The following is a 288358-nucleotide window of genomic DNA, read 5'->3' as shown; positions in this document are numbered from 1 at the left end:
TCTGTTGCCTGCTCCGTACATGGTGCTGGAAAAGGACCCAGGCTTCATTAAACACTTACAGGGGCCTTGGCTGTGTCAGACCCTGTCTTAGGCACCCGGACATGTAGCTCAAAGAGCCCTGAGCCCAGCCCTTGGAGAACACCTGATGAGGACAACAGACATGTGAATAACTATGGCATGGTGTGCCCAGGTTATAAACCAGGTCTGAACAGAATGATGATGGTGGTAGTAATAGCACACTATATTGAGATTGTTCTTATGTTCGGCAAGTGAGAGAATTAAAGACATTCAAGGAGAAAAAAGGTGATTCCAGGGCATTACATGTTGCTGAGATTAATAGAGAAAAAATAAGATAAGGAAGGAAGATAGGAATGGTGAGAGAGAGGTGTTAAAATTTAAATTGTTTCTTGAGGGGGATCCCTGGGTGGTTCAGCGGTTTGGCGCCTGCCTTTGGCCGAGAGCACAATCCTGGGGTCCCGGGATCGAGTCCCGCATCGGGCTCCTGGCATGGAGCCTGCTTCTCTCTCTGCCTGTGTCTCTGCCTCTCTCTCTCTATGTCTGTCATGAATGGATAGATAAAATCTTAATAAATAAATAAATAAATAAATAAATAAATAAATAAATAAATAAATAATTTGTTTCTTGAGGAGGCCTCACAGAGAAGATCCACCAAAATGGAGTCCTGAAGGAAGTAAATGAAGATACCTGAGGAAGAGTTCCCCCAAGCAGAGGCAATAGCCAGAGCAAAGGCTCAAGAATGACCAGGTGAGTTCAAGAATACCTGCTATATTCCAGAAACCTAGGAGACCAGAATGGCTGGGACAAAGTAATGGGGAGAGAATAGGTGAGGTCGGTTCACGTAGGGCCCCAACAGCTATCAAGGACTTCATTATTTACTCTGAGTATGATGGGGAGCCAGTAGAGGGCTCTAAGCAGAGGAGAGACCCTGGTAGAATCAGCAGGACCCCCAGAGCTGTGTTGAGGATGAGCTAGGAACTGGACACAATAGCAAAAGCAAGAAAACCTTTTAGGATGTCACTGCAGCAACCAGGGGAAAGATAATGGTGGCCTGAGCCACACAGTAGTGTCAAGAAGTGGTTGGATGCTGGAAACAATGTGGAATGATCTCAGACATACATTGTTAGGTAAAAAAATCAAACTGTAAGATATGGAGTCTTGGGTCACTTCTCCCTAGAAGCAGACTTTGAGACAGACCTAGTAAATAGTTTATCCCAGGAAGCACTGGGAGGAGAGAGGGAAGTGAGATGGGAAAGGGAGAGAAGACAACAAAGTGTGTGCTACTGAGCAGATTATTTTTTCAGCAACTGAGACTCAATCCCCCTGGGGAGCTCTGGGAGACAGTGTTGAATGCACCTTGGTGATCCCAGTGGAGAGGCAAGAGGATGGCACGATTATGTGTCAACTGCTGCTAGCCTTTGGTTGAGGTCAGTTCTTAGAGCGAGGCATGAAGTTCCTGGCACTGCAGCCTGCCCTGGCACAGGCTGAGAGGACTCCTGTGACCAGACGAAATCTGCAGGCAAGGAAAGCCAGGTAGTTAGAATTGGAAGTAGTCAGTGTAGAGTGTCAGGAAATCGCAAGGACATGGGGTAAGGGCAGGACATCAGTGGTGTCTCTTAAAGCAAGTTTGTGATATCTGTAATTCCTGTTTTTCAGAAGGAGCATCTAGAGAATAGCACTGAGAGGATAGTTAAGAAGCTGGTGACATTGGTTGCCTCTGGGGGGAGAGAGTGGGATATTTAGATTCAAGATGGCTGAGACACTCTTTACCAAATAACTTCCTATACACTTTTATTTTTTTTACTGTGTGCATTTTAATTTATGAAATTAAAGAAACTAAGAATGGGAATTTCACTTTTCATCCATGAAAAAGGCAACAGCCAGATGGAAAGAGGGGAAACAAATGAGTGAAGCCTCATGTTCACCATGATGTTTAGCCTAGAGGCACTTTCCAGATCACGGTGTAGGATGGTGGCAGAGAGCAGAGTTTGAGTCTGATGAAGTAATTGACATTTTCAGGTCAGAGAACCAGAGGGGAGGGATTTACACAGGGGAGGATGGCGGTGGGCGGGGGGTGGGGAGGAGGAGAAGTCCATGTGGGGGTTTCTGGTAGATCCTTGGCTAAGGACTGGAGTGCACATGTAGAGGGAGAGTCTGCAAGGCCCAGACACTGGTGGTCACCTGATGGAGTTCCATCCCAGAGTGGACAGACCTCACTGAGTATCTTGGACATTAAGTTGACAGCTCAGAAAGGCCACACCTTAAGAGTAAAGATCAAGCACTGGGGCCATGTCGTAGCACAAAAGACAGAAAAAGATATACCACTCCAAACGGTAAGCTAAAGAAAAGCTGATATTATGTAAATATCAGACACAATTCATTTTTTTAAAGAAGATTTTAGGGCAGCCCCAGTGGCTTAGCGGTTTAGCGCCACCTTTGGCCCAGGGCTTGATCCTAGAGACCTGGGATCAAGTCCCATGTTGGGCTCCCTGCATGGAGCCTGCTTCTCCCTCTGCCTGTGTTTCTGCCTCTCTCTCTCTCTCTCTCTCTCTCTCTCTGTCTGGCTCTCATGAATAAATAAATGAAATCTTTAAAAAAATAAGAGGATTTTATGTATTTATTTGATACACACACACAGTACAAGCAGGGGGAGGGGTACGCAGACAGAGAGACCGCTCCCCACCAAGCAAGGAGCCCCGACTCAGGGCTCAATCTCAAGACTTGAGCCAAGGGCAGATGCTTAACTGACTGAGCCATCCAGACACCCCAAAACTGACTTCAAGATAAGGAGAACTAACAAAGATAAAGAGAGATTTTTCATAAGGACAAGAGAGCCAATTTAATCCTAAATGTACAGGCGCTTAATAACATAATTTTGTAATAAGTAAAGCAAAACCCCATAGCTTAAGGGAAGAACAGACAAATCTATCATCATGTTTGGCAAAGTAACAACTCTCAGCAATTGAAGAAAAAGTAGGAAAAAATCAGTATGGCTATAGAAACTTTGAACACTATCAATCCCCTTGGTCTGACATTTTAGGAGCTCAACCCCCCAATAATTGCAGAATACCCTTCTTTTAAGGTACAGGAAACATTCACTAAGATGGATCATAAACTGGGCCATAGGATAAGTCTCAATATAATTCAAAACTTGATACATTTTTTAAAGACAAACCATATAAAGTGTGTTCTTGGCCTACACTTGAATGAAATTAGAAAATCACTACATCTGTAAATACCTATAAAAAAAGGAGCAAGATGTCAAATCAATAACCCAATTTTAATTAACAATCTTAAGAAACTAGAAGGTGAGCAAATTGAAATAAAAGCAAACAGAAGAAAAAAATAATAAACGTTATGGTGGAAATGAGTGAAAGGGAGTACAGAAAGATAATAGAGAAAATTAATACAACCAAAAGTTGTTTCTTTGAACAAACAAACAAAACGGATAGATAGACCTTTGGCTACATGATCAGGACAGGAGAGAGAAGATTCAAATTATTAAAATCAGGAATGAAAGAGCAGAAATTATTACCAACCTTTCAGAATAACAAATTGCCAATGTTACCTTGATACCTAAAGCCAGAAAAAGTCATAAGAAAACTACAGACCAACATCCTTTGTGGATAAAGATGAAAAATCATCAGCAAAACACTAGTAAACAGAATCCAGCCATCTATACAAAGGATTACACACTATGACAAAGTCAGATTTATCCTAGAAAGGCAAGGTTAGTTCAACATCCAAAAATTATTTAATCATATCAATAGAACAATAAGCAAAAATCACACAGTCATCTCAAGAGTTGCAGAAAAAGCTTTTGACAACCCAAACCTTCTCATGACAAAAACTTCTCAACCTGGAAGGAATAGAAATGAACATTCTCAACCTGATAAAGGACATCGATGAAGAAGCCACAGCTAATAGCATACTTATTGGTGAAAGATTGAAAGCTTTCCCTCTAGGATCATGAATGAGTCAAGGGTATGTACTCTCATCACTTCCATTCACTATTGTACTGTAGGCTGTAGCCAGGAAGATTAGGCAAGAGAAAGAAAAGTCTTCACATAATTATGAATATGGAAAATCCTAAGGAATGAACATCAGAAAGGAGGAGGAGAAGAAGAAGAGGGAGAAGAAGAATAAATCACAAAGAAAGGAAAGAAGGAAGGAATGAATGAATGAAGGAACTACTAGAGCGAATGAGTGCAGGAAAGTTGCAGAATGCAAGATAAATGTACAAAAATCAACTATATTTCTATGTACTAACAATGCATTATCCAAAAATGAAGTTAAGAAAACAATTCCATTTAGAATCAAAAGATTAAAATGCTTAGGAATGAATTTAACAAAAGAGGTGAGAGACTTTTATAGGGAAAACACTTAGAAAGCAACTAAAAAAGGCTTAAATAAATGGAAAGTCATTTGTGTTCATGGGTAAGACAATATTGTTAAGATGGCAATACTGCCCACATTTTTCTACAGATTCAATGCATTCTCTATTAAAATTAGAGTTGTCCCTTTTTTTTTTTTGGCAATGATAAGCTGATCCTAAAATTTATGTCGAAATGCAAGAGGGCCAGAATAGCTAAAACAACCTTCAAAAATAACAAAGGTGGAAAAATAATACTTCCCAATTTCAGAACTTACTTCAAACATACTGTAATCAAGACTGTGGTACTGGCATGAGGATAGATACACACATCTGGAAGTTGAGAGTCCAGAAATGAGCCTCTGCATTTATGACTGACTTATGACAGAGTGCCAAGACAGGTGAAGAATTATCTTTTCAACAAAGGATCGTAGAGCTGGACATCCACATGCAAATTGAATCAGAGACCTTAAGTGTAAGAGCCAAAGTTACAAAACTCTTAGAGGAAACTGGTGTTATTTTTAGCTGGATTATACAATGGGTTTCCTAGCTATGACATGAAAAGCACAAGCATTTTCTCATGTGCTTGTTGGCCATGTGTATGTCTTCTTTGGAGAAATTTCTTTTAATGTCTTTTGCCCATTTCATGATTGTATTGTTTGTTTCTTTGCTGTTGAGTCTAATAAGTTCTTTATAGATCTTGGATACTAGCCCTTTATCTGATATGTCATTCGCAAATATCTTCTCCCATTCTGTAGGTTGTCTTTTAGCTTTGTTGACTGTTTCTTTTGCTGTGCAGAAGCTTTTTATCTTAAGTCCCAATAGTTCTATTTTGCTTTTGTTTCCCTTGCCTTCCTAGATGTATCTTGCAAGAAGTTGCTGTGGCCAAGTTCGAAAGGGTATTGCCTGTGTTCTCCTCTAGGATTTTGATGGATTCTTGTCTCATATTTAGATCTCACTTGCCATCAGGGAGATACAAATCAAAACCACAATGAGATACCACCTCACACCAGTGAGAATGGTGAAAATTAACAAGACCGGAAACAACACATGTTGGAGAGGATGTGGAGAAAGGGGAACCCTTTCGTACTGTTGGTGGGAATGTGAACTGGTGCAGCCACTCTGGAAAACTGTGTGGAGGTTCCTCAAAGAGTTAAAAATAGAGCTACCCTAGGACCCAGCAATTGCACTGCTGGGGATTTGCCCCAAAGATACAGATACAGTGAAACGGCAGGACACCTGCATCCCAATGTTTATCACAGCAATGTCCACGGTAGCCAAACTGTGGAAGGAGCCTTGATGTCCATCGACAGAATGGATAAAGATGTGGTCTATATATACAATGGAATATTAATCAGCCATTGGAAATGATGAATACCCACCATTTGCTTCGATGTGGATGGAACTGGAGGGTATTATGCTGAGTGAAGTAAGTCAATCGGAGGACAGTCATATGGTTTCACTCATATTGGGACTATAGTGAAGGGGATTATAGGGGAAAGGAAAGAAAATGAGTGGGAAAAATCAAAGAGGGAGACAGAACATGAGAGACCCCTAACTCTGGGAAACAAACAAGGGGTAGTGTAAGGGGAGGTGGGGGTGGGTAGAGTGATGGGGTGATTGGGTGACAGGCACTGAGGGGGACACTTGATGGGATGAGCACTGGGTGTTATATTATATGTTGGCAGATCAAACTTCAATAAAAAATATACCAAAAAAGAGAAAAGCACAAGCAACAAAATAAAAAATAGATCAACTGGACTTCATCAAAATTAAACACTTTTGTGCTTTAAATAACACCATCAAGGATGTGAAAAACACAACCCACAGAACAGGAGAAAATATTTGCAGATCATATCTTTGATAAAAGTCCAATGTTCAGAACACATAAAGAACACAACTCAACAATAAAAAGACAGATAAACCAGGGGCACCTGTGTGGCTCAGTCAGTTGAGTCAGTTCAGTCTGTCTGTTCAGTCTGACTCTTGATTTCAGCTCACATCATGATCTCAGGGTCTTGAGATACAGCCCAACGTCAGACTCCCCACTTGTCAGGGAGTCTGCTCGACATTCTCTTCTTCTCCCTCTCCCTCTCCCACTGTGCTCTCTCTCTCTCTCTCTGTCTCTCAAATGTATAAATAAATCTTTACCAAAAAAACCCCAACAAATAACCCAATTTTAAAACAAAGGATTTGAAAAGACATTTCTCCAAAGAAGATGTACAAATGCCAATAAGCACATGAAACTCAACATCATTAGTCATTTGGAAATGCAAATCAAAATCACAGTGAGGTACCCCTTCACATCTAGTATGATGGCTAAAATAAAAGGAAAAATAAAACCCAGGAATAACAAGTGTTGGCAAGGATGTAGGGCTCCTGGGCCTTTTATGCTCGTTAGTGGGAATGTAAAAGGGTGCAAGCTGCTGTAGAAAACAGATGGGCAGTTCCTCCAAAAGTAAAACAGAAAGTTACCATATGACCCAATAATATCGTTCCTAGGTATATTCCCAAGAGAATTGGAAGCATATGTTCACACAAAAATTGTGCACAAATATTCATAACAGCATTATTCATAAGAGACAAAGGGTGGAAACAACCCAAATGTCCACTAACTGATGAATGGATAAACAAATATGGCCTATCCATACAATGGAAAAGTATTCATCCATGAAAAAGGGATGAAGATAAAAACATGGAAGAATCTTGAAAACATTATGCCAAGCAAAAGAAGCCAGGGACATCTGGGTGGTTCAGTGGTTGAGCGTCTGCCTTTGGCTCAGGGCGTGATCCTGGCACCCAGGATCGAGTCCTACATCCGGCTCCCTGCATGGACCCTGCTCCTCCCTCTGCCTGTGTCTCTGCCTCTCTCTCTGTGATTCTCATGAATAAATAAATAAATCTTAAAACAAAAACAAAAACTAGCCAAACATGTATGCCACATGTATGTATGCCACATATTGTATGATATAATTTCCAGAATGGGCAGATTCATAGAGTCAGACAGTAAGTAGATCAATGGTTGCCAGATGCTGCTAGGGGAGGGGAGTGGGGAGTGACTGCTGATAGGTACAGGGTTCCCTTTGGGGTGATGAAAATGTTCTGGAATCAAATAGCAGACATGGTTGCACAACCTTACGAGTTGTATATACTATACTATAGTATATACTGTATAACTATACTAAAAACACTGAACCATATACTTTGTTCTTTGTTATATAGTTTAATAAAATAATTAAAAGAATAGCATATACACACAGCATTTGTATTAGGAGGCTTTTAGCTGCAGGTAACATAAATAAAATCTCCACTAGTTTAATTAATAAGAAAGGCTATTGACTCAAGAAGCTTGCAGTCCAGAGGCAGATGGAGCCCACAAGATCAACTGATTCAGTAGCTGAATGTTGGTGTCAAGGATTCAGATTTTGGTACATCTCTCTGCTCAGCAGTCTTCAAGTATCAGGTATGTTTTAGACTGGTAGTAGGCTATTTCAAGGGACTCCAGACAAAACAATGTCCTGAGGCAGAAAAGAGAGCTCACCTTCTTAGGATTTTCTCTTAAGAAAGGAAAATCCCCCCCCCCCCCGGCTCAGTCTCCAATGGACACACTTACTTTCAAGTCACTGAGGCCCAGCCTGGATCTTGGGGCGCTATCAACCTTCCCTGCAGCAAATGGCTGAATGGGTAAAGAATGAGTGCTAAACACAGTAAGAATTAGGAAGGAAGGGGGAAATAGATGTTGGATGGGAAGCCAATAATTAAGTTATCTCAATAGAAGATGACTGATTCAACTTTTACAAATTTGATTACAAAGTATTAAAATACTCAGCCAATGAGCTAGAAAAAAGTACACGGACAATGTGAAGTCCAGTGTTCTCCATGGAGATTTAAGATGTAATAGTACCAACCAAGGATACATCATGACCTCCATCCTCTCTGCCAGAGGTTTCCCAGAGAGATTTCATCCTCTGGAAGAGACATTGACTATAGAATAAAGAGAACCCCAACCTGAGAACATGTTATGTGTATCACAGCACAAATAAATCAATTTCTAATTATTCCTAAGACAGGATGAGTTGTAAAGTATTTCTTTTCAATTTATAAATAAAAATGGTTAACAAAAATAAATAATAAAAAAGCTTTTTAAAAAATAGGCAAAAGACTTGAACAGATGCTTCATAGAATAATATATCCTAATGGCCAATGAGCATGTGAAAAAGTGCTCAACTTCGTAAGTCATCAGGGAAATGCCACTTCTAAATTTAACAGCACTGAAACGCCAAATGTTTGTGAGGACATAAAGCAGTTCGAGATATCAAACATTGCTGGTCCGGGTGTAAAATGGTACACCCACTTTGGAGAACATTTTGTTACATTCTTACAAAGTTAATACCTACCCTACAATCCACCCATCCACCCCTAGTTATTAATCCTCAAGAAATGAAAACAAATGCCCTCAGAAAGAGTTGTTCAAGAATATTCATAGCAGTCTGTTCATAAGCCAAAAAGGAGAAATCACCCAAATGGCCATCAGTGGGAGAATGGATAAACAAATTGTGATGTATTCATAATGGAATACCACTTAGTAATGGGAAGGAAGGCATAACTGCCCAATATGGATGAATTTCACAGACATGATGTTGAATAAAAGAAGCCAGACCCCCCAAAAGTACATACTGTGTGATTCCATTTATGATTTTCATGAACAGGTACATCTAATTCACAGTGATAGAAACCAGAACAGTGATTGCCTATGCGAAAGGAACATGGAAATGTTCTGTATGCCGAGAATCATGTTGATTACATGGGTGTATACATTTACCCAATTCTGTTTATTGATAACACCCAAGATCTGTGCATTTCAATGTATGTAAATTTTTCTTTAATTAAATGAAAACCGTGAGAGCAGACGTGGCGATTAGAGAGGAAGGACAAACAGTGTATGTTCTCATTCATTTGGGGAACATAATAGTGAAAGGGAATATAAGGGAAGGGAGAAGAAATGTGTGGGAAATATCAGAAAGGAAGACAGAACATAAAGACTCCTAACTCTGGGAAATGAACTAGGGGTGGTGGAAGGGGAGGAGGGCGGGGGGTGGGGGTGACTGGGTGGCGGGCACTGAGGGGGACACTTGACGGGATGAGCACTGGGTGTTATTCTGTATGTTGGTAAATTGAACACCAATAAAAAATTAATTTATTAAAAAAAATGAAAGAAAAAAAAAAAGAGAGGAAGTGTCTGGAGCCAAATTGGAAGAGGCAGGAATTCAGAGTTGAAGAGTCTGCCTCTGACGTTCTGGGCCACAGGGGTCTAACTAAACAGGGTGTGTGTGGCTGGCCTTTGGTGCATTCCAGGGACATCGTCTGCCTCCGGCTACCCTGCTGTACAGCTTTGGTGGCCGAGTCAGCTTAGCTCCTAGGATCTGGGCTTTGCCACCTGCCCTATCCTTCCTGAAACACCTTGGAGAGTTTGTCCCTCAGGAGATGCTCAACTGGAAGAGGCAGAGCAGCCCCTAGGCCCTGGGTCTCCAGCCCTGGGTGAGGCAGGAGTAAAGAGGAGCCACCCCCTCCCTCCCAAACCCCTGCCTTCCTGAGCTAAGCAGGGCTGAGGCTTCTGAGAAATCCCATTCTGAGTGCCAGCCGGCCGCCCAGTCCTGCTCTATGATTTGTCACTGCTCTGCATGGTTGATGACTCAGTGTGGGGGAGGCAACAGGAGCCTCGATGCTGCCAAGGCAGCCCAGGGCTGCTGCTGAGGGAGGAAAAGCTGCCCATCCCTGTGGGGACGAGGGTTTCCGCTCCTGACCTGTCATTCTGCAGACAGGATGACAGAAGCGGAAAGGGCTTGAACTTTGGGGACCAACCAAGTTGGGGTTCTTCTAGGTAAGGCTTAGTTTCTTGTCCTGTAAAATGGGGTAGGGGTGTTTCAGGGCTTTGAGTGCATGTGATTTACTGAGGGAAAACTTGTAAAGGGTGAGGGAAACAGGATAGGGAAGAGGGAGGGGCCCAGGGGGAAAGTGACCCCAGGTAAGGTCCAGCCTCAGGATGTCTGGGTGGCTCAGCGGTTTAGCACCTGCCTTCTGCCCACGGCGTCATCCTGCGGTCCTGGCATCGAGTCCCACATCAGGCTCCCTGCGTGGAGCCTGCTTCTCCTTCTGCCTGTGCCTCTGCCTCTCTGTGTCTCTCATGAATAAAATAATAAAGTCTTTAAAAAAAAAAAAAAAGGCCCAGCCTCAGCCGGATCCCCTGGGGACTGTGGGACTCCTTGCACTACTAAGTTGTTCACAACCCCAGGTGGAATGGGGAGCTGTTTTTTTGCATCCCTTTCTCAACACTGGCTGTGGAAAGCTCTTGGAGGGGTGTAAGCTACTGGTGAGACTTCTATCAGCATAGTGCAATTTTCCAGAGATGGGGGCAGCTTTGAGCTCTTGGCAACATCTACACAGCTGGTGGTGGGTATACTGGCCTGGTTATGGAGACCTGACTGGGGTCCCAACAGCCCATATTTAAGGGGTAAGATACCCACTTCCCAGGGCTTCTGTGAGTGAAGTGAATAATAGGCAATAGGCAGTGAAGAAATAGTAATTATTTCTTAGATGCATGAGAAATGGCATGTAGTACTGCAAGTGTGTGTGCCCTGCCTACTGCAGATCCAGCACTTTTAAGGACCAGGGCAGAGTGAGAATTGAAAGTCTATGCATCTAAGCAAGAGCAACATCAAAAATACTTAATAGCCAAAAAGAAGCTGGCAGGGCAGCTGGGTCCTGGAGACCCGTTTAGTTCCTGGATCATAGGAAAGTTTGGGGTTTCTGAGGACAATAGCTGAGGTAGTGGTGGGGAACCCTTGAAGAACCTGGGACAGCAGCTACCAATAATCTGGTCTTACCAGCTTGCTGCATCATTCTGCCTTCCTGCCATGTACTTGTGTGACCTTTATATACACCTACTGGAGAGGGGGAGCCTCCAGTCACCTCTCCACACTCTGCTTCCTGACATTTTCTCTATTATATGCTCCTAAGAAGTTGAGCATTGACCACTGAACATCATCTGGTCTGTTCAACCCAGCACTCTGCTTTTGATGGGGGCTTTCCAGAAACAGTGAGTTTAAAATGTTCATGGGAGGTCCACATTTTCTCTCATAACCTACTGTGTGTACATCATGGGAGGAAAGAACACTGACTGGAATAAGAAAGATCTGAGTTTGGATCCAACTCTGCCATTTCTTGGCTGTGTGCTTTTGACCGAGTTGCCTTACCTTTCTGAGCCTCAGGTTCCTTCTCTGTTAAAAAATAAAACAAAAATAATAAACTTAAAGGGATAAATTAATGTGCCTGCTCAGAATAATGACTGGGAGAAGTAAGCCTCGTGATGTCACATACTTAGCACAGAGTAAGCCCTTGGTAAATGTTTGTTCTTTGCCCCTTCCCTCTTTTGGAACAATGTATTTTTGGTCCTGTCATCCCTGGGGGAACAACTTTCCTAGTTTCACCACCTGCCATGGGGGTCTTGCTCATCCCACTTGTTTACCCTAATGAAACTCTTTACCTTCTGGGAGGGGATACTTATCCTTTTAATTTCTGGCTCCAGTTCCAGGAACTGCCTTACAAAGGCTTGGTTATTTTTTTCTCAGCTATTTCTTGAACCTCCCAGAAGACTCATCTCTGTTATGAGCACCCTCATTGTCCCCACCATCCGGCCTCCCTTTCCTTGGAAAGAGGGTTTTCCATGAGGTGGAGCCTTTGCCAGTAAGCTGTGTCTGTTGTTTGGAAATGTGTTAAGATGGGATGAAGACTCACGTGAAATCTGTCACCACAGATGACTTCAAAGGAGCTGGTGGCCAGTACCAATTTCCTGCCTTGATTAGAGGTGCTTCTGCAGGAGAGGAGGCACTTACAGGACATAAATATCGGGGCACAGACAGCACAATCCCAGCCTGACCTTGAGGTCCAGGGAGGCAGCTAACAAGCAAAGTGCATCTCTTGATACGGTCTGAGTGTTGAGACAAAGTGAGAGAGATCCAGGTGTGCAGGTGCCCTGCCCTGAGTTCTAGAACTGCCACCTGCTAGGGAATGGGATCAAGGCTTGAGTCCTGGCATGGCTGCTTCCCAGCTATGTGATCTAGAGCATTGTACCAAACCACTTTGTGCCCCAGTTGCCACTCCTATAAAATGGATATGATGATAATTGGCATTTTTCCCTGATAGTGAGGGCTTTCTTCCTTTACACATAGGCATTGTCACTTCTGGTAGTAGTACCTGCTTCTTCTGGAGAGCAGTCCCTGCACACCCAGGCCCTGTGTTTGGGAAAGGCTGGCCTCCAAACTAGGCCTGTATTTCAGCCCTGGCCTACAAGCATATTCCATCCTCAGGCCCTCATTGTTCAGAGATGGATGCTGGACCCCTGAAGGTTCGGTGGAATTCAATTCAAGGACTTCTGTTGGAAGTGTTGAGAAATAATTCTTTCCACAGGGGTTTCAGAGATCTCCGGCAAGGGTTTGTATTCCGGGCTGCTCATGGCCATGTTGCTTCTATGAAAGGAGAACCTGACAAGAAAGGAGCCAACACAAAGCCATGAGATAGAGTGGAAGGTGTCTGATAACATCCTTTGAACACCTGGATCCAGCTGGACCTGAACACCTCATTGGGGTTTGTTATCACTGTATTTTTTTGCTAAAGCAAGTTGTGTTGGGTTTTCCATCTTTTGCGTTGAAGAGTCCTTCAGTAGTGTCATATATACAATAATGTATTCTTCTCTGGTTGCTTGAAGACAAGCCACAAGAGGTTCCTTAGCACAGCACCTGGCATACAGTAGGCACTCAAATGCCCCTTTCTGGGAATATAAGGGAAGGGAGAAGAAATGTGTGGGAAATATCAGAAATGGAGACAGAACATAAAGACTCCTAACTCTGGGAAACGAACTAGGGGTGGTGGAAGGGGAGGAGGATGGGGGTGAATGGGTGACGGGCACTGAGGGGGGCACTTGGAGACAGAACATAAAGACTCCTAACTCTGGGAAATGAACTAGGGGTGGTGGAAGGGGAGGAGGTGGGGGTGAATGGGTGACGGGCACTGAGGGGGGCACTTGACGGGATGAGCACTGGGTGTTATTCTGTATGTTGGCAAATTGAACACCAATAAAAAATAAATTTATTATTAAAAAAAAAAACAAATGCCCCTTTCTCCAGGGCCTCTTTTCTCATTTGTTGGGTGGGTGCACTGAACTGTGTTCCAATGCTTCTTAGTGGAGATGGAGACCATAAAGGGGAAATCTGAGCAGTCTGTTAAAGTAACAGAGGAGCACTGGGATAGCAAGAACACTCCCCAAATGTCCACATCCTAATCCCTGGATGGACCCTGTGAATAAGTCACACTACATGGCCAAAGAACTTCAGAAGATATTATTAAATTAAGGATTTTGAGACAAAGAGATTTTCCTATATAGAGATGGGTCCAACCTAAACATGCCAGTCCTTAAAAAAACTCGAGAATCAGGTCAGAGATGCAATATTCTTGGCTTTGAAGGATGGAGAAAGGGGACCTTGAACCAAGGAATGTGGCAGCTTCTAAGAAACCAGAAAAGGTAAAGAAATGGGATTCTTTCTAGATCCTTTATAAAGGAATGCCACCCTGTTGACACTTTTAATTTTAGCCCAAGGAGACAGGTGTCAAGACTCCTAACCTCCAGAACTGCAAGACAATCAGTTTATGTTGTTTTTAGCCACTGAATTTGTAGTAATTTGTTAATAGCAGTGGCAGAAATTCATACAAGAATTCATACATCTGCTTATTCTTTTCATTCATTCATCATTCAGCAACTATGTATCAGGCCCTGTTAGTAAAACAGATTTCATTTCTGCTCATAATCTACTTGAGGACACAGAAAATAATACTCAGTTTGAAAAGCTCTGTCAGGGGAAAATGAAAGCTGCACGATGGGAAATGTACATGTTGCTATGGGAACATGAAGGCGCCACCCAATGCAGCTCTGGGGTGAGACTTATGGTGGCCTGAGAGGACTTCCTGTAGGAAGTGCTGTCTAAAAGCAGACACAGGAAGGATGAATATGAACAATCTTCCCTGGGTGGGTGGAGCTAAAAAGCGTGTGGTGCTATATTAGAGTTCTTCAGAAGAGCAGAATCAACAGAACACGTACATATGTACATAGAAATTTATTTTAAGGAATCGGTTCATATAATTGTGGCAGTGTGGTAAATTCAAAATCTGCAGGGTAGGCCAGCAGGCTGGTTACCCAGAAAAGAGTCACAGTCTGAGTCCAAAGGCCTCCTGCATGGCATAATTTCTTCTTGCTCAGGGGAGGTCAGTCCTTATGCTATTAAAGCCATCAACTGATTAGGCATGGACCCCCATTATGAAAAGCAATCTTCTTTAGTCAGATCCCACCTATTTAAATGTCGATCTCATCCAAAATACACCTTCACAGAGACATCCAGAACAATGTTTGACCAAATGTCTGGCCTCTGTGGTCCGGTCGAGTTGAGACATAACATTGACCATTAAAGCATCAGCTTACACATATAGACATATGAAAAAAACACATTATTTTGTCTCAGTCACTTAAGGGTGTCCCTCTAGCCACACTCACTTGGCAAGCATTTCAGTCTCAGCTATGTTTTGGCAGGCTACCCTGTTTTAGGCTCAAACAAGAATCAGGGATGAGGGCATTTTGGGACTGCTGGGAAAGCAGGGATGAGGCCTGTTCCCTTGTCCACATGAAGGCTACTGTCACCATGTCTCCCTCTGCTCCCTGAGGCAGCTGTTTGGCCTGCTTCTCTGCTCCATCAGCCCCTACTGCCTCCAAAGTCTTCTTTAGGAAAACTTCCCTTCCTTCAGCACATGTCTGAATGTGGAAACCCTCATGAGTTCACTCAAGGTCTCAGGGCTATTTCTCCAGGCATTCTGCAAAGGCAGGGACACAATATTTCTTCCCTCCCTACAAAAATGACCACCCTGAGAACCCCTCCATTCCTTTCCTGCCCCTTCCTCCCTAGTCAGATCTCAGCCCCCACCTCTGCCTCCCTCCATAGACCTTCCTCTCTAGCTGAAGTCTGGGGTAGGTGAGGGCCCTTGCAGAGGCCTAGAAAGTTCTGTTTGAGGCTCTGAAACACAAAAGTTCCTGAAAATATCAGAAATCACACTCAGAATTATAAAGGGATTTGTGAGAGAGAGAGAGAGAGGAGGAGGAATGGATAAAAACATCACTTTTCTGAATCATGTGCAGGAGTGAGAATTAGTCAGAAATGAATTCTGTAATGAGTGACTTTGCCACATGCACATTAGAAAGAAGGACCTGCTGTGCAAAGGCCCTGGGGCAGGAGGGGAACCACAATGAGGCAGGGGTGGGCAGAGAGAACAAGGGAGAATGGTGAAAAATGAGATTGGGATGGTAGAGGCCAGACTGGGGCTGGGGCGGGTGGGGGGGTGGTCCTGATGCCAGATGAAAAGTATCCTGAGGATGGCAGGAGGATGTGAAGTACTTTAAGTGGCAAGCAACACAATCACATTTGAGTTTTTAGAAGACTTCCTCTGGCAATTGGGCAGAAAGTGTCCTTGATGAGTATTATGGGCTGAAGCACACCCTACCCCCTAATTCACATGCTGAAGTTGGAACGCTTAGAAATTCAGAATGTGACTGCTTGTGGAGATAGGGCCTTTCAAGAGGTAATTTAAATAAATAAATAAGTCATTAAGGAAAAGTAAGGTCATATGGATGGGCCCTAATAGAGGATGTCTGGTGTCTTTATAAAAAGATGAAATTGGGACACAGACACAGACAGAGGTAGACCACATGAAGAGACACAGCGAGAAGATGGCCATCTGCAAACCGAGGAGAGAAGCCTCAAAAGAAATCCACCCTGCGGACACCTTGATCTCGGATGTCCAGCCTCCAGAACCATGTGGACACATGTTTCTATGGTTTAGGTTGGCTAGTCTGTGGTGCTGTCACAGACAGCAGCCCAAGCAGACATATACAACAGGGCAAAAGTGGCCCCTGGGACCCTGCCAGGGCAGCCGCTGAGATTTCTCAGGTGAGAACACAGTCTGGAGGTGACAGGCAGATGGCCCCCAGAGGGCCTCAAAGGTCTGCAGCAGGACGAGGCCCGAGACCAGACATGTCCGCTGCCCAACAACTTCTAGCTGTGCCAAGAAGGGCAGGGCTTGGTGCTTATTACATCTGGAAAACTGCTCTCTGACCATATTCCTGCATGCTTCCCCACCTCATGGGACTGATTTGGCTGCCCTGGGCCTTAAACAGACTTCGTCAAACCCGAAACCTTTTTTTTTTCCTCCTGCCTCTTGGACACAGTGGCATTTTCTAAAGTTGGTCACACCAAGAAATTTTTATCAAGAAAGTCAGATCATTTTTCTTCCTTTGAGGACATGATCACACCCACGGGTATACTTTGTCAATTGTTTTGTGAAAACTTGGCATTTGGACACTTCTCACGGTTTTAACTATGTATAGTTCTAGAAGCAAAACACTCAGACTTTTATCCTTTTATATGTGAATGTTTATATATTGCAGTTTATGTAATTACATATACTGAGATTGTTATTAAAGTAAAGGAAAATGCATACATCTTAGGTGTACAGCTTGATGAATTTTTCCCCCGTTTAGACTGCTATAACTCCCATCCAGATCAAGGTGAGAAAACCCATCTGATAGAGCCCCACCATTCCCCTCAGGAGGGTGACCTTGCCTGAAACTGCATTCTTTGCTAAAAACTTCCTCTGTTCACTCCCCTTCTGTCATTAAAAACTTTTCCTTTTCTATAGATTTGGTAGAGCTTTTTTTTTCTGATGGGGATGCTCTCTGATTCATGAACCATTGAATAAAGCCAATTTAATCTTTAAATTTATTCAGGTGAATTTGTTTAACAGGTTCAGTTGGTAGCTGTGGGATCTAAAGTGAAATCCAAAGTGATGGCATTTGGGGACAGCAAGAAACAGGCATGGTGCCCTGTAAAAACCCTGTTGAGATCACTCCCTTTCTTGCCATTTCTGAGATCCATGAGTAAATCCCTCTTGATTCCGAGCTCTGTTCATTTTGCATTGAACTCCCAATCTAATTGACTTTCCAGACCAGAGCTTAATGGGTCGACTTACTGGCAGACAGTTCCATCGGGAATGCGAATCCCTGGGCTTTGGTTCAGTCCTCAATTCCTCAGTTCCAGCCCGCAGTCTCCACTTTAAGATTGATTTTATGGAACCAATAAAACCTTTTGGAAAAGTCAACCTGGTACCTTGCTCACAAGGTTTCAGCAAAACAGTCTTAAAAAGAGCTTTTATGGTCAATCACCATTTCAATGCACTTATGTAAATAATCAGGCCAAGTTTAACACAAACAAATGTTTTACTGTGATTATCTTTTAAAAATTGGGGGATAATTATAGGAAGAAAAATTATGCTTGTACCTTTGCAGCTATTAGAGTTTAGTACTGTAAATTGTTTTTAGGTTTTGTTACATATCTTTCAACTGGACTAGATTCTGAATTCTTCTAGTTTTTTTTTATTTAAATTCAATTTGCCAGCATATAGTATAACACCCAGTGCTCATCTTGTCATGTGCCCTCCTAATGCTTGTCACCTGTCACCTACCACCTAGTTAACCTGTTCCCCCACTCACCTCCCCTTCTACAACCCTTTGTTTGTTTCCCGGGGTTAGGAGTCTCTCATGGCTTATCTTTGTCTCTAATTTTTCGCTACTCAGTTTCCCCCTTCCCGTATGGTCTCTTTCACTATTTCTTATATTCCACATATGAGTGAAAACCATATGATGATTATCTTTCTCCAATTGACATATTTCACTTAGCATAATACCCTCCAGTTCCATCCATGTCAATGTAAATGGTATTTGTCCTTGCTGATGGCTAATATTCCATCGTGTGTGTGTGTGTGTGTGTGTGTATACCACATCTTTATCCATTCGTCTGCCCATGGACATCTCAGCTCTTTCCACAATTTGGCTATTGTGGACATTGTTGCTGTGAACATTGGGGTGCAGGTGTCTTGTCATTTCACTGCATCTGTATCTTTGGGGTAAATACCCAACAGTGCAATTGCTGGGCTGTAGGATAGTTCTATTTGTAACTTCTTGAGGAATCTCCACACAGTTTTCCAGAGGGGCTGCACCAGCTTGGATCCCCACCAACAGCGCAAGAGGATTCCCCTTTCTTCACATCCTTTCCAACATTCATTTTTTCCTGTCTTGTGAATTTAACCATTCTCTCCAGTGTAAAGTGGTATCTCATTGTGGTTTTGATTTGTATTTCCCTGATGGCAAGTGATGTGGAGCATTTTTTCATGTGCGTGTTGGCCATGCGTATGTCTTCTTTGGTGAAATGACTGTTCATTTCTTCTGTTCATTTCTTGACTGGATTGTTTGTTTCTTGGGTGTTGAGTCTGATAAGTCTTTATAAATCTTAGATAATAGCCCTTTATCTGATATGTCGTTTGCAAATATCTTCTCCCATTCTGTAGGTTGTCTTTTAGTTTTGTTGACTATTTTCCTTTGCTATGCAGAAGCTTTTTATCTTGATGCAGTCCCAATAATTCATTTTTGCTTGTTTCCTTTGCCTTCATAGATGTGTCTTGCAAGAAATTGCTGTGGCCAAGTTCAAAAAGGTTGTTGCCTGTGTTCTCCTCTAGGATTTTGATGGATTCTTGTCTCACATTTAGATCTTTTTTTTTTCAAAGATCTTATATATTTATTCACAAGAGACACACACAGAGAGAGGCAGAGACATAGGCAGAGGGAGAAGCAGGCTCCCCATGGGGAGCCCAGGGCCCCAGGATCACACCCTGAGCTGAAGGCAGACACTCAACCACTGAGCCACCAAGACATCTCTCACAGTTTGAGTTTATCTTTGTGTATGGTATAAAAGAATGGTCCAGTTTCATTTTTCTGTATGTGGATGTCCAGTTTTCCCAACATCATTTATTAAAGAGACTTTTTTTCATTGGCTATTCTTCCCTGTTTTGTCGAAGAGGAGTTGACCATAGAGTTGAGGGTCCGGTTCTGGCTTCTCTATTCTGTTCCATTGATCTATGTGTCTGTTTTTGTGCCAGTACCACACTGTCTTAATCACAGCTTTGTAATACAGCTTGAAGTCAGGCATTTTGATGCCCTCAGCTTTGGTTTTCTTTTTCAACATTCCTCTGGCTATTCAGGGTCTTTTCCTGTTCCATACAAATCTTAAGATGATTTGTTCCAACTTTCTGAAGAAAGTCCACGGTATTTTGACAGGGATTGCATTGAATGTGTACATTGCCCTTGGTAGCATAGATATTTTCATAATATTTATTCTTTTAATCCACAAGCACGGAATGTTTTTCCATCTCCTTGTGTCTTCCCAATTTCTTTCAGAAGTGTTCTGTAGTTTTTATTTTTTAATTTTTTTTTAATTTTTTTTTTATTTATGATAGTCACAGAGAGAGAGAGAGAGAGGCAGAGACACAGGCTGAGGAAGAAGCAGGCTCCATGCACCGGGAGCCTGATGTGGGATTCGATCCCGGGTCTCCAGGATCGCGCCCTGGGCCAAAGGCAGGCGCCAAACCTTTGCGCCACCCAGGGATCCCTGTTCTGTAGTTTTTAGAATATAGGTCCTTTGCCTCTTTGGTTAAGTTTATTCCTAGGTATCTTCTAGTTTTGGGTGCAATCGTAAATGGGATTGACTCCTTAATTTCTCTTTCTTCAGTCTCATTGTTAGTGTATAGAAATCCCACTGATTTCTGGGCATTGATTTTGTATCCTGCCACACTGCCAAAGTGCTGTATGGTTCTAGCAATCTTGGGGTGGAGTCTTTTGTGTTTCCTATATACAGTATCATGTCATCTGCAAAGAAGGAGAGTTTGACTTCTTTGCCAATTTGAATACCTTTTATTTCTTTTTGTTGTCTGATTGCTGAGGCTAGGACTTCTAGTACTATGTCGAACAAAAGTGGTGACAGCGGGCATCCCTGTTGTGTTCCTCACCTTAGGAGAAAAGCTCTCAGTTTTTCCCCACTAAGAATAATATTCACTGTGGACTTTTCATAGATGGCTTTTATGATATTGAGATATGTCCCTCTATCCCTACACTTTGAAGAGTTTTAAGCAGGAATGGATGCTGTATTTTGTCAAATGCTTACTCTGCATCTATTGAGAGGATCATATGATTCTTATTTTTTCTTTTATTAATGTGATCTATCACATTGTTTTATGAATGTTGAACCATCCTTGCATTCCAGCGATAAATCCCATTTGGTCACAGTGAATAATCCTCTTAGTGTACTGTTGGATCCTATTGACTGTATGTTGGTGAGAATTTTTGCATCCATGTTCATCAGGGATATTGGTCTATAATTCTCCTTTTTTGTGGGGTCTTTGGTTTTAGGATCAAGGTAAGGCTGACCTCATAGAACAAGTTTGGAAGTATTCTTTTCATTTCTATACTTTCATTTTTTTTTCATTTATATACTTTCAAACAGCTTTAGTAGAATAGGTATTATTTCTTCTTTAAATGTTTGGTAGAATTTCCATGGGAAACCATCTGGCCCTGGGGTTTTGTTTCTTGGGAAGTTTTTGATGACTGCTTTGATTTCCTCACTGGTTATTGATCTGTTCAGGTTCTCTATTTCCTCCTGTTTCATTTTTGGCAATTTGTAGGTTTCCAGGAATGCATCCTTTTCTTCCAGATTTCCTAATTTGTTGGCATATAGTTGCCCATAATATGTTTTTAAAACTGTTTGTATTTCCTTGGTATTGGTTGTGATCTCTCCTCTTTCATTCATGATTTTATTAATTTGAGTCTTTTTTCTTCTCAATAAGTCTGGCCAGGGGTTTATCTGTCATACTAATTCTTTTTTTTAATAAATATTTTATTTATTTATTCATGAAAGACACACAGAGAGAGAGAGAGAGAGAGAGAGAGAGAGGCAGAGGCATAGGCAGAGGGAGAAGCAGGCTCCATGCAGGGAGCCTGATGTGGGACTTGATCCTAGGACTCTGGGATCACGACCTGAGCTGAAGGCAGATGCTTAACCAGTGAGCCACCCCAGCGTCCCATGTCTTACTAATTCTTTCAAAGAACCAGCTCCTGGTTTTGTTGATCTGTTCTACAGTTCTTCTGGTCTCTGCTTCATTGAGTTCTGCTCTAATCTTTACTATTTATCTTCTTCTGCTTGGTTTAGGCTTTATTTGCTGTTCTTTCTCCAATTCTTTTAGCTGTAAGTTTAGCTTATGTATTTGAGATTTTTTAAATTTTTTTGAGGGAGGCTTGTATTAAAATGTGTTTCCCTCTTAGGACAGCCTTTGCTATAGCCCAAAGATTTTGAATAGTTTCACTTTCATTTTCATTAGTTTGCATGAGAATTCTTCTAGTTTCTTTGAATATCTGGCTATGATGCATCAAATTAATGTCTCTAACTTTCTCCCACCCTTTTGATTTGGAATCACTGAGAACAAGCCCTTCACTCTCCTTGGAAAGACTATCCCAGGGCCTCTTCCCTACCTGGATGGCGGCCAAACTTCAAGGACTTGAACCTTGTGTCCACATATCACAGCTGAAGAAGGCTCTACCTGAAGAAGGCTATGTCCTGTGCAAACACTGGAGATCTAAATCCAACTGACCAGGAGAAGGAGCTGACATGGAAGTAGACTGCCTCCTCCCAAGATGCCAGATAAAGACTTCATACTTTAACAAAAACTTCCTCCCTTTCTTTCCTTTACTCTGGCATTGGCCTGGAAAGATAACACCCTTATGCAACTCCCCCAGGCCACTGCTGAGAGGAGTAGGCTTTACTTCTCAGACTGTTGGACTTTTCATCAGAAACTTGTCTATTAACAATGCCACCTTATCAGGAAGCGGTGTGTGCCCCAGCAGGTATTGCCTTTGCCTGCAGTAGTTATCATTCTCCATGGACTTATGAATGCCTAGATGGCTGTTATATAACTGGACAATGCCTCCTAAGTTATTTAACTGTGCCCCTAACTGCTCACAAATAGAGACACCTGATTGGTCAACTCTCCTGAATTTACACCAATGAGTTAGGAATTGCCAGGAAGCGTTCATAACTCAGGATTCACTTAACTCACATAACTCACCTAACTCAGGAATCACTCTTCAATACTTGCCTGATTCAAGGTAAATGTAAATGAGGCTATGATCAGGAATTTCTCCTTACTCTTGAAAGTATTACAGAATCCTCTGTTAAAACAATAGATGACCCCAAAAATCCTTAGACTCTCGTCTAAGCTGTCTTGAAAACAGGACAGCTCAATTACCATTTAGCTGAACAAGGAGGTGTTTGTGCTATGGCCAACATAACCTGCTATAACCAGATTAACAATTCTGGGGAAGTTTATACTCAATCACATAAGATCACTGAGCAAACCACTTGGCTTAAAATAGTGATGCCCTCCAATGAGCCTTTCTTTGACTCACCTGATTTCAATCAGTTCGGGTCTTGGGGACCAATGTTCTGAACCACAGTCCAAACATTGAGAATTATCTTGCTTATAATAACCATGATAATCTCCCTGGTGCATTGTATTCTCCCAAAAGATTTAAATGCCTGTCTGTAGCCATGAACCACCAAGCAAAAAATCTCCTGAAGACTGGAATGTCAAGAAAGGAATGAAGAGGACAATTTAAGAATTGTGAACCTAAGGTCTTGGCCTGTGATGATTACAAAGATTAGTCCAAAAATGCAAACCAAGACTTAATACCTAACCTAACCAATTTTAGGCCCCCAGAAATGCAAACTTAAACCAGTCATTATAGAATTACCTGGTCAGCACTGGTGAGATAGTGAGATAATTTGCCCTTCTGCTCCCCTTCAGGAGGGCAACCTTGCCTGAAACAATGCACACTTTGCTAATAATTTCCTCTTTCTTCCTCCTCTTCACCTTTCAAGACCTTGCCTTTTCTACTGCATCGTGGAACTCCTTCCTACTGCTAAATGGGATGGTGCCTGATTCCTGAACCATTGAATAAAGTCAGTTTGTTCTTTAAATTTACACAGCTGGGGCAGCCCCGCTGACCCAGTGGTTTAGTGCCGCCTTTGGCCCGGGGTGTGATCCTGGGGTCCTGGGATCAAGTCCCACATCGGGCTTCCTGCATGGAGCCTGCTGCTCCCTCTGCCTCTCTCTCTCTCTCTCTCTCTCTCTCTCTGTCTGCATGAATGGATAAATAAAATCTTAAAAAATAAAGAAATAAATTTACACAGCTGAATTTTTGTTTTTTAATGGGGGCAATGTGGTAACTGGGAAGAATGGGGACGCTGGGTTCAGGCAAAGTGTTGAATCCTGTCTCAGTCACCTAGCAACTGTAGGAGACTCAGAAAGCACTTCTCCTCTCTGAACATTACTTTCTTCCTCTGGAAAACAGGGGTGAGTATGCCCACCTTGATGGTTCCCCTGAGGGTCATGACAGTTGGGGCCCAACCCCAGCCCACCCTCTGGCCTAGGATCTGCCTTCCAGAGTAGCGTTTCCTGGCTTGTCTTTGTCCTGTAGTTGTCATGGAAGTAAAAGTTTAGCTAAGGGCATCAATAGGACTCCCAGCCTTTAATGGAATGTTGGTATTTGTTTACTGTTCTTCAGGCTCTCAACCTGTACGCTCCATGCCTGCATTGTGCATGTGGACAAGAAGGCAAAGAAGGCACAGCCCCAGGTTCCAGGAAACAATCAGGATTCCTGTTATTAATCACTATGCCTTCCTCTGGCCATCTGGAAAAGTGGTTAATGAGGCCCTCTCCAGGGAAAGGCGAAGTATCTGGACTTTGATGTCAGATAGACTTGGGCTTGAATCTCTCTTGTTCATTTAAAACTACATGTCTTTGTGGAAGTGACTTCATTGCTCGGATCCTGTGAAATGAGGATAACAATCATCCTTTCCTAGAAAGGTTACTGAGGCACCTGCTTGTGGGTAGTGAATGCTATCTTCTACTGTTGTTGAGATAAGGGCCTGGTGCATGGTTTACTCACCCAATAGTAAATTCTCCAGTGTGAGCTGAAGTAGGCCTTATTCTTCACAGCTCTTCATGGGCTATAGGGAGTGTTGTAGGATACAGGGTAGCACATGGACATTTGATAATGACAGCCAAGTGCTTGGCACATGGTAGATACTCTATAAATGTTAATTCCCCCTCCCCCAACTTCTCACAGGTCAATTGAAGAAGGGCCCAGCACTCCCTTGGGTACTATTACCATGGTCCTCACTTCCTTCTGCTCAGGCTTTACAATGTTAAAGGACTCGAAGTCTCCTTCATTCCCCAGGAGAGCCCCATGGGGCTTTGTCCCCACACAAGGGAGGACATTCAGCAGAGAGGTTCTTAGTAGCTTCAACAACATGGACGAACTGGTGATAGCAATTATATCCACTCCACCTGCTATGCATCCATCATTCATTTACTCAACAGATATTTATTTAACACCTGCTATGTGCTCTGGACATAAAGCAGTTAAGAAAATACTCTTCTTGGCCTGTGGAGTTTATAGTCTAAGTAGGAGGGAGACATGAATAGATAACTAAATAAAGGTTTCTTAATAGCAAGGGTGATAAAAGCTATGAATGGAAGATGCAGGGATTTGCCAGAGTGTATAGGGATCAGGGAAAGCCTTCATGAGGAGGGCCTCAGCCGAGTTCCTAAAAAGCAGAGCTTAAGGCAGGGACATGGTTTTCAGGGGTTTATTTGGACAAGGGGCTGTCCTGGGGATCAGCAAGTAGGGAGAAAGGTGGTGGGACAGGGCAGGGAAAAAGCCAATATATACAGTTGTGTCATCAAGGTTATTACTGTGCCCAAGACCACTTGAAGAGGAGGCATAGAGTTTCCTGAGAGTGTCCCAACAAGAGGAGGGGAGATCATCCCTGCAGAAGGCTAGCCGGCTTCCCCAGTGTCCTATCCATGAAAGGAGCCCAAGGGCATCTGTCCAGCCTAGCCCAGGCTGACTCAGAGTTTGGACCCAGATGAGTCAGGTGCAGGAGGTGACATTTTCCATGCAGTTTGGAGGGCCTGGGAGAGGATATCAGGTGGAGGAACAGCTCCAAATTCACCAGCCTATCAGAGGGGTGGCTCATCTGCCATAGCCCAGGCCCCCAGCGCTTCTGCTGGTCTGAGTCCTAGAGGATTATTTCCTGGAGCAGTACATTTCCCCAAAGCCCCGGGCTCCTTCCAGACACCCACCCAAAGCCGCATTTCTCACTGTCCAGCAGGGCACTTTCTCCACGTGGTACCTCTGCTACTGATCCAGGTGGGCATGGGGTACACTGCTGAGAAGTAGATCTGTTTTCTTCCTTTCTGCACTTCTTGCCTCATGGACTCTCAAAGGCTTTGGAAAGAAGGAATAGTGAGAAAAAGGTGTACAGGCCTGCTCTTGATGTGTTGTTGGATGTTATCCACTTCAGTTCCAGGGAATCTTTACTTTCAGGCCACCAGATTGTATGCAGCTCTGGTCAGGGGCTTGGTGCTTTTTTTAGGTGTGTCACATGAATCCAAGAGTCTTATTCCCTGGAGTTCAGTGGCACAGATTAGTAGTTTATGATAAGGGCCTTTCCAGAGAGGCCGAAAGGTCTTTCTGAGGGTCTATTTTCTTTAACTGATGCAATTTCTAGGTTTTAAGGTGTGATGCTTAAGGTCAACCCTCAGGAGTGTGCTGTGAAAACTGCTCTACCAAAGCTTGGTTATTTTCAATAGAAGCAATTAGGCCTTTACATTACCAAAACAGGTTTTCTTTTATCAACTCTGAGTCAAAGGGGGCAGGGGCTAAATGCTTTGGCTCTCCTAGGACTATCTCAAAGTCTCTGAGTGTCTCTGAGTTCCCAAGAGGGTGGGTCTGAGATTTAGAAGGGCTGATGGCAGTGCTTTAGGCCAAGGTATTTGGAGAGTCTCTGCAAATTCTTCCAGTTGAGTCTTACTCGTACTATTAGTGCATGCAACGAATGCTGAGGGTTGAGAGTGGTGTGCTTGATGTTAGTGTTGTAAAACTGGCTAAACAGCAGAGATTTGCCAAGACAAGTTTGAAAGGGGTTCTCAGGTAGAGATAATCTTTTCTAACAGAAGCAGCATTAGACGATCTACAAGAGAAAGTTCTGGTCCAGTGAGAAAACATACAGACCACGGTTAAAACATACTTATTTGTGAGAGGAGGAAGTTGTATGAAACCCATTTGTGCCAACAGGTTTCCCTAGAATGTACTTTGGACAAGTGAGACAAATGAGGCAGGCACCTTTTATGGTCTTATTAACTTTTCACACCAGTGCTGGTCCATGAATGCTATCATCTTGTCAGTAGACCAGGTACATGTTTGATGCATGTACAGCAGTAAGTAATGGAAATTTTAAATTTTTCTGGTAAGACTAGATTGTGATTTGGTCCAAACCAGACTTTTCTTTTTATTGAGCTGACAATTATAAGATTCACATTATTTTTTTCCCTCTCTGGAGCCAATTGTTACATATCTCCTGTCAGTTTTTCTAAAATTATAATTTGTGATAATGTTCCTTTGGACCATGATAGAGATTTAGCTACTGATTTCCCTCACGGTGGCAGGTTTTGATGGAAATATCAGCAAGGTAGAGTCAAGTCTAAAACACCCAGGAACCTTAATAGCTAGAGCGGCTGACAAAAGTGCAACATTAGGACATCTGGGTGGCTCAGCAGTTTAGCTCTGCCTTCGGCCCAGGGCGTGATCCTGGAGACCCAGGATTGAGTCCCACATTGGGCTCCCTGCATGGAGCCTGCTTCTCCCTCTGCCTGTGTCTCTGCCTCTCTCTCTCTCTCTTTCTGTGTGTGTGTCTTTCATGAATAAATAAATAAAATCTTTTTTAAAAGTGCAGCTTTTAACAAATTCTGGACATAGACATTTTTAATTTATTCTCATAGGCGATAAAGGCAATTTGTTTTTTTTCCATATTACAAAGTCATGAGCAACCCCAAAGGCATACCAACTATCAGCATAAATGCTAGTCATTTCACCCCTGGCTAGGGTAAGTAGGGCATATAATTCTGTTTGTTGGGCTGAACTTGCCACAAAGTAAAGGTACTGTCTTGATGACTTCAAAAGGAGCCGCAATAATAAACTAGCACAGCATTTATCATTTTCATCCTTTTTATAGGAACCATCAGTAAACCATGAAAATCTGCATTAATTAGAGGAGTTTCCTGTGAATTGCCACAGGGATTAGAAAGGTAACCTGTCAGCATTAAGCAGTCATGAGGGGTTTCATTTGAATCCAAAAGTAGTCTTTGTTTTGAGGTCAGATTCCCTAAGTATAGAGTCTAAGTTTGATAAACTGAAATTTTTCTTTGGAAACTTGATGTCCCTTTAAAGCCAAGAGTTTTGACAACTGGGTGTGGTTGGTTCAGCAAGGAAAGCAGAGAAGCAAATCATCTACGTATTGTAACAAAGTAGACCCTGCTGTTCATCCAAATTAGTCTATAAGGTTTGTGAAAAGTAAAGACTGGAACACTGGCATTACTGTCTAGGTGTATTTCTGTTCTTCCCAAGAGAAAGTAAGAAGATTTTGGCTATCCTTATCACCTAGAATACTAAAATTGCACTGCACCGATTAATTACAGTGAAAAATATGCTTTCAGTGGGAATAGGATGTTAGTGGCACATGGGGGCTAGGAACACAGTGCCAAGAGATAAGGATGGTATTTATTGCTCAGAGGTCCTGGCAAAACCTCCATCCTCAGCCACTGGGTTTTCTCACAGGTAAAATAGGGGTATTACAGGGACTAGTGCAGGGGATAATGAGGCCCTGAGCCTTGTAATATTCTATTGTGGGCTTCATGCCTTGAAGGCTTCTTCATTTGTAAGGTACTGATTAATTATGACAAGAGACTTTTGAGGGATCTATTGGAATCTTGATGGAGGAGGTGTAGTGTGGATTCTGCTGGCATCAGTTGAGGATCTTGCCCGTAAAGAGACTGGTAGCTGATCCAAAAGGAACAAATAGAAAAATGTCAAAGGGTCATTTAATTCCCCCCATTAGCTATTTTGATTACTGCTGTCAAATTCTAGAATTGTTTCCTCCTTTTGGAAGAAAAAAATTCTGGCATACTCCTTTTCTAAGAAATCTCAGTCCAATAAATGGCTAGGGGCAGAGGAATTGAGGAGAAAAGGATGCGTGTCTCTCAAAGGGCTTAGGGAATAGGTTCAGAGACAGAAACCTGTTGAGGTCTAGGAGTTGAGCCACTACTTGAGCTGTTTTAGCACTCTGAGGCAGAGGCTGCTTTATAGCAGAGGGTTGAGCGCCAAGAGTGTAGCTCTGCTATCAACAGGGACAGAATGTCCTTCCAATCTGAAGAGTGGTTTCTCCAAGCCTATTGGGAAAAGCCCCTGTAGTTTCTCATACCCTCCTTAATGGGAATTAGGAGGGCATTGCAAATACTGACTAGAAGGCTGAAAGTACCTGGAGCACATAACATTTCTAACAATCCTTTTTCCAGTGACTTGGCCTTTTGCAAAACAAGAAACTAGGGTTTTTTGGGGTTGGTTTGAGGAGTCTTCATTTGCTGGAATTGAAAGTTGAGAATTTTAGTGGTTTTTCTTTTAGAAAGAGTCTTTTGGATGAGTCTTTGAGCTGGCCTGCTACCTTAACTAAATCTGGAGAGGGCAGTTTCCCATTCTATGCTGGCCCTTTGACCTAAAAGAGAAAGATCCCAGTTCAACCTGTTAATAAGCATAGCGTCAAATGCCACCTGGGTGGATTCAACATCTAAAGGAAGACCAGAACGTTCTTAAAAGACAATTTGGAATTGATTGTACTAGTTATGAACAGGTTCATCAGGCTCTTGTGCACAAGCTGGAATTTTGTTCCAATCAGCAGGCTTGGGAAAAGCTACTGCAATTTTGCGGTGGAGATTTCTCGAGAGTGTTCTAGCATCTTGCCAAAAGTTAGTGGTTTCTCTGAATTCCGCTCAGGAGGTTCCCTTCCAGCTTGTTTCATCCAATGTCTGGCCTGGCCCTCACCCACAAGCATGTGAACTCACTGATATAAATCTAAGAAACCTAGCGGGTAAGTTGGAATGACTACACTTAATTTTCTGGCAAACCTAAGGGGAGTCCTCAGTCACTTTAGGAAACTCCTTAACTATGGCTTGCAATATGAGAAGCAAGACCAGGGAAGATTAAAAAAAAAAAAACTGGGGCTTTACTTAGGGCCTCAGAAGACTTAACTTTAAAAAGGCAGACTTTAATCAATTCAGGAGAGCAGGGTGTGGGGAGAGAGTGGAAGAAAAAGGGAATTTTGGCAGAGAGAAGAGAGGTGGGACCAGAGCACAAGGTGGCTGCAGATTATGAAGACAGGGAAGAACAAAAGGGGCCTAAGAAGCTATTTTGATTCCCTTTCATTTTTTTGTTTGCCTCAATTAACTTAGAGTATTTTGCAAGGAGGCAAACTTAGAATCCTGAAAACATCTGGAAGCCTCGAGGTCCCATTTAAAATGGCCATCCCCTTTGGCTTCTTGTCAGTTGGTTTTGGAGCAGTGGCTGTCTAACTTAATTTTGAATAAAACAAATTTGGAAAGATATCGATTCCCCATAATGGGCATTGGTGTTCTAAATTACTTTATTTTTAAATTTTTAAAATTATTTTTTTATTGGAGTTCAATTTGCCAACATATAGCATATCACCCAGTCCTCATCCCATTAAGTGCCCCCCTCAGTGCCCGTCACCCAGTCACCCCATCCCCCCACCCACCTCCCTTTCCACCATCCCTTATTCGTTTCCCAGAGTTAGGTGTCTCTCATGTTCTGTCTCCCTCTCTGATATTTCCCATTCATTTTCTCTCCTTTCCCCTTTATTCCCTTTTACTATCTTTTATATTCCCCAAATGAATGAGACCATATAATGTTTGTTCTTCTCCATTTGACTTATTTCACTTGGCATAATACCCTCCAGTTCCATCCACGTTGAAGCAAATGGTGGGTATTTGTCGTTTCTAATGGCTGAGGAATATTCCATTGTATACATAGACCACATCTTCTTTATCCATTCATCTTTCGATGGACACCGAGGCTCCTTCCACAGTTTGGCTATTGTGGACATTGCTGCTAGAAACATCGGGGTGCAGGTATCCTGCCATTTCACTGTATCTGTATCTTTGGGGCAAATCCCCAGCAGTGCAATTGCTGGGTCCTAGGGTAGCTCTATTTTCAACTCTTTGAGGAACCTCCACACAGTTTTCCAGAGTGGCTGCACCAGTTCACATTCCCACCAACAGTGCAGGAGGGCTCCCCTTTCTCCACATCCTCCCCAACATTGGTTGTTTCCTGCCTTGTTAATTTTCCCCATTCTCACGGGTGTGAGGTGGTATCTCATTGTGGTTTTGATTTGTATTTCCCTGATGGCAAGTGATGCAGAGCATTTTCTCATGTGCTTGTTGGCCATGTCTATGTCTTCCTCTGTGAAATTTCTGTTCACGTCTTTTGCCCATTTCATGATTGGATTGTTTGTTTCTTTGCTGTTGAGTTTAATAAATTCTTTATAGATCTTGGATACTAGCCTTTATCTGATGTGTCATTTGCAAATATCTTCTCCCATTCTGTAGGTTGTCTTTTAGTTTTGTTGACTATTTCTTTTGCTGTGCAGAAGCTTTTTATCTTGATAAAGTCCCAATAGTTCATTTTTGCTTTTGTTTCCCTTGCCTTCCTAGATGTATCTTGCAAGAAGCTGCTGTGGCCAAGTTCAAAAAGGGCGTTGCCCGTGTTCTCCTCTAGGATTTTGATGGATTCTTGTCTCACATTTAGATCTTTCATCCATTTTGACTTTATCTTTGTGTCTGGTGTCGTTTCATTCTTCTGCACGTGGCTGTCCAATTTTCCCAGCAGCATTTATTGAAGAGACTGTCCTTTTTCCAGTGGATAGTCTTTCCTGCTTTGTCAAATATTACTTGACCAAAGAGTTGAGGGGCCATTTCTGGATTCTGTATTCTGTTCCATTGATCTATGTGTCTGTTTTTGTGCCAGTACCACACTGTCTTGATGATCACAGCTTTGTAGTACAACCTGAAATCTGGCATTGTGATGCCCCCAGTTCTGGTTTTCTTTTTTAATATTCCCCTGGCTATTTGGGGTCTTTTCTGATTCCATACAGATCTGTTCCACAGTTCTTCTGGTCTCTATTTCATTGAGTTCTGCTTGAATCTTTATTAACTCTCTTCTTCTGTTGGGTGTAGTTTTTATTTGCTGTTCTTTCTCCAGTTCCTTTAGGTGCAAGGTTAGCTTTTGTATTTGAGTTCTTTCCAGTTTGTTGAGGGATGCTTGTATTGAGATGTATTTCCCTCTCAGGACTGCTTTTGCTGTGTCCCAAAGATTTTGAACTGTTGTATCTTCATTCTCATTAGTTTCTATGAATCTTTTAAATTCTTCTCTAATTTACTGGTTGACCCTTCCATCTTGTAGCAGGATGGTCTTTAACCTCTACGTGTTTGAATTTCTTCCAAATTTCTTCTTGTGATTGAGTTCTAATTTCAAAGCATTATAGTCTGAAAATATACAGGGGACAATCCCAATCTTTTGGTATCGGTTAAGACCTGATTTGTGACCCAGTATGTGGTCTATTCTGGAGACTGTTCAATGTGCACTTGAGAAGAATGTGTATTCAGTTGCATTTGGATATAAAGTTCTGTAAATATCTGTGAAATCCGTCTGGTCCAGTGTATCATCTAAAGCTCTGGTTTCTTTGGAGATGTTGTGCTTAAAAGGTCTGTCATTTACAGAAAGTCTCCCAGTATTAGTGTATTATTATCTAAGTATGTTTTAACTTTGGTTATTAATTGATATACTTGGCAGCTCCCACATTCGGGGCATAAATATTGATGATTGTTAGGTCCTCTTGTTGGATAGATCCTTTAAGTATGATATAGTGTCCCTCTTCATCTCTATACCGAAGACTGGTATAAACTTTAATTTAGCTGATATGAGGATTGCCACCCCTGCTTTCTTTTGAGGACCATTTGAGTGGTAAATTGTTCTCCAACCTGTTATTTTCAGGCTGTAGTGTCCTTAGGTCTAAAATGAGTCTCTTATAGACAGCAAATAGATGGGTCTTGCTTTTTTATCCAGTCTGAAACCCTGCACCTTTGATGGGATCATTAAGCCCATTCATGGTCAGAGTTACTATTGAAAGATATGAATTTAGTGTCATCATACCACCTATTCAGTCCCTGTTTTTGTGGATTGTTTCTTTGGGCTTCCTCTTTCTTTTACAGAGCCCCCCTTAATATTTCTTGTAGAGCTGGTTTGGTGGTCACATATTCTTTCAGTTTCTGCCTATCTTGGAAGCTCTTTATCTCTCCTTCTATTCTGAATGAGAGCCTTGCTGGATATAGTATTCTTGACTGCATGTTCTTCTCATTTAGGACCCTGAATATATCCTGCCAGCCCTTTCTGGCCTGCCAGGTCTCTGTGGAGAGGTCTGCTGTTAATCTAATATTTCTCCCCATATAAGTTAGGGATCTCTGTCTCTTGCTGCTTTAAAGATCTCCTCTTTATATTTGGAATTTGCAAGTTTCACTATTAAATGTTGAGGTGTTGAATTGTTTTTATTGATTTTGGGGGGGGGATCTCTCTATATCCTGGATCTGAATGCCTGTTTCCCTCCCCAAGTTAGGGAAATTCTCAGCTATGATTTGTTCAAATATACTTTCTGGTCCTTTGTCCCTTTTGGCACCCTCTGGAACCCCAATTGAACATATATTTTTCCTTCTGAGGCTATCATTTATTTCCCTTAACCTTTCCTCATGATCTTTTAATTGTTTTTCTCTTTTATCCTCAGCTTCCTTCCTTGCCATCAACTTGACTTCTAAGTAACTCACTCATTCTTCTACCTCATTAACCCTCATTGTTAGGACCTCCAGTTTGTGTTGCATCTCATTTAATTGATTTTTAATTTTGGCCTGATTAGATCTAAATTCTGTAGTCATGAAGTCTCTTGAATCCTTTATGCTTTTTTTTTCCAGAGCCACCAGTAGCTTCTGAATTGGCTTTCTGACACCGAATTGTGATCCAAATTCTGTAACTCTGTGGGAGAGAGTACTATTTCTGATTCTTTCTTTACTGGTGAGTTCTTCTTTCCAGTCATTTTGCTCACTGCAGAGTGGCTAAAAACAAGTTGTACTGGAAAAAGGAAGGGAAAAAAGGAGGAAAAAAGGGAAAACAAAGAACAAAATAAAAACAAAAACAAAAACAAAGAAAACAAGACCAAAACAAAACAAAACAAAAACAAGGAGGGGTATCCTCTGGTTCTATATAGTGTAAATCCCTCAACTTCCCCAGGAGCTGTCTAGCGCTGCTCAGCCAAGAACTTGCTCTTCCCCTGTCCTTCCAGCTGGTCTTCTGGGGGAGGGGACTGCTGTGCTGATTCTCAGGTGTGTACACCTGCGGGAGCTGCCCCGCCCCTGCCAGGTGCACGGCTCAGTGGGAGCCATTTATCCTGTGAGGCCCCTGCTCCCTGGTGGCCCCGCTCAGTCCCAGGCACAAGGTGACACCAGGATGAGCAACAACAGTGGCAGTGGCCGGCTCCCCAGCCCTGGCGTCAGCTCCCGCAGTAACTACCACAGTCTCCCAGTCCGCAGGGACCTGGATGCTCCGGGAGCGGGGGGCGCTGACCTGCACAGCTCAGGGTCACCCAGTGGCAGGAGCGTCCTTGCTGTCCTGGGCCCTCCTGACCTCCCCCTGTCCCGGGGGGAGCACAGGATCCTGGGCTGTGTCCCCCGGCGCCCTGGGCTCTGGGGCCTGGGCCGCTGGGATCGCGCTCCCGGGGTGCGTGGCCTCCTCTGTGCAGAGCCGCCGCCTGAGTGCTCCCGGGCCCCCACTGGGCTTGCGCTCCAGCCCTTTAGGGAGCTCGGCCGCAGGGTGTGGTGCTCGGCCTGCGGGGTGTGGCACGCTCTCCCCCGGCACCCTTCCTCTGTTAGTGACCCCGAGAACCTGGGGGCTCCACTGCCCCTCCTGGGATCCTGCCCGAGTTCCCTGTGAGCGCCTTTCCATCTAGAAAGATTGGTAAAGTTCCCGCTTCTCCGGGACTGGGCTTTCCTGTCCTGGAGGCTCTCGCTGCCTGGCCTTAGCAGCAACCCCCGGCCATGCTTTTTGATTTATTTATTTTTTTCCATCTTCCTACCTTGATAGAAGCACGAACTCTTCTCACTGTAGCATTCCAGCTGTTCTCTCTTTAAATCTCAGCCTGAATTCGTAGGTTTTCAGGATGATTTGAAAGTTATCTAGGTAAGTTGGTGGGGACTGGTGACTTGGGGACCCTGCTCCTCTGCCATCTTGCCCCGCCCCTCTATTTTTTATTTTTTAAAGATTTATTTGACAGAGAGAGCATGCACAAATGCAGCAGGAGCTGCAGGGAGAGGGAGAAGCAGGCTCCTACTGAGCAAGAATCCCAATAAGGGACTCAATCACAGGACCTTGGGATCACAATCTGGGCCAAATGTAGATCCTTAACCGACTGGGCCACCCAGGCACCCTCTAAATGACTTTCTGTTCAGTCCTTTTAGTTATAAATGCACATACGGAGGGACCATAGTTTTTAAATGTAAAACCAGGGTCCCATAAAGGGGGCTGCAGCACCACCCTGCAAGCATTTTGATGACAGAGATCCCATTCCTTCGAGGCTTCTCTCTACAGCAAAGAGAAGAAATTCCTAACCAGCACAGTTTCAACAGGAAAAGTCTGATTCTGAAAAGGAGTCAGACTGAAGGGCAACCCAGTACTCTCAGAGAAAAAAGACCAAGACCTTAAAACAAACCCTTTATAAAGCCCACAGAGCTCAAACACGAAAGATAGGCTTGAGACGCAGGAGAAAATTTACTCTCAGACTCCAGGGTGGGCAAGAAAGCAGTGAATTCGACTGGCTCCGTGGGTACCAGCCCCTGTTTGCTCAGCAGCATTGAGTGTTGTTGGGGTCTTCTCTGGATCCTACTTCTGGTGACCCAGTAATGTTAATCTTAAAAATAAAACTACCAGTTATTTTGCCAGCAAAAAAAAAAAAAAAAAAAGGTTTATCTGGAAATCACAGAGAACTGAGACCCTGCAGGAGCAAGACCCAGCAAAACCACAGGTAGCCCAGGGAACAGAGAGTAAGGTTCCTTTATAAGGGAAAGGGGGAAGGCTGGAGTGCTGTTATAAGCAAAACATCTATTGGTATAAACTGGGCCCTGGAAGTATCGTGGCTTTTCATTGGCTGAGTCCTGACTGCCTCTCATTGGCTGCACTGTTGCCATGGGAGGAGAAAAACCTTTCTTCCTCCTGCTGGGATAGTAAAATAGCATCCACCTAGCTGGTCCCTCTTTTCCTGTTGGGTCTGCAATTGACAAGGAGCAGTAGGATGTGAGAGGGCCTCTTGCTGGCCTCCCCACTCCTTAAAAAAAATTTTTTTTAAAAAAGCTTTTATTTATTTATTCATGAGAGACACACAGAGAGAGGCAGAGACATAGGCAGAGGGAGAAGCAGGATCCCTGCAGGGAGCCACATGTGGGATTCAATCCTAGGACCCCGGGATCACAATCTGAGCCAAAGGCCGACACTCAACCACTGAGCCACCCAGGTGCCTCTCCCCACTCCATTCTAAGTGAGATTTCCTTTCATTAATTTCAGTAGGTGGAGGGGTGACTCTAAAAAGCCCTTTGGTGACCAAAGAAGAGGGATCTCATGCACAGTTATCTCTAATGAAATTCAGGAAGTCTAAGGTATTTTCCACACTGAACCTGCTCTCTCCCAGCCATCTTATTCACTAGGCAAATGGCTTCTGGCCAGGGGCCAGCACAGGCCTTCAAGTAGGTGATAGAGCTACTTCCAACTGACGGTGGTGGAGTAATGGTCTGGAAGTTAGACCTCATTCCAGGGTCACTGACTCTTTGGGCCATTATTGTAAATAAGAACAAATGTGATCTGAAATGCATGATCGAAGTTCTTTTTTGGTGGACAATAGCAATAGCTAACAATTAGGACCAAGGGAGGATTTGCTGCTTCCCCACTGCCTTGCTACCACACTACAATAAAAGCAACTTGTGAACAGAATTCTACCCCCACAATGACATTTATTAAGCAACTATTAGGAGCAAATAGGCCCCAAAAAGTGCATACGATGTGCTATTAAGTTCAATAAATCTGAGGCAGATGTAAAAATATTCCAGAGCCACATTTCTGTGACTACTAGAATCCATGTCAGACAACCAGAATCACCCTACACCAATGGCTTGATGCAGATCCACAGGGATCAGCCTGGAGTGCCCTCCTGAGGGTCTGTGGGATTCTTACACCATATCCATGCCAGGGAGGGAGCATTTCTAAAATGTTTTTAGCCAAGCTCTATCTTCTGAATCTCATCAATTTCATCAACAAGCGCCTGTTTCTAGCATCCATTAAGCTGGCTAACAAGCCACTGATTTCACCTCTAAGAACCCATTTATTTTTAACAGTCATTATGCTAATCAGCAAAACCTCTAGTGTTGATCAACATCAAGGATAAACGAAGCTCTTGTCCTAGTGCCTTCTGGAGCCAATGAGGCCTTTCTGGAGAGGATGCCAGCTGGCCACCCCTGGACTGTGAATTCCAGAATAAGTAACTGATTACTCCCATGGAATTGTAGCTTGAAGAGGAACACAGGCTCATATTACATTATATTCTTAGAAGGATGCTAGACTTAACTTCCAACATAGGGTGGTAAGCTTCCCATAGTCAACTCTCCCCTCCCCCCGGGTCTCAGTGTCCTGATCTCTAGAATGACTGGTGCCTCATGCTCTTGGCACAGGATCCTCTCTGAAGGTTGAGTCTTAGTGAGGCACTTCCAAGTTCCCTGTGGACAAGGCTGATCATTTTCCAATGCCTTTCTCCCCTCCCCCCATACCCAGAGATATACTTGACATATAACATATTAGTTCCAAGTGTACAACATAATGATTGGATATTTGTATATATGTGTGAAATGATCACCACATTAAGTCTAGTTAACACCTATCACCATACATAGTTACACATTTTTTTTCTTGTGATGAGAACTTTTAAAATTTACTCTTTCAGTAACTTTCAAATATACAATAAAGTATTATTAACTATAGTCATCATGCTATGCATTCACATCCCCAAGACTTATTTATCCTATAACTGGAAATATGTACCTTTAGACCCCTTTCACCTATTTCCCCCATCTCCCATCCCCTGTCTCTGGCAACCATCAATCTGTTCTCTTTATCGATGACTTGCTTTTGTTTTTGTTCTTGTTTTAGACTCCACATATAAGTGAGATCAAATGGTATTATCAGTCTCTGATTTATTTCATGTAGCATGATGCCTTCAAGATCCATCCATGTTGTCACAAATGGCAAGATTTCCTTCTTTTTTATGGCTGAATAGTATTCCATTATATATATGTACCACAATTTATGTATTCATTCATCCATCACATCAACAGACACTGGGTTGCTTCCATATGTCAGCTATCATAAGTAATTCTTCTGTGAACATGGGAGTGCAGATATCTTTTTGAATTCATGTTTTCATTTCCTTCAGATAAATACCCAGAAGTGGAACTGTAGGATCATACAGTTGTTCTATTTTTAATTTTTTAAGGAACCTCCATACTGTCTTTCACAGTGGTTGCACTAGTTTGCATTCTCACCAACAACGCATGAGGGTCCCTTTTTCTCCACATCCTCACCTAGACTTGCCATCTTTTGTCCTTTGAAAATAGCTGTGCTACCACATGTGAGGTGCTATCTCATTGTAGTTTAGATTTGCATTTCCCTGATGATGACTGACATTGAACACCTTTGCATAAACCTGTTGGCCATATGTATGTCTTCTTTGGAAAAAATGTCTGTTCAGACCCCCTGCCTATTTTTCGAAATAAATTTTTTGTTAACGCCTTTTGTTTTGGCAAATCAATCCTGCCTCCTAGTTGGGCCTCCCTTTGTTGAGAGGTTGTATTGCTCATCCTGAGGCCCCAAGCCTACTGTGCTTATCCCTAGGAAAATATGCCTGTTTTTCGCTGGTGGAACCAATCTTTGTTTCCATTCTTTTGTTTGATTGATTGTTCATTTGCTCACTAACAACTTTTTGGCTATTTTCCATGCATCAGTGACCATGTTAGTGTTAATTTTCTGTCTCCCTTGCTAGACAGACCACAAGCTCAGCCCTCCTGTGCCTAGTGCAGTGCTGGCACTCAAAATCCTGCAGGAGTGCATGAATGAATAACAAGAAAGGAGAAAGAGGTTTGTGGCTGGCAAGCTGCCAGCTCTGCTGGTCCCTGAGCTTTCCTCGGTCCCTCCAACTTAACGGCTCTCCCAGGTCAGTGGTGAGCCTTGAGAGCGAGGCTGAATTAAGTGCAGAGCTCCCTTCACCGCCTGAGTGCTTGGTAGAGCTGTGCCAATTAGCTGATTGTCAGAGCATGAGGTGCTTTTCCTTGCCTGACTCACTTGGGAGGAGGTGGTTGTGATTCTGAAAGGCTGAGGCCTGGTGAGTGTTCATGGACAGAGGGAGACGGAGGAGTAGGAAACAAAGCAGCAGACTGAGAGACACAGAGAGTACAGGCCAACTAGTATGTGCAGGGATCCCACTCCACACCAGCCATGCTGGGAGGCCCCCAAGGTTTAGTAGTGAGGAAGACAAAATCACACCCCACCCTCATGAGGCTTTGGGTGCAGAGCTAGGTCTGCAAACTCCAGCCCTCAGGCTCACTCTGGCCCGCTGCATATTCTTGTAAACAAAGTTTTATTGGAATATTGCTCGTTCATTTGAGTATTGCTTATGGCAGAGCTGAGTCATGGCAACAGACACTGCATATAGCCTACAAAATAAAACGTTTCAACTATCTGGCTCTTTACAGAAAAGTTTGCCAGGTGGGATCATATATGTGACTTAGGGTTCACTTACCCCGTAAGAAATGGCTGCTATTCCATCTGCCATCCCTGACCTGTAAGAGCACCTGCTCTAGGTGCATGGAGGCACACGGACAGGCATTGGTGCATAGCAAGGATGGGGCTACATTTTGTATGTGTGTGGGGAGAAGGGTGTGGGATTTAAAGTTTATATAATTTGGGGGGACCCTGTTTAAGTAAAAGATTTCAAAATGATCAATACAAATTTAGGTACCCATGTGAATATGTATTTGGAATTTAAAAAGAAATCAGAGTGTCACAAATCTTTTTAAAAAACCAACAAATACCAGAAACATCACTGCACCTAGAATAACATGTATTAGTTAACTTCCTGATACTTCCTGAAATGCATTTCCTACCTTTTATTTATTTATATTTTTGGCTGTATACTCCTAGATAAGCTCTTCATTTTTGACTAGATGTCGATGAGAACTGAATCCAATTATAATACTACATGTCTGATGATGACAAGAATGTCCCACTTCCATTTCCAAGACTAATTTCCAGCTCTGTACATTTCCAGTCTTGTTTCTCTTGTTACTGACATATTTCCAGGATAGGAGGCACCAGGGCATGCACAGATCTTTCAGCACAACCAGGGATCTCACTCCTTCTTGTCATGAACTGGGGCAGGTGGCACTAGGGCAGCAGCGTGATTTCTGGAAGCCATCACTATGCCAGCATTGCTAATAATAAACTGTCTGTGGAAGGGAATGTGAACCACATGTGTATACCCCACTGGTCCCAAACTAAAGGTGTCCCCAACTCAATGGCCCCAAAATGCTACCTGTCATGTGACTGAAGGGGTTAGAGAGGAAAGAGCTAGTAGTTTTAACTGACTATGGTTAGAATGTGCTACTTTTCCTGAATGCCCATCAATTGATGAATGGACAAACCAAAAGTGGCATACCCATGCAATGGGATATTATTCAGTCATAAAAAGAATGAAGTACCAACACAGGCTACAACATGAATGGATCCTGAAAACTTAGGCTAAGTGAAAGAAACCAGACACACAGAGGGCACATATTGTCTGATTCGATTTATATGAACTGTCCAGAATAGGCAAATCTAGAGTCAGAAAATAGATAATTAGTTAGTTGCCTGGGGCTAGGGGCAGGGGAATGGGGGAGTGACAGCTAATGGGTATGGGGTTTCTTTTGGGGGTGATGAAAGAGTTCTGGAATAAGAGTGGTGACAGTTGTACAACTCTGTGAATATGCTAAAACAAACAAACAAACAAACAAACAAATCCAACCACCCAGCATTGTACACTTTTATGGGTAAGTCTGGTGGTAAGTGAATTACATCTCAAGCTATTATATAAAAAAGAGTATTACTTTTGAAAATTTTATAAAACCATATGACTAGGTAAACACATCGCTGGGATCTCCTTGTAGGGCCTTTTAAAGGCCGATACACCGCATGACAAATTCCCTTGTAGTGTATGTATGTATCAGTCATTCATTGCTATAATAAATCTGTATGACAAACAACCACAAAGCCTCAGCAGGCATTCTATGTTCACAGGTATATGTGTATTTGTATGTGAATATAAGTGTGTTCAGGCATAAGTGTGTGTGCATGCAAGGCATGTGTGTGTATACCTTCTTTGAGTGTGTATACTTGTGTTACATGCATGCATGCATGGACATGTTTTGGGGGCTTTTCTCCTTATGTGACTGCACAAATGTGAGCTTTCCTAGATGGGTACCAAGCATAGTGGGCTGCAGATAGTGCCAAGTCAATGCATGTGACCCCACCCCCAAGCCCCAATGCCAATGGGATTCTGGAGTCTCTGTGTCCTTGTCTGTCACTCCCTAAGAAGGACAAGAGCACAGGCTTTGAAATCTGGAAGGCTGGATTCAAATACCGGCTCTGCCACTGACTGGCTTCGCAAGTGACTCCAGCCCCAGTTTTCTGATCTGTAAAATGGGAACACCATTTGCTAGTTACCTTGTGAGAGTGCCCCACAAGCTAGTGCTTGTTGAAAGGGTTTTGTAACAGGCACTGTGCTGTAGTTTTGTTAATTATAAAGATCCCAGGGGAGTGATTTCCCTTCCCACTCCATGTTCCAAAGGCTTGACCCTTTCCAGATGCAGAAACTGGAGGTGGCTCTGCTTCTCTTAATGTGCTGCCATGGCAACTGCTGCTTCCTGCTCTTCCGTCATTAGCGTGGCTGGGGCTCTGTCGCCCCCTCACCACTGGCTGGAGGTGGCGAAGGAGCAGGGTCGCCGGAAGTCCCTTCCTTTTAGGAGCAAGGCAGGGAAGGAGGCAGGGAGGTAGTTCTCTGTGTTTGGGGTTTCTGCTCTGCCTCTTTCGCTATGCCTCTTTCAACAGCATCTTCAAACTTTAACACACCTCAAAATCACTTGGGCAAAATGCACCGTCAAAAATACATATTCTTGTGCCCCGTCGCAGACATCTGATTCTGTGGGTCTAAGATGCACCTGCATTTTTAATTTGCTCCCCAGAAGCTATAACCACTGGCTGAAGCGGCTGTCCCCGCAACAGAGCCATCACTTCATCCATTCCTTCACTGATTCATCATTTATCCACTCATCAGTTTATTCACTCACTCAATTATTCACTCCTCCACTCACACTTAAATAACTATCCCCTCATTTATTTACTTATTTATTTAAACAAACATTTATTAATGTCTTAAGCTCTGGGAGTCAGAGAGAGAATTAAAGATGCAGTCCCTGCAGCCCGGCAGGAGGTTCCAGGGCAGTGTTTTTCAGACTGCAGCAAAATGAATTTAATGGGTTGACTAGCACGTTTTAAAAAATGAAACAGAATAGACTATAATTGAAAATATTAGTGTGCATAGCAGGTAGCAAGGGAAAAATGGTGTTTGAGAAACTTTTGCGTCCATTGTGCATATGATTGTGGGTATTGGATTTCGATGTGAAATGTATTTTCTGGTGGGGGCGATGGGGGCTATGGAAACAAACGCCAACACGGCATGGTGGGTGGTATGGCAGGATGTACTGTGTGTGTGTGTGTGTGTGTGTGTGTGTGGGTGGGTGTGTGTGGCAGGGCTCAGTCCCTCTGCCAGGGTGACACTGGGGAGGCTTCACACAAAAGGTAGGTGAACCATGAGCAGGAGTTTTCTCCCCTAAAAGAAGAGGAAACGGATTGCAGGTAGAGGGAATAGCATGCCCAAAAGCACAGAGGCAAGGAAAAGCAGAGAGAAGAGCCACACCACCAGGGAGCCTGGTGCACGGAATGTGTGGCTGGAAATGGTATGAGATCAGGCTGGAAAGTAAGAGAAGGCTGGATCCCAAAGGGTCTGAATGCCAGGAAAAGCACTAGGGTTTTTAAATGATACCATCTGGGGCCACTGGGGAGAAGTCAGGGAAATGATGTGCTGGGAGTGGCCATTGAGAGAGACCACGCCGGCAGACCAGGGTGGGGAGACCAGTGGGAGACTGGCTATATTACGTGGTGAGAGATGGTTGTAATCGGAGCTGGGAAGTGGTCTGTGGTTGGAGTTGAAAGATAAGGATACACTTGCGATGTGGCTTAGGAGGTAAAGATGCTTGGGAAGTGGTGACTGGACATGGGAACGGGGCCTTTGGAAGAGTCCACGATGATGCCTGGGTTCCCAGCATGAGAAGCTGGGTGGATGGGGAAGCCATTGACTCAGACAGGGCCCCTTGATTCTGATCTTTTTAAGGGCCCCCACCTGATGTCAGCATAGATTCCCTCCCTGGAAAGTAGAGGTGGTTAGCCCTCCAGTGGCAGTTCTGTAACTTTCAAATATTTTAAAAGATTACAATACTAGAAAGCAACAACGTCCAATGTGGTGTCCATTGCTAATCTAACTGCCCTTCTCTGAGTATCTGGAAGGTGACACTTCCCTCTCCTAATTTAATGTATCAACTTGACTGGGTCATGGGGTGCCTGGATATCTGGCTAAATATTATTTCTGGGTGTATCTGTGAAGACATCATGTTTCCAGAAGACATCAGCATTTGAACTGACTGGTGGAGTAAGAGATCTCACTCACCAGTGCAGGTGGACATCGCCCCTCTATTAAAGGCTTGAATAGGGGCACCTGGGCGGCTCAGTGGTTAAGCATCTGTCTTCGGCTCAAGGCATGATCCCAATAAATAAATGAAATATTTTTTAAAAAGTCTTGAAGAGAACAAAAAGGCAGAAAAAGAATTCCCTCTCTGTCTCTGCCTGACCGTTGAGCTGGGACATTGTTCTTCTCCTCCTGCCTTCAGACTGGAACTTAAACCATCAGCTCTTTGGCTAGTAGGAATTTTCTTTAAAGATTTTTAAAAAATTTATTCATGAGAGACACACAGAGAGAGAGGCAGAGACACAGGCAGAAGGAGAAGCAGGCTCCTTGTGGGGAGCCTGACTTGGGACTCGATCCCAGGACCCTGGGATCACACCCTGAGCCGAAGGCACCCAGGCATCCCTGGCAGGTAGGCATTCAGACTCAGACTAGAACTCTACCACCAGCTCTCCTGGGTCTCCAGCATGTCGATGGAAGGCTGTGGGACTTCTCAGCCTCGACAGCGGCATGAATCAATTCCTATAATAAATCTCTTTATGTACATAGACATAGAGATATACAAATGGAACTATAGATAGTTTGAGATATCTATAGACTTCCTTTTGGTTCTCTTTCTCTGAAGAATCCTAATAAACCCCTGGGCATGGGTCTGTGACTAATTCCGACCACTGAAATGTGAGAGGGAGTATATGTAAATCATTTCAAGTCAGAAGCATCTAGTTGGTACTATTGCTCTTCAACTTTTCACCATTCTCTTCCCCTGGCTTGATGAACCCTGAAGGCTTCTGTCAAAGCATCAGTGTCATAGATTGGTGGTGCTGAAATCCCCTGGATCCCTAACTGAAGGTCACCCCAAACCACTGGGGCCAACCCTTTGTTGGACTTGTAATGTAAGAAATATATCTTTGTTGCTTTAAGCAGCTGGGCTGTGGGGTTATTACCCAGAATTACAATTCTTGTTTACTCTGACTGGTATCTATTTAAAAAACGCAAACCACCATTTGTTGAGCATCTACTATGCACCACACCCTTTCTTTATAGAGTAGCTAGGACTCTGTTGCTGTGTAAGCGTCATGGCACTCCACTCTTGAAAATTTTCTTGGCTTTCCATCTCATTCATGGTGAAAGCCCAGTTCCTCCCACTGTGGCCGGGAAAGCCCTTCGTTTTCTGGTGCCCTGTCCAGATTCCCCTTCCCGCTTACCCCACCCCGGTCCTGCCGGCCTCCTTGCTGTCTCTCCAGCACACCAAGCACGTTCTCCGCTCAGGGTGCTGTTTCTTCTGCCCAGAATCCATGGCCCTGTGTTTCCTTATGATTTGGCCCCTAACCTCCTTTGCTCAAATGTCACCTTTTCAGCAAAGTGCTCCTGAGCTCCCTAAGTGTTTTCACTAAGTGGCCCCCTGCATGCACATTTCCCACCTGCCTTTTCTGCTTTTTTTATTGGTTTTCCTTATCACCTTTCCATGATTTAATGCTTGCCTTCTTTCTCTTCTTTGCTGTCTCCCTGCTGGAATAGAGTCTCCCCTAGGGCTGAGCAGGGTTTTTTGTCAGCTTTGATCCCTGCTGAATCCCAGGGGCCTGGCAGAGAGGAGGCAACTCATTCAAATGAATGAGCACATGATCCCTGGATCTTTCCAACGACCTGTGAGGGATTGTTAGAGCATCTTCCCAGAAGGAAGCAGAGACCCAGCACCTGGCCAGAGGTCTCTCAGCTGTCAGGGAGCCACAGGCCTGACCTTCTGAAGTGGGCCCGTCTCTCTCACACACAGCATGTTGGCAATACTTGGCATCTTCATCTGAAGTGCCTCGCCTAGTCTCACAGGCGGATCCTATGCCCTGATACACCCACCCACCCACCCACCGATCCTCCCTTGCAGCCTGCATAGACTGACCCGACCTGGGTGAGACTGTGGGCCCTGAGTCGGGCAGCAGCGCCACCTGCTGGACATGCGTACTGGTCTGAGCCTTCTGTTGCCACCTGAGGGTCGTGAGGGAAGCTCCAGGTTCACACTCTGGGACAGAGCTTTGAGGCCCTGGGAGAGTTGCAGTATTTGGGGCGCCTGGGTGGTTCACTCAGTCAAGAGTCTGACTCAGCTCAGCTCATGACCTCAGGGTCACCATCTCAGAGTCCTGACCTTAGGAGGTCGTGAGACCAAGCTCTGCACAGGGCATGGGGCTTGCTTGGGTTTCTCTCTCTCCCCCTCCCTGCTCATTCTCTTTCTCAATAAATAAATAAATTTTTAAAAATTAATTAATTAATTAATTAATTAATTAAAAGAGTCGAAGTTATTTGCCTTCAGGATGTGAACTGACAACTGTCCTCACTCAGTGTGGTTAAGAGCTTCATGTCTAGGCTCCAACAGACCTGGATTCAGTTCTGGGCTGGACCATTTCCTAAGAGGGCAACTCTGAGCACCCCCACCCCATGCCTCAGATGCTTCATCTGTCAAATGGGTATAATTACAGTACCTACCTCACAGGGGTGTGGTGAGGATCAAACCAGGACACCCAAATACCACCTCCACAGAGAGGCCTTCCCAGGTTACATCTGCCGGAAAGAGTTCCCCCATCACCATCTGAGACATTTTTTGTCCTTTTACATTGCCTTATTTTTCCTGTATAGCATTGTAAAATGACAAAACAATTTAGCAATGGGTTTGATGTCCTTTATTTAAGGGAAAACAATCCATGGACTGGGGGAGGACAGAGCCTCACAAGCAGTGGAGCACTGTTCTGAGGGGATTTGGGACAAGGGCAAGTTTTATAGAACTTCAGAAGAGGCAATGGGGAAACGGAGCAAGATTGGTTACGAGATGGAGCATTTCCTTATAAGGCTAGCAGGTCCTATTTTCCCTGGGGAAGCAGGTGAGCTAGCTAAAGCTGAGCTGGAGGATTTGATGGGTGTGCCTTAGGCTTCTTAGGTGTGTCCTGTCCAGCCCTCTGTGGGCTGGGCCACTGGGCAGCCTCTATATTCAGGGTCCTGAGATGCAAGTTAACTTCATCAGTACATAGCACCATTTGACACCTTCATAGTCTCTGTTTACTATCTTTCCCACAAAATGCCAACTCAATCATGGTAGGGACTTTGCTCCCTACTGATCCCCAAGAGCCTCCAGCACTGCTGGACACGTCTCGATAAATATACCTCCGAGCTGAAGAACATGTTACATGATGACTGACGCGTGCTAAGTACTGAGCAAATATTCCCGTTATTGTGATTATGCATTCCTTTGTCCATTTGCTCGGTTCTTATTCACTCTTACAATTTCTTTTCTGCATTGTGATAAAATCCACATGACATAAAATTCACCACTCTTACCATTTTAAAGTGTGCAGCTCTAATGCATTAAGTCCATTAGCACAACCATCCCCACCACCCATCTCCAGAGCTTTTTCAACTTCTCAAAGGGAACCTCTGTCCCTGTGAAACACTAACTCCCCTTTCCCATCCCCCAAGCCCCTGGCAACCTCCATCCTACCTCCTGTCTCTCGGCAAGTGACTGCTCTAGGGACCTCATGTAGGAGGAATCATCTGGCATTTATCTTTTTGCCCTACCTATTTCTTGAACCCCTGCTACATACACAGGGTGTAGTTCTTGCAGCGCTGAAGTGTGTATTGAATGAGATCAGTGGAGGTGAAGCACCTTGCACCGGTGCCAGAGACACAGCCCACATAAAACTGACCCAGTAACTCCCCCCCCCTGCCCCCCGCCCCCCGCCCTCCGCCCTATTCTCCTCTCCGAGCTGCTGCTTCCAGGCCAGGCAGTGCTCCCACCCCGGCGGGGAAATCCCAGGCTGCCCGCGGCCCCTCTGGGGCTGCTGTACTCGGCACAGACACCAGGTGGCAGCCTCGTACCGCGGAGAGGCTTTGCCGCCTGGGAGGTGAGCAGCGGGAGGGACCCTGCCTGGGACTCTAGGGGCAGGAGGTGATTAAGAAGGTTTCAGGGGGTGGGACACAGGGGCCTACATCCTTCAGAGTTTGAATCCTATACAGAAAGCAAAGCCCCCAGCAAAGGAGAGGAGAGGAAGGGGGAGCATATTGCAGGGGAAAGAGCACTGGGATGGCGCGGGATAAACATGAGCTCCAGCCCAGCTCAGATGCTTCTCTGCTGTGTTGACACTGGGTGAGTGTCTTGGCCTCTCTGAGCTTCCAAATCTGTAAAATGAGTCTTCTGATAGACTCTCTGCAGGGTTGTCGGGAAGAGTAGGTGAAAGGCGTGCTAGAGTCTCTGGCACATAGCAAGTGCTCCATGTTTATTGGCATTTGTAGGTGTTTATTGACGTGGAGGAAAGAAAGGTCCTCTCTAGGACCATTACAGGACTAGGAGGTGAAGAGAATCCTTATTTCCCCTCACACCATTAAATAAAGGTCACTCCAATTCCCACTAAGTACTCACTGCCTGCTAGACCCTAAGCCAGGTACTCGGCAAACCCTGAGAGGTTGGCATGTTCTCCATGCCCACTTCATGGCCTGGAGCCTTGGGGTCTTGGCCTGCTTCTCAGGTCGGGCTGCTTCCACCACTTCTTTTACCTTCCCAGTGAAGTGGCCAGGCAGGGCTGGTCATACTGCCGTTTCACAGCTTCCTCCCCAACCTCAGAAGCTAGTTTTTGTTGCCCACAATAAGCCCGATTTGAGAAGCCAGACACGAGAAGTCACAGATTGTATGATTCCATTTATATGAAATGTCCTTTGCAGAAAGTAGGTTAGTGACTGCCAGGGGCTGGGGGAGGGGAGGATGGTGAGAAGCTGCTTACTGGGGTTTTATTTTGGGGTGATGAGATATTTTAGAACCTGATAGATGTGATAGTTGTACAACATCGTGAATATACCGCTGGATTGTTCACTTTAAAATGGTAAATTTTATGAATCTTACCTGAATTTTTTTTTTAAAGAAGTCTGGTTTAAGAATATGTTACTTTTGTTGTAACCACTGAAAATAAGAGCTGGGGGGCAGGCACAGAGCCTTCCAAATCTTTTTTTTTTTTTTTTTGCCTTCCAAATCTTGATCTTAAGACTGAAGTTTTTCTTCCTGTAATAATAGAGGAAGGACCAACATCTGTCTATGTGTTCATCAGCCTTCCAGTTGTTCATCTATCCAACCATTCACACACTTATCCACTATCGATTTATTAATCTCTCTATCCTTCTATTATTCATCTCCCAATATATCATTCCTTCTCTCCATTCTCCTACTTATCTATTCACCCATCCATCTATTCATCTACCCATCCAACCATATATCCATCCATCCATTCTTCCAGCTATCCAGCCATCCATCTATCCACTCATTCATGTACTCTTCCATCCATCTACCCATCTGTTCATCCATCCATCCATGCATGCATCCATCCATCCAACAGACCCTCTACCCCAGGAACTATTATTTCAGTAATGAGCAACTCCAACCTGGTCCCCATCCTCAAAGTTCCCTAAATCCAATAGAGGAGACACACCTCTAAAGTAATTACAACAGAATACGGTAAATACTGAATGAAAGAAGCTTAGAAGGCTATGGAAACTTTAGCAGTGGACTTTGGGGGACATCGGGAAGAGTTTCTTCAAGGAAGCAGTGTAGCAGTTTTGGTGGTGGAGGTGAAGGGAGAAGGAGCCCCTCCCAGGGCAGGGGTCTGGGGCCCGCAGGGACAGGCTCCTCTCCTGGTGCCCCTCCACTCTCCTCCCATCTCACCCAGTGACCCTCCCAGAGACTGTTCCTGCACTGCTTCTTACTCTACTGCAGCCCTGGGAAGGGACAGGGGTCTCATTTTCCAGACAAGGAAATGGAGGCACAGAGGGGCCAAGTGACTTGCCCAAAGGCAGGTGCCTCGGAAGCAACCACACTGAGTCTTGAATGCCAGTTGGCCTGACCCCTGAGCCATGGCTCTTCAACTTTGGGAGCCGCTCCTTTAATATTCATCATCTTTTTTTAAAAAATTGCAGCTGAGCATGATTCACATCTGTTTCTCCCTCCACACAGCCACAGTAGAAGCAGAATAAGATGACGCCCATAGGGCCTGGTCTGAATCCTGCCCCTCTCCTTATTAGGTGAGATGAGTGCACTTGGGCAAGTTACTTAGCTTTTCTGTGCCTCTGTTTGCATTTGCCAAGAGAGCTTGTGAAAATGACACCACATGGGATATTGGGGTGGATCAGTGAATTAACCTGTATAATTGTGGTGTTTTAATAATGCTAACACCCTAACACTTAGTGAATGTAGGCCATGTGCCAGACATTGTCCTTACACTGGACACATACTCACTAATTTTATTCCCTGTGAGACAGGCCTCACTATTACCCCTCTATTACAGCTGGGGGACCTGGGGTCCAGAGAGGTGAATTAAGTTGCCCTCAGCCACATAGCTAGGGAGTAGCAGAGGCCAGATTCAAACTCACAGAGGCTGAGCCCCAAAGTCTGCACTGCTATTAATAAACCCCCAGGGGCAGCAGTTACTTTCAATGCATATCAGCTGCAATAAGTAGCCATCACCACCCACTGTCTGGTGTGCCTCCAGCTAGGCTGACAGGCCTCTGGGAAGTTGGCGCAAGAGAAGTGACAACCCCAAGCAGAGTCCTTCCTCCCCTTTATTCTATCTGAACAGAAACTCTCAGAAGCCAGGCTGGCCCAGCAAGGGAGAAGAGTAAGGAAACCTGGAGACCCAGTGCTCTTAATGGGCCAAGCCCTGTTCCTTGCACTCACCTGGTCCCTGCTTCCCCACTCCTCCACTTGTCAGAGGGTCAGCAATAATCCCACCTCTGGGGATGGGCTCTCTCAGGGGGTCCTGGGTTCTGAGATTAGCCACCCTTCCTCACAGCAGGGAGCAGATCTCAGTGCTGTAAGGGATCAGGAGAGAACTGCAGGGACAGGAGGGTGGCTCCCTCCCCCACATCCCTGCTCCCTCAAGCACCTGCTCTTGCCTGCTCTGCCATTCTGGCCAACTGTACTTTCATCAGAAAGGGATTTTTAGGGCCACCTGGATCCTCACTTTAATTAAAAGGAAATGTCCTCCTGGAGTTATCGGGCTGTTTTCCCTTTTCTTCTTCAGAACATTTGCTCAGCCTCTGAGCCGGAGCCTGGTGCCTGGTTAATTGAAAGTCACAGATGAGCAAGGACATGGCCCTCTTGGGAGGGAATGAGGAGAGACACAAGCTGGTGCTGGCTCTCCGCATTTCCTGGGGGAGGGAGCAGCCCTGCCTGTGCTGGTGGGCAGGAGGCAGGCAGAGGTCTGGAGTGCCTCCTCCACTATCACATCAGGCCAAGCCACTGCAGACCTCATGCAAGCTCCAGACACCCAACATACCCAACTTCTAAACAACTCATGTGCTCCCTTTCTACAGAAAAATGACAAAATAGAGCAAAATGAGGAGCCCAGAGTGCCCCAGTCCTCCTGCCAGCTGAAGATAATCATGGATAACACCTGAGTGTGTACAGCCTTCCAGAACTTTCTAACACTTTGCATACACAGATTATTTCATTGCCTTTCCCCCTCTATTATCATATAAGTGATAGATGTTTGTTGTAAACAACTTAGAAGAAAGTTTTAAAGGCATAGAAAAAGTTTTACCCATGTACCTATAATGTCATACGGAGAGATGGTATGTAGAGAAGTAGGGCAGAGAAGATGTGGGCCTGGGTGTGGACTCTGGAGCTAGACAGTCCTTGCCTGGGTGAGGAGCTTAATTTCTTGTGCCTCACTGGTCCCATCTGTGGAATGGGAATATAATACAACAGTGGCTATCTCAGGGGCCATGATGAGGAGGAATTAATTCATTTTGTACCCTGTCCAGCTTGTTCAATAAATTCAGCCAGTATTGCTGCACACAGCGTCATGCTTGGAGAGGTTTCCTTCCCTGTATATAATAATACAGCACAATGCAATGTGAATGATATTATGTATAGATAATTTTGCATTGATTTATTTTTATTCATAACTGAATTTTGAACATTCTCCCCAAAATGACATCTATTTCCCTTTTATAACATCATCTTCTATGGCTGAGTCATATTTCATGGGCTGGGGGTGCCATGGTTTATTCCACTAATGCTACTATTGGACATCTAGGTGAATTCCTTTCCTTTTGCTGCAATTCTGTCCCACATTTCTGAGTACCTCCTAAGAAAGAGATTTCTAGAAGTGGCAGTGCTGAGTCAAAGGGAATAAATATTCTTACTATATATCTTACCATGTAATTGTTACCAAATTACATCCAGAAAGATGTTTGTTTTTTTTTTCCAGAAAGATATTTAAAAATCAGTTTAGGTGTCTGTCCAACGTGCATGAATGTGTTTTTTTTTCCTAACTGATACTGCTGTCTATGATTTTTTTAAAGTTTTGTGGATTTAATGGATGAGGAAGATCGCTCTAGTTGCATTAGTTACTGTGTGAAAAGAGGAGTATTTTGGGACTTGATCTGTATTTGCTAGTTGGGAAAGCAAGTTTCTCATCTCATTGCATGTCTGGTTCCTTACCTATAAACTGAGGATAAAAATATCTATTTCATAGGTCGTTGTGAAGACTAAAGGAGTTAATACATATAAACTTTGAGAGCCCTTCTCAATAAGTGCCAAATAGCCCTCAGCATGCAATATTATCTTTGTTGCTGTTGTTGCCAAATTCCACAGGTGCGGTCCAGGGCCTGTTTTCTGACGGAAAGAATGCTGTGTGATTTTGTGTAGGTCTCTTGTCCTCTTTGGTCCTCAGTTTCTTAATTTGTCAACGGGGCTGAGAAAGCCTGCCTTGTCTGGTCTGGGAAGTCACTGGAAGGGCTGAACGTGGACTTGCCTCTCAGAGAGCTGGGCATGTATAAAGGTTTACTGCCTCTCTTCTCGCTTCATGAGTTTCAGATTCCCAAGAGATATGTGGGCAGCCCAGGTCTTCTTGGAGGAAGGCCACCTAGGCCAAGACATGAAGGCAGAGATAGAGTTAACCATCTGGACAAAAGGAGGAGGAAACTGGTAGAGCAAATAGCATGTGCAAAGGCCAAAGGTAGAAGAGCATCAGGGGTTGGGGATGTCAGTGTCCCCAGTGGGTGACAGGGATGGTGAATGGTGAGAGAAGAGGCAGGACTTGTGAGGAAAGGCTTCCTGGACACTCCAGCCCACAGGGGTCCCTGCAGCTCACCGCCAGGGAGCTCTCCTTGCTCTTCCTTGCATGTAACATCTCTTCTACTGTTGAATTTCTGTTTGGCACCCCTGCCCCATCCCTGCCCCGAGTAAACTAGAATGTAAACTTCATGGTGGCATGGGGACTTTCTAAGCTTTTTCTGTAGGCCTCAGGGTCCTGGGGGATAAAACAGGAATGATGATAGCACCCACCCCCAATGGTTTAAGTGAGGATTTGATGAGATCTCGTGTGTTAGGGGCTCAGAACACTGCCAACCACAGAATATGTGTGCAGTGAATTTCAGTTATTATGGTACATGAGTATTATTATGTGAAGGGTGGTTAGAGACTTTGAGGGAGGGGCCCAGGAGAGAAAGGGTGTATGGGAGCAATCTCTGGGGGACATGACTTAGCAAATAATAACATTTAGGAGTAGCTCATTTCTGGGCATGTGCTGTGAATTGAACACTGAACTTCATAGGCAGCACCTGTCTCTTTCTCACAGGTTCTCTACAAGGTGGTCCAAGAAATGGAGACTCAGAGAGGGAGAGTCCTATTTCCAAGGTCACAGAGCAGTGAGTGGCATAGCTGGGGATTAAGCTCATCTAGGTCTGGCACAGTGCTACCCGGAAAAGCTCCAAGAATGAAATGAAAGGAGGGACTTTGGGGGCAAATATATGGATGTGGAGGGGGAATTCTGAGAGAAAAGACATTTCTGGCTGGTGAGGAGGTCCTAGAAGGGAGCTAATAGGGAAAAACACTCACTTGGTTTTCCATTCTCTTATTTTTTGGTATTGGTTGGGATATATACAACTACAGGTTACAGAAAACCTAAATAATAGAGGCTCACACAGCATAATAAATTATCTTGCCTAATAAGAACTCAGGAGGCAGATTTGATTCAATAGCCTAATGATGTCATCAAGCACAAGTGTCCTTTACTTTTTGTCTTCTTACCTCATGATCACAAGATGGCTGCTCCACCTCCCAACATGATGCTCCTTGCAACTGTATTCATAGCAGGAAGAAGAGGAGGAGTGCTCTGTTATCTTTTTCTCAGGAAGGAATATCTCTCCCAGAAACTCCTTTTCCCTCTTCCCCTTAGATACTTTCTCATTTTCCATTCCTGTTTTATGCCCCAGGACCCTGAGGCCTACAGAAAAAGCTTAGAAAGTCCCCATGCTGCTGTGAAGTTTACATTCTAGTTTACTCGGGGCAGAGATAGGGTAGGGATGCCAACACAACTGTGCCACAAGCACCCCTGTAGCTAGGAGAGACTGAGGAAGTGAGCATCTGGCAAAGGTGGTTGGATTTACCATGATTGGCTTAGACCAGGGGTCCTTAGTTGTGCCACTTAGTGTAATCTGAAGAGCTTTCAGAAAATACTGATGCCTAAATCCCCAACTAAGCAAACCTGAATCTTTGGGTATGAGGCACAGGCTGGGTGTTTTTTTTAAAATCTCCCCAGATAATTCTGATGTACAGCCAGAGTTGAGAACCAGCAGACTAGACCAGTCATGATCTGTCCTCAGTGACAGAGCCCATCACTACCCAAATACCACTGGGTTCCATCAACATGCAAGAAGGGAGGAATGGTTATAGGTGGGCAACCCTTACGGTGAGCCCCATACTTTTCCTGGTTAATCAAGATTCACTGAGCACCTACTACCCCACCCTGCCCTCAGGAGACTCCAGCCTGGCAGGAGGAGGTGGGCTGGCCAACAAATGAGAACAACGTGGGTGCTGGATGCTATGCAGAAGTAGGTGCAGAGAGGAGAGGCAGCATTCAGCCTTGGGGCGCAGCCCTGGGATTCATGAGAAGAGCCCCAGAGTTCTAACCCTGGACATCCAAGTGGTGTGTTAGGCAAATCCTCCCCGGCTCACCTTTCTCAACATCTATTTTCAAAAGCAAACAATGACAACAAAAACCCCTCCCTCGCTCCTCCAGTCTGCTCTTCACACTTCATTGGCCATAATTGCTCCGCTGCCTAGGACTCCACCAATCACTTGCCCAGGAGAATAGACTCTCATAATCGACATAGATCAATCCAGATTTACCTTCTGGAGCTGGGGCAGAGCTCAACAGGATCTGGGTTTCTTCCAGCAGGCGATGTGGGAGAGGGGCTGTTGTCTCCCAGCCAGCTGTGTCTTTCACGCTGTCTCCAGAGACCACCTTGGCAGACAGGAGAATGGGCTGCGCAGAGGCTGAGCACCCCTGAGGAAGGGAGCGTCCAGTTGGCTGCCTTGCCTCATTGTCTCCTCATCATTTTCCCTCTGGGTCTTGGCAGACCTTGGAGGCTCAAGAAGCAGAGGATAAATCTACTTTTTCACCAGGGTATGCTAACTTGGAGCTGAGGCCCCACCCGAGACCTCTCATCCCTAGCCTCTGCCCTTGGGGTGTTGGTGTCAACTCTGAAGAAGCAGGGCTCAGTTAAGAGGCCTGATCCCCCAGTTCAGAACTGTGCCTGGTACTTAGCAACAGCTCAATAAATATCCTGTTTCATCGTTTTTGTTTTTGTTTTTTTTTAAAGATTTGATCCCCAGCCTTTGGGCAAATTACTGCTCTTCCCCAGGCTTCAGATTCCTCACCTGCAGAAATGGGAAAATAAAGAAAAAGGGGAAAAATTGATATAACAATATCTGCCCCCCCATCCATGGCCTCCTGACCCCAGAACAGCAAGCATTGTCTGTTGTCCCCCCTCCCCACCCACCCGACCTTCCATCTTCCTTTCTCTGTTCAGGACTGGGGAGAGAGAATGCCTCTCAAGCCCTGGGCTTTCAAGTGCTACCCCAACCAGCAGCACCAGCAGTATCCGGGAACTTGTCAGACAAGCAGATGACAGGAGCCCACCGCAGAGCTCGGGGGTCAGGAGATTGCCAGGCTGAGTTTGAGAAACACTGACCTTCCCAGGTGAAGCTGATGCTCCTGGTACAGGGACCACACTTCAAGAACCACTCAACCCTGGCTGTTTGTGACAGTCACTTGGGCTTTGAAAAATCTGAAGTCTTGCCCACCTCCCCTGCAAAGATTCTGAGCTGATCCGGGATGGACCTGGGCCAGTTATTTTAAAAGCTCCCATGTGGTTCCAGTGGGAAGCCAGGGTTTGAGAACCATTGCTTTACACGTTTGGGGTGGGGGGGGGTGTTCTATCACTTACTTGTTTACTTGCATTTAGGCCTTCATCCATGTGAGCATTAATTTGTGTTTACATTTGTGTGTTTATGTCATATGTGCTAGTTTGTTCCTGTGGGGAATACAGTTTAATCGGGCTTCTGGTATTCTCACTGATTCATCCATTTGCCCACTTCAGTCAACACACAGTCATCGAGCCTCTATAATGTGACAGGCACACACTTGCTGCTGGGGAAATGATGAGCAAGACAGTCCCTGTCCTCATAAAACCGACAGTCTAGCTGCAAAGGGAGTGTGGAAGAGCTGATACCAATACTGTGTATATTTGTGCACAACCAGGTGGGTCTAGACACCTCCAGAGCACGGGGCGGGGAGGGGGGGCTGGCTCAGGGAAGGGTCTGCAGGGAGGGGGTGTTCCAGAGGGCTTCTGAAATACAAGTAGGAGTTTTCAAGGCAGAGCGGAGGGAGGACAGTTGATAGCAAAACCCAGACATGAAAACATCCAGCTGTATGTGCAGAGCTGGATGGGGCTGGAGACCAGGTCAGACAGGGCCCCACAGAGTACGGCAAGGAGTTTGAACTTGATTTTCAGCGCAGTGGGAGGATGTTCGGGTTTTTCAGCAGGAGAGTCTCACCACCTGACTTAAGCTTTAGAAAAAGCTCTCCAGTTGTGGGTGGAGAATGGGTTGGAAGGTGAAGAGCAGAAGACAGAGGCCAGCAAGCAGGACACTGCAGCTGTCAGGTGAACCATGCAGTGGCCCCGGGGTGGGGGACAGGAGAGACTTGAGTTGAGATATATTGCGAAGGGGGCACCCCCAGGTGAAGGTCCCATATGAGGACTCCTGGGGACCTGGAGTGGAGAGCTGGCTGGGGATGGATGCTGGGGGCGGGGTTCTGGCTGAGGCTGAGAGGACTCGATTATGAACGTCCAGGTTGGCTCTCAAGCCCCAGATAGGGCCGCCTATAGGTCCCACGTGACCATTGTTAGTCTGACTGGGGGTCGGCTCCCTTGTTTCAACTAAAGTCAAATGAGACCATTGTCTTGGTACAAAGACTCAGCTTAAAAATATTCAAAGTGCAAGGGCCAATTTTTTAAATTAATGTTCGATGGGCCAGGACTTGGCCACATGCCCTCAGGGAAATGATATTCTTGGAGTGGGGGCAAGGTGGAGGATGAGGAAGGGGAAAAAAACTCATCTTCAGGTTTTCCACCGTGTCCCAGTCCCAGGTCTCCTCTCCCACCAGATCAGCTCAGAAGCCATCTGCTTCTGGGTCCTGCAGAATGGGTCCCTGCTTGCTGTGCAGCCACCTCTCATCTTCCTTTCATCTCTGTCAAGGTGGGGCCCTCTACTTGCATAAGCCCAGGGATGGGAAGCTCACTTGCTACCAAGGCCACTTGTGTTATAGGACAGTCCTGATCATGAGACTGCGCTTCCTTCAGTTGAACTGGGGCTTATCTCCTGGGACGCCTCCCTTATCCTTACTAAACACAACTGTGGCCTCTCTGGGATCCCAGAACATCTGCACCCTCTGCCTTATTCACTTATTCATTCAATACATTTTTTTTCCCAAGCAAGTCACTTCGTTTTCCTAGGCATTTTTTCATCCAACAAATGAGAGTAATCAGTACTACCTTACAAGTTTTTATGTGTGCCAATGAGACAGGGAAGGCAGAGCTTTGTTAGCGAGTATGTATTGCAAAATGCTGGATTTCAGCCATAAGAAACCCAAAGCAGTCTTTTGAGCATTGGTCTGCGATAAACGTTGTGCCAGGACTGGGGACGCAGAGACAAATAAGACACAGTCTATTCCCCTTGGGCCAGTGGGGGAGACAAGTGAGCAAGCAGTGAGAGGAGCACCTGCCAGGGAGCATGGTGGAGGCATCTAGTACAGCCTGGGTGCTCTGCTGCTCCTGAGAAGCTGCAGGAGGGGACTTCTCACCTGAGACCTGAAAGAGTTGCTTTCCAGAAGAGGGCAGTTACAGGATGGGCGGGCCTGTGCGAGCAAGGTGTGATCCTGCTCCAAACTGAAGCCTGTGTGTTCATGGCCCAGCCCCCTACACCCCTGCAGGAACGCCTGGACAGCTCTCATCAAATGCAGGTGATGCCCAGGCTCTTCCTCAGTCATTTGTTAACATAATTCCAGACTTAGAAGTCCAAAACTAGTGCAAAGAGTTTCTGTATCCCCTTCCCACAGATCCCTCAAGGGTTATTTCCCTGCCTTTTCCTGCTGCGTCATGCACTCCTTCTCGCCGCCCCCCCCCCCGCCCCGCTGCATACACACACAGTCACGCATATGTGGATATCATCATTTTACCTCAATCATTTGAGAATACATTGTAGACCTGATATCCACTCACCCCTCAATACTGCAGCATGCATTTCCTTAAAGCAAGGGCATTCTCTTATATAACCACAGTGCATGGATCAAAATCAGGAAATTAACAGATATAATAAAATTATCCAATCTACATAGCCTATTCAAATTTCACCTATCATCCCACAAATGTCCTTTAGAGCAAAAGAAAAAAAATGGTTTTGTTTTGTTTTTTTATTCCGGCTCAGAATCTAATTCGGAACCATGTGTGGCATTCAGCTGTCACTTCTCCCTAACCTGAAAATTTCTTCCATTGTTGTTTAAGACCTTGACATTTTTCAAGAGCATAGGCCAGTTGTTTTATAAAATGTCCCTCAATCTGGGTTCCTGGGTTGTTTCAAACAGTGTTTCTTGATGCGATTGGCAGCCAGTTTTCTCCATCAGAAAAGCTTGGGCTGCTTTTTTAGAAGGTAATTTTCTGGGCCCCAGGCCAGACTTCCCGCATCAGAACATTTGAAATGGGCCTGGGTATCAGCCTTTGATTGGACACCCTTCCTGACCCTCTGGTGCACTGCTGGCTTGAGGCCTTCTTCTGAAGATGCACTTCTGGTTCTGGGGGCCGGGGCCTCGAGGTGGTGCTGCCTGGCATGGTTTTGGTCACCTCCGCTGTGCCTCTGCACAGTACAGCTCCCCGCACTCAGGGGTGGGTGCAGACCGCTTGCACCCAGAGGGGCTGGCACAAGGAGTGGGGCTAATCCCTGAGGCGCCAACAGAAAAGGGTCAGAAGCCTCTGACGTCTAGGCCACAGACTTTTCCTGACCACCCTCTGGCTTAACTCTGGCTGGTCTTAGACCTTTGCCTGGTGCCCTGTATGTGGCTCTGCCCAAGGGAGGCCACTGTGGTGTCTGCCCCATGACTTGCAGCTGTGTGGCCTTGGGGACGTTGCTTTCCCCGTCTGAGCCCCAGGGATACTCATCTATAAATGGAAAGAATGACCTGCATCTTTGTGCAGGGTGGCAGTGGGATAGGAAACAGCCTCCCTTGAGAAAGGGCTAGGCATGTAGAACACATCAGGGAATGTGGCTACCCTTTCCTTTGTCCCTATATTTCTGTATTTTGCAGAGCTGCAGTGGAGTATAGCTGGCACGGCCTCTAGCTGTGGCAACTCTGAACGTGTCCACACTCCCCCAGGAGCCGCGGTCACGGGCCTACCATGCTGGAGGTGCTGGGGCTGGACAGTCCCCCAGTGTGGACTCCTCTAGTGACAGCCACTGACCCGGAACGCTTCCTGGGCCTGGCCGGCACTGCCTCCATGTAGCCCTGCAGGCTGAGGCTCTTCCTACCTGGGCCCCCTCTCCGCTCCCTCCTGGCACAGGTGCTCAGGTGCCCAGCCGCCCGGCGGGGCGTCCCCCTGCCTGCTCCTGCCCTTCCTCCCCTGTGTCACTCGATGGCATCTACCCTAGTAAACCTCCTGTGCTTCTGACTCTGTCCTGGTGTTGGCTTCTGTTCAGACCCCAACTGACCCAAACCTCAAGGGAAACACCAGCAAATCCTCTTGAAAACATCAGACGAAAGAAACCTCCCATGATCACGTCGCTGGAGCTCCTGGTTTCTTGTTAGACAGTGTCCCGATGTTACTAGAACTCTCCATCGTGCTTGGGCTGCTCACCCATGTCCCCGTTAGCATTTTTTAATATAAGAACGCTCGCCTCCAAGAGCAAAATATGCACAGTCCTTCACTGTATGTGCATGATAATGAGATGCTCTTGTCAGTAAACTGTCCTCCCCCACGTTGGCAAAGCCCACGTGACTTTGTGATTTTTTTAAAAAAAAGTTTATTATGAATTTCGCATTATAAAAAGTAATGCCCATGTCTGTGCCACAGACCAGAGGCGCACGTATACAACGCGAACAAGGGAAAAGGATCCCAGGGGTGAGGCTGGGCCGCCGCTGTGAGGGCCCCTTGCCCTTCATGGGTCCCGAGGTCAAACGAGAACGCGCTCGGGGGGCTGTGGGCTCAGGACCTGCACCTGGCAGGGGCTCAGGACGTGCGTGATGCCGCCGTGCGCCAGCCCCACGGGCGCACCCGAGCAGCTCCCGCAACAGCTGCGCGAGCCCGAGGCGCGTCCGGGGAAGGTTCTGTGAAGGTCACAAGGGGACGGTTGTGAGGACCGAGATGCACGCCGCCCGCATTCCGGTGGGCTCTCCGAAGGCCCCGCCTGTGCGTCCAGAACCTTCCCGGTGCGGCTCCGAGGACCTGAGCCGTGGGCAGGCCCGAGTGGCCAGCGCCCCGGGAAGGCGTCCAGGAGGCGGCCGCCCCGCCCCCGGCCCGCCCGGCCACCCGGTGGACCCCTGTGCCCCGGCTTCACGCCACGGCCACGGCTCGAGCTGCGAGAACGCGGAGGCTGGAGAAGCCGGGCCCCAAGCCAGGCCCGAACCCGAACGCCGGCAGTCGGAGGAGGACGGCTCCGGAGGAGGTATCTCCCCCACGCCCGCACCCACGCATCTACACGCACACTTGTGCACCCACACCCACACGTCTACACCCACACCCGCACGTCTGCACCCACACCCACACCTGTGTGCCTATACCTACACCCATGCATGTACACCTACACATCTACACCCACACCCGTGCGCCCACACCCACACGTCTACACCCACATCCACGTGCCTATACCCACACCCATGCATCTACACCCACACATCTACACGCACACCCTGCACCCACACCCACACCCGCACATCTACACACACAGTTGCGCACCCACACCTACACCCGGCGTCTACACCCACACCCGTGGTCCTACACCCACACCCATGTACCTAGACCCACAAACCTACACCTACATGCACACATCTACACCCACATATCTATACCTGAACATCTACACCCACACCCACATATCTACACCCACACACATACACCCACTTACACACATTGGCATCCACACATCTATACCTACACCCACACCCAGACATCTATACCCACACACCCACACCCACAACCACAAATCTACACCCACACATCCACACCCATACCCACAAACCCACATCTACACATCTATACTCACACAACTACCCCCACATATCTACATCTACACTCACGTATGTACACCTACACATCTACATCTGTGTCTTGTGATTTAGCTGCCTAAGATTTAATGTGTATTTTTAACATAGAAAATATAGTGTTAATGTTCTCAATATTTTTAAAAAAACAAACTCCCAAACAAACAAGATATAAAAACAAAATGTCTAGGAACTGTAAATTCACAAAACAAATATAAAAGGCCAGAAAACACTTGAAAAAAGACCAGCATCAGTGACATTCAAAGACATCTAAGCTCGAACATTCAGATATCTTTGGCTGTGAAACTGGTAAGGAGTTTTGAAAATAACAAGGTCTGCTTTTGGAAAGGGTGTGGAGCGATTATCACTTCTGATACTTTCTTACTTTTTTGGAGAATGGAAAACAGACTCAACTTTCCTGGAAGGCAATTTAGCACTAGATATGAATGGGTGGGGGGAATGGGTAAAATGGGTGAAGGGGATTAAGAGCTACAAACTTTCAATCGTAAAATATGTAAGTGACAGGGATGAAAAGTATAGCACAGGGAATACAGTCAATAATATTGTCATGTGCTTATCATGCTGAGCACATTTCATAATGTGTATAATAGCTGAATTAGTATGGTGTACACCTGAAACTAATTTAATACCATATTTCAACTATACTTCAATCAAAAATAAAAAGGAAAGCACACAGGCTTTAAAAATGGACTTGGTGGCATTTCCACCACTACGGGTTTTCCTGAAGAATAGAGAGATGAGCACAATTTGAGCTTCAAGACCATGAGCCATTTTCCTGATTTTTTTTTTTTTTTTTTTTGCTTGAGCAAGGGTCGTGGTCACCTTGCTTGCAAGTTTGTTCCTCAAAGCAACCTGTGTGGCTTTGATTTTAAAGAGGGGCGATACAAAGTCCACAGAAAATGTGCTGTGGACTTGTGTGGATTCAGACCCCATCTGAGGCCCTGGATCTGTGAGGATCCCTGAAAAGACCAGTGGGGCATCTGGAGCCTCTTTTTCCATGTTCTGCAGAGCCCAGAGGAAATCACCTAACAATGCACTGTCAGGGTGAGCTGTGCACCCAAAACGCCTGCTTTGCTTCTGCCTGGAATGATACCAACTCAGTGCTGTCACCCTGGCTACCTCACGTTAATCGGGGGCTCTCTTTAGCAGCCACATCTGATTAATCAAAAGGGGGACTTGCTTGTTAAGCCACAGTGTGGTAGGTAAATCCTGGAGGTCTGTGTTGGGGGAGAGGGTGGACCCTGATGAGCGAGGTCCTTCCAGGAGAGCGTCTCGGGGACCACTGCTATAACACTTGCTGTTTCGTGTGTGCTCATTTTGGGCCAGGGGCTGACCTCTGTGCTTTCCTTAACTCATTTCACATTAACCACATTTTTGTGAGGAAACTGAGGCACAAAGAGATTTAAGTAACCTGGTCAGCGTTCCATGGAGATTGAGTGGCAGAGCCAGGACTCTCACATCAGGGTTGTCTGATTCCAAAGCCTGTGACCTTGAGGGCTGTTATGCTGCCATTCCCTGGCCATTCATATTCATTCATTCATTTATTCTTGTATTCATTGACCTCCTACTGTCAGGCACTGTCCTGGACATTTGGGACATAGCCGTGAACAGATAAAACCCCTACCTTCCCTGAGCTTCTGTTGGAGTGGGAGGAGGCAGACAAATTAATAAGCCGATGAGTGTTGAGAATAAGAAAAATAAAGCAGAGTTAGGCAACAGAGAGAGAGAGAGAGAGGAGAGTGTTATTTTAGCTAGGGTGGTCAGAGAAGTCTTCTGGGAGGAGGTGACGTTTTGAGCAGAGACCTGAATGAAAGGAAGGAACCAGACTTGAAGATCTTTAGAGGAAGAGCAGACCAGAGGCAGAATGTGTGCCTGGTCCCCCAGTACAGAACCAGGAGTGCTTCTCTGCCTCTGTGTCCCAGAGCCCTGGGTCTTTGCTTACTCTGCCCTCTCTGTTCCTTTCACCAAGTCTTTGTTATCATTCATCTTTGGGCAGGTTGGGAGTAGAGCTGGACAAAAGTTCCATGGCTAAGTCATTCTTTGGTTCCCAGCTGAGGTGGTTCCTTCCTCAGCAAGTCATCCCTGACCTGAACCAGGCTGAATCAGGTGCCTCTTTGGTGACCTCCCCCCATCCCCTAGGCAGTGTTCCAAGCATAGGGAAGGACAAGTGCAAAGGTCCTGTGGCAGGAACAAGGTTGCAGGGCTTGAGGGACTGAGATGGCCAAATACTGAATGCAGGAGTAAGTGGTATACCTTGAAATCAGAGAGTTAGGGCAGCCCAGGTGCCTCAGTGGTTTAGCACCGCCTTTAGCCCAGGGCATGATCCTGGAGTCCCTGGATCGAGTCCCACATCAGGCTCCCTGCATGGAGCCTGTTTCTCCCTCTGCCTGTGTCTCTGCCTCTCTCTCTCTCTCTCTCTCTCTGTATCTCTCATGAATAAATAAATCTTAAAAAAAAAAAGAAGAAGAAGAAATCAGAGAGTTAGTGGTCATCGGTCATCGGATCATGGAGAGCATTACAGGTCGGAGTAGGGAGCTGGAACATTTTTCTAAATGTGCTAGGAGAGGCTATTGGAGAATCTTAAGCAGGGAGCTGACACTATCTGATTTACATTTTCAGGATATCACTCTGGCTGCTGTTGCGGGGTGGGTGATGGGGGCAGGACGAGGGGCAGGCAGACAAGTCAGCGGTCTGTTGCAGGGGAGCTAGTTGGGCCACGGTGATGGTCTGGGCTGAGTGGAGGCAGCATTCCTGACTCCACCTCTGGGTCCACCCAACAGTAGCCACACCCTGGACTGTCCCAACTCGTTCCAGACACACACCCCGTTCCTCTCCATCTGCCTTCCGGACTGCATCACAGCACAAAGGACTTGTGCTAGAAACTGGACCAAATGGGCGCAACTGTTCAGAGAAGGACTTGCAGAGGATTATTTGAAGAGATAGTGGGTTTCTCGGGGCAGGGGTGGGGGGGGGTCTTTATCCTGTTTGCTTGCACAGCATCTATTTCCCCCTTTTTCCTTTGGTGACCCACCTCTCCTGCCCCCGTTCTTTTCTTTTTAATTTTTTAAAATTTTTTATTTATTTATGATAGTCACAGAGAGAGAGAGGGAATGGCAGAGACACAGGCAGAGGGAGAAGCAGGCTCCATGCACCGGGAGCCCGATGTGGGATTTGATCCCAGGTCTCCAGGATCGCGCCCTGGGCCAAAGGCAGGCGCCAAACCGCTGCGCCACCCAGGGATCCCCTCCTGCCTCCATTCTTAGTTCACATGCTTATGTGCAACTGACCCATCCCCCAGCTCGAGAGATGGCCAGGTGACCCAGGCCTGGCAGTCAGTCCATCCCATCCTCTTGGTCACATTGACTGGTAAGGAGATGGGCATGCAATCTAGGCTGGCTCAATGCAACTCAGTCCCAGCAATGTGACAGAAGTTTTGGGGACAAATCTCACTTTTATGGTGTGGTTGCCCATCTGATAGGATGTTAGCCTGAAACTTCTGGAAGCCTCATTAAGAGTAGAAACAGTCAGAGAGTGGAAGCTTGGCTAGAAAAAAAGCAGAGAGGTGGAGAGATGCATTCCTTTATTTTTTTTTAAAGATTTTATTTATTCATGAGAGACACAGAGAGGGAGAGAGGCAGAGACACAGACAGAGGGAGAAGCAGGCTCCATGCAGGGAGCCGACGTGGGACTCGATCCCGGGACTCCAGGATCGTGCCCTAAGCTGAGTAGCTGCTTAACCGCTGAGCCACCCAGGTGTCCTGAGAGATGCATTCCTGATGATTTGAGCACCTGGATCCAGCTGTGCCTGAAGCAAGTAACCATGGAAATTTTTTGAGTTAAATTCTTTTTTATGCCTAAAACAGTTTGGGTTTCTGTCAGTTTCCTAAGGAGGTGGCAAACACTCTGAGTATTTAAGAAGAAGCTGGGTGGCTTTTCTTTGAATTCTTACCATGTAAAGAGCAGGAGGAAGCCCACTGACAACACCTAAAGCTTATTGGAAAAAAAAAAAAAAAAAAAAAAAAAAGCTTATTGGAAATGCAAATCCCCGGACCTCTGGAATCAGAACCTGCATTTTGACAGGATCTCCTAGGGGATTTGTATGCACATTGCTGTTGAAGAAACAAGTCCCTGAAAACAGTCCAAGCTTCAGTAGAACCAGATGACCTTCAAGGTTCTTCTCAATCCAGGGACCTCTGACCTGTGTCTCTCCTCTGAGCTGCTAGGGAGGAAGTACCCCAGTGTGGGGGACGGATGGGGCAGACGTAAGGGCCATCACCGTGGCCATGGTTGACAGGTGAGCTTCACATTTTGGATTTTATTCTCTTCTGTTTGTGCTTTACATGCTTATGGCTTAGGGATGGATGAAGGCCAGGAAGGGTGTGGAAAGGAGAGAGGCCCCAGGGAAGTAGCCAGAGAAAGAAGTGCGGAGGGCAGCTGGGACACTGCCCCAGGGGACGTGGCTTCCTTAAGTGAACCTTGTGTCTGCTCTCCTAAGGGAGAAACACATTCTTTTTTGTGATGCCCATGACAAAATCCTGGCTGTCCTTTCCTGGGAGAGATGATAGTGGAAGAGAGAGTGACCTCCCCCTACTTCATTCAGAGGTGGGGGAAGGATGGGGGGGTGGGAAGGCGAGGCTGGCCAAGGTCGCTCTCTGCTTGACCGGTAATAGGTGCTCACAAACACTTGCTGAGAGACACAACAACTAAATGCAACGTGCAATCCTGAATCAGAAACTGCTCTAAAGGGCATTATTGGAGAAATTGGATACGGGCTGTAGGTAAGATAATAATATTGTAACACTGTGAAATTTCTTGAATATGATAAAGGTTTTGTGGTTATGTAAGGGGATGTCTTTCTTCAGAGGACACATGATCATGTTTAAAAACAAATAGGGCCCCAAATGTCCACAAGTCACTCTCAAACAGCTTAGCAAAATCATTTCATTATTACGATTAGCGATTATTGTGTGTGTATGTATGAGAGGGAGAGACAGAGAGAGAGGAAAGAGAGAGAGAGGAAAGGGAACCTGTATTATACTCTCCACTTGGTTAAGCTAAAAGCATTTCTCAGAGTCCCTTTCCATGTATGGTTCTGAGTGAGAATTGGCCAAAATCGACATTTGCCCAAGATTTGGAAGGCAGAAATGAAGCAGGAGCCATTCCTCTCCGGAAGCCTCAAAAGTCAAAGGCAGTGAGAGATCTGAGTGCTCAGGGATCCAGCTTGTCCTCACTGTCCCCTGCCCCGGGCCCTGCTGACCGGCAGCTCCAACTGTCCACCCCACATCCAGAGTCAGAAGCTCTGTGCAGGCGATGGCCTTCCCTAGATGATTCCCCAGAGCAGTTCCTTTGGTTGCAGGATCCAGTGCAAACGGCAAACACAGGACCCCTTGTTCAGCAAGTGAGGAAGAAGTGCTGATAAAGGTACTGAAATATAAGGCTTTTCTTTCCTTCCACGGTCTTTCTCTCGGTTGGTCACGGCATTTTTAAATTTGCTGTTTAATGTCGTTCTAAGTAAAGGAAAATTTAAAATCTAAATCTTCACCATACATTTTATTGTTCACCTGTATACTATGCAAATGCCAATATAGGAGCACGTAATTCTTATGTGAATTACACAATATGCATTTCAAAAATGGAATACATGCACGTGTATTCTGTTCTCTCCCAAACAGAAGAGACCTGCACAAGACTAAGTTGTTTCAATTTCACTTCTTGAGACGTGCACATTTTGCCAATACTCACTACTTCCACTTACTGATGCTCGGGGAAAGTATGGGGTTCGGTAGCTTTCCCTTTCCTTCTATGCCATCATTTTCAGTGAGTGGTTGGCTAGAAGGGGGAAGCAGAAAAGCACAGGCTAGGGGTCCTTGGGTGCTGAGCATTTCTTCGAGCACCACTGCCTTTTTCTGCACTGGAAGCAGGTTCTCGTTTGAACGGAGTTGTGACCTCTCACAGCCCTGCTTCACAGTGAAAACAGCTCCTTTATGTAGCTCAGAGTTGTTTTTTTATTTATCATTCCAGGACTTTTGGCAAACTCAAGCTGTATCTTGCTGTTGTTGTTGTTTTTTTTTATGAGATTTTATTTATTTATTCATGAGAGACAGACAGAGAGAGGCAGGGACACAGGCAGAGGGAGAAGCAGGCTCCATTCAGGGAGCCCGATGTGGGACTTGATCCCGGGACCCTGGGATCATGATCTGAGCCAAAGGCAGACGCTCAGCCACTGAGCCACCCAGGCGTCCCTCTTGCTGGATATTTGAGCCCAAATCTCTCTCTCTCTTGGGGAAAAAATGGTTCTGTGTGTATGCAGTGTTGTTCCAATGAAAGAAACTATTGTGCCCCCAGCTCAAAGAATTGAAGGTCTGACATTGTATATCATAGAACCTTTATTATTTTTCCTCTAAATTCTTAGAAACGTACATAACGCCCGTGCTCTAGTTATGACACCATTTATAGACATTTAAAATGCATCTTCATTTATAAATATTTTACATTTGGTCCATAGAACAGATAATTTTTCTAAATAATACTGTAATTTTTTTAAAACAGGCTCTGTATATAGTTTGAATATGTATATATTACATATATTTTTTTTATATAGAGATAGATTTACTTGGTGTTCTGAGAATAAACCCTTATTGCAAAAAAAGCATATATGATAATACAATATCTTTTCCCCCAGGGCAAATTCTAAAAAAAGGTACACATATTCACAGTTCTCACTGGAATTGTACGACACGTAATATTGTGCTCTATAAGTAGGTTTGGATGGAAATCAGTTAGGGGATTTCTTGCCAAACATCTCAATTAGATTTGCATACAAACATTAAGTACACTGCATTTGTCTTAGAAAGACTCGGCCTTAGTTTCACATTGAAGAACAAAGAGAAAGTCAGAAGTTTTCCTGCCCTTAATCTAAAGGAATTCACACAGGATGGGGGGGGTGGGACCATGAGACACAGTGAAGGGTTCCTTTCATTCTAAACCCTATAATTTAACAACACATATGCATTTTGATCATGGATTCACCAGTTGGCATTTGGGATGCCTTAGCAATGAGACTATTTTACAGATGACCTCAGGAAAAGGTTTGAGATTTCCTAAACGATACCAGATAAGACCCTATATACCACACGGGAGGATGAATGTATATGTGTGTGCCTTTATATGTGTACATGTACTTTTTGTTTCTCTACAAGAATGTGCTTAATATTCTGAGGGTAATACCTTATTGCAAGAACGGGTATGCTGGTCACTGTCGGATGAGAATGACAAGAGATTAAAAAACCCACAGTCACAGTTATTTACCATAATTATTAAGGATTAGTTGTAAAACACAGTTTGTGAGCTAACTAGCTAAGGACCTACGGGACACAACATACGATTTGCTACATGGGAACCCATCTTCCTGGCAAATGAGAAACGCTGAGTCACTGGAGCTTGCAAGAAACTGTCTTTGCCTGATGTGCCGCCACCACCACCACCACCACCACCACCACCACCACCACCACGGAGCCCAGTTCCGGAAAGAAACAAATACTACCTCTCAACGAAGCAGTTTAATCTTGGAAGCACTTTGAGGGGGTGGGGGCGTGGGGGTGGTCTGGATTAACACTAGCTCCTCAGTTAGTAGGCTGGGGAGATTTAGTGGCAGTGAGGGGATTCCCGCTGAGGAATATGAACGAAGAAGGCAGCATTTTTGACTGGGGCGGCAGTGAGGACACAGCTGAAGGGGGAGCTGGAAAGATAACTGCATCCATTTTGACTCAAGGACAGAGAAACCTTCACCTTGATTTCCTCCGCACCTGATTTGTGCTCCACAAAACGGGGCAAGCCTAAGAAAAACTGGGGCTTCTGATTAGGGAATTTCCCCAGCGGAATCTTAGGTCCCCCAGAACGGCAATAAAAAAAAATCAATTGTGCTTGTGGCAGTTTTCCAAGGACGGAGTGAGGGAGCTGGGCCGTCTGGAATGATCGCTATTGGGCCAGGTGCAGTCAGCATGGCCTGGCTAGGAGGGGGCGGGGAGGATGCTCTGCAGATTGCTGGAGACACAGCTCAGCTCGCAGCTTGGGGTGGGGGGACACTGATGGAGGTCCTTGGGGGTGGTTTTGTCAAGCTGCCTCGGGAAGGATAAACACAAAAATGAAAGTAAGAGCTCCGCTGGCTCCCTGCTACTGAAGGGTGAGCTCTCCCTGGAAATCCCCATTATACAAAATGCCCTTTGCGTGTGTACAGAGCAGCGTTCCGACGGAACCAAACTCCGGCAAAGTCCGAGAGTAAGAGTCATGGGTTTCGGCAGTAAGAGAACAGTCAGGAATATGACTAAAAGCCCCGAGTGTGTGAGCCTCACTGCACCACACTCGCTGGCAGGATAAAAATGATCTACTGCACAGTCACGAAGGCTGATTGCTTGATGCTTATGGGGCCCGGATTCAAAAGGTCACCAGCCGGCAGGTGCTGGAGCCATCGGGTATCTTTGCCCACGGCGGGGCCCACCGGGAGTGTGACTGTCCCCCACCTCCCCTCTCTTTGCATGGTGATGGTGTCTGGACTCGCCACTCGAGGTAGGTTGAGATCGACGGTATCTTCAGACATCAAGTGGTGGTCATGTTCAGCCAGGTTGGGGGGTGAGTGTCGGGTCGGCAAGCCGCCAGACACCCCTAGATGTAGGCCTCTTTGCTGGCTGAGCCACTGGCCTGGGGCTGCTCCGGACCGTTCTCTGGGCGAACGATGTCTTCGCTGGGCTGGATCATGACCTGGATGCGCTGTGGGCACCAGGGAGAATTTGGGCTGGGAGGAGGGATACTGGCCTCTCCGTTCCCCCACCCTCTTTTCAAGTCAGGAAGGCCTGCTCTGCCTTCAAAACGCACCCAGACTCTGGCCTCGTCCCCACATCCTCTGTACTCTCTGGCCTCCTCGCTGCTCCTCACATGTGCCAAACACATACCTGCCCAGGGCCTTTGCACTTGCTGTGCCCTGTGTCTGATCCATCCTTCCTTTCAGATCATGACACAGTTCGATCTCTACCTCCTAGGTCTTGGCTCCATGTTACCTTCCCAGCAGGGCCTCACTCAGCACTCCCTTTCTACTCTATCTCCATAGTCATCCCTATCTAACATGTTTTTAGTTTGCTATTGCTGGTCTTCCTCTACTAGAATGTAAGCCCCATGAGGGTGGGATTTTTGCCTATTTTTTCTCACAGCTGTGTCTCTAGCACTGACAACACTGTCTGGCACACAGTAGGTGCTCAATACAGATTTCCTGAATGGATGAATCTCCCACTACCTTCTCTACACATACTCCCTGAAATCCTGTGCCTTCAGATAATGCACCATGTCTTCAGATGTGCCCACTCCCGGGCCTTTGCACAGGCTGTGTACCCCTCTTCAAATGCACCGCGTTTGCCTCTCTCTCACTCCAAGACCTGACTGTCTTTCACAGTTCCAGAATTGTGGAAAATGAAAGCATTGGGCCTGGATTTGAAGAAAGGGCTGCAAGCCTCCGCTCTCCTAATAACTTACTATAAGGGGTAGGGAAGTGATTTCTCGCTTGACCTCAGTTTCTCTGTAAAAGGAGGAGGCTGGTCCAAGGGCCTCCCTTACACTGTCTTCCTTAGACCACAGACCACAGAGCTCCCTCTTCTGGTTCTGATTAGTCTGGAAGGTCCATCTTAGTAGAAATAAGGTTGAGAAGCACTGATCCTGGGGCCTCCCAGCCGTGGCCCTCAGTATCTCATTATTCACCCCTCCTCAGGGAAATCTTCTCAGCTTACCCTTAATCCATCAATGTCTCTAGCACCTGGGTACCTCCAGCACTGCCTTGTTTCACTTGAGAATTTGATATAACTTAACAAAGAGCGAGTGTGGACCTAGAATGTGCTAGCAGGCACATCTCCTTGAGGGTAAGACCACATTTTGTCTTTATAAAGCTCACAAAAGAGATCTAGAGTAGGTCCGCAGTACAACTGACCCCACCCTTCGCCTGCTTCAAACTCTTGAGGCGTTCCATTACCCTCAAGATAAAGTCCAAAGTTCTCGTCTTAATTTTGAAAGCCTTTCATGATCTGGCCTTTCTTACATCCCCAACCTCTTCTCTTATCACCCTCTCTGCATCCTTCTCCATTCTACCCTCCAGCCACAATGATCTCCCTTCAGTTCGCCAAATGCTGTTTATACCCCCGGGCCTTTGCGCATGCTTCCCATCCCCCTTTCTAGGAACATTCTTTCTGCTTCTACTCTTAACTCTGACTCATCTGTAGGCCTCTTCTTAGCTATCCCCTCTTTTAAGAAGCCGTCTTTAACCCTCCTCAATCCAGGCGGGGCTTGCCCATCTCCCCGGTTTACCCAAATCATGAATGATTGGCACATGTTGGCACTTCCAACATTCTGCTATCATTGGAAATGGAGTTGTCTGTTTCCTAACTAGACTGTGATCTCCACAAGGGTAGGGGAAAGGGACTAGCAATCTGAAGGGTGAAGAAGGGACTTACCTGCTTCAGGGAGCCCTTTAAGGTGAGGAACATGTAGGCCATGTACCCAGGGATGAGGACCATGGAAGACAGAGCCATGAGCCAGCCCACACCCTGGCCCCACTTGGGGAAAACGTAGTTTCCCATGGTGAGAGGAGTCATCTGCACAGCACTGAAAATGAACACACCCTGGGGATGGTGGAGGAGAGGGAATGGGACACAGTTAGTCACCCAGATTGGACAACCAAGGCCCCTTCCCACACCCTGAAGCTGAGAGATCCACTGACCATCTCCCTTGCCATGAGGTAGACCCTCACAAGGGCCCAGCATGTGGGAATCCTGCACCGAAGGCCACTGCTCCTACATAAGACATCTCTGTATAGGATAGAGAAAGGGACCCCCCCCACCCCCGGGAGGATCAGTAGTAAAAGGCATCCATTCCTCCAAGTTAATCAGCTTGGCAAGCCAGAGTGCAGGACACGACCAATCCAGTGGCCTAGCCCCCACCCCAAGGACCTGGGGTGGCCACCCCAGGGCTGCTCAGGCCTCAGCTTCCTCCTGCCTGAGGGAATAAAGGATGCTGAGGATGAGAGGCCTTCCTGAGCCCATGGCTGGGGCTTCAGAATCAGGCCTGCCTGGTTTGAATGCAGCACCAACTAGCCGGGTGATGCTGGCAGGGTGAACCCGGGTCCCTCAGCAGCAAAGTGAAGGCAAGAATGCCTATTTTGCTGAGGTTTGCGAGGACTATGTAATGTGTCTGGTGCTGTATAGGGCACAAAGTAGAGGCTCAGCAAATGGGATGTAGTAGTATTTTTAGGAAATAGGTGCCTCTGCCTCCAGAAGTTTCTCTTTGGACCTGAGTCGCCCCAGGGCCTGGTCTGGTCTCATCCTAATGGGGTTGGTCAAGACTTGTCCTTACCGCTACAATGATTGGGGTGAAGAAAGACCAGCAGAGTTTCCACCAGATGCAGGGCCTGGAGCCAACCATCTCTTGGATGTTGTCATAGAATCGGTTGACACCTGTGACATTCGGAGCGAGAGCAGGAGGTATGAATGAGTTGTGGGGACTGCAGGCTCAAAGTCTCAATCTGCCACTTTCTTAGACTAATGACCATTAGTCGCCTGACCTCTAGGAGCTTGAGCCTCTTTGTAAGATGGGGCTAACACTCTAGGGGGGGCCTCGCTATCTAAGCATTCAATAACCCCCAGCAGGTGGATTATGTCAGGAAGAAAGCCAGGCACCTACATGTGAAAATGTCCACCAACAAAAGGATATGCTTATAAAGCATGTCCTCACCTCTCTCAAAGTCCCTCCCACCCAACAGGTAGCTTGGCCATTCCTTCAAAGCCCTGTGGACAAGGCCATTCCTTCAAAGCCCTGCTGATCTGATGCTATAAGTGACTGCTGATAGCCTGCAAAGAACCACAAATCTTGCAGAATGCCACAGGTGTTTTGAAGTTCCCAGACTGACATCCGACATCCCTTGGATTCTGAACAAAGCCCCCGACCAGCGAGAATCTCACAGCATTAAGCCAGTTGAGAGCGAAGTGGTGGGGATGACAAGGAGGGGCAGGTGGTGAAGAAAGTACAGTCAAGGATTAAGAGGGACCCTTAATCAAGGATTAAGAGGGACCCAGAAAAACATTTCGAACACTTTGCCTTACTGTGATAATCAAAGTGCAGGGAAGGATCTTTTGACCATCATGCAGCAGGGTCTGGAACCTCAGTCCACAAGGTAAACAAATAAAATCATCGTTTCCTCCATTCTTTGTTCTAAGGGAGTGCATGCTTTAATCATGGCCCCACTTTTGTTAACTATTTAACTTTAGAACTTTTTCTTTTGTACTTTTGGTCTTGCTTTTCTAGATAAAAATCCCTCTTATCCCAATCTATGAAGAAATTTTGGCTCCCATTTTAAGTGAATTTATTTAGCCTGTCTTACGGTGTCTCCTGAACACGGGACCCCCTCTGCTAACTTCATCAGATTGTTGTGAGGACTGAATACAGCCGACCCTTGAACAATGTGGCAGTTAGGGGTGCTGAACCCACCATGCAGTCGAAAATCCTCATGTAGCTTCTGACTCCCCAAAAACTTAAGCACCAGTAGCCTACTGTTGACTGGGAGCCTGACCAATAACAAACAACTGATCAATACATATTTCGTATGTTCTCTGTATTATGTACTGTGTTCTTAGAATAAAGTAAGCTAGAGAAAAGAAGTGTTATTAGGAAAATCTTAAGGAAGAGAAAATACATTTGCAGTACTGTCTTGTAGTGAAAAGAGTAATGGAAAAATGCTGTATTGTATTTATACACAGAACAAGTAGGCTGTACTGTTCCCAACAGGGTTGTTAAAGCATCAGTTGTCAACCAATGTACAGAAAGGGCTTGGTTTTCACACTGTATATCTTGAACGATGTTTGAAGAAAGGACTGAATGAATGAATGAATGAATGAATGAGGGAGGGAGGAGGCAGGGAGGGAAGGTGGAAGGAGGGTTGACACTCACCGTAAAACCAGGAAATGGAGACACATTCGAAGAACACGAGGAACAGCAGGCTCATGCCGCTAGCAGAATAGTAATCAAACAGTTTGAAGACATAGATGCCCCCCTAAAAGAGGAAAAGCAGTGAGAGGGGTCCACTTCCCACCAGGGCCCAGGGCACTCAGTTCCTAGCCAATGTGGGCTTTGCAATCTGGCGAGGTAGGTGTGAGACAACACTGCAGTGAGGAGGCTTGAAGGAAGACTAAAAGAAGCACTGAGGGCCTAGTAACTATAAGGGGGTGTGATCGTCGACTCCCTGGGAATGGGGGAAAAATGTCTAAGGAAGAGGAATGCCTCATTTTTGGGAATGCTGGAAGACTCACAGAAGAACTAGTCATCAGAGCCATCTCTCCACAAAGTTAAATTAGTTATGTTTTTCCCCTGCTTAAAACCTTCCATGGTTTGCAAAGAACATAAATATAACACATCAAGAAGTTGAGACAATAGAATGGAATAGAATAGAATACAAAAGAAAATCCAAATGGCTTTGATCTGTACGTTCCTGCACGATCTGCTTCTGTACCCTCTAGCTATCCCCTCATTCCCTCTGCCCCTCAAACTTACCAAGCTCATGCATACCTCAGGACCTTTGCACCTGCTATATTTTCATCCCCTAGCTCCATCTTCCCTTGGTTGTCTCTTCCTCATCATTTCAGTCTTAGCTCAACTGCCATTTCCTCAGGGGGCCCTCTCCTGACTACTCTGAAGTAGCATCCCTCCTACCCTCACTGGTCATTCCCTGTCCCACTGCCCTCTTTTCTTCATGGCACTGAAAACTCTCTGAAATTATCTAATTTGTATGTCAGTCTTGTCCACCAAAGCATAAGCTGTAAGTGAGCAGATATTACATCTGTCACGTTAACTGCTAAATCTCCAGTGTCATGACAGGCCCATAGTGAGTAACAATAATGGAGGAATAATTTGTTCTGGAAATGAACTGTATTTGAATCCAGAGGTAGTTCTGTGAATCATAAAGCAAACTCACAGGGCTGAGCTCATGGCTATAGGATCATTTACATTTATTGTACAATGCATCAGGTATGTGTATGCCTTCTGACCAGACCAGGACAGCCTTGAATGCAGAGACGACTGCTTATTAATATCAATAGAAAAAGAAAAGTGGGAGCAAGAAGAAGGGGCAGTGTCGATGTCAAAGGCCTAATTCCAGCTTGACTCTCTAATTTTTTCTTATAAAGATTTTGTTTGTTTGTTTGTTTGTTTATGAGAGAGCACACAAGCAGCAGGAGGAGCAGAGGGAGAGGGAATAGTAGACCGGGCTGAGCAGGGTGCCTAAGGACATAGGTCTCCATTCCAGGACCACGGGATCATGACCTGAGCAAAGGCAGATGCTTAACCAACAGCCACCCAGGCTCTCTCTAATTTTTGTCCATTTTTAAAAAATCAGTCCCCATATCCCCTCCTCCAGGAAGCAGTTCTGGGTGCCTCAGGCTGTATTCTCCAGCTGTGTCTTAGCACTTCTAGTTCAATGTCATATCTCCCACCCTCGCACCCTGAAGGCAGGGTCCCTATCTGACTCACTGCTGTGTATGCAGGGCTTGGCACAGAAATGGTGCTTGAGGAACATAGGGTAGGATGGCGTGAGGCTAGGGTGGAGGGGACCTGGAAGTGGGCCTGGGGCAGATGGCACTAGAGGCGTACCAGGTGCCCAGTGAACTCACCTGGGTGATGTTAGAGAGGCCAATCAGGTAGGAGACGATGCAGACAGCAGCAATGAAGAGCTCCCTGCGGTTGCGGAGGAGCCTGGGGTACTCATCCACCAGGGCAGTGATGAAGCCCTCCACGGTGCAGAACTTCAAGGTGGACAAAGGTCAGCCATGTGCGGCAGACCCCAGCCCCAAGCCACCCAGAACCTGACTCTCTGGGGCAAGATGGAAGGGGTCTGCCGTTGTTGGGACAACGGAGCCAGAGAAGCCCCGGGATCCAGGCCTGATTCCACCTTTGCCTCTTTGTGACCTCGGTAGAGTCCCTCCCCTCTGGACATCAGTTTTGCCATCTGGAAAATGGGGAAGGTGGCTGAGCTGATCCACCCTGAAGTCTCACATGGTGGAACAGTCCAGAGGTCTGAAACTCTTGGCTATCTTCCTGGGGGCCTAAGACAATGGACAATGGCCTCCTCTTTCTGCTTTCTTCCCAGACTGACAATGCTGGATAGGGGCTCCTCGAAGTGCCAGGGAGGGTGTCCTCACCTGGCTGTCAATGCCCAGCATCAGCAGCATCGAGAAGAAGAGGATGGCCCAGAGGGGAGAGATGGGCAGCTGGGTCACTGCCTCCGGGTATGCCAGGAATGCCAATCCAGGGCCTATGGAGAGAAGGACAAAAAGGAAAAAGAAAATAAAAGGTACTGAGCATTCACAGCATACCCAGCACACTGCCCACTTTCTCAGCTTTATCTTTGGGGTAACCTTTTGGGTGAATGCTATAAGCTCCTCTTTCACTGAAAATACAGTGTTCGTGGCGGCGGGGGGGGGGGGGGCAATAGGGTCAGGTCCAGAGGCCAGGGTGCCGCTGAGATGAAATGAGGGACTGTGGTGGCTTGGCTGGTGGTGGGGACTGTACAGGGGCAGAGAGGGGGCCAGACGGAGAGACACCTAGCAGGTGGAATGGGCAGGTATTAGTTGGTTTGCAGAGTGAAGGTGAAGGAAGCATCCAGGATGATGCCGGGGCTGGCCTGGGTATGGGATGATGGCGCCCTTTGCCACAGTGGGGAGCCCAGGGAAGGAGAAGGCTTAAAGAGGTCAGTACGGGACATATGGTGTTTGAGTGCCTGGGTGGGGGTTAGTCAAGAGATCAGGGGAAACCCTGGAAGGAGAAGAAAAGAAATCATAACCTCCCTGGGTCTGGCTTAGGAAAGGGGGTGGTTGGGGAATTCCAGAGGAAAGAGCTGGCCCTTGGAGAGAAGATGAGGACAACAGTAGGAGAAAGTTCCTTTCTACATGACCAGCTCAGTTCTCCAGGATGGCAGAGGGACAAGTCCTGTTGTCTCCCCAAGCCTTAGGGACTCTGCTGTGCATGCAGTGGGTGCCTCATGCCCACTGCTTTCTTGGCTAAGCAGGCAGGCAGGGGTTGCTGGGGTTCTCCTCGGACCCTGCAGCACCGATGACCACGAGTGGGCACAGCCTGCTTGGTGGGAACACATTTGGAAGTGAGACAGAAGCAAAGATTTAGGGACTCTCAGTCGTGGCGGTGAGCATGTCTGAGTGGGAACAAGGTTTCTATCCCAGGGTTGCGAGAGTCGGGTCTTCCCCCCGCAAAAGGCAGGACTGTGTCAAAATGCCAGTATGGTCAGGCGATTAAGAGCCCGGGCTTTCTTTGGTCAGCCAGGTCCGTGCTCAACTCCAGTTCTATAGCTTTCTAGTTTGCTGAACGTGGTCCAAGAGCCTCAGTTTCCTCACTTAGTAAATGGAATAAAAAAGCACGGACTCCATCGCGTGGGAAGGTTTCAGGGACATGGCCCATGTGAAACGCTCCCTGCTCGGCCTGGCACATAGTGATGCTCCGTGCCAGGGAGCCAGCACACCGCACTCATCCCTGACTCTAGGCCTTCCTACTGGCTCTTCCCTCTGCGTGCTGGTCCTCTGGCTCCCGCTGCTGCTGCCCACGGTGGTGATGACCAAAGAGGCCCGGTGTCAGCGCCTCCCACCCCAGGAGCCCCGGCCCTCCAATGTATGGCGCTGACCTGATGCCGCCACATCAGCAATGGACCTCTTGGTGACATGGGCCATGAAGCCCACGATGGAGAAGATGACAAATCCCGCAAACATGCTGGTGCACGAGTTGATACAGCAGACGATGATGGAATCCCTGCAGAGAGGAAAGGTGGCGTCAGTGCGGGGAGAGGGGGGCACTGGCAAGCAGGGGAGCTAGGAACCCCTGAGCGTGGGCGAAGGACAAGGGGCGGGGGCAGGAGAGGGTGCCTGGGAGCAGGGCTGCAGGGCAGGTGCCCCCCCCCATCCCAGGGAGGGACTGGAACCCGGAAGGAGTGGCCACAGGAATCGGCTTAGACAGGAATGGAGTTGAAAGTGGAGAAAGGCCACGGGGGCATGGCCTACAGGGAGCGTGGCCAGAAAGGAAGGGACTCCTGGGCTCTCTCACCTGTAGACATTGTTGTGGAAAGAGTTATAGCTCCCAAGAGCGATCAGGGATCCCAGGCCCAGTCCATAGGAGAAGAAGATCTGGGTTGCTGCATCCAGCCACACCTGGAGGAAGAATGAACAAAAAACAGTCAAAATTATAATCATAGCCACAGTGCCCCATGGCCTCTTGCAGGTGGAAACCAGCTGTACCTGTCAGCCCCTTCAGTTTACATATGAGGTTAGAGGCATACCGTGACTTACCCTACAGCTGGTAAGTGGTGGCTCAGGACTCAGGTGTGCCCTTAACTCAGCCAGTGGGGGCTGGGGAACCTGGGAAGGTCACTCACCTCAGAGTCGGACAGCTTGCGGAAGTTGGGTGTGATGTAGAAGAGGATGCCCTCCTTGGCCCCAGGCAGCGTCACTCCACGGAAGAACAGGATGATCAGCATGATGTACGGATAGGTGGCGGAGAAGTAAACCACCTGGGAGGAAAGTTGGCAACGATGCCCCCTCCAGTGCACCCATTCTTTCCCTCCTCTCCATTTCACTTACATCCATATCTTTTGTGGCCCTGGGCCTTCCAGTTTGTCTTCGTCCAGGAAGCCTTCCTGGATTCCTATCCACTTTTCTGAAGCCTCTCCTTGGAGTCTGAACCAACCAGCTCAGCACCTGGTTTTTCCTTTCCCTACCCCTCCTTTATTTTTTTTTACTTTTGTCTAAACTGTTCAAGTAAAACATGGTATCAGGAAAATTTCAAGTTACACACACACACAATTAAAATTCCCTTCAACAGCCCCTAGAATTTAAGTTAGGTGAAGGAGAGGGCTTGTCTCCTTCACTTGTTTTCCTGTGCCCAGAACAGTCCATGGTTTATAAGATACACTAAATAAATGCCAAATATATCAATTCACAGATGTTCACATTTTAATGTTCCTCTTTTGAGACTTTTGCTGTGTATCTATTGCTATCATATTTTCTTACAAAGTGATGCTCCAATTATGCGCTTGCCTTTTGTTTTAACATATTTAAAATTAGAAAACAGTGCATACCTTATTTCTGCTTACTAAACATTGTCTTACTGTCTCATAACAATGTGATTTTTAATCATGTAAAATAGTCCCTCAGGAGTTTCTATCGTCCTCTTTCAAATTTTCCCTACTGTTATCCCTTCATGTGAATCTCACTAACACTACATTGGACATCTCTGTGTATAAAACTTTGTCTACACATGGCCAACAAGCACATGAGAAAATGCTCTGCATCACTTGCCATCAGGGAAATACAAATCAAAACCACAATGAGATACCACCTCACACCAGTGAGAATGGGGAAAATTAACAAGGCAGGAAACAACAAATGTTGGAGAGGATGCGGAGAAAAGGGAACCCTCTTACACTGTTGGTGGGAATGTGAACTGGTGCAGCCACTCTGGAAAACTGTGTGGAGGTTCCTCAAAGAGTTAAAAATAGACCTGCCCTACGACCCAGCAATTGCACTGTTGGGGATTTACCCCAAAGATTCAGATGCAATGAAACGCCGGGACACCTGCACCCCGATGTTTCTATCAGCAATGGCCACAATAGCCAAACTGTGGAAGGAGCCTCGGTGTCCATCGAAAGATGAATGGATAAAGAAGATGTGGTTTATGTATACAATGGAATATTACTCAGCAATTAGAAACGACAAATACCCACCATTTGCTTCAACGTGGATGGAACTGGAGGGTATTATGCTGAGTGAAATAAGTCAATCGGAGAAGGACAAGCAGTGTATGTTCTCATTCATTTGGGGAATATAAATAATAGTGAAAGGGAATATAAAGGAAGGGAGAAGAAATGTTGGGAAATATCAGGAAGGGAGACAGAACATGAAGACTCCTAACTCGGGGAAACGAACTAGGGGTGGTGGAAGGGGAGGAGGGCGGGTGTTGGAGGGGAATGGGTGACGGGCACTGAGGTGGACACTTGACGGGATGAGCACTGGGTGTTTTTCTGTATGTTGGTAAATTGAACACCAATAAAAATTAATTAAAAAAAACTTTGTCTACAAAATTATTATACCATTCTTGAGAAAATTTTCTAGAAGTAGAATTACTGACTTAAAAAAGGGATAAATTTCTCAATGGCTTGTGAGCCACACTGCCCAATTATCTTCCAGAAACAGAACTTTGTCCAGCATTTCAGAGCACACCTTCCCCACAAAGGTGCCAGCACTGAGTATAATCATTAAAATGTTTTTTTTCTGCCAAATTGATAATCAAAAGACTGATGTCATTTTCTGAAATGACATTTCTTTACCCACTGTTGTGAATGAGCAATTTTCAAGCCCAGCAACCCTTCTATCTCACAGTCTGATGTGACCCTATTTTCTGATCAGCATGAATTGTTCTCCGGGTTAATTTCATTTCCCTGAATGGATCTGAGAATCTTCAGAGTTAGGAAAGGCAGCCATGATCCACTGGAAAAGCTACCATACTTAGAATTAGGAAAAATGAATTCGAAGCCATCTGTGGCACCTATAAGCTGTGTGACATTGACTCAATTTTTTATTCTCTCTGAGGCTTGCTTTTTTTTCTGTCTGGAAAATGGGTACAATCAACTTGCCTACTCAGAAAAGATTAGTTATATAGGACATACAATATACTTAATATATATTGCCTAGGTCTTGCACTTGAATTTGTCTTCCACATTTAGCATGGGGCTAGGTACACAGTAGCTGTTCAATAAATGTTTACTGATGACTTGGATGACTCCCTCGAAAGATAATTGATACCATGTATTGTCTGCCTGCTAGGTGCTAGGCATATGCTACACACTCTACATAGATTATTCTCCTCAGTCTTTATGACAACCCTGTAAGGTACTATTATTGTAGCTACTTAACAGATGAGACTGAGGCACAGAGAGGGAAAATGACTTGCCCAAGCACAAATAGCTAGGTATCAGGAGACTGAGATTCAAGCTTACCTCTATCTCTTCTGGAGCCCTTAGGCCCTATGTTCTTCTACTTCTTAAAGTTGGGCAGGGAGACACCTGTGCCCTCCTGCTGCCTGCCTAATGTAGGGATACATCAGAGAGGTTTTGACACCGGCTTTGGATCTGAGAACCTGGTAGGTCCAAAGGTCCCACCAGACTGGAATTGGGCAGTTTTTCATCAGTGTACTGTACTCATGACCAAGTATGGAGCTCCTTAAAGTTCTGTTTTGCTCACATCAGCTTGGATAGCCTGGATCTCCCTCCTCCAGCATAATTTTGTTCAATCCCTTCTCTCCCTTACTTGCTTTGCTGTAAGAACTCACAGAGGTTTCCTCTGAGTTTCCTTCAGGCCAGGGTCCAGTGAGAGACTGGGCAATCCTCTGTCCCTGGACCCTTGAGGTGGGGCTTTAAGGGGTAAGGGGTGGGAGTGAGGCCAGTTCCCTTCCCTCTAAAGTGACTGGCAAGCTCCCCAGATGTCCCCAGGCTAGATCCCCCAGCTTGATCTGGCTCTGCCCTTGCTGATAATAAAAACAAAAACAAGTACAATTCTTCCTACTAGTTGCCAAGTATTTTGCAAAATCACCATCCCATTTGATTCTCCTAACAAGCCAACAGACAAGCCCCATTTTTCAGAGGAGGAAACTGAGTTTTAGAGAGGTGAAGTGATCTGCCTGAGGTCACCTAGCCAAGTACACAGCAAAGGTGGGATCTGAACTCAGGAATGTTTCAGTACAGAGCCTGGGTATTTATCCATTCATTGATCCATCTGTGTTCCTCCTCCAAGGCTGGGATGTGGAATATTCATCTCTGGATCTCTCCAGAACAAGATGGCGTGGACAGCAGAGATGCTCAGGGACTGTTTGTTCAATGGTCCTTGAGCAAAGTTAACCATCTGTTTTGTGATGGCTGTAACTGACTTACATTATCATAGTTCATCCTCACAACTGCCCAGAAGGTAGGTGATGTTATTAATTCCATTTTACAGGAAAGAAAATCAAGGCAGAGAGAGAGATAGGGACCTTCTGCACTCCAGGTTCAGTGGGGTTCCTGGAAGCACAGACTCCTTGTCTAGGACAGAAATCCCCTTGTAGATGCATCCCTTCTGTTCCCCACTCTGCACATGCCTTACCTTTCCAGTCCAGCCAACACCCTTCCAGATACAGAAGTACACAAGGATCCAGGCGATGGCCAGGGTGATGGCCAGAGGCCAGCGGATCTGACCTGGTTTATCCAGCCCGTCTGTCATCTGATGCATGTTTCGCCTGGTGGACAGTGGAGGGAGCAGAAAGTCATGTGGGGCTGGTGGGAACTGGGGTGACCTGGGGGGTGCCCCGGGGATGAAAGATCCTCCATTGTGATGGCACTGACATCCGTGATCATTGACACCCAGGAGCTGGCTGGAGAATGCAGGATCCATTATACTAACCCATAGAAAGCACTAGTTGCTCAAGGGGCCTGCCGATGCCTTATTTTGGCCATGATTATTGCTCACCTGTTTGGCTGCTGTCCTAACAGGACCCTCACCGTCACTTTTGCTCTATCCCGACTCCAGCCTCAGGGACCCTTCTAAATTATATGTCTGATCATGTCACCCTCCCGCTTAAAACCCTGCAGTGAATAGCTCCCTAGTGTCCTCAGGATGAAGCCCAATCTCCCCAGGCTGACCTTGCAAGGCCCTCTGAGCTGGCCCTGCTTCTCTGTCCAGTCTCAGCTCTCCCCGAAGCCCCTCAAGCGCTCATCAGGCTGAATGACTCCCATGCCCTCACCTGTGCCTGGCTTGCTCTCATCTGCCTCCAAGCCTTCATTCACATTCTCTTCCTCCTGCCAACACCTGTGGTTTTCTCTCCTAATGTGGTTTTCACCATAGATGTCACTCCTCACCTGGGCTTGTCTAGGTACGAACTTGGGGTTCCTATGGTCTCCTGTGCATCCCCTCCCCTTAGCACTGATTTTCTGGCATTTCCACTGCCTGTTTATGTTTGCTTTTTCTCTAACCAGACTGCACATAGTAGGGCTCAAGAAATATTTACTGAATAAATGGTTCAGTGCAATCCTGAATGTGTGTGGCAGATGCTGGAAAGAAGAAGCAGCCGGAGAAGAATCTGATTTTTATTTGTACGGAGACAGCCTAAGCCAAGGACATTTCTGCACAAAGAGACTCTCATCACGTGTTCTGACACCTCCTGAGCACAGCTCCTCTTGGCAGCCTATGCAAGGTGCAGTGGAACCTTCCAGGGTGCTCCCAGGCCCTTTCAAGCTGCCAGCCACAGATGCTTCCTTCATGCCAAAGAGATTTGGATCCCAAGACCTCCTTTTTGTAAAATCAATACCCCAACACACCATCTAGGATGTGCTCTCCCTGAAGATACAATAAGCATGGCCTCAATATGAACTGTGTGTGTGTGTGTGTGTGTGTGTGTGTGTGTGTGTGTGTGCGCGCGAGCGCGCGCACGTGCGCGCGAGCATGCACGCAAGCAAGCGTGTGCCTGTATGGCAAACAACTCTGGGTTTCTAAGTAGACTGGACTGGTTTTCAGGATGAACTGGGATTTCGTTGGCCTGTGCTGGTTAGTCCCCTCCAGCAGCACACTCTCCACCCTTGTCCATCCTGCTCTACACCCCAGGAGGCTAGTGATGTAGCCATCACTGGCTCCCTCGCCCTCTGGCTTCTGGCAGGTTTGACCAATGGCAGGAGCAGTGGGCAGGAAGAGAGAGGAAGCAGGAATTCATTCTCTCGAGCTTGTGTCTAGTGGCCTTTTCCAGGGCCCAGCTCTCTATGGCGGAGGAAAGGGCCTCACTCTGTCTCGTTTCTTCCTTAGCCCTGAGCACATCACCAGCTCCCATCACCCTTTTGAGGGAGCCTCTGTCTCCTGCTGGCCCTGGCTGACAGGACCCGCAGCTCTGATGGCCCCACACTTACTCCCAGAACTCTACAACAGCGCTGGTCATGTTGGTGGTGTTGACGATGCTGTAGTTGGAGAAGCAGCGGTCTGTGTTCCAGGGGTTGTCACACTGTTTCCACGGCAGCGTCTGCAAAGGCACAGTGGCACAGACAAGCCCTGTTGAGCCCCCAGGGGATGGCGACAGTGGTCCCAGAGCCCTTCATCTGTCCTCACGGTCCCCTGGGCCTCTTCAAAGCCATCAATTATCTCCCCTCCCCTTCCCAACAGCTCCCAGATGCAGATCATGTTGAGATCCCCATTTTGGAGATCAGAGAGGGGCAGCAACTTGCTCGACATCACACAGCTCCTAAGTGTCAGAGCTAAAATTTTAACCTTGATCATTTCACTCTGAAAGCCAGCTTCCCAAGCTGCACCATAAGGTCTTGTGTGTTCATCCCGGGGTCATTTCCCAGCTATATGACCTCAGGTAAGAGATCTTGCCTGTTTGGCCCTCTGTGCACTGATGAGAACAGTGAACACTTAACAGCACTGCTCTGTGAGGTAGCTCTAAGCCCTTTACACATATTTACTCCTTAATCCTCACAACTCTATGAGGCAGGTTTTATTTCTACCTTCCTTTTATAAATATGGGCACTGTGGCTCAGAGAGGGTAAGTCTCCTCCCCAAAGTTGCACAGTTGGTATATACTGGGGTTAGGATTTGAACCCAGGCAGTCTGAGTCCATATGAAATGAGCTAACAATAGCCACCTTAAGAGGGTATGTCAGGAGGATTAGGGGTCAGCCCACATGAAGCACCAGGCTCAGTGACAGGCCCAGAGCAGATGCTTGGTTCATGGTGCTACGACGACTTGTTGGGAGATAGGGGCTGTTGAAGACAAACCATGCCCCCCCACCCCTCAAGAACAGCTCTTCCAGCAGAATAGTTGTCCCAACCAACACAGGGTGGGCTCTGGGTCTGGCTCCTTCTGCAGAGGGTGGTCTAAGGGGCCACTCACTGTGGTGAAGGAATTGTACAGATAGTAGATGGCCCAGGAGATGATAACGATGTAGTAGATGTTCAGCCAGAATGACAACACGGCAGCGGCAAGGCCCACACCTGGGAGCAGACATAGCATCATGGTATTTGTTTACTAGAGTAATAATAACAACTATCCCAGTGAGCGTCATTCTCATCATTTTCCACGAGGCCCACCAGCTTACTGGACCTTGGATACAGGTGGCACTGAGGCACTGAGGCTCAGAGACAGGGAGCAGCGTGGCTAAGGTCACCCCCATCTGGCAGGTGAGGACTTGGGTCTGAGGCCCAGCACTGGCTGGTTGTAGATAGGACAGGGGTCTTAGCTTGCCAGGCAAGAAGGGTTCTCCATGCATCCATCTGAGTGTCTGTCAGGCACTGAGCAAGGAAACAAAGAAAGTGGTACCCAGCCCTGGCTGGGGAAATGAGCTCACAGGACAGGGCAGGATGATGTGCATATGGGGTCTCTGGATTGGGCCCTCCTGTCCACCTCCAGCACCCTAGATTTTAGCCGGGGCTGCCATCTGCCACCTGGCCCCTGCAAGGGCTCCACTCCGCTGAGAAGTAAACCAAGCAGGTCCCTCTCCAGCGCGGCCAGGAGCATCAGGAAGGCCCTGGTTTCACCACAGTTCTGTGGGCAGGAGCACTACCAGACAGCCTCACTCCACAGACTTACCCTTGAACATGGGGGCCAGCTTCCATACCCCCAGGCCCCCAATGGATGTGTACTGGCCCAGAGAGCACTCCAGCAGGAAGAGTGGGACCCCCGCAAAGATGAGTGTCAGGAAGTAGGGGATTAGGAAGGCTCCTGTGGGGTTGAGAAGAGAGATGCTCATGGTCCCAAGGCTTTGGAGAAGCCCCATTCAGAGGAAGCATCACGCCAGGGCGTTCTGGGCCCCCAGCCACAATTTCCTTACACCCTGCCTTAAAAGGAGCATCCAGGGGGAGCCCCCGGTGGCTCAGCAGTTTAGTGCCTCCTTCGGCCCAGGGCGTGATCCTGGGGTCCCGGGATCGAGTCCCAGATCGGGCTCCCTGTAGGGAGCCTGCTTCTCCCTCTGCCTGTGTCTCTGCCCCCCTCTCTGTGTCTCTCATGAATAAATAAAGTCTTTAAAAAAAAGCAGCACCCATAGCCAAAACGAGGCCCAGAATATCCTCTGCTCAAGCTACATCCCTCGTTCTTTGCAAAATGAAGAGGTAAACTTTTTGCAATCTTTTGGTAAAGAGATAAAAACAGGAAATGGGGCCTGGTCTTTAAGGGACCCCTTCCCCTAAGGTTGTCCCAGAAAATGCCCAAGGGTGATACCCTTCAAGGGGTCCATACCCCGGCTGGGAGGTTGCCAGGCCAGCACCTACCACCACCGTTTTTGCCACAGAGATACGGGAATCTCCAGACGTTGCCCAGGCCAATGGCGTAGCCCACACAGGACATGAGGAAGTCGAAGCGGCCCTTCCACGTGTCCCGGTCCGGAAGGTCTGCCGCCTTCTTCTGCACCTTGACCACCAGAGTTTTGGGCTTGTCATTGGCCACGGGGGCCTCGCTGACCTCCGTGGAGATCTGCCCATCGGCCACCTTGCTGCCATTGGTCGCCATGTCTCGGAGTTTGGACACAGAGGTCCTGGTAGATGGACGTGTGATGTCGGCCCCAGTCCACGCAGACAGCAGTTTTGCGGCTCAAGGTCACCCTAGGAGAATGGGGGCGGGGGTGACAGGCGTGGAAGGACGGCAAAATCCTGGAGTTGCCCCAAAATAACACAAATAAAATAACCCACAACCTAGGGACCAGAGAAGCCTCTCTCATAAGCCCTCTTTCTCCTGAAGGAAGGACGGTGCCTTTTGTTTCCAGATTGGGGTGGGGGTGGGGGGCGGTGCTGTCCTGATAGCTCCTAAATTAACTTCAGATCTGCATCTGTGTCATATGTCCCCTGGTATGTGTCTTCCTTGAGAAGAAAACCAAGGAGAGCAAATTTCCAGACAGAAATATTAAGTGTTGCTCATCTTTGAGGAACCCTGAGGTCATAGTAACCACGTTGAATGTAAGCCATGGAGGGGCTTACCATGGGGCCAAATGTAGAGGTGACCGGGCTACAGGTGGTGGGTGAAAGTGAGCACAGATCTAATTATGGTCAAAGTCCTCTTTCACATTTGAGCTGTGTGACTTTGAAAAAACTGCTTAACCTCCCTGGAGCCCACTCTTCCTATCTTCTAAATTGAGTACACTAATAGGACATCAGGTGGTTGTTCTCTTATTCAGCAAGGCTCCTGTGCCTGGCAAATGGCGGGGACTTGGGACTATTTTGTCAGCAGTCCCCAAGCCTGGCTATGCTTCCAAGTTGTTTGCGAAGCTCTATAGTGATACAGAGTTCCAGGTCCCACCTCAGATGTTCCACATCAGAATCTCAAGATGAGTCCTGAATCTATACATTTAACAAATTCTGCAAAAGGAGATTCTTATGCTGGGAGCCAGTCCCAGCCCTCAAGTGAAGAATGATCACTGGTTTACATGACCTCTCTGACCCAAGACATTCCACCTACACTCTGCACTCTTCTTGTCTCTTTAGTTTCAGGGGCAGCATGGAGCAGAGAATGGTGTATGACTTTGGACCCAACCCGGTCCTGGATTCAAAACTCTAGTCTACCTTATAAGCTGAGTGACCCTAGATATCGCTCTTGATGGTTCTAGCCTTAGTTTCTCCATCTATAAAATGGGAGTAATCTTATCTGGCTTGTAGAATTGTGGCAAAAATAAGCTCTAATGGTCGTATGGGTATTTTTCACCTGACTGGTTTAGAAAGAGAATTCCACAAATGGTTGTTTTGGTTGTGGGTATTACCTGATGGTCCTGGTGGGTCAGTCAGCTCCAGAGCAGCTCCCTCTGCAACCCCTGGGTCCAAGCCTATAAAGGAGAGATGAGGAGGGACCACAGTGAACTGGCAAGTGGTAGCTAATGGGCAGCCCTGGGGCAAGAGCAGTAGGGGTGCAGGAAGCCCATCAGAGCCCCCCAGCTGGGTGACTGTGTGAGTCCATGCAGTGTGGTGCTAGCCACAGGGCATTAGGAACATGCTGGAAGGGGCCCGCTGCCCTCTCAGGACAGCTGTGGGGGTGGACATGAGGGCAACACGGGACGGCATTCCATCATTTTATCAGAAGGAAAAGAAATCAACAGAGGGGCTGTAGCCCATTGGGGAGCCAACAAATGCAGCCGAGATTTTTCTCCATCCCCTGACCAAATGTGCAGAAAGCAGACCTCAAAATAGTTTATTTAGTAGGATCCTATTTAGTAGGAACCCCCAAATCTATTCATTAAAAAAAACCCTCCAAAACCCTAAGGATATATCTCAGGCATTAACAGTGATTACTTTATATGTGACTTTTGTTTCCTTTTTTTGTGCTTTTCTGGATTTTTATAATTATTTCTGGTTTTCTACAAAAATTTAAATTAATGACACAGAATAAACTTAGGGAACCTTCAGAGCAAACAGGACTGTGTGGAACAATGGTCTGAGGCCTCTGAGATGTAAGAGCAGAGCCAAAGCAGTGTGTTGCTCAGGCCCAATGAGCAACCTCAGCCTCCTCCCTCAGCTCTGCCCCACTGGGGAGGATCTTGACTGGGGTGCACTCACCTCCCAGCTCCTCACATGCAGTCCTCATTACCAAACACTACGGTCTCTTCCTAGAGTTCACAGAAAACCAGATTACCTTTGGAATCCAAACCTTACAGTGAATCCTGTTTCTTGTTTTCAGACATGACCAACAGGCTTGGCTTGGATGCCTAACTAGTTCCTGACTTGGCATGGCACCAGCAGAAGAAGCTCCAGACTCAGGTAAGGTGACCTCCCACTGTCAGGGATGGTAGCCCACCTTCTGGTCTACCAGGAAGTCTTGGGATATGCAGGAGAGAGAGCAGCCTTAGGAAAGGGGAGGCTAAAATGGAACCCCTTGCCCCTGCACCTCAATGTTTATAGCAGCAACATCCACTGTTGCTATGGAGAGAACCCAGATGTCCATTGACAAATGAATGGATAAAGAAGATGTGGTGTATATACACAATGGAATACTACTCAGCCATCAACAGTGAAATCTTATCATTTGCAATGATGTGGATGGAACTAAAGGGTTTTATGCTAAGCGAAATAATCAGACACAGGCAAACTATTATATCTCACTCATATGTGGAATTTAAGAAATAAAACAGAGGATCACAGGGGAAGGGAAGGAAAAATAAAACAAGATGAAATCAGAGAGAAAGATAAGCCATAAGAGACTCTTAATCATAGGAAACAAACTGAGGGTTGCTGGAGGGAGGGTGGGAGGTGAGGGGAAGGGGTAACTGGGTGATGGACGTGAAGGAGGGCACATGATGTAATGAGCACTGGGTGTTATATTAAGACTGATGAATTGGGACACCTGGGTGGCTCAGTGGTTGAGCATCTGCCTTTGGCTCAGGGTGTGATCCCGGGGTCCGGGCATCGAGTCCCATATTGGGCTTCCCAGAGGAAGCCTGCTTCTCCCTTTGCTATGTCTCTGCCTCTCTGTGTGTCTTTCATAAATAAATAAAATCCTTAAAAGAAAAGACTGATGAATTAATAACCTCTACCTTTGAAACTAATAATACACTATTACACTATATGTTAATTAGTGGAATTTAAATTTAAAAAATAAATAAAATGGACCCCCTTTTGTGTATATGTGTGTTGGGGGGGGGTTAGCCATTAATTGTCAAATCAGTGATGCCCCTAACTGTCCCCATGACCTACCCTTGTGGGCTCCAGCCACCATGTTTGTTCAAAAAGATCCAAACACCTTGGACTGGGGCTGATCACCTGACTCTGGCTAGTCAAACAAAACTCCTTCCTTGGGAATTTGGCATGAGGCTGAGAAAGAAGGCCAGCCTGTCTGGGGGAATTGGGAACTCTTAGGCAGCTATCTTCTGCCCACCTGTACTCAGAGTAGCAGGGAGAGTTGGTCTGCTGAGGAGGAAAGAATAAATTGAGGTCAAACGTTGCAGAGTCTTGACGGCATTTATCTTTGCCATTCCAGGCTTTCTTAAAACGGACTACATTCCTACGCTTAGAGTTTACAAAGAAAGCATCCCCACTGTGGTAAAATAAGTGCCCTGTTTTTGCTCATGTTGACTCAGGGGATTCCTGCTAAAGTCCTGAATCTCTGTTCTACCAACTTGACTGAGCTCTGAGGTAGGCCAGTAGCCTATGGGAACAACTTCCAGCCTCTGCTCTGGATACACTCTTATATCTTGATTGATTATCCATGGAGACTCAAACCAAACTCCAAAATCTACTGTGCATTGGACCTCAGATTGTGCCACACCACACAGGAAGGGAGACAGACAGACAGACACAGCTGTGGCTCACTCCCAGCAAGCAGGCAAGATGGCAGGCTGCGTTTAACGGGAGGAAATGTGGTGTGTATGTCGTTTGAAGAAACCATTCAGCATCAACACAGAGGAAAGTAGAAGGTCGGGAGGAAGCAGAGTTATGGTTCACCAGGAGGTTTATTCCACGGTCTTCTCCACGAGTACATTTAGCATCTCCTCGTGCAAAGGCCAGAGAGATCAGAGATTGTGGCCGCTTAAAGAGCTCAGCGTGAGGAAGGCATTCACGCTATCTTCGGGATTCATGGGAAAGATTCAGCCAGATGCTGTAACTGCCCTCTAAAGAACCACACAACCGTATGTGAAGTTTTCCTTTTAGAAGACAAAATGTGAAGGTAACAGCATAAGGCCGTGAACTGATACACTGGTGCTTCCCTGGGGATTCCTATGGAGAAGGCCCCCTGAGTTGCAAGGCAGTGAGATGGTGCTACGTCAGAGACCTCGGCTCCCCTAGACAGTTACAAGCGCCGGGCCCATTCCTCCCTGTTTTGATCCTCATCTATAAAATGGGGAAATAATAATAATCTTTCATTCGTACAGTTGTAGTAAAGGGTAAATGAGATCATGCATGTAAAGCCTACGATAGAATAATCTGGCTCAGAGCGAGGGTTTAGGCCATCCCAGCCATTCTCATCACCACAATGATGGGCACAGTGACGATGATATTACTACTACTAACAGCAGTTAACATTTATCGAGAGCTTATTATCCAAGGCCCTCCAGAGACTTGCAGCATTTTCAGAAGACTGATGGAAATTGTCCTTTTAGCCTCCGTGGGGAAAAATAGCTAATAAAAATTTCAAATCTCCCTGCTTTGGGCTCTCTGTATACCATCTGGAGAATGGTCCAGGTCATCACCCTAGGCCAGCCAGAAGCTGAGAGAGGTCCACTTGTGTGTTTGGTTAATAAAATAAAGAATTATTCTGTGGCAAGTCAAGTCTGGCAAGAACAAAGGTCAGAAGCATCTAATAGACAGGAGGAAAGTGATCAAGGGATCCTTGTTAGTCAAAAAGCCTGGGGCCCAGAGCTTACAGACAGCACTTCCAGAAGGGGCCTCACTCACATACCCCAGGAGTAGCTGCTTGCCCCTTTTCATTCCTGACACCAGCTTCCCTCTCTCACGAGAAACAGCACACAGAAAGCACAGCCATGTGCAAATTCACAGCAAAGGAATCTGGCTATCTTTCTAGAAGATGAAGGATCTCTGAAGTAGGAGCCACCCTCCAGCCAGTTGTAATTTCCTCTTTTCTGAAATAGGCTCCCGTGCTCTGCAGGGCAGGGGCCGCCCAGTGTCAGAGGACAGCTGTGTTCTACAGCAGTAGGACCATGCATCTCTCCACCCGCCTGGACCGTGTGACTCTGCTCTACCTGCTGGCAGGATGGGTAAAAGGAATGCCTCTCACCACTTCACGATTTGGGGCCATCTTCAGAGTCTTCTGGTTCTTCCACATCAGATGACCATATGCTGCAGACCAAGAACCTGCCTACATGCTCCAAGTCCTTAATGTTTTATTAACTGAATTCCGCTGAAGCAATGTTCAAAAGGGCACTGTAATGTGAAACCACAGTGACACATCCTCTGTATTCCCTCACCTACACATTCACTCCTTCCTTCATTCAGCAAGTATTTACTTGCACGTGCTGTGTGCTGAAATGAGGATGGAGCAATCATTTCAAGCACTTTGTATTCTGAACCAGAGTTCAAATCAGTGAAGTAACAGAAGCCAGCAGAAAGATTCCATTTTGTAAATATTTACCGAGGGCCTAATGCGTACATTGAGCTGGGCTGGACACATGGGTCACAAACATTAATAAGACAAGGTATGTGACCTTGACAAGGTCATGACCTAGAAGGAGAAATATCTCCACGTGTAACCAACCATAGTACCCAGAGATATGTGCTGTAAGACTGTATGAACAAGACACTGTGGGCCTCAAAGGGATGATTTAATTAAACCAGAGAAGGCATCCCAGGGGTGCCTGGGAGGATCAGTCAGGTAAGGTTCTAACTCTTGGTTTTGTTTCAGATCATGGTCTCAGGGCCATGGGATCGAGCCCCGCATTGGGCTCCAAACTCAGTGTGGAGTCTGCTTGGGATTCTCTCTCCCTCTGCCCCTACCCTGCTCTCTTTCTCTCTCTCTAAAATAAATTAATTTTAAAAAAAGAAGGCATCCCAAATGAGGGGACATTTGAACTGGGTTTTGAAGGGTGAATAGGTATTCAACAAGCTCAAAAATAGCGAAGGGCCTCCCAAGTGGAGGGAAATGCAAGAACAGAAAGAGAGAGGTTCGAAGATAGGAAGGTCAGTTTGCGAAGGACCTTGAAAGCCAGGCTAAGGAACTTAGGGACCAGTAGCAGGAATGCAACAGGGGTGATGATGTGATTAGATTAGTATTTCAGAAGAAGACTCACTCAGGGAAGCTCTGGGAAGGAGTTAAAGAAAGAGACTCGAGGCAGTAAAGTGGTGAAAATGTTCCCATGAACATGTTCCTTCCTCGATGTGCAGTTTGAGACCAAGTCCTAAAGCTATCGATAAAAATGGGGCCAAACCAAGCAGAAAGAATACCTCTGCCAATCCCTCAGTGAGGAAATGCTTTATAAGAAAAAAAAATGAAATTGGGAAGCTCTAGATCAGAAGTGGCAAAATGGGTCAAAATTGGCCCTTGGGCTTGTTTTATCTGGCCTGAACAAAAACTTTTTCAGTTTGAATTAGGAGCCAGAAATATAACTCTCTAGGATACAGTATTTCAAACAGAGGGAACAGCAAGTGCAAAGGCCCTGAGGCAGGAATAAGCTTGGCATGTTTGAGAGTCAGCATGGAGGCTGTGCTGGCTGGAGTCCAGTACAAGAGGGAACAGAACTAGTCAGAGGCGGGCAAGGGCCAGATCACACAAGGTCTCAGAGACCATGGCAAGAAGTTCACATTTTCTTCTAAACAGGATAGGAGAGAGTAGAGGGTGCAAGTAGTGGGGGAAATCTGACTTACATGTAGGAGTCTCACTGTGGCTGCCCAGCAGATGCTACAGAAGGGCAGGGGTAGAAATAGGAAGGCTCCTTAAGGGGCTGAGTCCAGGTGAGGGAGGACAGTGACCTAAATGGTGGCAGTTAGGGCAGAGGTGGTGAGGAGTGGGACCAGGGATTAATTCTGGAAGTGGGGCCTGCTGGCCTTGCTAGCAGATTGGCTATCAGCAGCCTAGCCCTGCACAGATGGCAGGCTCGGGGGAGGGGACTGTGTGGCAGCCACCTTGGACAATCTCCTCTCTGTCCCACTGCATCAGAGGGACTGGTGGCTGCGTGGGGTGGGGACTTGGGGAGAGGCCAAAAGGCCAAGGCCAGTGTCTCAGAGCTCCCATTGTTCAAGGCTAGGGCTGGGTCCAGAACGAGGCTCAGAGGGAGTAGGGCACCATGAAGAGCCGGGAAGGCAAGCGCGGGAGCAGCAGGCCTGGGAGTAGGGGCCCCACTCCCTCCCATGACGCTGTACATACTCCTGCTTTGTCTTGCTCCCATTCTGTAATTACAGAAATTACAGAGGCTTGCTTCATACTGCAATCACTCTACTTTTATTTCTTTTTGGAACACTGCAGTTCAAGAAAAAAATTAATATTGGGTTTGGCTTCATTCCAAGGGGAAACATAATGCAGTTTATTCTCTGCTTTAGGGAAAAATGCTAGGCTCAATAAATTGGACAGGCTTTATTGAGCATCTGTTGGGTATCCAGACCCATGCCAGCTCCTATCAAAGGAGAAGAGCCAGCTTTTATTGAGCACCTATTGCGTGCCAGGCATTTCATAGGTGTTGTATCATACAGCCTTCATGCCATCTCTGTAAGCCAGAGGCTATTTCACCCATCTGACAGAAAGGGAAACTGAGGCTCACCAGCCTGTGACTATTGTAAAACAGTCTCAGATTGCTTGGTGATTCAAGGCCTTGCCATCCAAAGTGTGGTTCTCCAAGAGGCAGCATTGGCATCGCCCAGAGGTCTGTTAGAAATGCAGAATCTTGGGCCCCACTCCAGACCCATGGGATCAGAAGCTGCATTTTAACAAAGTCCCAGTGATTTGGGTGTACACAGAAGCTTTGGCAGCTGTCAGCTAGGGATGACTGATTATTTCACAGAGCTTGGTTCCAATCCCTGTGTGACCGGGGGCTAGATATTTAGCGTGCCTGAGTATCAGTTTCCTCATCTGTAAATACGGACTCTTGTACTCAATAGGATGGTTGTGAAATTCTGAATCGAGATAATGCATGGAAAGAGGGTGGTGAGAGCAGAGGGCCTGGTGCACAGGAAGTGCTCAATAAACAGCAGCTTAGGTTGCTATTCAAAGAGATGAATGGCTGGGGAAGTGCTTTGTAATTGAAAAACATTGCACAAATATGAGAACCAATTAATAGCTGATAATCATGTGCAGAAGGTTAGAGGGAGGATGGAAGTGGGCAGGCGGATGCAAGTGCTGTGGGTAGCCTTTGACACCACCTGCCCTGAAGGTCAGGGACAGTTCCCTGGAGAAGGTGCTTTGATGTAGAAGGGGCAGTTGGAGAGGTCCAGGAGGCCTCAGGACTTAGGTCTCAGAGACCCGAGTCTGGGGGTGAGGAGTCAATCGGCCAGGGTACGAGCTGCAGGCAAACGGGATGGCCACAGGTGTAGATGGTAGGTCCTTTTCTTGGACCCTCAGCCAATAGGGCATAGAGCCAGGACTTACGCAGCCTCCTTCCTGCTCCAGACTTGCTCTCTGCCACACTGGTACACCTGGTCTACACCAGCAGTCTACAGATGAAGAACAAAGCCCAGAGAGGGCTGGTGGCTGGCCCAAGGTCACACAGGACACAAACAGTATGATCCTTGCAGGCCCCCACTACCCCAATCAATTCTCAGCTCACTACACATTCATACTGAAGAGATGAAGGAAAGCAGCTCCACATCTCAGCACGAACTCATCTACCTCGACATACCTGAGAGGTAATTTGCAGACCCCCGTGCATTTCTCAATAGCATCTGTTGAATGCCTTTGGCTTCACAACATCCTGCTGTGACTTGCAAGTAAGTTACTTATTTTCTCAAAGTGTTCATTTCCTCATCGGGAAATGGAGCCAACAGTAACCACTTCACACAGAGTGAGGACTGGGTTTGAATTTTCTAGGGCTGTGCTTGGCCCAGCAAGTGCTAAATGCATTGAAACTAAAATGATCACTAGATTCACTTTGCAGATGATGGTATGAGGCTCAGAGGGGCCAAATGACCTGCCCAAGGTCACACAGGATTTAACCCAGGCCCTCTCACAATATGGTGGTATCTGCTCACCCAGCAGGGGTCTCCCAGACATAGGCCTGGGTGAAGCTCTCGAAGTCTTTAGATGTAGCCTTACCACCCATTCGAGCCTTCCGGCTGGGTTCTAAGGAGAAGAGATGTGACTGCACATAGATGAGTTTCCCCAGCCTCACAGCCCCATGCAGATGAGAAAACTCAGACTCAAGCCCTTTCCCTCTACTTGAAGCCTCGGAGAGCCTGGAATTCTGGTTTTCCAGGGTCCCCCCCAAAGCTGGAATGTAGGAGAAGGCGAGAGAATGCACCCACCCACCCCCAACGAGCAGTGAGGAAAAAAAATCAGCTTTATAACTGCTAGAGGCTTAACAGACCCATCTAACAATGCACTAAACTCCAGGAGTTGAGCTTCTCTTTCTTTTGTGGTTGCACACAGGAAAAAAGATTCCCAACTTTTCATGAACAAAGAAGGAAAGGAAAAGAAGAGCTCAGAGTGCAGGAAGGAAGCGAGCCCGGCACTTACTAACATGCCAGGGCCTGTTTTAATTTTTTTTTTTTTTTTATGATAGTCACAGAGAGAGAGACAGAGAGAGGCAGAGACACAGGCAGAGGGAAAAGCAGGCTCCATGCACTGGTAGCCCGATGTGGGATTCGATCCCGGGTCTCCAGGATCGCGCCCTGGTCCAAAGGCAGGCACCAAACCGCTGCACCACCCAGGGATCCCCCAGGGCCTGCTTTAAATAATTTTTGTGTATTATCACTCCCTCCCCATTTACTGATGGGTAAACTGAGGCACAAAGAGGTTAGAGTGGCTTGCCAAAGGTCTCATATCGAGGGGCGAGGGGAGCTAAGATGAGGCAGCTGGGGTCCTGTATACATAACCTTAAACACTCTGCTGTCTCTAGTGGGATACTCATGGAACCCCCAAACCCCACCTTTAGGGTAAGAGTGGTCTATTTCCAGCAAGCAATTCCCTCCAGGGCAAACCCTCACAAGGACAAGGCCTGCCACTCCTTTTAAGAAACCCAAGGGAGGCTGCAGAGGCCTGGCTCCCTGAAAGGCTAACTTGTCCCCATGGTTTTATCGGGCAAGCCTGCCAGTGTCCCAGGAGCCAATAAGAGGCCACTTGGGATCCAGGCTAAACAGCTCTCACCAGGTCCCAGGGGCTAGAGGCTCTAATTATAGAGTCCCCGGGGGCAAGGGGACCCAGCCCCAAGGGGTGGTGATCCCCTGTGGGAGTCCCCAGCTCTCCTCCAATTGCACATGTGGCTTCTGGGTGCAGGAGGAAGGAGGCTGGCCTTCAGGCCACGTCTGCAGGGCAAAGAGGGAGCATGGCCAGGCGCAGACTTGGGAGCCGCAGGCCCCCAGGGGAATCCACTGCACACAGTGCTAGCTGTGTGATCTCTAGCCAGCCCCTTCTGCTCTCTGTGCCGTGCTTCTCCTCCGTGTGCAAGGAGAGGTGCCAGACTGCGCCTTCTAGGGCGCCTTCCAATCTGTGTCCTGATTCTCATCTCACCCTGTGTGTCTAGCTCAATCAGTGGTTTACTAACATCTGTCCTGGCCCCTAATTGTCTGCAAAGCCCCACTGAGCACCTCCTCTTGTCAAGGCAATGTTCAGTCTAATCCAGCCCTCACAGACCGTGCGCATCCCTGGGGAGCAGGTCCCACACTAGGTGTAGGGGAATAAAGATGCCAGTCGGGGTCTCGCCCTGCTTCCACCAAGTTCTCAGATGGCTGGGCCACAGGTAACCAGCAATCCATGTGATAAATTCTTTGTCAGGCTAGAGAAGGAGGGTTGGCCCCCTTGGCAGGCAATTGGGAGAGGATGGCACTGTGTCCCTCGGGCAGAAGGGGACAGAGGTGGGGGGTTCTCTATAATCACAGCCAGAGAAGCAGGACTGGAATCCTTGTCTTACCCCAAGTCTAGCTGCTGGTCCACTGTGGGCAGAGAGAAGAAGGTGAAAATGCATAATGTATTTGGGACCAGTGAGGAGCCGGGCATGGCTGGCTCAAGCTGAAGTGACTTAAAGAGCTGGGGCTGGAGAGGTGGAAAACAGCAGTAAAGGGTTTTGAATGCAGGAAAAAGGGGGTGCTCTGTATCCTGTAATAAGAACAAGGACCACACTAGATGCTTATTAAATGCTTAATACATTTAGTGCATTTCACAGATGATCATATATACCTCTCACCACACCCCATTGCACAGATGTGGAAACTGAGGCTCAAAGTAGTAAAGCACCTTGCCTGCGTTCCCAGATCCAGAAGGCAGTAGCTTGATTCCGGAGCCCATGCTTCTAATCACTCCTCCTCACCTTGGGTACTGTAGGGGGTGTGCATCTTGGGGGGTCCCAGGCAGGCCCCCAGGAAAGCAAACAAAAGGTTGATTTCTGTGGTATAAATGCTTCCCCTACAGCCAGCTCAGGGTCCTACCATGAGGTCACAGGACTGCCAAGAGATGAGCTCTTGAGTGCTCCCTGTAAGGAGAGCCGGGACTCACCTCCTCCGCTGGCACCTGAGTGGGGCAGGTCCAGCAGGTGCCTGGGGCCCAGAGTCCAGCCCTCCGTGGGTGGTGGGTGCTGAGGGGTGGGGAGGGATGGAGAGAGGGCAGGGAGGAGAAGAGTGAGGAATATCAGAGGGAGAGGTGAGTAGCAGAGCAAGCAAGCAGTGAGAGCAGGGGCACAGGAGGAAGATGGGAGGAAAAAGAAACATAAAAAGGGCAGTGGAGGGAGGGGAGATGGGGTGCTGTCCCTTTCCTGTGGGCTGCACGAGGCTCTACTCTGGGATCTCACTGGAGCCTCTGGAGAACCAACGAAGGAGGGGGCCTGTGTTTTAGCAGGAAGAAACGTGGTTGCAGAGCCCCAGTCTTGAGCATTTGAGGAGCTGTGACCCTGGCCAGAGGCCGCAGGGCCTGCCACGCTGGCTTCCTCCCTTTGGTTTAACTGGATGCTCTGTGGGCCAGCCCACCAGTCTGTGCTCTCCTGGAGGGCTCGAGGCACCTACCGGGAGGTACCCTGCGCCAGGCACCAGCCTCGGGGCTCTCGCAGTCCTGTTCCAGGCTGCGCCTTTCCTCCTCCCTCCCTCAGTCAAGAATGTGCAATCTTGTAGGGCTGCGCTCTGGGGGCTGCCTCTGAAAAGGCCCGGGCTCAATCAGTCAGAAAGGATTAATTCCGATCAGGAAATGAGAGTGACATGATGACCACCTGGCGTTCTTTTACATCACTCTTTGCCTTTTTAGATACACTTGTGAGAAAATCAGGGTGTTGAATAATTGTTCTCTCCTGTTCAAGATGTGCTTGAAGGACTCTGAAGGGCATTAAGATAAACGCCCTTCAAAATCTCAGACTGGGGAAAAAGGAAAACGCAGTACTGCAGGCACTGGCCAAACTAAATGATAATCTGTAATAAGTCACATGCAGACACGCCACCTAAATGGAGAGCTGACTATGTGTCACAGAATAGCACTTCAGTGGCTGTGGCTCCTGGCATTCCTTCAGTTCATTATCAAGCACCCACATCTGGGGCTCCATTTCCAACTCCGCTGGCTTATTGGCTCCATTCTAGAGATGAACACACTGAGGACCCCAAAGGTCAACCGTCTGGACCAAGCTCGCACAAAGTCACAATAAGAAGCAGCAGGGAGGGATCCCTGGGTGGCGCAGCAGTTTGGCGCCTGCCTTTGGCCCAGGGCGCGATCCTGGAGACCCGGGATCGAATCCCACGTCGGGCTCCCAGTGCATGGAGCCTGCTTCTCCCTCTGCCTGTGTCTCTGCTTCTCTCTCTCTCTCTCTCTCTCTCTGTGTGACTATCATTAAAAAAAAAAAAAAAAAAAAAGAAGCAGCAGGGATTTCAAACTGATGGCCTGTGGGGCCGCCGAATGGGTCCTTTATGCGTGTCTGGTTGACTGATATCAGAATCGTAAAACTTGGATGGGCAGGTATTGGGGGAAGGGAGTAGGTCTGTGTTTTCCCATTTACTGTATGTCTCGCCATGACGATTACCCTCTCCCTGACCTCTTTACTCATTTCTTTGACCTGCCTGGCTCTCAGTGGGTCCTGAGTTTGTAATCTAGTCACTCTAGAAAGCTCTTCCTCTAAGTGGTAGAAGGACAAAGTTACTCTTTCCCGAACTTCCCTAGGAGATGGGCAAAAGTCCAGGGGTGGATGGTATTGATCAAAAAGCACATTCAGTATTGTAATTGTAATTTATATTTGGAAAACAACAAATCCTGTCGTTCTCTTAACACAAGCTCATTTGGATTTTTTTTTAAAAAATGTAGAGGGACACTGTTTTAGCATATTTTGCAAGAATGAGGAGGGTGTGTGTTTTCAGAGTTGACTAAAGGTCAGATTCCAGGGTCTCGATATCTCCCACAAGAAAAAGCTGATTTTATTTTTAAAAGCCTCAAATGAATGCTCACTTTAGCCAGTGCATCTGTTCTTGATTCATTCACTTAGCTTTCAAGAGGAATCTTTATAGTATGAATCTCCCCTTCTTTGCAAAGCGAAAAACTCACATGCAGCAAGAAAAATCTACCCATTTGGGAAAATGGGATTTTTACAGAGTGCATTTTAAGTCCAGGGCCAATGAAGAAACTCATGAATATCTTCCGCTGGGGGTGTCACAGGGTCTTCAGAAGCTGATTTGGCAGCTACGACAGGGGCAGGAGGAACAGGCTCATGGTTAAGGGCACGGGCCCTGAGAACAGGAAAAACCCGGGTTTTGAGCCTCAGCTCAGATGCTGTGTGACCACGGGTTCCTCTCTAAGACAGAGGTGATGATACCTACTTCCAGCTACTATGAGGGTTAAATAAGATAATATGTAAAGTGGTTAACACAGAACCTGGTTGCTACCTGGCAGGTATCATAATCAAGCTCTTGATTAGCGCTGGAATCATTTGTTTTGTTTTTGACAGCTATGGGGAAAAGTCCCGGGCAGGATGCCGCAGTTATCTTAACCTATAGGCAATCAATAGAAGGGAACAGGGCCAGCCACTGGGAAATGCCGATCAAATCAAAATCTCAAAGCAAATGGTTCATCAAACACGATCCCCCCGAAGCGGGCATGTGTACCTTTCCCGCAGTTAGCTCACTCGCTCAAATCCTCGTCAAATGTCCGCCTCCCCGCGCCCACCGCCCACCGAGCTTGTCTCCCCAGGTCGGGAATCCAGGGCCTCCAGGCTCACTGCCTCACACCCTGTCATCCAGCCCCAGGATCAGCAGTGAACAAATGACCTTCCCTCTCTGGAAATCCAGAAACAGGTTGTCACCTCCCGGGGGATTTGCTCAAACAGGTTTGTGGAAACAAACAAAATGGTTGCTTGCATCCAAGTCCTCAGGATCCCAGCTCTCACCGCTGCTTTCAACAGAGCCAAAGGCCTGGGTTCGGCACCCTCTTTCTGCCTCCCAAAAGGAGTGGGCTTGTCTGCCAGCTACATCACATCTTTGCCAGCATGCAAATGATGCACTTTGGGGTTTCTCAGGGTGTTAACCCCATGCTCCCCGATCCCCGAGCAGAGGAGTAAACAGTTGGGACCAGCTGTGCAGGAGGGAGAAATGAAGAGCGTGGGTGAGAGTATTTATTCTCCGAAAGGGTTTCCAGCACGGGGTCATTTAGATAGCTGGCACAGAGAAAAGGCAATTTCCCCTAGCATGGTTTGCACATGGGCTTTTAGGGACAGCATGCTGCAGCGAGGTACATCAATCACGCTTTCCAAATGCAAAATATTTATGTATATTTTTGGTAATGGGGGCTGTTCATTTGTTCTGCTGATATTCACTAGCCCGGAATGAGGAGCTCTGTTATTCATCATTCTCATACTCATTTTAGCCAGTTTCACTCTCCCAACACCACAAATTACAAGCTGATACACGGTTGGGAGCAGATCCCTCTCCTACCCTCTCCTCTTCGGTTAATAATCACAGCTACCGTTGATGGAGCTGGACGCTCAAGAGCAGGGCTGGACGATCCATCTACCTTACCTTATTTGGTCTTAGAACGATCCTATGAGGTAAGTCTGTTATGGTCTCTGTTTTGCAGACGAGGACACAGAGGTCCACACAGGTACAGCGACTTGTCCAGGGTCATGCAGCTAGGAAGCAGCAGGGTGGGATCTGACTTTGGCTCCAAAGCTGATATGGGTAGCTACCGTGACATACTGGTTCCTCACTCCTCCTGGGCTAGAAATGTCATCCCGGGCCCATCCGAATCCCGAGCACCCTCTTCAGCAGTCTTTATGGGGGTTGAGGTGCTCTGGGTGCAGGGTTCAGAGCCGGCTTCCTTCTGGTTCCTGATGCCACCCACCACCCGCCCTTTCTAGGTGCCCCTCCAGGTCCTCCCCGGTGCTTCAACTTTTGACACCAGTCTGAAGTTTAAATCTCATGTCTTGCCTGACTGTGTGACCCGGATGAAGAGTCCCTTCACCTCTCTTGGCTGTATTTCATGCCTTCATGAAGAGAAGGTAATTATCTCTCTCTGCTGAGGTTGTGGGAAGATGGAACTAGGGGAGGCAAGGGTCCCCCATGGCTGTCCCCACCTACCCAGCCTGAGTCTCCTGGCTGGGGGAGCTCAAACTCCAGACACAGTTCCCTCTGCACTCCTGCTCACTCGCTCCAGCAGGTCCCGAATCAGCATTCAACACACATCACTCTGCCTGTACAACGCCATTATCTCCCGAGGACACAGGCTCCGTTGTCACGGCAACCAGAGTCCTTCCACCAACTCTATTTAATAATTTCTCAACAGTGGAGCTGGGCTGGCTTGGGGCAGGGGAAAGAGCACTGGGTTAGGGGTTAGAAGCTTTGTGTCCTAGAGACTATGGCCTTGGGGCTCCCTTCTGGGTCTCAGTTTATTCATCTGTAACACAGGGGTGTCTGAAATGAGTGGATTGTGTGACTTTCTCTGGCCTAGACAAACCTAAGAAACAGTTATCCAGGTCCAGAAGGCAGGAGGCAGGGGACTGGAGCTACTGGGGAGTGGATGGAGGTTTGGGTGACATCCTAAATCCGTAAGAAGAACCAGAAGCTGCCTTCAGTGACCAAACTCCTTTGCTGAATTGTTCACCAAACGTCACTTTTCAGATGTTTATGCAACCTCCGTGACCCTCGGGGTCCAGAGCTGGGGTTGGCTAGGAGACATAGTTTTGCCTTACTCTCCCCATTTTGCAGATGTGTAAACTAAGGCTTAGAAGGCAAAAGGGTTGTCCATGGTTGCCCGACAGGTGGAAAGTCCTGCAGTCCAGGAAGGCCAGGTTGTTATGAGAGCTGGTCTACCTGCCTGTCCTGCCTCACTCTCATCTCACAGCTGATAGTGACCTCTGGCTCTCACTGAAGAAGACTCGTAGATAATAAAAAGCAAGAGGTAAGTACTACGATGTGTCGAACTATGCTGAACCCCAGAGATGCCAGAAGACACAGTATTCCTGTTCATAGGGAATGTGTAGTTTTGACTGTGAGAGGCCAGAAACGCCTGGTTTGTCTCCACAACCCACCGTGTTTGGGCCACCCACCATGGTCCAGGTGTTTGCCCACATCTGCCCCTGAGGATAACCTGTCAGGCCCCCAGAGGCCTCTATGAAAATGTCCCAAGTGGCCACCAACATCTCTTGCTTCAAGGAGCCACCGTGGACTCCACTCTGGGGAAGGAACCAGTGTGGACAGGCTTTGTGGCTCTTGTCTTGGACCTACGTTTGGGGAGGGGGTGGTTGTGCCTCGGCCCAGGTCCATGGCACCACTTTTAGGCATGGCCACTGCCAGCCCAGCAGCACTATTAAACTCATCCCAGGTTGGCATTTTCATTTAATACCCGCGGCATAATTAACAGTGCTGCATCTGCTCTGTCATTAGTGGCATTCACTGCCATTTGGAGAAAGGGCTTTATCTTCCCCAGTCATTAGTCTCGGGAGGCTATTATGAGGGAAATGGAGGAGGAAGCGGGGCATGCAGCCGCCCTTCCCCTGCCTGGAGAGCCGGCTCCGGTCTTGGGGTGCAGCTCATCGTCCAGTCCAGTCCAAATCCCTTAGCTTTATGGACTGAGAAATCAAAGTCCAGAGAGGGGAAGGACCCTGCCCTTTATCCCCTGCAAGCTTGAAGCCTGCCTGGACCCCAAGACAAGCCTCAGGGTCCCGCAGATCTAGACCTGAGTGGCAATTCTGTGGCATGTCAGTGGGGCGATCCTGGGTAACCATAAGAACGCCCCGGGGGCTCAGTTTCCTTATGGAGGATCCTAGAACACTGCTTGTCAAATACTCAGCTCAGTGCCTGGATCACAGTCAGACCTCAAAGTCAAGGCTTGCAGCTATCCGATCATCTGCTACCAACCTGTTAAAAATGCATGCATTTAAATGTCATCTTCACATAATACTCTTCAGTAGGACAACTTCCCTGTTCCCAAGCCCACTTTCTTTCCTGTTTTTAAATCACAGGCAAGTCCTTGATCTCAAGCTCTGAAAACATCTGACATGGGAGCAAAGGGGCAAAGGGACTTAGGCAGCAGGGAAGCTGGACCTCATAATCAAGGGCACGGAAACCTTTGGCCTTGGTGGTTTTTATTTTGTAAAGTTTACTCTCTGCCTCGGTGAGTCAAGCCCCTGTCTCCTCCACGGTGACTCCACTCAGGTGCTTTCCAAAAGCAACGGGTAGCATGAAAAGGCACATGGAGAGGGGGCATCAGCAAGGTTTGGGTTCAAACTCTGTTGTGCAAGCCAGGGTGAGTGACTCCATCTCCCTCAGCCTCCAGGTCCTCCTCTGGCCCACGGGGACAGTAACAGCTATCCCCCTATGCCCTAGCATCCTTCTCACCGGCCTCAGGTGGTCCAGGACCCGTGCCCAGGGGGGCACTCCATACTCAGTGGCTGAGGGGAAGAGTTAAACTCTCAGGCGCCCCTGCCCCCCAACACCCCAGAAGGAAGCTCCCAGAACTTTGATTTTTCATAATCTTCAGCAAGGACAGAGGGGGAAGTGCAGTAATGGCCTGAATGAGTGATTGACTCCTTCCCCTTTCCTATCCTCTTGACTGGAAAGGACTCAGAACCACTCAGCCTGCACCTCCAGCAGGTCCCAAACAACCCAAGGAAACAACACCTATGGATGCTTCCTCACACCCTTTCTGGTTGCCGAGGCCCTGAGATCCTTCTAGACAACCTCACAGGGCCCCTGGTGTATCTGTTTTCACCCAAATCTACCTAGATAAGCAAGCTTGTGTTCACGCACTGAGAATAATCATCCCTTCCTTTCCTCCCAAATCTGGCTACCGCTGGGGGCTCCCCTGGCCAAATAAGCACATATCAGATTCCACAAACTCCGGGAATAATTGTGGAGATGTTAACCTCTGGCCCAAGCTCAGAACTAGAGGGAAGGCGAAAACGATGCCGGGGCTCTTCCCCACCCCCACCCCCCGAATGCTGTGCCTTCCGGTACTATGGCTCGTCGGGCTCCTTCTCAAGGGGCAACTTGCTAGATTCAGACTTGGGTTTAGTAGAGGTGAATCCCATCACCTGGGGATAACTGTGTTCAGGGATTGCTGAGTCTCTGCTTCCCCATCCAAAGGATGGAGATAATCATGGCAATAATAATAATAACAATAATATTTTCACTTGGCTCTCCCAGGGCTGTTGCAAACTTTGACTATAAAATTCTACATAAGTGTTAAGCGTGCGTGTACTCACATGTGTACAGAGACCTCATTTGAGTCAAGGTCATTCTGACTTGGGCTTTATGAGAAAACTAGTTTAAAAAAAATGTCTTTTTTTGTTTGACAGATGATTCTTCTCCAGGATATCAAGGACCGCATTTTCTTCTCCTGGAATATTTGATACAGGATCAAAAGACAGAACAGTTTCAAGAACATTTTTCTGCAACCTGCAAAGGACTCTTGTGATGACCAGAAGTTTTAGCAGCACCAAGTTCCAGCAAACTGCTATACTGATACCAAATGTTGTCACTCAACTCCCGTGGCTGCTGCCCTCTCTCTGGACAGAACCTCCTTACCAAACAATAAGGCCATGAAAACAACCTGCTGTCAATGTCTTTCGGGGCATCTTTGACCTTGAATGTCCCTCTGGCCAGGGCTCAGTTGTGTCAGGAGCTGGCATGCAACACCGATCTTGCAGACACCATGCACAGACAGGTGGGCAGAGCTGCAGGTCACCGTCCAAGACGGCCACTAACTCCTGCTTCCTGCAGCCTGGTCTGTATGCCAGGATTCCACTCGGCCCCGGAAGCTGGGGGCCCCATTGGCAGCCAGCCAGCCCCTGGCACCTTAATGTGGCCTGTTCCACCTAGCTGCACGCCCCCTGCTTTCAAAGAGCCCCAGCCAATCACTCTGCAAGACCTGGCCTCCTTGTAATTTCCAATTTGTGACAAATGTAAAAATAGAAGGCCATTCGATGCAGGCGGCTCGCATCAAATTGGATGCCACTTTCGTGTCATGTCAGATCACAGTAAACAGAGCTGATGACTTCGTCGGCCGCTCTCAATGACTTCTGGAGCAGTGAGAGGGTGGTGACAAATTGTGGGACACCTAAGAGTTGGGGAAAGGTGGCTGGGTGCACAATATTAAAACCAGCTTCAAGTGAGTTTGAAGTCTAGCTCACAAATATGCTGTGAGAGGCAGGGCACCCGAGCACAGATCCCAGTTCTACACCTTAGCAGCGGAGGGACCTTGGGCACAACTCATCTCTCCATGCCCTGGCTTCCCCCAAAGAACACCACCACCCTCCCAGAGCTGTGGCAAAGCTCAACTGTTGGGAAAACAAAGGGGGAGTGCTTTCTAACTGTGCAGCTCCATAAATGGGGCGTGTGGTCCTTGCCAAGTGAGCAGCACTGGGGCGGGGGGTGGGGGGAAGCGCTCTTCCGGGGCAGGGATGTCAGCACATGGCAGTTGAGCTGGGCCTCCAGGGGCCAGTTATGGGCCTAGCAATCCTGCAGCAAGCACCTTCACCTCTCTTCCTCTGTTTCCTTATCTGCACAGGGACAACCCTATGTACCCCACGGGGTTTTGTGAAAATTAAATGCAAAAATGTAAGTAAAGCACACAGCACATTCCCTGGCTGATCGTCAACTTGCAATAACTGTTAGCAATGATTGTTATTGACGATATTATCATTGGAACAGTATTTAGTGGGTTTTTTTTTTCTTTCTTTCTTTCTTTTTTTTTCTCCGTTTGTGACTGAATCCAAGTCTGTGCTGAAATATCACAGCTTGTGTTCACACCTACCATCTATGCCAGGCAGGCCTTATCCCTACTATTAGCTGGCTTCCCACTGACTCTCATGCCAACCTGCCCCTGGCTCTGAGGTCTGCAGGTGAGCTCTGAGCAAAGATGCTGGATGTTCACAAGGCTCACAGAGGCCACATTTCCTGGGAAGGCCTATGTTGGGGTCCACATCTGGCCTCCCAGCCATTTCCCCCTCTTAGATACCACACTCTTTCCCTCCACCTCCCAGCAACCTTCAGGGAGTGGAGCAAAAAGGTAACAGTGAGGAGCACCAGTGCTGGGCCCACTGAGGAGCCGGTGCAGAGGAATGCCACGGAGCAGTGGATGTCTGCCGATCTCCTCACTGAGAGGGGCCCTGCTGCTCTTTGCAATTGGAGTCAATTCAAGGTTGTTTTCATCACGGCAGGGGCTGTGCTCTGTCCACCATTCTCTGGGCACAGAGACGCTCCAGCGAGTCTGCATGGGGGACTGAAGGGGCTGCTCTGACAGGGGCAAAAACAGGCCTGCTGACACTCACATCTCCGTGTCCTTCCGGGGGAATAAGGTGATTAAAGGGCTCTAACTGGGTTTGGCACTGCAGCTGTAGCTGAAGGACAGGGATGCTGGGGTTGGTGTGGCTTTGGTGATCCAAGGGAAGGAAGGTGGGCACACCTGGGACCAGGTGACAGGGAGGGGCTCCAGCATCCCATCTGCTCCCAAGGACAAAGGGGACGGGGCTTGAGGATGGACTTTGCATGCAGGGGGCTAGAGGCGATGGGCAAAGCTTAATGGTTGGCACTTGGTCTGTGATGCATATCTGTGCTAAGAGAAGAAGGAAAAAGATATCTCCGAATTCCAAGTGGCTTGGGACATTTCTATCTCAGCTGCTGAGCTCACAGCCAAGCCTACAAACAGTATCTTTACATGATGGCGAGAAGCTACCTGACATTGGTGCTTTATTCAAGCTCTTAACTTATGCTGGGAAGGTAGAGAAACAGCCACTGCTCAGACAGCAGACCTAGAGGCCTCATTGCCAACCATTAAATCCTCACAATCACCCTTCTACTTCACTCTATGGAGGTGAAAACTGAGGCTCAGAGACCCAGGAGAGGGGCAGAGTGTTGGCCAGGAAATCAGAAGATCGGGGTTCAAATCCCTGCCCTGCCTCTTCCCAGCTGGATGACCTTGGGCAAGTCACTTCCCTTCTCGGTACTGCAGTTCCCTCACCTCTGAAGCGGGGATTAGAGGAGTAGCGGCTGCAGGAGGTTATTATCGGAATTATGCTGGCCACACTGGAAGCTTGCAGTATTCCATTCCTCCCTTCCTTCCAGTGGGGATGAGAACTTACCCAAGGTCACTGGGCCAGAAAATGGCAGCACTCCAGCTCAAAGCCAACTGAGCCAGGGCTGGTTCTAGTCTCAGAGTCCACCTTTTCGAGCCTCCCTGGCACAACGACATAGAAAGGTATTGCAAGTCGGTCCATGCCAGCACTGTCGTCACCTTCCATCGGTGCAGGCTTTATTCTCAGACACTTCCTAAGTGCCTGCTATGTGCTGGGCCACGCATAAACAGATGACATTTGGAGTTCCTGATTGCCGGGCATGTGAAATCCGGAGAGACAGAGCTATTGTGCTTCTTTCTGCCTTGATGGACTTGCTCTTTCCTCTCTTTACCCTCTGAGTTGTTTCCTTCTGGGCCTCTAGATGCCCCTCTCAGCTCCATCCTGAGCTGCTGGGGACCCACTTCTCACCAGACCTTCCAGCCTGGGAATAAAGGGCTGCACACAAGACGGATGGTCCTGGTTTCCTCTCCCACAGCAGCTGCCTCTCTCCTGTGTGGTTCTTAGGAATCGCCCCACTCTCCAGATTCTCTGCCAGATAAGCCCGGGTGTGTGCCCGTGCCTGGGACTCACTGTTTGTCCTCCAAGCCCTGGCCACCGAGCCAGCGCTTGGCTGGAGAGAGAGAGCTCTTTCTTTGTTTGCTGCTTGCCTGACAATTTATTTCTGAGACTCAAGAGAGGCTCAGCCATTTTGCCCTGGATGCTCTGAGGAAAGGTCTCTCCCACTCCTCCTGGGACTTGCACCTCTAAGGGCAAGGTCCCCTCTTCCTCCTCTGCCTGAGGGAGGGCCTGGGACTACTCAGACCCAGACCAGAGCAGAGGCGGGGTCAACCCTTCCCAGAGAGAATGCTCCAAAGGGAGAGAGTGAGAGAGAGACACAGAGGGTACAAGTTGCCTGTAGTTCCCACTGATCTCCTTTGTTCTGGAATTTGGGAGTCGGGGCAGCCTTCTCAGACTCCCTTGTGAATACGTTTCCCCAAAGTTCCCAAAGAGAAAGAAGAACCTAAGCAATACCCAGCACCCACCATCCCATCTAGCCAAACACCTCCTCTCTCTCCAGACACCCACTTAGTGTGTCACAGAAAAATGAAGGTCGACCCCAAAGTCCACTCACATAGCCCGACAGCCTGAGATTTTGGGGCTATCACCAAAGCTCAGGAGCCATTTTACTCAGTGCTTTCCCCTCCACCCCAGTTCTTCATGGGGATGAGGCTGGGGTTTCTAGGAGAGGGAGGGAGTGCTCCAGCCCCATTTTGGGAAGAAACAGGGCTTTATCATTTGGCTTTTTAAAATCCAATTTTCTCCTTGGGGTCCATGTCTATCTTGGGAAGAGATTAGCTAAGAGCCTCAGTAAGGGGTTGCCCAGCCTAAGTTCCTTGTCTGAGGACCCAGCCAAGCTAGAAGAGGGCATCTGTGGGTGCCACCCATAGGGATGGTGGGCACAAAGGGGACGGACATGGAGACCCCGCGGTCACTGCCCCGGGGCAGGTAACCAGGGCAGGCACTTTCCCTTTTCCCACCCCCCGGAGAGCACATGCGGGACACAAGAAGGTGAAAACAGTTTCCTCAGCAACAAGGGGACGGCGTCCCCAAACCCTCCGGGGGCCTCCCCTCACCCCACCTCCCTCGGTACGGGGCGCAGGGTGCGGCGGAGCTGGCGGGCGCTCAGCCCCGGCTGTGGCAAAGGCTCCTTGGCCAACATCTCGAGAGCCTGCGCTGCCCCGGGAGGCGAAGGGGAGACCCGTCCCCAAGTCGCTCGCGCCAGGGCCCTTGGAGAGCGAACGAGGCGCGCGGCTCGACCTCGGCGCATCGGACCCCGGGGCGGAGCAGCGGCCACGGCCCCCCGGGCGCTCCTCGTCGCATCCCGCACCGCCGGGGCCCCGCCACCCCGGGAAACGGACGCGGCGCTTCGACGGCTCCAGCGAGGAGGCTCCAGCGCCAGCGAGGGGGCCCACGCGTGCTCCGCGACGGGGAAGGGGCAGGGGACCCTCGCGGCCCTCGCGCGAGCCCCCGAGCCCCCAGCCCCGCGCGCCCCGGGGGACCGGCCCGGGCTCACGTCGGCGGTCGGGTCGGAGGGCGGCCCGGGCTCCCCCGTGCGGCCCCGAGGCCAGGCGAGGAGAGGCGCGGGGGACCGAACCCGGGGCCGCCCCCACCCGCGCGGCCGCACCTGCCCGGGGGTCCGGGGCTCCGCGGCCCGCGCCCCGACGCCGGCGCCGTTCCTACCTGCGGCCCGGGCTGCGCTGCCCGCAGCGGGCGCTGCGCGGGCAGCTCGGCCGCTCCGGTGCGCTCCGGGCGCGGGGCCGCTCGGGCTCGGGCTCGGGCTCGGGCCGCGCTGCGCTCCCGGCTCGTCGGCTCCTCGGCTGCTCGGCGCAGCGCGGCTCGGTCTTCCGAGGGCGGGCGGAGGGACGCGGGGAAGGGGCGGGCGGGCGGGGGAGCGAGGCGCGGGGGGCGGGAGCGCGCGGCCGGGGGCGGGGCGCTGCTCCGGGAGCCCGCCCCGCCGCGCCCCGCCCCGCCCCGCCGCGCCCCGCCCGGCCGCCCCCCGCCGCCCCGCCCCGCCCCGCCCCCCGCCGCCCCCCGGCCGCCCCCGCCCCGCCGCCCCCGCCGCCCCCGCCGCCCCCGCCGCCCCCCGCCGCCCCGCCCCGGCCGCGGGGTCTCCCATCCCGCCTTCCCGCCCTCCCCGCGCGCCCTCCGGCTCCCCCTCCGCCCGCCCACCCGCTGCTCCCCTGTCTCCCTCCTCCCGCCCCCTCCTCCCCCGTCTCTCGGGTGGCCTCTCCCGGCGTGGCCTGGGGTCGTCTGCCTGCCGGTCGCGGGCTCTGTTTCCCGTTCCTTTCAGCACGGATGCCCCTCTTGGCTTTCCTCTTTCCAGCCTGACTGTCCGCTTCTGCGGTTGGTCTGTCCTCTCAGCTTCTGTCTCCCTCTGGCCCCCTCTTCTCTCTGTAGGTTACAGGGCCCCGCGGGTGGGGGTGGGGGTGGGGGTGGGGTGGGGGGGGGGGGGGGGTGGGGGTGGGGGTGGGCTCCTGCCTCCCGCAGCCTGTTAGCAGGGGAGCACAACGTCTGACCCGAAGCTAAGTGGCCCTTGGTGCCTGTCTGGGGGTGTGCCTGTGGCACGGTGGGGCAGGTTGCTACCAGGGTTTGGTCCTGGAGACACAAGTGGGTGCACAGGTGGATAAACATGACTAAAAAGTGGAAAAACACCCGAGGGATGGCAGTGGAACCCCCAAGACATCCTCCTACTTGCAGTGTCTGAGGTTTGAGGGATCCTGTTCTGGAGAAGCCTCTCTCCTAGCTGATCCCAACCCAGTGCGGGAGGACTCTCTCCCTTCCCTTTGCTGACACCGCCTGCAAGACCTGGCACCGCCGCCCCCTTCCATTTTCACAAAGGCTCCTGGAATTGGGGTCACAACTGGCCTTCTCTCTGGGTTTCCCAAAGACTCATAGAATTCCCTCTTTCCAGCCCTGACCTACTCTTCACCTCCTCTCTTTTCCCCTAGGGCTGGCATTTCCTGATGGACTTGCCATCCTCTACCCACCTTGCACCCCACTTGGATCATCCATCCTGGGGTCCCATGACCACCCTGACTTCTCCTGGCTCTTTCCCTACACGCACCCACAAGCGTGGCATCCCAATACCTTCCTTGATATCTTCCATCTGTCCCTCCCCCCCACCTCACTGGTCACTAGCTCCCACAGGCTTATAACCTCCACTGACTGGGACTTCAAATAAATATTTATTGAGCTTCCACTTGCCAGGCACTGTCCTATGCTCTGGGGACACAGCGGTAGACAAGACAAATCTCACGGTGGTCTTGGTCCAGCATGGAAGATGGGCTTCTGTCCAATAGCCAAGTAAGCCCAGAGTGACAAGTTTTGCCGGGAGCACACATTTCAGGGGCATCTCAGGCCAGCTCGGGGTGGCCATTTGATCTGAGGGCCATAGGATGATTGGGAGCTGCCTGGATGGAGAGGTGGGACACAACTTTTAGCAAAGATACGAAGGTAGCAAAAATGGAAGCTATTTTTGCTTGTCTGACATTCATTTCAACTTCTTCAGGTGATAGCACCTCAGTTTTGATTTGGGGAACTTCCCCTCCTCCCCTCATTCCTATGGCCGGGTGGGGTTCTCTTCTTCCAGAGGTGGACACATGCCCTGGGTATAGCCAGAGCCACCATGACCTCGATAGGGAGGGGGCACGGAACATGTGGCATAGGCTGGCTCAGTGAGAAGTCTCCCTGGGACTTTTGCGAAAACTAATGTTGAACAGAAGCTTGATCTCCACCGCGGTCCCAAGCCTGGAGCTGCCAGCAGCCATTTTTCACACCTGGAGTAGACCCTACCTGAAAACACAGCCAACATAGAGCAGGGCAAAGCTGGGAGATGGAGAGTGGACCGAGTCCTGATGAATATTGTTTGGGTCTCTGAATCTAGCCATGCCTGTAGGCTGTTTAGTTATTTTAAAACCCATCAAGTTCCTTTTTGTCAATTGTGCAAGTTTGAGTTCAGTTTCTGTTGCTTAAAATCCAAACTGTCCCGATGAATCCAGAGCTGGATTGAGAAATATGAAGCATTACCTATATAAAGAAATAATCATAACCACTTCCATCTCCCCTTCTGCCTTTGGGTCTCCTGAATAACCTCATTCACAATTGTCTCTCTTTTTTCTAAATTCCTGATCAGAAGTTAATTCCCTGCTATTTTCATTGCAGTACATGTGTTTTGCCTACATACCAAAGCGAATTCTAGCTGTCAGGTCAGTTTCATAGGCCGCCATCTGATGCTTGAATTATCTTCACAACATTTCCTGCTCCCCATCCCCTCTCCCCCCATGACTGTCTAGCATCTGTCTGCACGTCTCCAATGATGGGAGCTCCTTATTCCACCAGGCAGATGGTTTTAAACAACAAACTCTTATCTCAGTGGAGTTCTGAGAACTGTCTCCTATGCCATGGGGTTTGGGTAAGGGCCACTATACTATAAAGATGAGGCAAGTGTATATAGGACCTTCATCCTTCTTAAAAATCCCCAGTTAAAGTCTTCCAGAGAATTCATAGGCACCCCTCAAGGGCTAGAGTGGTGGGTTCCATTAAGCAGCATTCCCAAATGTGGACTGGCCATTAGGTGGTAGTTAGGATGGTGTGGGTGGTAGTTAGGATGTTGTTGGTGGAGTGGAATAATCTGGAAGGGAAAAGCTCTTCTGTGTTCATCTCCCTATAACATTCTTGTGATTTTTGTCCAGGGATAAGTCTCAGGTTGGTACTAATTTTTCATTACCTTTCCAAAGTCCTGACCAATCCCACTTAAGAGAGAGAGAGAAACTCTAGGACTCCAGCCTTGGTAGACAACAATGTCTAGTTAGAAGTGAATGCATTGCTCATTTGTCCTTGCATTTCTTTTAATGGAGACCTATTTCTGGCAAGCAATACTGATCTTCTAGTTATAGCATGATGTACAGTTTCCTTTTGGGATACATTTATTTAATCTAAAAAAGAAAAATATTTAAGTAAATAAAAATAGACACAGTGCACAGATTTCACAAAACTCTTGTAAGTGGCTGGCTTGCAAATGACTAAAGTTTGAGTAGCCTAATTTAGAGAAACATTACACCCATGTGTTCATTCACTTAAAGGATGTTTATTAAGCACATCTGAGTACCAGGCATGGAAGAGGACCAAAGAGACAATACAGTTGATAGGAAACTCCTTAGAGAGGGAATGGCCTGAGCATGGAAATCTTAACCAGCACATTAAAGAATTGGACTTGACCTTGGGGGCACTGGGGAGCCATTGATTGTGCTGGAGCAGAAGAGTAAGGTAAGAAAGGTTGAGACTGGCCAGATGTGCAAGGTGGATTGAAGGGGAGAAGAGTGGAAGCCAGGAGACCAGCAGGGAGCTTTTGTACCATTGTAAGTGTGACATGAGGCGGGTCAGTACCTAGCAGAGTTCCCAATTCACCCAATAAATGGTTGAAACTGTTATTGTTAATATTAATGTTGTAGTCTTCCCTCTTCCTTGCCTTAAGGTAATTCATGAAATCATATTTTACAGGCCTTCAGACTGGAACTGGTCCTTAGATAGTACTTAGTTGAGTCCTTTTATTTTAGAAATGGGTAAATCAAGGCCCAGAGAGAGGTGACTTGCTCGAGAGCACCTTGGTGTGTGATGGTGAAACTGGGAAGATGTTGACTACGTGCTACATTTTGGAACACGTGCTACATGTAGGGAAACAGAGGCCCAGAGAGTCACTGGCCCAAAGCCACACAGCAAGACACGAGCAGAGCTGGACTCCCAGCTCAAGCCCGGGGCACCTCAAAGCCACTAAGCCATTAAACTGGTTTATCTTGCCCCTGGGGGTTTTCTGCTAACGCTGGCTGCCTCCCATGAAGGCCACAAGTGGTCCTGTGGGGAGAGGCCTGATCTGGGGGTGAGGATGCTGAGATCTGTCACCAACCCTCTGTGTCACCTTGGGCAAGTCCCTTTCCCTCTCTGTGCCCCCCGTTTACTCACCTGCAGTTAAAAAGATGGCACTCCCTTCTGCCATCCCGAGTCACCAGGCTGCTGGGGAAGAGGCTTAGGGGGAAGTCGTGCCAAGTCTGCTCCCCACTGTTTGGCCCAGGCTCCTGCCCTGGACCCCTGTCCACTGCTTCCAGCAGACTGTCTCCCTCTTTGAGGGAATTCCCGCTTTGAGTTTCTCCAAAATTATAGTAAAACTGAGACGCATCCCTTTCACCTGAGAAAATATCCCCTGTGGGGAAACAGAGCTTCATGTTTTGTTTGCTGAAGGGACGCTGTTATCCTAACCACACCCCCCTCCATGCAGGAAATTCCCCCATTAGCAAAAGAGCCACAGCTGTAATGTGTATAATCACTTGAAAACCCACAATAAACCTCACAGGGGATAATAGGACATAAGATCATTTTGTTATCCTGCCCACGAGTCACGCTGGGGCAGATCCCTGGCAGCCGCCTCGCTGCTGAATGTTCAAATATTTGTGTGTGTCATACCATGCTGGGATCAATATTTTAACACTTCAACAGAATGCCACTTCCAAAGAGTTAACCCCACAAAAGACAGGTGGATAGCAGTCTGTGATGGGTGGAGGCTGAGCCTGTCCCTGCAGGAACGGCCCAATAAACATTTCTCTGCAGCGTGCAGCATTTTGGATAATGTGCAGGCTTTACAGCTAGGCAGATCTTGGCCAAATGATCTCGCCTTCTTGGGCCTCAGTTTCCTCTTCCACAAAATGAGAATCATAACAGCATCCATCTGACAATGTTCCTGGGAGAAAGCCAGATAACGCACGGCCAATACCCAATATACTTTCATTATTCAGGGCCATTCACGAGGAAGCTCCTTGCTTTCCCTTCCCAGTCGACATGATCCTAGTTGGGGGTTGAAGGCAAGCTCAAATGCTACCACTGCCAGGAATCTTGCTGGAATTTTGCTCAGCTGCATGTGGATTCTTTCTCATATCCCCAGATAGATCTTGTTCCTGCTTCCCTGTAGGTACGTAACCACTCTCCTTTTGGTGGATCCAGGGACTGTTGTCCTGTCAAGCCCTGCACACAATAGGAGCTCACTATTCATCCTCACCCAGGGCAGAGAGCCTAGGACTCTCTGATTCCCTCCACACTCATTGCCTGCATCCAGCCATGAGGCTACTTTCAGTCTCCCTCCAAAAGTTCTCAAGTCTGAATTTTTGCATATACCGTTCCCCCTGCCAGGAATACTGTTCCCTTATGCTCCTCTCTTGGTGGACCCTTCCTTGGTCTGCAAGCTTTGGCTTGGATGCCAGCAGGACACATCGTGCCCTCCTGGCTTGGACCAGTTCCCTGGTATATTCAGGGAACTCTGCATACAGTCACCCCCTGTACAATCGTTTTGCTTTTGCTTTCCTCTAGTTCAGTTACCCAAGGTCAACTGCAGTTGGGAAGTAGATGATTCTCCCTCTGAAGAATCGCCCAAAGGTCAAGTAGTAGCCTAACACTGTATCACAAAGCCTATGTCATTCATCTGACTTCATCTCACCTCTGTAAGAAATCTGGGGGGAGGGATCCCTGGGTGGCGCAGCGCTTTGGCGCCTGCCTTAGGCTCAGGGCGCGATCCTAGAGACCCGGGATCGAATCCCACGTCGGGCTCCCGGTGCATGGAGCCTGCTTCTCCCTCTGCCTGTGTCTCTGCCTCTCTCTCTGTGACTATCGTAAATAAATAAAAATTTAAAAAAAAAAAGGAATCTGGGGGGAGCTTTGTCTATAGAGCATTCATATGTGATACAGATGCAGGTGTGATCTTTAAAATTAATTCAGAAAGGGGTAAAAACCACATCACCCCTTCCCGGTTGGGTGACCTTAGGCAAGTTGCTCAAATTCTCTGCTGTGTCTCTGCTCCTTGGGATGGTGGTCTGGGTTCAGTAAGGTGATGGCCATCAAGTGCCTAGTGCCCAGCCAAGGTAGCAGTTTGTGCAATGGCAGCTCTAGTAGAGGGCTTTCGACAGCTTTAAAAAATGATGGCATCGGGATCCCTGGGTGGCGCAGCGGTTTGGCGCTTGTCTTTGGCCCAGGGCGCGATCCTGGAGACCCAGGATCGAATCCCACATCAGGCTCCCGGTGCATGGAGCCTGCTTCTCCCTCTGCCTGTGTCTCTGCCTCTCTCTCTCTCTGTGTGACTATCATAAATAAATAAAAATTAAAAAAAAAAATGATGGCATCTTTGGGCAGCTTTTGAGATAAGTGTCTGCGAGAAATGGGCACTAAGTAAGAAAATGAAGAGGAAGTAGTTCCCCACCTGCCATGCCTTTGGGTGCCTCCTTGACCCCACTCTTGTCCACAACCGGGTGACAAAAGCCATCAGCAATCAGATGGTACCAACCTTACTTCCTCACCCATAGCAGCCCAACTCACTTTATCTGTTGGCTCAGCCAGCAGCCTATATAGTTTTCAAATTGAGGTATAACATACACACCTTAAAGTGTCAATAATATTCTAATAACTTTGTGTGGTGAAAGATGGTAACTACACATGTGGTGAGCAATTCATAATATATATAATCACTAGGTTGTACACCTGAAAATAGTATAATATAGAGAACTATACTACAATTAAAATTTTTAAACTTAAGTGCACAGAAAATACTTACCTTGTGTGGACAGCTCAGTGAAATTTTACATGTGCACACTTCCATGTGCAAGACATAGAGCATTTTGAGCTTTTCAGAGATTCTCACTCAATATATCACCCCCAAGAGGTAACGACTCTTCTGACTTCTAGCATCATAAACTAATTGTGATCTTGAATTTCACATGAATAGAATCATACTCTTATTTGTCTGGTTTCACTCCCTCAGTATCATGTTTGTAAGATTTACCCACACTGTTATGTGTAGGAATTAGTTTATCTTTTTCAGGGCTATATGGTATTCCATCACATGGCTATTGTATAATTTCTTTATATATTTTCCTGTTATGAACATTTATATTGTTTTCCACTTGGGGCAATAATAGGTAGTGCTGCTGGGAATATTTTTATATATGCCCTTCAGTGCACATGTGAATGCGTTTCTGGCTGGTGGTCTTCTTTCATACTTACAGATTTGCTGATAAAATGCCATGCATTTTTAAGCCAAGAGTCACTTGCAGACTTGTCTTTTCAATCTCCGAATGGGATTGATGGTCATGGATGTGTTTAACTTTGGTGGGTATGTCAGCAGCCTATTTAAGAGCTCTGTATCCTTGGTGGACCTGCCTCTTTTGACGGGGAAAAAGGAGCCCTTGAAATGGACTCCTATCTAAATTCCCCATATATTTGTTAAAAAAAAAAAAAAAAAACCAAAATTTTTTTTATTCCAGCCTTAGCTGCCAAAGATGGCAGGCAGATTTATCTCCTTGGCTTCCTTCAGCTTGGCTCCTGGCTGTCACATCAAAAAGAAAGGCTCAGATTGGTGCTACCATGCCTTTAACACCTCTCCAATACTTGCTAATCTTCCTTTTTAACAAAGAACCGGCTGCAGCCTCCCTTCTGCAATGTAGAATTTAGTAGCATTGTTCTTTGCTTATTATTGTTATTGTCATGATTTTAAGTTGGTTTCTATTTTGGCAAAGGATATTGGCTTTCCATTTGCAGTGGTGAAATGTTTCCTTTTAAATAAATTTACTGTTGTTTCAAGGAGAGTTGCTTTAAAGAAAGATCTGATTATTGCCCAAATCTGGCAAAATTCCTAAATTAAAGTGTGGATGATGAGAACGAAAATGAACGTGATATGTGAGTGGCTGAAACTTCAGAAACCTGGGGGCTGAGGGTGGAGCCAGAGGTTCACCAGGATTCCAGTTGTGGCACAGAACCATGACTTGCCCAAGGTCACACATTCGTTTTGATGTGAATGTTTCTTTTTGGTGTGAACACAGAAATTGGAAATGAATTGAAGAGGAAGTCACTTTCTGTGTTTGTGGGTCAGTGTTGTTTAATGCCATGTCCAGATACACCTGAAAACCCCACTGGCCCGCCAGTGGTAGACATCTGACAAGGACTTTCTGCCATAGTCTAGTGCTTCAGAAGCTCCTGTATGGCCATGAATTTCCTGACCCCTCAGCTGGAGAGTTATGGGACTGGGATAGGACAATGGTGTGAGCTCCCACTGGTCCCTGGATCTTCCTGGGGAGGTGCCCCTGTGGGCCAGGAACATGCGAGTGGTGGTTGAGGGTGGCAGTGGGCAGACTCAAGGACCCACATCTCTGATTTAGCCAGAACAGTTCCACTTGTATAATCTGGGCTTCTACTTACAATTTTGTTTGATACAATTTTTATGTTGCGAAAGATAAAAGTTAGAAGCCATTGGCTTTAGGGATCCCTGGATGGCTCAGTGGTTTGGGGCCTGCCTTTCGCCCGGGGCATGGCCCTGGAGTCTCAGGATCGAGTCCCACGTCGGGCTCCCTGCATGGAGCCTGCTTCTCCCTCTGCCTGTGTCTCTGCCTTTCTTTCTCTCTCTCTGAATGAATAAATAAATAAAATCTTAAAAAAAAAATAAGTCATTGGCTTTAGAATCTTAAAGGGCTGTCTGGCTCACTCAGTTTAGTTCTTGAGCAAGTTTTCATTCCAAATCCCTTTGGTTTCAGGAGATGAAATCTGAGCTCAAACTACCTGAAACACAAAATGAAACTTATTGGCTTGCACAGCGAAAACGTCAAGGATATATCCAGTTCACATAGCTCGATCTACTCCACGTCTCTGTCTTTCCATTTCTCTGCCTGGATCTGCTTTCTGTCTCTCCCTCCCTCCTTTCCCTTTCTTGGTCCTGCTTTCTTCAGAATTGACTTATTTCTTGGGCAGCCTTTCCCCCATGTGTTGACGATATGGCTACCAACAGCTCCAGACAAATATCTTTATTGTCTTGACAGGGAAAACCCTCTCATTCCCAGCGTTCCCTGAAAATTCCCAGCTTGGACATTTGTTGGACTAACTTGGATGCATTACTGAAGCAGTTGCCACGGTCAGAGGTATTTGATGCTCTCTTTGGCTAAGCCTGACTCATACACACTCCGTCTTCATGGAGTCTTGGTGGAACCAGCCCATCTGAACCATATACCAGGCACTGTGCTCAACTCTTTGTGTGTATGAGCTCTTCTAACCCACACAAGACTATGTGGGGGGTACTCTGCTTGTTGCCCATCACATGAAGAATATACCTAAAGAACAGAAGCTCCATGAACTACCCACTCACATCACCAGACAGGATTCAAGTCCATATACTCTTAATCAAGGATGAGATCTCTCCTATGTTCTCTTTGGACTGAGTTTGAAGAAGTAATTCCCTGCCCCCGCCCCCAAATTGAGAGGTTGTAAACAGACCAGGGAAAAGGATTTCTGAACAGATAAAACCTCTAAGTGTCCAAATACCACCTTAAGGAATTTGAACCTGTGATTGCCAGAGGAGGGAAGTGGGGGTGTAGCTGAAGGGAGTGGAAACATACATACTTCCAGTTACCAAGTAAGGAAGTCATAGGGGTGAAATGAATCCATGGTGACTATAGTTAATAATACTGTAATGCCTATCTGAAAGTTGCTGAGAAAGTAGATCTTGAACGTTCTCAACACAAGAAAAAAGTCTGTGACGATCGGTGTAGTGACGAATATTAACTAGATCTACTGAGGTGATCATTTCCCAACAAATACATTTATCAAATCATTATGTTGTATCTGAAATTAATATAATGTTATATGTCAACTGTACCTCAATACAAAACAAAACAAGGCAAAAGAAGAAAAAGTTTGAACTTAACCTAGGGAGCCTTGAAGGATGGGATCAGATCTGAGGCTTAGGAAATTCCTGCTAGGAGATTTGCTGCTGGTGACTGAAGCTTTGGTTACAACGTATCTGGATCTTGGCTTCCAAGGGGCTCTTTGCTTGAGTTCTCTCAAACAAAGGTGGCCCCCAGACAAGGACTTGAGTGGAAGTGGTCTACTTGGGAAGCTTAGGGAACACAGTAGGGAAGTGGGATTGGGAAGGGAAGGCAGCCAGTATGGAGTGCATGACCTAGCCCACTAGCTGGTGGGCAACTGGTGCTCAATTCCAGTGAGAAAACCTAGGTAAGAGTGTGCCACATACACCTCAGAATCATCCCACCTGAGAGGAGAGGGAGCTGGGGTATCTATACACTAAATCCTGCCAGCCATTGGTTGAAGACTGCTCCAAGAGTGCTAGTTTCCTGACACTTCTGGACCAGTGAGCACTTGGTAAAACAACTTTCATAGGTGTTATGGGGAAGCCCGCAGGCAGAGATGCAGGGAAAGGAGTAGGAGGTTGGCCAGAGTCCCTGGAAAAGGTTAGGTGCAGGGTTATGGTAATATACTGTGTCTTCTCCACTGGGGAAGGGGTGGGCTGATGCCTGATGGGCGTGAGCCACTGAGTACTACCCTGAGTCTACTCATTCATCTTCTAGAATTTCTGCTTTCCAAAAGTAACGGGCAGGTGGGGTGTAGAGATGTGAATCCTGATCTTGGAGAGAGAAGTCCTCAGTTCATTCTAGGACTTTGTAGGTGGATGACGTCACTGGGCCACAGTCTATTCCTCTGCTATGTAGACACAGCCACGACTACCGAGGAGAGGTGGAAGGAGTGCATGGACTCAAAGCCTGGCACAGAGCAGATGCCCCATCAGGGCTTGCGGCACTCACACATCTCTATCTTAGGAGATCTGGAAGCAGCAAATGCATGATCTACTTTCATTATCTGCCATCAGAATGGCAGCTAATCACAATATCAGTATTTATGAGAAAAATGGATTCAGCATTTTTATTCCAAACGGAAGCTATTGACATTCCTAGAATAGTCCTGGGAGAGGGAAAACCCATTGCTAAACACTCCTCCAGAAACAATTTGCAATCAGTGGGCCAGGCGTGGGGCCAGCCATGTGGTCCGTTCTAGTTTTCTCTGATAAGAGGAATAAAGGCCTCTGCAGGAGGCCAGGGCTAGGGGCAGGTGGGGGCCAGGAGAAGAGTTGACATCTTAATGGGAGAAAACACTGCAGAGCCCTGGGATTTGAGCTTGTCTGCTCCAGGCTGATGGGACTGGAGAGATCTTGGCGGGTGCAGAGGGAGCGGACCTCACAGGGCTTCTGCAACCTGCTTCCCCACCCCTGCTTCCTCCTCTCCCTCACTTTCTCCCTGACCCTCTCTCCGCCCATTTACCTCCCTGGTCTCACTTTCTTTCCCTCTCTCTCCTTCCTCTCCTTATTTTGTTCTCCTTTGTTTTCCTCTTATAAAATACTATTAATGATGCAATATTTCTGGTGTATATTCCCTATAGACTATTACAATATTTAAGGGCTTTTGATCAACCACTTAATCTTCATCTCTTCCTCCACCCTTCTCAGCTACAACATGAAGAGTGTGCCGCCTGTCCTCTAGACTTTTCCCTTTCCAGTTGCATACATCTATATATACCTAGAAAACATGTAACAATGGTTTCTTGTGTGTGCGCTTATATTCTAAATATAGCATCGCACTCTAGTTATCATTCTGCCACTTGCTTTTTTTAAAAAAAGACTTTTCTGTAGAGTAGTTTTAGGTTCACAGCAAAACTGAGAAGAAGGTATAGCAATTCCCACACTCTCCCCGCCCCCACACAGGCACAGCCTCCCCTGCTGCCAACATCTCCAAGCAGTGGGTACATTTGTAACAACCGATGAACCTGCACTGACACATCATTGTCACCCAGAGTCCACAGTTTACATTAGGGTTCAGTCAGCTTTGTACATTCTATGGGTTTGGACAAACGTATAATGACATGTATTCATCATGCTAGGACAATACCGAGTATTTTCATTGCCCTAAAAGTCCTCTGCTCTGCCTTTGCATCCCTCCCCATTCCCCAAGCCCTATCAACCACTGATTTTTTTTTTAAGCTTTTTTTTAAAAAAATATTTTATTTACAGGAGAGAGAGAGAGTGCACAGAGGGAGAGGAAGAGGCCGACTCCCCACTGAGCAGGGACCCAGATGAAGGGCTCTACCTCCGGACTCATGACCTGAGCCAAAGACAGAAGCTTAACCCACTGAACAGCCACCCGGGCATCCCAACATCTGATCTTTTCATTCTTCTCATACTTTTGCGTGTTCCCGAATACCAGCTAGTCAGAATCATGTAGTATATAGCCTTTTCAGATTGGTTTCTTTCACTTAGTAGTACACATTTACAATTCTTCCATGTATTCCTTGGCTTGCTAGCTCCTTTCTTTTTAGTGATGAATAATATTTCAATGTTTCCACAGTTTATTTGTCCATTCACCTACTGAAGACCTTAGACCATGCTGTTGGTATTATATCTAAAAAGCTACTGCCATCCCCACTGTTATATAGATTTCCTCCTTCGTTATCTTCTAAGAGTTTTGTGGTTTTGCATTTTCATTTAAATCTATGATCCATTTTGTGTTAATTTTTGTAAACCATGCATATGATTTCTGTTGGTCACACAAAGGTAGAGATACAGCCAAAGTGACCGTGGTTTGTTACCTTCATTCATAGTGGAAGGGACTTAATGAAAATAAAGACGTGATCCATCTTTATCCATGCAAGTTCACGGACACCCCCCTCCCTCAGTTCTCTCCATGGTGGTCTATAGGCCAGGAGGAAGGGGCTGCCATAAAGCAGATTTTAGGCTACCCTAAAAGCTGGAGGGGTCCCTTCCATGGGACTCCCCATGAGGCTATGGATCCATGCAGCTCTGACCAGGCTCTGGGGGCAGGCATGATGGAAAAGGAGAAAAAGGTTCCATTTGTGCCTTGCCTGAAGCATCTATCCAGCAGCTTGAGAGACACATGGGGACAGTACCCTGGGCCCAGGCATCAGTAAAGACAGTTGGGGACAGCCTTGCTGGCAATAGCCAATGTGGCTGCTAGAGAGGAAGATCACAGTGGATGCCGCAGGTGACTGCCACTGATGGGTTGGTTGGTGAGCACTGGCAAGACGTCATAGGGCCCACATGAGGGGGATGTAGAGCCAATGAAACATGAGCTAAGCTGTTTCCAGGGCCCCATCTGAACCCATATGCTGGGGAAGCTTAGGCAACTCAAGATATAATAATCCTTATTTGCAGAATATTTGACTCATGTTTTTCAAGACATAGCCATTGTCATCCTCCAATTTATAGATGAGAAGGCTGAGGGCCCAGAGAGACAGAAATTTGTTCAAGGTCACACAAGGTCACTGCTCATTAGAAAACCGGTGCTAACTCAAGTTTTGGGCTCTTAGTCCAGTATAGAAGGTTAGAAGAGAAAAGGCTAAGAAGGAGAAGTCAGATAAGATCTTGGGGGCCTTGAGCATCAGATTAAGACATAAAGATCTTGTTCTGATGGCAACTGGGAGCAAAGGAAGGTTCTTGAGCCAGGACTTGGCAGATTGGGAAGATTAATCTGGTGGTGGTGGGTGGTGAGGCCTGGATAGAGAGAGTGAGGATTAAAAGGTTATTCAAGAAGGAATGAGGACACCTTGAGAAGAAACCCTGAGTATAAACCCCACACCAAGAACCCCCTGGACTGTCCACTGGAAGGATCACAACCACATGGACATTTTCTGGTGTTGACTCCCAGCATATGTCTGCTTCATATTCTGTGGTGCCAATCCTTCATCACACATTGCCAAGAGGGCAAGTGGGTCTAAAATCCAGTCTGTTCTCTACAGGCCAAGCCAAAGTGTGCAGCTAAGTCCACACAGAGGAGGGTGCTGTTCTATTTCACATGAAGGCTCCCTATAGGCAAGTGCAGCCCATCTACTACCCTAAATTCCTTCTGGGGAACCACCCTTCTGCCCCTGCGAGGTCGTGTAAACCTGGTGGGGCTGGATTCATCTCTAGCTCTAGCTTCTGGGTCCCTCCATCCAGCTATGCCTGAAATCTACCCAGGACGTTTCTCTTTTGTGAGACAATAATCCCTCCTTCCTGAGACAATGTTTAACTTAAGCCAGTATGCACTGGGATTCTGTTGCCTGGAACCTAAATTGTCCTGACTGATATACCAGGAGAGTCTCCTGGACCTGGGGTAAGTAATCTACAAGTTTGGGCCTACCACCTCTTTGTTATAAACAAAATTTTATTGAAACGGAGCCAGGCCTGTTTGCTTACATATTGTCTGTGGCCGTTTTGTGCCACAAGGGCAGAATTCAGTAGTTGTGACACAGATCCTATGGCCCACAAAACCTAAAATATTTACTACATGGACTTTTACAAAATGTTTGTCAACTATTGACCTACATCAATCTCTCTCACCTCTTATTGAGGTAGAAACTCAATAAGGGGCCCGAAGTAGGGCTATCCTAAAATTGGGGCAAAGCCAGAGCTAGAGCCCAGGTTTTCTGACTCCCAGTGAGAGCCCTTTGCACTGTCTTCCTTGGTCTCTCAGACACCAAAATGATCAGGGGTCCTTCTGGGGATGTTTGATTCATTTGGCAGTTGAATCTTTCTTCTAGGCCCAGACAAATATTTTTCTGCAGCCTCCCTGGGATGCTCCTGGGAGTCACAGGGAGCCGGGGAAATTGAAATCCATAAATAACCAAGCCTCACATCCCAGCCAGTCCAGCCTGTCTCCCCTAGAGACTTGCTAACTGGAGCTGGAGCTGACACAGAGGACACTGTCCTGTTTGGGACCCTATATAAATCCCACAGATGCTCTCTTGGCCCTGGGACCCAGGACCAGAGGAAGGACCCAGTTGTACAATGTTTTTACCATCCTTTGAATAAGACAAGGCAGGGGGTTTAAGACTCCTCTATCTTAAAGGGGCCAGGAACTGATTTGGGTCATCAGGGTAGGGACTGGGAGAGCTCAGAGGTACAAGGAGTGGCAATCCAGAGAAGGTTTTCTGGAGGAGGCTGTCTAGAGCATTCAAGGACAGAATTTTTAAATGTTCAAGAATTGCTTTGCTACCTCTCCAAACCTCCCCTCCCCCAGCTCTCTCTATACTCCAGCGACCTGGGCATAACCCAAACATCCTAAACCTACTTCAACCCCGGGGCCTTTTCACTTGCTGTTTCCTCAGCCAGGAGTCCTGTATGTATGCAAAGGATTAGAGATAAAGGAATGTCAGTCAGGAACTCAAAGCACAAGAGAAAGGGAGCATGGGGTGACAAGACTGGACAAGTGGGCCTGATACAGTGTGTTGGGGGGACTGGACATTTATCCCTAGGGTAGCAGGGCCCCCAAGCGTAGTTTAGCTGGGACATGACAAAATCAGCCATGGGCTTAGAAGGTTCATTTCAAGGATGTGTTAGAATTAGAAAGCAGGGCCAAGAGAAGGGGCCAGTCCAAGAGGGTGGTCTCTCCCCTGGAAAGGGGTGGGGTGGTTGCCAGAGAAGAAGATGGGGTGTCCTGGGCACCCTGCTCCACCTCCTTCCTCCAGCATCCACACTCAGGGCTGCTGTCCAGCCAGAGACCCAGGCCCGATCCCTCCAGCCTGTGAAATGGGACAGCTTCCTGGAGGAGGTGACCTGGAACAGCCCTAAACTCATCTAGAAGAGCTGCACAGGGAGAAGTTAGCGCAAGACCCAGTTTGGTTACAAGTGGGTGGGAAAGCTTGGACACCTCTCTGTGTCTCAGTTTCCTTATCTGTCAAGAAGGGAGAACAGTAGCGCCTGTCTCGGGTTTTGTGAGGATTAACTGAGACAGTCCATGTAAAGCTTAGCACAGAGCCTGGCATAGGACCAGCACCCAGAGGAGGGCACTCTCAGCAATTATTAGGGACTGGTTTGTTCTGGCTGGGGGTTCCTATCAGAGTGGGAGGATGAGCTGGGAGATGGAAAGGGTTGCTAGAGGTTTGGGGGAGTCCAAGTATTTTGGAGACTTCCACTTCCCTTCTGTTCTTGGGGACCACTCAGGGCTGCCCCCTACCGGGATCCCATTCCCCCAAGGCAGCTCCAAGAGAGTCATTCCTGGGCTGGGAGGGGGACCCCATTCTCTGGAGTTGGTAACTGAGGGCAGAATGCCTGTGTCCCGGTCCTACCAGCATTCCTTTGCACCCAGTGTGCAGGCCAGGTAGAGACAGCCACTGTGTGGAAGGTGACAGATGGCCACAAATGAGGGGTGAATGAACCTGCTAAATCATCAGCTGGGAAATTGAGCATCTCACCTCCCATCTGCGAGAGCCTCTTCCCTGTGGAAGGGAGCATATGTTTAGGTGTGAGTGCGGGGGGCATTCAGCGTACGTACAAACAGACTTAGTACTGTGGCCAGGATGGGTGTGCACACACATGCATATGTGGGTACACACGCATGTTTAGTATTCACATGCTCTCACACGCACGCATCGCCACATGCTTGCACACACACATATGCACACAAGCTGACACACGTGCAGGCACATCCACATGCTTACACTCCACTGAACCACATTCCTTCTCTCACACACCGACATTTGTCCATTAATCCACAGACTCTTGTACGCAACTCTTACACACTTTTTTACATCTAGAAATGCCAACCTAGCCCTGTCTACACTCAGAACACAAGGCACTCCAACAGGTAAGTTTGCACACCTGCATCTTCTCACATAAACCAATACTCATTAAGATGCAACAGTCAGGGATCCCTGGGTGGCGCAGCGGTTTGGCGCCTGCCTTTGGCCCAGGGCGCGATCCTGGAGACCCGGGATCGAATCCCACATCGGGCTCCCGGTGCATGGAGCCTGCTTCTCCCTCCGCCTGTGTCTCTGCCTCTCTCTCTCTCTCTGTGACTATCATAAATAAATTAAAAAAAAAAAAAAAGATGCAACAGTCATTTGAATTGGGTTCTCACACATTGGATTCACATTCTCCTTGTTCACAGATTTCCTAGTTCTCGCTGAGGGAGGGGTCCACTTCCCATCCTGCTGAAGTCACGTTTGCTCATGTGACCAGCTCTGGCCTGTGAAAGAGAAGTGGGAGAGCCATGTGTCACTTCAGGGCAGGAGCTCTAAGAGCCAGCTCACGGTTACCTGTGTTCTTTTCCCTCTGCTGTGGCGACCCACAGCATTCCAGCTGGAGGCTGTCCATTTAGTCTGGGTCCAGGGTGCAGCTGACAAGGGGCACATGACCTGTGAATTAACTGGTAAATGCTGGGAAATAAATCTCTGCTGCTGTGAGTGCTGGAGCTCTGGGGGCCATTTGTTACAGCAGCATAGCACAGCCTCGGCTGGCTGAAATAATACTCACGTACACACACTCCTGCTGGGTTTATGTACTTCACACACACACACGCATGCACACTCCTGCTGGGCTTGTGCACTTCACATACACACATACACACATACGTGCGCACACTCCCCTGGGTTCACACATTCCCCAACACACTCTAGGCTAGTCTGGCACGCAAGGACAGGACAGGGACAGGATGAAATAGGAACAGTTGTGTGCTTCTGTGATACTGTTGTGGTTGAATTTTTTGTTAGGAAGGGCTTCTATGTTATCCAAGGATGCAGAGCTCAACCGTGAGTGAGTGGTGAGGTTTTTGAAGGCCAAGGAGCGCTTGCTGGGGAGTTGGCGGTAGGGAAACTTGGCTTTGAGCCTCATGTGGTTATGTGATCTTCTCTGGTCTGCCCCTATCTGGGGGCAGGAATTGCTTTGAATCCAGGAAGGGGGGCTTGTCGAATCCAAATAACAATAAGCAGCCCAGCGTGGCCTTCCCCCGTGGTAAGTGAGCCAATCTCTTCATAAGCGTCTGCAGTGCTCTGTGACCTTACGTTTCACTGGATGAAAGTCCCCTTGGTATTGATGTGTGGGTGGCTGCTAGGCTGCAAAGCCCTAGGCTGGGTGTGGGTGCAGGTGATGCAGTGATAAACCCCGCCTTGGACACAGCTGACTGGAGCCTACAGAAGAAGAAGACAAGTGTGATCCTGAGATGAAGCGAGATGGGGGTCCCAAGGAGCGAGTGGCCATAATCTGAGGGAGTTTGGGAAGACTTCCTTTTGGTGGACATATTTGAGCAGGGTCTCCCAATGCTGGTGAGAGTAGAGACTTCAATAAGAAGTCCCGACTCCTTTGCTTCCTGACTGTGGAACTTTGGGTAAAGGACTTACCCTGACCAGGCCTCAATGTCTTTATCTGTAAAATGGGTATAATCATTACTATAATTATCATTGGGTTCCTGTTGTGAGGATAAAATGAGTAGATGCTAGGCAAAGCCCCAGACAGGGCCAGTCTATGCCTCTATACCACTCTGATGCTCCTTCCTCCAGGAAGCCTTTCTTGATCTCTTCCTCTTCCAAACTCATGTTGCAGTTTGTACACCTGGTCACATTCTGGCATGACCAAGCTCACTCACTAATGAATTTGTCCTATGTTTTATTAAGCATCTTCCCTGTCCGAGGCCTTGGGCTGGGGGCTAGGATGTGGAGTGGAATAAGATGAGATTGCTGCACCTCCAGCAATGTATCCTTCATTTGCCTGCTGTTAGGTGAGGGCTGTGGCTCTTTTCTTTCCAACTGCCTGGAGTGGTGACTGGCACATAGGTGTGCATCAGGGGCTGATAGACAGAAGGACAGAGTCGGAAGGGCTCAGGCCTGGAGTCGAGTCCAAGTTCTGCTATTTTCGTATTAGGTGACCTTGAGCAAGTCCCTGCACCTTGTTGAGACGTAGTTCCTCCATCTGTAAGGTGGCAGGGGTTAGGCCCAATCATCTCTAAGTGCCCCAGGGCTCTGTCTCTCCAGAGTTGCCAAGCACTCTGTTCTCACACTGTTCTCTATTCTAACACCCCTGCTCACCTCCCCCAGGTCCTGATTGTGTGCCCTGCCAGGGGGAGTGAGGGAGAGGTTAATGCCAGACCTCTCAGGAGGTGGCCCTTTATTCAGATGGCTTGGATTAGCATCTGTGGCCCGATCAGAATCTGGGTATTAAAGAGCCATTGAGTCAGAGCCAGTTATTCAGTGGGCTGTGCTATTAACGAATTAATCACTTCTGACAGCTTTGAACGCCAACTCTGTGTTCACCCTGAGCAAGCTTGGGGTGGCCACTGGCTGAGCCACTCAGGGCCAAGGCCGGCCTAGCTGCCCAGGACACCCCCTGCCCCCAGCAGCATGTCAGCAGCTCAGCCCAGGTTCTTGGCCTCCTTAATCTGGACCCAGCCTCTCTCTCCTTTCCATTCATCACTCTTGCCTGCACCCTAATCCACTCCCATAACATGCTAAATCATTCAGCCTCCTTAGCTAGAATGGTGGCCTCTTCCCCTACTCTCGTTTACCAGTTGAATGAAATTACACTTTCCCATCTCTTGGGTAACAACATGCAGAAAACCATTTACTCTCAGAAGCTCATTTTCTCCCTAGAAAGACAGATGTTTTATTTGAATGAATATTTGTATACTTTTTGGGAGAGTGGGAGTAAGATCCCCAATATCGGGCAAACGACCAGTTGAGGAACATAGATTGAATGCAGAGTGGACATGCTCAAGCAAGTAGAGAGGACTTTGGGAGACTATGTTGTTAGAAGAGAAATGAAGAGCGTGGAGCGTACCTTGAAAACTGTTCCTTCTGCCTTGGTCTCCTGGCAATGTTCTGGCCACATTGTGACCTTTCACATCCCTGGACTTTTGCTCAAGCTCTTCTCTTTTTCTGGAATGCCGAGGCCTTTCTTCTTGGTCTAAGAAAACTTGTAATCAAGCTTCGAAGCCCACTTGACTTTCTCCAATCAGTCCTGAAAAGATGGCCTGAGAGGAATCTGTACACTTTCTCTGGATCTGTCTGGATACATATGTGCCTCCCCGTGTAGCCTGGCTGAGAGCTCCTTGAGGGCAGAGACTTCAACTTATTCACCACTGGAGCCCAGGGATCAATCACAGAGCCCGTCATGGACAGGGACTCAGGGAACAGGGAGTGGAATGGATAGAATTAGTCAAATCCTGATGAAGATCATAGGAGTTTGGGAGTAGTTGGAAACTTCCACCTTGGGTTTTGGTCATGTGTGCCCCAAAACTGGTAGCCCCATGAACCCGATGATGTCTGAGTCCTCTCAGAGTCCCCAGCCAGTATAGCCCAGCCCTTGGCTGGTAGCCGAGTGGGAAAACCAGTGAGACCTGGCGGTTGGATGCCAACCCTTCACCTAGAGGCCTTCCCTCTCTCAGGCTCCACTACTCCCGGGGGCCCGGGGGAGCCCAGGCTGCGGGGTCCTCAGCCTGCAGAGGAACCAGGCTCATGGTGCACCATACATCAGCCTGTGGTGTGCAGACAGGGTCAGCGGTGAGTCGCAGAACCCCAGCTCTGTCTTCGGGCAGGTGACTTAACCCCTCTGGGCCTCATTTTCCACATCTGTGAAATAGGCACAGTGATGAGACTGGTTTCCTAGGGCTGTGGCGCGGCCTAAGTGAAATCATGAACAGAAAGCCTTTGGCAAGAAGTCTGGAGTTGGGGATCTTCTGTCCCTTTCTTCTTTTCCATTCTTCTGTCTCTTCTTTCCCTTATCCTTTTCCCATTTGAGTTTCAGCTGCTTGTCTTCCTTCCTCTTTCTCAAGCTTCCCAGTTGACAATTAAAGGCAGAGAGAATGAGAGACAGAGAGATGGGGGTGGGGTGGGGGAGACAATGCCTGATTCCAAGGAGCTACTGCTCTCTTGGGGGGGCTATTTTGGGCCTCTGTGGGCCCATCCTTACCCAGCGCTGTGTAGGCAGCTGGGAGCCTCTGCCCTGCAGAGCAGGGGTGCCCGCACAGGACAGTGTTGGCACCTCGACATCTGTGTGCCATTTCTCCTATTGGCTGTGCGCCTTCTGCCTTCAGCCTGCTGCCTGGGGCTGCCTGCCCGGGCTGGCCGAGATGAGGAGGGCTGCCAGGATGGCCTGGGGCCTCTGGAAAGCGGCACTCGGAGGAACACAGTTGTCACAGATGCAGGATCATCTTCTCTGCGTGGAGCTCCCTTTCATGTCTGTGATCACACTAGCTCCCCGAGGTCGTGCTGGCGGTGAGAACACAGGGCCGGCAGGGGCAGCTGGGAACGCAGGAAGACCATCAGCTCCCCGCCAGGCCCAGCTGCCTGACTCCAGGGCCTGCATTCCAGACTCCGTGTGTGGCCGAGGCTTCCAGCAGCTTCTTGGCCTCTCTCCCTTCCCATCTCTCCCTAAAGTAAGTGGGCGGGACCGATCTGTACAAAGGTATCAGGATACTCATGCCCTGGTTCACACACTCACTCGTGCATTCACACATGACTTTATGCTCTTCTCAAACCTGTCCCCAGAGGGATCATGAGCAGTGGTAGGTCAGACTGGGGGCCCCCACCCTGCTCAGAAGCCACCTTCCTCAGAGTGGAAATCCAAGCCCGCCCCCCCACAATGGCCTGCAAGGCCCGCATCATCTGGCCTTGTGGCCCCATTCATTTCCTGAGAAGCCGCTTCCTGGTTGGGGAGCTGCACTAGGCTCCTGAGGGTTCCCATCTCCACACTTAGGCAGACTGTCACCTCACAGGTTTGTATGAGCCTTCCTTTTACCTGGAACTCAGTTCCATTGCTCAGGTTCCTCCTGCAAGCCCTGACACACAGCCGTGATTTCAGGGAAAATTTCTCTGATCGCCTCTTTCATTTTGTACTGCTCCCCCCAGTATTCCTAATTCCCTTTATTTTATAAATAGCTCCTGTATTTTACACATATAAATAGCTCCTATATTTTGTACATATATAGCTCCTGTATTATATATATATAGCTCTTTTATTTTTCTACACACACACATACACACATACACACACACACAGAGCTAGTAGGCTTTAAAAATCCCTATATATTCTACTTATCTGTGTTGCTTACTGTCTGTCTTCTCCATGAATTTAAGCGTGTCAGGGCAGGAGTTTTCATTTATTTTGTTCATATATTGTCTGGAAGACCTTTAGAAAGCGATGTCATACCCATGCCTCAGTTTCCTCATCTGTGAAGTGCAGATGGCTGGCCCTGCAGCCTCATGGGGTTGTGTGAAAACCATGGTGGTGGATGTATAAAGGGCAAAGCTCTGTACAGGGTAGTCATGCAGACCCATGGACCCACTAGTGACCCAGTGACCCAGACACACTTCACAGGAGGCTCTGTCCTATTGTGGGATGACAGATGGTGCATTTTGGGGGGGTGGTATGGGTAGTTCCCACTGCAAGGCCCTACACCTCTCCAGCCAAGTGCTCCTCTTGGCCATGCTGGACAGGCTGGACATGCTAAAACTTCTTGCTCCTGGCAAATGTTGGCCAACAAGGGATGGCAGATGGAAGATGGATACCCAGCTTCCTGCCTCTCCAGGGGATGGTGCTGAGGTGTGTGCTCTGCTGGGAGGATTGTCTCCAGTTACTCACAGTGGTAACCTACTCAGTAATGAGCCATTTATTTACTCTTTCCCCATGCTTCTACCAGAGCTTCCTGGGGTCATCCTCTAAATAAGCTTCTTGTATTCAAATCTTTGTCTCAAAGTCTGTTTCCCGGGGGAAACAAACTCAAGACACATGGATTCTTGGCAGGGGCAGTCTCCATGGGGAACATCTGCCATCTTTTCTTTGACAGCCCAGCCAAGAGTCTCCATTCCAAGAGTTGTCTGTGGTTTTCTCAAAGGTGTTCCTGGAACTTTCCTTTGGAATTCCACCTGCCTTCACAATGGGACTCTTGGTCAGGATCTGGGCTGCATGAGAGAGGGAGAACTACTTACAATAGTTAAGGATTTTCTTCCCTCCAACTAGAATTGCCACAGGTCAAGGAAGTGTATATTTAATTGAGTCAAAAAGTCACTGGGAGAAAAATGCCTTTTGGGTGTATTCTTCTGGGGCATCCTTGGGCCATACATGCAGGGAGACCTTGTCTGAAATAGGTTGGTCCTAAAATATGAGAAGAGTTCAGCCAGTGCTTGTGCCAGCTTATGGACTGAAGGGTTCATTCATTCATTCATTCATTCATTCAGCATACATATATGGAGCCCCCACCCCATATGTCAGGATCCAATGATGCAGTGGAGAACAAGACAGATATGGCTCTGGGGCAGCAAGGCCATCTCAGGGCTCTCTAGGCTTTGGGGATCTATGCTATTGGGAGTCTGGTGGATTTGGAACCCAGTGAAGGGAACTGAACTTGCCCTCTGAGGGTTCCTAGCGCTGCTGTGAGAAATGGCAGTGACCAGTTAGCACCCTTGGCTGGTGGCCCTAGCACCATCTTGGCTGCCTTGTAGAGGTCTTTTTACACCTCCTGGTCTTGCAAGATGTCCCAGTTACCCTCAGAAGGGAGCAATAGAGCTGAGATGTGATTGTCTCATCCAAATAGAGAGAGGAACAAAGTCCTGCTTCTGTCTTTTCATGCAGAGCTCATGTGTCCCAGAGGAGGGTCAAGGCTGCAATACCCAAGTCTTGGGCGAGGTGGGGGGAGTAGAGTGGGGTAGTGAAGCCTCCACAGACCAACTGGTCAGCTGGATGTCTTTTTTTTTTTTTAAGCTGGATGTCTTAGAAGGAATGGGGGTAAAGAAAGGGAGATGAGAATCAGAGAGCACTCTAGAGCCCATGGGCTGGAAGCAAGAGGTCCCTGGAGTAATTTACATTCTAAGCTTCATTCTCAAAGCCAGAAACCTCTAGAGAACACTCTCTGGTTACCTACATTTCACCAAATGAACTGTTTTCAATGGAGTGGTATGTATGTGCATGCACATTTGTGCGTGTGTTGGGAGGCTTGTGGCCAGGGAGGATGACTGGAAAGAGCAGGGAAAATAACAAAAGATAACAAAGCACCTGAGGTCAGCAATGATGGGCTTAAATGGACCAAGGGAAGGGATGTTACTGGAACATGATGAGCATGAACACAGCCCCAGGAACAGGGAACTATGGAACAGGAACTGTAGCTTTAACAGAGAAATGGGGCCACTCTGAAATGACCCAGCAAGGAGGGAACCCGGGGAAAGCACCCCACTGGGGGATGGGTAGTTTGCCCTTGGACTTGAACACATTCACTCTTCTTGCCCTATCATGTCCTGTCAGGGCCTCCCATTGGCTGAATACAACCATGTGTCAGGACCTGGGAGCCTGACTGGTGTAGTCCTCATAGGCCAGCCTCCTGAGCCACAGGGCAGGGTAGAGAAGGCTAGAGAGTAGACCTGGAGCAGGGCATAGAGCACATCCAGCTGAGGGAGGTGCTGGGCCATGATTATTCCCACAGGAATGAGTGATATTTGCAGGACTAAGCGATATTCAAGACCTAGTGCAAAAATGAAAAGGCTAACATCCTCGTTAACAAGTTATTGAGAGGGGTACCTGGGTGGATTAGTCTGCCTTCAGCTCAGGTCATGATCCCAGGGTCCTGGAATTGAGCCCTGCATCAGTCTCTCCACTCAGCGGGGAGTCTACTTCTCCCTCTCCCTCTGCCCCTACCCCTGCTCATGCTCTCTCTTTCTCTCTCAAATAAATAAATAAAATCTTCAAAAAATACTGAGAATTTCAAAACACTGACAAAAGAGAATTAAACCATGTCCCATGCCCATGACAAGCCAACCTTGCTCCTTTGTTACCTATGGGGAACCCGAGGCAGAGAAATGACACATTATCCAAGACAGTTATACGTGGTCTTGAGTCCGGGCTCTGACCCTTTGTAGCTGTGAGGCTTCAAACTACTTCAGTGACACACAGGGGGGGCTCAAGACATGTTACTACTTTGGAGGGAGGCATTGCTAAGAAGGAGAGGATCAAGCCAGGTGAGGCAGGGTTGTGCCAGGACCAGGCCTTGGGAAGCTGTCCAAGGTGATCCCGCGGAGGGCATCTTGAGTCCCATGTGTGTTACGGATGCTGATGTTGGCAGGAACTTTTGAAATAATCTGCTCCCTCAGTTTGCCTCTGGGGTCTCCTAAGCTTCAGAGCACTGAGACTGAAGTGTTATCATCTAGAGTTTGGGAAATGATGTGCTGAGCTGGAAAGAGCACACAAATGGGAGTCAGGAAATCAGGATTCCACTAAAGCAGTGTTGACATCTTGTCCTTCATCCTTATAACCATCCATCAGATTGACCACTGGCCACATCATATACTTTATCGAACACCTACCATTTGCCAGGCATGACTGCTGCGTAGTTACTGTATCATCCAAGTGTTCTTAATACCTCACCTAGGGAGTCTTAGGCAAGAGAGAGTCACTACCGCAGCACATCCCCATCATACTTACCCAGTGCACAGAACAAGCTGAAAATGCTGGATTTAATGCCCATGGAAGCAGTTCTCAACCATTGATGGATGAGGATTGGATGGAAAAGTACCCCAGAGTCCGCATGTTTAGGTTGCAATGACTCTGAGGCATGTTCTACACTGTCCTCCAGGGCTTCTGGAGGGGGGCTCTTAGCTGTCCACAGTGGGACCCGGCTTGATAACATGTCTTTCTCCTGCCTTCTGTTGCTTCTCCCTGTCTCTCTGTCACAGCCAGCCTCTATCTAAGAAGGCTCCCACAATCCCCACCTCCTGGTCTGCACACCCTTGCAGCCCCTCCCACACTCTATCAGGGCTAGTCTGTGTGGCCAATCCAATAAGACAAAAATGATGTCGGTCTGAGATTAGGCTATAAAAGACATTGTGGCTTCTCTCTTGATCTGTGTGCCCACCTGGTCCCCAGCCCATCCCCCATCGCTCACTCTAGGGAGAGCCTGCTTCCGTGTCATGGCAGTGATATGGAGAGACCCACGTTGTAAGCAGCCAGTGAGGAATCCAGGTCTGCCAAAAACCACGAGGGTGAACTTGGGAGTGAACTCATCAGCCTCAGCTGAGTCTTCAAATGACAGCAGCCCTGGCTGACAGCTTAACTGAAACCTCATGACAGACTCTTGAGCCAGAACTGCCATGCTAAACTACTTCCAGATTCCTGACCCTCAGTAATTATCAGATAATAAGCATTTGTTGTTTTACCCTGCCAAGTGTTGGGATAATTTCTTATGACAGTAGGTAACTAATACATTTTCTCCCTTCACTGTTGATGCTTCCTATATTCACCTCCCAAGCAAACAATTTAAACTTAAAACCTTGTTTCAAGATGAGCTCCTGGAGAAACCCACATTCAGACCATTACCCCAGGCACCTATCTGATAAGTGAAGGAGCCAGAATTTGAACCCAGAGCATGAGAGTGACTGTCCAAGAGCCCAGTATTGTGCGTATCATTCACTCTCAGCTTCAGCCTGCAGGTGCCTTGGTTATAGGAATGAGGTCTCAGCTCCCTTGGTGGCTTCAGTACCCAACTCAGTGCCTCCCACATAGTAGGTGCTCAGCATATGTTGCTTCCCTTCTGCTACCTATGCCCCCTGCCCCCCCTTTTTACAAATGTTTAGCTGCATTATGCATATTCCCTCTTTTTATTATTTTTTATTTATTTTTTGTTTTGTTTTGTTTTTTATTACCTCTTTTTAGATTGAGATTTCAGAAGATAAACTCTGGAGTTAGGCTGCATTCAAATCCTGGGTCTGCAACTTGCTGGCACTTGACTTTGGGCAAGTCCTTCAACCATTTTGTGCCTCAATTTCTTCTTCCATAAAATGGGGATGATCATGGTATCTATTTTGTAGTGCTTTGGGGAGAATTAAATAAATGTGTGTATATTCTCAGTCGGTGCCCAGCACACAGAAAGTGCTGTGTAAGTGTTTGCTTTACTGGGATCGTGTCATGCCTGTCTCCATTCTCCCTATTTGTATTCCTCTGAAAGGCACATAGCTCAGGGAGCCTGCCGTAATTTGAGAGAAAACTTTGAGAGACATGAGAGATGATTTTTTTTCAATTCCCAGGGCCCTCTATGGATCTTACCAGACATGTATAACTTAGAGCCATCACCTTACTCTGCAACAGATAGCATATCTCTCTGCGAGTGGGAAGGAGGATGAGGGGCTTAGAGGATGGGGAGCACACTCTGTGAACTTAAATTTTTTTTTTTTTTTTGCCAAGAATGAATCCTGGCTGCCTTCCCAGCAGGTGCTCAGTAAATACACATTAAAGGATGGATTGGAAAAATGCCAAGTGAACATTGATGCCTTGAAAACAAGGGTGCGTTTTACATAAAACAACATCTCCTGTGGACACTTGCACAGCAACAGCCTTGAATACACGCATTTCCTGCCCTCTTCTCTCCCTCCTGAACTGGTGACTCCCAACTCCTGGCTGGTGTCGATTTCTCTACTGGAGTCCCTGAAGGCACCACAATTCATATTCACCTCCCACTTTGGGTTAGGAATATTGGCCCGCTTATGCCCTGATTATGCTAATTAACTGTTTTTTTTTTAAGGAGACAATTATTACCTTCAGTTTGACAGCTTCTAACTCCATTAGCAGTCACAGCTGCCAACATCATGGTGCTGATTAGTTACCTTGAGTTGCTCAGAGAAAGATAATTATCCTCAGGATGTACCCCCAGCCTCTCCTGCCATGATGGGGGTACTGGGCTCCATGACTTCTACAGTGAGCAGCAGTCTAGGGAGATGAGGTCGCAGCCAGCAGGGTCACCAGCTCCAACCGTGGTCTAGGCAAAGGCAATTGCAGTTGGAGCAAAAAGCCAAAGGAGGAGGAGTAGAGGTCCAGACATCTGGGGCTGCTGCCCCTGGTCAGAGGAGCCATGGTGGCAGGAGGCCCTCTTTCTGGCATCCACACTGCTTTCCATGGTCCTGAAACATTGCACCAGGGCTCCTGGCTTCTCCTAACTCCTGGCTCCTGGTTCTGGAAACTCATGGCCAACTATCCTCATAGCTCACATCTTTTCTTTGGTTTTTAAAATACTTTATCTCTTGATAAACATTTTGTCTCTTTTTATACTGTCACTGAATAATTAGGCCCGTGACTTATTAATAATTCACAGGAGTGATTTCATATACCTTTGACAGTTCCATAATGGTTCTGACAGTTCCACGCTTTATTTTTGTCTCTGAAAGGCTGGGAGGGGGGCTCTCATGACCTTAACTGCCTTCTCCAAGGCTCTGCTTTTGAGTAGTGGGTGCATTTGGTGGGATGAGGATGACGCTTCCATAAAAGCTGCCTTCCACCTTATGGAGCCAAGGGCAAGGGGCTGAGCAGTGCCACCAAAGGGCCAGTTGTGAGGGAGAAGAGGATCTTGAGCACAGGATAGGAGTCTGGACCATAGTCTCTGGCCCCCATCTCTATCATCCTGGTTATAATCACAACCCTTATTTATAACCACTTTCTCAGTGCTAGGTACGAGGCTAAAAGTACTTTGCAAATAATTTCTTTTCCCCCTGATACCCACTAGAATCTTGAGAGGCAGAAATCATTAGCCCCATTTTATAGATGAGGATACTGAGACTTAAAGACCTCAAGGCCCTTTCCCAAAGCTTATTAGTACTGAATCAGGACTTGAACTTCAGAGTCTCTATGAGTCTCCTGTCCTTTGCCACTTTGCCTAGTCTGTGAGGTTGTAGGGATAAGAGAGGATGGCATCTATGAAGCACTTGGTACAGTAACTAAGTTCCTTTCTTCCTTCCTCCTTCTTGATTGACCCCCTTCCCAGCACCTTGCCGCCTCATGCCCCCCCTTGCTCTCCCTGGGACTGACTGGTCTGCTTTGCAGACAGATGACCTATGGGGCTCCTGCTCAGGCTGTGGGCACCTTGGGCCTTTTCTACCTATGGAGTAGCTGTGGCTGGGTTGTATGAGAGTTCCTAGGCTGCAGTGTGGATATTGAGAAAGTATGCACTTATGTGTGTGCATACACACAGAGGGCTCGCACATCCCCAGGTGTGTGCTTGTACATATGGCGTTCATGTAGGCACAGGACTTGAACACCCACATGTGTATGTGTGCACATGTGGAGACATTTACCCCTGAGTCATCACACACGGTGCTGGGTGAGACAGAGGGAAGATGGGAGGATTCCACAGCCGGTGAGGGAGGGATTTAGCCTGAGGCTTGGGGAAGGACAGGCTCTAAGGCTTGGAGGGAGGAGAAGAACAAGTGGAGGGTGAGATAAGTCTGGGTGTTCCCTGAGTGCACCATTCATGGCCACATGTCACAGTCACAAAAATCCAACCTATCATGGAACAAAGAAACCAAGACCCAGAAGGGCCATGGTCCTGGGCAAGGTCATATCATGTGTAGATGGCAGAGTCAGAGAACCCAAGCTCCTGAACGAAGCTCAGATTCCCCTGAACCCTGAATCTGAGGCAAGGATTTGCTTGAGGTGGTTTGTGTGAAGGTGATGTGGGGTATAGGAGTGGGAGAGTAGGGTGGCCAGGAAAGAGACACTAATGCAGGGTTGTGTGAGCCAGGTTGCCATTGTCACAAAGAGAACTCAAATCCACCAAGACCTTCTGCAGAGTATACAGAAATCCTTCCAGAATTGTCCATCAGGTCCAGGCCCCCATTTTTTAGGGGTTTCCTGGGACAGGGGAAAAAACTGGGACAGTTTCCTTATACTTCTGAGCTGCATGTCCATGAGGTCCTAGTGAGCTTCATGGGCACCCTCATGTTTAGGTAAAGGCTCTGGCACGTCCTTGAATAAAGTGAGAAGGAGATTACAATGACAGCCATGGTGGAAATCGAAGTGGTCAAGAGCATGGGAGTCAAAACTAGAGGTGTCAGATGAATTCTGGCCACCAAATGCATCTGCCATGCATGTTGGCTTCCTTTGGGTATCTCCATGACAATTCACCTGTCTGTGCCCCCTGGCACTGGCAGGATTGCTCACTCTGAATAATAAGACCAAGATGACACTCACTAAACCTTTGCTATCGGGTCACCTAAGTGGCTCAGTTGGCTAGACATCTGCCTTCTGCTCAGGTCATGATCCTGGGGTCCTGGGATCAAGCCCAGCATTGGGCTCCCTGCTTAGCGGGGAGTCTGCTTCTCCTTCTCTCTCTGCCCTTCTGCCTGCTTGTGTTCTCTCTCTCTCTCCCAAATAAATAAATACTCTTTAAACCTTTGCTATGTGCCCTGTCCTCCTCACTTCACATATATGAACTCATTTAAATCTCCCAACTTCCCCTCATCCCCAGAATCAGTACTATCATTGTTTCCATTTTACAGTAGAAAATACAGAAGCACAGCTAGTAAATGACAATGGTTGGATACAAACCTGGGTCAAAAGTCTGAGTCCCTAAATGCCTAGCCCCCGAGGAGTTCTGAGAGATTTCTATCTCAGCAGCATGTGGCCAGCTGAGCAGGTGGCTCAGGTTACTTCCTTGGGAGAGCTTTTGGGCAGAGTGCATCCCCAGCACCCCAGAGAATGATGCTCCCCTGATCCTCAGAGCCTGGGGGTTTCTCTTTTAACTCTTGCAGGTCTCTTGTGGGTCTGCTGCCCACAGACTCCTCTCGGTTTTTTCTTCTGCCTCTGGCAACCCATTCGGGCCTGGGTCTCAGCAGAATTTTGTCTCATATCCTGGAGGTGCAGGCACAAGAGCTGCTGAGAAATAGACACCCAGCACAAGTGGCGTCTACAGCTTGGTTTCCAGCAGCTGTGGCAGTTGAGTTGCTAGGTCATTGATAGCTGGGAAGCCAGCCAAGCCACAAGTGCCAGCTGATTGCTCCTGAATGCATGGCTCCTTGGAAGCTCAAGGCCCCCCTCCCCTCTGCTCACTTGGGTAGGGGTCAAGGCTCATTAAGGGGGCAGATATGATGGGGAGGTTGCATGGTGTACTGGGGTACCTGGAGCCGTCTCTGGCTGGAAAAAGTAGAGTCCCTCACTCTCCTTAGCACCCTTTGGAGAGCAAAGGGATTGGGTTAAACCAGGTTCCCCACTTGAAGTTACAGAAGATAGAGTCGGGCCATAATCCACATTGGGACCATGCATCCACTGGTAAGTTCTGTTGCTGAGGCCTGGGTGTCTTCTTCTCTATTAGATGCCATTGCCATGCAAGCAGGTAAGTGCTTAATAAACACGTAGCAAATAGATTCACGTCCAATCCCCAATTATCATTATTAATGACTATTGCTGGCCGAGAGTTTCCTCTGCACGAGACTGTTACAAACATCACTGCATGTGATCCTCATGGGCCTAGGAGGTGAGCATCATCATTTTCTGGATGAAGAAATGGAGGCTGAGAAAAGGTAAGCCACTTCTAAATCACACCGCTGGGAGGAACAGAGTAGGGATTCTAGCCCAGGTCTGGCTGATTCCCAGGCCTGGCCCCTTAGTCTCTGCTATGCTAGAATAAGCACTGCAGCTCTGTTGATGGAGTTTTCCTCTGAGGAAAGCCCCCAGAAAAATTTTTGTAGATAACATCTCATTTAACCTTTGCAACAGCCCATTGCATGGATGAGGAAACGGGCTCAGGAGAAATGAAGCCAATTGCACAAGACCACATGGTTCAGAAGCAGAGGAGCTGGCTGCCCTAAAGCCTGCGTTATTTTGACTACCATAGTGCTCCCAGATCCCCCCATAATCCTCACTCCAAATAAAGTCAGGATATGTGGGTGACAAATCCTCCTAGAACATCCAGAATGAACCATACAGCCCTCCCTGCAGCCTCCGTGATCTGTGCTCAGGTTGTTCAAAGCTCTCTCCCCCTGTGCTGCCAAGAGGTAGGAAAATGGGGTCAAAGTCTCCGGCAGGAGAGAAGTGAATGTAAGATGACAGTCCCGTGGCCGGCGGGCCTGTGGGCAGGAGGGAATGGAAATAGGTTAGTGTCCAGGGCAGCGCTGACCCACTTTGGGGTTTGTTTCCTCTTTCTAAGCCTTCTTCAAGCCCCTCCTTCTCTGCCCATCCGGACTGGGTGAGTGGGGTTGCCCCCCATCCACAGGGCAACTGGGGACACTAGAAAGGTCTTTTCCTCTTTGTGCCGGGGAAAGCACATGCCTGGCACCGTCAGCGTCAAGGAGACCTGCCTGAGAGATTTCAGCATGCCTGTCTGAGCAGGAACAAGGGGCTAGCTCGGCCGGCCCTGGGGTTCATTTGGAGAGTCGTTACAAGCCGGTGGTTTCTATGTAAACATCCACAAAAAGAACATACCTCACAGGCAACTGGGAAAGCTGCTGTTACTGACTAAGCACCTACTATGTGCCAGGAACTTGACGTATCTTCCAAAGAATCCTCTCGATGGGTGGAGGGACCAGAATTATGTTCAATTTCCCCGCTGTAGGTGACGAAACGGAGGCTCAGGAGGTTCAGCGACTTTCCCAGGGTCACACAGTAGGTTTGCTGGGATTTAAGCCAGGGCTTTCTGCTTCCAGGGCCTCCAGCTTTTCCCTCAGGCTCGCCAGTTCTCCATTCTAGAGCCGTGGTTCCCAGACACAGAGAAACTTATTAAGAATCCAGAATTCCCTGGGAAGGGGTATTGGGAACCCGGATTTTTTTTAAGTTTCTGGTGGGACTGGGAGCCCCAATTTAAGGAGGTGCCTAATCTGAAAGTGCAAATTAAATTCTGGGGGGGGGGGGTAGTCTGAGGGTAGTCTGAGACCAACTGTTCGTCCATTTTTACGTGAGTCGAGTCCCCCTGGAATGGGAGACCAGGGAACAGAATGGCAGAAATCCCTGGAACGTGAAGGAATTTGTTTTCTGAGCACCAGGCCTCCTGAATGCTCCATAGCTTCAATCCCAGCAGGCGGGTCTCCGAGGAGAGTCCCCGCCTGGGGCCCACAAGCCACGAGCTGCTGTGGGTCAGGGGAAGGCAGCAAGGGAGCATGTGTTTGCAGCTGTTCCCTGAACAGCTGACTGGGGCCCTGCCTGGCCAGCAGACTCAGGCCTGTGTTGGGGAAGGCAGCGATGGGCCGCACGCCAGCCTGAGGCGGCACACGGATCTGGCACATGGTGGACCCTCCACAGATCACAGCCGCGGCCTCCAGTCGCCCAAAGCAGAAACCGACTCTTCTTGATTCTATTTTCTCCCCTAAGCCCCTGCTCCGCACCCACCACACCAGACACCCCTGGTCCAGCCCACCTGCCTAACCGCTGTGGTGCCGCCGTCTGCACCCCCCCACCCCCAGTCATTCTGGCCTCTTCCCTGTCCCGGGCACACGCTTTGCATCTGCTCCTGGGGACGTGCATTTGCGTTTGCTTTTACCCTTTCCCTGTGATGCTGTTCCTTTGGCTCTGCTGGGCTCGCTCCTTCTCCCCTTGATTGAGTGCCTCCTTCGGAACGGCCTTTCCTGAGCACCTTGTCAGGAGCAACCCACCCCTGGCCTTAACATTCACGGTCTTGGGTCCTTGACCCCCTCCCGGCACACAGCATTATCATTATTGGATGTTTTTATGGGTTAGATTTATTAGTATATATTCTCCATGGGGCAAGAAGCTGGCATTTAGTGTGGTAGTTGGCTTAGAGTAGGCGCTCAATAAATTTTTTTTTAGTGAGTTAATGAAAGATTAACAACCAATCTCAAACTCATCGCCTCTGACTGGATGTCTTCACTCCTGCTCCTGGCTCACTGCCACTTCTGGATCCCTTAAAAACAAGACAAAAGGGACTCAACATAATCAGAGGGAAGAGATGACTTTAACAAAATGTAAAGAGAGATCTGGGGAAGAGTGGTTCTGGTGAGAGTCTCCAAAGCATCAAAACAGACACACGAAGGCTATGACAAAGTCCTTCAGCCAAATTAGGTGCAGTGAGAACCAGACAGAGAGGGCGCTGGGCAGGGGCAGGGGCAGGGGCAGGGGAGAAACTCCCTCCCCCAGGTAGGCCCAGGGCTGCTCCCTGCAGGTGGCATGAGCCACCACACCTGGGCCCCAGGGCAGAGCTCACCACCCAGGACCCGCTGCTGCTCACCTCCGCTCACACCCGCACCAGAGCCCCTGCACTGCCCCCCGCGGCCCCTTGCCGCCTGCTGCATGACAGCAGAACCTCTCAGTGTGCCTTGGCTGGGTCAGGAAAAATCTTATTTGAGATGAGATCAAGAAGACCATGGAAACGTTTCAGGGGGAAAAAAAAAACCCAGCTCCGCGGGGAAAACTGTGTGTGCACGCACACACGTGTGTGGAATGTGTATGCATGCTCGCACACCTGCGTGCACCTGTGCGGGGGTGCGTGCACATCTCCCCCAGACATTCTCATTTCAAGTCCCACCCTTGTGTCTCAAGAATCTCTACCGGAAGCTCCCTCCAGCATGATTCTTCTCCGAAAACCCCCTTCCCATCCCTCACCCCCGTTCCATGCTGGCAGCCGATATCACCATGTCCTTCATGACGGGGGCAGAGGGCCTGTCCCCAGCGAGAGGTGACCCCAAGCTGACCCACCAGGGAGGAGGAGACTCTCTCCCTCCCCTCTTCCTGGTCAGCTGCTTCCCAATCCAGATGCATCCGAGGGGCAGGGCTTGCAAGGGATAAACCGCATCCCTGGGTGCTGGACTTGCAGAATCTGAGCGTCTCTTCTGACTCCCTAATTGGCAGAGGAGAGAATGGAGGCACGGGGAGGGGAGACCTTCCCGAGGTCAAGTCAGAGAGTTGGTCAGGAGCCGCAGATAGCGCCTCGTCTTCTCTCAGTCTGGCACTTGAACAGTGTCACGGTTTTTGGCTTTCGGGAAGGTTCCAATCCAGCAGGCATGCTCGCTTGCTCTGTGCACCTGGCACCACACGCTCACCAACGCCGCTCTGCGCAGTTACCAGAACCACCTACTGTGTGCTCTGGGTGAATAGAGGACCCGGGCCAAGGCTTTGCCTTCAGGGAGCCCTGGCTGGGAGACTGGGATGACAGTGGATTCCATGAGCCCCCATGTCAACGGCTCAGCCCCTCCCTGTGAGGGCGGCAGGGGTTGGGACTGCAAGGCCTGGGGTTGGTTGTGCCCTGTTGTCCTGGATCAGAGGAGCTGAGACCTGCTGGCCCGGTGGCAAGTGCCTGGCTCTGGGCCAGTGACGGTCCCTGTGTCATGGGGTTGAATGACCTCACCTCAGATAGGTGTGGTCTGTGGCATGTCACAGGTGTGGTGTGTGGTATGTCTGTGACATACGGTGTGTGGTGTGGTATGTGGCGTGGTGTGCGGTGCACGGAGGGGGAGCCTGCCAGATTCTCCAGCAGCCACCAGGAGGCAGAAGTAGGCATGGGATGGATCGGAGTCTAGGGAAGGGCAGAGAAGGTGGCAGACCCCAGACCACCTAAGCCCCAGCCGAGCCCCAGCAGGTGCCCCTCAGCGTTCTCCTCCCCAGCCTGATATCTGTTCCCCACCCACACGGGGCCGTCTTCTCCTTCCCTCTCCAGCTACCGCAGGACCTGGTGAGCATCAGTCCTTACCTCTCCGCCAAACCCTTGCAGTTAAACCCACTTGTTGGGCAAACATCTGCCCCTCCCGGAATGAAGCTGCCGGCCAGGTTGGGACTGAGGGAGGTGTGTCGCGGGGATGCTTGGATGTCAGCCTGGCTGCTGCCACTCGAGGAGACAGACAAGAAAGGAAGGATGGGGTGCAAAATCCCTTGGGTGCCACTTCCATATCCGACACTCCGCGGGATGCTTGCAGCTGCTCCCCCAGCTAATGTTTACGGGAAAGGCTTGTTTTGGTCCAGCCCATCCTGCAGACGGTACAGTCTGAGGTTCAGAGAGGCATAGCCGCTTGCCCCAGTCACAGAGCAAGACAGCACAGAGCCAGGTCCTCGGGTTCTGACTCCTGGGCCCAACGTGCGTTTTATGCAATCACATTCCTCGGGGCCTCCGCTTCCCTGTCTGTAGAATGACACCGTAGGAACCGAGAAGAGATGAGAAAGACGTTGATCTTGCATGCCAGCTCTGAGCCGTCGTCAGACTGGCCCGACCACTGTGTGGAGAATTCTGACGCTAAGGCTGGGCTCAGTGGAAGGAGCACGGTCATGGACAGGCAACGTCTGCCTTGGCTGAGGGACTGAGGGGTGACAGTGCGTGTGCTGTGTAAGAGCTGCCTTCCTAAGGGTCTTACCAGTGCTGACATTTTCATGCTAGGAAGTTAACCTTCCCCGCCAGTGGTCTTGGGCAAGTCCTTGCCCGTCCCTGAGGCGCAGATTTGCATCAGTCCTGGCCTGGCCACAGCTTCCGCTGGCCTCTCTGTGAAGGAGGAAGCCAGCTGCTCAGCCTCCCTCGCTGGTACCTCAGGGATGAGCAGCCGTTGCCTAGCAACGGGGGATGGGTGGGGGGCTGGGGGGTTCTGCACAGAGTCTGGGCAAACATCCTATCTCCCACACCCCAGGCATGGGTCTCCAATATCCCGCGCCGGCTCCATGAGAGTCCTCAGGGCTGGGGCCCAGCACCAAGTAAGTGGAGGGAGACAGGTCTGTGGGGCCACCCCACTGAGCCCCAGTCCCTGAAGGGCTCAGCGTTCACAGGCTCACCCTCAGTTGTTTCATGTGTAACATGGGAGAGAATAATCCCAAACCAGGGGAGGCACTGGGTCCTGAGGGTGATGGGTGGGAAGGTGCCTAGAATCTGCTTCCTCCCTCCAAATGCTCATCTAAAACCCCAGAGACTGGCTCAGATGTCCACTGCCCACCCCAGATGTCAGGCCTGAGACTGTGAGCTGTCCTTAAGGTTATTGAGCACCCAATGTGTGTGTCGGGTCTGGTGCTCCATTAGCTTGTGGAATCATCATGGCATCCCTGGGAGGCAGGAACTAGCTTTACCTTCATTTCACAGATGGGGAAACTGAGACTTAGAGATTTCAGGTCGCTAGCCCAGGGTCACACAGCCAGGATGTATCAGAGTCAGAATTTGAACCCAGGCCTGTGTTCTTAAACCCCAACCAGACAAGCCCCTCACCCTGCCTCCAGGTTCCTCTTGGCTCTGTGACTTCCCCTTACCATCTGGGCCTCCTCCTTGCCCTCAGGGCCCCTCTGCTCTGCACAGGGAGAGATTTTGAGGGATCCTGTCTCCCTCCTCTTCTTCCTTAAGAGCGAGACTTTGGAGAGCACCTCCTAACAGTGGTGTAGGGGGCTTTGAAGTCCGGGGAAAATAGCAAAGGGCAGCAGGTCAAGTTTCCTGTCTGTCCCTTCCCTAGGGAGGCCATTCCTGGCACTTGCAGCTCTCCCTGGTACCCTCACCCAGGTGGACAGAGGTCCCCAGTCGGGCAAACTGATAGGAGTAAGGGCAGCTGCAGAGAGGGAGACAAACAGGGACCAGGTAGTGAGACTGGGAAGGGAACAAAAAGGATGGGAAGGGGAGAGGAGGCAGCAGGAGTGTGCAGAGGCGAGAGCCACCTGTGAGAGTCGGGGTGAGGAAGAGGAGTGAGCATTAGGAAGGGGCAGAAGGGGGAGGGGAGAGGAGCTGCTGAAGAGAGGGAGAGGCGAGGAGGGATGGAGGCTGCTGGAGAGAGAAGGTGTCTCAGAGTAGTAGACGGGAGAGGAGCTCACAGCAATCCCCCTGGATGTTACAAGTGCCCACCAACCAGGAGTCAGGGCCAGATTGTTTCACTTCCCAGGGCTGCCCAGGACCCAGGGGCCAAGTGGAAAATCTTTTTTTTTTTTTTTTCCAAAATTTTATTTATTCATGAGAGACACACAGAGAGAGACAGAGGCAGAGACACAGGCAGAGGGAGAAGCAGGCTCCCTGCAGGGAGCCTGGTGCTGGACTTGATCCCAGGACCCCAGGATCACCACCTGAGCCGACGGCAGATGCTCAACTGCTCAGCCACCCAGGTGCCTTAAGTGGAAAATCTAATGAGAATTCCAATCTTGTTGCCAGAGCTCTGGAGACCCCACTGCTGCCAAGTGTCCTCTGCTTAGGCTCCTTGGAGTTCTGGGGACCAGGGGCCAGGTTTCCACTGTCCCCTTGGCTCCCTACACCCCAGGAGGGCAAGGGCCCCCTTGTCCCAGAAAATTACAGGCTCTCCCAGGTAGGGAGAAGGATCTAGGGCTCAGACCCAAAGCAGATAATCTCCACAACCTTTTTCCAAGTAGATAAGCAGAATTGTCTTGTATGCCTCCCTGCACAGGGAGCTTACTCCCCCCGAGCAGCCCAGTCTCTCCAGGATAGTGGTAGGAAGTGAGGTTTGAGCTGTATATAAAGGATGAGCAGGAGTTAATTAGACAAAGAAGGGAGAAAAGGTGCTTCAAGAAGAACAGCAACACAAAGGCTCTCTCTGGCAGGCATACAGTGGGTTGAGATCTAAAATCTGAAAGAGGACCAGGGAGTTAGTTGCAAGGAGGGGTTTGGTGGTGGTTTGGCTGGAGATGGAACAGAGGCCAGTCCCTGCAGGATCTGGTAGTCAAAGTGTGGGGTTTAGTATTGGAGCAATGGGGAGGCAAAGTGTGGGGTTTAGTCCTGGAGCAATGGGGAGCGGGTTGGTGGTGGAAACTAGGGGCAGAGGGTAAAGCTGTGATGGTGGTATTCAGATTTGCATTTCAAGAATACCCTTCAGTCTTTTGTATAAGAAATGGACCGAGGAAGACTAGAAGGGCAGCAGAGAGTCCAGGGAGGAAGCCGTGGCAGTGGTCTGGGCACAAGATAATGGGGGGTTGGGCTGGCAGCAGGGAGCAACAGGGCTATGGAGAAGTCTGATTGCAGACCCTAGAGAGTAGGACGGACAGGTCTTGTGCATGGATGGGGTTGCTGGGGAGAGGGAGTTTGGAGTGGAACTGACTGATGTCCGAACCATGGACCCTGATTCCTGGGCTCATCCCGGGACTAGTGATTTCATATCTCTTAGGATGAAGTCCATAATCTGCATCTTAAAAACGTGCTTCTAGATTATTCCAAGAATCAGTACATCCGCCATGGTCAATGGTCTAGGGTTTGAGCTGCCCTGAGCCCACTCTCCATGTTACAGAGGAAAAAAAACCAGGTCCTGGGAGGGGAAAATACCTTTCCAAGACCATACAGGACTGGCATAGGAGAAATAAGTAGCAAGAGGCATCTGACACACAACCCTCATTTGTAGTTTCCCTTCAACCTGGCGAAGAATCTGGAGCGTGCTGTGGGAATGTGAGAAGCACAGGCTGTCCTTCACAGTGACCTCGGTTCAAATTTGACTTCGCCATTCTCTAGCTGGGCGATGCGGGGCAATTCATATCACCTCTGTTAGCCTCCTGGTCCTCACCTGCACATGGACACAAAACATGTGCCTCAAAAAAATAGTTGTGGCATTTGCACTTGATAATGCGCCCAAGGCACCTGGCATGTGCTCAGCAAAGGGTCCAATTCCATCCTGCCAAGGGCAGCCTCAAATACAGGCCGAGGCAGGAGCAATGTGCGTGTGTGCATGCGTGCTTGTGAATGTGCATGCGCGTGTGCATATGTGTGTGATGGGGGCCTTTTGAAGAGGCGCTTCTCCAGTCTCCAGCCTAAACCCTGTCCTTCCCCCTCGTGACCTAGCACGGTGTCCAAAAGCCCACCATTAAAGCCGCATTGCCCTGGGCACTATTCTGTTTGGAGCCCCTTTTTTTTCTAACTCAGAATTTTGCAGTGGAGTAAATCGAGGCCAGGGAGAGGGACAGGGACCTGCACCCGGTGCCGTGGGCGGTACAGGCAGAATGAGGACCCCAGCCCTGGGGACGCTGAGCCGCTTACGCGGGGAGGAGGTGGGTGGGTGTGGGAGCCTGTACTCCCCACAGAGCCTGGGGAGGGGGCTGAGCGATGCGCTCTCCATAATCAAGGCGCAATCAGCGCTAATCAGCGTGTTCTTGAAATAGACCCAACTGGATGGGGGAAGCGAGCAGCCGCCGGGTTTGTATAGCGGCAATCAGAGGGAGGCAATTTTAGATCCGCGGGAGAAACAGCCCTTTGTCCAGGGACTCTGCCGAGCTCTTCGGAGCCCACTGCAGCTTGCAGATAAAAAGCACTGCACGGGGGGCTGCAGCTGCCCTGGCCCAGGAAGGGGGGCGTTGATGCAGTGGGGCCAGCTGCGGCCAGGGTGAAGTCCAAACTCTTTAGCACCTTGGCTGGGCACCTACTATGTGCCGCGAGCATGGACAGCTTCCATTTTCTCCGTGGTTTCCATTTTGCAGGGGGAGGAACGGAGGCTCAGAGACGGTGGGGCTTTGCCCCAGGTCACTAGGCTGGTAAGCGGCAGGGCTGTGGGAATAGAGTCCGTCTGACTCCGAGGCTTGTGCCTATTCCTTCATGGGGGAGGGCACGATCAGGCCCTAGGAGACAGTATCTTGCGTTTAGCCAACGCCCTAATGAAATTCCCACATCCTGCAAAAATCTCTAGGCTTGAGGATTATGGGTCCCCATTTGCAGATAAGGCAAGCTGAGGCTCAGAAAAACAAAAGGACGTGCTGAAGGTCGCCCAGAGGGTGTGTGAGGTGGAACCGGGATTCAAACCCACATCTGTGAAATGCCAGAGCCCACCACCTGACATCACTAGGCTCTGAGCTTCTTCAAAGACCCATCCCTTCCACCGCCTCCAGGAAGCCTTCCCTGCTAACTCCGGGGCCACCATTCTCTCCCCTTTGATTGATGCTTGCTTATCAGGGAACTGAGTGGGTATGGCTGGGTGGCAGACTTTGTGGGGTTTCCCTCTTCTGTTGGTACCAGCTCCCCTGCCCTCCCGATTTCCTTTTGGGGTGGTAACTCTCAGGCAGAAGGAAGGCTCCCTGACAGAGGCTGTGAGTGAGGTGGGAGGTGCTCTGGCTCAGGCCTACCCAGCCGGGAACACAAGGTGTGGAGCACTTTATCATAAGAAGAGCATGCAGTAGAGGCAGGCAGGCAGGCCGGGCAGGAGGCCACAGCAGTGGTCCAGGTGATGGTGGACCCACCAGAGCGGTGGCTGAGACATAGGAAAGTGGGTGGATTTGAGAGACTTCATGGAGGAAGAACCAAAGAAACTCTCAGATAGATTGAATGTGGGGAGTGAGGAGGATTTCTCACTTGACCAGCTGACCCTACCCTTCAGTCATCCTTGATTCCTCTCATATCCCACCTCTATTCCACTAGGAAATCCTGTTACTTTATCTTCAAAATATGCCCAGAATCTGATCATGTCTGTCCTTCTCTGTCTCCTCTGGTCCTGCCAGGATTGTCTCTCGCCTTGGATTTTAACAGCTCCTCACTAGCATCCTTGCTTCCACTCAAGCCCACCGCTGCAGCTTGAGAGGGTCTTATTGTTTTGTTTTGTTTTGTTAAGATTTTATTCATTTATTCGGGAGACACACACACACAGAGAGGCAGAGACATAGGCAGAGGGAGAACCAGGCTCCCTGTGGGGAGCCTAATGCGGGACTCGATCCCGGGACCCTGAGATTACACCCTGAGCCTAAGGCAGACGCTCAACCTCTGAGCCACCCAAGTGCCCTGGAAATGATCTTATTAAAACAGAAATCAGATTATGTCTTTCTGCTCAAAACCTTCCTGATCTCACATCTACACCAGCCCCCCAGTCCTTTGTCATCTGCCCCTCACCTCTCTTACCTCACTTTTATACTCTCCCCTTGTTCACTTTGCTTCAGCCAATATGGTCTCCTAGTTCCCTGGGAATGCTGCAGAGAAGCACTCACCCCAGGGCCTTTGCAAATGCTACTTCCTTCACCTGGAACACTCTTCTCCCGATAATCACATGCCTCTATTCCTCACCTTCTCAGGGAGGCTTTTCCTTACGAACCCATTTAAAATTCCAACCCAAACCCTTACTCCCTGGCCCTCCTTATACCCCTGCTCCACTTCATTTTTATTTATTTTTTATTTTTTATTTTTAAAAGATTTTATTTATTTATTCATGAAAGACACAGAGGAGAAAGAGGCAGAGACACAGGCAGAGGAAGAAACAGGCCCCATGCAGGCAGCCTGATGTGGGATTCGATCCAGGGTCTTCAGGATCACACCCCAGGCCGCAGGCAGTGCTAAACCGCTGCGCCACTGGGGCTGCCCCTCCACTTCATTTTTAGCCAGATCCTTTACTATCTTCTGCTGTACTATATATGCTTCCTTTTAAAAAATGTTCATTATCTTGTCCTCCCAGTAGAATGTTAGCTCCTTGAGGGCAGGTTCATAGCGATTGCTAAATCATATTTGCTGAATGAAGGACGTTGTTGAATGATGGTGTCATTTATTGAGACTGGGAGGGATAGATTGTGATGCATGGGGGATGGAGGAGATGAATTTAACTGCTGAGAGGCCTCAACAGACGCCCAAAAGGAGATACCCAGAAGGCAGTCAGATACCCAAGTTCATACCTTGGCTTCCTCATTTGTAAATTGAGCTAATAATCCCAGCTCCCTCAATGGACATGTGTGGGTAGGGTAGAGGGGGTTCTGATGAGATAAAAGGAGTGGCAGTAATTAGCACACGGTCAGCCCTCAACCAAGGGTGGCTGCCTTGCATGTCTGTCTCCTTCTCTCTTCAAACAGCTGCAAGCTCTCCCTGCAACACTTGAAGATGTTGGAGCCTGGAGCACCCAGAAATGTGGAGCATATGTGGCCCAGAGAAGGGGTCCTGCTCCATTTGCTCCTCCTGCATCCTGAGGCCCAGAATCCCCCAGAGGAGGTTGGAGCCAGAGGACCAAAGAAATATGTGCCGCGGCAACACACCCGCTCCCTTCTGCTCATCATTTCTTCCAACCATATCAGAATCCTTCCTCATCCCCCCCACCCCGGGTCTTCATTTGTAACCAACCTCTAAGTGGCAAGGAGAGGATTTTTAAAAATAGCTTTATTGATTTTATTTTTTTGGAATGTAAAAGCTATAGAAGTTCTTTGTTAAAGAAAAATTAGACGGTACAGAAAAAAAGGAGAAAATTAAAATTAGCCAAACATTATCGCCCAAAGATGATCACCCTCCATATTTCAGTGGTTAGCCTTCTCATCTCTGTTCTATATTTTTGTGTCCAAATGTGTTGGGGGCAGGATTTGAGGGATGATAGTGGGAAGTAGGGACTGGAGGGGGCGGAGGTGCTGGGCAGGTGCATGGCAGGGCCTGGCTGATGGGGCCTGTGTAATTGCTGGTACATGGTCAGGGCAAACCCACAGCCCGACCCAGTCCCTGAGGGGTCGCCCTGCCCTCCTCATACCTTATCACCATTTTCATATCCACCCAACTACAACACCCTGGAAACATTAATATTTTCAATAATCATTTTTCCTGTTCATTTGGTGCTCTATAAAACAAATGTCCTAGAGCCACCGTCTCATTTAATTCTCAAAATAGCCAAACAAGAGAATTTTTTTTTTTTAATTTTTATTTATTTATGGTAGTCACACACAGAGAGAGAGAGAGAGAGGCAGAGACATAGGCAGAGGGCGAAGCAGGCTCCATGCACCGGGAGCCCGACGTGGGATTTGATCCCGGGTCTCCAGGATGGCACCCTGGGCCAAAGGCAGGCGCTAAACCGCTGGGCCACCCAGGGATCCCCCAAACAAGAGAATTCTTATGATTAACCTCAATTTACAGATGAGGAAACCGAGGCCCAGGGAGACAAAGTGACTTCACCCAAGGCAGACGGAGAGTTGAGAGCTAGGACATGGGTTTCCTGACGCTGGTGGGGGCCCTTCTGACTGTCGTCCTGAGAAGAATGACACATAAGAACAAGATTCTGTGTGTCAGCCACGTGGCACTATTGTCTCATATAATTCTCTCAATGTCCCTGCCAGGAGGGCTCTATTGTGTCTGTTTGCACAGATGAGGAAACTGTAGTCCGAGAGTGAAGTCACTTGCCTGAGGCCACACAGCCACTAGTGGGGAAGTTGAGAAGTGAAAGCAGGTGTCTGGTTGTTGAGGTAATGCTTCAAACAGGAGCAGGGAGGTAGGGCAGTGTGAGGAGGGTGAATTGCGTCCTTTTGTCAAGGGCAGCCTCCTTGTCCCTCATCTGGGCACCTAGAGTGGGGCCTCTGGGCCTGGAGTCCCAGCTCCTAGTCCCACCTCACTAGTCAGGGCCTGGACCCTGGGGAGGGGGCTTGGGTTTAGCAGCAGTGCCACCTGGTGGCTGATTTGCTGCCACCAACATCTGCCTGAGCCCAGGACTCCCAATGGGAGGGTGGTGATGAGGGGAGGGAGGCCCAGGGCCTAATCTCTGCTAGAGACTTGGGGCCACCCCAATAGCCACCTGCCATAGGGAGTAAACCATGGTCCCTGGGTTTGATAGACCTGGCTTGGAGTTCCAGCTCAGTCTATGTGATGTCGGGTAAGTTCTTTCCCTACCTCTCTTTGCCTGTTTCCATGTCTATAAAATGGGAATAAATCAGAGCTGCAGTGGTTGTGTTCAGGCTTATGGAAAATAACCAAACCTATCCCAGGTGTATGGTAGGTACTGAATAGATGATACTTTAGGTGATCAATGATACTTGCCTGTGCTCTACTATTTCTTCTGTCCCCTCCACTGTCTGACCAGGGGCTCCCACAGATCAGGCCCAGACCTCTCTACTGGGCCCAAGCTCCTTCTCAGACAAGGCTACCAGAGCCTGCTCGTTCCAGAAATGTTTGGCTTTGGAAAAATACCCGAAAAGAGGGCAGAAAAAATTCCATGGAGAATAAGGAAAGCCAAGCGTTGGCTGGTTGGCACACCTAGGTGGGGCATTTCCAGAAGAGCCAAGCCTGCTCCACTCTTGTGAGGGCAAGGTCATGGAGTCCCAGAACTCTGCACGGCTCCAGTGCCACCCAGAAATGACCAAGGGCTCTAATTATTTGTATAGCTCTTGATGGCCACCAGCAACTCTGAAGTGCCTCCCCAACAGTCCTTCATTTTTCCCAGCGGTCCCCTACAACTCTCGTGCCCACCCTCCAGAATGCTCAACTCTCCATAACTCCTGAGGGGCTTCGTCTCTCACTGACGACTCCACATAATTCTGGCTCCTCACTCAAGACCTCTCAATCTCTCCTGCAGGTCTCCAGGGCCCCAGTGGTCCCTTCCACTAGCCCCCAAACATCCCTTTGTCCATCCCAGTGAACCCTAGTGACCTTCTATCATTTCTGGGAGATCAAGAAGGCTTCCAGAGGTCCCCAGTGTCCAAAAGATTATTCAAGGCTCCTAGAGCCTTTCTGATTTCTCTGCCTGACCTCTACCATCTGTTTCTCCATGGCCTGTAATGATTCATCAGTGCTGGTGGCTGTGGTGGCACACAGATGCTCCCAAAAGTGGTCTGTGGAAAGTGCATGGGCCTTGGAGCCAGAGCCCCATGGAGCTGCTACCACAGCTCTGCTGTTAACCAGCTCTGGGACCTAGGGCCGCTGACTCTACTTCTCTGAGCCTGTCTCTTTACTGGTAGATATGAACACCTTGCCAATCCACAAGGTGATTGAGGGCAAGATAATACATAAGAAGGGACCCAGCATGGTTTTCAGCACCAGGTGGGTCTTCAGTGGCTCCCTACTCAGGGGCAAGCCAAGCACTTGTTCATTGAAGGCCCTGTCTGATGGAGCACCCACTCTGTGCCAGAACTTGCACCAGGTGCCATCTTTGATGAGCACAGTGCTACCTAACCCCCTTGCTCTCAGAGAATGGGGAGGGGCCACCCTCAGAGCTGGTGAAGTTGTAAAAGTAGACCAGGGATGGGGAGGATTTGGGTTTCCACAATGTTCACCCAAAGACATTTTCCTGCCTCTACTTTTCCTTAGGCTGTTCCCTAATGTCAATTGCTCTTTCCTGCCTGGTGAAATGTTCCCATCCCTCAAGGTATAGCTCAAGTTCCACATTCTTGGTTAGGTGGTTGGGTACATGGCTCTATTTAGACCCAGCAAACCTTGATCCAGTCCAGCTTCTCCACTTTCCAGGAGGTATAGCTGGTATTATTTTGGGGGGCAAATTATTTATAATCTCTAAACTTGAATTCCTCCATATGAAAAATGGGATTAATAACATTTTCCTCTTAGATTTGTTATAAGGCGCTGATGAAGTAATGCGGGTATGACACCTGGAACATAGTAGGTGCTCAGTGAACAGTTTATTTCCTATGCTTGGCAATGCCTGGAAACTTGGTCCCTGGAACATTCTGCCCTCTAGTTTCTCATGGGGGTAATTCTGACATGTCAGCCGGCCTGAGAGCTCTGAGAAAAAAATGCATGTGTATCCCCTGCAAAGTGGATCTTATTTAAAAGTGAGAGGCAGAGAAGGCTAAGATTTGGCAATAGATTGACTTTGCTCCCAAGCAAGGTGCCCAGGTCAAGGACTCATTTGATTTTTAATAGCCTGAGAAGGTGCAGAGGGCTTCTAGGAGGATCTTGAGTCAGCTATGTTTCCTCCCTGGGTCTCATTTTCTTCACCTTTCTCCTGATGGCTAAGCTAAGGCCCGGAAAAGTGGAGACTTGCCCAGGGTCACACCACAGAGCTCAAACTGGCTAACAAAGGCTAGAAAGAAGAAGGAAGAACAGCTCCTGCATGTATTTACTCCTGTCCATAGGAGTGTGGACGCCTGTCCTCTTGACCTAAAAGAGCAGGAACGTTCAAGAAAAGGGGCTGTTCCACTTGTCTCAATGTCCCTAATTCTAGGTCTAGACATGAAACATGATGCATACTCAGACCCTCTTTTCCAAAAATTGTAGCTGTCAGCAGAAATGGTCAGCTCTTTGGTGCCTTATTCTCATTCCCTCCCTACTCCTCACCCACAAAATTGAGAATCCTAGTTCTGAAGTAACCTTTGACTTCACTTCCACAACTCCCCTCTGCTCTGGTTATTTGATGTGTCTAAGAGAACTAGGCTGCAGAGTCACATCTGGCTGGGAGGCTGACCAGCACGTACTGCAGCCTACAGGGTCTACTGGGAAAAACAATGCCATAGGTTACCAATTCTGTAAGCTTGAGCACCCACAAATCCGATTTCCTGGGAATTAGGGAGACCCACATTTCTGTGACCCAGCCTCTTTGTGTCTTGATGCTTTGTACCAGGTGCTTAATACACTTTCAGACACGAGGAGGGAAGAGAGGCAGAAAACGTGACTATACCAATCCTTGTGGCTCTATGAAGTTACAAAGTTCTCAGGGACCCTTTGGGGATCAGAGATTTTCTGAACTGTGGGACAGTTCCCTGTGAACAGATGTTACCATCTCAGAGAGGGTGAGAGGCCAAGGAGGCTTGGGGGGGATCTTGAGATCAGGGATTTGAAGCAGAAAAGTCAACTACTAGGAATGAGCAGACGCTATGTGGAGATGATCACATCGTTCCATGGACTGGCAGGACAAAACATGCTCTGTGGTCTCAAGCAACTGTCTGGAAATCCCAGATGCAAATTTAGAGATGTTTGCCTAAGTTCTGAGCAATACTACCCTTTTAGAGCTTAGGGACTATTCCTTCAGGATAATAATAATAATAAGCAGTGTGAATACAAAGCTTGGCCAATCCTACTCAGAGCTCATGGGATCCTCACAATCACCCTGACTTTGAAACAGGAGCTACTATCTTCTTTGGAGAGATGAGAGAATTGAGGCTGGGCAGATCCTGGAGCCCAAACCAGGACTCCATGCTTCAAATCTCCATGTCTTTCCACCTCACCCCATCTGCCTCAGACATGCAGGTCTGCCTAGCAGAGTGGCCCACGAGCTTTGGGGCAGGCACTGCAGCCATGGCGAGGCAGCTGCTGCCTTCTTTGGGCCTCAGAGCATGAGAAACAGTAAGGCATCGTGATTAAAAGAGACTTGGCTTTGAGTTCAGTAAGACTGGATTTCTCTTTGCCTCAGTCTCCCCTATCTGTAAAGTGGGTGAAGTACTAAGGAAAATAGGGAAGTGACTACTTTACGGGGTTGTTTTGGAAGTAAAGAGACAGCTTTTGTAGAGCACCTAGCACACAGCATTTAATGTACAGTGAGCGCGGGGAAGGAAAGGAAGTGTGGGCTCCCAAAACACCCCTGAGCACTTTCAATTTGTAATCCTGAGTTGAGACCACAATCTCCAAGGATGGAACTGAGAGGACTTTGCAAGTATGTCATGCAGGTGATAAAACACAGGAAGAGCAACTCAATGAACACCACTCTGCTGGGAACTGCCACATATAGTTTGTTCATTCCTTTAATTTTTAAAAATGAGTAAGCAGACAATCGTGTGCCCTTTGAATACCCAATAAAAACGTTCATTATGTAAAACAGTACAACCTTTTTCATTTTTTAATAATTCTGTAAATATCTCAGAAAGGATGTATTGTTTCTAATGAATATCAAAAAAGTCACCACAATGACATTTCCCCTGCCCTCATGTCTCCCACCCCACCCACCCCAAAGTTGCCCAAATACTAGTAGGAAATTACAAAAACAAAACAAAACAAAACAAAAAACCAAAAGCCAGAGTAAAAGCCCTCCCTCCGCCCTGCCCCATGAGTCATGTTAGATGAGTGAAAGGTTAAGTGCCACAAGTACAATGCAGTGCGCCCCTAGCAAGACCTTAGAGCTGTAGGTGGAGAACCAGTAGCAGCAGCAGTGGGGAGTCTCCTTCCCCGGGACCTGGTGGAAGATGAGTAGACAAGGACAGACACAGCAGAAGGTGCAGCACGAGGCCCGAGCCTCCTGGGTCCGCTTCCTGGGTCCACCAGATGAGACAGCTCAGGGAGAGCCAGGCAGGCCTGGGCAGTGTGTGCAAAATTGGGCCCAGACCAGGCTTCCCAGCCTGCCTGGGGGGCACTGGGCATCCCTTCTAGCAAACTCGGGCTTCAGCTGGGGGCTGGCCAGACCAGAGAAGCTGTCAGTTTGGAAAGTTCTGGGTGAATCAAACATGTGGGTTCCCTACAGGAAACTAAAGCCTTACTTTAGAGACAGCTCTTGTTTCCACCAAATAAAACTGGGGACATAAAGGAAAAGGAGAAAGAATGCACCTTCTTTGTCCCCAAATAACTCAGAATCCAAGACAGAGAGCTGATGAAGTCTGATTAAAGAAGAGGGAGATCAGGCCAAGAGGTCTGAGGCAGCACCAGCCTTGTCGCCCCACCCCCCACCCCCAGCCCCAGGCCTGCACAGAGGGAGGGGCGGGAGCCCGGTTTTCCCTCCAGTATAAGTGCAGAGGCTTCTCAGCCGCTTGGTGAGAGATGCAGGTAGGAAGGCTCCCAAAGAAAGGGTAAGGAGAAAAGGTTCTGCTGGTGATAAGAAGGATGGGGAGAGATGAGAGATAGCAAGAGAGAGAGGAGGGCAGGGGACAGTAAGAGAGAGAAGAGGTGGCAGGGAGATGAAGAAGGGACCAAAAGACAACACCAGGCTCCAGGCTCTCCAGGGGTTCCTCCCCCTGGGAGGCTGGTGGAAGGTCCCAGACACAGATCCTGGCTAGGGCAGTGGCAGGCCAGATAGCTGCTTCCTGACCCCGAAAAGCAGCATCCAGGCGACTCCAGCCAGCCCCATGAGGATGGAGGGGCAGACATGATAAGGAGAGCAGATGGACAGGACAGGAGGAGCCCTGTCACAGAGGCTGAGGACCTGGCCGGACTCCAGAGTGCATCAAGCTAGGGTTTTAAGGGAAAACACATCATTTCCATGACAAACTTGATTTCAAATAAGCAGGGGTGGGTGCAGGGATAATAGCTTGGGAGCCTTCAAGAACAACCCATGGTCAACGTCAAGGGCAGGCCTGCTGGGCAGCAAACAACACCAAGAGAATCCCCAAGAGATGTGGCCAGGCCGAGAAAGGACCTCAGAGATCACCTGATCCAGCCTTCCTGTTGGGAGATGGGGAAACTGAGGCCCAGAGAGAGGATGGGAGCACCCAAGGTCACTTAGTGGGATCAGGACGGACAGATCACTTTGTCTTCTCTGACACAGCCTTGCTGTCTGCAAACACATTGCTAAGAGGTTGGGGATGACAAAGGCAGGATTCGAAGGCAAAGCCCTCCCTGGGGGCATGGAGGAGGGGCAGCTGCAATGGTCAGGGACAAACATGGGACAGGGACTGGTCAGCTAAAAGGCTGACAGAGAACAGGCATCACTCCCACCCCACCTGCCCCACAGCCCAAGTATAAAAGTTTGACCATATGATACAACTTCCCCCAACCCCTAGAAAACATGGGTTAAAACCGTCCTAGCACAGAAGATTCTGCTAGTCCCTGTACAGTATTATCTCTTTGTAATGTTACTTACATGGTAACTGGGGGCAGGGAGGGGAATGGGACTTTAAACCAGAGTGTACACAGCCACCTTAAAATTAACTTGTTAATAAATCCGGTGCAAAACAAGCAAGCCTCTATCATTAGGTGAAGTACATGTTTCAGGTATTCATTTACACGCACGAGGTGGGGGGAGGGAAGGAAGGAGAGGCATCCGAGGTGGCAGGTGTTGCTCAGAAGTGCGTCTCCTTCTCTGTGATGGCTGCAATGGTCCCATCGCCCTTGAGTTTGGCGTCACAGTCATTAACGGTCACCGTCCGTGGGCCTGCCCCAAGCTTGCCCCGCATTTTCAGATCAGCGCTGGGGATGGTCAACTTCCGGAATTTCTGTATAGTTGGAGAGAAGAGCTGTCTGAGCGGGACTGCCAGGGTCCTGGCGCCTGGCTCGGCCTCTCCAGACTGCATGGGTGGACACCACGGCCCATGGAGTCATCAAGACCAAGGGGTGGGCCTCAGCGCTGTCACTCAGAGCTCAGTTCTGTTTCCTCCTCCGGAAAATGGGGGCAACAGAGGTACCCGCTCCTGGGGTTTGCCGAGGAATGAGGAGATAGTTTACAGAAGTGCTTAGCACTGTACCTGGCCTGCTGCAGGTCCCTCCCTCCAGTAGAGACTAAGCAGCTGGGCTTGGAGTCCTGCTCACTGCTCGCTGGCTGTTCGCTAGCTCTGTTAGGTAACTCACCTAACCTCTAGGAGTTGCATTTTCTTCTGTGAAACAGGATAACAGTACTGGCCTGAAAGGGGCGTTGTAGGAGTGAACTAAGGTACTTCTAGGGCTGTTTATGTGATTGCTGGATAAATGGGTATGTTTCCCACAAAAGGGATGTCATACTATGGGGCCACTGTCCAGGGGAACACGTAGAGTGTGTGCCTTGTGCTCCTTGGGCAGTGCTTGGAGATGGAAACATTAGCACAGCCTTATGCAGCCTTGCAAAATGTCCAGCACTGAGCTGGGCATGGATAGTGTGGCTGTCATCCCCACTGTACCAGGCTGACTCCTGACACATGCTTCTGCTGCCACAGTGCTGCCTGGGCCCCATGCCTCAATTTCATGTATACCCAGCAGGGTCCTTGGGAGAAGACAGGTCAGGATTTGGGAGATTCTTTCTGGGCATGAACCCCTTCCTCAGGAAGGCTGCAAAGATTTTTAGAGGTCTGATTTTTTTTTCATGATCAAGGTTCTGTCCTCTTCCAGATGCTGACATGCCTAAGAGGCTGAGCCTACATTGCCTGGGTGGGAATAACAGGCCAATTTCCCTATGCTGAACACCTTCTGTGTACCAGGCACTAGGTCTTAATACAGGACAGGGATTGAGAGCATGAGCTCCAGATCAGAGGCATTTGGGGTTGAATCCCAGCTCTGTCACTTAACTGGGGTGAAAAACTTGGCCTCTCTGTGTCTCAGTTTCCTCATTTGTCAAAGGGAGAGAGCAGACACCTGCCTTCTAGGATTAACATGAGCCTCCATTTAGTTGACCTTGCCACAGATTAGCACAGATTATCCATCCTCATAGCAGTTCTCTCAGGTAAGTACCATTGACCCCATTTTTCCTTCCAGATCCCTCCTGTCAGCTGGCAGAAACTTCTGGAAGCAGAGGGAGGTGAACTAACTGGCACACGTTTCCTCAGTAAGGAAGGCCTGGAAATCAGTTCTTCTTCTTTTTTTAAAGAGTTTATTTATTTATTCATGAGAGTAGGCTCCCTGCAGGGAGTCCGATGAGGGACTTGATCCTGGGACTTCAGGATCACGCCCTGGGCCGAAGGCAGGTGCCAAACCGCTATACCACCCAGGTGTCCCTGGAAATCAGTTCTGCCGTCTTTAATAAACCTTGCTCTCTGCGGAGGCAGGTGTGTGAGCTTAGGCAGACGGAAGAAGCTCAGGAACATAGCCTCTCCTTCCCCCTACCCACCTTCTCTCCCACCATGCCAGGACTGAGCTAATCTCTGAAGGATTCACAGGGGGACACTGGGCATTCCTGAATACCAAAGGCTGCTGGAAGTTTGTGCAGGGGCCTGCAGGGACCAAGGACATGGTTTGGTTCCAGATCAGAACTAACCAACTGCTCTTGACCTACATTCCCTACAGGAGCCAAGGAAACTCTCTCGGGGGGCATAAGCAGGCTTGTGAGAGACTTTCCCTCTCAGCTTGGTCCTTCTCTATCATAGCCAACTTATGGTCCATATATATAGTGGAATATGACTCAGCCATAAAAAGGAAGGAAATCCTGCTGTTTGTGACAATATGGATGGAACTTGAGAACATGATGCTAAGTGAGATGAGCCAGACAAGGACAAACACTGTATAATATCACTTATATGTGGAACCTAAAGAAAAAACAACACAAAACAAAAACCCAACAAACAAACAAACCTAACCCAAGCTCAAAGATACATACAACAGACTGTGGTTGCCAAAGGTGGGTGGGTGGGGTTGGGGGAGTGGGTGGTAAAATGAGTGAAGAGGGCCAAAACGTACAGACTTCCAGCTATAAAATAAGTAAGTCATGGGAGATGTGATGCACAACATGGTGACTATAGATAATAATACTGTATTGTATATTTGAAAGTTGCTAAGATAATAGATCTTCAAAGTTCTCATCACAAGAGAAAGAATTTGTAACTGTGTGGTGAGGGATGTTAACTAGACCTCACTGTGGTGACCACAATACATACAAATATTAGACCATTATGTTGTTACCTAACACTAATATAATATGTCCATTATACCTCAATTTATTTAAGAATTTATTTATTTTATATTTACATTTTTTTAAACTTAAATTCAATTTGCTAACTAACATATAGTATAAGACCCAGTGTTGATTTAAAAATTTTGGCTTACTAAGTTTTGGCTGAGTGATTTCATTTTTCTGAGCTTCAGTTTCCCTACCTATTGAAGGCAGAAAATGAGGCCAGCATCCTGGTTTGCCCCAAGGATTAAAGGAGATTCATGTAGAGAGTCTAGCATGATGACGACATGGGACAGGTGTTTCCCAAGCATCAGACCCTCTCCCTATGTCCTGGGGATGGGGGGTCCTTCATGCACTAACAGATCAGTAAAAGCTACCACTTGGTCACTCTGTTCCAGGTCCCAGTCTAAGTGCTTTCCCTATAGAAACTCATCGAGTCCTTACAAAAACCTCTGTAAGTCAGGATCTGCTGTTGTCCCCATATTATAGATGAGGACACTCAGAGAAGATGGCTCAACTTCCAGGCCTCACAGAGATGACTTCACACAATGGTAATAATGAACACCTTCCAGGGAGGAGCTGGCCATGGCTTCCCCAGGAGATGTGTGAGGGCTCATTCTTGACACATTGCTCAGATAAGACCCATGGACTTGCTCCTGCTCTTCACGAGGCAGAGCCAGGGCCCGTGTGTGCTGCAGCACCTCTGAGCCGTCCTTGCCAACCTGCCACCCCCTCCCTCACCTGGGCTGTCTCACCTCAGGCAGCGTCCCCTCTGTCTTCCACATCTTGATGAAGATCCAGAGTGGGATGCAGAGCATGGAGGACAGGGCCATGAGCCAGCCGATGCTGTAGCCCCAGGTGGGATAGGTATAGATGTTGTTGTACTTGAGAGGCTTGTACTTGACCAGGAAGAAGATGAAAATGCCCTGCCAAGAGACAGGGAGAAGTCCCTGGGGGCTGGCCTTAGGTGACAGGCCTAGGCCTGCATGCAGGAGGCCAGCAGGGAGAGGGCCCACCCTGTGTGATAGCCCTGGACAGGGGAAGCCCTGTGCCAGCTCACCTGCATCAGATACACAGGGAACGGACTTCCACAGACCCCAGCACCTCATTGGGGCTGTGAGACCCTTTCCCCCCCCAGAAGCCTCATCCCCAGCCTCTGCCCAGTCAGGAATCTTCTAGCCCCTTCTCGGGGCTGCTTTCAAAGTGGCCTTTGCAGAACCATGGTGGTTTGTGAAGATGCTCTGAGACACTTTCAATGCCAAGAACTGGGTGAAGAGCAGTGGGGTTGTGTGTGTTTTTTTTTTTTTTTTTTTATTAAACACAAAGGCCTCTCCAAGGTATGGCCTGAGGGAAAAAGCATGAGCCCCAACTTTACCTCAGTTCTGTGGCTTTCTCTGTTAACAGCAAAGCAAACGTTGTCTCTCATACGATCCTTGGCCCCCATGGAGACAGGCCCCAGCCACTTAGCTTGCAGGTACAGAATCCGAGGCTTCTGCTCAGTCACATAGCAAACTGGTGGCGGAGCCAGGATCCCAGTGAGGCCCCTCCCTGGCCAAGCCCAGAAACTGTCCCCATGACTCCAACTTAGAAAGCTGTCGGGTGCTTTGGACTCTCTGAATGTACAGAGGGTCACCCAGAGGGCCAGCACCTCCTCAGTTTCAGCCTCGGCCAGGCTTGTGGCACTAGAATGGAAAAGTGGGTGAGTGGGCTGGAGGCAGCTGCTGGCAGGGCCCTTACCGCACAGATTCCGGGGGTCACAACCTTCCAGCACCATTTAATGAGCGACAATGGCCGGTAGCCAATCATGTCTTCGATGTTATCGTAGAAGCGATTGCTTCCTGTCCAGAATAAAACAGACAGGCACACACACCCCAGAGGATTTTTGTACAAGACCCAGAGGGAAGGCTAGGACTGTTTGCTTTCCCCAGCCCAGACAAATGACAGCAGGGAATGGATTTCTCACTTAACAACTACCAAGATGTCATATATGTGAGGTTTCAGAATATACTCCAGTAGAAGAAATTCTGGTCCTTTTGAGAGGCAGGGCCAGGGCCTGGCTAACATCCTTGGGGGCAGGAAGCAGGGCTCTGGAGGGGACAGCCTGACTGGGCTGCTAATGAGTGGGGCAGCCCACAGTGGGGGCCTGTTCCCAAGCTATGCTTATTGTGGGAATATCCATCATCAAGAGTCCAGCAATCCTCATCCACTCATTTGGTTTAGGGAATAGGAGAAGCAGAAGGCGGGCATTGAATGAGGGCTGGGCACTGTGCTGGCTGCTTTGCCCACTCTATGTCCTACTTGGAGACATGGTGGGGACTGCCCCGTTTTACAGAAGGGAAAACTGAATCTCCAAGGCAGAAGGCCAGGGCCCGAGGTCACAGTGCCTGAGTCTGGAACCTCTCCTTGTGCCGTAGGGGTGTAAGAACAAGAAGCTCTCCAGACATGTGTGAAAGGCTGAGCCCCTGAGGGAAAGGAGGATGAGGTGGACACAGATGGAGACAAGCCGTAGAGAACCTGAGCCCACCTGAGCCCCAGGCGTCCATATGCTGGGCACCATGGCAGGCTGCTGGGGTGTGGGTGGGCCCAGCCTTTACTTACCATACACCCAGCCGATGCAGACACACTCAAAGATGGCCACAAAGAGAAGGCACATCCCACTGGCAGCATAGGAGTCAAAGAGCTGGAAGATGTACATGCCGCCCTGCAGAGTGGGAGGAGAGAGGGATACAAAGATACAGGGAAGGGCAGAGTCGGCTAGCTGGTCTTGGAAAGGCCCTCTGCTGTGCCCTGTGGCTACCATCAGCCAGGAGTCACTTCCACCAGGGCAGACTGCTGCTTCCTAGTCTCCCAAAACAATACACCCTCTGCACCTAAGCACCCTGAGGTTGCTGGGCTTATGATGGTTTGTGTTGCCTCTGCTCCCTAAATGTCGGAGACAACACAGAAACCCAGATATTAGAGGTTGGGTGGCCTCAGCCCCTTTCCCTGAAGGCTCTAACAGCCTCCCCACTGGCCTCTTTGCCTCCAGCCTCACCCTCTCCAGCCTTTCACACATTAGGACCTACCATGCAAATCCAATCATGTTGCTCCACAGGTTAACCTTACCCCTTGGCTCCCATCAGCCTGCCAGTCAGGGCTGCCCTCTCACTTGGCCTTGTCTCCCCTTCCTCCCAGCCGACCTCCACATGCTTTCCCATGACAGACTAAGGGATAGTCTTGCCTCTGTGCCTTTGCAAATGCTGTTCCTTCTTTACTTGGTAAGTTTCTTCACAGCTCAGCTCAAATGTCACCTCTTCCAAGAAGCCCTCTCTGACAGCCTTATTTTCTCTTTAGGCCTCTGTAGCACATTTTATGGATTCAGTTTTTTTTTTTTTTAATTTTAAAGTTTTCCCATTAGTCACTCTGTTAGCTCTGGGCTTCAGCTGGGGAGGCCCCCATACCTCCTGCCAGTGTGGGGTCTGGCTCGAAGTAGGTCTCCAATAGCTGCAAGTTGAATTGTGTGGAGCAAGAGCTCTGTGAGGGAGGGACTCTGAATGGCTTGTCCCCAGCTGTGTCTCTGTTTCTGGTCAAGGACTTGGCACACAGTAGGTGTACAATCTTTGCGGGGTGCAGGGATGACATGGGCCAGCTCTGTGGTATATGCATCTGTGATGACAGACTTCAGGGACAGGCCTGGGAGGTATAAGCTCAGCTGGCCCAGGTGACCCAGGAAGGTTTCTAAAAGGGAGGGATGGCAAGGCAGGGTGGCCAGCTGCAGTTCTGGGAAAGGTTGGGATCTATATAGGCAATCTTTATAACACATGACAGCTCTGAGAGGAACACAATCAACAGCAGAAGAATTAAAAGTGGAAAAGGGAAGGAGGGTCAGTGGTGGGGGAGAGGCACTATGAATGCCAGGACAAAGTGTGGACAGCCTCCTGTGTCTGCCACAAGGAGTTACTTAGTATTAAGCTTCTGGCCTGTGCTCCCACAGCTCCTAGGGCCTGCTTCCACCTTATGAGACCACACACAGGCTGGGACAGTTTGTTTCCCCCACTCATCTCTTCAGCTGGATCTGGGGCAACATCTTGATGCCCAGAGGCCTGGACAGATAACATGAGGGAGAGGTGGGCCTGACGTGGGACATCAGGAAGTGGTGAGGACTGGTGCTAACTGGGGAGCATGGGCTGCCTCTGGCCACACAGCTCTGGTTGAAAGTTGCTAGGGGAGGCAGTCCTGAGTGCAGCCAGATGTGCAGGTTTTCTAGAAGATGTCAGAAATCCAGATTTTCAAGAGAAATCCTTCTCAATTGTTGGCAACCTATTCATGTTCCTAAAAACACAGGGAGGTAGGGATGCCTGGGTGGCTCAGCGGTTGAGCATCTGCCTTTGGCTCAGGGCAGGATCCTGCGGTCCTGGGATGGAGTCCCACATCGTATTCCCTGCATGGAGACTGCTTCTCCCTCTGCCTGTCTCTCTCTCTCTCTGTGTCTCTCATGAATAAATAAAATCTAAAAACAAAAAAAAGCAAACAAAAACAAAAACAAACCAAAACCCAAACAAACACAGGGATCTCTGGGCCGTATCTGGTCTGGGCCTCCTGTCGGTGCTGAATGTGGTGGATATTCAGGGCTGTGAGATTAAGGAGCAGGTAAGAGGCTCCTCTGTGATGAGGAGTGGGCTTGGCTTTCTGAGTTAAAAGCTGAGACCATGCTCCTAACTGCTCTCTTGAGTGTCCCCTTCCATGAACAGCATGCATATATATATATGCAGCGTTCTCTAAGCACCAGGCTCTGATTGAACTGCTTCCCATGTCTCAGTCTAGGTGATCCTTATAGCATATATAATTACAAGGCAGGCCCAAATGCAGTCCTCAGTACTCATAAGGGAAACCGAGGCACTGAGCAGTGAGAGCACTTGCCACAGATCATCCAGCCAGCCAGTGGTGGGACTGAGGATTGAACCTAGGCAGTCTGGCTGCATAGCCCATGCTCTTAATTCACCACACTGCTGTGGTGGAAGATAAAAAATTTGTGGGCTATTTTTTTCCCCAAAGCCGAGCTTTAAATATGTGTAAATGAGGGAGAAGATCCTGCCAGCAATTACTGTGAAGGCTGAGGCCGACATGGTCCATTTGGCAATTTGAACTTCTCTGGTGCAATCATTCACAGATAATCCTGCATGGAGGCAGAAGGTTGGCATGTAAAGCCCGAGTGTCTGCTGATTAATGGTCAGCACAGCGTTAATTCCTTGATGGACCCAGGGGCCCCAAGGCACCCCTGGGGCAGACCTGTGACCTCAGGTTGAAGGGTGGGCATGATGGCTCTGCGTGGCTGGGGCACCCAGGGCCCGAAGTCCAGGAGGGTACTCTGCCTGCCTGCTCCAGGCCAGTGACACCCATGCCAGTGCCTGCTCTTTTTGTACCACCCGCCCCCCCATCAGCCTCGTTAACACATCACATTAACCCCCAATTTGCATGTGACAAAGGCTCTACTTTGTGTAATTAATCAGCACTTAATGAAGCCCTGCTCATTGTAGGGCTGGTTTCCCTGTGTGGGGAGAGGAGGGATGAAAACAGGAAGTGCCACCCCATTCATTTCCTAGAAGCTGATTATCATTCCCATTAATGTGACAATGACTAGGAGCAGTAATAACACCAGCTGCCCCGCCCTGAGTGCCCACCCTCTGCCAGGCCCCAGGGCACAGAGCCGGGCAAGGCCAGCTCCTGTCTTCCTGGACCTCATGGCCTCATGGGGGAGATATATGTGAATGGAGCCATCATTCTAAGGTGGGAGGAAGGCTAGGCTGAGCCTGGAACAGTGCCTGATGAAAGGAAAGCAGAGGAGGCTTCCAGGCGGTAGCCTCTGAGCTCAGAAGCAGAGGATGAAGAGGATCCACAGACCAACCTCAGTATCACCTTAGTTGCTTCAATAGACTGGAATTCCCTCATTTCTTTCCATGTTTCTTATAGAAGTTCTTCTTGTCTCTAGGCAACATTTTCCCTTTTTTTTTTTTTTTTTAAGATTTTATTTATTTATTCATGAAAGACACACACACAGAGAGAGAGAGAGAGAGAGAGAGAGGGGCAGAGACACAGGCAGAGGGAGAATCAGGCTCCATGCAGGGAGTCTGACATGGGACTCGATCCCGGGTCTCCAGGATCACGCCCTGGGCCGAAGGCTGGTGCTAAACTGCTGAGCCACCCAGGGTTCCCCTATTTTTTTCCTTTTTAAATCAATTAATTTTACCAGTGTGGGTAAAGATATCTAATCTCACCTTCCCAAGGTACTTGGAAAAGTATCAGACAGGATGGCTGCAGGCAGGGAGAGAAGCATGGTGCTATTAGAGTCTTAATGTGGCAGGGGGTAAGGTCATGGTGCACCCCTCCTCACCCGTGGCCCAGCAGAGACCAGAGACAAGGGGCTGGGGCTCAGACACATAATGCCTGAAGGTGCCAAACAGCCTCGTGCATGTCTGTTCTCAGTGACATTCCAGAAAAAAAGCCTGCTCTGAACTTGACCCCAAGAGCAGTACATGGTGGAGGGATCTATAGCTAACACTGTCTCTTTCACCCAGAAGTACTGTAATGGTGGATTGGGTGTTCAGATGCTCATGACTACCAGATAAACCCAGTATCTCTCTTTGTGAGTTTTATTCTCTTCTGGTAGGGATCATGGTGACCATTAGCTGAACATTCACACATGTTAAGACATTGTGCTCAGGGCTTGATGAGAACCTCCAATAATCTCCACAAAGAGGAGAAAACGAGTCCTGGAGTGTGGAGGCCGAGAAAAATTAAGGCCATTCCACCTCAAGTTTAGCATTAGCACAAGTACAGCCATCTTAGGCCCCTGTGAATAAGAGCTGAACTTTACAGGAAAAAGCAGAATGTCCTCGGCAGAGAATCCCATATCAGAAAGACAACAGAGCTCAGATTTGCCATCAGCAGAGAATCCCATATCAGATCTTAAGAAACTCCCCCACCCTTTCCCCCATATTGGAAAAAAAAAATTCCTCCACCCCTTCTGAAAATCCCCTAGACCAGCCCATAAAAAACCCCAGCTGTACCCACTTTGGGGTCCAAGCCCCTGCTCTGCTGTGTGGAGTATCCTTGGACCCAAGCTCGAGCTTGTAAATAAACCCTCGTGTACCTGCATTGGTGTTGTTTCCTTGGTGGTTTCTCGGATTTGCAATCTTGGGCACAACATGGAGAATATCTAAACCTGGCCAGGGTCACACAACCAATCACAGAGCTGGGATTTAACATCAGAACTGCCTAACCCAGAGCCCAGGCACTCAACCTTCATGTTATCATGTTCACATTGCTTACTTGAGTCCACATCACTCACCTCTGTTAGCATCACAAGGCCCAGAAAATAGGAGACGATGGATAGAGCCAGGATGAGCAGCTCCCGGCGGTAGCCCCTCCGGAAGACCTTGGGGTACATGTCCACCACAGCGGTCACAAGGCTTTCCACGCACACGAACTAGACAGTGTTGATAGGATGGTGTCAAGCCCGAGAGGAAGTCGGTTCTTAGTGGCCCTGGCTCCAGGCAAGTGCAACAGGCTCAACCCCTGGGCTTCCCTCCCACTGGGCCTTAATTTCCTTCCCAGGCTCACACTGACAGAGGACTTCCAGGATGCCAGCAAGCCCATGTAACAGATGAGAACACTGAGGCTCAGAGAGGGGAAGTAACCTGCCCAAGGGCCCTCAGCAAGGAAGTGGGAGAGTCATGACTTAAAAGGGAGTCTCCTGACTTTAAAGCAAGCACTCTTCCCCTATGCTTCCTGTCATGTGCCTATGGGCTGGGCCCTGTTCTGAGGTCAACTACTTCAATGAGATGCTGTCTGGGGCAAGATGGGAGTCTCCATAACTGTCCTGAGAGCTGAGGGCTCGGCTAGTGGCAGGCTTTGGGCAGTCTCTGTGAGCAGGGCTTCATTTCCTCATTCTCTGGGACTGTGACAATTCCCCAGTCCTTTGCTTCTGCTGGGCAAGCACCCCCTCTGATGGGTGGAGAGCAGTTGGAGGTGAGCTAGCACCTAGCTCTTAGGTTTCTGCTATGGGACTCTCTGGGCCTGGCCAGACTATGCAGGCTTAAGGCAGCAGAGCTTGAGCCACTAAGTGTCTGCATCCCACCATGCTGAGACTGGGCCAGACACACAGTAGCAGTTCTATTCCTGCTCACCCATCAACACCCAGCCCAAATATCCCAACACACTGATCAGCCCCATCTCTGGGTTCTCCCAGCACTGGGCAGATCCCCTGCCTGAGTCTTTTCCGAACTGTTCCTCCTCGGCCCCAGCTTGGGCAGAACAGACCCTTCCTCTCCTCTATTACCATGCCATCCCCTGCCTCACCTCTTGGTGCCCGTGGAGCTTCTGTCTATCTCCTTACAAGGTGGGACCCTGGAGGGCAGGGACTGTGCCATTTTCATCCATTTCCAGTGGCACAGAGGATGTGCTCAGAAAAGGTTTGATAAATTAATAAAAATAATAATAAATAATGGCAAATACATGGTGCTTGTTGAGAGCCAGGATCTTTTCTAAGCAGTTAACAGGAACAGGCAATCTTGTTTTAGAAACTGAGCTTTCTTTAGCCACTGTGCTAGACCACCAACAGGGAGGGAAGTAAAAGAAGTAAAGGATTCCTTTGCTGGTTACCATGTGGAGACACTTCCTTCCCTTGAGCCATTTTTTGGCCCCAAATCTTTTCCAAATCACTTGTACCTCCTCAGGAAAGGTATTTCTAGCTTCACTGTGCAGATAAAGGGACTAAGCACAGAGAGGTAAAGTGACACAGCTGGGACTCAAAACCAGCCCCATATGACTCTAAAGCCCAGGCTCCTAGCCTCCAGGTTAGCCTGCCTCTACTGCAAAGCTGGCTGCGGTCCTTTCTCCAGGGTCCTCAGGGAAGGAAGAAGATGCAATTCAGGGAACGCTGTTTATCCAGGGCCCAAACTGAAGAGACATTGGAGCACGTGGGCTAAGAGGCACGAAAACCTGGGTGCATGTTCCAGCAACTCACTCAGCCTCAGTTTCTTCATCTGCAAAATGGGGATGACGAAAGGGGCTCCCAGTCCATGTGGTTATTGTGACAAAGAATGGAGCATGTGGCCCAGGCATAGCAAGTGCAACACACCTGGGGGTAAGCAGAGCGGCCATCTGCCCACTAGGCCCCCAGGTCTTCCTTGCTAAGAGCATTTCAGCCCAAGAACTGGCTCTGCTCAACACCCCCAGGCACTTAGGGAGCCAAGGGCCCAGCCCCCACCTCCCTCTGCAGGACAGTCACTGTCACACACAAACTGCCAATCCCTCCTGAGGCCTCTGCTCACAACAATGGAAGATAAGATTATCAGCAGAAACACCCGGTGCCTCAGCAGCTCAGCTTAGCACTTTCTGAGAAATCATCCCAGGGGAAGAAATTGAACTTGGCTGGGTTGACAGACACACTGGCCATGAGGCTTGGGTGCTGAGTGACTTGCACAAGGTAATGGGTGGGGGCAGCCCCATGCCAATGGAGTCTGATAGCAGAGCTACTGGCTTTGGGTGGAACATGTCCACTGGGGCTCTTAGGGATACCTGCTGTACTGGAACAGCAGGCAAAAGGGTAGACTTCAGAGAGTGAAGAGTGAGTGACTGGAGGCTATGGGGTTCCAGCTGGAAAATCAAGAAGAGAACTAGAGGAGGGCTGGGATGAGTTTTACAGTGTGAGAAGATTAAGTGCATGCATTCATGGGGAGATAAAGGAAAATGTGCACAGATAAATTGCTAGTTCTAACTATACACCCTTCACTGAGGAAGGCAGGCTGCCGAGTGGAGGACGGGTAGGGAGAACCCCATCAGCAGAAGAGGGCAGGATAATGGGCATTGGGGAACTGATGGTGGTGCCGAGGACCCATGTGACTACCTGGAGCATGCCAGGGATGGGCCATGACATGGAGACAGAGGAAGGAAGGAGAAGGTATTTTTCTGTGTTTCTGTGTTCCTCACGATTTGGCTAGGACAGGGACACTTGGTGGTAGAGTCCTTGGATACCATTAATCTAGCCCTCTCTCTGAGAATTTCTTCCACTTGCTAGGTGGTGCTATTGGGCAGAAGTATTTTCACAGCATATAAGTATTTAGCAATTTTTTAAAAACTTGGATTGGGAGTTGGGAATTCTAGGTAAGACAAAGTGCATTTGGGAAGATGTGGAAGGATCCATACAGGTGTGTCTTGGGGGAGATTGTGGAGATCACAGTGTGCTGAGAGAACAGGAGGGTGGGGATGGTGGGCAGGGCCCTAAGAAGCAGCACCAAGGTGCCACTAAGGCTCATGAACTGCTCTAATAGCAGTGTTTGGTCTCCCTGCCCTCCCAGGCTGGGGTCCCCCCTTACCTGGCTGTCCAGGCCCAGGAAGATGAGCATCATGAAGAACAAGGCGGCCCACAGTGGGGAGAGAGGCATCATGGTGACAGCCTTGGGGTAAGCAATAAAGGCCAGGCCAGGGCCTGGAGAGGAAGGGGGGAGGGGGAGAGAGAGAGGGAAGGGGGGAGAGAGGGAGAGAGAGAGAGAGAGAAAGAGAGAGAGAGAGAGAGAGGTGCTGGGTGGAGTTCAGTCCCTCTTTCAACTGTTATTTTAATCCATCATATATTAAATGCCTCCTTTGTGCAGGTGCTGCACCTAATTCTCCCCTCAAATCGCGTATATCTCCCAGCCACCCTATGCAGTTGGCACTTTTATGATGCCTATCGTGGGAACGATGAGGCACAGAGATGTAAGGAAGGGTCAGGAGGGGTCGGGATTTAAACCCAGGCTGGTCTGACACACAGACTTCCCTCTTCACAGTCCTACCTCTATTGTTCTCTCTGGGGCAGACGTGGGGGTGGTGGCTTAAAATGCAGATTCTCGGGCCCACCCTAGAGATTCTGATTGGGTCAGTCTAGGGTAAGGCAAGGACCAGGTACCAGGTGATTCCAATGTGGTAGCAGGAGTCCAGGCTTGGACGAATGCTGTTCTACCCCAGCCTGTCTCTTCCTTTGGTTCCTCCCCTCATTTCCACAGTCTACAACTGACTTATTTTGGCTGCTCCAAATAGAGAGCTTGGTTAGCATGTCCTGAGGATGAGCTTTATTAATATCAGGGGAGAGATACCTGATTTTCTAGCCCTGTAGCACAGTGGTCAAGGGCACAGGTTCTGCAGTCGGATGGCCTGGGTTCAAATCCTTGTTCTTTACTGTGATCTCTATCTGTTTCCTCAGCTGAAAAATGGGGATAATAAAATCCTACCTAATAAAGTGGTTTTGAGAATTCAGTAAGATGATGCAGAATATGGAAAGCACTTAAGGTAAATGTTCAATAAACATTAACTCTGATTTTTTACCTTAATTAAAAGCAACCTTCTTAAAGTCTAATTTACCTATAATAAGCACTCATTTTAAGTGTACAGTTCAATGAGTTTTGAAATATAGACACCCAGATAACTACATTCAAGATACAGAACATTTCTATTGCCCCCCTGGGGCCCTCCTCTCTATTTACATTCCTTGTCTTAGCTCCAGGCAACCATTTATCTGATTTATTTTCACCTTATATTAGCTTTGCCCATCCCATTTGGGGCTGGAATTGCTGGGTCATATGGCAACACACACTTAACTTCCTAATAAATGCCAAAATGAAGTCCAAAGTAGGTGTCATTTACATTCCTACTGCAATGTTTGAGGGTTCCAGTGGCTCCACATTTTTGCCAACGCTTGATATTATCAAATGTGGAGTTACCATCACATGTCTTCATTGTCTGTTCATAAATCTTCTTCTGTGAAGTCCTTGTTGAGTTTGCCCATTTTTTTTTTTTTTTTTACTGGTTTGTCTCCTTTTTATTGAGTTGTGGGAATTCTTGATGTATTTGGTACAAGCACTTTATCAGAGAACTGTTATCAATATTTTTTCTTAGTCTGTGGCTTGCCTTGTCATTTTCTTAATGGTATCTTGTGAAGAGCCGGAGTTTCAAACTTTCCACTTGTTTGTTGCTAGCATACAAAAAATACAAAAGGTTTTTGTTTATTGTCCTTTTATCTTGTGGCATTACTAAGTTCACTTAATTTTTGTATGGTTTTCTTAGGATTTTCTATGTGATCCATCATGTTCATGCATAAATATAGTTTTATTTTCCATTTTCCAATCTTAATAATTTTTATTTATTTTTCTTGCTTTATTGCACTCTCTAGGAACTCTAGTACCAATGGAATAAAAGCAGAAACAGCATATATACTTGTTTTGTTTCTGATTTTAGGGGCAAGCATTCAATATTTATTGGCTAGGATCAGTTTTTCTGGGCTTATGTCCTTTTTTTCTGTTCTAGTATCCAACTCAGGATTCCACACTGCACTTCATGGATGTATTTCTTTACTCTCCTCCAATCTGCAACAGATCCTTAGTCTTGTCTTTCATGATATTGCTATTTTTGAGGAGTACTTGTCATTCTTTTGCAGAAGGTCCCTCAGTGTGGGTTTGTCTGATGTTTTCTCATTAAACAGAAATTATACATTTTTGGGGAGCAAGAACAGCATAGAAGTGATGTTGGGTCCTTCTCAGTGCATCATATTGGGTGGTTTATGATGTCTGTAAACCTTTGTACTGGTGATGTTTACCTTGATCACTTGGTTAAGTTGGTGAATGCCAGTTTTCTCCACTGTAAAATTACTATGTTTCTCTTTATAATTGACAAATATCTTGGGGAGGATACTTTGAGATTATGAGAATATATAAATATATTTATAAATAAATATCCTGTTTCCAGCCAAACTTATACCCACTGATTTTAGCATCCATCGGTAGATCTTACCTGCAACAATTATTCCTGTGGTGTTTGCTGCACAGGTTTCTATTTTCTTCATTCCTTTTACATTTATTAATTAGAATTCTTTCATAAGAGAGACCTGTCCCTTCACGCTTGTTTATTTATTTCAGTGTGGACTCCTGGGCATTCAGTTTATTCTATGGATCACAATCCAATACTATCATTATTTATTTTGCTATTCAAATTGTTCTAGGTTTTGCTACTAGGAGCTTCTTTAGATTGCTTCCTATGTCCTTTTGACATGCCTCCATTCTTTTTCTGAGAATTTACTTATTTTCTGGCACCACTAAATGTTCCAGTGTCATCATGTCTTGCACTGGAATAAACTGTTTCTCCAAGAAGCCCTGGTTCCTTTCATGGAAAGTGGTGTTCAGAAACCAAGATCTGGCTCCTGGGTATGTTCATTGCTACTGAGGTATCACTTCTTGCTGACCCTCTCAACATACAAAGAGGCATGTCTATATATCTACATGTACATACACACATATGTTTCTATATCTATCTATATTTTAAACCCATGAGTCCATCCCGACACTTGCAATTCTAATAGAGCTCATTGTAGCTTCCTCACTTTCCTTATTTGTAAATTCTTTCTCCACGAAAAATCTGTCTCTAATGATCTGTATTGACTTGTTTATTCAATCCTATCATACATTTACAAGAGTTACAGAGTTGCAAACCCATACCCCCGTACAAATAAGAGAACAGTACAATTTTTATTTTTAGCCTTATAGTGTCCAGTCAAAATACTGTTTACTGAAATTTACTTAGGTTAGATCTTTTCTTTCCCATTCTCTTCAGTGCGGTTATTCATTTGTAATACGGTTAGGTTCATTTCTTACTATTTGTTATTTTGCTTTAATTCCACCCACAAAAAGGAACTATTTATTTTGGGTGCTATGTCAAACATTACTGTTACTATGGTTCTCTAAGACAGCTAATAAAAATATACTAAGAAAAGTACTATTTCCTTCTCACCCTTACCTAATTCCACCCTTCTTCTATCCCTTGTGCACTTTTCCCCTGTAGGTAACCATTGTCTTTATTTTCTAGTTTATCCTTCCCATATTTCTTCTGTACAGACGAGAAGACATACTTTCTTATATTTTCCTCTTATACAATGGGCAGGGTACTATAGATATTATCTTTTTAAACTTACACACACAACATTTAAAAAATAGCTTTCACTATCCATTTACTTTATTATTTTTATACTACTGTGAGTGAATGTTGAATTTTTCAAAGACTTTTTTAGTATCTATGAAGATAATTTTGTAATTTATTTCATTTGGGCTATTAACATGGTATATGATATTAGTGGATTTTCTAGCATTAAACCAACCTTGTATTATTCTAGGAGTAAATCCTACTTTGGACATGGTATATTACCTTCTGAATGTGATTTTGGATTCTAATATTTTCAGTTTGGGTTTGTTAATACTTATTTACTATTCTTGCATCAATATGCATGAGTGATATTTTGTTTCTTTGCATTGTCTATTTGGTGTTGGTATCAATGTCACACACGCTTCATATAAAGAGTTGAGAAGTTTTCCTTCACTTTCAATGCTCTGAAATAATTTATTGACCCCTGAAACTATCTGGTCCCTAAGGGTTTGACAGAATTATCTGAGAAACCATCTGGGCCTAATGTTGTTTACGTTTTTTGTTTTGTTTTGTTTTATTGGTGGGGTAGTTCCTCAATAACTTCATCTATTGGCTTAAGCTTTCTAAATCAAATGTAGTCAATTGTGGCAATCTGTATTTTTCTAGGAAAATATACATTTCATTTAAGTTTTCAAATTTATGTGTAGAGAAGGAGTCTCTTGTAAAGAAGTCTCTTGTGGTTAAAAAAAAATGTCTTCTACTTCAGTGGTTATTTCCCTGTTATTATTTCTTATTTCACTATTCGTATGTTTTCTTTTTTTTCATGGCGCTCTGGTAATTTGTATATTTTTATTTTTAAAGATCCAGAATTTTAATTTGTTAATTAGATCTAGTGTTACTCTATAATTACTTCATTCATTCTTGCTTTTTATTATTTCCTTCCTTGTGCTTTCTTTTGGTTCACTTTGTTATTTTTCTGAATGGGAAATATAATGAATTTATTTTCATTCTTGTCACTTTTGTTGATAAATGTGTTTAGCGTAGTTTTACTCTTAGTTCATTTCTATTTAGTTTTCTCTTATTATTAGCTTATTTCCATCTATCTTTGTACCTCCTGCAGTTTGCTTGATAAAGATTATTGCTGTATTATTCGGTGCATATATTTTTATGTGTATTACATCTTTACTGTGAATTGTAGCTTTTACCATTAATATTTAGTGCTTTAAGGCTTGAATTTTACTTTGCCTGATATCAGGATTGCTATCATTGTTTATTCTTTTACTTTTAGTTTTTATGAATCATTTTGTTTTATTAGGTGTATCTCTTTTATGTACAGCATATATATAGGTCAAATTTGGTGAGCCAAATTGAAAATCTTTTTCTTTTAATAGATGAGTTAAGCCTACTTACATTTATCAATATGACTGATATCTTGACAAAATATTTTATGGTTATGTATATTTTAAAATATTTGTTATGTTTCTCTAGGAGTTGTGTATTTTTTGTTCTTTTATTTACATTTTTTTTTTTTTTGGTACTTAGGAAGGTTTATGTTTTTGTCCTAGTAGGTTACCTTTATACTTCCATCTTTTAAAAATGTCCTTAAAACCATTATTTTCTTATTTAAACCTTTACTGCCTGGCTTTCCAGTTCCTCCCATCTCCACGCCATATCATTTGATACCACTTATGGCCCACACAACAATGAGATTTTTCTATTTTCCTCTTGCCTTTTCTCTCTATCTTGTAGTTCAGTGATTTCTACTTTGTTAAGAGTACACAGCATATTTCTACATTAGTTCTCTATCCTCTTCGCCACATTTGCTTTGGTCTTAGATGTATACTTAAATATTTTTAAGTGTTTACCATCGTTCCTTTTACTGAAGTTTTCCTAGTCATTACTGGGTTGGATGAAGCTCATTCTCTAATAGATTCCTCCAGAAAACTGATGAATATAGGAGTCTCAAAGTTCTGTTTAAAATGGTTTTTCTATAGTCTTGACATTTTCTATAGCCTTGCTTCACACTTCTTTGTGTGAATTTTTAAAAAAATGCTGCTTCATAGTTGCCTTTCTTTGTGTGCTGGTTTTGAAAAGTGTGATACCAGTTTAATTCTTTTGCCCTTGTAAGTTATTTAATCTTTTTTTGTCTGGAAGCCTTGAGGATTTTATCATTATCTTTGAAAACTAGTATCTTTACCAAAATGTCTTGGAGTTGATCAATCTGGGTTAATATTCATTAGTACCCAAGAAGTCCTTTCAATGTATAGATTTAACTCTTTTTTTCTGTTTCTGAAAAGTCTTCTTGGATTATAGCTTTAAATATTACCTCTGTTCATTATTTTCTTTTTCTTCTTCAGGGACTCTATAATATGAATATTTCTTCTTTGCTGGTCTTCCATTTCTACATTTTTACTTTTTTTGATCATTTTCATGCACTTCCTTGTACAGTGGATTTAAGCTTTCTGGTTTCCTTTTTAAAATGCCCCTTTATTGATATGATTCTTCATCAGTCACCCACCCATCCCCATATATGGGGAATTTCTATTCCTGATTTTCTGCAGTAGTTCTATATGGACTTGACTCTTCTCATGTTCATGTTCTTGGGTATTTTATAATACTCCCAACTTAATAGTGCCCACTTTTTCCAATATGGCCAAGGCCAGGTACTTTTTTTTTTTTTAAAGATTTTATTTAGTCATGAGACACACACACACACACACACACACACACACACACACACACACATGAGAGAGAGAGGATACATTTATATCCTATGTAGGTGAATGTTTCATGTTCATTTGAAAATAATTATATTTTGCAGTTGTTCAGTGCAGTGTTTTACAAATGTTGATTAAGCCAAGTCAATAGTGTTCAGATCTCTACATCTTTATTAATATTTTGTATAGTGTTTTAACATTAGTGAGCAAGGGATGTTAAAATCTCCAACTATGGCTGTGGGTTTGTCTATTCTTCCTTTTAGTCTGTCAGCTTTTGCTTCATATATTTTAAATGTGACATTAGGTACAAACACATTACAGATTAGATATCTTACATATGAACTGCCCCTTTTATAAACATTATGAAGTGTCCCTCCTGCTATTTCTAGTAATACTCTTTGAGTAGAAGTCTACTCCAATATTATATACTACTCCAAAAGTATACTCCACTTTTCTTATGCTTGGTGTTTACACAGTATATCTTTGTTTTACACTTTATCTGTGTCTTTAAAGTATGTCTCTTTTTAGAAAGCTTACAGTTGAGTCTTGCTTTTTTACAAAGTCTGATAATCTCTGCCTTTTATTTGGAATATTTGGCCTATTTGCATTTAGTGTAATTATTGACATGGGTGGGTATAAGTTTACCATTTCATGTTTTCTTTTTGTCCCTCCAGAATTTGGGGGGGGGTTGTTTGTTTATTCTGTTGTGGGTTTTTTTTTTGCCTTCTTTTGAGTAAATCAATATTTTAAAATATTCAATCATATTTTACCTAAGCTTTGTAGCTCCACTCTTACTATTTTCTAAGCAGGTGGGCCAAATATACACATCCATAACTCATCAAACCCTACCTAGAGTTAATAGTGTATCACTTAATCCTGCCGCCATAAATCTGACACTTTCACTTCTGATGACCATTTTGACATTTTCTGTCTCAAAACAGAATTCAGGACTTAACTATATCAATAATTCCAAAATGAAAATAGACAAATACTCCAATTAAAAGACATAGCTAATCAAGACTGGATAAAAAAGCAAGACCCAATTATAAGCTGTCTAAAATCTCAACCTCTAGGAGAGGGACAAAAAGTATCACAGAAACAGATCAAGGGATATGTGGGTAAGGACCACAAATCTCAGTGCTGGGATCATAGTATGACAAAAATCTGAGCCCTGTGAGAAGTGCATGTTGCCTTTTTGGCTCATTTCCTAGGTATGCTGGGATATCCCATTGAATAATCTGCCATCTAATTAGGCATTTTCCAAGTATCACTCATCAGAAAGCAAGCCCAGCTCCTTCTGAGCAAGGTGAGGTGGCTACACATTCACTTGCAATTTCTCTAAATCATAGAGGCTCCTAAGGAGAATCAGCCTGACCCACATGCCCAACAGGGGTACAGAGCAGATTTACCTGCTGGGTACATGGGAAGGTAAACCAGAAAAGACTACAGTCAGGTTGTACCACCTATAAGCTGTGTGACCTTGGGCGAACCACTTCAGGCTCTGAGTTATGGGATCCTTATCTGCAATGGGCACGGCAAAGCCTAGGGCTCCTGTTTATGTGAACAGTACCCTTTGCAGTAGAGCAGTGCAGATTCTGCACAGCCACAAGTGGAGGCCCTGATACAGCCTACCTTGCAGCAGTGCTGTGAGCATTTTGTGAGGTAGAGTATTAATAACAACCATCCCAGGGGATCCCTGGGTGGCTCAGTGGTTTGGTGCCTGCCTTTGGCCCACTGCGCCGTCCTGGAGTCCCGGGATCGAGTCCCACATCGGGCTCCCGGCATGGAGCCTGCTTCTCTCTCTGCCTGTGTCTCTGCCTCTCTCTCTCTCTCTCTCTATCACGAATAAATAAATAAAATATTAAAAAAATAACAATCATCCCAGAGCCTGACAAGTGAGACAGAGTCCATCTATCCAGTGGAATACAACATAGCCATTAAAACTCATGATTGAGATCTCTGTTTACTGAGGCAGAAAGCTCCTTGTGCTTTAATATATATGGGAAAATGCAGCCTACAGAATACCAAGGATAATTTTATCTTGTTTCCATCAACACAAATATGGATATATATGCACACACAAAAAAAATCCTGACAGAAGAACCCCAAAGTGTCAGATTTGGAGCACAGAGTTTTTCCTTTGTTCAGATTTCCACACTTTTCTATCATGAATATGCTTTCAATTTGAGATTAGAAAAAAAATAAAATTTATTTTTAGTTGGCTCTTTTCCTTTCCATCTATGACTCTTCTCTGAATTTTAACTATAAAATTGAAATAATGATAAAAAGAAAAAAATAGTGCTGCATATATCTTATTCCACTCAACACCTAAGGTAGGAACTAGGACGTTAATTTCTTAGAGGAAGAAATGGATTCTTGGAGAAAGCAGTGCTCTGGTACAGAAGGTAATGCTCTCTATTCACAGGGCTGCCCTGTGGTTTCATGCCAGGAAGGAGCATGGGTGTTTGATGAAGTTTCAAGTACCCACAGTGGGCAGTAGGATGGCATGGTCAGAGTGTGGGCTCTGGAGCCAGATGGCCAGTATTAAATCCCAGCTGTGTCCCTTCCAGCCTGTGTAACCTTGTATAAGTGATTTCACCTCTCTGAGCCTCAGCTTCCTTATCTGTAAAACAGGAGTAGCAAAAGTGCCATGTTGGAGGGCTGAGCTGAGGATTACATGAGATAGTTCCTGCCCAGCGTCAGTACTTGCTGAGTGAGACATTTGGTCATATTAATATTCTCTAGACTAGCTCTGGACTCCTGAGTTCAACAGGGATTATCTTTCTCTCTGTGACATACATTATTCAGAGGAAGGGGGACCCTGAGGGTCACAGAGCAGAGCTTTGTGACCATGTTCCTGCTCTGATGTCCATATGCCCCACTCTGCCCAGCTTGGTGGGTTGGAGGGATGCTTCCCTATCTATGCATGCCACACAAAACAGGACCTGTGGACCAGCATTTCAACAGAGGCAGTGTGACTCCCGGGGGCGCTGGAGGTGGTTGCAATAAATGGGGGCATGACTAGCATCGAGTAGACGAGGCCAGAATCGCTAAGCTCCCTGTGCTACTCTAGACAAACTTTTCTGCCAGACATTCTTTTAGGTGAAAAACTTTAGACTTAACTGAGGTTAGAATCTGTTCCTCATAAAAACACAAACTATTTTCATATTTTTTAATAAATACACACTGAATTTTCCTAGAATTTGAACACCATGTAAATCAAGGCAAGAGTTAATTCACCATTTTGCCCAATCACCTCAGCAACAATAACTCTGCCTGTAGTGTGTTTGAAATAAACACACCTCAAATCTACACTTAAGAATGTCACATTCAGGGCAGCCTGGGTGGCTCAACGGTTTAGCACCACCTTTGGCCCAGGGCATGATCCTGAGACCCAGGATCGAGTCCCGCATCAGGCTCCCTGCATGGAGCCTGCTTCTCCCTCTGCCTGTGTCTCTGCCTCTCTCTCTGCCTCTCTCTCTCTCTCTCTCTCTCTCTCTTTGTGTCTCTCATGAATAAATAAATAAAATCTTAAAAAAAAAAAAAAAAGAATGTCACATTCATTGTGATTCTGCATCTAGAATAGGGAGAGGGAGAGAAATTCTCCAAGCAGAGGGATGAGTATGTGCAAAGACCCTGGGGTTGGAGGGAGCAAGTGATGTTGCCAAAGCAGACCACTGCAGTGGGGCAGTGTGAGCTTGGGGGAATGACACGGGTAGAGAAGCTACAAAGGCTGGATAACACAGGGCCTTGGGGCCAGGCTCAGAATCCAGCACTATGAGAACCTAAGAAAAGCTTGTCATCAGAGAAGGACATGTTCAGATTTGCATTTTGAAAGAAGTTAACCTGTACACAGAATAGAAAGGGCAGTAGTGGAGGCTGGAGGCCACTGAGAGGTTCCTGCAGTCCTCCTGCAGTGAGGACTGACGTGATCTGAACTGCTGGGGAGATAGTGTTCCAAGGAGGCAGAAGCTATCCAACCTGAGGATGTCTTGGATATGGGGATGAAGAGGTATCATGGTTCCTCTCCTATAGTCCTGGTTTGAGGATGGATGGTGGGGTGTTTTACCTTCTAAGACCTGAACCGAGGAGAGGAATGAGCTGAGGAGGCAGGTTGTATTTGCACTATGACCAGCCATCCATCACCCGAGGCCTCCCTCGCCTTTGGCAAACTTACCTGACTCTGCCACCTCGGCAATGGGCACCCCCTGTTCATATGCCATGAAGCCCAGGACTGAGAAGATGGCAAAGCCAGCCACGAAGCTGGTGCCACTGTTGAGGCAACAAAGCATGATGCAGTCCCTGTGGGGAAGCAGCGAGAGGGGCTGAGGTCAGAGTGGGCGGAACAGGTACACTGCTCGAACATCCTGAGTTCCACAGCCACCCTGTGAGGCAGGAAGGCCAAGGTGGGCAGCCCTGTGTGCCCGTTGAAGCCGCTGTGGTTCAGAGAGGTTAGGTGGCTGGCCCATGGTCACACAGCTTCTCCTGCATTTCTAGAAGATAAGGTGGGTCATGGACCAGAAAGCATGGAAGGGGGATGGGAAGGAAGAAAGCCTGGCAACTGAGAAAATATACAACCAGCAAGAAGATAGTCAGTGACAAAGCAACACTCTTCTCTACCTCTGGCAGGAGAGGAAACCAGGGAACATGAGAGAGGAGTGCTTTCCTGGGAGTTCAAAGCAAGAAGGGCAGGAGAGGCCTCTGAGAAATGGCTGCTTCTCAGTCAGGGGAGCATCCATGGACTTTACACTAGAAGTTCCCACCAGCTTCACGCCATGCTACATACTGGAGCAGCGCTTCACGGACCTCCCAGGTCAGTCCCTGTGAGGGAACAGCCTCTGGCAGGTTGGACTCCACATGGAGGGATTACCAGAGCAGTGACTGTCTCTTGCCCTTGAGAGGGGCTTACCAGCAAAGAAGCACCAGCATAAAGCTGTGACCCAGGAGAAATCAGAGTACAAATGATGGGGCTTTGCCAAGATGAAGACAGAATCAAGTCCTGGCCTCCCCTACCTCAGGCATTGCATCCTCCCACGGCTATACTGGGGAATCGGTCTCTTAGGATCTTCTCAGCTACTGCACAGCAGGCACTTGCCAGTTAGGCTTATGACACACATGATGCTCCACTGCACAGGGAGGTGCTCCCAAGTGGTCCATCCAGCCTCCTGTCTCAGGTATGACTGGCCTGGGGGCCGTCCCTGTGGTGGTGATGGGCTGCCTCTGGTCACACCCTAGCAAGCCTAGGCCTCTCGTTCCATGCTCCTTTCCCCTGCCTGGCCGGCTTGTGCTGCTTACAGCAGTAAGAACTTCCTCGTGTGTATTGAACCAGAACCTCCTTCTCTGGTGAATTTTAGTTCTGCCCTTCCTACCAGCCTGGAGCTCCATCAGGTTTGGGAGATCTGAAGACAGTGGCCCTACCTCCCCTTTGAGTTTTTAATTCCTTCAGTTAATCATCCCAGTTCCTCATCCTGCTGGTGACCTGTAATACACTCCAGCTTGTCTGGCTCCTCTTTCAAATGCCATGTCCAGGACTGAGCGTGAGACTCAAGGACACAGCAGGACTCTCACCTCCTCTTCTCTTGACAGCATACTTTTTGTAATGTAACCAAAGGTTACACTAATGCTGGTGACTGTGATACCCAGTTGCCTTGCAATGATTCTGAGAATCAAGGGCATATTGGGGAAGGCATTACCCTGTGGGTCAGGAGACATGGGCTCTACTTTCCCCTGCAATTCTTTTTTCTGGACCTGACCTCACCATATGGCAAAACACTTGATAACAGGGTTTCTTGGGTCTTATGACAGATTATGTAATTTTCCAGCAAGCAGTCATCTCCCCCTACTTTCTTCCTTGGGGATGAGCATAATTCCCTGCCCCACTGGCTTTGGGCTTAGCCACATGACTTCCGTTGGCCGCAGGATATTAGCAGATATGACACAAACAGAGGCTTGAGATATGCTCATGTGACTGAACCTGTCCTTTATGCCTTCTGTGATTTGCCAGGAAAGGAACTTCCCCAAGGGAGGCTGTCCCTGCAGTCTGCAACTTACCATGTTTACACACAAAGCAGATTTGACTGGCCAGGAGACTTGTAAGCAATAAAAGCAAATGCCTGTCATGTTAAACCACTGAGTTCTTGGGGGCTGTTTGTTATACAGCATCACTATGGCAGTGAGTGACTGATTACAGGTCCCTTTAAAGAACTCTTCCAGCACTGTGAATGTAGGCTGGGCTGGCAAGCCTGAAGACTATCTGCAAGCCTGGTTCCTCTCCTCCTAAAGGGAAATGCAGCTCAGCCCAGGTTCGGGGAGATTTATCCCTAATGTTGGGGTAAAGCTGCTCCTCATGCCTATTTCCTGATCTGCCTCATCAAACAGTGGGAAACAAGGTGGTCCTGGTGAGGAAAGTGCTTTCTCTATATCCTTTACTTTCTGGAATTCTCCTGGATAATTTGAATCTACAATGTGCCTAAAACACTGTGTGACTGAATTTTGAGGCTCAGGGAGGAGAGTCACATACTCAAGGTCTCAGGACATCTACTAGTGAGGTTGGAATGTGCATTCATTTATCTTAGGCACTAAAGCCCATGCATTTTCCAGTAGCTGCACAAAAGCAATGCCCCCTAAGAATTAAGACTTTCAGATTCTGACAATTATCTGTGGGCACCCATGTGGTTATTGAGAAACAAATATCCCTTATTGCAAAGTCCCCATATGTCTCAGGGTCTCCTGAGTGATTTCCTCACACCGCAGAAGGACAAAGAAGCACGGAGCAGACCTGAGGTCCCTTCCAGCCTGGTGTCCCACACCCCAGCCCTCAGAGCACCCACACCTTCAAGCAGAATGGGCTTAGTAGCCTGTGTTCTGAAGTGAGGATTTTCCCCTCCTGGTTTGCTTTATTTCCCATCCCGCTAATTCCTTCCTACAGGGCACCTTCTAGGTGAAAAGCTTATATAACAAGTGCTTTAAAGTTGGCAGAAGCTGAGTTGGGCTTTGAAGACCTCCAAAAGCTATTATGCTGTCAGAAGAGAGGGTACTAATTTACTCTCTCTGAGTTGGGAAGACCTGCTTTCAGAACAATTTGGAAATGGAAGTAAAACAGGCGTTTGGATTTTGCAACATCACCTAGGGGATTTGCCTTCTGCTGCTGCTGGGAGGGGAAAAACCTGCCTACTGGATGGGACAGCAGAATGGATCTGTGGCAGCCAGCATATTTTACCCACATGCTTGGTAGGGAAGACAGTTGCCACTGTCTCAGGACACAGCCTGAAGATAGGGGAGTTTTGGACAAATTCCTGTGAGCTACAGTTGTTGAAATGAAGTGGCCATCTGTTAGTGAGGAATATGGGTGCAGGAACCAGAAAGGCCTGGGTTCAAAGCCATGTTCCACCACGGGTCATGTGAACATGAGCAAGTGACCTACTCGGGCCTCAGTTTCCTCATCTGTATAACAGATGGCTCCTTCCTTGCTTCCTGACACATCAGTCAGCACTGTATTAGGCTTGAGGGATGGTGGGGAACAAGAAGACCCAGCCTGTGTCCTCATAGAATGGACAGCCAAGCAGTGACCAAGTGATTTCTGCAGTGCCCTGCACAGAGGGCTCGTGTTGAATGCTGGCTGCTGATGTGGTGACACATCCTTCTCTAACATCCCAGGGGGTCACGCTCAACCCAGTCCAGAGGACTGCTGTGCTATTGTCCCTGTCCATGGTTACTATTTTGTATTGTGCCTGACACAGCACCACCACCCTGTGAATGCCAGGAAGGTAGAAAGGATCTTATGGACAACCTGGCATGGTCAACCAACTCTCCAGCATCCTTCTGTGCAGGCCTATACAATACCACTCTGCCCATGGGCCCCCAGGAACAACAGAACCTGCTGTCTAATGTCACATTGGATTCCACAATGGATTTTCCTTACAGCACCTGCCCACTGTCACTTCCGCTGCAGTGCCTCAGTTTCCCCAACTTGTGCCAATCCTGTGTGTAGCTCCTAAGGCACTGATTCTGGTGTTTCATGTTCAGCAGATACACAATGCACATGGTTTAAGCAAATGGATTAATAAAGTGATCACAAAGCTAGCTTTCAGAGAGTTGTGGCAGAGTCCTGGAATGGAAGCCGGGAGACCTCAGCCAGAGTCCAGGCTCTACTGTGTGTAACTGGGGAGCCAGCTCCATGAGTCTTTCTTTCCCCATCTCAATGATGGGGATATTATGGGAGGAACTTTATCATTGCTAAAAGTTCTTTCAAATGCATGATCTCACTGGAGCCACACAGTGGTGTGGTGATTAGGTACAAGTCCCCTGCAGAGCTACTTATTATGACCAGGCCCTGGATCAGGGGTGCAGAGATCTCAGCAAACAGACCACTGGCCTAGAGGTAGAGTCCAGGGTGCCAATTTCACTTGTACCATGCCCTGCTAGGTAACATTGGATGGGTTCTTGGCGCTCAGTGGGTCACAGCCTCATAGTAGAAATCAGGCTGCAGGCATGAGAGGCCTGACAGCCTCAGGCTCACCTCCCAACACGGACGCTTTCCCTCCCTGTGCTGGGAGTAGCCACACGCAGGCGGCCAGGGAGGAAGGCTGAGGGGTAAGATGGGGCACTGGCCATACTCCAGATTGGACAGGAGAGAGCCCTCCAATCAAGTGAGAAGGAGCAAGAAGCAGGTTTCTGAACAGAAGACAGAAGAACAAAGCCTTCACTGTCAGAAGCCCTGGGTTCAAGTCTTGATTTTGCCACTGATGAGCTATGTGACCGTGGGCAAATCACTTATCTGCCTTGGGATAAATTTGTGCCATACAGGGTGGGATGGAGGCCCAAATAAGATTCCTGGAGCGGATTTGTTTTCAGCCTGCAATGTACTCTGATCACATTCATTATTTTTCTAGCTTCTCAGATAGCCCATTCTTTGACCCTAGGGCAGGGAGAGGCTAAGAAGCAAGCCATCTGTCTTGCCCTGGCTCTACATGGGGGGAAGACAAATGTGAACTAGCTGGCAGCATGGAGGGGTTTGGTGGAGAGCTGGCAGGGCCATGAAATGCTCACCTGTAGCAGTTGTTGTTATAATTGTTATAACTTCCCAAAGCCGTCAGACAACCCAGGCAGATGGCATAGGAGAAAAAGATCTGCGTCCCGGCATCTACCCAGACCTGCAGGAAGGTACAGAGAAGTCAGCATAAAGAGAAGTCAGATGAGCTGCTGCCCTATTCTCTGAAATCCCCCATCCACACCTTATGCTCCACAAAATCTAGACAAAGCAAAAATCAAACTTCTAATCCTCTCAGGAATGTGTTTTAGGAGTTCTATTATTGGGGACTACTTCATTAAATATAAATGTCCTTAATTCCAGAATTTTCCAGAGGTTCACTCTACAGCAAGAGTTTGGATGTTTTAGGGCCCTGCTCCAGCTATATGACCTTGGAAAAGCTACTTAACCTCTCTGAGGCTTAGTCTCCTCATCTGCCAACTGGGGAGTGACCGTCCCTCTCAGGACTCTTAAGAGGATTCATGCAATATGGAATGGAAGCTCCTGGGACCCAGCTCATAAGCTAAGTCAGAGTTAAGCCAAAATGAGTGACTTCTTATCTTTGTGATTAAGATTACCATGAGTAAACAGTCCTAGGATTCTGCTCATGGGGCAAATATTTGCATAGCTTACCTAAGCATAAGAGGTGGCAGGGGAGGGATGGGGGGGCACCTGTATCTTTCATCTTTCAAAATAGATGCATTTTAGGCTTCCTGTGTGGTACATAAGGGAAACTACTTTCTTAGTCTTCAGGTTCCTCTCTGACAAAAACTGCTGTTGACAGCATGACACACACATACCAGGAATTATGATGGCTTCTTTAGCACTTTTCCCCAGGCTCTTTCTAAGCCCAGCTCCAAGAAAAATTCATAGCCAAAGCTAAATGCAGCCAATGAAACTGATGCTTGAGAATCAAGTGCCATCTAGAGAGCAAGGCTTAGTACTAAATACAATTACTGGCTAACACACATACATATATTCATTCATTCATAAAGGTTTTATTGATTTATTCATAAGAGACATAGGAAGAGGGAGAAGCAGGCTCTCTGTGGGGATCCCGATGTGGGACTCCATCCCAGGACCCCAGGATCATGACCTGAGCTAAAGGCGGACACCCAACCACTGAGCCACCCAGGTGCTCCCGGCTAACATTTATTGGGCACTTGTTATGTGCCAGGCACCGGTGCTGAGCTCTTGTGTATTATGATACTTGAATATTCACAACAACTCTACGTGGTAAGAAATATTATTCGCCTCCTTTTATAGCTGAGGAAACTGAGAAGGTTGAGTAACTTGTTCAAGACTCACAGCTGGGAATGGCAAAGTCAAGTCCATGGATACTGGCCTTTAGAGATAGATGGTTAACCAACCCCAGAATTTCAGAAATCCTCTGGGGTAATGTACCATCCAAAACAAGCCTCTCTTCCGAGTACTCCTGATAGAATAGTTTGTTTGGTTACTGCTAGTGACAGGAAACTCACTATACCCTTATGTGGCCCCTTCTTATTTGGAGAGTTCTGACCATTAGAACATTTCTGAAAATGAGAGGAAATCCCTCTTCCCTGAAGGCATTCCTCATTCTGAGGCCATCCAGACCACACCTCCCTCTTCTTTGTGGTAGCACATTAGAGATTTGGAGAAAGCACCGGTGCCCTGTGGATCCTAGAACTCTTCCATCTCAAGGCAAAATAACTCTTACTTCCTTTCTCAGGAATTTGATTACAACAGTACAGGTCACTCTACCCTGGGTTTGCTTGAGTTTGTTCAATCATTCAACAAATACTTATTAAAATTGAGCATCATAATGCTGCTTCTCAACCTAAGAAATGAATACATTTTTCTCCCCTCACTGGAGCATCTTGGAACTGAATGAAGAACTTAAATAGAGCTTTTTCATGAAGTGTGTGTATATGTGTGTGTGTGTGTGTGTGTGTGTGTGTGTGTGTAGAGCAGGGATGGCAGCAGAGCAGAGTGGATTGAGACAGGAGGAGGAGGAAATAGAAAAATGGAATACAAAAAGCTTTTTTAAAAAATGTTACCACAAAGAGGAATTGGGAGATAGGTAGTGGAAGGATAATTTAGGGAGAAATTTTTTTTAAATGGTAGAAACTTGAGGATGCCTAAATGTTGGTAGGAAAAGTCCAGTGCAGACAAAAGTGTTATAGATTTAGGAGAGAAAGGTATGCATTTTCAAGTCCTTGTATTCTGCCTCAGTTTCCCCATTTGCTACCTCAGTGGATTCTCTTTACTCCAATCCAGGGTAGTGACCTATACCAGGTACTCAAATCCCCAAGAGGAGGAAAATAGAGGTATTTTGCCTGGAGAAGGGAGAGCTCTAGTGTCTAAGGGCCCTGGTGCCTCTTCTGAATCTCTGATCTAAGACCAGGAGTAAATCATCAGTAAATCACAGGAGAAGTAAAACACAGTAGAGATGCTGCCCCAGGAAACAGAAGACCAGATCACAGGAGCAACCTACCAGGATGCTTGGCACTCAATTGAGAACTGCTCCTCAAGACCCTCATTCTTGCCAGAAATGCCTCTGCAAATTAAAATGTCCCTCCTCCCAGACCCTTCACTGTCCTCTGTCCAAGCCAGAGTGAGAAAAACGACCAGACTTGTGGGAAATCTGACTTCTCCATTGTGACTGGGCCCTGTGTCAATTGGTTCCTTCACTCAGTTCCTTCACCCAAAACAAGCCCTCTGTGAAAACACCAAGAGCTTTCTATCCACACATCACAAAGATGTGACCCCCTCAAAGAATGATTTTCACTTGTGGCAATTTTCCTTGCAGTCTGCTCATTGAGCACATCAACACTAAAACAGACAACTGGTTTTGCCCACCCAGCATCCATCTCCCCTTGTCAGCTAATAGTATCCTAATTTTCTTTTGGGAAACTACCTCTTCTCCACAGGGAGGTAGCTTTAGGGGTGGTCACATGACCCAGGCCTAGCCAATCAAAGCATTTCTCTTGGCCAGAGTGATTGGTTCAGGGATGAACACAGGATGCAAGCCAAGCCAATGAAACTTAATCCTGGGACTTTTACTGGAGCTACTGCAAATAGGACACATCTTTTTCTTCTGGAGATGCTAAGCTTGTAATTACTGAGGATCATCACTGACTATGAGAGAAGAGCATGTCTGAGAACAAAAACAATGCAGAGGAAAGCAGAATCTAGAGCAAAGAAAGACTGATATTGGTGTAATGACTTGAGTACCTGGATCCAGCCATATCTGAAATGAGACCTACCCTAGAACAGTTCAATTTCAGAGGCCTATAAATTCCTCGTTTTCTTAAGTCAATTTGAATTGCATTGCTGTCACTTCCTACTCAAGGAATTCTGACTAGTGTTAACATTAATTTCTTAGAAAAACCCAGGGGCTGTAAGCTTAAATCCTTCAATCAATCCTGAATTACTGATGAACCAGAATTTATTGAGTGCCTTTTGAATGCAGAACCCTGTGCCAGAATCTGAAAATACTACTATATGATTATATATAGCACTGCATCTCTGTCTGTAGGTGAGACAAGGTGAAACATTCAGAGGACAAGGTAGCCAGTACCTAGGAGTGCTTGATGAAGGGGACAACTAACTTGTGCTAGAGCAATCAGAGAAGGCTGTCTGGATGGAGGCACACCTTTAAGGACTGGAGAAATGATGAGAGAGGACATCTTGTGTCTGGAGATTCATAGGAGAGGGGGATGTGTTCTCAAATTATTTTTCTTTCTTGTTCTCCTACCTCTATGGTAAAAACAAAAACAAAAACAAAAACAAAAACAAAAACAAAAACAAAACACAAAAAACACACCTGTCATTGTATTCTGATGGTTAGCATTAAATCAATACTTCTTTACAATACCTTTAGTCCTCCCCCTTTGTGACACCAAGGGTTGGTTCCCACTATAAGGAATACTGAAATTAGCCAGCAATCTCAGTTTCTTTTCTTTCCCTTTCCTCTAGTACCTTAATTAGAAGAAATACTCATTTATTTACAGTTGACATGTAAAGGCATTATGTGAACTTACTCTATTTTTCATATATACACTTCCTTCTTTCCCAATTTTTTAAAAGATTTTATTTATTCATGAGAGAGGCAGAGACATAGGCAGGGGGAGAAGCAGGCCTACAGGGAGCCTGATGTGGAATTGGATCCCAGGACACTGGGATCACGACCTGGGCCAAAGGCAGATGCTCAACCACTGAGCCACCCAGGTGTCCCCCTTCTTTCCAAATTTTTAATACTTGTTTATATCTGCATGATCAGAATATACAACCATTACATATTATATATAATCTACCTGACAGCCACTGTTTAGTGTGAGTTCTATGGGTGACTATAAATTTAATGCTCCCTCCCAGCCCTTATGTTAATACTTCAGTCAGTTTGATGGTCTGTAGCTTGCTTTCCAGTAAATCCCTTAGGCAAGTCTCACAGGAAATAATATTTCCTGGCTTCTTGCATGTTCATAATAGTTGACCAATGGCTTTCGTATTTGAACATCACTTTGGCTGTATATAATTTCCTTGGTTGTCTTTTCCTTAGTATCTTAAATATCTTGCTTAGTTGTCTCCTGACACTGCATACTGCTGTAGAAAAGTCTGGTACCATTCTTACTCACTCTTTTTGTCTGAATGACCAAGAGGTTTTCTTCTTTTCTCTTTAATGTTTGGTCATTTTGATTAGAATAGGTCTTAATGTTGATCACTCTGGGTTGATTTTCCCAGGCTTGTGGTGTACTTCTTCAAGATACAAGTCAGGTCTCCACTTTGATTTCAGGGAAAAAACATCTCTGAATTATTGTTTTAGGTATTTGTTTTCTTCCCCTGCTTCACATTTCTTCTTTGGGGCTCATTTTTATGTTGCATCTTCTTTGTATACCTTTTATTATCACTTTTCCTTTCAGCCTTTAACTGATCTTATTTCTTTATAAAAAAGATTTTATTTATTTATTTATTCATGAGAGACACAGAGAAAGAGCAGAGACATAGGCAGAGGAAGAAGCAGGAACCCTGTGGGGAGCTCAATGAGGGATTCCATCCCAGGACCCCGGGATCAGGACCTGAGTCAAAGGCAGATGCTCAACGGCTGAGCCACCTACGTGCCCCAATAATCTCATTTCTATCTGACTTTATTTTTTCCTCCTTTCTGTCCCCTATTTACCTCATATTACCTGTGATGTCTACTCATCTCCTTATTCCTTCTATTTAGTTATTCCTCCTGAAACGTTCTGCCTTTCTTAAGCTGCCCTTTGGTCAGCTTTATTTTCAAATCTTTTTATCTCACAAATTTATCTATGCTATTATTTTATCACATCTGTTGGTTCTTCATTTCTTTAAGTTTGTTTTGAAATACTAAGTTTCAGTATTCATCTGTTTTGTGGTCCTGTCTGGAATGCATACATTATCTATAGGAATACTGTTATGCTCAGTATTCTTTTTCTTTTAATAGCTTTGTATGGGTTTTGACATGATCTTTTTCTGTTGTTCATGTGTAGGTCAGACACATTTTCCTAACCTCTTAACAAGGAGGTTTTCTTGTGGAGGAATGGGGGCGACCAGGGTAGACTTTCTAACCTCACAGTTCTAGGGTTATCTCTTCTGTTACTATAAAAAGTCTTGAAAACTATGACAGAACATTCTGAAATTATTGTTCCCTTCCTCTATTCTTTATTTTTTTTAAAGATTTTATTTATTTGAGAGAGAGAGAGAGAGAGAGAGAGACAGCAGGAGCAGAGAACCAGAGAGAGAGAGGGAGAAGCAGGCTCCCCACTGAGCAGGGAGCCTGCTTAATGTGGGACTTGATCTCAGGACCCCAGGATCATGATCTGAGCTGAAGGCAGATGCTTACCCGACTGAGCCACCCAGGCACCCCTCCTTCTCCAATTCTTATCCAAAATTTCTCTTTTTGTTTCCTCTAGTGTCTCCATCCTGTTCAATTTGGATTCTGCTTCCAGTGATTTCACTCCAGTGTGGGGTTCTCCCTCGCTATGGAGCTTCAGCTGCTTGGTCCCTAGAGTTCCCAGGTCCCAGACCTGTGCCTGAGCTTCCTGCACCTCTCCCACTTGCACCTATAACTTGGGGCCCACAAATATCCTTCCTAATTTTGGCTGACATTCTAAGAAAGCTCTGCCAAGCTTCCTTTCCTAGAGTCCTCTCCTTCTAGGGGTGAAAACATGTTAGAGATTTGTGGATTTCCTGGCTCTCAGACTTCCAATTTCCCTTTGCCTTCATCTTCATCTCATGTCACAAAGCTGACATCATGTAGATGTTATTGGTATCAGCATTTGGCTCAACCTGTTCACATTTTGTGGCTCATGCAATCATCCAATTATGGATTTTTGTTTTGCTTTGTTTTACTATCCTGGTTTTCCTTTGAATGAAGATATTCTGGAAACTTTTTTAAAGTTCTTTTTTCCCCTCTGTTGCCATCTTGTCTCCTTGGTTCTCAAGAAATGTTTAGGGGGCAGATGAAACTAGATTGGTGTTGACTGGAGGTGAGGGAAAAATATCCAGGGTTGAGCAATTTGGTAAATGGGGTGTAACAGTAGAAAATGAGCTATTTTTTTTAAAGGAAGGATGGTGGTATAAAGTGGGGAAATGGAGAAGCATAGTTTTGGACAAGGCAAATTTGAGTCTTCTAAGTGATAAGTGTAGGAGACAGGTGGAAAGTCAAGGGCTAAATACTGCAGCCTGGGCTGGAGACACAGATCTGAAGTCATCAATATTTTAGCATTACCTTTTCATCTCCTTGACTCCAGATCCAAACCTTTCCCCACTGGCTTTTTCTGTTTTCTACATGTGGAAAACTCAGGTTGATAAAACTTCTCTGCTTAGACATATGCTCACCAGGCATTCAAGAATCAAGAATCTTCAGGGTTAGATTTCTTGAAAAAGTCTCATGAAGAAGCATGATGTATCTTTGCATAGAGTCTGTATCATTAGACTCCTTCACAGACTTGCATAACTGAGGTGTGTCTATGTTCTTAAATGTATGCCTGTTACTGTAAAAATGCAACAGGGCTCCAGTTGTCAGCTTTTCTCCTCATCAGGGAAGGAATCAATTAACTTACCAGGGAGCTGCTATATTTGTTAAGATAATTACTGCTGGGCTATGCAGGAATAAACAATAAACCCCCAAATCTCAATGGCTTAGCACAACAAAAGTTTATTTATTTATTTATTTTGCCCACAAAAAGCCAGACACAAATTGTGAAGGGCCTCTCTTTAACCCAACTTAGCAATACAAGACCTCCCACCTTATGATACTTCTATGTCGATGCATCTTCTGAGGCAAAGGAACAGAGCCACCAGAGGTTTGCTTGGGAAGTTTTAAGAGCTAGACCAGGTTGTTGTGTATATCAATTCTGCTCACATACAACTGGCCAGAACCAAGTTGCATGGTCCCAACCTAAAAGCACGAAGTCTGGGAAATGCAGTCTTCTAACTTACCAGGAAGAGAAAAGGAAATGGTGATCTGGTTGGTGAGCGCACAGCATTATCTCTGCTACAGGCATTATCCCAAGTCTATTTCCCTACTTCTCTCTTTAACTAGGAATCCGACAAGCATTTGAGATCAAACACAATCATGGTGGCTACTGGAATAACTCAATTAAATGGGAAAAGAGAGGCTAATAAAACAGACTGGCAACATTCATGAACCCTTCCACCAGTTTGGTGATGCCTTCACAAGTGGAAAAGAAAACTAAAGTTGATGTTTGTTGAAAATCTACCTCATACTCAAGACCTTCACAGACATGATCTCATCATTTATATAACCATCTCAGTAAGGTAAATACTATTTCTCTATTTTTATAGAAGAAGAAATGAATCCATATAAGGTCAAACAGCTAATGAGGGAGAGAACCCATAGTACTCTGGCTCCACATTTTATAGAGAAAAGCCAGGGCCTCCTGGTATGCTGAGTAGGGTCTGCAGTCTCAGCTAGGATTTAAACAGCTCTGTGGCAAACAGGACAAAGGCAACCCCACCTCAATGAAAGGAAGACCAGGCAACTGAGTTCCATTGACCAGCATCTTCCAGGATATTACAAAGGGGGCAGCTCAGTGGAGAAAGGGTTTCCTTTTCTCAACACAATTTAAAGGGAAAATAATCTCCACAAAACAAACCCTAAGGAAGCTGGGTCAGTAGCTGAGGAACGGATCACTCCCCATGTTCTACAGCAATGAATGGGGGGCGTTCTGGCAGCGTGAACGAGGGCGGTGCACATTCAGAGGTCTGGAGAACAGATTTGCATGGGAACAGGGGAGCAGAGCCCCTTTAGAAGAGAGGTGGTCCCGCCCTCTAGCTCTGGGGCAACCTTGTCCCTTTCATGGTTCCAATGAGCCCTGGTGCATGGTAGGTGCAGAAAGTAATGGATCAGAGTGGAATCAGCCTTCCCAACTAGATCCTTAGGGCCCAGCATCGGGCTGCACAGAGTAGGTCCTCAATGATATTAGCTGGGAGGAGCAAAGAAGGATGGATAGACAAGGACAGATTTTTCCCTACTCACACTCAGAAGCTACATTTATCATGATAGATGCTCAGTATTGGCTGCCCTAGTCTACATGGAGATCGCTTTATACTTTGCAAAGCACCTGCTTATGTTCTGGGACCCACAGCCCCCTTGAGGTGGGCATAATTATCTCCAGGTTAGAGACAGCTGTGTGCAGGGGCAGACACATACTTGGCCTCTCCCCCACATTCACACCTTGGCCATACATGTAGAATGTCTTACCTCTTACGAGTTTGGGAGTGAAAGCTTTGTGTCTTTTTCTCACCTCTTGGAGAGAAAAGACTTCTCCAACACAGGCAGAATCAAGGAGAGGATCATTGCACATATGTGGTTAGCATCTCCCTCTTTTTCTCTAACATGCAAAAGGTTAAAAAGATAATGTGTGTGAAACAGATATTCAACACAGTGCCTAGCTCTTGGAGGGCACTGAAGAAGTGCTCAGAAACCTAGCTGTGAGCTCTAACAAACAGTAGGTGTTTAGTCAACATTAATTCTCCCCAGGATTCAAAAATCTGGAAGAAATAAGTGCCTCTTCCCTTTTTCCCTATAATAAACACACCATGTGCCAGGCACAGTACCAGGAGCTCCTGCCCTCAGGGAGCTCACGTTCTAGCAGAAGAGACAGACCAGACAGCAAAGCAGAGAAGAAGAAACACCACATCTGGTGGAGAGGAGCAAGCAGGGACTATGGAAGATGAGCCTTCAGAGCAGCTGGGCCCATGGCCCCTGCTCAGTGAAGGCACAGCTGCTGCCCTGGGAGACTGAGAAGGGACAGGAGCTAACAGCCTCTGTTTCTATGGTGTCTAGTGCAGCACGGACTATGGAAAGAAGCTCCCCTAGAAATGTGCTTTCAGGTCTACAAAGAGAGCCATCCATTTGAACAGAAGGGCAGTACCTCTGCACATCATCAAAGCTGATGCCAGCAGGCGGGCCTGGTATGTCCATCTCTGTGTCCTGGGGTTGGTGTTATTTGTGCCACTGATACTCTGAGGTCTGTGACAAATGCAGCATTAACCCATCCTGCCACTAGTAAGAGGAGGTGGTATGATGACAGTGATGCCAATATTCATGGCTCCAGCTCATCTCTATTAGCGCCCATAACATACCAGGGGCTGTTCTAAGCCCTTTACGAGTATTAGACTCACTGCTGAGGTTAGTGCAATTACTGTCCCTTTTATATAGATGAAAAAACTAATGCTCATAAAGATAAAGTCACTTGTCCATTTAGCTTTGGAGCGATATATACACTGGCTATTGGGTGAGGAGTTAGCCTAAGGGACAAATGAGCCTCTGGAACCTGGGAGATCTCCCTCTGGGAGATCATGCCAAAGGTTTCCGTCAGGTGCCTGATTCCAAGCCTTGCTATGGCTTAATGGAAAAGGTGTGAGCTTTGGGAATCAGGCACTCATGTTGGAGTCTTGCTTGTCCACTTACCTGCTGTACAACCCTGGGCAAGTGACTTTACCTCTCTGAACTTCAACTTCTTTGTCCATGAAAGATACAGTGAGTATAAGGGACACAGTGGGGTACCTGGTAAGATTCCCTTAATCTGATTTCTTTCAGGGCTAATACTTCTCAACTATAACATGAAAACAAGCTCCTGCCTCTTTTCCACCATCCCAGCTCCTCTAGACCAGGTGAACCAGTCAGATTCCCTAGAGCCCCAAATATTGCAGCCACCATCACAAATATAGACTCTTATTTTCAGGGCCTGGTACATGGACACAACAACGAGGGGCAGAAGGAGCCAACATCTCATCACTCCCAGACTCCTTGCTGTCCCAACGCCAGGCCAAGAAGATACGTGAAAACCACCAGACCCAACAGCACATGCAGCATTTGGCTTTTGGATCCAAGTAGCCAGAACAGGGGCTTGGTGGCCCTCCTGGGGCTCACAACCCACAGCCCTTTGTTTCTTTAACATTTTCTTTTCATACAGACAACCACACACAGACACACAAACACACATACACAACACAACTTTTGTAAGCAAAGCCTTCGATTGAGGCTAAAACATAACTTATATGGCCCGGCAGAAAATAGCTGAGTTAAGCTCTTTCTTTTCTCCTTTTATATTGGTAAAGATTCTCAAAAGATTAAAAGTAGGTTAGGAGAATAATACAACAGCTGTGTTTCCAGTGTGTACCTGACAACGGCTTTTGTAGAAGTGAATAATTACATGAAAATCACTTCCTTCCCACCTCTTTCTCAGCCCCCTCTGGGTTGCTAGGCGCCCTCTCTCCTTCTTTCGGCTAATGCCACATACAGAAGCTGATGAATACAGTATGGCCATTATGAGGGAAGGGAGTCGGGAGGGAGAAGGATTCAAATGCTCCCTCCCTGGTGGATTCAATGGTGGGGAGAGGGCTTTGGGGGAGTCCACTCTGGATATATTTAAATGCTAATGCACTGGGCAGGCGGGCAGGGCCAGTGGGAACAGTGGTGGGAAGGGGCAGAAGCTCTTGGCCTAGAAGCCCCACTGGAAATATGTTCTGCAGCCTCTGGCTTTGGAGCCAAGCACTTCCCTGGGCAGCCGGCCCCGGGGGCTGACTGGGGCCCTGCCAACAGCCCTGCCAGTAAAGTGTCATTGGGCTGAAGGGTTGCACTGCGGGCGGTGAGGAGCGGTTCAGTTCTGCGGGGGGAGCCTGGGTGTGTAGGCTAACCCTGGTGGCCCTTTTGTGTGGAACAGGGAGCAGGGTCACTGTGGCTGGGTCTCTGCCCAGAGGCTGGACAGCCATGTCCCAGTCACAGAACACTGAGGGAATGGATGGGTTGTTGTTGGCAGTAGGCAAATGGCAATGACCTCCATGCCCTATGTGTTAGAATCCAGAGGCCTGTGCATGTCTATGCCTTAATCCATCACATGAGACCACTGAACCCCATTTTACCAAATGGCTAAACAGAGGAGGTTCTGAGCAGTAGAAAGCATGAGCAAGACCTGAAGATAGCACGTGCCCTGCCCTGAACTATTCTCAGGACTGTCCATGCACCCTCAGGGGGTTGCATTTTAGGCCAACAGTGTTCCTCTAAGGGGATGCAACTAGCATTTTAGACAGGACAAATCACTGTGCAAAATGTCCTGTTCATTGCAGGGGGGTTAGCTTCACTGCCTCCCACTCTCTCAGTGCTAGAGGTAGCCCCAGTCATCGCAGAAACCAGAATCAGACTCCAATGTGTTTCTAATGATCCTATCTAGCCCTGGTTGAGAATCACTGAGGCAGGAGGAATCTGAAGGGGCATCGGTGGTGAGGCTGCAGAACCCAAATCCCATCACTGAGAGTACAAGGCCAGGGACTTCTGGGCCAAACCAGACATCAGTTCCAACCAAGCCCCAAACTCGCACATTATCCTGTGTCAGCTGAGCAAGCAGCCAAGATGAAGTCTCATCATCTCCTGCCATAACCACTTCTCTCCTTTAATAATCATGAAGCTGGTTCAAGGCAGAGAGCCAGGGAAAGAAAGGACATGCCAGGATGCTCTATTCCCTGGGAGAGCCAAATGGCCACATATACTCCAGTCTGTAGAAAGGGCTCCCTTGGCGGGGGGGAGGCGGTTAAAGAAAACAGCCACAGTTGGTGAAGGCAGCTACCTCTGCATCTGAACCAGAGACAAAGAAGTAAATACATTTAGTTACAGCATTATATGGTTTATTGTCTGTCTCCTCCAACTAGAACAGAGGTTCTATGAGAGTAGGAACTTTCATTTATTTTTTCATTAATGCATCCCTAGCACTTCGCACATTGCCTGGCACATGATAAACATTCAAAAATATGTGCTGAAAGCCCACAGCTTTCTAGAGTCTCCAAAACATTATTCAAGGCTTATTGTAGAGTCCTAGCTACTAGGCCAGGTAGACAATATGCTGGACTGACAGGGTCAGGACATCTGGTTCCAATTGATAGTTCCTGTATGTTCTCCCTAAAATTCTTTCTCCTGGCCTCAGTTTACTAATCTGACAAATAAGGAAACTAGACTGTAATGGAGATGAAAAATATGTGGCACACATATCCCATTCCCAATTCCTGCCCATAGCAGACATTGCTAATCAATTTCACTCCTCTTCCTTCTCATGGCAGACATTGTTAATCAATCCCACTCCAATTCCTGCCCATGGTAGACACTGTTAATCAATAACACCCCCGCCCCCCCCCCACATTCCTCTCATGGTAAATAAAGACTGATTGCTAATCATTCACAACATGCTCTTACCCTTTGTCCAGCTGTGGTAAAGAATTCACCACCAGTCAGAGTTAGTAAGTGAGCTAAAAACTGAAAGATAGTCTTCTAGCCCTGATGTCCCAGGCTTATATAGCAAGGATATGTTTTAGGGTCAGTTGAGATTCATTTTCCTTGGGGTGTTTTAACTTTCCAGTCTTAAAAGCCCAGGAAGATACTGTGACACCACAGTTGAAGCTCCCGTTCCACTCTAGGAACAAACCCCAAGTCAAACATAGGAGCAGAGAGTCTTTATAAAGGGAAGAGGGGAATGATGCCACACTCATGGAGATAGATCTTTTCAGTGGTTTTTCAGCACTTGTCCTGGCTTGGAGGCTGGAAGGACAAGGAGAGGTGTTCTAATAGTGGTGCAAATGGTATTAGCAAAGGCCTAGGGGCAAAGATAAGAAAGATCTAGGGGAAGTTGCCCAGCAGAAACACTTCTAAACCAAGGAAAAGATGTAGACAGGGAATGGAACCCACTTTCCCAGACCCAGTGGATTCATAGAGCTGGTATTTCGTTCATCACGATATGTTTGGCTGAAAGCTGCTCTGACTTTGAGTGGGGAAAATGCCTATGGAAGCCATAGGGTTGAAGCAGGAAGTTGCTACTCACTCCCTCCACGGGAAACAGAATTCTGACAGTGAAAGGGAAAGCACTCAAATTCCTGCCCTGAAGAGCCTCCTGGAGGGGGATCCAAGGTGGCGAGGGTGTGGGGATAGTTACAGCAGCAGCAAAGCTTTGCCCCTGGCTGAGAGCTCCAGCTCTAGGATGAGCTTCCTTTTGCTAAGTAGTTAGGGGTACCATGAGGAAATTCTTGCACTGCATTGGAAATTAGGGCAGAAATCTGTGAGGTTTTCTACTGCTAAGAAACTTAACAGTCAATCCCCTCCACAACACTTTCTGAGCATCACTTACCTGCCAGGGGTGGGGAATATACAAATAATTAAGACCCCCTATTCCCTGCTCAAGAGCTTGCAATCCAGCAAGTGAATGGAGAAAAGAATTCAGACAAGGACCTTTCCTGGTCTAAGGTATCAGGCAGATCTGGATAAGTGCCAGTTCTCCTGGGTGAACCTCAGGGAAGCTACTTCTTTGAAACTCAATTTCCTCATGGGTACTATGGTGATAACAATAGCTCCAAGGTTCTAGCTTTGTTTTGGACACAAGACAAGACAATGGGTGTAGAGCACACGCTGGCACCTGGCTCACAGTAAATGCTGCATCCAGTGGGAGGGGCTGAGTGGTCAGAGAGGGGTCATTACTTTGGGTCATTCTTGAGAAAGAATCTTTGAAGAGTCTGAGAAGCCAAGTAGGTGTGTCCCAGGAGGAGAAGTAGAAGAAAAATCAGCTATTCTAGACTGGCTGCAGAGCCCTGGCCTTCTCTCCACCCTGGAGTGACTGCTCCCAGGAGGGGCCAGGCCTACTCCCAAGCTCACACCTCTTCTGGGCCCTGAGAGGGGAACTGGGCTCTGTAGGCTTTGCTTAGGACCTCTTCCTCTCTCTGGGACCACACCTGGGGGGCAGCATCAATAGCGAGAACAGAGGGGAAACAGAGGTGAGTGTATTCTTTTCTATCATCTTGGCAGCAGAAAACCATGCCTCCAGATCCTCAAGTGCCTCATTCTCTTTGCTGGGGAACTACAAGGCTGATATTATCTCAGTCCTTTCAACAATGCTTTGAGCTAGGCATTATGATTTTCTCTATTTACAGATGGGGAAAATGAAGCCCAGACAGGCTGTGGAAGTAGCCCTTGATCACCTAGCTAGTAAGTGGAAGATTCAAACCCAGAGCCCTCCTTTTAAACCTCCCAGGAGACTGCCGCCATCTCAACCAAGAGGAGAGTGCCCAGGATGACTGGCCTCACGGGCCCAAAGGCCAGATAGACTTGGTGCCTGATATGCAGTGACCTGCCCACATCCACTCACATACTCTTCTCCTTCCACCTCCCTGCATCCTTGTCAAACTTCACAGCCCCATGGCCCTCTGATGCATACTGCCTCTCCTCTGCTTATCTGAATAGAGATGACAGCTTTAAACAATGCCAGATCCTTGGGAATCTTGGCACCCAGAGAGCTCAGGGCAGAGGGCAGAAGCAGGTCCAGGTCCTGCTGGTCCAGGTGATGGAGTGAGATAGCAATCACAGTGGCATGGCAGTCTGACTTCTGCCTATAGACTGACACCACCTTCCTGACTACAGCAAGGTCTTAGATGGCGAGAACACACAAGAGATGGCTAACCTCACAGACGGACTAACGGGAGATATGAACAGGCTGCCACAACACTCCCTCTCAAATGATGCTCCATGACTGTTGCCTTGACTCTGGGTCAAGCTGCCATGAGTAAGGGGCTGCCCTCATTCCTCATGCTTCCCTTAGCAACTTCTGCAGGCCACTGGCTTAAGAAGCAAAAGCAAGGGGATCCCTGGGTGGCTCAGCAGTTTAGCACCTGCCTTTGGCCCAGGGCGTGATCCTGGAGTCCCAGGATCGAGTCCTGCATCGGGCTCCCGGCATGGAGCCTGCTTCTCCCTCTGCCTGTGTCTCTCTCTCTCTCTCTCTCTCTCTCTCTCTCTCTCTCTCTCACTCTATGTCTATCATGAATAAATAAATAAAATCTTAAAAAAAAAAAGAAGCAAAAGCAAGAATGATCATTTCAAAGATAAGTCAAACATGAATGCTGAAGTGTTTAGAGGGTAAAGTGTGCTGATGTCTGCAACTTACTCCAAAATGTATCAAAAAAGAAATTAAATAGATGGATGCATAGAAGGCTTGGAGAGGCCTGTGATGAAGCAGACACAGCAAAATATTGATGGAAGAATCTAGGTGGTGGGTACGTGGGTGGTCCCCATGCAGGCAGAACCAACAAGATGACAGAGGGGAGGCTCCCGTGTCAGCAGCGGAACTGGTGGGCTCATGGAAATGAGTCATATCCACAAATTAGGGAGGGAAATGTTTCTCAGAGATGCCTCAGTGAGAAGACATATGCTATGTGGCCAGTAACTCACATCAGGAAGGGGTAAACAGAGGCAATCCCTTTGCTGCCCAGGAGATGATCAGGAGCCCAACCCAGTGTCAGCCCCCTGCCAGAAAACATGGGGGTTTCCTGAGATTCCTCTGCTCTCCTCCTCAATGATTGCAAACACTCTGGAATTCCTTAAATCATCCAACTGCAATTAAGGGATTTATCTGAGTTCTTAAATATCATTTTCGGCCACAATTCTCTTCCGGATGAGGTGGAATAACTTTCCAGGTTTTGTGGGGGAAGGAGGAAAAATGGACAAGAATGAACCAGTCCCCAGTCACCTATGCACGACTGTATAGATTCATTTTACATTTCGCTCACTAAGAAGTTGATGCTTGTACTTTATTTTCCTTTCTTTCTTAGAGAGAACCCTTTCTTTCTTTCCCACTGTGTCTTCTCCACTTTGTCTCCTATTCTGAGGGGTAAGCAGTTATCATGGCACGCCCTGTTCCAGGCACAAGCAAAGCACTGGGATGATGACCATATTCTATATAAGCTTTTAGTGAGCATTTGCTATGTGCTGGGTCATAGGCAAGCCCCCACCATGGGAGAGGTACAGTTGAATAAGATGTTGTTCACGTTCTGGAAGGATAGTCTTAGATGATGATCAAGTGTAGTTTGGATGATCTCTCCAAGGATGTGAAGCACATACTTGCTTAGAATGATGTTCATCTGACCCTGTCCCCTTACTTAGTCTTATGGCTTGGAGAAGTTTTAATGTACTATCATCCATAACTTTGGAGGCATGTAAATGACTTACAACATAAAAACATTCACACGATAGCAGATAAATCATCTCAAATCTCTAGGTCTCATTTTCACAAAGGATATTTTAAAGAATAATTCCAGGGCTCTGCCACCTTTTATTAATCAGACACATACAACTGCTAATAGGATCTTCCTATTGGCATGACATAGCCCATGGGAATGAGTCATAAGGGAGAAAAGAAAAGTAAAGGGCTACCGGTAATGCGAAGATTGAAAACCAGTGATTTTCTTGATACCCTAATTTTATGGCTGAAGGAATGGTGGCACAAGGAGGGATGATGTCTTTCCAAGGTCAGTGGCAGAGCTGGGTACCCTGATTCTGAGCGTGGGAGTTTCCCACTGTGCAACACTGCCTTCTTGGGGCAGGGGAGAGCAGGAAATGCAAGGGCCAAGGCACTTACAACATTGGAGGCAGAGCCTGCCAAACTAGTGCCTGCTAGCCACTGGTGTTTGGAACATCTCTAAGGCTCTAATCAAGGAGACAGAGCTATGTTTGACCTCTTTGTGAACATTATGCAGGACTCAACGCTTGCCCTGCAGGGCTTTCCAGTGTTTGGTTTGCATATGAGATGTGAGGGAAGTGGAACATGAGATTCACACACCAGTGAGTTTTCACAGAGAAGAATGTCAAATGTCACAGTCCCAGCAAACTAAGATGTATCAAAGCCTTGTCATCTTACTGCTTACAGACAGAAGAGATCCTTGCTTTCCTTGCTCCAATCTGTGCTGGGTCAGAAATCATCAGAACACATTGCAAAGCAGCCTTTTTCCTAACTAAGGAAGAGTTGAAGGAGGCAGTCATAGCATCTTAATTATGAGAACTACAAGCACCTCTCTGCAAGCCTTGTGTTTCTCAGGGCTCCGTCGTACATATTAACCTGTTTGTTACTCCAGACAGTCATCAGAGGGCAGGGCTTATTAAGATAGAAGCCCAGACATGTTAGTGATTTGTCCATGGTCATAAAACTAGGGAGTCAGGAGCTGATTCCATGTCTAGCTTAACCTTTTAACTTCACAGATGGGAAAACAAGCTCAAAGCAGTAGAAATAAGACAGGCATTTCAGTTGTAGGTTCTGCATTCCAGTCTAGTTCTCCACTAGCTGAGGACTTGGGTAAGTCATGTCCTCTCTCAGAGACTCAGCTACTCATCCACAAAGGAAAACAAGCCTATATATTGACTTTCAGACTTGTTAAAATAGCAAATGAATGGTCTCCATGGGGCTTTTTATCTTGATGAATGTGATTTTACTCTATGGGCTGGAAGCAAATTTATTGTCAGAAAATAAATTCAATGGGTGGCATGAAATATCAAATCACCACAAATGTATGACTTTATGAATAAGACTGAGCTGCTGAATTAAGCACAAAGGACTAAAAGCTAATTCCCTTAATGTGCTACCTGAACATTCAGTATGGCACATTCAAGACTAGCAGATGAAGAGAAGCAAGTACTGAGAGTTAAACATATTTTTATGGGAGATACAGGAAACACATAATTATAAAACATTATAGCCATTCAAATCATAGTCTGGCTTGAAAAGAAGTTAGAAAAATTCTCCTAGATGCCAGAGGGAGAGAAGTCAAAGCTGAAAGAAGAGGAGGAGAAATAGACTCAGCAACCCATGGGGACCTGAAGTTTAAATTCCTTTTCAAGGATAGAATTAAGATTACAACCCTGAGCATGACCAAAAAGTGAGTGGGCTTACTGTAAAATGTGAGGAGCTGGAAAAGGACTGTCCTATGATGAATGTGATGTTAGAAAATTCTACGCCTTAGCCCAGGACTCCATATGGAACTTTCAGGTATGGGTATGACCACACATGGCTCCTGTAAAGTGGGCACCCAAGCTTAAACTGCAACCTTAGAATTGCATGCCTAGAATTCCATACCCAGCTAAATTACCAGTCAAGAGTGACTGTGAAATAAATATCTTTTCAGACATGAACAGACTGTGGGAACTAGTTCCCATGGGGCTTGCTCAAAGAACTATTAAAGGATGTACTTCAATACAAAAGAAATTTAATCCAATAGAAAGAAATGAAAGTAATAGAGAGCAAAGAAATGGGTAAACATATTGTAAAATCCAAGTATCAACTCTAGAAAGTAACAAGGCAGTATTTGAAAAAGTAGTAAGTAATTATAACAAGGATAGGGAGGGATATGAATTTGGATGGAATTTTGTATCTTTTTTAAAAATTAATTTATTTATGATAGACAGAGAGAGAGAGAGAAAGAGAGGCAGAGACACAGGCAGAGGGAGAAGCAGGCTCCATGCCGGGAGCCCGATGCGGGACTCAATCCCAGGACTCCAGGATCGCACCCTGGGCAAAAGGCAGGTGCTAAACCGCTGAGCCACCTAGGGATCCCCAAGAATTTTTTATCTTATGGCATTTTCTTGTTCAGAAAAAGGATGAAGCTGTCAATAGCCACTCTGATGAACTCAGCATCTTCTGTCTTTCCACTGTGCTCTGGGAAGACCTTTCTTCCCAGCCTTGAACCACTGTATGGACAGGTATCACCACCTTCTCAGCACCTCACAGGGTGGCCCTACAGTTGCTGTGCTTTCTGCCTACGACAACTGTGACTATAGTTCTGGTCCTAATTTTTCAACGAGCATGCCCTGAACTCTTCTGGAAATAGCCTGGCCCCTAAAGGATACAGGAAGGAACTCGACAGTACTGACAGTATGCCTTCAAAGAGCCAGAAGTCACCATTCCACTTCCAAGTACCTGGAGCAATCTGAATTTCAGTTTCCATAGACACTCCCTCCATCCCGGATTCCTGGGCCATTTTCCATTCAGAGTATTATTGCCCAATAGAATTTTCTGCAATGATAGGAATGTTCTATATCTGCTCTATGCAATATGGTAGCCCCTAGTCACATATGGCTATCGAGCACCTGAAATTTGCCTAATGAAACGAAGGAAACTGAACTTTAACTGTTATTTAACTTTAATTGCTTTAAATAGTGAGATATGGCTTGTGGCTACCATTATAGACAGCACAGTTCTAAAGGGTGGGCAATCCTTGAAGAGATCCATTCTATTCCCAAATGATTCCTAAGAGACAGCCCCCCTGCAATCCCCCCCCCCACCCCTGCCCACCATATGCAGGAATCCCTAGAGTGATCTCTCCCTCTCTCTGCTCTGGAGTGTGAGTAAGGGTGGGTGGGTGGCCCCAACACTCAGCCCTAGCCCCTCTCTTTCCTCTCACTGCAGCCCTCACTGCTTGTCTGATAGGTCTCAACCTGCCCTGCATACTCTCTCAGACCAGTGCTCCTCAAACATTCATGTGTAGACAAACCAGAGACAGATGCTGCTAAAATGCAGGCTCTGATGAACTGGTTTGGGATGGAGCCTTAAAGTCTGCATTTTCAACAAGCTGCCAAATAAAGTTGAAGCTGCTGGTGGTCTGGGGACATTTTGAGCAGCACGGTTTTAGGACAATTGTCTTAAAATGTCAGTTAACTCTGCCATAACACCTAGCATAACAGCAGCTTCCGTTAATATGTGTATCTTCTCTTTTTGCCACACTTGTTTTCCACAGGGTTTTTAAAGGCAAATTCTGTGAGAACAGGATAGGTTAAATCAGTTCATGCTGAACAGATCTGAACAAAAACCTGAAGTATTGGTCAAGAATATAAATTTAAGGGCACATTCATCTCTTAAAGAAAATAAGAGGGGCACCTGGGTGGCTCAGTCAGTTAAGCATCTGCCTTTGGCTCAGGTCATGATCTCAGTGTCCTGGGATCAAACCCCATGTCAGGCTCTCTGCTCAGCAGGGAGTCTGATTCTCCTCTCTACTTTTCACTCTCCCTCTGTACTCTTCCTCTCTCTCTCTCTCTCTCTCTCTCTCTCTTTTAAATAAATAAATAAAATCTTTAAAAAGAGAGAGAGAGAAAATAAGAGCCAACATTCATTAAGCATTAAGTATGTGCTGGATATGATGTGACACACATCTTGAATGAGGACTATTTCATTTAATCCTCACAATAACTCTTGTTACAGATTAAAACCAAACCAAACAAACAAACAAACAAAACATGGCACAGAGAGCTAAGTAATTTGCCTGAGGTTATAGTTAGTAAGTGGATGAACCATGATTCATTTGCTTGCTTCAAATGCAAGTAATCTGATGGTAACTCCAACACTGTATGAGAGCTATGGTCAAAAGCTCAAGAATAGGGATCTCAATTTAAAAAAAAAAAGATTTTATGTATTTATTCATGAGAGACACAGAGAGGGAGAGAGGCAGAGACACAGGCAGAGAGAGAAGCAGGCTCCATGCAAGGAGCTCGATGTGGGACTTGATCCTGGGACTCCAGGATCATGCTCTGGGCCAAAGGCAAGCAAGTGCTCAACCACTGAGCCACCCAGGCGTCCCAGGATCTCAGTTTTTGAGAGTCGTTGGACTCCTTTAAAGAAAAACATGCTTAATGAGATATCTGCACACAAATGTTTCTAACAGTTCTATTCATAATTGCCCAACGCAGAAGTACAATAAATAAACAAATATGGTACACTTTGCTGATGGACTATTATTCAGTGATAAAAAGAAATGAGCTGTCAAGCCACAAAAGACATGCATAAATCTAAAATGCTTATTACTAGGTGAAAGAAGCCAGTCTGAAAGGCTACATGCTGTTTGACATTCTGGAAAAGGCAAAACTATGGAGACAGTGAAAAGATCAGTGGTTGCCAGAGGTTCAGGGAAGGAGGGAAGAATAAATAGGTGGAGTACAGGGGATGTTTAGGGCTATGAAGTTATTCTGTATGATACCATAATGTTAGATACATAACATTATGCACTTTTTTTTTTTTACATTATGCACTTTTTTTTTTTTACATTATGCACTTTTCAAAGCCCACAGAGTGTACAACATAAAGAGGATATAACAATTAAGATATAAACTATGATTAATAACAATTCTCGAGATTGCATCATCAATTGTAACAAATGTACCACACTAATATAAGATATAAATAATAGGGGAAACCAGAATAGGGGTGAGGAGGTATACTGGCACTCTCTGTAGTGTCTACTTACTTTTTTTGTAAAGGTAAAACTGCTTTTAGAGAGTTCATTAATTAAAAAAGAACATGCTTAGCACACAAAATTTTATGTTTAACTGTGGGGAGAGGTGCTAAAAACCCTCCCCAATTAAAAACCCCTGTCCTAGAGAATACCACTTATCCATGCACTTCATCCCATCCTACTCTCACAGAGCCCAGCAAACGTCCAGTGAGAGTAGATACTTTGCAAATTTCTGTTGATTCATTTAATAAAGCAAAGGCCTAGCCAGCACAATGAATGATATGTAGTAGGTGCTCTATAATACTTGCTGGATGAATAAACATAAGGCTGGAATTCTAAACAAAACAAAACAAAAAACAGCCTAACAATCCCTGGAGACAGGCTCATGATCACTCCTCTCCTGTGCTGGTCTAGCTGGGGTCATGCCCATCCCTGGCCCCCACTGGCCCCCCCACGTGGTCACTTCTGGTGACATTTCTCTCTCCCAATGAGAAAGCAAAATCCTCAAGAACAATAGCACTGCCCAATTCTCCCTTCATACCCCCAGTACATGGTCAGACCTGGCAGACAGCAAGTGTATCTTCAGTAGCCAGGTGAGTTTAAACAATGGCACTATTTCCAACCACATCTTTTTTTTTTTAAATGATTTTATTTATTTATTCATGAAAGACACAGGCAGAGAGAGAAGCAGGCTCCATGCAGAGAGCCCGATGAGGGACTCAATCCTGGGACTCTGGGATCACAAGCTGAGCCAAAGGCAGATGCTCAACCACTGAGCCACCCAGGCATCCCTCTCTAACCACATCTGCCCATAAGCCCATGACATCACAACTGGAAGGTCACTTTCTGTGTCCCCTATGATGCTGTAAAGCCTCCAGTGTCCTTAGCAGACAGACTTCTTCCTTGCTTTACTCTGTCCCCCCACTCCAAAATCAAGGTCATTTGACACATCTGTCCATTTCTTTTCTCGCCTCTAAACTTCTATTTTCTTTCTCATTTTCTGTCCCTAGAGAAGTTTACATGTTGTTGATTCATATAACCTTCATGTCTACAAGGGGGGGTAAAAGATTGGATGAGTAGAAGATTGGATTTTAAATCTTAAAGAGAGGAAACAGAGGCTCAGAGAGGGTGAGTGCCTACACAAGGTCACACAGTGAGGTGAGTGAGTGGCAGGCATTCAAATGCATCTCTGACTCTAAAACTCTGCTGCCAAGGTCTACTGAGTCCCTACTGTCTCAGTAATCTTCTGAAGTTACAACTTTGTATATGTCAATCAACCTCTTGCCCAGAAGCTTTCAACCTCTCCCTCCTGGCCAGTGGATGAAGTCCTAAACTCTGTGGGCTTGGCACCCAAGGTTCTTAGTGAAAGAGCCTCATCCTGCTTTCTCATTCTTATTTCAGATGATTCCCTGTAACAAAACCTGTCCAATAGCCACACTGAGTTACTGACCATTCCCTTCATATATGCAGACTTTCCTATTTCTGGTATTTGTTTATCTCCAGCCTTCTCTTCTCCATCCTTCAAGGATCAAACCGAAGGCTATCTATTTCACAAAGTCTTCCAAAGGACATGAAGAAATAATTTTGTTCTCGTGATTGTGTGCAGTCCTTTATCTAAGCCACCATATGGCATCCACCCCACCCCCCACCCAGTATCGACTGGGAGTCTAACATGTGCCAGGCTCTACAACAGGTGCTGGGGTCCAGAGTACACAAGACAAACAAGTTCTTTGCTTACATGGAGCTACATTCTAACTGGGGGAGGCTATCAGTGAGCATATCAAGAAACACATGAGACTACTTCATAGAGCCATCAGCTCTGCAAATAAATGAAAGTCATGGGGTTTAGTGGGGGTGTTTGAGCTCAGGTGGTCAGAGGTGACCTGACTTGGAGCTGAGATCTGCAAGGCAAGAAGGAGCAGACCATGGGAATATCTGAGAGGATGGTGATCCAAGCAGGCAGGGTCTGTGGTAGGAAAGAGCCTAGGATGCCCAAGGCTATGTAGATGGGACAAGTCCCCGGGGGGCCAGGGTGAGTAGTCTGGATTTCAATCCTAGTGCAAGAGGAAGCTGCTGGGGGGCTGTAAGGAGAGTCAGATCTCTGCTTCTGGGTATGACTGAGTGGTATCAGACTAGCCCTCCTCCATAATCAGCCATCAAAGCAGATAAAATAGAGGAAGTGACCATTTCAGGCAGCGGACAACATGCAGGGCAAGACTGCTTTCCCTGAGAGATGGGAACCAGCAAGGGGGTTTTGCCCAGTGCTCCACCTGGGAACAGTTTCTTGACCATGGCACAGAGGACTAGAGTCCGAATATAGCCCATAGTCTCACTGGGCCAAGGAGGGAGGGCCAGAGTGTGGGACAACTGAAATAGCTATAATCTATATGTGGGGCACCAGAAAGGGGGATCTGTATAGAGCAGGGCCCCAGATGTCCATGTGGAGGTCCTCTGTGAGGCTAAGGCTGACGCTGAGTTGTAAATGTCCAGAGTGAGTCCATTCAAGGCCAGATAACGCTACTAGGGATTGAGAGTGGAAGAGAGACCCTAGAGATTGGATAGAGCCAGGGGAGAGCAGGGCCAGGGGACTGGGGCTCCTGCCTACAAGAGTGGACAGATCAGATCAATGCCAAGTATTCATCATTGGCACTCAGCTAAGACACAGAACAACTTCTACTTAGGAGCAAGAATCATGTCTCCAGGCAAAATTTTTCCACCATGGCATTATGGATATTTGGGGCTCCAAAACTCTTTGTTGTAAGGGCTGTCCTATGCAATGGAGGATATTTAGCAGCATCCCTGGCCTCTTCTCAATCAATGCCAGTAGCACCTACAGTAATGACAACACTGTTTCTAAACATTGCCAAATGTCTCCTGGGAGGCAAAACTTCCCTGGTTGAAAACCACTCTAAACAGAAACCACTCTAGAGAACTACTCTAAACCCATCCTAACAAAGCCTAAAGCAGAGCCCTGACAAGCTTTCCAAAGGAGACAGAGCTTAGAATCCAATTAAGCCCCATTGAGCCCTATTACATTAGAGGGTCTTAAGAAACAGTTTGGGATTTCCACATATGTGCACTAAGAAAACATGAAGTTGAGTCTATGTAAGTTTAAGGTGTCAGCCAGTAATTGAAATACCTATTCAAATAAAAACCAACACTCTTCAGAGAAAGATAATAGAATCCAGAGCATCTATAATATGGTATCCACAATATTCAACTATAATCCATGGTATTCAATAAAAAACTACCAGGCATGCACAAAAATAGGAAAATACAATCCATTAACTAGGAAAAAGGTTGTGAGATTTAACAAAGACTTTAAAGTAGCTATTATAAACACACTCAAGGAATTAAAACAAAACACTTAGAGAACAATGCCAAGAAGTTACATAATCCAGGATTCCTTTTGAAAGCTCCCTCAGTCTGCTGGGTGAGGAAGGGAATAGTGGTAAGGGGCAGGAAGTCCACCTTGAAAATTATTCTATTAGCCTAGAGGAGGCTGGTTTATGCCTCAGTTGTTTGAGCTGCACTTAAATTAGTATATTCAACCTTGGTAGATATTCTCAAAGTGGGGCACAAATTATGGCAGATGAATCAAGAGAGAACAAACAAATGAAAGAATGAATGGATGTCTCAACACTGGGAACCAGGTGAACTGGACAGTTGTTCCAAAGTGGAGGTAAAAGGTTTTCTTGTAGGTGGGGCCAATCAGAAACTGATCAGGTTTCTTTTTTTTTTTTTTTTTTTTTTCTGATCAGGTTTCTAAAGAGGGGATTCCTGCACTGGGTGGGGACTAAACCCACCTGATGCTGAGATTCTAGGATTCTTGCAAAGTAGTCATGTAAGTCTGGGATGCTCAAAGACGCCAGAGCCAGGATTGCCAGCCCAGGGCTGCAGAGTAAGAGCAAGGCCAGAAAAATCAGATATGACAAAGGTCTTCAGCATTGCATCCTTTATATGACCAAGTCAGACTCACCTGGGCTCAAGTACTATCTCTGCCAGCTTAAGACAAGTGCTTAAACATCTCAGAGCCTCAGTCCCCTCCTCTGAAAAACCTTTAGGACAAAGGTTTTAAAACCCACATGACCTATAAGAGATACCCTTTCTTAGGGTAATCGGTCCTTAGGTCCTATCTTACAGGTCATAAGAATTTAAGATACTTATATATAGGACTTAGTGCCTGGATCTAGAAAATAATTTTCAGTAAGTATTTGCTGATTGAGAGAACAGGATAAATTAAATGACAAGTTTGTGAAGTACAGTACCTGTCACAGATTCAGCCTTCAAGAAACAATAACTAATGTCACTACTCTTATGTGTACCAAGTACTTCTTCAACTACTGAGATTATAGATTAATAAGCAGCTGCTGAAACAGCTAAGAACTAAAATTGACAAAACCTCCCCTTGAGTAAACCTGTGGCTGAAAGAATCTAATGAGGAGCCCCAGTGATACACTGAATCTCAGTGGAGTATACAGGAGTTCCGATTCCACAGACTAGCAACTGTCAAGGAATTTCAGTCAAGAAAAGAGCAAACACTCACTATCTTTCTTTCAGTGCGTGCATTAGATCAGTAATGTGTTTCTAATTCTTGAGTTTACCTGGTGACTGGAAGGAACATACCTGTGTCAGGTGAATTCCAACCCCATTACCCCCTTTCACCACTATTAACATCGCTGACTTAATTATCTGTGTCTCCCAAGAGACTGTCATCTTCTTGAAGACAAGAATCACATGTCATCTGATTCTGTATCCCCAGTGCCTGGTATTGAGTATAAAACAAATGAATGCTGATACAACAGTGACACTAACCCAGATTCAAATATACCAAAAGGAAACCCTGATTGATTTTCAGTTCCAGGGAATAGCTAGCCCTCATGTTTAGTGAGGTTTGCAATATTTTCAAAAACATATCTAACATATGTAAGTCAGGGTCGTTATTTACTTTTTGGTTTGAAAGTCCACCAGCCAAGAGGCCCATTTTTCCTAGAATCCATTCCTGGAACCAGAGTACACTGCCACCAGGTGGCAGCAATTCCATGGGCACATCCATAAGGTTCATTAGGTAAAGTTTTATTTATTTATTTTGTTTCTGTCAGGTAAGGTTTTAAATGAAGGTCTTGTTTCCCCTGATTTGTCCTTGTGGGATGGGCAGGTAGGGTAGATCTCTAAGTGTTCTGAGATGCTCTCACTGTTTGGATATCCTTCTACTCCACCTCCAGGACCTGGACAACTTAGCCACAGACTCTGGTTCCCTCCATAGAAGAGACTGACTTGGAGAACGTGTACACACCCTGGGAAAGCAGACCCTGCGATTTGGATCTGTGACAGGCCTTTCTGTTCTTGCCCTGAAAACACACACTTGAAACACAATGGTGAGTGAAAGTGGCAGGAATCTGGGGCAGGGAAAATGTGATTTCCTGCAAGGACCCCTCCACTCCCCAAAGACTGAAAAGGCAGAAAATAAAAATTTGAGGGGGAAAAATGGAGTGGAAGCACTTCACACTTCAGAGAGAACACAGAGCTGACAGTGAAGACAAATAGATGTTTAGAAAGTTATAAGAGACCACAGAATGCAAATTGCCAGAAGACAAAGAAGGCAAGCTGCTGGTTGCTTCAAGTTCTTGACAAGAAACTTAATTTACTGGAATCACAATACAGGCACTAGGTTCCAAGTTCAAAGCCTTCCCCTCTGGCCGTGGGGCTCTGGCTCATCCTGCCCAGGGCCAGTGACATAGAGGCAAGTGAAAAACACTGCTGGTGTCCCTAGAGCCCTACTGTATGCCAGAACCCTGGGCCAGGCACCGAAAAGAACTAGAAGTGCTTTTGCATTCACGTGCACATTTACTTTGCAGCAACCTTGTGCAGTGAATATTCTTACCCTGGAAGACAGGTGAGAACCCTGAGTCTTGAAAGGTAAAGAAAGGGACAGCCTGAAGGACACCAAGCTGGTCATTGGCAATAGAGTGACTCAAAATTTCCTTTCCTGGAAACCAGATTGCTCTGCACTAAAAACCCTGTCTCTGGAGAGCTTACCCACAACTGCAGTACATGCCAGGCCACTGTAACACAAAACACATAGGCTCCTCCTGAAGCTGTCCATCTTTCCTTCTTTCCTCCCTTCCTGCCTTCAGTTCTTTCTTTCTTGCCTTCAATTCTTTCCTTCCTTCCTTCCTTCCTTCCTTCCTTCCTTCCTTCCTTCCTTCCTTCCTTTCCTTCCTTCCTTTCCTTCTTTCCTTCTTTCCAGAAAATATTTACTGAGCTCTTCATGTTGGCAGGCACTGTTTCCAGGGGTGGGTGATCTAACAGTGAATGTAACAGATTAATCCTTTGCCTTCCAGAGGTAACATTCTAGTGAGGAGAGGATGGTGTCACAAAATGAAAGGTGCCATAGGTGTTGGCAAGTGTCATGGCAAAAACCAAAGGTGAGTAGACAGGACGTGTGGGGTGGGAGTAAAGGAGAGGTGGTCAGGAAGCCCTCATGGAAACTATAGCAGTAGAGTGCACAGCGCTTTAGACCTCAAAACAACCTCCATGACTCTCTTTCTAGACCTCACAGTTACTCTGTGAGGAAGTTGTTCATGGCTACCAGCCCTCCACAGCTGAGCTCTCTTCTCATGCTTTCTGCAGCTCTCCTGCTTCAATGGCTGGGGAGACAGAAGGAGGGGGCACCGTGAATGTATCTGCCTGTCCAGACAAACACTTAGTCTTTGTGCAGAATGCACACAAGCCCAGAGGGGTCAGAAGCACCCCTTAAAAGGATTTTTCCCTTATCTAAGGCCCCAGGGGGAGCTGAGGTCCAGAGCATTGCACAAGCCAGGAGCCCTGTGTTCCTTGAGGAATGTAAATGACACAGCAAACAGGCTTGTCTGAACCAGGAAGGGAAGCTAGGGCCCAGATCTGGAATTAATGGAGATCCTGGATCATGAAAAGGCCCCACCTCCTTGTCACTCTGGTCAGGATGTGGGATGCAGGGAGCAAGAGTATCCTACAGGGCAGAAAGCACCCCAAATGTTGTTTTCCTTCCATGGCTCACCACCTGTCCTACCCTGCTAACCTGCATAGGCACCCGAACTTCACAAAACCTCAAGTGTGTTTTCAGAGAAGGTAGGCTCTGATGATAACATGCAAGCTCCACAGTTACTACTGGAGCAGTGGGACAGGCCTGGTGCTTCCGGCTGCAGGAGAAAGAAGGCAAGTAGGGGTTCCATCTAGTACCAAGAGCATCAGCTATCAGCCCTCCCATGAAGCCCCTAGGAAGCAAAAGAGGGAAAGTAACGGTATGGATGCAGCTACTTTATATCTGCCTCAGTGTGTAAAAGGCATAACTTATTCATGTGCTTTGGCACAAGGACCATTGCCAAGAACAAGGTGTGTGTTCTCAACAGACCAAAGTAAGGATGAGAAGCTCTGATCTCCTCTACCCCTCTCCCTTCCTCCTTATAGGGAGAGAAACCCACCCACTCAAGGCCTGGTGAGACTCTACCCTCTTGCACCAGACTGTGGGCTCTTTGGGGACAAGCAGAAGGGCTCTTATTCACTCTGTGTACTGAATATCTGGCACAGGTAGACATGCAGTAAATACAGTAGGTAAACTAATGAACAGCTTTGCTGGGATCTGGAGAAAGATGAGTGGTACACAGGATCATCGTGATTCCTGTCCTCATGGAGTTGGCAGCCTAGGGATGACTCCCAGTAAGGGCTCATTTCACTCCTGCTGGCCCTCAGTCCACTTAAGTCCCCCACACTTCTGGGAATGGCTAGAGCAGTGTAGGGAACCAGTGGGGCTCTGAGGCTGGAGACCTGAATATGTCCTGCAGCTGCCCCTCTGACAAGCCCAAGTCCCTGGGGTTCACCTCCACCATCACCTCTCCTTCCTATTTGATTACCCACAAGAGACATTTTGGTAGCTCCAGCATCAACCCTTTAGTCCCTGATAGCTTCAGGAAGCTTGAACACTGCAACTTCTAGATCATCCCCAAGAACCAAGGGTATGCACACTCCTAGACAACCCCAAAAGCCAGGCCTTCCTGGTAACTCTTCTCCCTGGTGCGATCTAAAGTGTAAAGGGGAAACTAAGTCCGGATTATTACTCAGAAGAAAAAACACATCTGGACTTGAGAAAATGAGAAAATTACCAGGAGACTAAGCCTTTTTCTGATCTTCTGATTAAGTATTTGCACCTGAAAGCTCTCTTGACCTACTTTTGCTAATTTTGAGAGCCACATATCAGTTGTTTTGAGTGTGACCGTGTGGCTACCTGACGTCTTGACACTACTGCAGGATGATTCTCCAGCCCCAGTGTATGTCCCAAACTTTAGTCCACCATCTTTCCCCTGTACTATTTTTGCCAAGGCCACATTCATTCCAGTATTTATGTAATAGCTGCTTGTAAATCAACCTTGCTCCTTATCACATACATGCATGTACATACGTGTGTGTGTGTGTGTGTGTGTGTGTAAGGGCACACAGATACAGCTTCATTCTAGCAATAGTAACTATGAAATTGTGGTGTTAATGTGGTTGACTGGTGTCCCAGTTTTTTTTTTTTTTCTAATGCACAGGAAAATAATAACATAATTATAAACAGAAAAAACATTCCTCCACTGACTGGGTCATTGTCCTTCACCTTCACAGTCATCTGATGGGGCAGGAACTATAACCTAAAAGCCTCATTCTAGGGAAGAGGGGACTTGGCCCCAGAGAGGGGAGGAGACTTGCTAGAGGCCAAAACACCAGTAACAGGAGAGCAGGTTTTGAAACCAGGGCCTTCCTCATGGTTCATGGCCTAGGGCGCACAAACTGGAATGACTGGAACTGGGGAATGCAGATCTGCTGTTTTCTTCTTCAGACCTCATCTTCCTTCATTTAGTATTCTCTTGCCCAAAATTCAGGAACCCTGGGCTCTAAGTCCTAATTGGGCCACTGAGCTGCTGTGTGGCCACAGGCAAGTAGCTCTACCTTTCTGACCTGGATCTATCTAGTGAGTGGACACTTTAGTGGGGAACTGTGATTTTATTGACCCACTCACAGGCTGCTGTCCCTCAGCATACTGAGATAAACCTGTGGGATGTGCCAGCCTCCAAAGTCTGAAGACTTGTCAAGACCCCTCCACAGAGTCAGGGTTATTGTACACCCCACTACCAACCTTTCAACCCCCTAGAGCTGACAGAAAGCAGGCTCAGGGCTGCTCCCACCTGCCTTTTCAGCCATGTTGGGCCCTTCCTGTAATAGTCCAGCTTCCAAAAAATACCAGCTACATGGAGTTTTGTTTATCCTCCCCTCTTGCAGTCACTACCCTAACCTCTGTTCCAGACAACTAACTATCACTGTTGCTTTTGGGGGGCATACACATACAAACATACATATTTCCTTGTCATTACTGATGGAGGATAAAAATAACAGAACTCACAGAGTTCTAGAGGTGAGCTAGAGGTTTTTAGAATTTTAGCTAAAGCAATAGAACCTTTCTTCAAAAATCAAAATAGCTTGAGCTCTTATGTTCGTTCAGCAAACATTTACTGAGCACCTATTATGCACCAGGCAGTGAGCTAGCTAGGGATTGGAGACAGTGGTGGACAAGGCAGAGACAGCCCTTGCTTCCAAGGTATCTTCTCTGGGTGCCCTTCCTGGCCACCATCCTGGAAACTGCAGCCCTCACTCAAGCACTCCCCTTGCCACTCCATACTTGGTCTCCATAGCTCGTCTCCATTTAATGGACTGCATATTTTATTTTTTCTTCTGTTTTCTGCCTTCTTCCTTGACAGGGGAAGGTGTCATTGTTTTGTCCACTTTCGATTACTATATCCCTGACACCAATAAGAATCTCTGATACAGAGTAGGCACTTAGCAAGCATCTGGTATGGAAATGCATGGGCACTGAACAAATCATACATATAATACATACATATAAGTATGTATATATACAAATATTTCACTGAAAACAAGGTAAGTATCTCAGAAAATAAGTATGAAATCCTAGGGGGGGGGGGTGAATGGTTGGCAGCTGAGAAAGACTTGCCTGAAAACGTGATGTTCAAATTGAGTCCTAAAGTATGAGTGTATGTTGGTTAAGGTGGGAAAGCAGGATCTGTGGGAATAAAGAGGGAGTGTTCTCAGCAAAGGAATAGCACATGCAAAGGTTCCAAGGTAGAAAGGTCAGTATCTGGAATGAACTGAGAGAAGGGGAGAATGAAAAGGGAGTGTAGCAAGGAGGCAGTACACAGATGACACTGGAGGCCCTTCCATTTGGATCTTATCCCAAAGACCACAGGGAACCCCAGGAGGGATTTAAGCAAAGAGGTGCCTGTCATATTTATATTTGAAAAAGGTCACTCTGTCGCTGCATGAAAGTAGCCTACGGGGGTCAAGAGACATTTCTAGAAGATGAGTTAGGAGGCTCCTGTCAAGTGGGAGATGGTGGTGTCTGGACCAGGCTAGTGGCAACATGCATGGAATGAAGAGTCAGGTGGAGGTCAGAGGCCAACTCTCCCCTTACAGGCATCTGAGGACTCTGCAGCTCAAGGTTAGCAACTTTTTTTTAAAAGAAAAGGCCAAACAGTAAATATTTCAGGTTTTGTAGGTATGCAGGAAAAGAGTTACCACAGCAGGCTTGATGTTGCTGCCCAAAAGGGCCTGTTGGCAGGATTGGCTCTTGACTGGTGTCTGGGAAGCTAGCTAAGATGTTCCCCCGGTACCAAGTTACACAGTCGTTTTGTATGCCTGGGGCACTGAATTCTGCTGTGCCAGCCTGCCTGGACCGTTTGTACAAACAATGCAATTTAGGGGAACACGTGCTTTCCTTCTGAAGGTCTGGAATTCTGGGGACTGTGCGATTGATCACGTGGCTAGAAACTACCTGTGCACTTAATAAAACTTCCCCATTAAAAACCCAAGTCCTGAACAATCTCCTCTGGGCAGAAATACTGCCCACATGCTGCTGCATTTTGAAACTGCAATTGGGAATATGTTCTGTGTGTCTCCTCCTGGCAGGATACCACAGGAAGCCTATGATGGAGATAAACCATTTTCAAGACTGTAACTGCTCTGAGTCCTCTGAGCCCTTCTAGTGTATCACTCAATGTCTGTGGGGTCTTGGGACTCTCAACACAAGAGGTCACATGGTTTCTGTCTCAGCCACTCAACTCAATACTGCCTCTGAGTTATGCCTTTGAACAGCCACAAATAATATGTGAAAGAATAAGTAAAATGGCTGTGTTTCAATGACTTTTTTTTTTTTTTAAAAAGGGCAGAGAGCTGAATTTGGCCTCTAAGTCAGTTTGTCAACCCATGTTCACAGAGAATGCAGAATTCTCTGAATCCACTTTGAAACTGCCGACTGAATTCAACCTTTTCATGTCACTAATGAGGAAACTGAAGCCGAAAGAGGAAGAAAGAAGGAAGTTGTCCAACGTCATTCAGGATCAGCAGCAGAGCCAGAGGAAGGCCAGGTCCAGACTGCGGGCCCAATGTGCTTGCCATGACTCCAAGTGGCCATTCCACACAACAGCCTTGTAGGTAACTGCTGGCCTGGGAGCCAAGGCCTAAGAGGAAGAAGATGGCAGGAGACTGGGATGATGAGGACAATGTGAATGATGGACTATCTGGCTTCACTCCTTTTCTGTGTGTAGGTGTGAGTTGGTGGCACACATGTGTATATGTGTAGGTAGGGCTCTATGGTCATGGTTGTAGGTGTTGGCTGGGTTTTCCCAAACTTTTCTGATCATCAGAATCTCCTTTGCAGCTTTCTAATAACATAGATGTGCAGGTGCCATCTCATATCCCCTGAAACTGTACTTTTAATATGTTCCAAGGTGTTCCGATGATCAGTCAGGTTCAGAAACTGCAGGTGATGCTCAGGACCTCTTGACTGACCTTGAGGATTAGGATAAGGAAACATGCAAAGTTTAAAGAATAGGAAATCTGTCCTGGGTCAAAAATTTGTGGATCTAACAAAATGCACAGACCAGTGATTCTGGAAATATGTTTTCCAAAACGGATTCTCCAACTGAGCCTTTGCCATCAGAGGTTGGAGTCGGTGAGGGCAACAGTCAGCAGCTAATTTCCTTCTTCCTAGGGATTCTGCTTGCAATTCAGGATGCTGCCTCAAGTGCCTGGTGGTGCCCTGAGCCTCGGGGGCCCCTCACAGTACAGCAAACTGAGAGAGAAATGAGTACACAATGCCACTCCACCATGAACCTTAATCAGTGCAATGAGGTACACTGGAACTGCTCCATAAACCTTTCCCCCTAACAGAGGGTGGCTGGAAGCCAGAGACTGCACACTTGGAATTTCTTGCAGGCTTATTTTCTATGTAGATTCTACATTCTAATGCATGATCTATCTATGTTTGTTTTAGTAGAAATATGGGTGCCTCTATGTTCATTGTGGCATTATTTAATAGCCAGATAATTAGCCAATTATTAATAATTAGCCAATTATTAATAGCCAGATTATGGACGTAGCCCAAGTGTCCACTGATTGATGAATGGAAAAAGAAGATGGGGCATACAGACACAATGGAATATTATTCAATCTTAAAAAAAGAATGAAATCTTGCCATTTGTGACAACATGGATGGAGCTGGTGCTATTATGCTAAATAAGTCAGATAGAGAAAGACAAATACTATATTTCACTTATATGTGGAATCTTAAAAAAAACGAATAAAACAAAACAGAACCAGACTCCTAGATACAGAAAACAATGTGGTGATTGTTGGAGGGTGGGTAGGCGAAATAGGGGAAGGGGTTTAAGAGGTACAAACTTCCAGTTATAAAATAAATAAGTCACAGGTATACAAGGTACACTACTTGTAATATAGTTAATAATATATAACAACTTTGTATGGTGACAGACAGTAGCTAGATTCATCATGGTGATCACCTTGTAATTATAAAAATGTTGAATCACTATGCTGTACACCTGAAACTAATATAACATTATATGCGAACTACACTTCGATCAAAAAAAAAAAAAAAAAAAAAAAGGATGTCTCCTCATCTATCAAATGTCTTTGAGCACATTATCTGACACACTGGAATTACCTGGCGGCCTTTAGTAGATACTGATACCTAGGACCCATCCCCAGAAAATTTAATTTAATTGGTGTAGGTTGTGCTCTGGGAATTGGGATTCCTAAAAAATTCCCTGGAGCTTCTAACAAGTAGTGAGGTTGAGCACTCCTGGGTCTGCAAGATGTTTGTTTTCATCTCTTGTCTTGTATGTTACCCCCATGCACACCACACCACCACTACCCACTTACAGAAGCTTAGGGATAAACAGTCACTCCCTTTAAGGCACAACAGCCAATGCCCTCCTGGAGACAACTAACAGGTGAGCTAGTTTTCACCAATTATTTTCTTTTTGTGAGCTACACCCACAAGGAAAATCAATCACCAACGAAGACTCAGTTCCTCTAGCTGAGATGAATGGCTACAGGGATCTGTGATTTTAGGTGGGAGGAAAAAGTTTGTTTTTATTTTCACTAACTTCTAACTGAAATTTAGCCCCTTCTTCAATTATGAGTGCAGACAGCAAACTGCAGTATTATTAGCAGGAGAAATCCCAGATAATTTGATATCACAGCATAGATGTCTCCAAATATCATTTATGGTATCATTACTTTGAAACCATGAAAATTATCAGATCTATGGCTGGATCTTGCTGTTTAATGTACTGATAAACAAGCACATATGTTAATACCATGTCACAAATTTGTTTTCTATTCATGTTAATTTATGCATTGAAAATGACTATTGTGAGAAGGGGTCCACAGGCTTCCATGAGCTCAGCCAGCTGTTGAGCCCCATGGTTAGCAGCAAAGGCCTGCAGAGGGCTTCCCAGTGGTGACAGGCAACTGGGCATCGAGCAAGCAACACTTACCTGTGGGTCAGAGAGCCGCGAGAGGTCGGGGTACAGATAGAACTTGATCCCCTCAGAGGCCCCGGGCAAAGTGACGCCTCGGATCAGGAGAATCAGAAGCATGACATACGGGAATGTCGCTGTGACATACACAACCTGCCCAGGGGAGGAGAGGAAAGAATTAAGAAGGGGTGGCAGTGGTGGCAACATGGCAGGCTCCTAACTTCTCACCTGGAGCAAAAGACTTCCCAGTATAGCAATACATGAACCCACTAACACAGCTTCTTCTCCCACCTCATCTCTCACCACTGACCCCTCAAGAGCTGGGTCTTCCGGCAAGTATCCAGTGAGTGCCTACAATGATTCTTGAGATCAGTTTTTTTTTTTTTTTTTGAGATCAGTTATTTTCAATCATCTGTGACCACAGCCCACAGAAGGAAATATATATGATATCAAAATTCCATACACATTAAGCTAAAACAGGATGTTTCACGAAATACTCTTACATGTGTGATGCACTCAATTTTTTCCATCATATTCTATTTCATTTTTTTTTAACTGGTCATGACCCTCTAAATTCAGATCACAATTCACCAATGGACCACAATCCACATTTTTGAGAAACACTGTTCTTAATGAAAAGCAAATTTTCACAGCCAAGGATAGGATAGAAAAGTGCAGAGGAGGAGTCAGGGAGGGAATTTGTGAAAGCAAGAAAGATCCAGTGTTTGCCAGGGATCATTTCAGCATGGTGTGCCTGGAGACAGGTGATTGGGCCCAATGAACCTGGGAAGCCCTTTCTGACCACAGATTCTGTGCAAGAAGCAAAATCTTCCCTGGGTTTCTTCACACAAGAGCTGCTTAAAAGGAAACAGCAACACATTCTAGACTCTGAGAGTTCCTGTCCTGGGGCCACAGGTCCAGGCAGGACTCGGTGTCCCCTTCAGCTCTGATTTTTTTTCTCCTTTGTCACAGTCTCTCTTATAATCACTCGGTTGTGTCCCCTCAGTGGGGGCTGCTTTGTTCCATCTGTTTAGATCAGCAACTTGTCAACATTTGGGAGCCATGGAAACTTCTGAGAATCTAAGGACAGACTTTCCTCCCTTCTCACAAAGGTGCACAGACACAGATACGTGTACCAGTTTTTGGACTGGTTCACAGATTCAGACTGTCCCAGTAAAGAACCTGTGCTGTATGACCTATGGTCTTATTTCTTCTAGAGGAAACATTTTTAAACCTAGGGTTTCTTTTACCAGTGGTCCACTCCTTTACTCAGTTAGTGCATTTATTTATTTACTCACTCATCCCCCTACTCACTCACTCACTCACTCACTCACCAAAAGCACTCCTATGTACCAAGCATTGAACTAGACTGGATTATACAAATAAGGAGTCTTGAATGGAAGTTTCGGCTTCAAGAGGCTTCCCCATTGATAGAAAAGACAGACATGGAGGTAGGTAGATAATTAATGCATTATGTAGTCAGGGGGGGTTTACACTGGAGGAGCACAGAGTAATTAATTATAGAGGCAGTCAGGGAGGGCTTCTGTAAGGAGGTGATCCAGGTATTGCCCCATAAATGGTAAGTAGAAGTTCAGTTCATGGGAAATGGGGACAGAGGGAAGAAGAGAATAAAATCCTACTAAATGCAAGTCACTTTACACGTGACAATAGAAATTGCTACATTTAAGAGTGCCTGGGTGGCTCAGTCAGTTAAGCATCTGCTTTGGGTTCAGGTCATAATCCAAGCCCCGAGTAGGGCTCCCTACTCTACTAGGGAGAGCCTGCTTCTCCCTCTCCCTCTGCCATTCCCCCTGCTTATTCTCTCTCCCTGTCTCTGTCAAATAAATAAATAAAATCTTTAAAAAAAAACAGAAATAGCTATATTTATGCAGCATTTCCTCTTGGATTTTTTCCTTGTATTATTTAATTTTCATATAAATTAACATCTTAGAAAAACTGAAACAGAAACACTAAATACAGTACTACACACAGTGATCTTTGTTAATTGCCCTATTATTTCATTGAAGAATGCTCATATATGCATTGGAGACTGAAAGGGACGGGAACACTACAAAACAAAAACAAAAAAACCATTACTGTTTCCCTGCACTTAGCCTGTAAAGTAAAAGGTAAGAAGCCACACTTTACATAAAAGCAAACGTAAGTAATTTGGTTGGTAAGTGACAAAGCAAGGATTTAAACCTAGTCCTCAAAAACAAAAGATGAGAACCAGCAGAGAGGGTGGTGTCATTGGGTCCTGCTCACATCTAGAGGGCTGGATTGTTTCATCCAGACATTGTCCGATTGTTTCATCCAGACATTGTCCTTAACCTACAATGCGGGACCATCCTCAGCCTGCTCATAGCCCGGCTCCAGCCACTTTAGCACCCTGCTTCTATTCCAAATCAATCATTGGCTCCATGGACAGGTCATGAAGTTATTTCAAACAATCTCTTGCTGTAGTATATCATGTAATCCAGAAAAGGTGAACAAGAGCCAGTGGTTGATATTGATAGTAAAAAAAATAAAAGCCAGCAATCAGGGGATCCCTGGGTAGCACAGTGGTTTGGTGCCTGCTTTTGGCCCAGGGCGTGATCCTGGAGTCCCTGGATCGAGTCCTGCATCAGGCTCCCTGCATGGAGCCTGCTTCTCCCTCTGCCTGTGTCTCTAGTTCTCTCTGTCTTGTCTCTGTCTCTGTGTCTCTCATGAATAAATAAATAAAATCTTTAAAAAAGAAAAAAAAGAAGCCTGCAATCAACAGGGTTAATGGTTCCTGCCCATACAGCTAACTGTGCTATAAAAGCTCCATTTCCTCTAGCCTGGTAGGCACAAGCTATCATGGATCTTCAGAATTTCATATATTTTCTGGATTCTCTTCCTTCAAACTGGGCCCCCACATACCAGCCAACCAGCTTCTGTCTATGAAAAGTCAAGGGGAAGCTAAAATCTATTGCTTTTAATTGCATACTTTCCACTTTTGTCTCTGGGGTATGGTAGAAGATGGATTATCCAGAATGCCCAGGCTCTGAATAATGATGGTTCTATCTTAACCCCCGGTGGTCATAAAATTTAAGGAGAAGAATATTACCGGATAAAATAGAAGAACAACTGAAAATCATAGGACTTTATCCTTATTGTGTTGGACCACCTTGATGTGACAACTTGTTGGTTATGCTCCACCTGGTTTAACTTTTGAGTGTGCTGGGCAACCAGTGTGTCATTAAGGGGTCACTTATAACCTGGCCAAATGCACCTTCACCCAAATGCCCTCAGCAACATACATAGCAGACTGTTCCTCCAACTCTACAGTAGCATAACTCATTAAATGGCTAATGACTATTTTGGAGTAATTCCATTTTTTAGTGTTTCAAATGCATGCTCTGCTTCTACATTACATTGAGGAGAACTACACTTCCTCTGCTGGTATCTACACCTTCATTTTTACACTTTTAAAAATAAAACCATAAAGGAAAGCAAATATTCAGATGAACTGCCCAAAGACCACAGTGCAGACAATGACTTGGGCTGCCAAAATGAAACCACTGGCTGGCAGGCATTAGTTGGAAAAATCCCTTTGTGAGCTGAGGTTTGAGAGCCTTGAGTCAAGGAACAAAAGGTGGTTTAGGGGCATCATTATGTAATGGACACAAGTGGAGAATGGTATGAAAGTTGAAAATGCAATGCTGAGGACAGCTTGTGTCTGACACTGGTCCTGGTTCTCCCAACAGCCCCTTCTAACCCTCAGCTATACCAGACACTCCAACATCATCTTTGATTTTTCCTGAGAACAGTAGTAGACTGTCCAAACAATACAGATCTTGCCATTAAGAGATTGCACCCTGCCACATCCCTCTTATGCCTATGGCAGACATCACCAACCAATCACAACGCTCTCTGCAGCTAAGCCTGGATGCAACCAAGCCTCAGAACCCTCCATAGTACTCCAGGCAGCCTCCATAATGAGCTGAGAAGAAACCCACTATCTGCTACCCTTGCTCTAGCCCCATGTGTTATCTATGCATTCACAGTCCTTATGCATTCACCTGCAGGTCCTTAGTTCCTGTTCCCAGAGTGGGAAGACCCAGATCTTGTGCTCAAAGAAGGAACTGCCGAATGTGCATGCCTGCATGACACTCCTGGGCTCATGACACCCACCAGAGTAGTGTGAAACAGGAAAAGGAGGCTAGAGAGACAGGCTAGAAAGTTCTTTGTGGGTGGATTCAGCCTTCCGGCTCTGACAGTGGGGTTGCAGCTGGGTCTCTAAGGATAAGCAGGAATGGGAGAGGCTGAGTCCACCAAGGAAGATGTAGAACTAGCCAACAGTGTGGAAATGGGCTGAGAATACTCTCCCCTGGGTTGTCTTCCAGGTGTTCAAACTGGAGTCTGCCTCCCCTCTTTCCCCAGCTGCTTCCACATTTAGTCAGTGGCATCAAGTCCTGCCAACTTGATCTCCAACTATATTCTGAAATGACGCCCCATCTTTATTTTTTTTATTTTTTAAAGATTTTATTTATTTATTCATGAGAGACACACACACAGAGAGAGGGAAAGAGAGAGAGAGAAAGAGAGAGAGAGGCAGATACACAGGCAGAGGGAGCAGGCTCCATGCAGGGAGCCCGATGTGGGACTCAATCCCGGGACTCTAGGATCACACCCTGGCCGAAGGCAGGCACTAAACCGCTGAGCCACCCAGGGATCCCCAACGCCCCATCTTTAGTCTGATCACTGGGGCCTTTTGTCACTTTTCTTCTTGGTTATGTGACAGCCCCAAGCTAGCCACACCACAGCCCAGGTTTCAAAACCATGAATCCAGCATGTCTTCCAGCTTCTCTGAGTCTGCTCCCCTCAGCCTCACATTCAAGGTTGTGGAATATACTGCAGAGGACTGGATTTGGAGTTAGATGACTCTGCATTCAAATCTCAGCTCTTCCCTGACTTGCTATGTGACGTGACCAGTCTCTATCCTTCCCCCAAACACTCTGTCCTCTGCTGTGCTAGGTTCCTCACCCTTGGGGAGTATGCCAGGCTTCTTCAGGCCTCCTTATCTTTTCATGCCACCCTTTATCTGTAATATCCAGCTCTAGGTGTTCATCCTAGGTATGTCTGAATCCCCACAAGGCTAGGACTCCTCAAGGTCAGAAACCCTGCCTTCCAGGTGTAATATCTTTGCCCTACCTATTTTATATGTCAGGCAGCCGAGGCCCAGAATGGTTAATGAAATACAGTAGCACCTCCACCCCCACCTTATCCACAGGGGATGTGTTCCAAGACCACCACTGGATGCCTGAAACCACAGGTAGCATGGAACCATACATATATACTATGGTTTTTTTAAAAGATTTTATTTATTTATTCATGAGACACACACACACACACACACACACACAGAGAGAGGCAGAGACATAGGCAGAGGGAGAAGCAGACTCCATGCAGGGAGCCTGATGTGGGACTTGATCCTAGGACCCCGGGCCATGCCCTGAGTCAAAGGCATACATTCAACCACTGAGCCACCCAAGCGTCCCTGTTTTTTTTTTTCCTATATGTACATACCTATGATAAAGTTTAATTTACCCATTAGGCACAATAATAGCCAAGAATAAACTAGAATAATTTTAACAATATACTGGAATAAAAGTTAGGTGAATGTGGTCTCTCTCTTCCAATATATCCCATTATACTGTACTCATCCAGCTTGTGATGCTCTGACATGAAAAAATATTTACCCATGTGATGAGAAGTGAGAGGAATGACACAGAAACTCTGACATAGCGTTAGGCTACTATTGGCCTTCTGATGTCAGAAGGAGGGTCATCTGCTTTCATTGAGGAAATGAAATCACAGAAAGCAAAATCACGAATAAGGAGGACTACTGTACCTCCATCTCACCTCAGGACCTATCTTCTTTACCTACAAGCCATGCCACCTGCCCACCTATTGTTGAGAGGCTAAGGTGCCACGTCCTCCCCAACTCCCTACCACATGTGCATCCCCATCACTCCAGCACCCTCCAATCACCTCAAGCTGCTCTCCATCAGCTGTTTCATTGCCTCAGGAGCTTAAGATTTCTAAAACATAAGCTCCTTGAGGAAAGGGAGTTCTGTCTTTTACTTTCCCTGTTGTATCCACAATGCCCAGCATAAGGCACTTAAAACGTGCTCGATAAATATTTGGTAAATGGATAAACAAATAAGCAGGCTGAGATCCGGGATCCTGAGGTTAATGGATAAACAAATAAGCAGGCTGAGATCCGGGATCCTGAGGTTAACTTAGGGCTTCAGAACACCATGCTGTGCTTTGTCCATATGAAATGCTGGGTCCCCATAAAACGGGATTCAGAAAATTGAATCTGATTTTTTAAAAGATTTATTTATTTGAGGGAGAGAGAGACAGAGACAGAGAGAGACTGTGCACACATGCATGCATGCTAGCAGTGGGGAGGAGCAGAGGGACAGAGAGAGAGAATCTCAAGCAGACTCCCCCCCTGAGTGCCGAGCCCAGTGCAGGGCTCAATCCTACAGTCCTGAGATCATAATCTGAGCTGAAATCAAGAGTCGGATGCTTAACCAACTGAACCACGCAGGTGCCCCTGAATCTGATTTTAAGAGGAGAATTGATAAATAAGGAAATAAGAAATTTGTCTTCGAAAGATAGATCAGTGCAGACACAAAGGGCAAGAAAGTTCAGGTACAAGGTACTTCATCAGCAAAGCTCATCACTTTTAAGTTGCCTGAGGCTACAAGATTCTCTGGAAGAGCCAAGCAGGGTTCAGGCATTAAGCTAAATTATGCAGTGTTTGGTGATGGACACAATAAGTAACTGACAAGGTACCATCAAGTCTCTGGTTGCTCCCGGCTGCTGCCAGTGGTGGCTCAGATCCAGAGAGGTGGGTGTGGGGGAAGGAGGGTCTAATCTGTCAGACCTCTGAGGTCTCTGAAATGAAGTTCCTTCCCTAAACACATCCCTTGGTTATGGAAGACTTTTTTACTATTGTTTAATTTCCTTTCAGTAGGTCAAGTCCTCCTGAATATAAAGGTTAGCACAATTGGTGGTAATTATACTGTATCCTGTTTTAATTGACTCTAATTGCTCATTTGCATTCCAATACTGGAATTGTGAGGCATTTTCCCCCTACTTCCAGGACACAGCTATTTATTTCATAGCAAGGAGATTGTCTGATCATTGGGAAAATGACAAAAGTTGCAGAAAGGCTGACCATCCCTAAGTTTTCCAGGATAATGGAGTCAATTGGAAAGTTGAGCCTTGTTCAAAAGGTTTGGGAAAGCAGGGTGGTGTGGGGGCAAGGACACAGACCCACAGGGTCAGAAGATCCAATATAAGCAGCTTGGGCAAGCTCCATACCCTCTCAGGGCTGGCATTTTACCATCTACTAGAGGCAGGGGGAGAACTAATCCAAGATTCAATCACTCTTGTACCATTTTCCCAATTCATTTTTTTTTTCACCATATACAAGTATTCCTTTGTACTATTCACTTAATATTTTCTATAATTCAATATTCTGTTTTTATGTTCAATAAATATATGTAATGGAAAAACTGAATCACTGCCATAGAGAAAACCATTATCTCTAGCCACAAGTATAGAGGGTAAATGCAAAAATAAATGCAATGAAAATAAAATGCAATTAAATTATAGCCAAAGGCTCTCAGGCTAAGCTATATTTTCTACTTGTTCAAAAGCAAAAGTGGCATGTGTCAGGGAGGTGCTAAAAGATAAAGCAGCTTACTATACCTTTTGCCTTAAGCAACATGAAAAAGGAATATTATCTCATTCTATGACTGGATGTTCTTTAATATGGGTTTATGTATCACTAAAATTATCCTGTGTACTTTCAGTAGAAAGAACATCTCATACTTGGGTGAACGATCAGAGGGATGATTGCTGGGGTCCTTCCCAGCAACCACAGTGTTTTCTAAAAGATTCCATAATTAACCATAACCCTTTTAAAGGACCAGGATTCCTTAGAGCTATCCAAGGTCCTGACATAATTTAGGCTGAACCTTCTGAGAGCCAGCTACCCAGGGCCTTGGAAGAGGCTGCTGTTAATGGAGCACCAGTGGGTGCCACAGATGTGTTATATAGTACCTCTAACTGATATTCATACCACTTGAGTAGGTTCTATCCCTATTTTGCAGACAAAAACAAACGAAAACCCTTGAGAATTAAAGAAAGAAGTGGCTTGTGCCAGGTCACAGAACTGTAAGGGATCAGAAGTCAGTTCTTGCTACCACACATCCTGTGCTCCATGCCACAGACCTGACAAGACAGGCCTTCCTGTTTTAATTCCTGTTTCTTCCTTTGTCTGTCCTTGACTTTTAAGGCCCAAACAAACAAAAGTCCAGCTTGCTTTACTTTTGGCAGCAACTCGTCATAGCCTACTACCCCAGCATGGGAAACTGTATTAGTCAAGTACTCCCAGACTTCCCTTCTATCTGGGCTTGCCTCTGTGTGAGGGTACATAGGCCCAGTACATATGGTTGGAAAGCACAATACTAAACATCCAATCCTTAGAGAATCAGTGTTTTGAGTATCAACAGATCTTCCCCAGCTCTGACTTTTGAGAGAAAACTATCTGAATTCCTAGGTAGGTACACCATAGTAGGCACCAAATAGTCTGGTATAACCTCCCCTAAGATGTTATTGATCTCTGGGAACAAGGTGCTAGGAGAATGTGAGTCTGAAGAAGGGATGTCACCATGGGCATAATTGGCCTCTTCACCCTTTTTAGAAGCATTATTCTTTAGATCATTGAAATAGAAATAGGAAGTGAAGAAAAAACGTTCTAAGCAACGAAATTCTAAATAGGTAGAAGTCATGTTTTCACAAGAAAATAGTGAAGATATTCACTATTTGAGGAGAGAATAATATTTCAGCAATGCAGAAATATTTCCATGGGAAGCTGTAGTTATAATTTTTATGCAATGGTACATAGTATATCATTATCTAAGAAAGTTAGCCCATGTATGGGGCTTAAAATAATATACCTAAACACTAGCTAGCCTTGGGATCTGTGCTTCAGGGCATCATCCCAGATCTAGGTTGAGGAGGAAGAGAAGGATGGGATTAGGGCTGGAAGCAGCAAGCACGGTGGGAGGATCTGGTTTTAGTCCCCATCCCCATTCTACCACGAGGGCAGAGACCATGAGCCCTATATCAAGATTCACTTTCTCTTTTCCTACAGTATCAAAACTCCTAGTTTTTGACTGGACCCATGGCTGTCTAGAATAAAGACAACATTTCCCATATTTCCTTGCAGCCAGGTGTGGCCACATGACAACGTTATGGTCAATGCAATGCAAATGAAGGTGTGGTGTACAACTTCCAGGTTGGGTCCTTAAAGGGAAGGGCTGTATTCTATCCTTCCCTTCTTGCCCTTCTCACAGGATGGAATGAAGACCAGGTAGTGAGCCATCTTTGACCAAGGAAATGAGGGTAACACCCAAAGGACAGAACAATGGAACAGAAATAGTCTGGGTCCCCAACAGCAGGCAGCTTACACCTGAACTGTGATGGGAGAGACAAATAATCTGTCTTGTTTCCATTACTGCTCTTTGGGGTCTCCATTATAAAAAGTCAAACATGTAACCTAAATATCTAACCCCTGATTGCCTCTGTGATCTTGGATAGGTCCTGTTTCTGCTCTAAGTCTCTATCATTTTTTCTTAAATGAAGGCTCTAGCCCAAATGATCCACACTATTCCTTTTTCCTCAGAATGAAGAAAGGATTCCAAAGATGATCTAAGGATCCTGAAGGTAGACTCTTCAGAGCAACCATCTTTCTACACCTGGAATCAACCAAGAGTGCAACAAAGACAGTCAGGAAGTCTTCAGAAAGGTCCAGTTAGCAAAATTAGAAAAGCACTTAGAAGACCCATCAAAGAGATCACCATTTCCAATAAGCTACTGTTTTAACCTTCTCTGTCACAGTTTAGAATGAGCTTGACAGGGTGAGTAGCCAAATATGGTGTGAACCCCATCATCAAGTACAAAGGTGCATACATGGTTAGAATGTCTCTGAGGTCTTCTGGGCCTCCATCCTCTTCATGTGTGAAATGAGGCTAATGCCTATTTCAAAGGCTGATGTAAGAATTTGGGATTACCATGCAAAGCATCTGACATACAGACACTGCTCAATAACTGGAAGGATTGTGATTACCTTTGCTGGCCACCACAGGGTCAATAAGCAATGCCCCTCCAGCCCAGTGAGTGAGTTGCACTGGCCAGCAGAGAACAACATATATGAGGGGGGGTCGGTTCAAGAATATAAATAGAGAGGCTGAAGTTATCCCTGTCTCTGCTGTAAGGGCAGACAGGAGCATGGCTCCTGAAAATCCTTATGGGATCCTCTCACTATCAATGGGAATGAATAGCAATGTGATGGCAGCAGAAGGCTGGTGTAAAGAGGTGGTAAATCACTGGTTGAGAAAATCTGGGTGAAAAGGACCAGAGATAAGAAAACATCAGGACAGAAGGAAAGTGTACATAGCCATTCTGAGGAGGTGCAGCAGTCAGACTCTGGAATGAAGGCTAGGGGGTAGCAGGAGTAAGCCAAAGGGGCCATTATGGGTGAGAATCCTCTGAAGTCCTGATTGCAAGCAACAGCTGTGACAGCTGAAAGGGCCAGGCTGCTGACAGCACTTAGATGGAATGGAAGGAATTATACCAGGATAAAACCCCCATAAGACTAAGTTCAAACTAAAAGAATAGAAGGGACTCAAAGGCTACAGTGAAGGAAAGGATGGGACCCAGTTGTGTCATCATGGGGATGAAGCCTGCCCTGTGAAAAGATGGAGTCATACTTTCAGAAGAGGAAGAAGAAGAATGACAATAAGCATTGCCAACCTTCACGAAGCTCTAAGAACCCATGAAGAAGGAGCTTGGAGGGCTCCCCATTGAGGGGTATGTACTTGTTAAGGGGATCAGGTGCAGCTTATGAGGGAAAACTTATGAGACTTCTCAGATTCTGACCCTAAAATGCCACTGCCAGCCCTAATGGGTTATGAAGGAAAGATTAGATCAACAAGGCATCTTCAGGGGTTGGTGCATTGTGGGCAAGGTGCCAAACATCTTAGGAATGGTGTTATTCTTTCTTCTTGCTTATGCCTGGGACCATAAAGATCATCTACATTCATGGACTGTTCCAACTTGGAGATCCCTTGGCTTTATTATTTACTAATCAGGGCCATGCTGGTTGGACCAGAGGTCTTAAGAGGGAAAAGTGTTCTGTTCATGAGAAATGGAAGATCAAGAGGTCCCTAATAATAATGGGACTAATTTATTATTAGTTTTTAGAACTAATTATTAGTTTTAGAACCAATTTATTAGTCTAAAACAAATTATTAGTTTTAGAACCAATTTATTATTGGTTCTACATGCTTTCCCATTATGTTATCCAGTGCTATAAGGTAGAAACCATTACCATTCCTCTTTCACAGAAGTGGAAACTGGGCATCCAGAAGATGAGTATTTGGCCCATGGTCACACAGTTAGAAAAAGGCAGGATTCAGGTTCATATCTGTGCCAGCACTCAACCACAACACAGCCCCATAGAGAATTCAAGTGTTCCTGTAATCCAACCAGCTTCACCTCACACATCTCCCTGTGTTCTCCAAACAAACCCTGCATTTTCATGTGTGTAAATCCTTGCTTTTGTCATTCCCTTCACCGAGAAGGTCCTTTCCCCCTTTCTAGTTAACAAAATCTTGCCAACCTTCAAGACTGGTCAATTACTATGTCTTTTAGGAATCAGGCCACAGGATGAAATGCTCCTTGTATAGCCTACAGCACACTGGGCAGTTCAGCACACAGACAGGGGGATTAGCCTTGACCACAGAATAACCAAGTTCAAATCCAGCCTCTGGCACTTTCTATCTACATGGTTGACTTTTGACAAATTATTGTCTTTCTAGGTCTTGATATTGTCTTCTATAGAATGGGGATAATAATAAAGCCAATTAACTCAATCCCATTGAGCCTTGGGTTCTTAAATCTATGGAATACAGATAACAGTTCCTACCTCTTACGGTTAAGGGTGAGAATTAAATGAGCCAATGTCTACAAAGCACCAGACACAGAGACTTGACACATCAGCCCATGGTAAACAGCCTCCCATTCTTCTTTCACTTAGCTCTTACTTCATTCTACCTTCTCATACACCTGCCTCTCCTTCTCGGGTGGGATCTACTGAAGAGCAAGGACCTTATTCATCTTTGCACATTCTGAATGGTTCTCATAAAGGCCTAAAAAGACAGTAAACAGTTGATGAATAAACACATTCTGACCTCAATAACCCAATGAGAACAAATGGAACAAAACAGGATATAATCCCATGTGCCCACAATGGACCTTAAGTGTAAACAGTTCTCACTTTGAGCCTCTCCATCTAAGGATAAAGAACTTTCTGTCTAATTTAATTCACCAGCCATTCATTGAGCCCACTGTGGGCTGGGCCTTGTGCTGCTTTTGGAGGGCATACCGATGAATGAATTAGGCCCCTGCCTACAAGGGTGTAAGAGCCAGCCCCAAACACCCACAGCCTTAGTGGTGGACCATTCAGTGGCAGCAGTGGGAGCTTAGAAACACAGTGATGAAGGAAGTAGGCAGCTCAGGTGACAATGGTACAGGTAGAGAGCTCCTCATGGGCCTAGGCTTTGAAGGGGGACAGGCTGTCCCTATTGCTCCAAAGCTTCATGATCTAGAATGTGCTGCATTATTCAGAGTAAGAAAGTTCAAGACATGGAGCCCATGGGGGTACTTCAGCCTGGGACCATCACCTCCAGGGGAAGAAATAAGCTTTGCCTGGTAGCTGAAAAGCTGGATATCCAGGGGTGGCAAGATACTTAAATAGCAACCATGCTCATTAAGACGGTTGAGCGCAATTCAAATCCTTGTCCACAGGATATCTAAAAATCACTAGATGGGGGAGTCTAGTGTTTAAGCCTATTTTATGGTGAATTAAGATTAACTAGAGAGGCAATGCTATTGATATTTACATAGCTCGATCATAAAGACCACAAAAATGAAAACAAATCCCCAAATAAGCTCAAGTGGCATAAATATTTCATGCAGTGTCCAGCCAAGCTTACACCAGCATTAGGAGCTATTATTTACTGCCTGGAAAACACACTACACTTGGTACCTTGGCTAATAATGATTTAAACCTCATCCATCTCTTTTGGACTAGAAGGCTGGTGTTGCCATGGAGACCAAGAGTACCATTAAAGCACACGATTAAATCCCAGGCAAAGATTTACCAGTGTGGGGAGACTGTTGGTTGGGAAACACCACCCCACATCCTCTTACACTAGTCTTCAACATGCTTGCTCATGGCAGTGGAGGTATGGAGGGGAGAGAGCCCATATTCATGGATTATGTGTGTAACTAGAAAGAGCAGCGTGCTTCCTGGATCCTGCATGCATCACCTGCTTTCTGTGACAGACTGTCTTCCCTCCAGCCCACAGGCCACTCAGAGTTCTCCTGGGTCTTCCTTAGGAGTCCTGAGCAACAAGGATCCCTCCTAGGCCACTTGTGCTGGTTGTAACACACTCCTTCCAAAACAGCTTCATGTTTTGAAAGGAGAACCTACACTTGCCTCTGCTGATGGAGACCCCATTCTGTCTCCCACCTCTCTATTCAGAGAACACTGGGAATACCTATTAAGTCAAACTCAATAATTTATTCGCACTTGTCTTCCAATTTTGTAGCTTTAATTTTCCCTGATTAGATGATGTCTCTGGTTGTCTGCTTCCTTTCCTCATTATTTTTTTAGTCTCTTTCACAGGCTCACTCTTCACTCATCACTCATTCTTTCCAACAATTGATCGTCCAACTAGCCAACTTTGATGAGCATCTGCCTGTGCCAAATACTGTGGGAGGCACAGAAGACAGATCAGGAGCAAGCCCTGTCCTGTGTTTCATGGGGGCAGATTCAGAGCTGCCCAAAAGTCTGGCCTCTATCTCATCTCTATTCACTGTCTACCCACTCTCCTGACTTTTCTTACCTACCCTTAGAGTTTTAGAAGTCACAGATGTCCTGATGGCCTTCACCAGCTCAGCCATATCTCAAATTGAAGACCAACACTTTCAACCCCCTGTGTCTACATACACCTGGATTTCCTACCTCCAAATGCACATGCTCAAAACCAACACCCCCAAAGGTGTTCATTGTATTGTCACTTCAGTTGAGTGGCTCTGTTAAAATATTTTAAATTAAATTAATTTATATCAATTGCTGCTTGATGTTTAAAATGTATTTTTAAAAGATTACATTGTTTCTGCAGAAACGCACAGAAAAATGGGTGAAAGTTGATACTGTAAAGCACATAGAAATCATTAGAAAAATAATCACAATCTCAAATTTTCCTGCACAGGAACGACTAAATACAGCTGACCATTGAACAGCACAGGTTTCAACTGCTTAGGTCCACTTGTATTTGGATTCTTTTTAAAGATAAACATAGTACAAGGCTGTCTATGTATTTTCTCTTACGATTTCCTTCATATATCTTTTTTTTTAGCTTACTCTATGTAAGAATATAGTATATAACACATACAACATACAAAATATGTGTTAGTCAACTGCTTATGTTATCTGTAAGGCTTTTGGTCAACAGCAGGCTATTAGCAATCAAGTGGGGAATTAAGTTATATGTGGATTTTTGACTCTGCAGAGGGTTGGTACCCATAACCCCCATGGGGCTCAAGGTCAACTGTATTTTATGGATCTAGGAAAATATCTTCCAGCAGATGAAGCTGTATTACATTGTTACTGCAGTACATGCAAACTATTAGCTATTAAACCTCAAACAATACACCCGCAGATAGGACCATCTGCCAAAGAAACTTTGAAGCAGTGAGAGTCTATAAGAGTCTCCTGTGGGGGATCCCTGGGTGGCGCAGCGGTTTGGCGCCTGCCTTTGGCCCGGGGCGCGATCCTGGAGACCCGGGATCGAATCCCACGTCGGGCTCCTGGTGCATGGAGCCTGCTTCTCCCTCTGCCTGTGTCTCTGCCTCTCTCTCTCTGTGTGACTATCATAAATAAATAAATTAATTAAAAAAAAAAAAAGAGTCTCCTGTGGTTACTTCCCGTGTCATATAGGAAGGTCAGGCAATGCAGATTAGATGAACTGGAAGTATTTCTGCTTCGGATAAACATTCTTCTTAAGTGGTAGTATTATATACTGGCATATAAAATAGTGGTGTATCTTAGATCAGATGAAATATTGAAAATTAGAAGTTTCTCATCATTTTGGGACCACAAGACCCTATGAAAATCAGGTGATAGGTATGAACCCTCACCCTAGAAGAATGTGTCCCATAATTTTTATACAAGTCCAAAAGGTTTTGGAGCCCGCTGAAGCATCTGTGGACCTCTAACATATATGCTGATGGCTCCACTGCACACCCCTCCCTCCTGGGCTTCAAACCTTCCAGGCCACCATGCAGACAATCTCTATTGCAGCACCACAAGCATCACAGACACAACGTGGTTCTCCCTTAGCTCCACCACCCACACCTTGTCCTCCTGCCATGTTACCCCTCTCAGCCAACAGTGGCACCAAGCACTACGCACTTGAGCCAGGAACCTGGGTTTCTTTGTAGACATCTCTGGCCCCTTCCCCCTCTATGTTCAGCCCCAGGGAGTGGGAGCTGATGCTCACTCTTGTGTTGTTCTCAAATCCATTCTCTTCTGTCCATTGCAAGGCTGCCACCATGTCCCACTGAACTACCCCAGCAGGATCCAGCCTTGGCTCATGTCTACCCATTCTCCATAGTCACAGGGCCCTTTTTATAAAGAAACCCTGGTCACATTACCCCTTTGCTATCAGCCTTTCCGTTTCTCTCTATTCATTAACTTCATCTTCTTACTAGGCTCATCTACAAACCCCTCTTCTAGGTTGGTCCTGACCTACCCATCCAGCCTGCCCTTCTCCATTCCCTCTCAACTAATGCATGCTCTGGCCACAGTGAATTGCTTTCCATTGGCTTCCTGAGCCATGTTCCCTCCCTCTCTCTCTGTGGACCATCCCATGTGTCACACAGGAACTGCATCTTAGATATTTGCCTCTGTGTGTCCAGGATTTACTAGTACCTGTAATCCAGTAGGTGTTTAATAAAAGCATGCTGAATTAATCTTAAAACACATGTTTCCAAAAAATGCCAATGCAGCATTAAATGCTGTGGTGAGACAGAAAAGTGAGGTGAGTTCCAGTTCCAGCTCTGTGATCATGAGCAGATGACAGGACCTCTCTAAACCTCAATGTGCACACCCCTAAAGCAGGAATGAAAAGATCTACTTGAATGACTGTTGTAAAGGTTAAACAATATAATGTAAGTTGGTGTTTGTGACAAAAGCAGTACTGTTGTCTAAGGGGTAAACTGGAGACATATGGGCCATTTGAGGTCATCACAAAGATTAAGACATCGCATTTAATGACCAAGGGCTAAGAAAGCTGGCAATCTTGCAATGCATGGGACAGTCCCCGAGTAACAAAAACTGCTGTTTCTCATGATTTCCAAACATACCACTAGATATTTATGTGTGTGTGTATATCGTGGAGGAGGGTGAGCTGTTTATAATTAAGTCTAGAATTTGCTTTATAAATAACTTCAAAGTATATTTTACTTCATTATTTAATATAAACTGAATTTTCCAGGGGTACCTGGGTGGCGTAGATGGTTAAACATGCAAGCCTTGATTTCAGCTTAGTTCATGATCTCAGGGTCCTGGGACTGAGTCCCATGTCAGGCGTACGCTCAGCAGGGAGTTTGCTTGAAGATTCTCCCTCTCTCTCTCTCTTTCTCCCCCCACCCCCCCCACTTGCAAGCTCTCTCCTCTCTCTAAATAAATAAATCTTTTAAAAGATAATAATAAACTGAATTTTCCAGAAATGCAATTATCATGTAAGTTCAAGGTAGACTGTACTCTCTCTCATTCAGTACTTTACCAAATGTTAATGTTATTCATCATTTCAGAAAAATCATATCACTAATGGCAATGCCACAGATAGAGCCTCAGTGGTCAATGCAATACCCTTCTGTCTACATTTGTAGCTGTTGCATTCATGTTGATTCTATAACATATGTGGTTAACTCTTGTTGCAAGATGCAAACCACAGAGGAAAAAGAACTGGTAATATCCTATGGAAACTTGGCTCTCTTGTCTTCTATCCAGATGCATTTATGCCAGGCTGCTGCCAGCACCAGACGACTCTGTTACCTTTGCAGTGTACTGAGCATTTACATATTGAAACACGTTTTATAAGTTTCTTCTTTTTTGCTTTTCCTTTAATATAGCCAGGGTATTATCTCAACTGTCTTGAACTTATCTTAGGTAAAGTATTTTACTTAACTTAGGTAAAGTATTTATGAATTGCATTTCAGGGCTGTAAAGGCAGTATTACAAATCTTTGTCATAAACAAGGGTGCTGGGTCTGTGAGTGATTTAAGCCAGCACTGGGTTGTAGCAGGGGTGGGTGTTTGGAAAGTTCTCAGCATCAGGGCTAGCATGGAGTGAGCACTAGCCTTTTGGTGCTAACACTACTATTGTCAGGATACTGGGTCGATCATAACTGTGACACTACATACTTGTGATTCAGGATAAAGATCATGTCTGGCTTCTGCAGAGTGAATTATCTTCTGCTTCGATCTTCTCACTGGGGGGTTCTAGTTCATTACACATGGGGGGTTGTCAAACAGGAAGGAAGACAGCTGCTGCCATAGCACAGTGCATAGTGCGAGACCTATAGCTGCCCCTTCCACTTTCCCAAAACACATCCCTGCTCAAGGACCCTCAATGGATCCCCACTGTCCATGTGACCTTAGTCTAGCACTTATGCTCCCCACTCCCTTGAAATCTGGCCTTCCTTATGGCTTCCCAATTTCCACAGCCACCCTTGACTCTCTCCCTTTCCTTACCTGTCTTCCACTGGAAGGCCCAGTTCAGCCCTCCACTTGGCTGTCCTTCAAAGTGAAGCTCATGTCCTATCTCTTCCAAGAGGCCTTTCCAGACCACTCTGGCTTCCTTAGACAACCTCTGTACCAACATGACAATGCCACTATTTGATAGCTAATCTATACTACAAAATCGTGTTAATTATCTTCAAGTCAGTGAGTCCAATCTTACTTCTCCATTAGACTGAGAACTTTTTAAGTTAGAGAGTAGATTTATAAAAATCACAAGCAATTAAATAAAAACAGCAGTGATTTGCATGTGTCCTCCAGGCAAGTATTTGCATGCCTAACTCCACTTAAGCCCTATAGTGACCCACTGACATGAGCATTCTTACTGTCCCTGGTGAAGGTCAAGCTAACAGCTCAGAGCAAAGAAAGGCCCATACCCAGACCTGCAGGGCAAAGCTTTGGTTCAAAGTCTTAGGATCACCTGGCTCTGTTCCCTTCTTCCCATTCACCTACATGTCACCTGCCAATGGTGCCAGGCACATGGTAAACACTTGGGCTGGTAAATATTTACCTAGGCCAGGAAGGGAGCCAACATTTATTCAGGGCTCCACATATACTAGTGGAAAGAACACTGTGGTTTTGAGATTCTCTTCTGCAGACCTGCATTCAAATCCTGACTCCTCCAATGGCTGTGTGATCCTGTGCACATCACCTACATCTCTGGGCCTCAGTATCTTCATTTATAAAATGGGTTTGCTAACACTTACCTGACACTCTGTTGTGAAGGTTAAGTTGAATAATGAATGTAGAGTCCGCAGCCCAATGTCTGGCATGCAGTTAAGGACTTGGTAAATTATGTTTACCCAGCTTAGGGCAAAGACCCGAGCTTTGAACCGGGGTCAATCTGACTCCATAGCTCCTACGACATCCTCTCCATCTCCCTGCATCCTCCCTCTAAACCTGTGATCACTCTTCATTTGCTGCTGGTCCTTAGACAAGGGTCTCACACCTACAGCTGCACAGTTGGAATCACATACAATTCCTATGGACCCTGCCTCATTTTTCACTCCTTTCCCCCAAGACAGGTTTTCTTTTCCCTCTGCTAATTTCCTAGCCACTGGGGGTGGGGTGGGGTGGGGAAGAGACCTTGATTGTAGGATTGTCAGGAAATGCTTTGGAACTTTCACCCCAATCAAACAGGTCCTAGCACATGACAAGCATCACATACTTGTCAGCTGATTGAATCAACTAACAAGTGACCGCTCCCAGCACCTACCACGTGGCTTACCCTAGGGATAAAGAAATGCAGAAGAGGCCTTGACAAGTCATGGATGCTCACTCACCAAATGAGGAGGAAGGAAGAAGGGAGAGAGGAAAAGACAGAAGGAAAATGGAAGAGAGGAGGGAAGGAAAAGGGATGCATGCCAGCTTTATGGCCTTTGTATAGTTTCTTTTTCCTGGAATCCCCTTTCTCCTCTGCTCTGGGGTAATTAATAATCATCCAGCTTGGATGCCACTGCTTCCCTGGGGCCATTCCCAGCACAGGGATGTTTCATAACTGCCTGTTTACTGGCCTGCCTATACTCCAGACCCTAAACTTGTTTAGGGTCAATATCTGCAGTCCCAGGCACAGGGCATGCTTAATAAATATTTGCCTCTCAAAGTAAGAAGTCTCCCTGAGCCTGCAAGCCTGGCCATCATGGGACAATGACAGGCAAACTTGGGGCAGTTGTATGCTGCTGCCATCAAGAGCCAGTGGAGGAGTTAGAGAAGGCCAAGGAGGACGAGGGTGGAAGGGGTCTGGAAGGCTTCCTGGAAGAAGAAGAGCTATCAGGGAGGGGCAGAAAAACAGTGGATGAAGAAGCAGGAGCTGGAAGAGGGCACAGTGCTACCTGTCACCCTGCCAATGCCCATTACCTGTCAGTGACATAGGGAGGACTGGCAGTAAGGGGCACAGAGACAGGGAGACACATTTGAGGGAAGGCTCACTTGGGGTGAAAGAGACTTAAATCTCTTCCATCCAATGCTAGCATTTCCCAAATGCCAGGGTGGGATTCAAGCTGGACCTTCAACCATGGGCAGAATGTCAGGGCAGGAGGGAAGGCAACCAGACGTGAGGGGAGAGATGGTGGAGGGGTGTCTGTCTTGCTGGGGGAGGCGGGTAGTGGACAGAGGTTTTCTGGGTGGATGAGACCGGTGATTTTGATAGAGGTTTCACAGCTTTTAGCCTTCCTATCAAAATGACCTCCCATGGGGAAGGAAAACCATATGAATAAAGTATTTCCTTTGGCATTTTCAATGATGGAGAAAAACTGTTAAGTATCCTAAGAGCCCAACAGTCATGGAATACCTTATTATGTCATGGGATATATACTCAACGGAATTTAAAAATCATCTTTTGGCAAAATGGGGGCACACACTTTGTGAAGGACTGTTAAATGAAAACTGTACAGGGGCGCACCTGGGCGACTCAGATGGTTAAGCATCTGCCTTCGGCTCAGGTCATAATCCTAGGGTCCTGGGACTGAGCCCCACATAATCCTAGGGTCCTGGGACTGAGCCCCACTCCTCCTTGTTCAGTGGGGAGCTTGTTCCTCCCTCTCCCTCTGCTCCTGCTTGTGCCCTCTCTCAAATGAATATATTTTAAAAATGTATTTTAAAAAAGGAAAATGTACAATATTGAATTACAGCACATTATGATGAAATGAGGTATAAACTATGGTTAGACATGTATGTGAACAACCTGGGGAGACTGGTCTTCATTCTCAAAGAAGTCATGAAATGAAAGCCATGGTTAAGGAAGCCGAGTCCGGCAGTGGTGGATAATCAGCCTGGGCAGGGTGCCTGGCAGGGTAGCCCCTGTGCCATCAGCCAGGTGTAGATAGGATATCACTGGAGGAGAGCACTGGAAAGACTCTAGAACATGCAAGGTAGCTAGACTACAGTCACATATTTCAAACACCAATGCATGGGTTGCTGTGAAGGTGTTTTGTAGATGTGATTAAGGTCCACCATCGGCTAACTTTGAGTTTGAGAGATCATTCCAGATGATCTGAGTGGGTCTGATTCAATCAGTTACAAGGCCTTAGGAGCAGGAACCAGGTTTCCCTAAGGAAGAACTGGTGCCTGTGGGCTGACAAACTGCAGTCTGCCCTTCTTGATAGCCTGCAATACAGACTTCACAGACTTGCCCCATAATCACCAATGCCTCGCATGAAGTCTCTGTGTCTCCTCCTGGTTCTGCTGCTCTAGGTGAATGCTGATGGACACAGTGGTAACAGGGATGGGGAGGGAGGATCGAAGGATTATGGAGGAAGACAGGGGCTCCCTGTCAATTCTGACTAGACTAGACTGAGCTAGCCAATTACTGCCAGGCCAATAGCAAGCAGGTGCTCTGTAACTTGCCAGTCCACCACTTAGCCATTCACCCCACAGTCTACCCAGGCTCACATCATCTCTCAGCATTCCCCCTGAACACCCTTTTGGGCCTGTGCTCATCACCCTCTCATCCCTGCCTGGAGCCTCCTAGACATGCTGACCCCATGTCCTCCTTCCCCTACCACATGCTCTGGCTGCCAGGCCCTCCTGACTCAATTGATCTCTCACTAGTGACACCAGCACAACCACTGACCTGTCACTGCACTTGTCCTGCTAATCTTGACACAAGAGGAAACTGAGGCCCTGAGAGATGAAGTGTGTCAACAGCTAGAAGGTCATGGTGGCCTGCACTGTATCACACAGTTGGTAAGTGATAGAGTAGAACGGCAGCTCATTTTATTCTTCATTGCCATCTTCATCCCCTTTGCCAGATTCTTGAAGGCAGGATACACAGCAGTGAGTGCCTAGGACTGCTAATATTCAACAGGCATAAAATAAGTACCGACTCACTTCTGGTTTAGTTCTCCAAAAGCACTGCACTTGGTCTCTCACATTGAGAGTGAAGCCACTTTGACTCTTCTATGCCTGCCACTTTGGGAGGGTGGGTTCCCATTTCCCAGGGAGGCCACACAAGTGGGCGCGCTCCACAGAGTGTCAGGTACCCAGAGGTGCTCTGCTCCACAAGGGTTAACAGTGCCTGCTGCCCCCACCCAGGTCCCCCTTGCAGTGTGCTCCAACAGGCTTTCTCAGGAGGCGGCCAGCCCTCCAGAACCCCTCCCATCCAGCAACCACTCGGACTTTGGGGGGCCTTTGTGCTTTAATAAAGACGGTATTACTGAGTCACAAAGCTTCCCTCCTTTCCAACCTTCCTCGCTGCCAGGGTTCCCGCTAAAGGTGAAGCGCTGTCATTCAAGGCCAAAGAAAGGGTTGAATCAAGATGCTAAACTCTTTTGACTTAATGTGACAATCTATGGCTCTCCCCAAACCACAGTTGTGGGAGAAGCACTCCCAACTGGGCACAAAAACCCCTCGGCAGCGGCTTCGGGTGTCCTCAGGTTCTGGGGGCCTGAGGGCAGGGATCTCCCTGCGCGGGCCGCCTGGGCTCTCTGCATGCATCTCATGAGCGCTCTAGTTTCCTCTCTGAATGCAGACATCAGCCGGGCCACTGGGAGAGCCCTGCCACCAACGCCGTCCCCACTTGCTTCGGGCTGCAACAAAGGCCACTTGAGGGCCGAGAGACAGCGCTGCCCAGTTCCCTCTCTGGGCCTGTTCTCTTCCCTTTCACACATCTTTCCCTTTTATTTCCCCTGCCCCCTTTACTCCTGCTTTATGCCTCATTGAATCCATTAGCCACTTTACAGGGTGCTCCTGAAGAATAAATTTTCTGTGTGGGGCTCCTGGTCCTTTCCCTGCTGGCGGTTCCAAACCGCCTTGATTGTGGGGTGTGTGGGGGGTGCCGATGGAGAAAAAAGGCACACACTCCAGGGAGGAGCCTCCAATGGCCCCTCTGGACTGTGCCTCCATGAGGCAGCTCTAGGGCAGGCTGCCTGGAGTAGGTGCCCTCACCTGCCCAGGGGCCCCACCCCACTCCTTCTCTATCCCAGTACACTCTGGTCCCCCAAGATCTTAGGGCACATAGCTTAAGCCCCGTGATCTTTGGTTTTCTCATCTGCAAAATGGGAGTAACAGTTATACCTTTCTCTGAGGGTTGCTGTGAGGACTCAGTGGGTTAATGTTGTGAGGGCTTTAGAACAAGGCCTAGATCAAACAAAGTGCCACTTAAAGCATTTGCTTTCCTATTATCATCATGCAGATGACACGGGCTGTTTAAGAGTCCTTGTGCCACCTCCAATTCCTCTACTTGCTGGTGAATGAAGGAAGGGAAAGGAAAAAAATCAATTCAGGGCTATTTGCAGCTGTTTCTGTGTGAGTGTGTGTGTGTGTGTGTGTGTGTGTGTGTGTGTTTTCTTTTCTCCTGCCTTGGTGTCCTGGAGCTCTGAAAAGAATAAAAACAGAGCCCCAAAGCAGTGAAAAGGCAGGATTCTTCTTAAAATCTCAGCTAATCCTGCAGCTTCCTTTAAAGTGGCAATAGTAAGTAGGAGGCGGGGGAAGGGACCAGAATTGTTTTTGCAGTGCCCTCCCCTCCCAACCTCTGCTCCTGGAGACCAGGAAACGAGGGGGAAAAATCCATAAATCATCCACCGAGGAGGAGGACAGAAGAAGAAATTGGGCAGAGGAGAGAGCAAAGAACAGGAGCCAGCTGGGGAGGGAGTGGGGGACAGCATGAGGGGACACCCTGACTATCCGGTGGGCAGGACAGCTGCCTGTGGAGGGCAGAGTATCTCAGAGTATCCAGGCCAGAGGCTGGGGCAAGCCATGCCCATTCAAAAGTCAAAGGATGCAAGGTCTTGAACCCCTGTGCACCTTCTGGCCCCAGAACAAGGATGCCATACCCAAAGGCATCCAACATGACACTTCTCTCTATTCCACTGTCACCTCCACCTTGGTCACCTGCTAACAGGGCTCCTTGTAGCCTCTCTGACTCCCACCCATCCATATGCAACAAGCAGCCAGAGACAGCTTTTAAGGACGAAAATCATATTATACTACTCATGCTTAAGAACTCTCAGGGGAAAAAGAAAAATAAAAAAAAAGAACTCTCAGGGGCTCTCCATCACACTCAGAATAAAATCCTGACCTTTCCCTATGGCCTGGGAGGTCTGTCTACTGCCAATCTCCTCTGTCCCATCTCCTGCCACCACTGATTCTATGTGGGCCCCAATTTGCTTGACTGTACATTTGCTAGGTCCTTTCCATTTGAGAATTTTACATGTGCTGCTCACCTGGCCAATCCCTTCTTGTCCTTCCCTTTGATGATGGGATACTCTTCTTGACAAAACCCTTCTCTGACTCCTCTGAGGGGTTCCTCTGCCCTCATTCTTTCCTCTCCCAGGTCTGTTTTTCTTCCACACATAGAATTTGTGTGACTTGTTCATTCTCCATCTCCCCGCCCAAGCCATAAGCTCCATGGTCTGGATCATTCACCATTGAAAAGAGCCCCAGCCTGGTACCCAGCACACAGTAAGTGTGCAAAAGACACTTACTGGATGAATGAATGAGTGAATGAGCAACATCTATAGCAAGTGAGCATTTGGATACAATAAATAGCACATTTTGGGGCTAAGAAGCCTGGGGTAAGATTTTAAGGATCTTTCAGAAGAGCTCTCCATTGCAATTATCATCGTAGTTTTGCAGTGTTTTAAACGGGCCATGCTTTGGGTGACAGCTTTTTATGTTAGTTTCTCGTTAAATGGCAAAGAGTCTGCATGAGTTAGATTGCAGATCCACAAATGTTTTCTGTACCAGAGAATGAATATTTTAGGCTTTGCGGATCACAGAGTCTCTGTCACAACCATTCAACTCTGCTGCTTTTGTAGCACAAGAGTAGCCACAGACAATGCTTACAGGAATGGATGTGGCTGTGTTCCAATAAAACTTTATTTACAAAAACAGGCCATTGGCCTGATTTGGCTAATCCCTGAATTAGACTAAGGTTTAGCAAAGCTACAAAAGAAGGACAGCTAGTAATGACCAGATTTTTTTCATCTTCAACAAATATGCATAGAGGTATTGGGAAAATATTGCAAAACCATGACATTGCTTCACATGCTGTCATCTGATAAAATAGAATGAAGATAGTAACACAGATAATTTATTTGAAATTGCTGTTTCATAGAAAACATTGTATTTCATTTGTATTTTTCTGCATGTCAGCAATAAGTTTGTACAAACGGGAAATTCTAAGAGCAGTTTTCACTCTGAAGGTACTAGGGAGCTACGTGTGCAGGTGAGGGAGTAGATAGATGGACAACAAAAATGGAGAGGACAGGATATTTGCCAGGGATATTACAAAAGGAGACTTGGTCAATAACTGGATGAGATATAAAGGGAGAAGTTATCAAAAATGACCTGGCAATTTCAGGTTTATGAGACCAGGGAGGAATGAATGGATCAAGATGAATTTGGCTGATGAATAATAAAACAAAAACCAAAAAAAAAAAAAAAAAGACCAGAGAAAAGTTGATCTTTTCAACAAATGGACATCTACATGTAAAAAATAAATAGATCTAGACACAGACCTTATTTACATCATTCACAAAAATTAACTCAAAATGATCACAGACCTAATATGAAACACAAAACTATAAAGCTCTTGGAAGATAACTGGAGAAAACCTAGGTAACTTTGGATATGGCAATTAATTTTATTATTATTATTTTTAGAGAGGGAGGGTTGAGGGACAGGACAGAGGAAGAGAGAGAATCTTAAGTAAGCTCCATGCCCAGTGTGGAGCCTAATGCCAGGCTTGAACTCACAACCCTGAAATCATGACCTGAGCCAAAATTGAGAGTCAGACATTTAACTGACTAAGCCATCTGGGGACCCTGGCAATGATTTTTCAGACACAACACCAATGGCAGGATCCATGATACATTTGGTAAGATATATTTCATTAAAATGAAAAATTTCGGGATCCCTGGGTGGCGCATCGGTTTAGCGCCTGCCTTTGGCCCAGGGCGCAATCCTGGAGACCCGGGATCAAATCCCACGTCGGGCTCCCGGTGCATGGAGCCTGCTTCGCCCTCTGCCTGTGACTCTGCCTCTCTCTCTCTCTCTCTCTCTCTCTCTCTCTCTGACTATCATAAATAAATAAAAATTAAAAAAAAAAAAGTTTAAAATGAAAAATTTCTGTTCCGCCAAAGATCATGTCAAGAAGAGTGAGACGACAAACCAAAGACTGAAAGAAAACAGTTGCAAGAGACACATCTGATAAAGGACTATTAACTAAAATACACACACAAAAAAAACCCTTAAAGTCAACAATAAGAGAGTAACCTGATTACAAAATGGGCCCAAGGCCTTAACATACACCTAATCAAATAAGATATACAGAAGTCAAGTAAGCATATGAAAATATGCTCTGCATCATCTGTCATCAGAGAAATGAAAATTAAAACAATGAGATACCACTACACACCTATTAGAATAGCCAAATTCCAAAACACTCACAGCACCAACTGGTGGTGAGGATGTAAAATAATATTAACGGTAATTAACTGCTGGTGGGAATGCAAAATGGTACAGCAACTTTGGAAGACAGTTTGGCAGCTTCTTACAAAACAAACCCTCATTAGAGTGCCTGGGTGGCACAGTCGGTTAAGCATCCAACTCTTGGTTTTGGCTCAGGTCGTGATCTTGAGATTGAGCCCTGCATCAGGCTCTGTGCTAGGTGTGGAGACAGCTTGGGTTTCTCTTTCCCTTTCCTTCTGCCCCTCACCCACCCCATGCATTCACACACACACACACACACACACACACACTCTCTCTCTCTCTCTCTCAAATAAATAAATAAATAAATTTTAAAAACAAAACAAAACGAAACTCACCATACAATCTAGCAATCACACTCCTTGGTATTTAATCCAAACGAGTTGAAAACTTATGTCCACACAAAAATCTGCACACAAATGTTTATAACAGCTTCATTAATAATTGCCAAACTCAGAAGTACCCAAAATGTCAATAGGTGAATGGATATGCACCCTTGTTTATTTCAGTATTACTTATAATAGCTAAGATATAGAAGCAACCTAAGTGTCTATCAATAGATGAATGGATAAATAAGCTGTGGTGTATGTGTGTGTGTGTGTGTGTGTGTATAAAAAATATGGATGGACCTCGAGTGTATTATGCTAGTAAGTCTGACAGAGAAAGATAAATGCCCTAAAATTTTACTTATATGTGAAATCTAAAAAACAAAACAATGAATAAACAAAAAAATAGAACCATACCTATAAATACAGAGAACAAACTGATGGTTGCCAGAGGGGAGGTAAGGTAGGGGGATGGGCAAAATGGGTGAAGAGTGGCAGATACAGGTTGGAATGAGTAAGTCACAGGAATGAAAGGTAAGCACTGGGAAAATAGTTGAATTATAATAGTGTTTTATGGTGACAGACAGGAGCTCCAGATGTGAGCACAGCATAACATACAGAGATATTGAATCACTATGTTGTACGCTTGAAACTAATGTAACATGTGTGTCAACTATACTCAAATAAGCCAATTTTTAAAAAGGTGAATGGATGGATAAATTGTGGTACATCCATCCAGACAATGCAATATTATTCAGTGCTAAAAAGAAATGAACTTTCAAGCCATCAAACGACACGGAGGAACCTTAATGCATGTCACTAAGTGAAGGAAGCAAGTCTGAAAAGGCCACGTACTGTATGGTTCCAATGATATGACATTCTGGAAAAGTAGAAACTATGGAGACAGTGACAAGATGAGTGGTTGCCAGGAGCTGAGTGTGAGGGAGATGAAATGGTGGAGCACAAAGGATTTTTAGAGCAGTGAGACTATTCTGTATGATACTATAATGGTGGACACATGTCATTATACATTCATCCAAATGCACAGAATGTACATCATCAAGAGTGAACCCTCATGTAAACTATGGACTTTGGGTGATGATGATGTGCCAGTGTGGGTTTATCAATTGTAGCAAATGCCCAACTCTGGTGGGGGATTTTAATTAAAGAGGGAGGTTATACATATTGTAGGAGCAGGGGATATATAGGAAATCTCTGTACTTCCACCTCTATTTTGCTATGAACCTAAAACTGCTCTAAAAAATAGTCTTTAAAAACAAACTATAAAACCAAGGAGACAGAAAATCACAAAGATGTCTCCATGTGGTGGTCACTTGATTTCAATTATCCAGAGTAAAACTATTGATATCCGGAAGATTACAAGGTGCAAACAGTCTGGATGTGTCTTCCTGAAGAAAGTATCCTAGAACCCTCCATCTTTGCAGAATTTAATAAATAAATGAGAAAAGTTTTTATTTATTTTTCTAATCCAGATTTCTAGAATTTCCAATAGTGCCTAAAGAGAGAAAAAAAGTAAGTGTGCAGAGCTCAAACTGTAGCTGTTACACTGTGGTAGGGAAGTAAATAGCTTTCTGAGTACCTACTGTGTGCTTAGAACTACAATCAATGTGTTCACACTGAGCCTGCATATGAATTCCCAGCTGGGGGGCATGAGAGCAGATGAGGATTAGGTTTAGGGACAGCAGACAGACCTGGGCTTTATTCCCACCCTGCTCTTTCCAAACTGGGTGGCCTTGGGCAAACCTCACAACTTCTCTGGGCCTCTACTTCCTTATTTGTAAAATAGGGTTTGAACTTAAAAACCAAGATGTCTCCCAGTTCCGACATCCTATATTCCAATATTCCAGAGCCAATTCTCAGCCTTTAGAATCCTCACATTTGTAGCATCTGATTCTCTTAACTGTTCTATTGTGAATGCTAGCAATAATACTCTAACTGTTCTATTGTGAATGTGAGCACTAATACACTGATACTCTAGGCTGTATGCTCTATGGAGACAAGGTTGCCCACCATCCTCTCTACTGTACCCCAGCACCTTGCAGGGAGCCCCAGGTGCAGGTGGAGTTCATTCATTCTACAAATATTTATTAAGAACAGTTATGGGAAATCTCTGGGCAGCTCAGTGTTTTAGCACCTGCCTTCAGCCCAGGGCATGATCCTGGAGTCCCGGGATCGAGTCCCACATTGGGCTCCCTGCATGGAGCCTGCTTCTCCCTCTGCCTGTGTCTCTGCCTCTCTCTCTCTCTCTTTCTCTCTCTGTGACTTTCATGAATAAATAAATAAAAATCTTAAAAAAAAAAAAAAAGAAAAAAAGAACAGTTATGTGACCCCTTGCTACATACCGAAGCTGGAACCTAGTTAGTGTCTCTCCAGCCCAGAGCAGATTCTTCTGACCCTGGGGAGATCCTAAATGCTGGCCTCTGTGACATCAGAGGACTGTAAAGCACTCGAAAGGGGTGCAGGAGAGGATGGTACTGAAGGACATCCACAGAGACTGTCCATGGGGGGAATGCTAATGCCAGTGCAGACTCAAGAGTAGGAGCCCATGTGCTGACTGTTAAACTGCTGGAGTGTAGCTGGGCCTTCACCTGGGACCTTATCACAGACTCATCTGTGACCTGATCCCTAATCTGCACTTAGATGGTTACCTGCTAACTGGCTGGGCCTGCAGTGTCTGCTGCCAGGAGCAGCAGCCGTGTTTGTTGAATTAAGTCAAAGCTGGGGGTATAGTTTTGACCTTGGGTATAAGAGGGGGCCAGGAAACTTTTCTCAGGTTAATGGAATTTCAGAATTTTCTGTTGAGGTCTGAGTATGGGAAGCAGGCTGGGACTTATCCGTGGCCTGGCCAAGAGCAGAAAGACAGGGTTCTCCTTCCTTGGACAGCCTCATGAAAGTGGCTCTGGCCAGGGCCCCACAGCCAGAGACAGGGGCGGCAGCTGCCCACTCAGGAAGACTCAGATGACCTGTGTTTATTTTTAGCTGTTTTTGTACAGAACCTGAAAAACCTTTGGACTCTCGGCTTATATCCAAAGTGAGGTGAACAATAAACAGTAAGAAAAGCATCAGCCCCTCTCCTGAGAAGACACCGTGCGCCGATCAGGGACTGCTGGTCCCCTGAAACCATCAGAACCTCATCATTTATAAATAGCTGAGGAGCTGGGCCACCAGGCTCTAGTTCCTGAGCTGACACCTACCACTTACAGTGCAACCTTGGACAAATCCCTTCTGCTCTCTGAGCCTCAGTTTCCTGAATGATAAAATAAGGGTTGGGGGTAGGTCAGATGATTTCCAAGAAATCACACAGCTCTGGAAAACCACGTCCTAGCCTGGATGCTAGCCCTGGTCTTTAGCATGAAACAGGTAGAAAAGCTCCTAAAACTGAGTCTTTAGGAAAATGCTTAATTGGTTCATCTGTTTTCAGCACTTTCCTGAAAAAGCACAATCTAGATCCAGCTGCAACCAACCTCTGAGCATCCACTATGTGCTAAGCTATCTCATTAACTGCCTCTTTATAACCAGCCCATCAAAAACTGTCATTGTCTCTATGTCACAGATGATAGGCAAGACAGCACATTCATCCAAAGCACAGGCTTGGGGCCTGCTTCCTACCTGAGGGTCCTTAAGCAAGTTACTTACCTATTTCCACAAGCTTCAGTTTCCTTATAGGAAACAGAGATAACAATTGTCCCTGTCGCCTGGGGTTTTTTCACGATTTGGATGGAGTGGGCATGAGAAGCACTCAATGATGATTACCCATTACTATTACGAGCACTGCTACTACTGCCATCATTACCATGTCTACTAGAGACAAGAATAAGTAGGCTCAAGCAGAATGTGTGAAAGGACATCCCTCAAAATATCACAACATTCTAAAATGTGATCAAGTCCAAGTACAGGTAAGATGGGAGCAGCTCTGGGTCAGTGTTGAGGCACAAAATCTTCATGTAACTCAGCCCAGGCTTCTCAGCCTCTTAGCCTCTGGGTCTCCATCTATAAAATAGAGGTAATATTTCTCCAGGTTGCAGATTTTGTGTGCTAATGTGAATGAAAAATGCCTGGCAGAGTGTGCAGTGAGCAGAAGGCTGTGGATGAATGTTCTCTCCCATGCCTTCCCATATGCCTCTTTTAAAATTCCAAGAATGCAGCCTGCCGATCCTCTCTTGAAGCCCAGTGCCTGCATAAGAATTCTCGACACACAGTCTCGATGGCCCAGCCGATGGCAAGTGGCCCTATCATGGGACTCAGTTTCCCTCTGAGGGCTGAGAGGACCGAAATTTTGTTATGACCTATGTCCTGGGCCCAGGAACTCAAGGCCACATGTGCACATGGGACAACCCAAGCACATGTATGCACTGACACCTTGTCCAATGGCTGTTGCCCTGACCACACACAACTGTCATCCAGCCAAGCCCACTGGCCTTGGCACTGACTCCCAAGAAAGTGCTAATTGTGGTAGAAGCAGTAATAGTATCCCTCCTGTTTACAGTTCATTAAGTACTCTCACATATGTTGACTAGGTAGGGTAGAGGCTGTGTTTTATTCATCTGTGGATAGCCACTGAATAATGCTAGGTATACCCAGAAACTACTTCTCAAATGAATAAATTTTATCTTTACAACAAGACTTTTTAAGATAACCATTATTCAGCACTTGCTATTAATTAAACTCTACTAAGCACTGAACATGCATCCTTGCATCTCATGCTGGCAACCACCCCATAAGACAAGCCTGATTTCAATCCCTATTTTGCAGAAGAGGAAACTGAGGCTCACAGAAGTTAAGTGACATGCTAAGGTGATGGCTAATGAGTGACAGACCTGAGAAGTGAATCCAGATCACAGACTCTGGTTCTTCACCCCTCCAAGTCATTCTCCTCTTTAGCCAGAAGAGGCACCAAAGAGGGGAACAGGAGTAAAGTGTATATACTCTAAAGAAGTATGTCAATAATGCACTGATTAGATTTGGAAAAAATGGGAAAAATCCTATGGCTTTCATGAGACAAACTAGAGAAAGCAAGGATCAGCAAAATCAGATCTTTCTCTGATCCTCCAGGCACATTATGATTCCTTTCTAGTACCCCATAGCATGGGGGCTTGTTGGTATCTGTTTTCTGCTCTCCTAAGTTCCCTCTAGCAGGTCCGTCCACCTGTCAAACACTTACCCCTGTGGGAGCTGAGGGAACCATCTTTTGTAAAAGGATGCAGAGTTATTAAGTTCCCACTTCCTTAGAGGTTGATTGTTAGCCCCAACCCAACCAACAGCTTAGAATGAAGGTGATATCTACTGGAAACAGGCAGGTAAGGAGTGACATGGTCTTAGTGAGCCAGAAATAAGAAAAGCTTCATGTTCTCTTTCCCACAAGAAAAAAATGGAACAGCACAAATGAGGAAACTATTAGCACTGACATTCAGCCAGATAGTCAAGGCAATAGGGAATGGTGGGGACTGTGGCCAACCAGAGTATCTCTAGAAGGAGGTGGCTGCTGCTCAGCTCAGCCAAATGCTGCTGTGCAGGTATGCAGGCCCAGTATCGCCAAATCTTCCAACTTTTTTTTTCTTTTTAAAGATTTTATTTATTTATTCATGACACACAGAGACATAGGCAAAGGGAGAAGCAGGTTCTCTGTGGGGAACCTGAAGTGGGACTTGATCCCAGGTCCTTGGGATCACAACCTGAGTAAAAGGCAGATGCTCAACCACTGAGCCACCCAGGCATCCCACCTTTCACCACAATTTACCACAATTAGCACTTACACCTTTCAACTTTCCAAAGGATACCAGAATCACATTTCCTTTTTCATTTTTTTTTTTTTGTATTTATTTATGATAGTCACAGAGAGATAGAGAGAGAGGCAGAGACACAGGCAGAGGGAGAAGCAGGCTCCATGCACCGGGAGCCCGACGTGGGATTCGATCCCGGGTCTCCAGGATCGCGCCCCGGGCCAAAGGCAGGCGCCAAACCGCTGCGCCACCCAGGGATCCCCACATTTCCTTTTTCAACATGAAATCTAATCTCCAGATTTTCAAATGTTGGCATCTAATTCTTTACTTCCTTTTCTTAAATAAAACATGTGAGTGGGCTACCTTTGTCCATGAGCTACATGTATAACCTCTGTATTGATCCTTGTGGTATAGATGGCTGTGCTAAAGTTGTCCCCATGCTCCCCAACATTTCAAGCCTCCCTGGCCCATAGGTGAGGTCATGCTTTAGGTTCTGGCCAGGTGCCTGTAGTAACTTCTTAGCCAGGCCTGGTGAGAGCTGGCTGCCTCCTTCCATTTCTCTTCCCTGAGGGATACAGGCCCCAGAGCTATGGGGTACAGATGGCACAGCAAGGCGACAAGATGGAAGCATCTGCCCTCCCCTCCACAGACTCCAGGTGGATGAGGTCTTGGGGTCTATCAGGGTAGGCAGCCAGCATTTCCTGCCCTCACACACACCTGGAGCATGTGTCTTCATCACAAAAACTACATGGTGATAGTTTAGTACTTCCAGTTTTCAAAGCACTTTACCTCTCCTTTCCTTGCACAGCTCTCAATAAGACAGGACAGGCTTTGTTATTGCACAGATGAGCAAACTGAGGCTCAGGAGGCAGAACTGAATAGGCCTGAGGTATGTGGCAAGGAAGTAGTACACTGGGATTCTAGCTGTGGGCTCCAGAGTGGACTCCCAGTCTAGTGCTCCTCCTAACTCCCAACGGAAGAGCTGACTTTTGCAATGTGAACTCCTTGGCATTCTCTGGGTCACCTGTGATCTCATACAGGACAGCTCACATCCTCCCCTGCCCATGGCTAGTTGCTTGATGATACACCTCTTACCTTTCCTGTGGATTTGGTCCCTTTCCAGATGCAGAAGTAGCAGATGGTCCAGGCTGCCAGGAGACACAAAGCCAGCTCCCAGCGGAGGTTCCCAATGTGCTCGATCCCATCTGAGATGGCCAAGACCCGGCGCCTGCAGAGGGGAGGAGGGAGAGTCACGGGGGCTTGAGACCCACCCTGACCCCACCCTGGGCAAAGCTAGTGCTATAGAAGGGCAGGATGGGCCACTGATTCATTTACCTGCCCTCCACCCTTTGCCAAGCACTTCTTCTGAGCCAAACCCAGGGCTGGGTATGAGGGTGCCAGAGAGGAGTAAGATCTAGTCCTCTGTCTTTGTGGATTCACTCAAAGGGGAAAAGACAGGACAGTTAGCAGATGGTTTATGGTGAGAGTGGCAAAGACTACAGCAAAGGAAGTGTGGGGGCTTTGAAAAGACCAAGAAGCATCTAGCCTATCTTGAGGTTGCCGGGAGACTGAAGGACTGTCCATACACATCCTGGATGCGGGGTCCCTCTTTCAGCAGGTGAAATTATATATAGTGGCCTGCCAAACTAAATAGTGGCCATCAAACTTGCTTTGGCCAATGGCACCAGAGCCAGGTGGTGTGGTTCACCATGTTTCCTTTTCCCTACTGTTGTTGTCATGACAGGGAATATGTCAAGATGAAGCCTCTAGAAGCCTGAGTTCCCAAGTGACTACATGAGCCCTCCTGCTGCCCTTTGTCAAAGATGTTGCGTGAGTAAGAAAGCAACTCTATTGCTTTAAACTACTGAGATCTTTGGAAGTGTTTGTTATTATGGCAAAACCCAACCAATCCTGATGTAGAAGATTCAGGGAAATCGTTCTGGAAGAAGTGATATTTGAGCTAAACTTTGAAGGATGATGGAATTTAGTCAGGAGAGAGAGGGAGTTAAGGCTGTTTTAGACAGAGGGGATAGCCAGAAAACAGAGCATGGGTTACCTGGAGAATACTGGAGCACAGAGATCAAAAGGGAAAAGCAAAAAAGGAAAACAGAGGAGTATCCCCAGGAGCCTTGAATAGCATGCTGAGAGTAGGGGTATCCCAGAGGACCCAGGCCACAAGAGGGGGAGGACCCCTGGCTATGCTGAGCCAATGCCGCCAGCCACAGTCTTCCTTTAGAACCCATCAATTCTTCAGGGTTGACACAGGCCTGGCTCCCAGAGCCCATGCCTGGGGTTTGTGTTTCTTTAAAGTCAAACTCGCCACGCTCCATATTGTGCAGAACCATGGCACCAACACAAACCCCCTCCAAACTCACTCCACGAACCCCATTCTGGCTGCCAAACCACCCCCGCTGGACCACGCCAGTTGTCTCAGCTCTCTGGGAACGTCCTTTGAGCAAGCAGCTCCCATCCCACCAAGCATGAAAGCCTTCCTCAGTGTCTGTCTCCCTGGGAATCTGCTCAGGGCCTGATTCTGCATTAATTACCCAATGACACCAATTAGCACTGGTCTACAGGCTCCCTCAGGCCCCAGTCCCTGCTGGAGAAATCAGGCAGGCCCCCAAACAAAATTGGGCTGTGGATTTACTTGAAAGGAAGCCAGCTTTCAGACCTAGAGCCAGAAGTGGGAAAATCCACTTACATACACATTTACTGAGCATCTACTATGTACCAGGCACTATATTAATACTGCAGACAAAAAGGTAAGCATGTATGACTTTTGCCCTCTACTAGTATAAGTCAGACCAAAAAAAGTCCAAGTTATTTAAGGAAGTAGACAATCACATAGTTAGAACAGTTTTTTGTTTTTTAAAGATTTATTTATTTTAGAGAGTGTGGAGAGAACAGGAACAGGAAGCGCAGAGGGAGAGAGAGGGAAAATCTCAAATAGGCTCTGTGCTCAGCTCAATCTCAAGACCCTGAGATCATGACCTGTGCAGAAACCAAAAGTCAGATGCTTAACCAACTGGGCCACCCAGGTGCCCCAGCAACATTTTTTGTGTTTTGTTTCTTAAATCTTAGTAGCCTCTGGCTTTAATTCCTTTAAAAACTACAGGCCATTAAATAAAACCTTTAAGACTATTATCATAACAGAGCAGCATGCCTCAGAGCATAGTCTTTGGGGAGTGCTCGATAAAAATACAAAAATTCCTGCACCCTGTCCCAGACCCACTGAATCTGTATTTTTTCCATATGACTCCCTGGAAGCTTAATTATGCCACATTTTCCCAAGGACTGCTTTATGCATGTGGCTTGAGCACCACAGAAGTAGAGTTTCCTGGCAATGAAAGAGTGACCTACAAACTCCGTTTGAATAGTATTTTTGAAGAGGACCTGGGGACAGTGTCTGGTATCCTTTGAGAAGCTACTGAAGGGCTGGACTTTCTCTCCCCCAAAATACTGTGATGCACCCACTGACTCCTGAAATTCTGCACCTCAGGGTGCTCATCAAGTACCTGGTTTCCAGATAAAGAGTCTCCTAGCTGACATATATCTACCACCTTGCAAACTGCCCCCAATAGCATCCTGAATGCCCATCAGCTGGTGAATGAGAAAGGCTAAGTCCACACAGGAAAGAAAGTGGGCCAGGGCAGATGGTGTGCTTTCCCAGTCCACTCCAGGCTCTGAATTTTTCATTAAAGAAACACTTACATGAGGTCCCTAGCTAGCAGGGGTGCACATACACACATGCCTTCTTGTTGATGTAGTTGTTTTCTGAACCGGAGTTTGAAACCTGGAAACAGCATGGGGGGTGGGGGTAGAGGGATAGCGAAGGAGGCAAAGCAGCCAGGAGGGAGCTGGCTCAGGTCCCCTCTCCTTCCACATTTTGGATGCTGCAAACTTTTGAGTCATGCAGCCTGCCTCGGCGCCCTCTCGCTTAATTGAACAATCTAATTCCCAGAATGGGAAGCAGATTACTAAAAGCTATGCAGGATGAATTGCCCTTTTGTTCCACCAGACACTATTTGAAAACATCCTCAAATTATTTTCTTTAGGTTTTACCAGAGCTGACTTGACCTTAGGTTTCTAAAGATAGGGGGCTCGGGGGCCAGGTTCTCAGCCTGTGGGGCTGTGGGTTGTTTTGAAACCCACAAGGGCAGCCTTTGAGAGTCCAGGGACTGAGGCACTCAACTCCGGAGACTTGGAGAAGGCACAGCTCTTCCTGGGAAAAAGCTTTCTTAATGACCCTCCCCCAAGAAGTGCTGGGACAGGAGAAAGGTCTGAATAAGGAAGAGTTTGCTGCCAAACCCTGGCAAAAAAAAAGGACCAAGGAACAGACCTCCTGACACTGTCCAGGGAACGGGAATTGTTGAAGACTAGATGGAACTCTTTGGAGGCATTTATTTGAGTTACACTGAACACCTACTATGAGCCAGGAAGGGAAGCTGATCCTTCATGAGGCATCTCTTTCAGGCCATAAATGCAGAATATTTCTGAATATTATTATCTAGAGACTAAAATTTTAGAGCTTGGAGGTATGATGTTTCTGCTTCCCCAGTCCTTGGCACATACAGAGATGGGCTGGGTTTAAATTGAGCTCTGCTCCTTACCAGCTGTGTAACCTTGGGTAAAGGACATCACATCTGACTCTCAGCTTCTTCATCTATAAAATGGGAATGACAATATCTCCCTTTGATAGGTTTTCAAGCATCATCTAACCCTCCCCACAATCCTTAAAGTTAAGTACAATCACCATCATTTCAAAGATGGAGAAACTTAGGTGCTGAGAAGTTAAATAACTTTCCCAAAGTCATATCAGGAGCAAGGAGCAGAGCTGGGATTTGAACTCAGGGCTCCTGACTCCAAAGCCCACACATTCAGCCCCAATGCTAGCTCCTAGATTCCCCTGTAACACTAAAATTGCTGCCTTCCTGTCTTCTTCATACATTAAAGCTGTTGGAAAATGCATGCCCCAAAGCTATGTTACATGTCTTTGTGTATAACGTAAGTAGTACACAACAAATGTCCTTCATACATGTATTAATTTATTCAAGTAGCACTTATCAAGGTGTCTTTAGTGTGCCACTGTTACACTTGGGGATCTGTAAAGAGCTCATGTTCTTTTTTTAAAAAGATTTTATTTATTTGTTCATGAGAGACACAGAGAGAGAGGCAGAGACATAGGCAGAGGGAGAAGCAGGTTCCCTGATGGGAGCCCAATGCAGGACTTGATCCCAGGACCCAGGATCATGACCTGAGCCGAAGGCAGTCACTCAACCACCGAGCCACCCAGGTGCCCCCAAGAGCTCATGTTCTAATGGGGAAAGCAGACAAGAAAACAGAACCAGGCATGGAGAGGATAAGGACAGAGAAAAGCAGGGACACTCACTGGGGATATGGCCAGTATCATGATGTGGATGTGAAAATGGGACTGAGCCAGGGGATCCTGGAGGGTAGGAGGAGAATTAGCAAAGAAGAGGTGGGAGCATTTGGGGCAGAAAGGTCACCAGGTGCAAGAGGCTGGAACGAAGTCTCAGTGAGGCCAGGGAAGAGCACAGCACATCAGGGCAGGGTAGCAGAAGCCGGGGTGAGAGGCAGGGGTGAGAACAGGGCTGGGTGTGAGCAAGGGCTAGACTATGAGCCTTGCTGAGGAGCTGAGGGCATCAGAAGCCTAGTGGAATCTCAAGTAGGAGTGAAACCCCATCATGTACATGTTTTGGAAAACTCTCTTTGGCTGCAGGGGGAAGAATGGACAATAAGGGTGGAATGGGGCAGGGTTGCCTTAGTTTGGACACTAAAGGGAGAGGGTCTGGATCAAGGTTAGGGGAATGGCCCTGGAGGGGAACAAGTGGGCTTGAAAATAGCACAGGCACAAGGTGATTGCCTGGGGGTGGTGGGTAGCAGGGAAGCTGGGTCTCAGCTGATACCCAGCTTCACACCTGGATGGATGGGGGTTCTTCAGCTGAGCAGGAGTGATTGTCAAGCAGGTTGGAGGAGAAAGTGGTAAAGAATCAACCTTTTAGACAAGATGATTTTGAGGTGCTTGTAGGACACTCAGAAAGCTGCAATGTCCAGAGGCAATTGGGTCTCTTGCTGTAAAGCTCAGAAAAGAGATGCAGGGAGGAGATTCAGACCTAGACTGTCAGGGTGTGCTGGGAGAGCATGAGGCTGCCTGGGGAGAGCTGGAGGAGAAGGAGGAGGGAGAGGACCTGCCACAGAGCTTCCAGAACCCCAACATTTACAGGGCAGAGAGAGGAAGGGAGGAGCCCTTGTAGGAGGGACACAAGTGTGAGCAGAAAGGCAGGGGAGCAACAAGAGAAGGTAGCATCCCTGGAGGCAGAGGGCATTTCAGAAGGGGAAGCCGCCTATCTGCCAAGTGCTGCAGGGCAGCCTGGCATGAGGGATGGTGTTGCAGGATTTGGGACCAGAAGGTGTGGTGAGGCAGGGAGAGCAGATCCCTGTGGGGCAGACTTCAGGTAGCCGTGGGTGGGGAGCAGACATGCAGTGGGACCCCGTTGAGGTGGCTCTTGGGGAAAGGTTAGGTCTCATGGATCAGAGGCTGTGGTAGCTAAAAGGGCCACACAGAGCACAAAAGCGGTTTTACTTCTGCCTGTTTTGTTTTCAGGTTGGTACAAATGGGATAGTTAATAGGTGGGGGGGGGGGTGTCAAACACAGGACAGCATGGCGTGTAAGGGAGGAGAGAAGAAAGAATCTGCAGGTGGAGATGTTGTCATTTTCTACAGGAACAGAGAGAAAGAGTTGGGGAAAATCAAGAGGCCAGTTTGAAAGTAACCATCCTTATTAAGAGACTGTCAGGAAAGAACTAGGTGGAGCTGACAACGGAGGGGACCATGGTAGGTGCCACTGACACCCCTACAGCTTGCTACATTCAGTCCTCATTGTGAGGGTATTATTAGACCCATTTTGTGGGCAGGGAAACTGAGGCCAAGTGAGGTAAAGCATCTTGCCCAGATTAGGACTTGAAATCAGGTTCTTCTGCTACTCACACCCCTCCCCCTACTGCTGCCTTGCCAGAAATTGACCCAGGCAGAGGATGCACCTCACTCAAGGCCCCTCCTCCATCCTTCACAGTCCTAGGGAAATGGCTAGAATCCCAAATCCAGTCCTCAGGCATCAGGCTCATTCCCCTCTCAGTGTCTCATACACAGAGAGGCTGAGTCCAGAGAGAAGGAAACAGCCTCACACCTGGGGCTTCCCTAGCTTCCAGAGCCAGGAGTGGGCCGAACCAGGAAAGCAAAGAGGGAGCAGACAGCCAGGCCCCTCTCCCCCACCCGCAGAGAGCCTGGGAGAGGCCCTGTGGGAACAGCTCCCAGAGTGGCTGGCCAGCCGGGAGGCCTCATCTTAATGTCCAGCACGGAGCCGGAGCGGGCAAACACATCACCTTTCTTTAACCTGCCACGGAGGAAGTGGTGCCAGGGACGCAGAGACCGCCCTAAAAACTGGCACTGAGGGGCCAGGCTATAAATAGCCTCGCTGGTCTTCCTTTCTGGTCTCCCCAAGCAACAAGCAAACAAAAAAGGGCCCATCACCAAAACAAATGTGCCTTCCCTGCCTGCCCCCTCCAGAATCCCTCTGCCTTCAGGGTTCTGCTGTCACTTCTCTGGGAAGGAAGAAGTGCAGGCCCCCAGCTCTCCCCACATATGGGGGCTTGCTCCTCTGGGCCCTTGGCAGAAGTCCCAAAACCCACTGGAGGCTCAGGGTGAGGAATCTCCTTGTCAAGAAATGGAGGTTTCTGCATCATTCAATCTCTCAGCAGGTTGTTATCAGGTGCTAACTCCTAAGGGCTAAAGCTACAAGAATGAGTAAAGCTTACCACCCAGGGATATAAAGATAATAATAACAAGGACCATTAAAAATAGCTTCGATTTCCTTCATGCTTATTCCCAAGGGGAATGCGACTGTTATTCCCATTTTACACATAGGAAAACTGTGGTTTAGGCAAATTAACATGCCCAGGGAGGTGGAGGCAGAACCTAAAGCGACAGATGTTCAACTCTAGAGCTTGGACTCACTGTCTGGTTGTGGAGAAGATGGGCCAGGACTGTGCCATTCAGGGAATACAATTAGGGATCCAGGTTGGCCTGAGACATCCCCTTAGGTCACACAGATGTCCCCACCAGCCCCCAAACACACTCTGACTTCACTAAAAGATTCATTCCTGTTGTTCCCTCTGCCAGGAATGTCTTTCTTAATTCTCCCAAGCTATAAAAACTTCACCTGTCCTTTAAAGCACCAGCTCAAATAAGACAAAGCCTCACAAAGTGTTTTCTCGGTCCTTAGAGTCAGTCCCTCCTTTTACCTAAAGGTTAAGTGAGCATCTAGTATGCACCAGGCAGTCCTACATCAGGGGTCAACAAACTTTTTCCGTAGAGGGCCAGAGAGTAAATATTGTAGGCTCTGCAAGCCCTATTGTTACTGTCCCAACTATGCAGCTCTGTCCTTGAAATGTGAAAGCAGCCATACACAATTTATAAATGAATGAGTGTGATTGTCTTCCAATAAAACTTTATTTGCAATAAAGTTGGATGGAGCAGTAGTCTCTAGACCCCTGTCCTGGGCTAATGCTTTCCAAAGAACACTAATCCCTCAAGACACTCAGAGTTCCCAGGTCATACCAGGCCCTCATTGGAGAAAATGATGTACACTGTAGCCCTCCTTTGAGAGTCTCAATAATCATGAGAATATTAAAGGCTCTGAGAAGTCCTGCAATAAAGATACCTTTATAGCTCTGATTAGCACAATGTTTCCCAAATTTATTCAGAAGTGTTTCCTATTAAAGTGCAAATTAGAACCACAATGAGATACTATTTCACATCTGCTAGGATGGCAATAATCAAAATAACACTAAGAAGTTTCCTCAAGCATGTGGAGAAATGGAACATCACCTATTTCTGGTACTAATGTAAAATGGTTTAGCCACATGGGAAAATGGTTTGGCAGTTTCTTAAAAAGCTAGACCTAGGGATCCCTGGGTGGCGCAGCGGTTTAGCACCTGCCTTTGGCCCAGGGCACGATCCTGGAGACCCGGGATCGAATCCCACGTCGGGCTCCCGGTGCATGGAGCCTGCTTCTCTCTCTGCCTGTGTCTCTGCCCTCTCTCTCTCTCTGTGTGTGACTATCATAAATAAATAAAAATTTAAAAAACATTAAAAAAAAAAGCTAGACCTAAAATTCAGAGATCCTACCCCTAGGTTATTCATAACAACCAAAAACTGAAAGCCACCCAAATATCCATCAACTGACAGACAAAATGTGGTGTATCCATGAAATGATTTAGCCACAAAGAGGGATGGAGTAGTGATACCTGTCATAACAGGGATGAACCTTGAAAACATTATGCTGAGTGAAGGAAGCCAGTGACAAAGGACCCACACTGAACGACTCCATTTATATGCAAAGTCCTAACTAGGCAAATCAAGAGGGCGGGAAAGGGGAGGAGTGGTTGCCTGGAGGCGGGAAGGGAGATGAACTGTAAACGGGTACCAGAGCCCTGAAGAGGGTGATGGAAATGTCCTAAATCTGTATTGTGATGATCTCACAATCGGCAATTACTCAAAATCACTGACTTGTACACCAAAAGGAGAGCAGTCTATGGCATGTAAATGATAACTCAGTTATTAAGAAGTTAGGAAGGAAGTACCCTCTGCCACATTTCTGCCTTTCCAGAGCAATACTTCCTAGCATTATGTAGAACACACTGGAACAGCGCACTGGCACTCTTGTTTTATTCTCGCCGTCCTGAGGAAATGGAGGCTCCGTGTAATTACTGTCCTTTCCTTGGATCACAGACTGATGAGTCGCAGAGCCTTGGACTTGCATCCCAGTCTCCTGTTCTGGTCCCCCTGGCAAGAGGGTGAGATCTAGGGATGTAGAAGGCAGTGAAAAGAGGAGTGTGTGTCTAGAAGAAGGGACTATTAGAGCATCAAAACTCAGGGAAGGGCCCCAAAACTTTGTGCCTCATGGAGGGATGTGAACAGAGGTACTGCAGGTCAGGAGGCAAAGTGCAGAAAGGGCAGGCTGAGCAACAGAGAGGCTACCACAGCTTTTGGGAACCCACTGGTTCTTAACATAGCCCATCCTCACCTGGGTTACACGGATCCCACGTAGTGGAGAGGATCCTGCCACCCAAGGCTGGAGTCCCAGGACCCTCCAATTCCGGAACCTTTCTCCTCTTCACCAGGATTCAGCATGGTCTTATAGTGCTGCCCAAACCTTTCCAGCCCTGCCCCTAGGGCTCCCACAGTACTACACCTCTGCATCACCAGCCACCAAAAGCTCTGATGAAGTCTGACCATCTTTGCCACGCCTGGCCCCTCTGGAATGTTCTGTGTCAAGGTTGGCAAAGAGCCACTGTCTGCCATCGAGGGACAGCAAGCAGGAAAGGCACACCTGCCATCAGGAAAAGCCCTAGATGAAGGAAGAGATCCAGGGCAGAGAGTGGGGATCTGTTCCCAGCTCCAGTGTATCCCACCAGGAGATCTCTATCCTTTGAATGTCATCTTATTGGGGAGGAGGGTGGTGGGACAGCAGGCTGGATGCAGGAGGGAGAGGCACTACCACCGGCCAGTTACTTACCACCCACCATCATCACTTTACACCTTGAGGGGTTGGGGTATACTCATTTCACCAATGAGGGAACAGAGGTTCCAAATCACATGCCCAGTGGAAGAGTCCGATCCCCCAGTTCTGGTGCTTTGTTCCACATCCTGGATGCCTTCCAGGAGCAGTGTAGGGCAGGCAGTGTGTGTGTGTGTGTGTGTGTGTGTGTGTGTGTGTGTGTGTGTGTGTGTAAATCTGGGGACTTTCAAATATTTTCTTGTAATTTCATTAAAAATCATCTAGAATAGAGGTGCCTGGGTGGCTTAGTTGGTTAAACGTCTGCTCTTGGCTCAGGTCATGATCTCATGGTCCTGAGATCAAGCCCCACATTCGGCTCCCTGTTCTGTGAGAGATGAGTCTCCCCCTTTCCCTCTGCCTGCTGCTTCCCCTGCGTGTACACATTTTGTCTCTCTGTCTCTCTCTCTGTGTCAAATAAGCAAATAAAATCTTTTTTAAAGAATCATCTAGAATAGAGATAATGCACTAAAATTTGGTAACAGCCTCTTACACATTATTTTGAGCCTGAGTCTTAATTAAAGTCATTCATTAAACGCCTATGCCACCAGCTACAAGGCCATGAGCTATACTCCAGGAGGTCAGCATCAATTTACATCTGTCATCACAGCAGATCAGAGTCTGCCAGTGTCACGTGCAATTCCTGGCTCAGCTGGAAACCATACTATTCTTCTAAAAGCAAGGTTCAAGCCTTTTCCTAGGGGAATCCCTTGAAATCCAGTAAAGATGTAACCCAAAAGGTGGTTCTATTTTGTTTTTGCTGGGTACCAGAGCTTTCTCTTCATTCCCCATTAGTTTCTCCCTCTCTTCATCAATTATATCTCCCCCTCTGATTAAAAAAAAAACAAAACAAAACTATTCTTTCAAGAGCATAGGTCCACCAGCCTGCAGAGAGAAAGGACATGCCAGTCACATTCTGTCACAGGATAAAACAGGCAGCTGCTGTCATATTAATGACACAGGCAGGAGAGACCTGGAGGGGCAAAGGGAGGCAGGTGGAATTGGAGAGGTCTGCTTTCAGCCCAGGTTTGGCTCTGGCTTGCTGAGGGTCCATTTGGACAAGTCCCTTAACTTCTCTCTGCCTCAGAAACCCCTGTGTGGGATGAGGACCCCTAAGGGATTCTATATCATTTATCCCCCGGGTGGGTGGATTAAATTGAAATAGCACAGCTAGAGGGCATGTTCAGGGCCAGGGCACACAGGCAGTGCTTCCCTTCCCTTGCTCCACCCAACAAGACATAAAAGGAACCTCAGACAAAGCCCTTCTGGTTCAGTACACTGCTACATCCCATTATTTAGTGTAAGACATCCACGATTTTTGTGTTTGTGAAAACAAATACACTCGTGGCTGATTTTATATACAAATATCTTTACTCCACCAATCAACAAAAGATAATAGTAGTAGATCATAGCTCTTCAGCACTTACTAAGCCCAATTACTATCTCTTCCTCCCATTCTTCAGGCAAGGAAAGCTCATCGCAGAGACTTAAGTGATGAACACAAGGCTAATCCATGACAGCAACAGGATTCAAATTCTTGCTGTCTGGCCCCAAAGCCCAGGTCTCTGTGTCTCCATATCACATCACTGTTCTCTCAAAGAGCACTTCAGTAATTCTATTTACAAGCAGTGCTTCTACCCTAAGCTCTGCTTTCAGAGTTGTGTTCAATCTGTATCATCAGCAGGACTCTGAGCTATGGTCCTTCTTGTGGCGAGGGCTCTATGCAAGCAGGTACCCCAGTGCTGACAACTGAGGGCAGAGAGCTCACAACAGGGGTGAGGGGGACCCTTTCCCCTTGGGCCTCCATCACTGGCAGTGGGGAGGTGCTGCATGCTGCTCCTTGAATGGGAGGCCTAGGTCCTACTTCAGGGGTGGTTACCAGGGCCTATCTGCTGGAAATAAGGGAGCCACAAGTAATCCCTCCCAGCCTAAGCAGTGTGGAAATTGAAATCCTCTCGTGTGTATTCTTTTTCCTTCTTTTACTTAAACATGCTTTCTACGTTTTCTGCAAAAAACAAAGAACTATTTTTACAAAAGGGAAATCTAAGTGTCCACTGGAGAACCCATTTCTGTAAAATGCAGTTGACCTTTAATAGAATTTAATTCCTGAAACTGGGAACTCATTTCCATCAATAGACAGGACAAAAAGAAAAGTTAAGAAGAATGATACTAAATGTATGGGAAAATACTGGGAGGAAGAGACTCTGAATTGTTAATAGTTTTTTTCTTAGGAGGTGGGTCCAGGAGGAACATGCTACAACAGACTCAAAGTTCATACATTAAATCCCAATCCCCAAGGTTATGGTATTAGGAGATGGGGCCATGGGAGGCGATTAGGTCATGGGGACAGAATCCTAATAAGGGACTAGTATCCTCATAAAAGGGATTCCAGGGAGTTCCCTGCCCCTTCCACTACATGAGGACACACAAGAAGACAGCCATCTATGACTAGGAAATAAGTTTTCATGACACAGCAAATCTGTCACCACCTAGATCCTGGACTTTCAGCCTCTGGGACTGTGAGAAATAAAATGTTTAAACCACCCAGCCCTGTGGTATTTTTGTTATAGCAGCCTGAACTGATGAAAACACATATTTAATATGTGATACACAAACATATCACATTTATGCAGCTGTTGTGTCTGAATCATGACATTCACTACTATTGCCATCAGTGAAATATTAAATAATTAGGATAAAGAGGACGCAAAATGCTGATCTGGATTTGCTTTGGTGCATCTCTTGAGAGCTGAGAAGGGCTTGCCCAAGCCTGCTCCTTTCCACTGAGGCTGGTATGGTAAAACCTTGTACATCTCAGCAGGACCCCTTTTCTCTTCTCCTTAACTCTGGGCCCCCAACACCTCTCTGGTGGTGAGGACTCAGCAGGAAGGAAGTGAATTCCTCAGTCCATGGGGAAGCACATGTAGGGGGAGGCAGCCTCCCGCCTCCCACACACACCCCAGAGCAGGGCCCTTTGGAGAAACCAGGGCTGCCTGGGGAGGAGAGGCAGCGGGAGCCAAGAGTTTTGAGTTTTGTTATATGAACTGAGCAAACCCTCAGCTTCTCCAAGATTATGTTTAATGGAAAAATGGAGATTTTTTTCTTTCTTCTGCCAATCTCAGTGGGCTGCTATAAAATTAAATCAGATAATGTTAACAAAAATGATTTGTAAGATAAATAAATAATGACTATTAAGGTAAAACCAGGGTTGTAATTGGGATTTGTCACTCAGGAGGGAATCATTATAATAAATGACAGTATATTCAGTAACTCCTCAAGCTCCTATTTAAAAAAAAATATGAAATCATCATTTTCCTGGTTTTAATTTTTTTAAATTCAAATAGTACAAAAAAGTATAAAACGAAAAATAAAATTCTTTCTACACCCTTGCTTGCCCCCATCCCACTCTTGAGTGATCACCACAGTCAATAGCTTCCTATGTACCCTTCCAGAAACATTCTATGGGAATATGGCATATATATATATATATATATATATATATATACACACACACACACACACACACACACACACACACACACATATATATATATACATACACATACACTTAAATATATATATATTTAAAGATTTTATTTATTTGTTCATGAGAGACACAGAGAGAAAGAGAGGCAGAGACACAGGCAGAGGGAGAAGCAGGCTCCATGCAGGGAGCCCAGTGTGGGACTTGATCCTGGGTCTACAGGATCATATCCGGGGCTGAAGGCAGCACTAAAATGCTGAGCCACCGGGGTTGCCCTATATATTTTTTTAATTATAGTATTATATATAACATTCTACACTGTGCTTTTTCCACTTCATTTTACCTTAGAGATCTTTTTCCACATCAACACATTTTCTGCTCATTCCTTTTTAGCAGTTCTTGCACATATACCATAATTTATCTAATCAGTATCATATTTTAGAACTTTTTACATGTGACCTTTTTTAAAAAAAAAAAAAATTAACACAGTGTTGCTGTTGGCATGCTGTTTCTAACTAGTGTGGTCATACCAGTGGAATAAAGTTCCAGAAGTAGGATTATGGGGACAAAGCAAATGTGCTGGCCAAGCACTCAGGGTTATTGCTAACTTGGCTTCCACTGCTGTGTAAAAGCCGAGAGAGTCCAGGCAAATTTAGAGCCTCCCATCTGCCCCCATTAGGAAAAGCCCACCAAGGATGTGTGTGGGTAGTAAGTATCTTAGTGCCAGTGGGTAGGTGGGAGGCATTAATGGATCAGAAGGGCAAGCTCTCTTACTCTCTTGGGGCGTGGCATGGCCAAGCAGAATTACCATCATCCCCACAAGACTGTTTCTACCTATCTTCCCTGACAGGTCAGGACACTACTTCCCAACCCCACCTGCCTTCTCTCCAGGCAGAAACCTCAATTTCATGCACCTGGACCAAGAAAGCGCCCCCATGGCCCCTGCCTCCTGTGTCCACCTGGCAGCGTGGGTGATTGGTCTTAATCCCAGATCTGATCCTATTATTCCATGGGTACAGCCCTCGGAAAGGCACCGAAGTCCTTTGCACTTGGTTCCAGCCTCACTGGCTGCCTGCTCTTCCCCAAACACCTCAAACATTCTCCCACTGCAGGGTCACGGCTCCTGCTACTCCTTTGGCCCAAGGGCTCATCCCCAATATCCACAAGGCTGCCTCCCTCACTCCTCTCAGGTCCAGCTCAAATGCCACTTCCTTAAAGAGGCCTTCCCTGATCCTGTGACACTTTTGCTCCCTGCTTGCTGTTTCTTCAGCAGACCAATCCTGACTTAACCTAATACTTTCTGCTTATTTGGCTATCTATGATGTCAGCTCCACCAGGCAAGTCTTTTGTTTTGTTCATGCCGTATCCCAGAACCTACGATGATACCTGACATAGGATAGGTACTTTATAGAGACTTGTGACTGACCAGATGTTCTGGTCCTGTCTACTTCCTCAGCAAAGTCCTCCACCCTTCCCCAGGCTCCACAGGTAGTAGCACTTCAGGTAAAGTCTACAAACCTCAACACATAGCTTCAGGTGTCTGGGTTCTTATCTGTGCTATTTCCTCCACCCGGCATGCTCTACACTCACTACACTGGCAAACACATAAACTTCTATTCACCCTGCAAAACCCAGCTAAGCCTCAGCAACTCCACGAAGCCTTCCCCAAAGCCCAGGCATCCAGGCCTCCTCATCTAAGCTCAAGGCAGCTATCCTACAAATACGTTGCTTTATATTTCAAAAAAATATTTTTATTTTATTATTATATTTTTATTTTCCAGCTTCCTCTTACTAAGCTATATGCTTCTTCAGGTACAGATAGAAGCCCCCTGATCTTTCTGGCTACTGACAAGGTGCCCAGCACCTTGGAGGTTCTCAGAAAATGTCAAAACAACAATCAAGTGAAGAAAATGCACTGAGAGTTCTTCAGATCCACTCTAAGGGGCAAACAGAACTAGCTAATGAGCCTTCTCTAAGAATGCTGAAAAGAATCCAGGTAGGCTTTCAAAGAGCTGAATGATAGCTTCCTTTTAAAAATTAGCTACTACATATTGAGTACTCACCACGAGGGAAGCACATAGGCCTCATCTCATCCAATGCTCTGACCCCCCTGAGAGTTAGGTACTATTACCATCCCATTTTCAGAGAAGCAGATGGAGGCTCAGGGAGGTAAGCTACCCTGGGTGGTGTGCTGGGCTGGTGGAGGAAGAGAGGACTTAAACTGGGTTCTAGAACTTGCTGGCTGAAGTCTACACTATGTACATGAAGGAGGTAATATATTGGGAGTAAGGTACTCCAAACTAGCAGAAGTAGATGGTGCCACCCAGTGTTGGGTTCTGACTTAGGGAAAGGGTCTGGGGCAGGGTGGGGTGGAGGGGCACTTCTGACCCTCCAGTAGGAGGCTCAAAGATTGCTCCAGACACAGAAGCCAATTTTGCATGAGGACCAGCCATGAATCTGCATGTGCAGAGGTGGGTTGAAGAGAGGCACTGAGCCTCAGTGTCAGGAGCTAAGGTGGGCACCTGACTTACAACCCATCCAAGGTCTTAGTGTATGTTCTTTCCTTTAATCCTCACAGCAATCCAGAGAAGGTGGCAGGGTGGGGAACCGGGCTAATCCCCATCTCACAAACAGAAAAGTCAATAAAGTCAATAATGAACATTCTTTCTGCAATCAATCCTTTCCAAAGGGTCTAAGCCATACTGGGCTCAATACAGGCGAGGACTTATCCAATCCTCATCTCAGCATTGTAGGTGGGTGTTATCATTATCACTCCCAACTTACAAATAAGGACAACAAACTCTAAGGGGTTAAAAAACATCCATCCATTCATTCATTCATTCATTCATTCACTCATCCATCTCTACTAATATTTATTAAGTACCTAGAATGTGTTGTCAAAACAACAGGAAACAAAGACAGTCCTTGCTGGCATGGGGCTTATATTCAAAGGAGGGAGGGAGAAAATATGGAAGTAAACAAAGACATGAGGATTACAGGAAGTGCTTTGTAGACAACAAAACAGAGCGATGGAGTTGAGAGAAGCTGAGTGCTGATGTAGCTGGGATGGTCAGAGAGGGCGGCCCATCTGCAGTAAGAAGTAAGGGGCACCTGAGTGGTTCAGTGGTTGATCATCTGCCTTTGGTCATGATCCTGGGGTCATGGGATGGAGTCCTGCATCAGGGTCCCTGTGGGGAGCCTGCTTCTCCCTCTCCCTACGTCTCTGCCTCTCTCTCGGTGTCTCTTATGAATAAATAAATAAAATCTTAGAAAAAAAAAGATGCAATGATAAGAAGGAGCCAGATACATAAGGATCTGGTGAGGAGTCTGCTAAACAAAGGGAATAACAAATGCCTGTGACTGAGCGTGGGACAAGTATATACAAAGGACGGAAAGAAGGCCTGTGTAGATGAGGGCAATGGTAGAGGGGAAGGAGTCTGAGAGGGAAGCAGTGCTGGGCCCTGGGTCCACAGAAAGAATCAGGGTTTCACTCCAGTTCCTCTGCCTCCCAAAATTTGTGTCCAAAGAAAATCAAGTGGCACATGATTTAGAAATAATTAAATTTTAAAAACTCATCCAGTGAAGATAAACCAGAAAGATAGGACCTCATCCTTCTGAATAAAGATATAGAACTGAAAACCCTTAGAGCTTAATTCAGGCCCAGCACACAGTATGTGTTCAACAAATGCTGGTTAAATGGACACCATGCAAAAGTGATTTCAATTGTATACACAGCAATACATGGTTTTGCTGAAGACCTGTGGACCAATGGGATTCACGGTCTTAAGTGAAGAAAGAGCAAATCCCACCTGATGCCATGAGGCTGGTTACATATTTGACAGTACTCAATCCCAACAGAGGGCTTAAAATTTAGAACTGCAAACATATTTAGAAAAATGCTCAGATGCTAGATGCATAATGAGTTTCTAAGAAAACCAGGATGGCCTAATTTTGAAATCTGACATCAGAAAGACAAACGGCCCTTCCCCATAGGCCACCTGCCTGAGCCAGAATCTAAGACTTTCCAGTCTTGGTTCTCACTGGCTAAGCCAACAACTTATACCCTGAAAAGGGAAATGAACCCTTAAGATGGTAGGAGAGGGGATATTTGGGCCAGGTGCCCAAGGTCAAGGTGAAGCCATGACTGGTCATGGCAGGGAAGTAGCACCTTGTAACAGATTTTATGGTAGTTTAGGAGCTTGTCTCACCTCTGCTTCTAGAGGGCAAGAACTGCATCCCAGATTATTGCCGCCTCCAAATGTGCAGTAGTCCTTCCTAAGTGCATGCACCAGGAGCTCAGACATTTGTGAAATGAGAGAATGAGCAGGCGGCCGAGGAATTCTATTCTGATCAAGCAGTGCATCCCTAAATGAGGTCCCTGGAGTCAGAGGCAGTGAGGAAAGATAACAGGAGCATACCTGGGACCTGAACCAAGATGAGGCATCTGTGAGCCAGCCACACAAGGAAGCAGTGAAAAGAACCAAAGAAGAAATGCTTCTGAGGAAACTTGATCCAATACTTGAAGGGCTGTCACACTGGTGAAGAATTAGGCATGCTTTATACAAAGCCCCAGAAGTCAACTCTTGGCTAAATTTAAGGAAAAACTCCCTCCTAACATAGTATGTGTCAAACTGTGTTTTGTGGACTGCTAGCATTCAGGGAGGTGGAAGTGTCAGAAGGGGAGGAAGGGAAAGGTTCCAAATGTTTCCACAGGAAAAGATGTTGAGGAATCTGAGTTAATCAAAGAAATAGATGTTCTTGCTGAAGAGTACAGCCTTCAGCCCTTCTCAAATTTATGTGGCCCCCAGCAGATTTTTGTAGGATATTATGAACATCTCACAGAGTCTCTGTTCCAAGCTCAACTCTGTGAAAAGATGACCTATAGCTGTCTGATAAAAGCATTTTATGAAAAGGTGTCACACCAGTATTCGAGAGCTTTAAGGATGTAGCATTCAAAACAGCACAGATAATAAAGATGCAGTCTAATAGAAAACTAGAATCACTGGTTCATTCTCCCATGGACTTTCATCTGGAATGGTCAAGTGGTAGGCCAAAAGGTCCACTTACACATAAAGATGCGGGTTAGCTGTCTTCTCCCACCACTTAGTGTCCAAATAAGTTGATAATACGTATATCACAAAGGGATCCTGGAAGCAATCAATGATATTGGCTGGGCGGATTAGTGACAGGAAGAGTTCTTGTCAGAGAATGTTGACTCTTCCTGTAACGTTTTCTAGAAAATATTGCCTGCCTGCCTTCCTCCCATGCATCTATCCATTCTGTAAATATTCACTGAGGGGTCTTCCAAGACCAGCAATAGTAAATAAAGCCAAACAAGGTGTTGTTGTAAGACTACCTTTTAGGGAATACAGACAAGAAATAAACATGTTGCACAAAAAAAGATTTAACTGAGGTTTTATACATGTGTGTGTATGTGTGTGTGTGTATGTGTGTGTGTGTATATATATATATATATATATATATATATATATATATTACAAAGGAAATAGATGGTGCAAAACAACGGTAAGTTACTATGAGATCTTGTCCAGTGTGGAGTTTCAGGATAGGTTCCCTAAGGAAGCACAGAGATCCTGTCTTATAGACCCTTAAATGTGCAGCTTGAAATAAGTCTCTGTGACATTCCTCTGGGAAATCATAGCCCAGTGCAGCTGGGAAAGGCCACACTGGCCCACCCACCATAGCAGCCTCCTCTCTAGCACACATCGTATGTATGTTGTATTTGGGACTATGACTCAGTAGGTCTGGGAAGGGCTGAAGAATCTGTATTTCTAACCAGGTGATTCTAATGCTGCTACTCTACAGACATTTAAGTAATACTAATGTATTGGGCATTTAAAAAAACCCAAATAAAAGGAGAGCTATACCATGTTCATTGACAGAGACGCTCAATCATAATGATGTCCATTTTCTTCAAATTAACCTATATATTCAATATACTGCCAACCATAATCCCCATAGAGTTATTTTTTCTTTACTGTGATTTAACCTGAAAGCTGAATCTAAAATAATTTTGGAAAATAATAAAGTGAGAGACTTGTCTTACCACCTCTAGGTTTACAATAAAAGTATAGGTGTGGTATTAACACACAATTAGCCAAAGAGACCAGTGGAATGGAACACAGAGCCCCAAAACAGACCTGTACTTTCAGGAAAATTATATATGAAAGAGAGCATTACAAACCAGTACGAAAATGTGAATTATTCAGCAAATACTGCTGAAAAAATTGGTAATTTATATTAAAAAAACAAAAACAAAACAAATCCTGAAATCCTACATCATATCATATGCAAAAATAAAATTCCTAAATATGAAAATAGAAACTTTTAAAACTCTTAGAAGAAAATACAGAAGATGTTTACAACTTTGGGGTAGGGTAATACATCTTAACTAAGGTACCAACTATGTAAACCAAAAAGAATATACTGGCAAATCTGATTTCAATAAAGTTGAAACTCCTATATGCCATAAATAAATAAGAAAAGCCACACAGTAGGAAAAGCTATTTGCAGCATACTTACATCTAGAAAGTATCAATATACTATTATCTAGAATGTATCAAAATTCCTACCCATTAGAAAAGACATCCAAAAAGAAAAGGATATGAACAGGAAGTTCACAGATGAGGAACCCAAATAGAGGAAAAAACATCATGAAATGGTGATCAACCTCGCAAGTAATTAGAGGAATGCCAACTTGAAATAGCAAGATTCAAAACTTAAAAATCAACCAGACCAAGTACTGTCTAGAATATAGAACAGTAAAATTCACATACACTAGTGTTGAGAAAGTAAATTAGAACAATCTTTTCAGAAAGCAATTTGACATTATCTGATAAAACCCATAATGCTTGCACCATACTACGAGTAATTCTACTCTGTATGGCCTAGAACCCTTCATTCAGACACACAGGGAAGCATGGACAAGATATTTATTCAGTGTGCTTATAACAGTGGGAAACAGGAGAAAGTCTAAATTCCCATCAAGAGGAGCTGGCTAAACACAGTGTTGTCTTTTTATGTATTGAAATACTATACAGCAGGAAAAAATAAATGAACCAAAGCTACATGTATATCAACACGGGAACATCTGAAAACCAACGTGGAGCAAAGAAACAAGGTTGTAAGAAAATGTAAGCAATGGATATCATCAATACGAAATTTTTAAGTATGGAAGAAAGGTCTAGGTACTATTCAGGAGATGAATATACAACACATGTACTATTAATATACAAATAGTTTATAGATATATATCTTAATGTAAAACTTATATAAAATTAAAATATAGAATTACATATTAATGTATAATGTGTGTATATATGTGAGTTAACACACACACACATTAAGTATAAACATGAGAATGTTAAGTTTAAATTCAGTATCATGACCTCTAAAGAGGGAAGGAGGTGAATGGAATCTGGGCAGATAATTAAATCACTCATAAAACCACTGCCCCTCTACGCTACTGATAATCAGCATTAGGAATTAGTGTAGGGGATGCTCTTGAATAAAACCATACTTTTTTTTGGACTGAAAAGCCTCAGAAAGCATTTAGCCCAACCTCTGACTCACAGAAGAAACATCTCTTCAATACCTGGAATAAGGGATCCTCCTATCCCTACTCAGGAGATCCTGAGTCAGGGCCACTGTGTATTGTTATGCAAGTTGGGAATGCACAATTCTGGAACACACATTTCACAATATAAATGATGCCCCCTAGGGTTGTGCAGTGAATGACTTCTATAATCACACGTGGCAGCCCTGTAACTGCTAGGTCATAGACCCCTCTGGAATGATGATGGAAAAATGCCCACCTCTAGGAAAATGCCCATCCACATAATTACAGCCTGTAATGTTGGATTCAGATACCTCCCCAACAAGTGACAGCCCTCAACCAGCTAAACAATTTCAGGGATGGGTGATCACAACCTTCGGAAGTACGTGCAGACCAGTGCTATGAAATTGAGCTCTTCCCTTAAATACATTTGATATCTTCCTCTTTATAACCTCTACCATTAAAGTTGATCTACTTCCTTTGTGCATGACACTTCAGCTACCAAAAGAAAACAAACCTGTCCCCTCCCCCTGAAGACTTCTGCTTTCCAGGCTAAATATAGTTTTGACTTAGCTTATCACAAACACAGTATGTCTCCTCTTTTGTTAAAAATGCCTTTTTTTTTTTAACTATCATTTTACCACCACTTCTTACCCTAATAAGCAACCAGGCATGCTGACATGTCATCAAAGAACAAGAAAACATTTCTCTTAGCTGCTCCTTTGGGAAACCTCTAAAATCTTCACACTGGTTTCCAAAGCAGTCAAATGCCCACAGAAGCCAGGAAGTGTGAAGCCATAGAAAGAAGAGGTCAGGCTTTTCCCAGGGTGGGGCCAATGTTAACTGAACAGGACCAGGACAGAGGCCTCACAGGCCAAGGGACACAAGTCATTTTCCACTTACTCCCAAAACTCCATGACGGGAGAGGTGGCATTCTGCAGGGACACATGACTGTGGTTGCTCATGTTCAGTTTCTGGAACTCCACACAATTCTCTACAGTGAAAACAAGACAAGAAATATAAGATTAACCTCTGCAAGGGTTGGATCTTGGGAAACATTCAGAGATGATGATGCAACCAGGTGGTTTTACCCAGCCACTCCAAGCAAACATGCCTCAGAGAACATTGGGGACGGAAATCAATCAATAACTTACAGTTTAAGAGAGAGGTTTGGTCTGATCAGAACAGGAGGAAAAGTTTTGGGGGCAGGGCACCTTCCCTCATTTCCACTCCATATGCCCTATCAAACTCTTTCCCTGTGCCTTGCTCCCTAATTTCCTTTCCTTTTTTCTACTTCCCTACTGAAGACATGTCCATGGCATTTCTGCCCTGCCCAGTGGCCCCAGCAGGAATAAAGGAATGAAAGGAGTGGGTCAGTCATGGGGTCCCTATGACAGTAATACAGTTGAGACTCAGTTTTCCTTCGTGTAGAAAGATACTAACATTGCAGCTATCTCATAAAGATGTGATAACTGGATGAGATGTCACAAGCCTATATGTGTAAAGGATTTCTGCTTTCTTCACCATTCCCTCACTTGATCAGTCCAAGCAAGAAAGGACTTATCAAATGTCTCTTCATTTCATGAAACTTGGGGAATTTGAAACTATGGGGGAATTTGAATTTCAAGTAAAAACATCTAACCGTTTAACCTTAATGGTTCAGATCCACCCCCTCCGCCAGGAAGACTTCCTCAATCTTCCTCCTCCTAAAGTCTAAGAAAATTAGGATTTAAAGGCCTTCCAAGAAACCACCTTCTCCAACTCCCTTTATTTTGAAGAAGAGAATCTAAGGTTCAGAAATATTCAGAGGACCCACATCCATACTCTCTCCCTCCTCTACAAAGTCACCAGCCATTTAGGGACATACCTGGGAGTAGACTCCAGTCAGTGCTCCATCTCTTTTGTTATGGTTATCACCCAGGTCTGTTCCCCACCATGGGACTTATACCTCTTTACAGCACCCCTGGTTACAGAGGCACCTTGGCCACCATCAGACTGTGAACTCCCCAAATGCAGCTGTACCATTCACTTTGGAGGTCCTGCACCCAGCACCGGGGTCAGCACAGAGCCAGTGCTCCACCTCCCTCCGGCATTGCTCTCTCCTCACATGTGTGCAAACCCTCCAACTACATCTGTAAACTCTGGAGCAGAAGCACCTCCCACATATGATGTTTTACACATCACAAGTGTTTACACACTATTAAGAGAACGGTGGGCTGCAAGCCAGTAAAAGAAAGGTTTGCAGTCTGCTGGGGAAATGTCCTCTGATCATCTGCCTCCTTCCAGCTCCTCTTGACAAATACTAACCATATTCTGAAAGGAGTTGGGGGGGGGGGGGGGAGTCTGTGAGGTCCACAAAGTCCCGAATGGAATCTGAAAACCTGAGATTCTAGGTACCCTTGTGCCTTTTTCCAGAGAGAGGAGCCTTTAGTTTTGATCAGTCTCTAAAACAATGTTTCTCATTTTTTTTTCTAGAGTAAAAAAATTTCTCAGACATCCAATGTTGACAAGGTATTTTTATTAAAATGACATTTAATTATGTACAAATGAGTTATAAGTTATTTGTGGTTATAGTATTCATATAAAAAAGCCAGAATTAAATTATACATTAAATATCAACTACAGAACACAATTCAAATTGATAGCATAAAATGGATGTGTAGGATAATGCCATTTTGTGAAATTAAATGGATTTCCCAACAAAAAAAAGGAATCGACAGGGAGGAGGCAGGGTCTATTGAGTTCAGCTTGCCTATTCTTCCACTGGCTACATGAGATTCAATTCTACTACCCTTTTGATCTGGTCAGGCTTTCACAATATCTTTATTCTTACAGTTTGTTGCATTCTTAACTGGACTTCACTCAGTACCAAAGTATTATTTATAAATCTCTCCCCTCTTCTCCATTGGCCACCATCATCCTATTTATCAAGACTACATCTTAAGTTATAAACACGCACAAAATCAGGCACTGAAATCTCCTGACTGTCCTCAGTTATAAGGTGGTTGTGTAGAGAATCCAGAACATGTGCATATTTTTAGAGTGTCCTCAAAAGAAACAAACACAATTAAATTATCATGGAGGACTCACAGGTCTTTGAGAGTATATACTTGAATTTTAATTTGATAAACATCTCTATGAAGTCCCTGGCCTAAGAAAGGTTAAGAACCAGTGACCTAAAGAGAAACAGTGAGACCTCCAGGAAATGCAATGGGTGGGAGCAGGATAAAGTCATGCAGGACTAGAAACTACTTCATAGTATTTTCTAGGCCTAATTCCTATTGTTCCTTCTGTTGGTAACCAACACCCACCCAGTCTTACTTTCTCAGCCTTCAGGACGCCAAGCCACTTCCAGGGACAACCTAACCACAGGTTATAACACAGGTGGTGAGCATGTGTGCTGATTCCAATCAAAAGGCAGTGGCTGCCTGGAACAATGCTGAGAAGGGTTCTGAAGCCAAGACTAAACTCAAAAGGAAAGAGTTCTATGATCTATTAGTGATGTCTGCTCTGAGCACGGCCATCACAGATAGGGATTAAACATGTTATTTGCCCTCCCTGGATTATAAAACAATCTTGATGGGATGGACAAATCAAAAAGCAAACAGCACATTAAAATCCAAAGTAACCTAAAAAGTTATTCATTCAAGGGAGTGGGAGAGTGGTAAATTCAAATATCTAACTGGGTTAGATAGGTAAAGTAAATAGGTAATGTGGGCTGGGTGGAGACTGTGGTCAACTTGAGGATAGAGGACTTATCTAAAGACAAGTGCTTATTAGCATTGCTGCCAAGCAAGTAGGTGGGAATGTGGATCTGCTGTTGCCAAATCTTTTAATTTTTCAAGAGAAGCTGGAAATCTGGATTTTCATGTGAGGTCTTCTGGGTTTTATATTTTGACAACCAAAAAAAAAAAAATTGACAACCAAACACATTTTTGAAATTTGCTGATCATTGATCTAAAGCCTAATTGTCTGTAGGCCCCTGGTTTGCAATCCTTGATCTAGCCTAACCCCTTCATTTTGCAGAAGAAAATCTGATACCCCAAGAAGTAGGGTTGGAACTGGAGCCTGAACCCCTACTCTGTCTGCAAAGGGCTCAGTCTCTGTATTTAGCAAAGTGAGGAAAGGATATCACCACTCTTCCACCCGTGCCAATTCTGGGCCAGGGCTCAGCATAGGCTCAGGGCTGCAACCCACAGAATGCAACCAGACCTGGTACAGAACTGACCTCCAATTTCAGGGGAATCTGGCCCCATGTCAAGAGGACAAAGGCCAGGACTGATCTCCAGGATAAGGGCATACCCCCAATGCCAGGCCCTCCAGCAAGACCAGCAGAGAGACCCTCCCTGGGGGCCATACCTGTGTTCCACTCATGCCCACAGGTGGCCCAGGGGAGCTCAGTAGTGAAGCAGTTGCTTAGGTAGAAAATAGCCCATGCCAGGATGATGATGTAGTATACATTTAGATGGGCCTCGATCACTTGTGTTGCATAGCCGATGCCTGAAAGAACAAAGGGAGGGATTTGTGTCTCTCTCCACCTTGTTAAGATAGTCTCAGCTACTTTTCACAGCCTGACATCACTTAGGCACCATTTCATTTTCTATCTCAATGCTTACCTTCAAATAAAGGGCAAACTTTCCTCCAACACGTAATGCCACCCTCACTCGTGAATTGTCCCAGAGCTGTTTCCAAGAAAAAAACAGGAATTCCACAGCAAATAAAAAACACCACGTAGGGAATCAGGAACGCCCCTACAAGGATGCAAAGTAAGGGAATGAGGTTAAAATTGCCTCTACTACTTCAGGTTTGGCACAAGAAATCTTTAATAAGCACCTACTATGTGCAAGACATAATGTTCTCTGAGCTTGAGGTCAAGTCCACACCTTGAGGACCACAGGCAGAAAACATGGCCCTGGGTCTCTGCTGTCTCTACATCACATCTCCCAGACTCAATCTCTTCATCTGTAAAATGGGGCTTTAATACTCAATTATCTGTACCACTTATCTCATAGAAATGTGCATCTAAGATGATAATGTAAAAGTGTTTTCTTTGGTAGATTCTATAATTATATATTTCACCCTCCAGGCACAGGTTAAATCCACTCCCTCCCTGGACATTACAGTCTTCTTTTCTATTCTAATATTCTAAAGTAACTTCAGTAGGCTAGGTGAAGGGGCCCCTTCTTATTTACTTGGAAGAGATCTGAAAAAAAAAAAAATCTTTTTCATTAAGAAAAGCATTCTCCAGGAGATGTGCAATAAGCAGTATCAGGCCCCAGCACATGAGGGTCAGGTATGGAGCTGAATTATAAGGGGTTTGCAGCAAGAATCTATCTATTCAGAAAGGCTGACTTTGTATCAGTCTGGGAAAAGACCACCATAAGCTTTAGTCCTCCTATCTTGATACACAATACCCATTGCCTGGGTCTTTCTGTGAAACAAATTAAATAACTGAGGTGAATGAGCTATTATAACCAGAAAAGGATTTTTTCCAAATCCCTCATTCTCTCTCACCTATCTAATAACAAAGCCTGAAAACACATGCAATTCCCCACCATCTGATCGCACAAATGAAGGCTTTAACTGAAATTGCTTTTTGCTAAATGAAGTCTCTTTAACCTTTGAATTAAATAACAACAATTTTGATCAATCCTGATAGTAGGACCACATCTACCAGATTTTGAAAGGGTCTTAGCTTTTTGGGGCAAGATGCTTCTTTAACGTTTCACATTGGGAAAGAAATATCTTAAAAACTATTGTTGGGATCTATGAATAGAATTGTGTAGGTATTTTTTTAAAGGGCAAGATACCTCAACTGTATCAGAAGGCAAAAAGTGTGTGAAAAGGAACAAGAGGGTCTGTTTGTTGAATATAAGTCTAAGCGATTAGAAAAAGCTGCAGTAGTTTCCCTAATATGTTAGCTTACCTGTGAACTCTCTAGAACCTAACAAATGGCACTTTCTGAAAAGCTTTTAGCCTATGTATTCATGAAGCTAGTAATCCTTAAGATAACTAGCTCAGTTAAATCAGGATATCTGCGTACCCAATGAAGACTTTTTGGCAAGTTTCAGAGGAGAAAAAAAAAAGGCTAATTTTTAAACTTTACTCCCTACAACTTTTTAAAAAATCTGTGCATAATTTGTAATTAACCCAACTTACTGTTTTCTTCTTTTAGGCATGCATTTTGTTTTGGCACAACCATTTCCTGTATTAAAAAAAGATGTTAAAACAATTTTTGCCCAAGATTACCCTAAAAGGTTTCCACAGTTTTCTAAGAAGACCCGGCAACTAATGATGGCTGAATCTGCAGAGAGGCAGAACTCACAGCTGAGGCCACAGAGCACGTTCCAGGTCTCCAAGTCCACTCCCTCTCTCCCTTATGCCAAGCCACCAACACCGGCGGCCACTTCATTACTAGTGCAGAGCAGGCTTGGAGCAGCCTGTGCCTTCAGGATGAATGTCTCCAAAGAAAGGGCCTGGGCCAAGCAGTACCCTTCTCGCTCTCCCTGCAACTGCTCGCACAGGAAGTCCTGCTCCATGCAGTCTAAGAGTGTGGTCCCTGCCAGCCAACTTCCCTGCCAGCCCACCTTCAATTGGGGTCTGGGGATCTGCTGGAGGGGCAGGGGCACAGCAAACAAAGGGATACACAGACACAGGCTTTTCCTTGGAAAAACTGTGCCACCCAAGAAGGTTTCACAGGGTCCCTTGCCATGCACCTGCTATCTGTCCTGTTGATACCACAGGTAGAGGCTCCTAAACTCCTTGAGCTGAAGGATCTGAGGATTCACTGCAGCATCTCCACCAAACGGACTTGGGCATGTCACCAGGAACGACTCCTCTCCTTCCTTTCCCTGACCCCCACTTCACAATCTCTAAGCATCTCCTAAACATCACATCAGCGTTGTTGCTATTGGTTGTGGGTGATTCTGAGACCAGTGAAAGAAACTGCTTGGTGCCAATGTTTCCACCAGATAGGCCGGAAAGGGGACCTAGCGAACACCTTAAGGGCAAATGAAAGACCGGGCAGGAGATCAAACATCCATGACCCACCTGCACGTTTTTCCCTGTTGTCAGTCCAATCCCAGTTTAAAACCAGGCCTTGGTTGCAGAATCCCACCTTTATCTCTTATGGGGTTATTTCTTTGACCCTTTGCATTCTCATCTGCAAAATGGGTATACCAATGCCCGCAAAGGTGACGTTAAGGATGAAATGAGATGATGCAGGTAAAGCTTGTTATGGAGTCTGGCATTTTTTCACTAAGCGCTCAAAACCCGAACCCTCTCAGATAATGATCAGGGTCCCCTTCCTGGGTGCCGGCTTCCGGGAGGCTGAGGCTCCCGCCCCAAGCAGTAATGCAAGTCCCAGAAGCAAAGGCTCCTCGCCTAGGCCTCCAGCTCACGCCGCCACGGAAGGCACCTGGCTGCCAAGTCCCCGCGTGCCAGCAGGCGGCACATTCAGGTGCGAGGCGGCACGTGCACGCGGCCCTGGGCTAGGAGAGCCGGGCGGGCAGCTCCCGCGCCGCGGGCCGAGGCGGGCACTGCCCCAGGGTCCCGCTCCACGCAGGCGCGGGAGGGGTCGCGCGCGCACCCCCGCTCCCCGCCCCCACCGGGCGGCTCTCCCCTCCTCGTCCTCCTTGGCGCTGCCAGTGCCGCCTCACCTCCTCCGTTCTTGTAGCACAGGTAAGGGAAGCGCCACACGTTGCCCAGCCCGATGATCTCCCCAGCCACGCTCAGCACGAACTCCACCTTGTTGTTCCACTGGCCCCGCTCGTGGACCGCCTTGTCGCGCTTGTCGCGCGGGTCGCGCGCCCCCGCCGCGCCCCCGCCGCCGCCTCCCAGCGCCTCCGACTCCCGCGCCTCCTCGGCAGCCTTCCCGTTGCCCAGAGGCAGCGCCTTCTCCGCCGTCATGGCCGCGCTGGCTGCCGCGTGCGCCGGGCCCGACTCTGCGCCGCCGCCCCGGGCGGGCTGGCTTTTCAGGAGGCGAGAGCGGGCGGGAGGGGGAGGCAGGGGGTGGAGCTGAGGGGCCGGGCCGGGCCGGGCCGGCGCGGGGACGGGGACGGGGACGGGGACGGGGACGGGGACGCCGCGCCTCGGCCCCGCGGGGCCCGGGAGCCCGCGAGCACCTTGCGCGCGCCGAGCACCTTGCGCGCGCCGAGCACCTTGCGCGCGCCGAGCACCTTGCGCGCGCCGAGCACCTTGCGCGCGCCGAGCACCTTGCGCGCGCCGAGCACCTTGCGCGCGCCGAGCACCTTGCGCTCTCTTCCTTCGTGCTCTCCCACCTCCTGGCCTCAGGACAAGAGTGGAAACGCCCATTCAGGCCTACGTCCGGGCTGCGGAGACCAGTCCCTCAAGTTCCACCACTGTGTAACCTCCAATAGCTGGGGTCTAGGTTGCCCGTCTCTAAGAAGAGAAGTGGGCTCTAGAGCAGGCTTCTTCCAACTTTAAGATACATACTAAGCTAAGCACCTGCGGATCCTGATCTAGTGGGTCGTACTAAGCACCTGCGGATCCTGATCTAGTGGGTCAGCCTGGGCTGGAGCTTGCGTGTTTCTAACAAACTTCCAGGTGCTGTGGATGCTGCTGGCTCAGGGACCACACCTGGAGGAAGAAGAAAGTAAATGAACTCCTGATTTCTTCCCAGTTCTGGAGATTTGTGAGCTTCCCCTAGGATGGGCACACCCACAGATCTGGCCCATCCTGGTCCTTACTGTTCTAAACACAAGGAGTCGGGACCTTGTGGTAGTTAAATTAAGAGCATCTGTCTGAAGATAGGCAAGAATAAGTTGAATCTCATGCTCCACCTTTCTGAGCGATGTGAAGTCATCTGACCTCTATGCCTCAGTTTCCTGATCTGCAAAAGGAAATACCAATAATGCCTTTCTTATGAGGTGTGTGTCTGTGTGTGTACTTAATGAGAAAATGCTTATAAAGTACATTGGAAATGCTCGATGAACTTCATTTTTTGGCATTATCATACAATCTGTAGTTACACAATATATATATTCATGAATCTTCTTGTTTAATATCTATCACACCACTCAATTCTAAGAGTGATATACACTGTCTCAGTCTCAGTCATTATAATAGCCACAGTGCTTGGCGTAAGACCTAGCACATAGTAGGTGTTAAGTAAATACTTATGGCAAGAGAGAAAGAGGGAGGAAGGAGGAGAAAGAAAAGGGAAAGAAAATTAGATCTGCAAGGGGCCACAGAGATAGTCAGATCTACCTCCATCGTTCGACAGCCCTGGAGAAGGCCAACCACAGGAGCTCTCACTAATGCTCTCCATCCATCCCTGGGAGCTCCTTCTGGGCTCTCAGGGAGAACCTCCCCATCTGCTAGCTTTCAGCCTTTGCTTTCATTCTGGCTTACAACTGCTCAAATCTCTCCCCACCTCCATCCCCCTAGAAAACCCTTCCTGCTGCCATCTTCCCATTTCAGGCCTTCTTCCTCCCCTCCCCCTCACTATCATATTTCTTGAAAGAGTAAGTTTACATGCTGCTGGGCATGTCTTCACCTCCCACTCATTCCTCAGCCCACAGCAATCTGGTGCCCACCCCCACCATTCCGCTGAAAGTGCTCTCTTGGAAGTCCCTGAAGCCCTCTTCATTTGGCAAATCTTACAGCTCCTTGTCCATTACCATCCTGCCTGACCTCTAGATATCTCTCTGTACCATCTTCCCCTTCTTTCTGTCTTAAAATTCACACTTACATGCTTTCCTAAATACTGCCTGCCTCAGCTGCTGTTTCTCTCCCTGCCTCTCTGCTTTTTCTTTCTCTATTCTAAATTTCATCTTTTTCAGGCTTTTAGCCACCCAAAGAAATCCTGATGGCTCCCACACCTTCGACCCCATGTGCTGTGCAGGGTATGTTCAAAAGCAAAGATTCTGCAGAGTGTTTAGGGTAAGAGTAAACTGAATTCAGGTGGGTGTGGGGTCACATACAGACTCTGCCCCTTATGAGCTGTTATCTCTCTCCTCAAGCTCCCTCCTCTGCCAAGTGGGGTTGATACTAGTTCGGACCTGATGGGATGGGCATGAGGGTTTGAGGGCTGAAAGCCTTGAAAG

General features: G+C 46.7%; 2 protein-coding genes and 1 long non-coding RNA gene across 4 annotated transcripts; 1 reads left to right on the top strand and 2 right to left on the bottom strand.

Moving 5' to 3' along the window:
- Positions 1 to 67315: 67315 nt before the first annotated feature.
- SLC6A1 (solute carrier family 6 member 1) lies at positions 67316 to 110509 on the bottom strand. 2 transcript variants are annotated; one of them, XM_041762126.1, is made up of 16 exons: positions 110352 to 110509; positions 87780 to 87842; positions 86302 to 86631; positions 85625 to 85756; positions 84929 to 85029; positions 83950 to 84059; positions 82160 to 82292; positions 78403 to 78537; positions 78075 to 78178; positions 77659 to 77783; positions 76169 to 76281; positions 75641 to 75772; positions 73926 to 74028; positions 72336 to 72436; positions 71438 to 71605; positions 67316 to 69713 (listed from the first exon to the last, which is right to left on the bottom strand). In XM_041762126.1, exons 3-16 carry the CDS (start codon positions 86537 to 86539, stop codon positions 69609 to 69611), a joined length of 1800 nt encoding a protein of 599 aa, XP_041618060.1. In that variant the 5' UTR covers positions 86540 to 86631; positions 87780 to 87842; positions 110352 to 110509; the 3' UTR covers positions 67316 to 69608. The 2 variants fall into 2 exon arrangements, with proteins under 2 accessions (XP_041618060.1, XP_041618061.1); XM_041762127.1 differs by lacking the exon at positions 110352 to 110509 and adding an exon at positions 91742 to 92374.
- Positions 99428 to 105170, top strand: LOC121494960. The gene is made up of 3 exons (XR_005988940.1): positions 99428 to 101606; positions 101916 to 102056; positions 102763 to 105170. It is a non-coding gene; the product is annotated as an uncharacterized LOC121494960 (long non-coding RNA).
- Positions 110510 to 158261: 47752 nt separating the features above from the next.
- Positions 158262 to 286245, bottom strand: SLC6A11 (solute carrier family 6 member 11). Its single transcript, XM_041761552.1, has 14 exons — positions 285950 to 286245; positions 282908 to 283042; positions 282651 to 282791; positions 279195 to 279285; positions 257691 to 257823; positions 224141 to 224275; positions 188723 to 188826; positions 183852 to 183976; positions 173390 to 173502; positions 170362 to 170499; positions 165633 to 165735; positions 164772 to 164872; positions 163790 to 163960; positions 158262 to 160674 (listed from the first exon to the last, which is right to left on the bottom strand). Exons 1-14 carry the CDS (start codon positions 286197 to 286199, stop codon positions 160522 to 160524), a joined length of 1893 nt encoding a protein of 630 aa, XP_041617486.1. The 5' UTR covers positions 286200 to 286245; the 3' UTR covers positions 158262 to 160521.
- Positions 286246 to 288358: the final 2113 nt, after the last annotated feature.

Source organism: Vulpes lagopus, chromosome 7, assembly GCF_018345385.1.
Source record: "Vulpes lagopus strain Blue_001 chromosome 7, ASM1834538v1, whole genome shotgun sequence".
NCBI lineage: Eukaryota > Metazoa > Chordata > Mammalia > Carnivora > Canidae > Vulpes > Vulpes lagopus.
This window is presented reverse-complemented; position numbering and strand designations above follow the sequence as displayed.

Excerpts from the sequence above, each read along its gene's own strand:
- SLC6A11 (XM_041761552.1), bottom strand. The coding sequence starts at position 286,199 with ATGACGGCGGAGAAGGCGCTGCCTCTGGGCAACGGGAAGGCTGCCGAG. Across the intron at positions 257,824-279,194 it reads CCCGTCATGGAGTTTTGGGA|GCGCCGGGTCTTGGCCATCT; the intron begins GTAAGTGGAAAA and ends TCCCCTCTGCAG. Across the intron at positions 164,873-165,632 it reads CTGCATCGGCTGGGTGTATG|GAAGCAATCGCTTCTACGAT; the intron begins GTAAGTAAAGGC and ends TATTCTGGACAG.
- SLC6A1 (XM_041762126.1), bottom strand. The coding sequence starts at position 86,539 with ATGGCGACCAATGGCAGCAAGGTGGCCGATGGGCAGATCTCCACGGAG. Across the intron at positions 78,538-82,159 it reads GTGTTGGCTGGACTGGAAAG|GTGGTTTACTTCTCCGCCAC; the intron begins GTAAGGCATGTG and ends CTTTCCTCCCAG. Across the intron at positions 74,029-75,640 it reads GCCTCTCTAACATCACCCAG|GGGGGCATCTATGTCTTCAA; the intron begins GTGAGTTCACTG and ends TTCCTCTTTTAG.